Below are 288,358 nucleotides of genomic sequence, written 5' to 3' on the forward strand. Positions count from 1 at the left end.
ATTCGATACGGGGGGGTATACCCGAAAAATGAAAAAACCCAAACTTTGAAGCTCGATATCTCGGCTTCTATGGGAGCTATCGGGAAAATTCCAACGGTTTTGTCTTAGTTTCGTCCTTGTGAATCCAACGAGACCACCCGCAATATCGTAGCTCTTCTAGAAGCTGAGATATGGCATTTTTGATGCCCATTTTTGGCCTCAAAAACGGACGTCGAAAACGACTTTTTCAGGATTTTCAAAGTGCTCTCATTCCCTTAGTTCTGCTCGGATCCTGTTATTACCCGGTGTTTTCGTAATCTAGGTGACCCAAATAAGACGCTGGTATACTTAGTTTGATTTCGACAAAAATCAATTTTTGGTGAAAAAATTCGGTACGGGGGGGTATACCCGAAAAATGAAAAAACCCAAACTTTGAAGGTCGATATCTCGGCTTCTATGGGAGCTATCGGGAAAATTCCAACGGTTTTGTCTTAGTTTCGTCGTTGTGAATCCAACGAGACCACCCGCAAGGTCGTAGCTCTTCTAGAAGCTGAGATATGGCATTTTTGATGCCCATTTTTGGCCTCAAAAACGGACGTCGAAAACGACTTTTTCAGGATTTTCAAAGTGCTCTCATTCCCTTAGTTCTGCTCGGATCCTGTTATAACCCGGTGTTTTCGTAATCTAGGTGACCCAAATAAGACGCTGGTATACTTAGTTTGATTTCGACAAAAATCAATTTTTGGTGAAAAAATTCGATACGGGGGGGTATACCCGAAAAATGAAAAAACCCAAACTTTGAAGCTCGATATCTCGGCTTCTATGGGAGCTATCGGGAAAATTCCAACGGTTTTGTCTTAGTTTCGTCCTTGTGAATCCAACGAGACCACCCGCAATATCGTAGCTCTTCTAGAAGCTGAGATATGGCATTTTTGATGCCCATTTTTGGCCTCAAAAACGGACGTCGAAAACGACTTTTTCAGGATTTTCAAAGTGCTCTCATTCCCTTAGTTCTGCTCGGATCCTGTTATTACCCGGTGTTTTCGTAATCTAGGTGACCCAAATAAGACGCTGGTATACTTAGTTTGATTTCGACAAAAATCAATTTTTGGTGAAAAAATTCGGTACGGGGGGGTATACCCGAAAAATGAAAAAACCCAAACTTTGAAGCTCGATATCTCGGCTTCTATGGGAGCTATCGGGAAAATTTTAACGGTTTTGTCTTAGTTTCGTCGTTGTGAATCCAACGAGACCACCCGCAAGGTCGTAGCTCTTCTAGAAGCTGAGATATGGCATTTTTGATGCCCATTTTTGGCCTCAAAAACGGACGTCGAAAACGACTTTTTCAGGATTTTCAAAGTGCTCTCATTCCCTTAGTTCTGCTCGGATCCTGTTATTACCCGGTGTTTTCGTAATCTAGGTGACCCAAATAAGACGCTGGTATACTTAGTTTGATTTCGACAAAAATCAATTTTTGGTGAAAAAATTCGATACGGGGGGGTATACCCGAAAAATGAAAAAACCCAAACTTTGAAGGTCGATATCTCGGCTTCTATGGGAGCTATCGGGAAAATTCCAACGGTTTTGTCTTAGTTTCGTCGTTGTGAATCCAACGAGACCACCCGCAAGGTCGTAGCTCTTCTAGAAGCTGAGATATGGCATTTTTGATGCCCATTTTTGGCCTCAAAAACGGACGTCGAAAACGACTTTTTCAGGATTTTCAAAGTGCTCTCATTCCCTTAGTTCTGCTCGGATCCTGTTATTACCCGGTGTTTTCGTAATCTAGGTGACCCAAATAAGACGCTGGTATACTTAGTTTGATTTCGACAAAAATCAATTTTTGGTGAAAAAATTCGATACGGGGGGGTATACCCGAAAAATGAAAAAACCCAAACTTTGAAGGTCGATATCTCGGCTTCTGTGGGAGCTATCGGGAAAATTTTAACGGTTTTGTCTTAGTTTCGTCGTTGTGAATCCAACGAGACCACCCGCAAGGTCGTAGCTCTTCTAGAAGCTGAGATATGGCATTTTTGATGCCCATTTTTGGCCTCAAAAACGGACGTCGAAAACGACTTTTTCAGGATTTTCAAAGTGCTCTCATTCCCTTAGTTCTGCTCGGATCCTGTTATAACCCGGTGTTTTCGTAATCTAGGTGACCCAAATAAGACGCTGGTATACTTAGTTTGATTTCGACAAAAATCAATTTTTGGTGAAAAAATTCGATACGGGGGGGTATACCCGAAAAATGAAAAAACCCAAACTTTGAAGGTCGATATCTCGGCTTCTATGGGAGCTATCGGGAAAATTTTAACGGTTTTGTCTTAGTTTCGTCGTTGTGAATCCAACGAGACCACCCGCAAGGTCGTAGCTCTTCTAGAAGCTGAGATATGGCATTTTTGATGCCCATTTTTGGCCTCAAAAACGGACGTCGAAAACGACTTTTTCAGGATTTTCAAAGTGCTCTCATTCCCTTAGTTCTGCTCGGATCCTGTTATTACCCGGTGTTTTCGTAATCTAGGTGACCCAAATAAGACGCTGGTATACTTAGTTTGATTTCGACAAAAATCAATTTTTGGTGAAAAAATTCGATACGGGGGGGTATACCCGAAAAATGAAAAAACCCAAACTTTGAAGCTCGATATCTCGGCTTCTATGGGAGCTATCGGGAAAATTTTAACGGTTTTGTCTTAGTTTCGTCGTTGTGAATCCAACGAGACCACCCGCAAGGTCGTAGCTCTTCTAGAAGCTGAGATATGGCATTTTTGATGCCCATTTTTGGCCTCAAAAACGGACGTCGAAAACGACTTTTTCAGGATTTTCAAAGTGCTCTCATTCCCTTAGTTCTGCTCGGATCCTGTTATAACCCGGTGTTTTCGTAATCTAGGTGACCCAAATAAGACGCTGGTATACTTAGTTTGATTTCGACATAAATCAATTTTTGGTGAAAAAATTCGATACGGGGGGGTATACCCGAAAAATGAAAAAACCCAAACTTTGAAGCTCGATATCTCGGCTTCTATGGGAGCTATCGGGAAAATTCCAACGGTTTTGTCTTAGTTTCGTCCTTGTGAATCCAACGAGACCACCCGCAAGATCGTAGCTCTTCTAGAAGCTGAGATATGGCATTTTTGATGCCCATTTTTGGCCTCAAAAACGGACGTCGAAAACGACTTTTTCAGGATTTTCAAAGTGCTCTCATTCCCTTAGTTCTGCTCGGATCCTGTTATTACCCGGTGTTTTCGTAATCTAGGTGACCCAAATAAGACGCTGGTATACTTAGTTTGATTTCGACAAAAATCAATTTTTGGTGAAAAAATTCGATACGGGGGGGTATACCCGAAAAATGAAAAAACCCAAACTTTGAAGCTCGATATCTCGGCTTCTATGGGAGCTATCGGGAAAATTCCAACGGTTTTGTCTTAGTTTCGTCATTGTGAATCCAACGAGACCACCCGCAAGATCGTAGCTCTTCTAATAGCTGAGATATGGCATTTTTGATGCCCATTTTTGGCCTCAAAAACGGACGTCGAAAACGACTTTTTCAGGATTTTCAAAGTGCTCTCATTCCCTTAGTTCTGCTCGGATCCTGTTATAACCCGGTGTTTTCGTAATCTAGGTGACCCAAATAAGACGCTGGTATACTTAGTTTGATTTCGACAAAAATCAATTTTTGGTGAAAAAATTCGATACGGGGGGGTATACCCGAAAAATGAAAAAACCCAAACTTTGAAGGTCGATATCTCGGCTTCTATGGGAGCTATCGGGAAAATTCCAACGGTTTTGTCTTAGTTTCGTCGTTGTGAATCCAACGAGACCACCCGCAAGGTCGTAGCTCTTCTAGAAGCTGAGATATGGCATTTTTGATGCCCATTTTTGGCCTCAAAAACGGACGTCGAAAACGACTTTTTCAGGATTTTCAAAGTGCTCTCATTCCCTTAGTTCTGCTCGGATCCTGTTATAACCCGGTGTTTTCGTAATCTAGGTGACCCAAATAAGACGCTGGTATACTTAGTTTGATTTCGACAAAAATCAATTTTTGGTGAAAAAATTCGATACGGGGGGGTATACCCGAAAAATGAAAAAACCCAAACTTTGAAGTTCGATATCTCGGCTTCTGTGGGAGCTATCGGGAAAATTCCAACGGTTTTGTCTTAGTTTCGTCGTTGTGAATCCAACGAGACCACCCGCAAGGTCGTAGCTCTTCTAATAGCTGAGATATGGCATTTTTGATGCCCATTTTTGGCCTCAAAAACGGACGTCGAAAACGACTTTTTCAGGATTTTCAAAGTGCTCTCATTCCCTTAGTTCTGCTCGGATCCTGTTATAACCCGGTGTTTTCGTAATCTAGGTGACCCAAATAAGACGCTGGTATACTTAGTTTGATTTCGACAAAAATCAATTTTTGGTGAAAAAATTCGATACGGGGGGGTATACCCGAAAAATGAAAAAACCCAAACTTTGAAGCTCGATATCTCGGCTTCTATGGGAGCTATCGGGAAAATTCCAACGGTTTTGTCTTAGTTTCGTCATTGTGAATCCAACGAGACCACCCGCAAGATCGTAGCTCTTCTAATAGCTGAGATATGGCATTTTTGATGCCCATTTTTGGCCTCAAAAACGGACGTCGAAAACGACTTTTTCAGGATTTTCAAAGTGCTCTCATTCCCTTAGTTCTGCTCGGATCCTGTTATAACCCGGTGTTTTCGTAATCTAGGTGACCCAAATAAGACGCTGGTATACTTAGTTTGATTTCGACAAAAATCAATTTTTGGTGAAAAAATTCGATACGGGGGGGTATACCCGAAAAATGAAAAAACCCAAACTTTGAAGCTCGATATCTCGGCTTCTATGGGAGCTATCGGGAAAATTCCAACGGTTTTGTCTTAGTTTCGTCCTTGTGAATCCAACGAGACCACCCGCAAGATCGTAGCTCTTCTAGAAGCTGAGATATGGCATTTTTGATGCCCATTTTTGGCCTCAAAAACGGACGTCGAAAACGACTTTTTCAGGATTTTCAAAGTGCTCTCATTCCCTTAGTTCTGCTCGGATCCTGTTATTACCCGGTGTTTTCGTAATCTAGGTGACCCAAATAAGACGCTGGTATACTTAGTTTGATTTCGACAAAAATCAATTTTTGGTGAAAAAATTCGATACGGGGGGGTATACCCGAAAAATGAAAAAACCCAAACTTTGAAGCTCGATATCTCGGCTTCTATGGGAGCTATCGGGAAAATTCCAACGGTTTTGTCTTAGTTTCGTCATTGTGAATCCAACGAGACCACCCGCAAGATCGTAGCTCTTCTAATAGCTGAGATATGGCATTTTTGATGCCCATTTTTGGCCTCAAAAACGGACGTCGAAAACGACTTTTTCAGGATTTTCAAAGTGCTCTCATTCCCTTAGTTCTGCTCGGATCCTGTTATTACCCGGTGTTTTCGTAATCTAGGTGACCCAAATAAGACGCTGGTATACTTAGTTTGATTTCGACAAAAATCAATTTTTGGTGAAAAAATTCGATACGGGGGGGTATACCCGAAAAATGAAAAAACCCAAACTTTGAAGCTCGATATCTCGGCTTCTATGGGAGCTATCGGGAAAATTCCAACGGTTTTGTCTTAGTTTCGTCATTGTGAATCCAACGAGACCACCCGCAAGATCGTAGCTCTTCTAATAGCTGAGATATGGCATTTTTGATGCCCATTTTTGGCCTCAAAAACGGACGTCGAAAACGACTTTTTCAGGATTTTCAAAGTGCTCTCATTCCCTTAGTTCTGCTCGGATCCTGTTATAACCCGGTGTTTTCGTAATCTAGGTGACCCAAATAAGACGCTGGTATACTTAGTTTGATTTCGACAAAAATCAATTTTTGGTGAAAAAATTCGATACGGGGGGGTATACCCGAAAAATGAAAAAACCCAAACTTTGAAGCTCGATATCTCGGCTTCTATGGGAGCTATCGGGAAAATTCCAACGGTTTTGTCTTAGTTTCGTCCTTGTGAATCCAACGAGACCACCCGCAAGATCGTAGCTCTTCTAGAAGCTGAGATATGGCATTTTTGATGCCCATTTTTGGCCTCAAAAACGGACGTCGAAAACGACTTTTTCAGGATTTTCAAAGTGCTCTCATTCCCTTAGTTCTGCTCGGATCCTGTTATTACCCGGTGTTTTCGTAATCTAGGTGACCCAAATAAGACGCTGGTATACTTAGTTTGATTTCGACAAAAATCAATTTTTGGTGAAAAAATTCGATACGGGGGGGTATACCCGAAAAATGAAAAAACCCAAACTTTGAAGCTCGATATCCCGGCTTCTATGGGAGCTATCGGGAAAATTCCAACGGTTTTGTCTTAGTTTCGTCCTTGTGAATCCAACGAGACCACCCGCAAGATCGTAGCTCTTCTAGAAGCTGAGATATGGCATTTTTGATGCCCATTTTTGGCCTCAAAAACGGACGTCGAAAACGACTTTTTCAGGATTTTCAAAGTGCTCTCATTCCCTTAGTTCTGCTCGGATCCTGTTATAACCCGGTGTTTTCGTAATCTAGGTGACCCAAATAAGACGCTGGTATACTTAGTTTGATTTCGACAAAAATCAATTTTTGGTGAAAAAATTCGATACGGGGGGGTATACCCGAAAAATGAAAAAACCCAAACTTTGAAGCTCGATATCTCGGCTTCTATGGGAGCTATCGGGAAAATTCCAACGGTTTTGTCTTAGTTTCGTCGTTGTGAATCCAACGAGACCACCCGCAAGATCGTAGCTCTTCTAATAGCTGAGATATGGCATTTTTGATGCCCATTTTTGGCCTCAAAAACGGACGTCGAAAACGACTTTTTCAGGATTTTCAAAGTGCTCTCATTCCCTTAGTTCTGCTCGGATCCTGTTATAACCCGGTGTTTTCGTAATCTAGGTGACCCAAATAAGACGCTGGTATACTTAGTTTGATTTCGACAAAAATCAATTTTTGGTGAAAAAATTCGATACGGGGGGGTATACCCGAAAAATGAAAAAACCCAAACTTTGAAGCTCGATATCTCGGCTTCTATGGGAGCTATCGGGAAAATTCCAACGGTTTTGTCTTAGTTTCGTCGTTGTGAATCCAACGAGACCACCCGCAAGGTCGTAGCTCTTCTAGAAGCTGAGATATGGCATTTTTGATGCCCATTTTTGGCCTCAAAAACGGACGTCGAAAACGACTTTTTCAGGATTTTCAAAGTGCTCTCATTCCCTTAGTTCTGCTCGGATCCTGTTATTACCCGGTGTTTTCGTAATCTAGGTGACCCAAATAAGACGCTGGTATACTTAGTTTGATTTCGACAAAAATCAATTTTTGGTGAAAAAATTCGATACGGGGGGGTATACCCGAAAAATGAAAAAACCCAAACTTTGAAGCTCGATATCTCGGCTTCTATGGGAGCTATCGGGAAAATTCCAACGGTTTTGTCTTAGTTTCGTCATTGTGAATCCAACGAGACCACCCGCAAGATCGTAGCTCTTCTAATAGCTGAGATATGGCATTTTTGATGCCCATTTTTGGCCTCAAAAACGGACGTCGAAAACGACTTTTTCAGGATTTTCAAAGTGCTCTCATTCCCTTAGTTCTGCTCGGATCCTGTTATTACCCGGTGTTTTCGTAATCTAGGTGACCCAAATAAGACGCTGGTATACTTAGTTTGATTTCGACAAAAATCAATTTTTGGTGAAAAAATTCGATACGGGGGGGTATACCCGAAAAATGAAAAAACCCAAACTTTGAAGCTCGATATCTCGGCTTCTATGGGAGCTATCGGGAAAATTCCAACGGTTTTGTCTTAGTTTCGTCATTGTGAATCCAACGAGACCACCCGCAAGATCGTAGCTCTTCTAATAGCTGAGATATGGCATTTTTGATGCCCATTTTTGGCCTCAAAAACGGACGTCGAAAACGACTTTTTCAGGATTTTCAAAGTGCTCTCATTCCCTTAGTTCTGCTCGGATCCTGTTATAACCCGGTGTTTTCGTAATCTAGGTGACCCAAATAAGACGCTGGTATACTTAGTTTGATTTCGACAAAAATCAATTTTTGGTGAAAAAATTCGATACGGGGGGGTATACCCGAAAAATGAAAAAACCCAAACTTTGAAGCTCGATATCTCGGCTTCTATGGGAGCTATCGGGAAAATTCCAACGGTTTTGTCTTAGTTTCGTCGTTGTGAATCCAACGAGACCACCCGCAAGATCGTAGCTCTTCTAATAGCTGAGATATGGCATTTTTGATGCCCATTTTTGGCCTCAAAAACGGACGTCGAAAACGACTTTTTCAGGATTTTCAAAGTGCTCTCATTCCCTTAGTTCTGCTCGGATCCTGTTATAACCCGGTGTTTTCGTAATCTAGGTGACCCAAATAAGACGCTGGTATACTTAGTTTGATTTCGACAAAAATCAATTTTTGGTGAAAAAATTCGATACGGGGGGGTATACCCGAAAAATGAAAAAACCCAAACTTTGAAGCTCGATATCTCGGCTTCTATGGGAGCTATCGGGAAAATTCCAACGGTTTTGTCTTAGTTTCGTCGTTGTGAATCCAACGAGACCACCCGCAAGGTCGTAGCTCTTCTAGAAGCTGAGATATGGCATTTTTGATGCCCATTTTTGGCCTCAAAAACGGACGTCGAAAACGACTTTTTCAGGATTTTCAAAGTGCTCTCATTCCCTTAGTTCTGCTCGGATCCTGTTATTACCCGGTGTTTTCGTAATCTAGGTGACCCAAATAAGACGCTGGTATACTTAGTTTGATTTCGACAAAAATCAATTTTTGGTGAAAAAATTCGATACGGGGGGGTATACCCGAAAAATGAAAAAACCCAAACTTTGAAGGTCGATATCTCGGCTTCTATGGGAGCTATCGGGAAAATTCCAACGGTTTTGTCTTAGTTTCGTCGTTGTGAATCCAACGAGACCACCCGCAAGATCGTAGCTCTTCTAATAGCTGAGATATGGCATTTTTGATGCCCATTTTTGGCCTCAAAAACGGACGTCGAAAACGACTTTTTCAGGATTTTCAAAGTGCTCTCATTCCCTTAGTTCTGCTCGGATCCTGTTATTACCCGGTGTTTTCGTAATCTAGGTGACCCAAATAAGACGCTGGTATACTTAGTTTGATTTCGACAAAAATCAATTTTTGGTGAAAAAATTCGATACGGGGGGGTATACCCGAAAAATGAAAAAACCCAAACTTTGAAGGTCGATATCTCGGCTTCTATGGGAGCTATCGGGAAAATTTTAACGGTTTTGTCTTAGTTTCGTCGTTGTGAATCCAACGAGACCACCCGCAAGGTCGTAGCTCTTCTAGAAGCTGAGATATGGCATTTTTGATGCCCATTTTTGGCCTCAAAAACGGACGTCGAAAACGACTTTTTCAGGATTTTCAAAGTGCTCTCATTCCCTTAGTTCTGCTCGGATCCTGTTATTACCCGGTGTTTTCGTAATCTAGGTGACCCAAATAAGACGCTGGTATACTTAGTTTGATTTCGACAAAAATCAATTTTTGGTGAAAAAATTCGATACGGGGGGGTATACCCGAAAAATGAAAAAACCCAAACTTTGAAGGTCGATATCTCGGCTTCTATGGGAGCTATCGGGAAAATTCCAACGGTTTTGTCTTAGTTTCGTCATTGTGAATCCAACGAGACCACCCGCAAGATCGTAGCTCTTCTAATAGCTGAGATATGGCATTTTTGATGCCCATTTTTGGCCTCAAAAACGGACGTCGAAAACGACTTTTTCAGGATTTTCAAAGTGCTCTCATTCCCTTAGTTCTGCTCGGATCCTGTTATAACCCGGTGTTTTCGTAATCTAGGTGACCCAAATAAGACGCTGGTATACTTAGTTTGATTTCGACAAAAATCAATTTTTGGTGAAAAAATTCGATACGGGGGGGTATACCCGAAAAATGAAAAAACCCAAACTTTGAAGCTCGATATCTCGGCTTCTATGGGAGCTATCGGGAAAATTCCAACGGTTTTGTCTTAGTTTCGTCCTTGTGAATCCAACGAGACCACCCGCAAGATCGTAGCTCTTCTAGAAGCTGAGATATGGCATTTTTGATGCCCATTTTTGGCCTCAAAAACGGACGTCGAAAACGACTTTTTCAGGATTTTCAAAGTGCTCTCATTCCCTTAGTTCTGCTCGGATCCTGTTATTACCCGGTGTTTTCGTAATCTAGGTGACCCAAATAAGACGCTGGTATACTTAGTTTGATTTCGACAAAAATCAATTTTTGGTGAAAAAATTCGATACGGGGGGGTATACCCGAAAAATGAAAAAACCCAAACTTTGAAGCTCGATATCTCGGCTTCTATGGGAGCTATCGGGAAAATTCCAACGGTTTTGTCTTAGTTTCGTCATTGTGAATCCAACGAGACCACCCGCAAGATCGTAGCTCTTCTAATAGCTGAGATATGGCATTTTTGATGCCCATTTTTGGCCTCAAAAACGGACGTCGAAAACGACTTTTTCAGGATTTTCAAAGTGCTCTCATTCCCTTAGTTCTGCTCGGATCCTGTTATTACCCGGTGTTTTCGTAATCTAGGTGACCCAAATAAGACGCTGGTATACTTAGTTTGATTTCGACAAAAATCAATTTTTGGTGAAAAAATTCGATACGGGGGGGTATACCCGAAAAATGAAAAAACCCAAACTTTGAAGCTCGATATCTCGGCTTCTATGGGAGCTATCGGGAAAATTCCAACGGTTTTGTCTTAGTTTCGTCATTGTGAATCCAACGAGACCACCCGCAAGATCGTAGCTCTTCTAATAGCTGAGATATGGCATTTTTGATGCCCATTTTTGGCCTCAAAAACGGACGTCGAAAACGACTTTTTCAGGATTTTCAAAGTGCTCTCATTCCCTTAGTTCTGCTCGGATCCTGTTATAACCCGGTGTTTTCGTAATCTAGGTGACCCAAATAAGACGCTGGTATACTTAGTTTGATTTCGACAAAAATCAATTTTTGGTGAAAAAATTCGATACGGGGGGGTATACCCGAAAAATGAAAAAACCCAAACTTTGAAGCTCGATATCTCGGCTTCTATGGGAGCTATCGGGAAAATTCCAACGGTTTTGTCTTAGTTTCGTCCTTGTGAATCCAACGAGACCACCCGCAAGATCGTAGCTCTTCTAGAAGCTGAGATATGGCATTTTTGATGCCCATTTTTGGCCTCAAAAACGGACGTCGAAAACGACTTTTTCAGGATTTTCAAAGTGCTCTCATTCCCTTAGTTCTGCTCGGATCCTGTTATTACCCGGTGTTTTCGTAATCTAGGTGACCCAAATAAGACGCTGGTATACTTAGTTTGATTTCGACAAAAATCAATTTTTGGTGAAAAAATTCGATACGGGGGGGTATACCCGAAAAATGAAAAAACCCAAACTTTGAAGCTCGATATCCCGGCTTCTATGGGAGCTATCGGGAAAATTCCAACGGTTTTGTCTTAGTTTCGTCCTTGTGAATCCAACGAGACCACCCGCAAGATCGTAGCTCTTCTAGAAGCTGAGATATGGCATTTTTGATGCCCATTTTTGGCCTCAAAAACGGACGTCGAAAACGACTTTTTCAGGATTTTCAAAGTGCTCTCATTCCCTTAGTTCTGCTCGGATCCTGTTATAACCCGGTGTTTTCGTAATCTAGGTGACCCAAATAAGACGCTGGTATACTTAGTTTGATTTCGACAAAAATCAATTTTTGGTGAAAAAATTCGATACGGGGGGGTATACCCGAAAAATGAAAAAACCCAAACTTTGAAGCTCGATATCTCGGCTTCTATGGGAGCTATCGGGAAAATTCCAACGGTTTTGTCTTAGTTTCGTCGTTGTGAATCCAACGAGACCACCCGCAAGATCGTAGCTCTTCTAATAGCTGAGATATGGCATTTTTGATGCCCATTTTTGGCCTCAAAAACGGACGTCGAAAACGACTTTTTCAGGATTTTCAAAGTGCTCTCATTCCCTTAGTTCTGCTCGGATCCTGTTATAACCCGGTGTTTTCGTAATCTAGGTGACCCAAATAAGACGCTGGTATACTTAGTTTGATTTCGACAAAAATCAATTTTTGGTGAAAAAATTCGATACGGGGGGGTATACCCGAAAAATGAAAAAACCCAAACTTTGAAGCTCGATATCTCGGCTTCTATGGGAGCTATCGGGAAAATTCCAACGGTTTTGTCTTAGTTTCGTCGTTGTGAATCCAACGAGACCACCCGCAAGGTCGTAGCTCTTCTAGAAGCTGAGATATGGCATTTTTGATGCCCATTTTTGGCCTCAAAAACGGACGTCGAAAACGACTTTTTCAGGATTTTCAAAGTGCTCTCATTCCCTTAGTTCTGCTCGGATCCTGTTATTACCCGGTGTTTTCGTAATCTAGGTGACCCAAATAAGACGCTGGTATACTTAGTTTGATTTCGACAAAAATCAATTTTTGGTGAAAAAATTCGATACGGGGGGGTATACCCGAAAAATGAAAAAACCCAAACTTTGAAGGTCGATATCTCGGCTTCTATGGGAGCTATCGGGAAAATTCCAACGGTTTTGTCTTAGTTTCGTCGTTGTGAATCCAACGAGATCACCCGCAAGGTCGTAGCTCTTCTAGAAGCTGAGATATGGCATTTTTGATGCCCATTTTTGGCCTCAAAAACGGACGTCGAAAACGACTTTTTCAGGATTTTCAAAGTGCTCTCATTCCCTTAGTTCTGCTCGGATCCTGTTATAACCCGGTGTTTTCGTAATCTAGGTGACCCAAATAAGACGCTGGTATACTTAGTTTGATTTCGACAAAAATCAATTTTTGGTGAAAAAATTCGATACGGGGGGGTATACCCGAAAAATGAAAAAACCCAAACTTTGAAGCTCGATATCTCGGCTTCTATGGGAGCTATCGGGAAAATTCCAACGGTTTTGTCTTAGTTTCGTCGTTGTGAATCCAACGAGACCACCCGCAAGATCGTAGCTCTTCTAATAGCTGAGATATGGCATTTTTGATGCCCATTTTTGGCCTCAAAAACGGACGTCGAAAACGACTTTTTCAGGATTTTCAAAGTGCTCTCATTCCCTTAGTTCTGCTCGGATCCTGTTATAACCCGGTGTTTTCGTAATCTAGGTGACCCAAATAAGACGCTGGTATACTTAGTTTGATTTCGACAAAAATCAATTTTTGGTGAAAAAATTCGATACGGGGGGGTATACCCGAAAAATGAAAAAACCCAAACTTTGAAGGTCGATATCTCGGCTTCTATGGGAGCTATCGGGAAAATTCCAACGGTTTTGTCTTAGTTTCGTCGTTGTGAATCCAACGAGACCACCCGCAAGGTCGTAGCTCTTCTAGAAGCTGAGATATGGCATTTTTGATGCCCATTTTTGGCCTCAAAAACGGACGTCGAAAACGACTTTTTCAGGATTTTCAAAGTGCTCTCATTCCCTTAGTTCTGCTCGGATCCTGTTATAACCCGGTGTTTTCGTAATCTAGGTGACCCAAATAAGACGCTGGTATACTTAGTTTGATTTCGACAAAAATCAATTTTTGGTGAAAAAATTCGATACGGGGGGGTATACCCGAAAAATGGAAAAACCCAAACTTTGAAGGTCGATATCTCGGCTTCTATGGGAGCTATCGGGAAAATTCCAACGGTTTTGTCTTAGTTTCGTCGTTGTGAATCCAACGAGACCACCCGCAAGATCGTAGCTCTTCTAGAAGCTGAGATATGGCATTTTTGATGCCCATTTTTGGCCTCAAAAACGGACGTCGAAAACGACTTTTTCAGGATTTTCAAAGTGCTCTCATTCCCTTAGTTCTGCTCGGATCCTGTTATAACCCGGTGTTTTCGTAATCTAGGTGACCCAAATAAGACGCTGGTATACTTAGTTTGATTTCGACAAAAATCAATTTTTGGTGAAAAAATTCGATACGGGGGGGTATACCCGAAAAATGAAAAAACCCAAACTTTGAAGCTCGATATCTCGGCTTCTATGGGAGCTATCGGGAAAATTCCAACGGTTTTGTCTTAGTTTCGTCCTTGTGAATCCAACGAGACCACCCGCAAGATCGTAGCTCTTCTAATAGCTGAGATATGGCATTTTTGATGCCCATTTTTAGCCTCAAAAACGGACGTCGAAAACGACTTTTTCAGGATTTTCAAAGTGCTCTCATTCCCTTAGTTCTGCTCGGATCCTGTTATTACCCGGTGTTTTCGTAATCTAGGTGACCCAAATAAGACGCTGGTATACTTAGTTTGATTTCGACAAAAATCAATTTTTGGTGAAAAAATTCGATACGGGGGGGTATACCCGAAAAATGAAAAAACCCAAACTTTGAAGCTCGATATCTCGGCTTCTATGGGAGCTATCGGGAAAATTCCAACGGTTTTGTCTTAGTTTCGTCATTGTGAATCCAACGAGACCACCCGCAAGATCGTAGCTCTTCTAATAGCTGAGATATGGCATTTTTGATGCCCATTTTTGGCCTCAAAAACGGACGTCGAAAACGACTTTTTCAGGATTTTCAAAGTGCTCTCATTCCCTTAGTTCTGCTCGGATCCTGTTATAACCCGGTGTTTTCGTAATCTAGGTGACCCAAATAAGACGCTGGTATACTTAGTTTGATTTCGACAAAAATCAATTTTTGGTGAAAAAATTCGATACGGGGGGGTATACCCGAAAAATGAAAAAACCCAAACTTTGAAGCTCGATATCTCGGCTTCTATGGGAGCTATCGGGAAAATTCCAACGGTTTTGTCTTAGTTTCGTCCTTGTGAATCCAACGAGACCACCCGCAAGATCGTAGCTCTTCTAGAAGCTGAGATATGGCATTTTTGATGCCCATTTTTGGCCTCAAAAACGGACGTCGAAAACGACTTTTTCAGGATTTTCAAAGTGCTCTCATTCCCTTAGTTCTGCTCGGATCCTGTTATAACCCGGTGTTTTCGTAATCTAGGTGACCCAAATAAGACGCTGGTATACTTAGTTTGATTTCGACAAAAATCAATTTTTGGTGAAAAAATTCGATACGGGGGGGTATACCCGAAAAATGAAAAAACCCAAACTTTGAAGGTCGATATCTCGGCTTCTATGGGAGCTATCGGGAAAATTCCAACGGTTTTGTCTTAGTTTCGTCGTTGTGAATCCAACGAGACCACCCGCAAGATCGTAGCTCTTCTAGAAGCTGAGATATGGCATTTTTGATGCCCATTTTTGGCCTCAAAAACGGACGTCGAAAACGACTTTTTCAGGATTTTCAAAGTGCTCTCATTCCCTTAGTTCTGCTCGGATCCTGTTATAACCCGGTGTTTTCGTAATCTAGGTGACCCAAATAAGACGCTGGTATACTTAGTTTGATTTCGACAAAAATCAATTTTTGGTGAAAAAATTCGATACGGGGGGGTATACCCGAAAAATGAAAAAACCCAAACTTTGAAGCTCGATATCTCGGCTTCTATGGGAGCTATCGGGAAAATTCCAACGGTTTTGTCTTAGTTTCGTCCTTGTGAATCCAACGAGACCACCCGCAAGATCGTAGCTCTTCTAATAGCTGAGATATGGCATTTTTGATGCCCATTTTTAGCCTCAAAAACGGACGTCGAAAACGACTTTTTCAGGATTTTCAAAGTGCTCTCATTCCCTTAGTTCTGCTCGGATCCTGTTATTACCCGGTGTTTTCGTAATCTAGGTGACCCAAATAAGACGCTGGTATACTTAGTTTGATTTCGACAAAAATCAATTTTTGGTGAAAAAATTCGATACGGGGGGGTATACCCGAAAAATGAAAAAACCCAAACTTTGAAGCTCGATATCTCGGCTTCTATGGGAGCTATCGGGAAAATTCCAACGGTTTTGTCTTAGTTTCGTCATTGTGAATCCAACGAGACCACCCGCAAGATCGTAGCTCTTCTAATAGCTGAGATATGGCATTTTTGATGCCCATTTTTGGCCTCAAAAACGGACGTCGAAAACGACTTTTTCAGGATTTTCAAAGTGCTCTCATTCCCTTAGATCTGCTCGGATCCTGTTATAACCCGGTGTTTTCGTAATCTAGGTGACCCAAATAAGACGCTGGTATACTTAGTTTGATTTCGACAAAAATCAATTTTTGGTGAAAAAATTCGATACGGGGGGGTATACCCGAAAAATGAAAAAACCCAAACTTTGAAGTTCGATATCTCGGCTTCTGTGGGAGCTATCGGGAAAATTCCAACGGTTTTGTCTTAGTTTCGTCGTTGTGAATCCAACGAGACCACCCGCAAGGTCGTAGCTCTTCTAGAAGCTGAGATATGGCATTTTTGATGCCCATTTTTGGCCTCAAAAACGGACGTCGAAAACGACTTTTTCAGGATTTTCAAAGTGCTCTCATTCCCTTAGTTCTGCTCGGATCCTGTTATAACCCGGTGTTTTCGTAATCTAGGTGACCCAAATAAGACGCTGGTATACTTAGTTTGATTTCGACAAAAATCAATTTTTGGTGAAAAAATTCGATACGGGGGGGTATACCCGAAAAATGGAAAAACCCAAACTTTGAAGGTCGATATCTCGGCTTCTATGGGAGCTATCGGGAAAATTCCAACGGTTTTGTCTTAGTTTCGTCGTTGTGAATCCAACGAGACCACCCGCAAGATCGTAGCTCTTCTAGAAGCTGAGATATGGCATTTTTGATGCCCATTTTTGGCCTCAAAAACGGACGTCGAAAACGACTTTTTCAGGATTTTCAAAGTGCTCTCATTCCCTTAGTTCTGCTCGGATCCTGTTATAACCCGGTGTTTTCGTAATCTAGGTGACCCAAATAAGACGCTGGTATACTTAGTTTGAGTTCGACAAAAATCAATTTTTGGTGAAAAAATTCGATACGGGGGGGTATACCCGAAAAATGAAAAAACCCAAACTTTGAAGCTCGATATCTCGGCTTCTATGGGAGCTATCGGGAAAATTCCAACGGTTTTGTCTTAGTTTCGTCCTTGTGAATCCAACGAGACCACCCGCAAGATCGTAGCTCTTCTAGAAGCTGAGATATGGCATTTTTGATGCCCATTTTTGGCCTCAAAAACGGACGTCGAAAACGACTTTTTCAGGATTTTCAAAGTGCTCTCATTCCCTTAGTTCTGCTCGGATCCTGTTATAACCCGGTGTTTTCGTAATCTAGGTGACCCAAATAAGACGCTGGTATACTTAGTTTGATTTCGACAAAAATCAATTTTTGGTGAAAAAATTCGATACGGGGGGGTATACCCGAAAAATGAAAAAACCCAAACTTTGAAGGTCGATATCTCGGCTTCTATGGGAGCTATCGGGAAAATTCCAACGGTTTTGTCTTAGTTTCGTCGTTGTGAATCCAACGAGACCACCCGCAAGATCGTAGCTCTTCTAGAAGCTGAGATATGGCATTTTTGATGCCCATTTTTGGCCTCAAAAACGGACGTCGAAAACGACTTTTTCAGGATTTTCAAAGTGCTCTCATTCCCTTAGTTCTGCTCGGATCCTGTTATAACCCGGTGTTTTCGTAATCTAGGTGACCCAAATAAGACGCTGGTATACTTAGTTTGATTTCGACAAAAATCAATTTTTGGTGAAAAAATTCGATACGGGGGGGTATACCCGAAAAATGAAAAAACCCAAACTTTGAAGCTCGATATCTCGGCTTCTATGGGAGCTATCGGGAAAATTCCAACGGTTTTGTCTTAGTTTCGTCCTTGTGAATCCAACGAGACCACCCGCAAGATCGTAGCTCTTCTAATAGCTGAGATATGGCATTTTTGATGCCCATTTTTAGCCTCAAAAACGGACGTCGAAAACGACTTTTTCAGGATTTTCAAAGTGCTCTCATTCCCTTAGTTCTGCTCGGATCCTGTTATTACCCGGTGTTTTCGTAATCTAGGTGACCCAAATAAGACGCTGGTATACTTAGTTTGATTTCGACAAAAATCAATTTTTGGTGAAAAAATTCGATACGGGGGGGTATACCCGAAAAATGAAAAAACCCAAACTTTGAAGCTCGATATCTCGGCTTCTATGGGAGCTATCGGGAAAATTCCAACGGTTTTGTCTTAGTTTCGTCATTGTGAATCCAACGAGACCACCCGCAAGATCGTAGCTCTTCTAATAGCTGAGATATGGCATTTTTGATGCCCATTTTTGGCCTCAAAAACGGACGTCGAAAACGACTTTTTCAGGATTTTCAAAGTGCTCTCATTCCCTTAGTTGTGCTCGGATCCTGTTATAACCCGGTGTTTTCGTAATCTAGGTGACCCAAATAAGACGCTGGTATACTTAGTTTGATTTCGACAAAAATCAATTTTTGGTGAAAAAATTCGATACGGGGGGGTATACCCGAAAAATGAAAAAACCCAAACTTTGAAGCTCGATATCTCGGCTTCTATGGGAGCTATCGGGAAAATTCCAACGGTTTTGTCTTAGTTTCGTCCTTGTGAATCCAACGAGACCACCCGCAAGATCGTAGCTCTTCTAGAAGCTGAGATATGGCATTTTTGATGCCCATTTTTGGCCTCAAAAACGGACGTCGAAAACGACTTTTTCAGGATTTTCAAAGTGCTCTCATTCCCTTAGTTCTGCTCGGATCCTGTTATAACCCGGTGTTTTCGTAATCTAGGTGACCCAAATAAGACGCTGGTATACTTAGTTTGATTTCGACAAAAATCAATTTTTGGTGAAAAAATTCGATACGGGGGGGTATACCCGAAAAATGAAAAAACCCAAACTTTGAAGGTCGATATCTCGGCTTCTATGGGAGCTATCGGGAAAATTCCAACGGTTTTGTCTTAGTTTCGTCGTTGTGAATCCAACGAGACCACCCGCAAGGTCGTAGCTCTTCTAGAAGCTGAGATATGGCATTTTTGATGCCCATTTTTGGCCTCAAAAACGGACGTCGAAAACGACTTTTTCAGGATTTTCAAAGTGCTCTCATTCCCTTAGATCTGCTCGGATCCTGTTATAACCCGGTGTTTTCGTAATCTAGGTGACCCAAATAAGACGCTGGTATACTTAGTTTGATTTCGACAAAAATCAATTTTTGGTGAAAAAATTCGATACGGGGGGGTATACCCGAAAAATGAAAAAACCCAAACTTTGAAGTTCGATATCTCGGCTTCTGTGGGAGCTATCGGGAAAATTCCAACGGTTTTGTCTTAGTTTCGTCGTTGTGAATCCAACGAGACCACCCGCAAGGTCGTAGCTCTTCTAGAAGCTGAGATATGGCATTTTTGATGCCCATTTTTGGCCTCAAAAACGGACGTCGAAAACGACTTTTTCAGGATTTTCAAAGTGCTCTCATTCCCTTAGTTCTGCTCGGATCCTGTTATAACCCGGTGTTTTCGTAATCTAGGTGACCCAAATAAGACGCTGGTATACTTAGTTTGATTTCGACAAAAATCAATTTTTGGTGAAAAAATTCGATACGGGGGGGTATACCCGAAAAATGGAAAAACCCAAACTTTGAAGGTCGATATCTCGGCTTCTATGGGAGCTATCGGGAAAATTCCAACGGTTTTGTCTTAGTTTCGTCGTTGTGAATCCAACGAGACCACCCGCAAGATCGTAGCTCTTCTAGAAGCTGAGATATGGCATTTTTGATGCCCATTTTTGGCCTCAAAAACGGACGTCGAAAACGACTTTTTCAGGATTTTCAAAGTGCTCTCATTCCCTTAGTTCTGCTCGGATCCTGTTATAACCCGGTGTTTTCGTAATCTAGGTGACCCAAATAAGACGCTGGTATACTTAGTTTGAGTTCGACAAAAATCAATTTTTGGTGAAAAAATTCGATACGGGGGGGTATACCCGAAAAATGAAAAAACCCAAACTTTGAAGCTCGATATCTCGGCTTCTATGGGAGCTATCGGGAAAATTCCAACGGTTTTGTCTTAGTTTCGTCCTTGTGAATCCAACGAGACCACCCGCAAGATCGTAGCTCTTCTAGAAGCTGAGATATGGCATTTTTGATGCCCATTTTTGGCCTCAAAAACGGACGTCGAAAACGACTTTTTCAGGATTTTCAAAGTGCTCTCATTCCCTTAGTTCTGCTCGGATCCTGTTATAACCCGGTGTTTTCGTAATCTAGGTGACCCAAATAAGACGCTGGTATACTTAGTTTGATTTCGACAAAAATCAATTTTTGGTGAAAAAATTCGATACGGGGGGGTATACCCGAAAAATGAAAAAACCCAAACTTTGAAGGTCGATATCTCGGCTTCTATGGGAGCTATCGGGAAAATTTTAACGGTTTTGTCTTAGTTTCGTCGTTGTGAATCCAACGAGACCACCCGCAAGGTCGTAGCTCTTCTAGAAGCTGAGATATGGCATTTTTGATGCCCATTTTTGGCCTCAAAAACGGACGTCGAAAACGACTTTTTCAGGATTTTCAAAGTGCTCTCATTCCCTTAGTTCTGCTCGGATCCTGTTATAACCCGGTGTTTTCGTAATCTAGGTGACCCAAATAAGACGCTGGTATACTTAGTTTGATTTCGACAAAAATCAATTTTTGGTGAAAAAATTCGATACGGGGGGGGTATACCCGAAAAATGAAAAAACCCAAACTTTGAAGCTCGATATCTCGGCTTCTATGGGAGCTATCGGGAAAATTCCAACGGTTTTGTCTTAGTTTCGTCGTTGTGAATCCAACGAGACCACCCGCAAGATCGTAGCTCTTCTAATAGCTGAGATATGGCATTTTTGATGCCCATTTTTGGCCTCAAAAACGGACGTCGAAAACGACTTTTTCAGGATTTTCAAAGTGCTCTCATTCCCTTAGTTCTGCTCGGATCCTGTTATAACCCGGTGTTTTCGTAATCTAGGTGACCCAAATAAGACGCTGGTATACTTAGTTTGATTTCGACAAAAATCAATTTTTGGTGAAAAAATTCGATACGGGGGGGTATACCCGAAAAATGAAAAAACCCAAACTTTGAAGCTCGATATCTCGGCTTCTATGGGAGCTATCGGGAAAATTCCAACGGTTTTGTCTTAGTTTCGTCGTTGTGAATCCAACGAGACCACCCGCAAGATCGTAGCTCTTCTAGAAGCTGAGATATGGCATTTTTGATGCCCATTTTTGGCCTCAAAAACGGACGTCGAAAACAACTTTTTCAGGATTTTCAAAGTGCTCTCATTCCCTTAGTTCTGCTCGGATCCTGTTATTACCCGGTGTTTTCGTAATCTAGGTGACCCAAATAAGACGCTGGTATACTTAGTTTGATTTCGACAAAAATCAATTTTTGGTGAAAAAATTCGATACGGGGGGGTATACCCGAAAAATGAAAAAACCCAAACTTTGAAGTTCGATATCTCGGCTTCTGTGGGAGCTATCGGGAAAATTCCAACGGTTTTGTCTTAGTTTCGTCGTTGTGAATCCAACGAGACCACCCGCAAGGCGTAGCTCTTCTAGAAGCTGAGATATGGCATTTTTGATGCCCATTTTTGGCCTCAAAAACGGACGTCGAAAACGACTTTTTCAGGATTTTCAAAGTGCTCTCATTCCCTTAATCTGCTCGGATCCTGTTATAACCCGGTGTTTTCGTAATCTAGGTGACCCAAATAAGACGCTGGTATACTTAGTTTGATTTCGACAAAAATCAATTTTTGGTGAAAAAATTCGATACGGGGGGGTATACCCGAAAAATGAAAAAACCCAAACTTTGAAGTTCGATATCTCGGCTTCTGTGGGAGCTATCGGGAAAATTCCAACGGTTTTGTCTTAGTTTCGTCGTTGTGAATCCAACGAGACCACCCGCAAGGTCGTAGCTCTTCTAGAAGCTGAGATATGGCATTTTTGATGCCCATTTTTTGGCCTCAAAAACGGACGTCGAAAACGACCTTTTTCAGGATTTTCAAAGTGCTCTCATTCCCTTAGTTCTGCTCGGATCCTGTTATAACCCGGTGTTTTCGTAATCTAGGTGACCCAAATAAGACGCTGGTATACTTAGTTTGATTTCGACAAAAATCAATTTTTGGTGAAAAAATTCGATACGGGGGGTATACCCGAAAAATGAAAAAACCCAAACTTTGAAGTTCGATATCTCGGCTTCTGTGGGAGCTATCGGGAAAATTCCAACGGTTTTGTCTTAGTTTCGTCGTTGTGAATCCAACGAGACCACCCGCAAGATCGTAGCTCTTCTAATAGCTGAGATATGGCATTTTTGATGCCCATTTTTAGCCTCAAAAACGGACGTCGAAAACGACTTTTTCAGGATTTTCAAAGTGCTCTCATTCCCTTAGTTCTGCCTCGGATCCTGTTATAACCCGGTGTTTTCGTAATCTAGGTGACCCAAATAAGACGCTGGTATACTTAGTTTGAGTTCGACAAAAATCAATTTTTGGTGAAAAAATTCGATACGGGGGGGTATACCGAAAAATGAAAAACCCAAACTTTGAAGCTCGATATCTCGGCTTCTATGGGAGCTATCGGGAAAATTCCAACGGTTTTGTCTTAGTTTCGTCCTTGTGAATCCAACGAGACCACCCGCAAGATCGTAGCTCTTCTAGAAGCTGAGATATGGCATTTTGATGCCCATTTTTGGCCTCAAAAACGGACGTCGAAAACGACTTTTTCAGGATTTTCAAAGTGCTCTCATTCCCTTAGTTCAGCTCGGATCCTGTTATAACCCGGTGTTTTCGTAATCTAGGTGACCCAAATAAGACGCTGGTATACTTAGTTTGATTTCGACAAAAATCAATTTTGGTGAAAAAATTCGATACGGGGGGGTATACCCGAAAAATGAAAAAACCCAAACTTTGAAGGTCGATATCTCGGCTTCTATGGGAGCTATCGGGAAAATTCCAACGGTTTTGTCTTAGTTTCGTCGTTGTGAATCCAACGAGACCACCCGCAAGGTCGTAGCTCTTCTAGAAGCTGAGATATGGCATTTTTGATGCCCATTTTTTGGCCTCAAAAACGGACGTCGAAAACGACTTTTTCAGGATTTTCAAAGTGCTCTCATTCCCTTAGTTCTGCTCGGATCCTGTTATAACCCGGTGTTTTCGTAATCTAGGTGACCCAAATAAGACGCTGGTATACTTAGTTTGATTTCGACAAAAATCAATTTTTGGTGAAAAAATTCGATACGGGGGGGTATACCGAAAAATGAAAAAACCCAAACTTTGAAGGTCGATATCTCGGCTTCTATGGGAGCTATCGGGAAAATTCCAACGGTTTTGTCTTAGTTTCGTCGTTGTGAATCCAACGAGACCACCCGCAAGGTCGTAGCTCTTCTAGAAGCTGAGATATGGCATTTTTGATGCCCATTTTTGGCCTCAAAAACGGACGTCGAAAACGACTTTTTCAGGATTTTCAAAGTGCTCTCATTCCCTTAGTTCTGCTCGGATCCTGTTATAACTTGGTGTTTTTCGTAATCTAGGTGACCCAAATAAGACGCTGGTATACTTAGTTTGATTTCGACAAAAATCAATTTTTGGTGAAAAAATTCGATACGGGGGGGGTATACCGAAAAATGATAAAAACCCAAACTTTGAAGGTCGATATCTCGGCTTCTATGGGAGCTATCGGGAAAATTCCAACGGTTTTGTCTTAGTTTCGTCGTTGTGAATCCAACGAGACCACCCGCAAGATCGTAGCTCTTCTAGAAGCTGAGATATGGCATTTTTGATGCCCATTTTGGCCTCAAAAAACGGACGTCGAAAACGACTTTTTCAGGATTTTCAAAGTGCTCTCATTCCCTTAGTTCTGCTCGGATCCTGTTATAACCCGGTGTTTTCGTAATCTAGGTGACCCAAATAAGACGCTGGTATACTTAGTTTGATTTCGACAAAAATCAATTTTTGGTGAAAAAATTCGATACGGGGGGGTATACCCGAAAAATGAAAAAACCCAAACTTTGAAGGTCGATATCTCGGCTTCTATGGGAGCTATCGGGAAAATTCCAACGGTTTTGTCTTAGTTTCGTCCTTGTGAATCAAACGAGACTACCCGCAAGATCGTAGCTCTTCTAATAGCTGAGATATGGCATTTTTGATGCCCATTTTTGGCCTCAAAAACGGACGTCGAAAACGACTTTTTCAGGATTTTCAAGTGCTCTCATTCCCTTAGTTCTGCTCGGATCCTGTTATAACCCGTGTTTTCGTATCTAGGTGACCCAAATAAGACGCTGGTATACTTAGTTTGATTTCGACAAAAATCAATTTTTGGGAAAAAATTCGATACGGGGGGGTATACCCGAAAAATGAAAAAACCCAAACTTTGAAGCTCGATATCTCGGCTTCTATGGGAGCTATCGGAAAATTCCAACGGTTTTGTCTTAGTTTCGTCCTTGTGAATCAAACGAGACCACCCGCAAGATCGTAGACTCTTCTAGAAGCTGAGATATGGCATTTTTGATGCCCATTTTTGGCCTCAAAAACGGACGTCGAAAACAACTTTTTCAGGATTTCAAAGTGCTCTCATTCCCTTAGTTCTGCTCGGATCCTGTTATTACCCGGTGTTTTCGTAATCTAGGTGACCCAAATAAGACGCTGGTATACTTAGTTTGATTTCGACAAAAATCAATTTTTGGTGAAAAAATTCGATACGGGGGGTATACCCGAAAAATGAAAAAACCCAAACTTTGAAGTTCGATATCTCGGCTTCTGTGGGAGCTATCGGGAAAATTCCAACGGTTTTGTCTTAGTTTCGTCGTTGTGAATCCAACGAGACCACCCGCAAGGTCGTAGCTCTTCTAGAAGCTGAGATATGGCATTTTTGATGCCCATTTTGGCCTCAAAAACGGACGTCGAAAACGACTTTTTCAGGATTTTCAAAGTGCTCTCATTCCCTTAGTTCTGCTCGGATCCTGTTATAACCCGGTGTTTTCGTAATCTAGGTGACCCAAATAAGACGCTGTATACTTAGTTTGATTTCGACAAAAATCAATTTTTGGTGAAAAAATTCGATACGGGGGGGTATACCCGAAAATGAAAAAACCCAAACTTTGAAGGTCGATATCTCGGCTTCTATGGGAGCTATCGGGAAAATTCCAACGGTTTTGTCTTAGTTTCGTCGTTGTGAATCCAACGAGACCACCCGCAAGGTCGTAGCTCTTCTAGAAGCTGAGATATGGCATTTTTGATGCCCATTTTTGGCCTCAAAAACGGACGTCGAAAACGACTTTTTCAGGATTTTCAAAGTGCTCTCATTCCCTTAGATCTGCTCGGATCCTGTTATAACCCGGTGTTTTCGTAATCTAGGTGACCCAAATAAGACGCTGGTATACTTAGTTTGATTTCGACAAAAATCAATTTTTGGTGAAAAAATTCGATACGGGGGGGTATACCCGAAAAATGAAAAAACCCAAACTTTGAAGTTCGATATCTCGGCTTCTGTGGGAGCTATCGGGAAAATTCCAACGGTTTTGTCTTAGTTTCGTCGTTGTGAATCCAACGAGACCACCCGCAAGGTCGTAGCTCTTCTAGAAGCTGAGATATGGCATTTTTGATGCCCATTTTTGGCCTCAAAAACGGACGTCGAAAACGACTTTTTCAGGATTTTCAAAGTGCTCTCATTCCCTTAGTTCTGCTCGGATCCTGTTATAACCCGGTGTTTTCGTAATCTAGGTGACCCAAATAAGACGCTGGTATACTTAGTTTGATTTCGACAAAAATCAATTTTTGGTGAAAAAATTCGATACGGGGGGGTATACCCGAAAAATGAAAAAACCCAAACTTTGAAGCTCGATATCTCGGCTTCTGTGGGAGCTATCGGGAAAATTCCAACGGTTTTGTCTTAGTTTCGTCGTTGTGAATCCAACGAGACCACCCGCAAGGTCGTAGCTCTTCTAGAAGCTGAGATATGGCATTTTTGATGCCCATTTTTGGCCTCAAAAACGGACGTCGAAAACGACTTTTTCAGGATTTTCAAAGTGCTCTCATTCCCTTAGATCTGCTCGGATCCTGTTATAACCCGGTGTTTTCGTAATCTAGGTGACCCAAATAAGACGCTGGTATACTTAGTTTGATTTCGACAAAAATCAATTTTTGGTGAAAAAATTCGATACGGGGGGGTATACCCGAAAAATGAAAAAACCCAAACTTTGAAGCTCGATATCTCGGCTTCTATGGGAGCTATCGGGAAAATTCCAACGGTTTTGTCTTAGTTTCGTCCTTGTGAATCCAACGAGACCACCCGCAAGATCGTAGCTCTTCTAATAGCTGAGATATGGCATTTTTGATGCCCATTTTTAGCCTCAAAAACGGACGTCGAAAACGACTTTTTCAGGATTTTCAAAGTGCTCTCATTCCCTTAGTTCTGCTCGGATCCTGTTATAACCCGGTGTTTTCGTAATCTAGGTGACCCAAATAAGACGCTGGTATACTTAGTTTGATTTCGACAAAAATCAATTTTTGGTGAAAAAATTCGATACGGGGGGGTATACCCGAAAAATGAAAAAACCCAAACTTTGAAGTTCGATATCTCGGCTTCTGTGGGAGCTATCGGGAAAATTCCAACGGTTTTGTCTTAGTTTCGTCGTTGTGAATCCAACGAGACCACCCGCAAGGTCGTAGCTCTTCTAGAAGCTGAGATATGGCATTTTTGATGCCCATTTTTGGCCTCAAAAACGGACGTCGAAAACGACTTTTTCAGGATTTTCAAAGTGCTCTCATTCCCTTAGTTCTGCTCGGATCCTGTTATAACCCGGTGTTTTCGTAATCTAGGTGACCCAAATAAGACGCTGGTATACTTAGTTTGATTTCGACAAAAATCAATTTTTGGTGAAAAAATTCGATACGGGGGGGTATACCCGAAAAATGAAAAAACCCAAACTTTGAAGCTCGATATCTCGGCTTCTGTGGGAGCTATCGGGAAAATTTTAACGGTTTTGTCTTAGTTTCGTCGTTGTGAATCCAACGAGACCACCCGCAAGGTCGTAGCTCTTCTAGAAGCTGAGATATGGCATTTTTGATGCCCATTTTTGGCCTCAAAAACGGACGTCGAAAACGACTTTTTCAGGATTTTCAAAGTGCTCTCATTCCCTTAGTTCTGCTCGGATCCTGTTATAACCCGGTGTTTTCGTAATCTAGGTGACCCAAATAAGACGCTGGTATACTTAGTTTGATTTCGACAAAAATCAATTTTTGGTGAAAAAATTCGATACGGGGGGGTATACCCGAAAAATGAAAAAACCCAAACTTTGAAGGTCGATATCTCGGCTTCTATGGGAGCTATCGGGAAAATTCCAACGGTTTTGTCTTAGTTTCGTCGTTGTGAATCCAACGAGACCACCCGCAAGGTCGTAGCTCTTCTAGAAGCTGAGATATGGCATTTTTGATGCCCATTTTTGGCCTCAAAAACGGACGTCGAAAACGACTTTTTCAGGATTTTCAAAGTGCTCTCATTCCCTTAGTTCTGCTCGGATCCTGTTATAACTTGGTGTTTTCGTAATCTAGGTGACCCAAATAAGACGCTGGTATACTTAGTTTGATTTCGACAAAAATCAATTTTTGGTGAAAAAATTCGATACGGGGGGGTATACCCGAAAAATGAAAAAACCCAAACTTTGAAGGTCGATATCTCGGCTTCTATGGGAGCTATCGGGAAAATTCCAACGGTTTTGTCTTAGTTTCGTCGTTGTGAATCCAACGAGACCACCCGCAAGGTCGTAGCTCTTCTAGAAGCTGAGATATGGCATTTTTGATGCCCATTTTTGGCCTCAAAAACGGACGTCGAAAACGACTTTTTCAGGATTTTCAAAGTGCTCTCATTCCCTTAGTTCTGCTCGGATCCTGTTATAACCCGGTGTTTTCGTAATCTAGGTCACCCAAATAAGACGCTGGTATACTTAGTTTGATTTCGACAAAAATCAATTTTTGGTGAAAAAATTCGATACGGGGGGGTATACCCGAAAAATGAAAAAACCCAAACTTTGAAGGTCGATATCTCGGCTTCTATGGGAGCTATCGGGAAAATTCCAACGGTTTTGTCTTAGTTTCGTCGTTGTGAATCCAACGAGACCACCCGCAAGATCGTAGCTCTTCTAATAGCTGAGATATGGCATTTTTGATGCCCATTTTTGGCCTCAAAAACAAACGTCGAAAACGACTTTTTCAGGATTTTCAAAGTGCTCTCATTCCCTTAGTTCTGCTCGGATCCTGTTATAACCCGGTGTTTTCGTAATCTAGGTGACCCAAATAAGACGCTGGTATACTTAGTTTGATTTCAATAAAAATCAATTTTTGGTGAAAAAATTCGATACGGGGGGGTATACCCGAAAAATGAAAAAACCCAAACTTTGAAGGTCGATATCTCGGCTTCTATGGGAGCTATCGGGAAAATTCCAACGGTTTTGTCTTAGTTTCGTCGTTGTGAATCCAACGAGACCACCCGCAAGATCGTAGCTCTTCTAATAGCTGAGATATGGCATTTTTGATGCCCATTTTTGGCCTCAAAAACGGACGTCGAAAACGACTTTTTCAGGATTTTCAAAGTGCTCTCATTCCCTTAGTTCTGCTCGGATCCTGTTATAACCCGGTGTTTTCGTAATCTAGGTGACCCAAATAAGACGCTGGTATACTTAGTTTGATTTCGACAAAAATCAATTTTTGGTGAAAAAATTCGATACGGGGGGGTATACCCGAAAAATGAAAAAACCCAAACTTTGAAGGTCGATATCTCGGCTTCTATGGGAGCTATCGGGAAAATTCCAACGGTTTTGTCTTAGTTTCGTCGTTGTGAATCCAACGAGACCACCCGCAAGGTCGTAGCTCTTCTAGAAGCTGAGATATGGCATTTTTGATGCCCATTTTTGGCCTCAAAAACGGACGTCGAAAACGACTTTTTCAGGATTTTCAAAGTGCTCTCATTCCCTTAGTTCTGCTCGGATCCTGTTATAACCCGGTGTTTTCGTAATCTAGGTCACCCAAATAAGACGCTGGTATACTTAGTTTGATTTCGACAAAAATCAATTTTTGGTGAAAAAATTCGATACGGGGGGGTATACCCGAAAAATGAAAAAACCCAAACTTTGAAGGTCGATATCTCGGCTTCTATGGGAGCTATCGGGAAAATTCCAACGGTTTTGTCTTAGTTTCGTCGTTGTGAATCCAACGAGACCACCCGCAAGATCGTAGCTCTTCTAATAGCTGAGATATGGCATTTTTGATGCCCATTTTTGGCCTCAAAAACAAACGTCGAAAACGACTTTTTCAGGATTTTCAAAGTGCTCTCATTCCCTTAGTTCTGCTCGGATCCTGTTATAACCCGGTGTTTTCGTAATCTAGGTGACCCAAATAAGACGCTGGTATACTTAGTTTGATTTCAATAAAAATCAATTTTTGGTGAAAAAATTCGATACGGGGGGGTATACCCGAAAAATGAAAAAACCCAAACTTTGAAGGTCGATATCTCGGCTTCTATGGGAGCTATCGGGAAAATTCCAACGGTTTTGTCTTAGTTTCGTCGTTGTGAATCCAACGAGACCACCCGCAAGATCGTAGCTCTTCTAATAGCTGAGATATGGCATTTTTGATGCCCATTTTTGGCCTCAAAAACAAACGTCGAAAACGACTTTTTCAGGATTTTCAAAGTGCTCTCATTCCCTTAGTTCTGCTCGGATCCTGTTATAACCCGGTGTTTTCGTAATCTAGGTGACCCAAATAAGACGCTGGTATACTTAGTTTGATTTCGACAAAAATCAATTTTTGGTGAAAAAATTCGATACGGGGGGGTATACCCGAAAAATGAAAAAACCCAAACTTTGAAGGTCGATATCTCGGCTTCTATGGGAGCTATCGGGAAAATTCCAACGGTTTTGTCTTAGTTTCGTCGTTGTGAATCCAACGAGACCACCCGCAAGGTCGTAGCTCTTCTAGAAGCTGAGATATGGCATTTTTGATGCCCATTTTTGGCCTCAAAAACGGACGTCGAAAACGACTTTTTCAGGATTTTCAAAGTGCTCTCATTCCCTTAGTTCTGCTCGGATCCTGTTATAACCCGGTGTTTTCGTAATCTAGGTCACCCAAATAAGACGCTGGTATACTTAGTTTGATTTCGACAAAAATCAATTTTTGGTGAAAAAATTCGATACGGGGGGGTATACCCGAAAAATGAAAAAACCCAAACTTTGAAGGTCGATATCTCGGCTTCTGTGGGAGCTATCGGGAAAATTCCAACGGTTTTGTCTTAGTTTCGTCGTTGTGAATCCAACGAGACCACCCGCAAGATCGTAGCTCTTCTAATAGCTGAGATATGGCATTTTTGATGCCCATTTTTGGCCTCAAAAACGGACGTCGAAAACGACTTTTTCAGGATTTTCAAAGTGCTCTCATTCCCTTAGTTCTGCTCGGATCCTGTTATAACCCGGTGTTTTCGTAATCTAGGTGACCCAAATAAGACGCTGGTATACTTAGTTTGATTTCGACAAAAATCAATTTTTGGTGAAAAAATTCGATACGGGGGGGTATACCCGAAAAATGAAAAAACCCAAACTTTGAAGGTCGATATCTCGGCTTCTGTGGGAGCTATCGGGAAAATTCCAACGGTTTTGTCTTAGTTTCGTCGTTGTGAATCCAACGAGACCACCCGCAAGATCGTAGCTCTTCTAATAGCTGAGATATGGCATTTTTGATGCCCATTTTTGGCCTCAAAAACGGACGTCGAAAACGACTTTTTCAGGATTTTCAAAGTGCTCTCATTCCCTTAGTTCTGCTCGGATCCTGTTATAACCCGGTGTTTTCGTAATCTAGGTGACCCAAATAAGGCGCTGGTATACTTAGTTTGATTTCGACAAAAATCAATTTTTGGTGAAAAAATTCGATACGGGGGGGTATACCCGAAAAATGAAAAAACCCAAACTTTGAAGCTCGATATCTCGGCTTCTATGGGAGCTATCTGGAAAATTCCAACGGTTTTGTCTTAGTTTCGTCGTTGTAAATCCAACGAGACCACCCGCAAGATTGTAGCTCTTTTAATAGCTGAGATATGGCATTTTTGATGCCCATTTTTGGCCTCGAAAACGGACGTCGAAAACGACTTTTTCAGGATTTTCAAAGTGCTCTCATTCCCTTAGTTCTGCTCGGATCCTGTTATAACCCGGTGTTTTCGTAATCTAGGTGACCCAAATAAGACGCTGGTATACTTAGTTTGATTTCGACAAAAATCAATTTTTGGTGAAAAAATTCGATACGGGGGGGTATACCCGAAAAATGAAAAAACCCAAACTTTGAAGGTCGATATCTCGGCTTCTATGAGAGCTATCGGGAAAATTCCAACGGTTTTGTCTTAGTTTCGTCGTTCTGAATCCAACGAGACCATCCGCAAGGTCGTAGCTCTTCTAATAGCTGAGATATGGCATTTTTGATGCCCATTTTTGGCCTCAAAAACGGACGTCGAAAACGACTTTTACAGGATTTTCAAAGTGCTCTCATTCCTTTAGTTCTGCTCGGATCCTGTTATAACCCGGTGTTTTCGTGATCTAGGTGATCAGAATAAGACGTTGGTATACTTAGTTTGATTTCGAAAAAAATCAATTTTTGGTGAAAAAATTCGATTCGATACGAAAAATGAAACAACCCAAACTTTGGATATCCCGACCCTTTTTATGGGTACTACCTGGAACCTTCCCCGTGACCTTAACCGGCAATAATAAAACAAAGAAATGAAATAGGCGTATCTTTATTTATGTACAAAACAAATCTTATCAGTTAAAATTAATAAATAAGAAATCGACGATCTATCTAATGAATTTCTTTGGTTTTATGTTTTACATGCTACTTGAAATTCGTAATGTACAAAATTATGCTCAAATTATATTACAGATCACATTTAGAAAAAAAAATTGATGCACACAAAATTAAAGAAATCAGTTCTTTTATAAAATTGAAAATGGAAAGATAAAATAATCACAGTTTTACAGCGTTAAATAAATAAACACTATTTTCCCAATTGGGGTTCTGATGATCTTTTTTCTGTCTTAAATAGAGAAAACATGATAGAACAACCCTCCCCCTTAAGGTTTAGAATACGGATTCGGCGGATCTGCTCAAATGCACCGGATGCGAGGGGCTCCTCTCCAACTTCTTTTTGGGAAGTTTTCCCAAAATATCAGACAGTTTTTGAAAGTCCGGCCGCTTTTCTTCTTTAAACTGCCAACAGAGCATCAGAATATCCTACAGACATTTTTAAATTATCTCCGATGCGATTGCGTGAACGGTCAACGTTGTTACCTTACCTTAACTTCCACGGAGGCTTGTAAATTGGCAAGCGATTGTTTGATTCCTTTTCCCACCTGCCAGATGACGGCCTCCGGCGGTTGATTTTTGAACGGCCATTCGCCACAAAGCAGTTCGTACCATACGGTCCTAAGAGGGGATATTTTGTAAATATAAACATGCTTAGTGTTCCATGTTGCCAGTGATTACTCAATTTTAACAGAATAAAATAAAGTGATATAGTAAATGATTATCGTTGACTATATCGAACTATTTTATTGTATATTACTACATATATACAGAGTGCCCTATTTACTCTATGTGTGACTATTGCTATTTCCGAAACTATAAAAGATACGAGGGCGGTTAAATTAGAAAAAAGTTGCCAATTTTGATGATCATTCTAAATCCTCTTAAAGCGTTGCAAAATGTTATTAATTAATTAGTTCGTGAATTACAGGTTGATTTATAAGATCCGTCAAATTCTATTTTAATTATTATTTTCAAAACTATTGATTTTAAAAACTTACTTTTAATCACAAGGCTTTATAATGTTTTGCCCTGTTCACATTTAATTTTTTTTATGACGTTTTGTATCTGTAGTACCTCTTTAACTTCGTATTTGGTACCTCTTCATTTGAGGAATACTGACTGTGACATATTGTTTTGTTTTATATGTTATTTTTATTATTGTTATTCACTGACTAGTTTTGATACATGTATTTTATAAGTGTTAAAAACCTTTACCTATGTTTCCTTATTTTGTTTTATAAAAATGTCCACTATTTTCTCTTTTTTACAGCTTTGTTAACAACTTTTAGGTTTATAATAATAAATAAAGCGATTTTTGATTTGAATAAAAGAGACTTACCCGAAAGCGTAAATATCGGAGGCCATACTGAACGGCAATTCTTTCTCTTGAAAACGATGCGCGTCCAGGCCTCTCATCAATTCGGGAGCCAAGTAACACAGCCAACCGGGAGGAATGCATAAACTTTCGGTCCTAAATAAAATCAGAAATATGTAAATCAAATGATAACGGTAAAGGAACGAACGAATTACCTGGGACCGAAACAAAGTTTCGTCACACTAAAAAGACCAAAATCGGTGATGACGACTTTTCCGTTCTCCAAAAATATGTTTTTCGTTTTTAGGTCCTTGTGGATTATACCTTTTGCGTGTAGGTACCCCATACCCTACGAGAATCGACATTAATTACATGAGCCCGTGAAGGACCGTGAAGGTTCTCACTTGACAAATCTGTTGGGCCATCGTGGTGGTGCGATGTATATTAAATTTGTCCTTGCGCAAGTGGATATGCGTGAATAAAGTGTTTCCCTTTGTGAAACTGGTGACGATCGCCAGTTTCGGGGGTTTCATGCACGCCCCCATAAACAGGATCAAGTTTTCGTGTCTCGTTTTCCGGAACATCGCCACCTCCATCTTGAATTGCTCGAGCGGTTTGTCGTCTTTTACGTTTAACAGTTTCACCGCCACGTCCCCGTGCCAATAACCGCGAAACACCCGCCCGAACCGACCCATTCCTACTTCGGTCGTTATTTTCAATTCGTCGTACGGAATGTCCCACTCTTTTAGACTTAACTGAAAATGTTCCAATATTTATATTATATACTTAACTATTTCTGCTTAATTTAATAGAAGGTTTTATTAATAAACATATGTTACCATATAATTGTATTTGATATACAGGGTGCCCCTATGAAAATACGGTCCCTTAAAGACGCCGCACAGTGGAACGGCCTAATAAGCCTTATATTAAAGAGCATAGCCAGCATTTCTTCAAAAAATTTCAAATATTAACTCTTCCATCTTTATTCATATTTGAGTCCGTTTGTCTAATACGCAAACACGGTTCAGCATCTGCTAGGCCTTCCCATAGTTATCCACTTAGAAACACGGAACATGGTCTATACCTGCCTACCCCACATTCAGAGTTGGTCAAAAGTTCCATATGATATAATGCAAAAAAATGCACAATTGGAAATTAAATCCATCACATCTTTTTTTGCATTTCGTAAAGCATTAAAAGCATTCTTACTGGAGAGAGCTTTTTACACAGTTAACGATCTTTTTTTGTAATCATTGATTTGATATTTCACACTAGCTGATTATGTATTTTTACTACTATCTGTACATGTTTAGGTATACTGCTTTGTGTAGCTATTTTAGGATTTTTTATAATTTTTTACTTTTTTAAACATTTTTTACATTTTTTTTTAACAAAGAGAGATTTTTTAATGATTTTTTTTTGACATTGTATACATTAAATTGTATATTTTATAATAATATTTTTGACTACTTACAATTTTTAAGTTGTATTAATCTGTATAAATTGTAGATATTCTATTCTATTTATTTATTTTTTTTTTAAATTTTGTTTTGGTTTTCTTTTCTTTAATTGTGTTTAGTTTGTATTTTTATGTCTTTTTTGTTATACAGCTTTGTCTACAAATTGTAACAATTTCTTGACAATAAAGCATTGATAAAAAAAAATAAAAATATAAAATCAGAGACATACAGAATAAAATTAAGTTTATTTTTTTACCATTTAACTTGCATTAAAATTCATAGCAATAACCTATTATTATTCTGCCGTCCAAAGTAAAAAAGCGGTATCTGCAAAAATGTTCAAAATTAAGTTACTGCCATCGTTGGACTTCTTAGGGAATAAACTATCTTCCTGCAAACGAAAAATGCAGTATCTGTAACATACCTTTCGAATTTATAAACTTTATTTTGGCGGTATGTGCAAAATTCATCCAACTGCTCAGGAAAAATGCGGTATCTTCTTAATGCCTAACGAATACGCGGCAGGTGCGCGTGGATCGGACGCGTTTGTCGCTTTTTCGCTGAGCAGGCCGTAGTTGCCGCGATTTTGCTGAGTAAATTTAGTCGTTAATTGGTATCGCTGCGAAGTGGATTGATCAAAAATCAAAGTTAATAATTGTGTGAGATTTTTGTTGTTGTTGGGAACCTAATATGGCTTTTAGTAGTAGGACGAAGAGACTAGTAGCCCTTGCAAAAGATTCAGTCAATAATAATGGCTTTAATAATTGCTGGGATCATGAAAAAAGGTAAGTAATGCTATTTAATTAGTATTATTCGTAATAATTTATATCAGTTACCAAAGGTATGACGATAAAATAAAAGTTAGTAGCCTAATTTATTAAAATTCTAGAACGGAAAATGACTCGGAGATAGATATCAACAGTAATTGTAGCGCGTAACTCGGTTCAAACCAATTTATTTCCAACCCGTGTGAGTCATACCTACTATCCAACCACAAAAAAATTACTAAGTCCAGACAAGCAAATTTTGTTTTAAAAGATTCAGAGATTTGGTGGCCGCCAGCTTTTAGACAGTGGGAGAAATTTTAATAAGAGCGCCACTTGATTTAAATATTTTACACCAAACCCTGATATATTATGATGGTAATATAAGCCCCCCTTAATCAAGAAAATGATGACATGCTTGTACCTAGATCCTAAAAGCTGGAAATAATTTGGGAAAAGTCAAATAACAATCCATGGGTCCACCAGATTAATATAATCATCCAAGAATTTATATAGTCACTTCCATTTGTATTAAAAAAATTAAATTCCACTGAGATATTTAAATTTAGATAATTATTCAAAATGTAATATTGTAGTAATTTTAAATTAAAAAAAAAAATGATAAAAGAATTAAGAGTTACTTGAGGTATGCTTAAGGCGAGGAATTAGTAAAAAAAAAACAAATCCGCACTGAACTACTGTTCAAGGGGAAAATCCAAAACGTGATCACGTGTTGTTTACAAGAAGTATATGTTTGGAGCCTAATTCACAATACCTCACTGGCCCTAAAATACCTTTTACAAACTCTACTCAAGTCACATTAATCTAAATAAAACTTTGAAATAGTAAGGTTCGAATTTGAAAGACTATTAATGATATGTTGGTGCAATAAAACCTGTTAACCAACAACCAACATTATGACTAAATATGTTAATATTAATAGACTTAGCAAGAACCCCTTAACGTTTCTGTTTTACATAAAAGAAAATAAGCTCATAAAATTCAAATTAATAAATCAACCCCCAACCCTAAATCAAACTGTTCAATAAGAGAAAAATAAAATAAAAAGTGCAGAAACTGGCGTGTCCTCTAATCTCTTGTGTATTTCAGCTAAGGTAGCTTAACTCGACAGCTCTGGAACCAGTCAGCTACAACCAGGGTAACGACCACATGGGCAAGTCGATTTCAGGCAAGGTCCAATCCAAAATCGCAGAGCCACAGTACAATGCTCAGTCCAGGCGTGTTGAGGCTCACTTAAGCCGGTTTCCAACAGTGTTGGGATGACCAGAAGAAACCAGAGAATAGAGGAGAGAATGAGAAAAAGGAGGAAAAAAAAATAAACACGCAATCAATTCGATGGCAATTACTAACATGTTGCTACATACCTAAGGTGGTGAGCGAGGCCTAGAGTCTCGTTTTGTGGTTAGAAAATTTCAAAATCCCATAAATGGTGTGGAAGCAGCCGACCAAATCCAAAAATATTAGGTCAATCCGAAATCCTCTCGGCTACAACTCCCCACTAGACGTTTATCAAATTAAACCCCAAAACTTGGGAGGAATATTTTTCCATTCAACCGAATTCCCGGCAAGATGAACTTAAATTTTCCTTAAAACCACAAAAATGTCGACTGTTCTTTCTGATAAGGGGATGGCTACAGGCTGGACAAGGAACTGACAGACAGTGACAGGTGACACTGGCAGTGAACTTGTCACTCTCTCTCTTCGACACGATCTGACCCTGCCTCTTGGTGCAAACTACGCGGTGCCTCACTCTATCAAAATAGAAATTCCGCAATACCACAGCAAAATGATACTGCTCGGATACTAAAACATGGAAAACTAACAAAATTTTCCCAACGGGGCTACGAAATTTCAATTTTCCTCTTACGTCGCTCTGCCTGATTTATGCCGCTCCGTCATCCGCCAAATGGAAACCAAACCTTAATGGGAAACAGCAACGCTGCCAAACCCCCACGACAACAAGTGTGTCAATAGTCATTACTGTCAATCGGCTAGTAGGGTTAGAAACCAGATGTCAAGGAACGTTTATTTACTAAAACTTAACTTGAAGAATTGAAGAGAAATATAGCAAGCAAAACTGGGGAGGCCAATTTCAAATCAATTAGGATACCTTGCCCAATATGATTCCGCTATAAAAGAAAGTATTTGTAAGTTTTCCTACACTAACGGATCACCATCTAAAAGGTCTTATTTACTCCACTCATAGCGCAATCTGTGGCACAACAGCACCCTCTAGAAGTCCCTCCATACCCCAGACATATACCGGCCCCATAAAAACTCTTGACAAATAAATCAAAGGTCAGAAAGTTCCCAACACCAGGTACATGAATAGGGACTAACGAAACAGAATACAACTAACTCCACAGAGGTGTGCTGACAGGATAGGGTAGGTAAATACATTCCTAAAAATAATCAAACCCCAAAAGCCTAAAAAAATAAAATAAATTGCATTGCTATCAAACCCCAAATTCTATTTATAAAACTGTAAATCACAGAACCCTTCCAAGCCGATACCAAAACCCATAAACTTTTGCCCGAATTTATATGAAATCCCATGTTACATGCTTAGGGCAAAATCTGCATGTAACATAATGAAGGCTCAGATTATATTTTACATACTTTACAACCTGCAGCTTTGCCGGAATCCTGTCAGGGTTTTTTTTTATAAAACTGAACCTGCCATGCACATTAATAAATGAAAAAGTGATTTCTTGGATAAATAATGAAGTGTACCACGCGAATCCTAACATTAGTGATGGTAGTGGAAATGGCGTTGTCACAGGTTTTCAGAAATAACGTTGCTTTTTTATTTTACAACAGAAAAATACAATGGAAGTAGAAAACATAAACTTAAATGATTGCTATTATGAAAGCAACACATCAAGTTTATTAACACCCGGCCAATCCACTCCTTACAATAATAATTGTAATCAAGTGACAACTGGGACAAAGGTATTTGTTGTAAGTTTTTGAAATTAATTCGTTCCTTCTTCAGGCCTAAAATAAAATATTAGGTAAATAAATATACCTAATAAAAAAAATTTGAACTTTTACAGTTTGTCATCGATTAAAAATTAAATAAAAAAAAGTCAATATTATCAAGATTTAAATATAAGGATAAAATTTATACCACATACATATATACATAAAAAAATAATTTATTAATAAAAATTTTTAAAAGAAATATGTTAAAAAACATTCAAATGGAGAATTAGTTCAGAAAACTTGAAGACTGAAAAAAGCCTACGTACAAGGACGAAAATATTTCTTGCTAGTAAAGCCTACTATAGTTTAAGTAAATTTTTTAATGATTAAATTAGCTTCTCGTTTTTATTCCTTTAATGTACAGTCTATTGGCTTTGTCTACAACTTCTATGTTTATATTGACAATAAAGCATTGTTGAGTTTGAGTTTAAAGGTGAAAGAGGGATGAATTAATACGTGAAAAGCTGCCAGTTTATGTCCAAAGAAATGGTTTGATTTTGCAGGAATGACATTGTCGGTTTGTGTTGGTATTCTATATATAGAGTATTGTAAGCTCTTACTCATCTTATTAATAGTTAGATCTAAAAAAATTAATTTATTATTGCATTCTATTTCCACCGTAAATTGAATTTTCGGATTTAAAGAGTTGAGAAAAAATCGTCGGTATTTTTCAAATAAAGATTGTGAAGTAAACAGGACCCTGCGTCTATTATTTTGCTTTGCACCCTGGATAAGTCTATGGTAATCTTAATAACCTTTTGTTAGTTTTTATAATTATTAATGGTTTTATGTTGAATACATACTTTTTTCTGTTCACTAACTTCCATGTTTATATAGATTCCGAGCATTTTTTTATCGGCCTCAGTTAGGTTTAAGTTGTTCTGTCTGGCGAAACGAATTAGAAATAATATATATGGTTTCTTAGAGATTAGTTTAAAATACTAGCAAAGAAACGTTTCCAGTAGTCTTAAGTCATCGCGTTTAGTGTGCGCAAAAATGCCACAATATAATTTTAGATAATTTTCTTAACAAAATCATCCTTACGCTATTTTGCCTGGCCATGTGTCCGGTATCGGGCATCATTGTGTCACTGTCGGACACTTGACTGTCTTGCGAATCCAACCGAATCGGCGTCTTCGACTCCGAATCCACCAACGTACTGTTTGACGTTTGTGACGTGGCACTTTTGTCATTCGAATCGTTACGAGACAATTGCACCCCGCTCGGTATTTCGTGGTGGTGATGTTTCATCGGCGACGGTAACGCCACCGGTGCTGAATCATGAATCGTCACTTCTTGTATGGGTTCACTCGTATGCATAATATCTATTTAAAAAATAATAATTCTTTTTCTGGTTTTTGGGGCTTTCATCTATATTACCAGGAAATTGGAATTGTTTTTGACTTCCATGCGGCGTGGTTGAGGTGTGGACAGCGGGACTCGAAGGAGTCGAGCTATTGCAACTTGACGTATTCGAACTACTGTCCGGAGGCTGAAAAAGTCCGCGATTGAATTAAACGATGGTATAAAATAATAGGGACACTTACCTGAAAAGGTATGTTACCAAAAGCAGTTGAAGGGTAGGACCCTTTTCTGTGTCCTATTCGCGAAAGCGAGTTTACTATACTGTTTGATTTGTTTCTGCCTTTCGGGGCTGGAGGGTAGCAAACGGAGCCTTCGAAATAATATTATTATAATATAATCATTTACTGTATCCTAATAATAAAGATTTAGTTATTTTTTAGTGAATATTTAGAAAACTTTTTTGCTCTCTTTCGATTTTTATAATCAAAATAAGTTTTTTAATTATATTTAACCCTCTAGCCAGCAGACCCGCCTTAAGGCAGGCTTTATCAAAATCTCATTTAGAGAAGCATTTTAAATTATTTGGCCACATAGCGGCAATCCCGCCTTTAGGGTGGAATTTGTTAGGTGTCTGACGTACTTAGGACGGCTATTGGTTCCCGTGTTTTTTCAGTAGCGCCAGTCGCGTATGTGCCGCCTTAGTAAATTTACTGAATAATTATTTCGCTATAAATGATATTTTCTGTGCTATAAAATAAATACGTGTAGCGATCTGTTCAAGCCAAAAAATTTACAGGTGAGTTATGTATGTTATATTTCTTAGTTATGCGTTGAAAAAAAAAGTAGTTCATGTGTGTTTGCTATAAATCACTCATAACCTCAACCTGCCTAAAGGCGGATCGACCGGGTTGTGTGAAAATTATCTCATTCATACGAAATATTTATTTTCTCACTATTTTTGTTTTTTGTGGTTAGATATGACATCAAACAAGAAAGGACAGCCCGGGAAGGATCCCCGAGAGCCTGAATTATATGACTTATCTCAAGTGACTTCGGACGAAATGTTTGAACTTTTGGACAATGTAAAGGGTTTTTCAAATAAGGCGGGCCGATGTTGACTGTTTGTTGTTTTGGTCAAATCTGTTGTTTATTATTCAGTTACTGATGCCAAATCATCATGACAAGTTACACGATTGAGCAGCACGTCCAAATGATAAAAGTTTATTATCAAAACGAGTGTTCATTAGTGCAAACATTGCGTGCCTTGCGTCCAGTATACGGTAGGCGCGGTGGTCCTTCAAAGTCAACTCTTCAACGTTTGGTGGCCAAATTTGAGATGACTGGTTCGCTAGACAATCAACCAACTCTCCCATACGTCAAAGGAACGCCAGATCAGTCCAGAACATTGCCGCTGTCCGTGAAAGTGTTCAGGAGAACTCGAGGCGTGCACAAGAACTTGGCCTTTCGCAGACTTCAACTTGGCGAATTTTGCGTCGGGACTTGGGCCTGCACCCGTACAAGATCCAACTGACCCAGGAGCTTAAAGTTAATGACCATAGAGAACGCCGTTTGTTCGCTGACTGGGCTTCAGAATGTTTGAAAGTTGACCCTAATTTTGGCCGAAAAATCATCTTTAGTGACGAGGCACATTTTTGGATGAATGTCTTCGTTAACAAACAAAATTGCCGTATATGGGACGACACCAACCCCTGCGAGATTCACCAGGTGGCAATGCATCCACAAAAAGTTACGGTTTGGTGCGGATTTTGGGCCGGCGGCATCATTGGTCCGTACTTGTTTCAAAACAATGTCGGTGAGGCAATCACTGTCAACGGGGAGCAGTACCGATCAATGATAACCAATTTCTTTTGGCCCGAATTGAACATTATGGACATAGACGACATGTGGTTCCAGCAGGACGGCGCTACGTGCCACACAGCGAACGACACGATGGACATTCTGCGTCAACGATTTGAGGGCAGGGTTATCTCTCGGAGAGGTGACATAAATTGGCCACCAAGGTCTTGCGATTTGACCCCGCTAGACTTTTTCTTGTGAGGTTTTCTAAAGTCCGAGGTCTATGCCAATAAGCCGCAATCCACCGATGCCCTGAAAGTCAACATAACCCAGGCCATCGCTCAAATTCAGCCGGATCTATGCAGCAGAGTAATTGAAAATTGGACCACTCGAATCCAAGCCACCGTGAGAAGCCGCGGCGGACATTTGAATAATGTCATATTCCATACATAATGGCATAAGTTGGCCTTTCAAATAAAAAAATTATTTTGTTAATATCTCAGATACAGCTTGTTTTATTCCATTTCAACATCGACCCGCCCTTATTGGAAAACCCTTTAGATATAGGACCTGACACCGATATTGAAGATGGGCTGGAAGACGATTTTGACCATGATGATAGTCTTGCTGACCCAGATTTTTGTCTTGAAGATGAAATATTTAACTTCTGAATCTTCTACGCCTGACGACCAATTGTTGACATTAGATATTGAAACACCTGATACCTCACAGCCATAGACATCAGAGAATTATTCAACTGAATCACAAAAAATTTTTGTTGTTGCAAGAGTTTTATCCTCGTTGACCATCTACTTCATTTCAACGACAGCAAAAACGACCACGTTCTCCTCTGCCAGAATTTGAAGATGGGGCTGATATTTCCGAGCCTAACACAGGTGGGTTTACGGGAAACCCAAGTGCACTTTTAGCACAGTGAAAAAAATGCAAAAAAAAATAATTTGGCGTAAACAGCATTTGCAGCTGCATAAAAATGAAGTGGTATTCCGTGGAAGCATAGAGCTTCAGGATTTAAAAATTCCATATCAATGCTTCGCCTATTTTTTTACACAAGAGTTTCTTGAAAATATTGCAGAACAAACAAATTTATATGCTCGACAGTACGACATCAAGACAACGTTTGTTACCAATGCTGCTGAGATCCGGAAGTACAACATTGGCATCTTGATATTTATGTCGATAACGATATATCCAAATGCGACAGAATACTGGGGTCGTTATTCACTTGAACCAGTTCGTACGGCAATGACATCCAAACGATTCTTTATGATTCGTATCTTCACTTCAACTACAAATCAAAAGAAAAAAACGGGCTCAACCTGAATTTGATCCATTATGCGCGACTAAAATGTGTTATTCTATGTGACAGCAATGGTTATTCTTATGCCTTCGAAATCTTTACTGGCGCATGGAGCAATGTTATTTTGCCCAATACGCCTAATCTGGGAGCAGCAGCAAATGTTGTCGTCCGGCTATCTCAAACAATACCCGACTTTGTCAATCATATTTTATATTTTGACAATTTTTATACGACACTGCCACTACTTATTTATGTTAGAAGCCGAGGCATTTATTCATTGGGGACAATTCGTTCTGGTCGTATTCCTAATTGTAAATTGCCTAGTGAAAAAGATAAACAGCTTGCTAAAGCAGATAAGGGATTTTCTGTTGAGTATGTGGGAAATGCGCATGGTGTAGATTTGACAACTGTATTGTGGAAGGATAACAAAAATGTGCATTTGGCTTCTACATACGTCCCTTTAAAAGTGCTCTCCAAGATAAACAACCATCAAAGGCAACAAGATATGAGTACGTGCAAATTGAATGCCCCGCCATCATACGTGAATATAATTATCACATGGGCGGAGTTGATCTAATGGATGGATTACTTGGAAGGTACCATATTCGCCTAAAGACTAGCAAGTGGACATTGCGTCTATTTTATTGACATGGCTATGGTCAACGCATATCTGCTACACAAACGGATTCATAAAGAATCGCCGCCTTTACCAGTGTTTCGAGCACAAGTAGCTGCCGTACTAAGCTGTTAACGAAGCTGTCAGAAAACGTCCTGGCAGGCCTTCATCTGCTTCGAAGCAGGAAGAAATGCAACCTGCAAAAAAATCTAAGACATATATCCCCGAGCCAGATATCCGATTTGATGGTTTGAACCGCATGCCCGACCTTTTGGATAGATCCGGTAAAAGGATGTGTAAAAACAAAGGATGTAAAGCTGAAACTCAGTTCTTTTGCACTAAATGCAATTTAAATTTGTGCCTTTCCTCAACTGAAAAGTGTTTTCAAGAGTTTCATACACAATAAAGCATTACACTAATCTTATTTTTTTGTATTGAGGCACGAAATATACATTTCAAGTATAATTTCGCTTTTTTTACCCTGACTATTTTTGTCCCTTTAGTCGGCAGGTCTGCCTTAAGACTGAGGGAGGTTTTTTCATCCCCAAAGCTTTAAAGGTTTATGATAAACTTTTTTTAAGCCTCGAATTCATTTTTATGTTATGAATTTACCCGCCTATGATTTTTTTTCATAAACTAAAAATTGGCCCTTTAGAGGGTTAATTTTATGTTATTATGGCTAAGAAGGTTCCTGAAATTATTCAAATAATACGAGTGCTGCAGGCCTCAATCAAACTAGTGACATAATGTTAAAGCGTTTTTTATTCACTTATATACCTCAGCAAAAAAATTTACAACCATGTTCCTCTATGTATCAGACAAATTTTAGAAGTTAAGAGATTCAAAAAGGAATTAAAATCACTTTTATTATCCAGGGCATATTATAGCCTTGACGATTTTTTTAATGATACCTTTTAACCTGTGCTCTGACATCATTTTAGTGTTTTAGTTTTGTTTCCTGTTAAATAATTTAATTTACTTCTTCTAAATTCTGTTTTATTGACAGCTTTACTTATTTTTTAATGAAATTTATCAAAAAGATGCTTTTTTTCTCAATCTGTTTTTTTATGATTAATTTTGGTAATGTGTGTAAATTTTATGGTAAAGTGTTTTAGAAGTTATGTTTGTTTGAAATTTAAAGTGAATTTGGAATTTTTTAGTTTTTAGGATGCTTGTACACAAGATTTTGTTGTCTTACGTAATATAGCACATTTTCTTTCTTTCTTTCTTTCTTTCTTTCTATTAGAAGTCACTGGTGATTTTAATATATTATATCACAAAATGCTCCTTGACCCAAGTATAATAACACCACATATTATTATCGTTGAATACATGTTTATTCAACGACTTTTTGATAAATTTTTACTTTTGGTATATTTATCAACCCGATATGGTCAAGGTATATTTATTTAGAGAATTAGAGTACATTGTAAATATTTTATATTCTGTAATATATTGAGTATTGGCTTACCATATTCAGTACTCTGGGTCCCCGCGTAGTTCTTAATAAACTCTTTGAGAAGACCATTGGGCAAACCACAGGAGGCCGGCACTTTTTCCTGACATTCCCTGTGACACGAATATTTACATTCGGTACACTTGAGCGCCTTACCGAAGATCTTCTGACCGCACATGTCGCAATTGGCCGTCAGTTTAAACGTTTTCATAAACCGATGCGTAATTTGGTGGGTCATGCTCACTTTCATCGGGGGCGTTTGCGGCGATTTCGGCACTTGAAGACGACTGTTATCTGAAAACGCTTGGTTTCCAATAATTCGCTTAACTCGATCGTCTTTTTACATACATTTATTAAAACTATTGTCGTCACTATCGTTAGATAATAACGCGTTATATGGCGGTGACTTTATCGGACTAGTGGCCACTGGACTGGTAAGTCCCATGGTTTCGGGACCGGGTTCGGTCGGTAATCTACCACGTCGTATACTAGAATTTTTATTATCTTCACTAATAATGAAAAATATATAGTGTTAATTACATATTTCATTTTATAAAACCAAAAAATATGAACTCACCTAAAGTTATTCGCATCCCCATTATATTTGGTTTTGGTATCGGCCAGTTGAGACTCGTGCGACTTACTTTTGGTAAGAGGGAAAGAGTCGGCCGCAAGAGCTGGCTTGTTGCTAATTTGTTGTTTTCTGATGGCCGGAGGAGTGGTGGGGAATTTTTTCTCTAAAAACAATGTAATCTTATTATACACCAACACACTATAAATGGCCCTTTAGGATTGCCTCAATTTTAGTGGTAGCATATTTAATTTCTCATTAACTATTGAAAATTAAAGTATAAAAAGCTAAAAACCTGAAAAATCAACAGGACCGGATAACATATACAAGGGCCTAACAGAATTTATAGCTGCTTTAATAAAACATAGATTTTACTTAGCTGTTAAACATAAACAATTTCCAGAAGCATTGAAAATGGAATCCTCTGATCTTGGCATCCTAATAGATTCTAAGATTACCTTTTCTAGTCACATAAACCAAATTACTTTAAAGGCAATGAAGGTATTGGGATTTATCCAAAGGTATTGGACCGATTTTTCATTATTTACATTTAGGAGGTTATACTGTTCTGTTGTATGGTCTGCTTCATATCACTGTTATGTCCATCAAATAGAAAGAGTGTGGAATAAATTTTTAAGAAGTGTAGCTTTCAGGTGTGTTTATCGGAGAGAGGAATATGAATATGAGTGAGTTAGATCGAGTCTGAATTTACATTCTTTGGAAGCAAGGAGAACCCTAATTGACATGTATTCTTGCATAGGGTTCTCAATGTTGGCTCTGGTTAAACTAAAGATATCCTCTGGAAATAGACGAATTTTTTTTTACCAATAAAAAGGATGCATTTAGTGCTTACTGTGATTTTAAGTGATATGAGATGGAGTTTTTATTTAGAGTGATATTTTTCACAAGCTTTGATGTAATTTATTATATATTTTCTAAGGTTACAATGTAAATGGATTCCGTTAATAGATAAGCAAATAAATAAATAAAATAGCAGATATAACTTCTGTATTTAAGAGCGCAAATAAAAATTAAATTAAAAATTATAGGCCAATAAGTTTGATCAACATATTAGCAAAAATATTTGAAACCTTACTTTGTAACAATTTAACTTAATTTTTAATGCCAAAAATTTCAGCATGGTTTCCTAAAGTGTAAATCTACTATTACTAATCTTTCAATGAATATCAATTGGACGTAGTTTATACAGACTGTGAGAAAGCATTTGATAAGGTTGATCATGAACTGCTGCTTGAAAGGCTGGTGGACTTTGGAGTTCCTATCTGACGAATAGAGTTCAGCGGGTTAGGGATGGGTCTACAACCTCTAAAACATTTATAGCAACTTCAGGGCTGTCCTCTGCTGTTTCTTAGTTTTATTGACTCTTTACTTGAGTGCCTCACTGGATCTGCTGGACTTCTCTTTGCGAATGATTTCAAACTTTTCAGGATTGTCAAGGCCCAAGAAGACTGTGATGTATTGCAGCGGGATTTATAGTTGATTTAGATTATTGATTTAGATTATTGATTTAGGATTTAGATTTAGAGCTGCGAAATAGCTGCCATTGAAATAAAAAGCAGAATTATGATTATAGTGGCCCTGTACCGCCCACCAGCAGATGATTTTAATGTATTTATAAATGTAGTAATTAGCCTTCTTGAAATTTTAACTGTGAACAATAATTTTATCTGTATTACTGGAGATTTTAATATCAATTTTAATACTTTATCAGGAACAACTACATATTTTCTCGATATTTTAAAATCTTATGGGTTTTCACAGGAAATTTTTGAAAATACGAGGCATTTGAATTGCATTGATAATATTTTTGTTAACTTTAGAGATACTCTTACGTGTTCAGTAAATGTTCTCAATGTAAACATGCAAAGTATAGTTAGAAAAGTTTATAAAGAACCGGTGACATCAACAGGCGGCAAAATCCGCGTATCTCGTTATTCTATCGATCGGGTCAGATGACTATGTCGAGGTCTGAAGACAGTGAAGGCGGCACACTTGTTGAAATTATTAATATTTATTTGTACTAGAGTTTAAATAGCCCTAGATTTTTAGTAGGTATAGCTAGCGATATTATAAGTGCGTTTGATTTAGTTGAAATACCAACTAAGAATGCATATATTTGAATTTAATTGCTCCGAGATTCGTTTAAAAAAATGTAGATAAATTAAAATTATATTTTTTAGCATTGTGATGTGCCCATAAAAAATCTAATAAAAAATAGTTTTACTTACAGGAGGATGCAGTTCGCTAATTATTTTTAAAACAGGACTTCAAATAGGCAGCTGAAAATTATTCTTTATTCGTATTTTTTCTAAGGATTAGGTATTTTAAACGACTTATGTAAAAAAACAAATTGGTATAAGCTTAAAGTTTTATTTCATTATTTTACATATTATATATTTTTATTCACTATCAGATAGTGTATTACAACCTAAATAAGATTCATCCGATGAAGACCATTCGATCTCTTCATCAGATGAGCCTGTATTTACTGTAAATTTTAAAGAATCCAATGCTTCATCAAAAAGGTGATGACTTTTGAAATATTGTTTTTCTATGTTGTCTATATGGTTGCAAATATTTATCCACTTATCAATCGAAATTTCCGCAAATTTCTGCCTTGTCAAAGTTTCGACATCCGCCAATTTAAAAGTGGAATTTCTGCTTGCCACCCAATTCTTAACAGTTGTCCAAATTTTTTCTATCGGATTAAGCTCTGGATGGTATGGAGGCAAACGTAACACAATGTGTCCATGCTTTTCCATTAGGTCGTCCAACTTGGTTTTTACAGGATACTTTTTTTTTATTTTCAGACACTACTGTCTTGGTGAGTTTTGCATCAAATGTAAAATTACGTTCCTAGAGCCAGTCAACTATTTCCTGCTTTTTACTTCCAGATGTAATATTCATGACTACATGTACATTGTCATAAGCTGCATTGTCTAATACTAGGACGGATAATTAGGTAGTAAATTTGGAATTAACTGATTTTCGGCCCATTTCATGAAGTTGTGATGGTTCATGTCATCATGATAGTCTCCGCTTTTTGACCCTAAAAAGAGAAGAATAAAGGATTTTAAAATAATCGTATAAAGTTGTCAGTGTGGTATTAATTATCAATATTGATAATAATAAAAGGTTGACTAAATATTATAGGTGAAAATATGGGTAGGGAACTGGGACTGAAAAGTATAAGGTACCCGCTTATCCAATCAATGAACTAAGAGTATCATTTCTGCGTATTACATTTTAATATCATTTTTGGTATTACTTTATATAGAAATAACTAAAAAATTTTACCTGAGCGAAAAATCAGTAACCCATTATTTACGAAACAGTAATTAATTTTCATTTATTTTTTTAAATTATTAGAAAATTGAATAATTTAAACCAATTTTACTTACCTTTTACAATAAAAATCGGACAGTCTAACTAACTAAAAAAACTATAGTCTATTTCACTATTATACTTAAAAAAAAAAACACAACAGATTTTAAATGCCTTATAACACGATTAACTCACTTCCCGTACGAGACGACACTGAGTAGGCCTTCAGGCTACGTCATAGGCTTTAAATTCCCGGCAGGTACAAAGAAACGAAGTACGGCGGCTGCTTTGTTCTTGCGGTTTCTTTAATAAGAAGCGAGAGAAAATATATTGCGGTCGTCTTTTCTCTCTGCCATCGGATTTTCTATCGATTTTATGTTGAAAAATAGGTTTGTGCGCATATTGAGCAGCCGGTTCTTTATAAACTTTTCTACCTTTACAACTCACACAAAGCAAATTTTTCATAGACCAATAACACAGAGGGGTATCCATTCTATGCTCCCCTGACACTGTAAATGAAATAACATCATTTTTTATTTGTTTGTTAGTGAATACAATGGATGCATCATTCTCAGTAAAAAAGAAGAGTGTGGTGGGAAATTGTCAGGTCTCTTGGTTTAATGATCATTTAAAGCAAATGCGCGAAACCTTGGATTTCTTAAACTCCTTGTATAGCAATAATAAATGTCTAGAACTTGCAGAACAGGTCAAAATCTTTAAAAAAAGGTATAGGGAAGAAATTATATCTGCAAAAAGGGTGGCAAACTCTCAATATATACTACAGGCTGATAATAGAACGAAAGCTGCTTGGCAGATTGTAAATGGCCAAAAAAAGAAGGTGAATAGTGAGCAGCCCGTGGGTCTTCAATACATTTTTTTCAGGTATAGCTGAGGAAACTCTCAAGAAGATTCCACTGGCCACGGTCACTGCTGAATCATTTATGGATCAGACTTATTTTTAGTGAAGTGACGTACATACAAGTTAGAGATGCTATAAGTAATTTAAAAAATAAACATTCTAGAGACATATATGGAATTAATGTCCCTCTTCTAAAACAATTAAAAGAGCATTTAATATATCCTTTAACAATGCTTTTAAATTTATGTATAAGGGAAGGCATCCACCCAAGTGGCTTTAAAATTCAAAAGATCATACCAAAAAAGGGAGTAGAGATGATTTAAATAATTACCGTCCAGTACAGTATCTTTGATTCCAATAATATCGCAGGTTTTTGAGCTACTTTTAAAAAATCAACTTTATATCTATTTTGAACAAAATGAAATCCTCAAAAACTTTCAGTATGGGTTTAGGAAAAAACAATCGACTGTTAAGGCTACACTGGATCTTCTGGAGTATGCGGTTGAGGGCTTCGAAATGGAGTCCCATGTTGGGGCAATTTTCTGTGACCTTTCAAAGGCCTTCGACTGCATATCCCACAGGATCCTTCTGAGCAAACTTAAACTTTATGGTCTGATCCCGCCCAGTTTATCACTTCTTAAAACTTATCTTGTTGGACGTGTACAGAAAACCTGTTCGGGTGGAGCTTTATCAGCAGAATGCAAAATAACTCATGGTGTGCCACAGGGTTCTATTTTGGGGCCACTCCTCTTTATTATTTATGTCAATGATATCGACAGTTCAATTGAGTCTAGGCTGCTGCTGTTTGCTGACGACGCTACTGCTCTTTGCAGGAGTACTAGTTTGCAAGAACTGGAGCTGATGCTGGTGAAGGTGAAGTCAGATATGGGCAAGTGGTTCAGTGCAAATAGACTTAGCCTAAAGGTCAACAAAACGGAGGAAGTCCTATTCTCTTTGAGAAATACAGAGGGTACCAATGTTGAGATTTCGGATGGGGTGAGATTCTTGGGTGTTCACTTAGATCCTACTATGATATTTGATAAGCATGTGGAGTTCATTGCAAATAAATTGGCAAAACAAATATTTCTTTTAAAACGCTTAAAAGGCCCAGTAAATAAGGATGTTTTGTTAATGGTTTTTACCATGCGCTAATACAGTCCACCTGCAATTATGGTCTCTTGGCTTGAGGTCATGCACCTCAAGCTAGGACAATCTTTAAACTGCAGAGAAGAGTTTTGAGGGTTGTCAAGGGTCTGGGTTTCAGGGACGATGTGAGAGACTCTTTTAAAAAACTTAAAATTCTTACACTTCCATCACGGTATATCTTTGAATATCTAATACATATGTACAAAAAATAATTTACATAAATATACCCAGAGATCAGAAATTCATACTCACAGCACTCGACAAGTAGATTTCCTGGAAATGCACTTCTAAGGCTCAAAAAATCTCGTATCTCAACTACTTATTATGCCCCAAGCTTTTTTAATAAACTTCCTAATTATATTAAAGCTCTAAATGAATAACTTTTTGCTGCCTCAGTAAAAAAATTACTTGCTGATAGAGCCTTCGATAGCTTTGATGAGTATCTACAAGCTCAACTGTGAAAATTGGTGAAAATGAAACAAAAATAGGTTTTGGGAAATTGAAATTGATATTGGGGTCTCCAAAATTTTAACTGTTTGTAAATTGTGATTATTTTATTTAGTATTTGTGAAATTGTATCTTGGGTGTTATTTTTTTATTATTTTAGATAAGGATTTTAATTTGCAATGTAAAACTTTAATAATTTGTAAGTGAAATAATTTTTTAATATGTATTTATCTACTTGTGACGATTGTAAGAATTTTTTTTTTCATAAGCATGAATAAACTTTACTTTATAAATGGCCCTATAGGATATCCTCAATTTTAGTGGTAGCATATTTAATTTCTCATTAACTACTGAAAATGAACGTGTAAAAAAAAATTAAAACTTGAAAAATCAACAGGACCAGATAACATTCCGGCCTACATATACAAGGACCTAGCAGAATTTATGGCTGCACCAATAAAACATAAATTTTATTTAGCTATTAAACATAGAGTAGAGTCAAGTAGAGCAGGGTAGTTTATTGATGCTAGTAACCTTACAATCTTACACAAGTCACAAAATTAAACCAAGAAAAACAGTGTATGCAGAAATTAAAAATCCAGTTTAATAACAATTGAGAGATTAAAAGAAAAGAAAATTACATACCTAAAAGTCATTACTTAATTTAAAATCAAATACAAACAAAAACATATAAATATAGGTAAAAGAATATAAACATATACAGGGTGGTCCAGTTTAAACGTCAGAGTGTTGACTGTTGTAAATGAAGTGTTTACTCAAACTAAGATAGACATTTTAAGTACTTCTTTAAAAGATTTGAAAGCTTTATTGTGATTTTCCATATTTGAGTTGGGAATACTACATCAGGTTAAGACCCCTTTTATGATTGTTCTTGTTTCTTTTTTTATCTCCGTTAATAATTTTTTAAAGTTTTATATTCTTATTATGATTTTTATTTTTTAAACTATATTATCTTTTATTTTAAATTTAAGGCTTAAATTAATCAGTAACTTAGGACTTTACATGTAATTAAAATAAATAAAAATAAAATATCTTTTATTAACAAAAATGTCAAAAGGTAATAGATCCGCAGAGCGGTTTTTAACAATTACCAACAAAGATTTAGCCATTAGGCAATAACCAATAAAATATCCACTTTCAAATACACTGACAAATTTTAAAATACATGACATTATTTAAAAGCTTTGAGTACAGTATAAACACTTTAAAAAAATTACATATCACAAAATTACTACAGACTATCACAGATTACCACTCCCGATCAAATCTTTTAGTTTGTTTTTAAAACAGGGACAGCTAAATGTTTTAAGATTCTCAGGTATTTTGTTATATAAACTAGCTGCTCGATATATGAAACACGACTTGCAAAACTCTGTAGTATCCCTGGGAATATTTAAACAATTTTTTCCCCTGATATTTACTTCATTGAATTCATTACAAAGCTTAAAAAATTCTGCTAAATAATTTGGTTTAACTGAAATCATGCACTATGGAACCCATATGCACTAATTGCCGTTGCATTATGCTGGTTTTGAAAAGCTCCACAACATGCCGACTGACATGCTCTCTGTAAGTTATTAGCAATTTTGTGGTGTTTGTGAAGTATTGCAATAAATAAATAAATTTAAAAAAAAAAGATGCTTACCTTTTCCTCTATCCTTAGGTGAATTAAAGCTATTACTAGCAAAACCTGGAGGGGTAAGCGGTGCCGCTCCGCCACCCATAGGACTGCTGGAATTAAGTGAAATAATACTAGAAACGGAGGGGCTAGGAGCTATTGCACCGCTGGCCTTATGATTGTTATTGAACAAATTCTCCTCGGAAGGAACGGACGCTCTGGCTTGACGTTGGGCCCTATTGATCCGCGGTGACTGTTTCATTTTCAGATCATTTTGGTCCCAAGAGTCCCACGATAAATTGTAATCTTGGGTTTCTGGGTTTATTTGATTCCCGTCGCTTCTTAAAAAATCTGCAAAAATAACCCAAATAAATCTAGGCAATGAATAAATCATAATACGATACATACCTGTGTAGATTTTTAAATTATGCAAGGCCTTGGCTAATCTACAGACTTCCTCTGTGGAACCAGGCGTGTCTCCCAATATAGTTCTGAGTTCATGCTCAGTTTTTTCTTGCAGTTCCTCCAACTGTTAAGTCAAATCAAATTATGACATAGTGAATGATACCCGATTAAGACAAACTTACTGTAAAAATCTTTTTGCAAACAGTATTGACCGAGCATTCCCTCAGGCCAACTACTTGTAGCCATTGTCTGATATTGGGCATCCTAATTGCAATGCCATTTTTCAGTTTTGATTTTGTTACCAATTGTTGGGAGAAAAGTTTGATTAGTTTACCCTGAAACAAGTATCAATCATTTTTTTAATAAACTTTATTTTATTTTATTTTTATTTATTTTACGGGATCAACCCCATTACAACAGTAAATTAAATACAAAATCAATTGAACCTAACCATACTTAACAGTAAAATACTAACTATTAAGCAGTAATAAAGCCTACTTATAAATGTAAAATACCGAAAATAGTTTTATAACTTAAATCAATACAACAGAATTCTAAAAATACTAAAAACATACCCTACTAAAGTATAATATTCAGTATTGCACTAAAAAAAAAAATTAAACAATTTCTCTTATTTGACTCTTAAATCTAGATAAGGAAATGCCCAAAATTTCAACCTCCCTAGTATTGACAATTCTTAGAGTTCTTTCAATAGGAGCATGTAATGCATAATTGGCGCTATGAAATGGTAATGAAAAGACACGATGGAATATTAAATTGTATTGTCATCAGAAGTTCCGGACAAATTATCTGACCATTCAATAATTTATACAAAAAAATTAAATCTGCATATATCCGTCTTTGTCTCAATGTCTTCATATCAAGCATTTCTAAAACAATATCATAAACATGATCATCCGGAATTCTTATTCGAAGTTTATAGAGACAAAACCTAATAAATTTGTTCTGAACTCTTTCCAAGGACAAGCAATTATTCATGTAAAAGGGCGACCATATCACTGAGCCATATTCCAGCAATGAAACAACCAATGACATGTATAACCTCTTACAGGTCTCTATAGAAAATTCTTTACAGTTCCTTAGTACAAAACCCAGATTCTTAGAGGATTTGAGAACAATATTGTTTGTTTATGTGTGCATTAAAGTTTAAATGATCATCAAACGAGATACCAAGATCTTTAACTATGCTGCAATATTGAAGTGTACTTCCTTGAATGTTATATGAAGTGACAACCTTTTTAGTTCGCTTGAGAAAACTTATATAATTGCATTTGCTTACATTCAAAAACAAATTGTTGTTAACACACCACTCATTCAATCTATCCAAATCACTTTGCAACAAAATCTGATCAAGTATTGATAAAATCTCTCTAAAAACCTTCAAATCATCAGCAAATAAAAGGAAGTCACTGTTCTCAAAACAGGCACCAATATCATTCGCAAAAATATTAAAGAGCAAAGGTGAACAGTGCCCACCTTGTGGAACACCTGAAGTGACATTAATATAGCTTGATCTTGCATTACCTATTCGTGCCTGCTGGGTCCTCCCTGACAGGGAATTTACAAACCAATTCACCATAAGATTAGAAAATCCAAAAATATCCAATTTAAAAAAAACTAAAGGAAACAGAAGAGATTTAAAAGATTGAATTGATTGTAAGCAATTAAAATTATGCCATGTGGATGTTAATGGTGTGAGACTAATTTGTTGGGACAATGTGTAAACTGACAGAACTATAAGTCATGGTCTTTTACAAGGTTCTGTCTTTGATCCTCTGTTATTCTTCTAATATTCAACATTTAAAACCTATCTAATGTTATCCAGTACTCTAACTAAGTAGAATTATTTTCATGATAAGTTACTTAAAAGCTATTGAATGTGAAAACTAAATTATGTTTGGGAAATGATGCTTGTTTTGATGAATATTTGGCAAGTAGGTAGTTTTAATTTTTTTTGGACTAATGACTTTGTATGAACCTCTAACTGTATCCAAATATAAATTTTTAGATTTCGGATTAGAACTCATGGTCTGATAAAGCAGAATTTGCGACTGTTTCCACAGAGTCATATGGAAAATTAGAACAAATATAGTCAATAGTGGAGCTTGTTGACTGTGTTATATGAGTAAAATCTTTTACAGCATATGTATATTAAATGCCCACATTAGATGATCGAGGCGCAGAGTAAAGACAGAATTTTTATCATTAAAGTTGATATTAAAGTCTTCTGTAAGAACTATGTAAGCCACCGATGGAATTTCAAATAAAAGTGCCTCTAATTTTAAAAAGAATTCACTGCAGTCTCCTAGAGGAGATCTATAAATACAAATTATATATAAGTTTATGGATATGGAGTAAATTACAGTAAATTTAAAAGTCTTTTCCTTTAGGAGATGGTTAAATTAAACAATAAACCAATACAAATCTTTTAATGTACATAAATTTTATTTTAAGCAATATGGAGCAAGGGTGTCAAGTCGACTCTGTTTATACTGACTTTTCCAAGGCCTTTGATAGAGTGGACCATAATTTCTTGGTTGCAAAGTTAAGGGCCTTGGGAATTAGCGGTAGGGTAGCTGATTGGTTAAATAGTTTTCTAACTGATAGAATGCAGAGAGTCAAATATGGTAGTTCAGTGTCTAGACCTATAATTGCTTCATCAGGGGTACCTCAACGGTCACACTGCGGTCCCCTTCTGTTCAATTTGTGCCTATTAGATTTACCTCAAAATATAAAAAATAGCTCGGTACTAATGTTTGCAGATGATGTAAAGATATTTCGGCCTATTAGAACAATGACTGATGTTAAGCTATTTCAGGAAGACATTGATAATTTTTATGGCTGGTGTCAAGCAAATCATATGGACCTTAACGTAAAAAAATGCTATCAAATATCATTTTCAAGAGTAAAAAGTCCTATTTCTTACAATTATTCCATCAACCATACTAACTTAAAGGTTACCGATGAAGTGAAGGATCTTGGTGTTGTATTGGACAGCAAATTATCATTTGATATTCATATATTGGGTATTATCTCTTGAGCTCATAGAATGTTAGGTTTCATCATATGGTCTAGTAAGGACTTTTCAATTTTTACGATAAAGAAACTATATTGCTCGCTAGTTAGAAGTGTTCTGGAGTATTGCTCACCTATCTGGAACCCTTGTTATGTAACTGCAATTGAGCGAGTGCAGAATAAGTTTCTTCGTTATATTGGTTACAGGTGTGGTTATATCAGAGATGATTATTTTCATTGTGAATTAAGATCCCTACTTAATATTGATACTTTGGAAGGGAGGAGACTAAATCTTCAAATTCGTTTACTTCACAAGATTATTAATGGTGTAATTTGTAATTGATTGTCCAGATCTTTTAAATCTAGTATGTCTAAATGTACCTATAAAAAGGAATCGGCATACTAATGTTTTTTATGTTCCTTACCATTCTACAAATTATGGCAAAAATAACCCTATTACAAGAATGTTAAATAATGCAAACTCTATGCAACAATCTGTAGATTTTTTTGGAACTTCAGCAAGATTTAGAGGATCTTTAAGGCATATATTGTGATATATACTTTCATTTTTTTTTTGCATAGCAATGTATATCTATACTGTATTTAGTAATTAGTTCTATTTATTGTAAAATGGCAAGTCCGTAAATAAATAAATAAATAAATTTATCTCCCTGTTGAAGAAAGTTGTGTTCTAAAAAGTTTTTACATAATACATCCACCATGAGAAGACAAAATCCGACAAAAACTAGACAAAGTAACATAATTTGGTAGATCAATAAGCTCACCCAGTTTAAGCCAGTGCTCAGTAAGTAATAAAATACTAGGATAGTTTAAGTCATGCAAAAAAAGTGAAAGTTCACTAGTTTTATGTTGCAGAGATTGAATATTTAACATTAGAGTTAGTTGGCTAGGTAAAATGCAATTGAAGTATACAATTCACAATCCTCAGTATCCAAACATGAAACAATTTCTATGCTTTCTCCAGTCTACCTCAACCTTAACAAAAAAGTCAATATTTCATGCCAGTATTAATATATATATATAATAATGTTCCCATCTTGATTAAAAACTTCCCATCCCTAATGATATTCAAAAGACAGTTCAAAAGGTTGTTGATTGCAAAGGAATACTATTCTCTCGGCAAATTTATTGGAGATCTCCTGTGATTTGGGATTGTAACCATGCATCCTTTAGAACTTTATCCTGATATGTCTAATTTTAACATGTTTTAATATAATTGCATGGTTTACTTTTCTTTTCATCCTTGATTATCCTCGACGATAATATTAATACACTATATTGTTTTATCACTTATAAATAGTGACTTTAAAATCATTTTATTAATAGAAAAGTACCAAGGCATTAAAAAGAAATCTAGGATTTCAAGGACAAGTTAACTACCATACAACAAGTAGATCTACTGGAATGGGGAAAGCTTTGAATTTTTGGTTTGAGTGATTCTTACCTCTAAAGTCCGTATTTCTTGACGCGTCAATTCAGCACTAGTGGCACACTGGGTCCTCAAACCCACCAAATTGGGGGAATACACATCTATCATTGATTGTAATATTTCTAGCTCGTCTTTCAACTTTTTTTCTCCAGGGTCATTAGCCATTACATATATTTTATCACAGTATGAATGTTTACTTTTATTTCCGTCTGTATGGGTGTAACATTTACATATTTCAAACTTTTATTTAGATTTTAGATCTCATTTTCGACCGGACTTTTCAACACTAACTTTCTTTTAATGACATTTTAATCAAATAATCAACAAGGGTTGATCCGAACGTCAAATCAGTTCTGTCAATTGTCAAATGATGAGCATAAAATGCCGTTTTCTATTAGTTTATTCGATGCTCAAAAAAATATGATTAGTAGATGATTTAAAAAAAAATCGTGTGAATTATAATAATTAATGTATCGCAAGATTTTCCATATTGCATTATATAAATCTGGTCCCAATTCAGTTTAGTATGTAGGTCGTTATGTAAATGCACCCTAAAGCGTAAAAAGGGCGAACTGCGCATGATGTTCCTGTCACAACTCGAAACGCATCGAAAAAAAACGGGTTGGACGTGGTCCGGAGGTCAGACGCCATTTTTCTCTTCGTTTTTAGTTGTGCTTGGAAGGAAATTGTGTTTTTTGTTGTTGTAAATTGTTTGCTGAAGGTAAGTATCATTTGGTTAATCTTCCCGTTAAGCCGTAGTGCGTTTTATATGCTTAAATTATCGCGCGACCTAATCGTTTCGGCTTCACGACCGACATCTTGAAAAAAATGTTTGACGCCTCATTCCATTCGGCCGGCCCATACTTACGCGAACCTACGATTTTTATTTCGTTTCTAACATGCCATCATTATGTAGATATTAAAATTCGCTATCAATACGCTTTATCAGTGGCTAATATTGTGTACACCTAAAGCCTCATGTTTCAATTTAGTATTGGTAATAAGACATCCTCATAATAATACTCCATAAATCTAAATAGTTTTTAAAATTTTTTCGAGATCAATTTTTGCAAGCATGATGAATTTCAAATCGATTTATATTCAGTTTGAAAACTTCTTCAGAATTTGACATCTGTCAACTGTCATTTCCCTATGGACCTTAACCTCCAAAACTTCCCATTTTTATTTCATAAATAATTGAGGCATATAAGATCAAAACCTGCTAAATCCACTTTACTTACTAACTTTAAAATCAACTTTAGTCTTAAAGTTTTGTTTATAGATTCTTCGATATTATTAGACTCTATTTAAGTAAAAGAAAATATCCTTAATTTTACCCGAAATTCAGAAAATGGAAATAAAAAATGGATTTAGTGGATTTTGAAACCAACTATTGGATTTGGTAGATTTTGATCGTAAATAAAATGGACCTAGTGTAGTTTGTCACCAAAGAAAATGTAACATATAATAACAAAAAGAAATATAGGACTACTTAAAGATATGTTTTTGAAATATCTACACAAAACGACCCTAACTTAGCCTTGAATCTTTTGGTAAAAAATATATCTGAAATAATAAATCAGTCATACTATGAAAGAGTGTTAAACACAAGAGTTAAAAAAATTAAACCTTGGATATCGCAAGGTATAATTACTTCAATAAAAAATAGAGACAAATTAAAACAAAAATTAAGGAAAAATCCTACACCAGAAAAAATCTTTGAATATAAACAGTACAGAAATAAACTGAATAATCTGATCAAAAATACAAAAAGTGATTACTACAAAAATAAAATTCAGGAAAATAGTAATAGCATAAAAAAAATATACAATTTTATAAATGAGGCTGTAAATGAAAATGGGAATGAGGGTAAGGGGGAAATAAAAATGATTAGGTCGCAAAATGGTGATCAAATAATAAATCCTATAGAGATCGCTAATCATTTTAACAAGCATTTCATGAATGTTGGTTTAAACCTATCAAAAAGCATTAATACTCCCCCTCACCCCTTCACAATAAACAGGACATTCCCAAACTCCATGTATTTGAAACCCGTTACTCAGAATGAGATAATTAAATATATAAATTCTTTAAAAAATAATGGCTCACCTGGTAAAGATGGAATTTCTGCAAAAATCTTAAAACTGCTCCATATGCACATTTTACCACCACTTGTACATATTATAAACTTAATTTTTAAAACTGGTGTAGTGCCAAGTCATTTTAAAGTATCTGTGGTGAGTCCAGTTTTTAAGTCCGGAAGTAAGGAATTGATGGATAATTATAGACCAATAAGTGTCATCTCTAACCTGGGAAAAGTCTTCGAAAAATGCTTTAAGGATAGACTGTTATGTTATTTTGACCAAAATAATGTACTATCAAAAAATCAATTTGGTTTTACTCGAGGAGTCAGTACAATAGATGCTATATATGAGCTTGTTAGTGATATAACTAAAAGTATGGACAAAAATAAAAAGTGCCTTGCGGTGTTTCTCAACCTAACAAAAGCATTGGATACAGTGTCACACCAAATATTATTACAAACATTAGAAAAATATGGTATCAGAGGCAAAGTATTACAACTTTTACAGAGTTATCTATCAAACAGAATGCAATACACCAAGATAAAAAGTAACCTTAGCGATCCTGATATCATTAAAATTGGAATACCGCAGGGCACTGTACTAGAACCCCTACTTTTCAATGTTTATATAAATGCAGTAAATGATATAAAAACTCCTGGCAAAGTAATATCCTATGCAGATGATACAGGAATTATATTTATTGGAGACACATGGCAAGAGGCAAAAGTTAAGTTTCAAGAAGGTCTATCATTAATCAAAAATTTTTTCGACACCTTTAAATTGTCACTAAATCCAAAAAAATCTAAATATATAGCATTTTCCATAAACAGTTTAAAAAGACCAAACTTTCAAAATATTATTGTAAACAATATTAATGAACCAATTGCACAGGTAAACTCTATAAAATATTTGGGAGTCCATATAGACAAACATCTAAAATGGGATATACACATTGATTATTTAACAAAAAAGATAAAGGCACTCTTACATAAATTTTATTTACTAAGGGAAATTTTGTGCAGAAAACTGATTGTGTTGATCTATAAAGCTCTCGTGGAACCCCTATTAAGGTATGGGATATTGATTTGGGGTGGGGCATATGAAAACAGTCTAAAAAATCTTAAAACAATACAAAACTCAATAGTAAAGATAATGTTAAAGAGACCTAGGTTATTTTCAACAAAGCAATTATATAATTCTGAAATACAAGATTTTAAAACTCTTTTTATAACAACCTGTTGCTCTTATGTTCATAAATTCTATGGTAAACAAAGTATAATAAACCATAGACACCAAACCCGAGCTAATAAACACCAGCAAATTGTACTACCTTATATGATTCGAGATTTTGGTCAACATTCGGCAGTATTTTTAGCTCCAAAATTTTATAACCTTCTCCCAGAAAATGTCAAACAACAGAAATACTACAAAAAGTTTAATGAGCATGCCCTAAGTTATATATTAGGAAACAAAAGAAAATTTTGTTGATTGATCATATGTGCTTGTATCAATATTCTGCTTTTCACCAAACTTTTTATTTTCTTACTCGATAGCAATCACAACATAAATACATAAGGGAAAAAGAAAAAAATCTCAGTATGGACATTTATTCAATTATTTATTTTGTTTCAAATATTATAGGTTTTAGGTACCAAAGACTAGAAAATTCTGTAAAATACTACATAATACCTTTCTAGTTAAAATGTATATGTGTATATAGTATATGAATCTTTTTTTTTTTCTCTTTTTCTCATTTTTATTGTCTGGTTTTTGAATTTTGTTATGTAGTTTTGGGTAAACTTATTTAAAATGTTAAATATTGTGAACTAATTTATATAACGGCTAGCCTGCTAAGGGTAACAACATTGATATATTAGAATTTTTAAATTCTTTCTACCATAGCACATACAGATACTCTGGTATCTAGGTGCTTTATATTCTTAGAATTGTAATATTTTATATTGAAGTTGAATATATTGAAAATTGAAAGTATCTTCAGATCACAAAAAGACAGACTTCAAGTAAAAAATCTGAACTACTAAATCCGGAACTATCTCTACTGGTTCACAGGGATCGTTTTGGTCGTCCACATCGATTTCATAATTTTCTTGCAGATAAGTCCCTCCTAGATATTTTTCTAACACTAGCTTATAATAATCTAGACTACCACAATCTTTCCACTGGGCACCATAATGTTTAATTAATAGCGATGACACATCCTGTAGTTTATTAATTTTTGGTGGTACTCCAGTTTCTATTGGCAAGGGATTTAAGGAATCTAGAAATTTTCCTTTTTTACAAACAGATTTGCTCTGATTATGGTCAGACATATAACTTTGTTCTCCCCTTATGGTCACAGTATTATTCCTCCCTCTTTTTAATATGAATCTTTTGGACATATTGAATTTAAAATGCCACTTAGATGGGGGATTTAAAACTTCCTGTGAAGCAGATTTCCAGTCCATAACTGGAACATTTTTACCCAGTTCAACAACTGTTCCATGTTGTCTAAATATATCCAGGTATTTTATAGGTTCTACTATCTGTTCAATATTTCTAATGGATTTCTCAATATCACCAAATACCCGGTCCGGAGGAATATACAAGTGTCCAACAACAGGAAAGACAAGCTCTAGTTCCTTTATAGGTGCAGTACTCAACCATTTAAAACACATTGCCAACATGATGCTGTTCTTATTTTGTCCTCCACATCCATCATCGACAAGACGAACTTTTTCAATACCATCAAAATTACTATGGTTTAAAGTATAAAAAACAGCAGATGCAATTTCATTTGCTCCTTTGCGATGTTTATCCTCAGTCCATGCAAAAATCCGAACATTTTCTGGAGTAAGTGAAGAATGAGAGTCTCCTGTGACTGTTGTGAAGTTATACATATACAGTTGTCTGCTGTAGTATACACTCTGATCTGGAATTTTGGGCAGAGTTAAATTCTTTTGACAATCAAAACTTATTATTAGCAACCCTTCTTTTTTTTCTCTCAATTTTGCAAAAAAAGCTTCTGCTCTCAGTTTGTGAATTCAAAGTTCAATCATTATCTTGTTTTTCTCACTCGCATCTTTTTCCTCTTTTAGCTTTTCTCCAAGCTCCAAACATTTTGAACATACATCAGTACGTGGAAATCCAAACCCTATGTTAAAATAGGTATTAAAAATTGATCGGAAATAACTTTCTTTTACCTGAAGCTCCAGAGAAGCCTTGCTTTTGTATAATTTACACAAACGCTGAATATTTAGGCTGCTGGGTAAATAAACTCTGCATGCTGTTTTGCTGCGGCAGTAGTGAGACTTTTCCATATTCCTTTTCCAATTTTCTGCAGCTTGCTGCCTCTTTCTAGCCTTATTTTGATTTACTACGACGATTTCTTTCGTGTTATTGCATAAAATTACCTTATAGCTACTGACAAATATAATTTAAATATGAGAATACCCACATATTTTGTAATAAAAAAGAAAAAAAAAAAAAATTTTATTACAAAATATGTGGGTATTCTCATATTTAAATTATATTTGTCAGTACTTAGCAGGTCACCTAGCTATAAGGTAATTTTATCTAATTTTTAATATTTGATTTTGTTTTAGTATAAGGTTTTATTGTAGTTACATGTGTTTTTCTGTTTATTGTAGGTCTGATGATGCTTCATTAGCAAAACATGTCACCTGAATAATTAAAAAGACATTTTGAGACTGAGACTTTTCATTTTTTTTTTTTTTTTTTTTTTTTTCTCTTATTTATTAGACCACACAAGATTTTGATAAGTATCAAAATGAACTTTTAAAATCAAATTTGGAATTGGATTTGGTTTGATTCAACTCGCTTGCAAAAAATGGATTTGTGGGTTACACAAAATATGAGTTCATGTTTAGATTATGTCTTTGTCAGAGCAAAACTGGATGCAATGCTGCTTAAAATGTTCTTCCTACATTTTATATCTATGCAGTAACTGATCACATAAGAGTGAATTGGGTATAAGATCAGGTCCAGCTCCTTTGTTGATGTCTAGTCTAGAAAGAGAGCATTCATTATCGCTAGGGCTTGTTAATTCATTAGACACTAAAGTAAATCTTTCAGAATCGTGATTATTTAAAACATTTCCAGTTCCCACTGCAGTGTTTAACATAATAGTGTTGTAAACAGATGAGAAGTGTATAAGACAGCAATAGAAAGGACAGAGTCAGTTTTAAAGTCACCAAGAAACATTTCACTTGGAAGACTAGTATTACCATTATTAGACTGAGAATTAACAAACTTCTAGAAATACTTACTGTCATTGATAATGGAATTTTCTGCTCTTGTAAGATAGCTATTGTAACATTCCTTGGTCAGGTTCTTAGCCTTCAACCTCAAGGCACTAAAGTTTACATAAGCAGAAGGAGAACCACTCTGCTTATACAATTTATGTGAACTTTCTTTTCTGAGTTTTTGAGAACCACTGGGGATAATGTTTAGAAGGAAAAAACCATTTTATAGGTATAAACTTATTAAAACAGTCATACAGTACCAAATAAAAGTTAGCATCAGTGAGATCCAAATCAGAATCTGATATAATGGTTTCCCAGTTGTAATCTAATAAGTACTTGTTGATAAGATTGAAATCTGCTTGTTTAAATTCATAATACAAAGTTACAGGTGCTTCCAAAAGTTTAGCTTGATGACAAGGCAACTTCAATTTAAATGGGGGGGTAATAAGGATCATGTTTTACAAGACCACTGCATTTAACTGTAAAAGATATATCAAGATTTGAGAAGCAAAGATCCAGAATAGGCCCATGATCAATGTCCACCCTGAAGGCTATTGTATTGCATAGCAGGGTCTCTCTTCCATGCGATACAATACAAGGATGGAGACCATGCTGATCTGATTATCACTATAAACCCACAAGATATTAAATAAAATATACTGAGTAAAATGTTGCTTTACTTTTGGCCAGGTCAAATATTTTTTAATATATATATTGGCAAGCAAAATTAACGCACCACTAAATTATTTTTGGAAATTTCCAAGAAAATGGAAATATTTATTTTAAACTGCCATATTACAGACATTCTAGATTTATACAGGTGTTTATTTTACTCGAATTATGTTTGTCTTCTTTTTATTTTGTTGCAATTCCAGATAACATTTGAATTAACATACCTTTTTTGCTTGTAAGTTTTATTGGTAAAATGTATCATTGGTACTGAAAATTTACATTTGTGAGGTACAGTGAAGTATAGTGTTTATTATGGAACATTAATCGAGAAATTAAAAATAAAAACAATTAAAATATAAATATAAAAACTAATAATTTCTGAAGCTACAGATCAAAGAGTTTCTAAAAGTAATGAAAAAAATAGAACTAGAGTTTCATGGAGTCAGTTTTGCCACTGCATTGTAATTGGCACATTTAGCCATGTGTTCCAATATAGGAACTCATTCATAATAGAACAGGTTGCTAATATAGTATTTAAAAAATTATACTATTGGGTAGTATGACATTGTATCTAATGAAAAGAGTATAATAAAAGGAATAGTGCAAGAAAGATTAATACTAGGGATCTTAGACAGGGTCACATGCTTCTCGTCCTGGAGCCAATGCAGGACATTTGCTCTGATAGGTAGGTAAACAATAGGGAAAAAGCAAAGGGATCTCCAAGTAGCTAAAATTATTAACTATTGCATATATGTTCAAGTTATATTTTCCTTTTGGACAATTTTAAAAATTTTAGGAAAATAGACTCCATTCTATTGTCGGCAATTATGTTTGCCATAAGTAAAGTATGACACATAGGAAGCAAGCCAAGCTCTTTCAGTTTATTATGCAGAAACATCACTGCATCAAATTTATTTTTACAATTAAATAAAATCAATTGACTGGTTGTCACAATTCCATATATATGATTCATTTATTCCTAATTTATGTAAATGTTTATTAAAATTACCATGACCCACTAGAAATCTGAAGAAAGGTGTTGTCAAATATCTTGGAAAGTTACATTTGGAAACCATACTATAACTGCTAAGGGACGCTTTTGTTAAAGTGTATGTATTTGAAGCTAAATATGCAAGATATTTTATTTTCCAAGTTTCTGAAGACCTCTTTCGGATAATTGGATTGCAATGATTATTTCATAAATATTGGACTTTATAAAAAAACGCCAATCCGAGTAGAGAGTAATTCTATGTACACTATCGGACAAAAGTACAGAAACTTTTTAAATTTGCGTTTTATTTGAATACTTCAAAACTAATGCAGTTCTACACATAATGAAAATCAACAATAATTGTTAAGACTTAATTTGTATAAAGTAAAATAAATTGTAGAAGAAAATCCTAAGATTTAATTTAATTAAACAAAATATTTATGAGACAAAAGTAGAGAAACTAAATTTTATTCCAAAAGTACAAGTTATTTCTTATTTCTATCTTAGAAAAATTAATAGTAAGTAGAGTATCCCTTATTGGCAATCACCTCGCGGCATCGATTTGGCATGGATTCCAACAGTTTCATAATGGTTTCCTCTCCAATAGAATTCCAGGAATCTTGTAAAACTTTTATAAGATCATTTTTATTACTGATCTGATGTTGCCTTACACGCCGGTCTAGTTCCTCCCAGAGGTTTTCAATCGGGTTAAGATCGGGACTTTGCGCAGGAAAGTCCATAACCCTAATATTTTCCGATAAAAACCAATCTTTGACAACCTTTGATTTATGTTTGGGGTCGTTATCTTGTAGGAATATCCAAGTCAAAGGTAAATTATCCTCAGCAAAGGGTAGCATTACATTTTGTAGGATGTCTAAATACACAAATCGATCCATGATACCCTCAATGATGTGTAATGGTCCTGTACCGAACCCAGAGAAGCAACCCCATACCATGCAGGAGCCACCACCATGCTTTACCGTAGGCTGTGTATATCTTGGATCGAATCTTTTGCCTTGTGGTCGATGTACCCATGAGATTCCATCGGACCCAAACAAATTGAACTTACTTTCATCAGTAAAAAGAACTTTTTTCCAGTCGTTGGTTGTCCAATGCAAATATTTTTGTGCAAAGTTGAGTCGGGCCTTCTGATTCTTCTTGCTAATAAACGGCTTTTTAGCGGCTCTTCTACTAAATAATCCTCCTTCCCTCAGTCGTCTTTGTATGGTCTTAGAACTAACATTAACACCAGGTAATTCACTTAAAATTTTATTTGCTGATTTGTGAGGATCAGACTGGGCAATTCTTTTTATCATCATTTCCATGTGTTTGGTTGTTTTTCTTGGGCGGCCACTTTTTTTAATGCTTTTTGTTGAATTTCGTGTTTTAAAATTAGAAATTGTCTTGCTAACAACGGACTTATGCAAATTAAGCGTTTTACTAATGTCCACTTGTCGTATACCACTCTTGTGTGCATCAACTATTTTTCTACGAAGGTCTTCAGACAAATATCTTCCGCGAGGCATGTTGATTAAAAAAACTATGCAAAACTATCAACAGAACTCACGTAAAGCGAACTAAATACTAAATTTGGACGATTGATATTTAGGTTTCTCTACTTATGTCCATCCGAAAATATTTGAATTCTTTTATTGTAAATAAACAACTGATAAGAGGCATGTAAAATGCGGTAAAAAAACGCAGTTGTTGAGAACTACAATATTTGTAGTAAATATTTAATTTAAATACATGGTTTCCGTAAATCAAAGAATTTTTAGAAGTTTCTCTACTTTTGTCCGATAGTGTATACCAATTGCTATTGTTAAAGAGCAATGTATCAGTGGTTTCTAATATATTATTGCAATTACTGAAAATAATCTTATCCGGGTCTCGATAATTATAATTTCTCGGTGAAGGTTTGTCAGCTGAACTAATGATTTTGATCCGCAATTTTGTAGCCGAATATTTTGTTTGACGTGTTAAACTTTCAGGCTTTCGATTAGAAAGAAAGAAAGAGTGAAGATGCCGGGCTTTAGCAGCGCGGGTACGTTCAAAATCTTTATCGGAAATCTCGCCGAGAAAACCAGCGTGTCGGAGCTACGACCGCTGTTCGAAAAATACGGCAAAGTGGTGGAATGCGACGTGGTGAAGAATTACGGGTTCGTCCATATGGAAAACGAGTCGGAGGGTCGCGAGGCGATCCAAAATCTGAACGGGCAAATGTTGAATGGGCAGTCGATGAAGTGCGAGGCGGCGAAGAGTCGGAAGGCGCCCCAGACGCCGACCACGAAGATCTTCGTCGGTAATTTGACGGATAACACGAAAGCGCCGCAGATCCGGGAGTTGTTCAAAAAGTTCGGGACCGTCGTCGAGGCGGACATCGTGCGTAATTATGGTTTCGTGCACCTCGAGTCCTCCGGCGACGTGAACGAGGCGATCAAAGAATTAAATGGGATGATGGTGGATGGGCAACCGATGAAAGTACAAATATCGACGAGTCGCGTGCGCCAACGGCCGGGCATGGGGGACCCGGAACAATGTTACCGCTGCGGCCGAGGCGGGCATTGGTCGAAAGAGTGTCCCAAGGGAATGGGCCCGGACAGGTTTCGGGAACGGATGTTCGGCCCCCGGGATCCGTATCCGCCACCGCCCCCGCCGCCCTTCCTACGCGACCGCATGATGGCACGTTTTGGGGTAATAATTATGCATTTTGTGCCCCAACCCCAACCCTCTATCTCTCTTTTTTACATTATTATTCTGTTCCGTAAACGTTTCACGATATTGGCCAGTAACTAAACAGTTGCTCTAAGTAATTCACCAAAATCAAAGTTTTTATTCATTTATGAGGAGTAAATGCTTAATAAGGAAGACACTTTCCTTAAAAAAAAGTCTTTTCTTCAGAAAATAAAATGCCAATCCGGTTTTAAGAGTGAAGCATTTCAATGAGATAAATCATCATCATCAAACTGTAAAATATAGATACAGGGAGCGCCTAAAATAGCTAGATTTTTGTATTTATTATCGAAACAAAATAGTCTACGACAGAGCTATACATGTTAAAAACTTCTTTAGTTATACATGATTAACCCAAAACAAAATAGAACTTGAAAAATGAGCGATTTTCAATATATTTGGTCACAACTTTGCTTGCAGGTCGTCGGTATAAATAGAACGAAATTATTTTCAAGCAAAACTTTCACATTTGTCACGATATTTTCAGTATTCTACGGTACATCCACATTTCAAATGCTTCTATCATCTTGATGTTGTTCAACGTCTATCCTTTCATTCTTGTCACAAGGTGAATTTTAATATTAAGGCTTAGATCTCGTCCGCAGAACGCCTACTTCATTTTAGTAATGTGGCTTTAGATTTTTCCATTCTGATCCTGACTTCTTCTGAACTACAGTAGACACTCAATACCGTGAACTCAAAAAAAAACAAAGGCTGTTCACATTATCGTTCACAAACGAATTCCAAATCTTTTTTTGAATCTTTGTAACCATCCCTCACTAGCGGTAAATGATTTATCCCTTTCATTGAGCTTTCATTTTCTTTAATCATGTTGTCACTTACCATTAAAAGTTTATTCCGTTGGTCAAGAAACCATTTGTACAGTCTTTTTTCCATTCTTGGAAACTGGAACTTGGAAACTTTGTCTTTTACCTGGTCCAACATACGTGTTTCTAACAGCCCTAGAAATCAGTTCCTTTTTCTTTTTTATTTTGCAAATTGTAGATTTTGCCACACCATACTTTTTCGCTAAATATGTAACACCTTGTCCATTATTTAAGTCTTGAATTACAAGAGATTTTTCATAGAGGGTTAAACACTTTGGTTTAACCCTCTATGAAAAAGCACAAAAAATCTATAAACTAGAAATAATTTTACGTATACAGGGTAAGTCAAAAAGAATTTACGGAAAACTGTATTTAATGGCGTTATACTTTTGGAGACAACAAGCTTTACACTGATTTTTAAGATGTTTTAAGGGGTTTATTAAAATTTTTATAGCAACCGCTGTGTTCAATTTATATAAACGACATTTTCAATGTCGTTAATTTACGGAATATCAGCATTATCTTTCAGTAAAAGTCTGAAGTTTTTTTTTCATACAGGGTGTCTAATATAAATTTACCAATTTACTCAAATAAAATATGCAATAACTCGATTTTTGGAACACCCTGTATTTTTCTCTTATATGAAATTTGTTAAAAAAATTTTATTTAAAAGAAAATCTATCAAATCATTAAGTTTTGCAAAAATTTATTTATTTTTTTGTTCCTAGACAACTTTTCATTATCTAGGTTTAAATTTTTTTTTATATCTAGTAGTATCTTTTATATTTTCTATATCTTTTTTTATATATCTCCAGTTTTTAAATTAAAACTCTGTATGTGGTTCAAAGACTAAAACAGGAAATATCTCAGTAGTGGTTAATTTTAGCGGGTTCTAACAAGAATACCTTTTTTACTCATAAGCGTTTCTGGATCATAAATATACCCTTGAAGCTAGAGGACTCGGTCTCCAATTCAAAATCCCATATCGCATGAAGTACTGAAAACTAGCATAATATAAAGTTAAAAGAGCTGATTTACCACAATGATGTAAAAGAAATTTTAATGCACCTAGATCCTGAGCAAAAGTAATTCCGAATAGTTGTGTATCTTTAATTAAAATAACAGAATCTGCGGCCTAACTACTTTGTGGAAAACCAACAAAATGAGTTTTAACCTTATTGAGGAATGACTTGAGGAAAATTATGCTATTATACACTGTTTCAGTCAATGCTACAAGAGCCTTCAAATTATTACCTTCAATCAAGATATTTGTATCATCTGCTATAATTAATTACACTGCCTTAATCAACATTTAACCCGGCAAGTTGGCCGATTAGCACACGGCTACGTAAGAATCATATTATTTTGGTTATTTGTAATCACCAAAACTAAGAGCGGGTAAGTTTAAAAAAAAATCATTTGTAGTTCTATTCATCTAAACTGTTAATTTGACCTGCATGCTGATTTTCTAAATTGTGTATATATGTCGGCTATACGTATTTTTCTAAGAATATTAAGATAAGGATTTGTTTTGATTAGTAATAGACTTGGTATTAAGTTACTGTCACCGATCGGCGGTACGGCCGTCCATTAAGTTTATTTATAAATAAAATAAAGGATATGACTGAATATCTTTTAGAGTGGAACGAAGCCCGGAATGAATGCTTGGAGAAGCATAAAGGAATAGAAAAGGCAGTCTTTTGATAGAACTGATGATAGATAGACCGGCTTCGGATCACTAGTTCTTTTATTTTATTCGCGACGGTACTTTATACTGACGGCACGTTAGTTTACTCGTGTAAAGTTTGGGTATTTTAAAATTAAACTTACGTGAGTATTGACAATGCAATTCATTTAGCGAGCTCCACCATGTATACAGCAAGAGATTGAGAGTACCATGAAACAAAAATGTTTACGATTTACTGTACTGACTCATCTAATAAATATTAAGTTTACTCACCGGGGAACCTCGGTCCCCTTGATTCAGTCATGCCAACAACCATCAATATAGTTACTTTATCTTTGCTAATAATTTAGATATATATATCTTCTTTCTTCGACGACTAGCTAGTGTCCCCTAAAATAGTTAAGGGTACCTCAGACGCTCCACTGCCGCTAAGCAATAAGCATCTCAACACTCGGAAACTAAGATAACATATCCCGAGATCTTAGAATCCAAATGTGTCAATCGAGAAGACAAGTGAGGGCCCTCTATAACTCACAAGACCAACTCGAAGGAACTGCGTGCTCAGGGGGCATTCCTACAATCGACCACAACCTGGTAATACCTCGCTAAACAGCGACAAACTCTGGTATACCATAAAACTCTTATACAACAATAATATAAAATATTACTCACATGTCGACATGATTTACCTGTGCACAAAACAATCACAACCATTCTGATATCCACCTAGTGGACAAACACCACCACACCTGATCAACTATGACCACTCTATATACAAGGCTCTTTATAAGATGAAGTGCTAACACTCACTGCCTCTTTTACTTTTCTGGGTCTCTCTCAATCTCTGCTTATATTATTGTTTATGTTTAAAGTATAGATTTTCAAGGATGTAAGATAATTCTCGGGCGATTGAGACTTTTAAACGAATACAGGGTGTTTATAAAATATATTAAATTACTTTAGGATATTTTACACTCGTTTATTTAGTGTAATTGTGTGTAATTCGTGTTTATTTGTCAATATAGTAATTAAGAATGTGTTTTCACGAATTACGATTTTTACTTACTTATAACGAACATGTTCGCCGAAAATAATAAGAGTGACTCTCCGACATATATTTTACAGTCCGATGTTGATGATGATGAGTTATTTTGTTGAAATGCATCACTCTTAAAGTAGGCATTATATTTTGTGAGAAAAGACTTCTTTTTAAGAAACCACGTTCTTTATTAAAACAAAATATTAATAACTCATAGTTCATACCCATGTATTGAAAAAATGAAAAGAAGAGCACCTCGAAGCATTATTTTTAAAAAAATATTCATTATTATTTTATTTAATTTCACTAAACCCTTTAACAATTACTATTTAGGACGCCTACGATGGATACTACGATCGTCGTTTCCCGGAGGACGCCAGAGACCTCTACGAGCGTCGATACGCCGGGATGCCGTCTCGCGGCGAAATGGGCCTCCGGGGCAGCAGAGACTTTCTGCCCCCGCCGTTGCCTCCGAGGAGGGAGCCGCTGCCCCCGATGCCCTCGATCGGGCTGAGGGGGACCTCGTCGAGCGCCCTCAGCGCCAGAATGAGCGAATCCGCCGGTTTCTCCAGGAGTTCGTCCGATTACGGAATGTTCAGTCGACGGTCTCCGCCGCCCACGAGCAGTATGGCCGCGTCGCGAATGAGCAGGATGTACGAGGATTTTAGTAGAGACACTTTCGATGATAGAAGGTGGGTTTGTTTATCATCAGCATTTATTTATCTCAGACAGCACAGATGTGTCCTATGGACATCCATATTGGTACGTAATTACGGATACGTGAGACTATTAAGCCTATTGGTGACTTTTATCCTATCCACTAAAGACAAGCGTATCGGTAAAATAACGTTATATTTTTACTCGTGTTTTTGGTGTTTACAGTTTTAAACCCCACGATTTTACCTTTTTTTTTTTTTTTTTTTTGAGGTTTCCTGGCATAAATGAACGAAACCAAAATTTCGTCATCTAATTTTCCGTGTTTTTGGTCACTAAAGTTACAAATATTGTCCTCATTGGCACAAAGCTCGAAGGTAAAACGCTGGTTCTCCTCCATATATAAATACTAGGAAACCTTGGTGTTCCAAATAATTTTGACACTGACTGTTAATTAAGAAGCTGTAATAGTCGCATTTAAAATATGTGGAACCCGAGGTCGAACCCAAACTCGACATTCTAAATAGTACAAAATAACAACTAATAAAAAACAAATAATACAACGGACCAAAAATACGGACTGAAGTTCGAATTAACCCAACTTCTATCCGTGTTTTCCTTTACTTAGGTACGTGAAACCTTTCGATCTTTTCAATTTTTTAAACGGAAACCTATTTTTTTATTCCATTTTTGAATTCTGCATAGAATTTTAAGTAAATTTTGTATACCATGTCTTATACCTAATACTAACATTATTAATAAATTTGCAACTGTTTGGGTCATTTGAGTATATTCAAATATGTTTTTCCATAGTTTTATTAACAGATATATTTGATTGCGAACACCTTGTCACTATTTATTCGTATATGTCAAGTACAGTTGCAAAGTTTAAAAGTATGGCGCGTTTTACTGGAAAAGAATTGAAATTTTGTTGATGGTATGATATGGCAACAAGACTTGATCTTTGCTTGCTGCATGGCTGATCTGGGCTGAAATTATTCTGATGTTTTTATGTTCTCTGTTAGTAAGTGGAGAATTATATTGTCGGGAAACCTCACTTACGAGATATAGATATTCCCGCATTGATTTTAGGTTAACATCAAATCAGGCCGTACCGCAAGTTTAATCAGATCTAATTTTATATGTTTTTTCTGGAAAGCTTCACTAACAAGACTTTATGTATTAAACACAAAAAAATATAAGTTTAAAATGTTGACACTGACAAACTCTTAGATTTTTTATTACTTGGTAGGTCCAGTGTAGTACGCTATACTTTTATTGCGGCTGCGTTCATAATTTTAAAACTACCAAACTTGGATGGTTGAAATTCTTTTTGCCCCGTATCTTCGAAACAAAGTGCCCTATCAAAAATCATAAGTTGACAAAATATCCTTAGGATAGTCTAAGAAATGATCCCTTAAATTTTTTCCGTATAATTAGTAAACACCATGTCATACTAGGGAAGTTTTGTCCACAAAACCTCTGCATACTTGGATTATGGATAAAATACAGGGTGCCAATTTGAAAAACTTTCAACGCAAATATCTCTGAAACTAAAACAGTTAGAAAAGCACAGTTTGGTACAAATGTTATACAGGAAACTGCAACCACCATATTTTGGTTATATGGTGAGATCCCAACCCTAAAATTTAAAATGGCACTACCCCTTTTGTAATTTTCTAAATTAAAATGTCCTTTGGAGTATTATTCACATATTTATGCATGGTCAAAGGAAGTTCAAGTTAAATAAAATGAACCCTGTTTTTACGGAGTTTTATTTTGAAACACTTCTCTTGGAATAAGATGCATATTCTGTATGATAATTCGTTGCCGAAGAGTGAAGCTGGTTGCGATTAAACACAACAATTTTTAAGTGACACCAGATAACAAAGTGGAGGGATATTAGATCTGGTGATCTCGCCGGCCAATCTATCGGACCTCTTCTCCCAATCTACTAATCGGGAAACGTATCATGGCAAAATTGCCTCACAGGAAGAACATAGTGGGGTGGCGCTCCATCTTGTTCAAAAATGTAATAAATCTTCGTTTATAGGTTACTACCCCCGTGAATTGCCAACTGATTTTTTATTTCTTCGACAATTTTAGGTTGAATGTGTCAAAATTAAGGTTACCATACATGTGTTTTGTTTCAGATATATATACAATGAGTTACTTATTATATTGGGTATTACGTCACTTATAGCAAAAATCAAATTTAGAAATTTTTATCTCACACGCTCAAAAATTGAAAAGAAGAAGAAAATAGAAAAAAACTTATAAAACTTATAGCAAAAATTGATTTTTGCTATAAGTGACGTAATACCCAATATAATAAGTAATTATGAATAAGTTATTATGAATTCGTCACAACAATATAGATTTTACTCATATATACAATGTCCATGAGTTTTTTTGTTGATATCCATGGACTCACGTAGTTTGGACCAACTTGTGCTGTCTGAGAATCAACTTTGAATAATCCTGTATTAAATTGAAATAATTATCTTCCTTGGTAGTTTTTTCAGCAGTTTTTAATGGATTTTTAAAAAATTTCAGGCCGACAATGAGAGGACCGTCCCCGCCCAGACGATATGCACCATATTGATGAAAAGAAGAAAAAACTAACCTGGATCTTTGAAATTTATCATATTGAGCTTTAAAGTACAGATGGTTTTTGAAATTGTAATTTTTTTTTTAGACTTAATTTAAGAGTTTGTATGTTGTGCTTATGAATACTTTAATTTTGTCCATTCTTTATCCTACATTGATTAATTTAATGTAATTTTTTTATGAGATTTACGAATGGTATTTGACGTGTAATTAAAGTGACAGCTGATATATTATAATTAGTGACCAAATTACTTTTATATGATATTGTCTTTTTTTTCATTTAATTTGTAACTTGTAGTAGGTAATAAACTACTTGAGAAATGAATTTTATGTATTACAATTTTATTTCTCTACAACCGAAACAGTGTTTCAAATATTGGGTGGAACACGCGTAGTAACGTCGATTTTAACGCCTCGGGATAAGAAAAGGTAAGTTGTAACACATTTTTCAAGGCTCTATTCAATTAAATACCAACATAAACATATAGGTAAATCAAAACAACGCATCAATGAAGAGTATTTCACATTTAGTGTTTGAAAATGTTGAACATTTGGTATTGTTGTTCACCTACTATTTACGAGTAGAATCACAATTATGGCATATGGAGAACTTTCCTTTGGGTTTACTATTTCCATAGAATTAAGTGGAAATTCTCTTCTTAACTATTGGTTGACTTGAGTCATATAACAGCTTGTGTGATGTAAATAATAAATAACTCAATTGAAGAGGATTTAATATTTGAAGACTACAGACGAAAAAGGATGAGGGTCACAAATCCAAAGTTTTGTGTAAAACAGATTTTAAATTTAAAAACCTTGTATTTTCTTATAGCTTAACTCTTTTTGGAAGATTTTTTTTTTAAAAGGTAGGCTTGTGTATATGTTTTTACTAAAAGAGTTTAAAACTACTAATTTTTTAACATAAGCATCTAGAAAAAAATTTCATTATGGTTACGTACACAAAATCAGGAAAAAAAAGATGAAGGTCCAAAAATTTTTTATTCAGTTACATTTAAATTTTCAAAGTAAATTTGAGCTTCGACACTACAAAAACGTTTTAAATCCTGCAGGTTTTAGTATTTCTTAGCATTGATGGGATCCTGTTTTCATATTTGAAATTTGGAAGTTCAAATTGTCCTGAAGGTAGATCTAATATACCAACTATATTGTCTGCATTTTTTAATTTGCCTTTGGCTGCTTTTCCTTTTTTGGTAGTTTCCTTTTTTTTTTGTAGGCACTACGACGCTTGAAATAAAGCCTCCATTGTACGAATCACGATGATCGATCATTCTGGGCTCTTCTTTTTTTATGAGCAGTTCTCTGATTGGGCGGGTTTCAAAGGGACATTTTGTTACATAATAGTTTGTTAAATGATCAGTCCAGCTTCGAAAAATCTCTTGATCTTCACAGCTAACTACTTTAAAGGGACTTGGTTTAACGCGGGCATTTCGAATGTGATCATTCTAACCGAAAGGAAGTTCGACAAAAGCTTTGGAATTGATTAAGCCCATATTACGATCACATTCCATGTAGCTATGTCCTCTAATTGGAAAAACCATTTTTATACACTGAAGTCGGCCTACTTTATGTTACAACATAATGAAGCATTCGAAACAAAGTATAATTTTTATTCTATCCACAACACGAATCACAAAAAATCACAAGTTCTTGAACTTTTGAACGGGATTCAATTCATTGAGTATGTAATTAAACAGCATAGAAGCAACTTCGTCTGCTCCTTTTTTTGCGGCGGTTTCTGTGTACGTATAAAAAAATGCCTCACCACTGGCTAAAACGTGAATATTAAATAAGTAGAACGATAACTGTCGTTTGTAGTATACGTCATTAGTGCTAATGTTTAGCAGAGGCAAGTTTTTTTGATAATCCATAGCAATGGCTTCAATATAGCGGTGTTGTTGAGCTCTTTTGCGTTCGGATCGTTTTCTTTGATAAAAAGCCTCTGCCTTCTTAAGGTGAAGTTGATTTGTCACATGTAATGTAGCAAGGTTTGAAACCTGTGAAGGATCTGCAATTTTTGCTTTATATTCATCGCAACTGCTGCATGTATCACTGCGCGGGTAACCGAAACTAATATTAAATTTATTTACAAAGATAGAACGATATGACACATGAAATTGATTTAGTCGGATGTAATTCCTTAAACATTTGGAACATTTTCTTAACGTTTAACTCCACTAGTAGGTACGATTTTTTCGACTTGTGAAGGCTATAGTGTGACTGTCTACCTTTAAATGATTGAATATGAGCAAAGACAGCATTAGTGGTTTCTTGGTGTAACTTGTTTGGTCGATTGGAATGTCGACCACGACCATCTTCACCAACATGTCCGTCTTTAACAAGCTTTTGCTGGATGTTTTGAATGCGCTTCGCTGATATTCCATGTAACGACAGCATTGCCTTGTAGCAAACAGGAATCTCTTTGGCTCCATTATCTCGCATTACTCGAACCTTGAAAGAAATTAACTACTGTAAAACAAGTAATGAGCTAGAACAATAATACAACTTACCTTATATTTGTAGGAGAATGAGTGATAAACTACATCTTCATCGTTCGCTTTTCTTTGGCGCCGTCTTTTAACTGGCTCATGCGAAATGAGACCTGCCAAGTATAAGGTCTGCTCATTATAGGATTTTATTTCGTTAAAGTTTTTAATAATCGCCAAACGGTCTTAAACACCAATTACTTCAAAACATTTTAACCTTGAACAATTACAACTGCTACCAGTTTCATGTGTTTGCAATCTTAGTTTTTTTGACGAGTCAAAACGCGACCTAATTTTGGCCTTTTTTTAGTAACGCTTGAAGATTCACACTCAGCCATCTTAAAAATTCCGTGAAAAACACGTGAAGCAGACAAAAACTCGTGAGTCACATTACCGCACTTAAAAGCAAAAGCAAACTGCTTCCTGTTGACGCCCGAATTTACTAGCATAAAATTTTTAAGACAAAATTCTACAAAATTCATTTACATTTACTATACATTTTTCTACAAAATTTTTAAGAGTGGGGAATTTTTGGACTCTCATCCGTTTTGTATAAATCGAATCACACAACGTCCTTCAAACATGTACTTCGCACTTATTAGCAAAAAAAGTAAAGGGGCCAGGGAAGAGAAGTATGCCCCCAGTAAAAGTTTCTCGGTTCCCACCTTTATACAAGGATAGACTCCCGATCAAAGCGGCAAAGAAAAAGGACTTGTTTGGATATGTGCAAATACATTCCGCCAGAATATGTGCCTTTTTATGAAAATATTTAGGTTGAACAATAAGAAAACTTAAGTTTTTTGTATTCGTTATTATTAAAGATCATATTTGAAAACTACCTACTTACATTATTGAATCAGCCCCATTAAATTCAGTATTATACGTCTTGTTCAAAGAACAACGTTGCAAGCGCCGTCGCTTACAACGTTGTACCCGAAAAAATACTTTTAAAATGTCAATATCTCAGTAAGATATGATAGTATAATAATATTTTCTCTTATAGGTGATTTCATTCAATAACAAAGCCTCGTTTATAATAAGAAATTGTAAATTAGAAATCAATTTCATTGAACAATCAGTGTTTTTTTGAATTTCTGAAAAAATAAGTTTTTTTCACTTGCAACGTTGTTCGGCGGAGCCATTCATTTGTACACGAAGATTCAAAGTATCAGAGATCTCCTGGGTAGCATTCGTTATATTACTTAAGAGTAGAGAGTATCGCAATTGCCCGATAATTTTATATTATAATAAATGTTCTGTTATAGTAACCCCAATTAGCTTAATAGTCCACGTGGACGTTATATAAGTCACAAAAAAAAGAGAATTTCCAATAATATAAAAAAAAGTTTTTTTTGCCTAAACATATGTACAAAATCCAGGCAGTTGAAAAAGGAAACATTTCAGTCAATCTAGGAGTGTGGAGCTCCATAAGGAGGAAAGAATCCAGTTTGGACGCCTGCCTGGTCGAATTAACTAATTTTTTCTCTGAGCTTTTCCATATTTTCTTCCAGGTTATAAGTCCCTGGACTAAGATCATTATTTATTTCTCCCAGGCAGTTGAAAAATGAAACATTTCAGTCAATTTGGGAGTGTGGAACTCCATAGGGTGCAAAGAACCCAGGTTCAACTGCCTGGACGAATTAACTAATTCTTCCTCTTCTCTATTTCATATTTTCTTCCAGGTTATAAGTCCCTGGACTAAGATCATTAGTTATTTCTCACAGGCAGTTGAAAAAGAAAACATTTCAGTCAATTTGGGATTGTGAAACTCTATAGAGTAGAAAGAATCCAATTTCAACTGCCTCGACGAATTAACTAATTCTTCCTCTTCTATTTTCCATATTTTCTTACAAGTTATAACTGCCTGAACTTAGATCATAATTTAAAAATAATGTACAAAAGTGCTCACAGAAGTAGCAGTAGCGTCGGATAGGATAGATAAAATTATAATGACCCAGCAAGATTAAGAAAAAAACGATTTTGGAAACGAGAACAACTAGGAATAGCCACATGCAATGTCACATCACTAATATAGAAAAAAGATCAAGAAGTAATAATAGAGTTGAAGAACCATTAAAAAATAGATATTATTGCGCATTGTCTGAGACGAAAAAGAAAGGCACAGGAAATTTAAAAATAGCAGAGTAATATCTACAGTAGAAGATGAAAAGAGGTTGGAGCAGCCTCACAAGTGGGTCTACTTATGAACGAGAAGTATAAGAAGAATATATTAGACATCTACTATGTCAACGACAGACTATTACTATGCTTATGCCTCTGATAGGTACAACAAAACTACAAGAAGAAAGAGATTGGTTCTATGATCAACACCAAAACACTTTTGATATGACACCTAAATCAGACGAAATTATAATTTTGGGCCTAATTCGCCTCGACTAACGATTCATTGTTTTCAAGGTAAAAATTGACTAAATAATTAAAAACTGAATCAAATGTCACGACGCGCGTATATTTAATACTGACAGTCAAAGCATGCAATTGCTTTGACGGATGTACAATAATATATAACCTAAATTGGGGCCAAAATGGGGTCCTCAACAAGATAAACTACTTGAAAACTAGAAGAATAATTTACGTGTTTACATTTTTATAATAAAAAGTCGAGATTGGCTCACCTAAGACCTATAACTGGGTCGCAATTTAAAAATAAAAGAATAATTATTATACAATGGGTGTATTCGTCGGTGATTGAATTCATTGAACTAGAAAAACATAATTTTAGAATGATACCGAGCATATTATAGAAGAAATCTTGACTTTTTCGGACATTTTGCTACTTTTTACAAGTTTATTGCTGTAATACATCCTGACAAGATGTACGTTTATTAAAATCAAAACTGGAAGTAATATAATAAGCCCTCTAAAGAATTTAGGCCCTGACACACGATTTTTTTACTTAGTGCATGCTGCCTCCTTATTATTGAAATAGAGTTTTAAGAGAAGAGGAATACATGTATCCCTCACGTGCTTCAAAGCAGAAAACGTGATCAACCTACGAGTTCTATTAATGTGGTGGTTATCAGCGACACCGACAACCTTTCAATCCTCATAATTCCATCCAAGCCCCTTATTGTTGCTTTCACTTCTTGATTATTGCCGTGCAAGATCTTTATATTTTATTCGAGTCGCGAGTAACGCGATCGAGCCGCGGACCCGGAAAGTTATTGTAGCACATTATCCGATGCGATAAAATTTGTTGTTTTCGTACAAACAGTGCTGACTCGGAATTAAGATAAAAGTGAACAAAATACCTCATCGAGTGTGTTGTTTTGGTAAGCCCATTTTGTTGAATCATTATTATTAAATGTATTCCGGAAAACACCGAACTTAATATTACTTAATTAGCTCCTTTAATTAACGATGTGTATATTCTTCTTAAAAAAGAACTTGGATGATAACGCTCTGCTTTGCCCATGGACCCATCAACCGCCAATCAGGAACCGAAAATACCTCCGCCACCCTGTGAAACCAACCAGGATGATTTGCCGCCCATTGGATCGCCAAAACAACCGATGTCCTCAATGTTCAGCACGAAACATTCTACAGATCGTTTGATCTGTAAAACACCTCAAGGGTCTACGACTGGTTCCGTAGCTACCACGAAAGAAAAACTGATGACTCCCAATAGGGTGTTAATGTTGTTGGGAGTTCTTCAATTTTTATTTGGGTTTATAATGGTACTTTTTGGAGTTTATGTCATCGCTTATAAGGCCAGTCTAAGTAATGTGAGTATAATATTATTTATTTATTTATAATAATAATTTTATAATTTTGGTAGGTACAGTAACCCTGTAACTACCCCATTTATTATCTTGGTATAAAACCCCAAACGGTATCCACAATATAAACTAACACTATTATAGTGTGTAGTTATTCATTAAATCATTAAATTTGCTTTACTGATGATTGCTATTACGAAAATAGAATTTTAAATCTTAATTTAAAATCATCGCATTTTTTAATTAAATTTAAGTAAAAAAAAAATTGTTTTTCTTCTGTGACTCATATAAAGTCAAAACTCAAGTAATCCAACTTAATTAGAAAAAAAATTATTCTAGTGTTCTTTTTAAGGAATTCTTAAAAGAGTTTGATGATACACAAAAAAAATCTAAATCCTTATATTTAAAATATACAGAATTCACCTTCTTAAAAGGAATAAAAAATATTTCCTTAGTTTGAGGAATGTTAAAATTGAATAGTGATAAAATTAGCGGAATTTTCAGTTGACCACTAACAAATCTAAAAAATAAAATACATTTATATATCACTTAATTGGCTTTAAAGAGGAAGGAATCTAATAATTTGTTTTAAATGCTTTCCAAACCATGCCTCCGTGCCTAGGGCTTATAATTAATGCCACCGACTTTTCTACAAATAAATGTACCGAAAAAATATAATAATCTAGAGGTGTCTAATGCTATTAAATCAATATGAATTTCGAAAGTTAATTTAAAGTCTAGTGCAGCCTCTAGATCTCGTATATGATTAGAAACTTCAGAAAGGCATATTAATTGTTTATTTTGTAATTAAAATTCCTGAAAAAATAAATCATTTTGGATTATTATTCGCATAAAACAACTTAAGCAGTCAGACTCGTTGTATAGACATATTCTTATTTGTCCATGAACTATTCGTAAGGCATATACTAAGTAAATAGCTCACCAATTTTCTTACACTACAATTTACTTTCAAACGAGCTTGATTTAAAAGGTTAACAATTCCATTGATGGCACTCATATATTCATTTTTTTAATCTGCGTCGGGTGTCGTAGATATACATATATTTCTAATAAAGAAAAATTTATGAATTAAGCTTTTGAGTTTACTTAGATGTTAAGTTTTGAATGTGTGGTGTCCATATTAATTTTTTTGTCTAATATTATTATACCTAGATGTTTAGTGCTTTCTACTTCTTTTATAATAAAGTTTTGTTGTTCATCAATAACTATTTCCTTAAAATTTGGCCGATTTGCATCTGTTAGTCGACATAAACAGTTTTTAAGATATTTAGGGACAATTTATATTTGTTTAACCACATCTTTACATTCCTCGTGCCATTTATGAGGTTCGTTCTTACAAGATTCCAAGTAACATCCTTAAATACAAGAACTGTGTCATCTAGGTAAGATAGTGCCATGCCATCTATATGCAAGGATAAAAGGGAGTTTATATATAAAATAAAGAGTACGGGGCCCAGCACTGTGCCTTGGGGCACTCCAATTTGCACAGTGCTAGGGTCACTCAGGGAATCTCTAATTTTTACCATTAGCTTCTTTTCTTGTAGATCATTGTTAAAGAGCCCCAATACTACACCCCTAATTTCATATCTGTCAAGAACATGAAGTAACTTATAATGGGGTATAGTGTCGAAGGCCTTTGCTAGATCCATAAAAACCGCACTTTTTTCCCTGCTCCAATCCGTATGCAAATGTTACAGAAAAATTATTTCATAGAACAAAACGACGAGGCCCCAGTTTTGCGAATCGTTCAATGACTTCTTCAGGACTGACTTCAATGTCTTGGTGTATGTACATAGCAAAGCCAATCCAATCAGTCTTTCTTGTAGCTCATCATGTTTTCAAGCAGCGAAGAGAGAGAAAAGAGCGCTCGGAGCTTGCATTTGTCGCAGGCAGTGTGCAAAATATACGAAGATAAGCATTGATAGTCGGGAATATTTCAACAGTTCTCCAAAGCTTGTAATGCAGTAGTTGGAAGTGGATTGGCTGAAGTCTTTCTCTTGTACTGCCAGTGGTTTTGAACTTAAAACGCTGCACGATGTTATCATCAGTTATGAGTCCTTTGAATCTTTCTGTCATACAGCTGATAAGATTTTCGCTTTCAGTTGGATTGAGCTCACATACTTTCGTAGGCAGCAGCATACTCAATTGAAAAACCGTCTAGAACTTCTTTCGAAAAACCAGTCTTGAGATCTTCGCAGATGGTATCCAACAAAGTAATGTATACCGAGACCCTGTAGTAATCTTCGCAACTGCTAACGCTGTAATTATTGCGTTACGTTCGTTGGCCACAAGTTCTCGGTTTTTGTTCAGGAACCATCCAGTTTTTGTGCTAGTTTTTTCGCATCTGAATAAATACTTCTGAAATTTGCATCAGCTTTTTCTCTCCGATCTTGAAACGTCGTAAGCAGCGTATCTATCATCATTGATGCTTCTGCATTATCGATGGACTCTTTCTGAAGCAGTACGCTGAGTGAAGGAGTCAATGATAAAGTGTCACAAAGACAGAAGCAATAAATTCGAATTTGCATAAAGCTGCTATTAGGACTGTGGCTTTCCTTGTATTTCCACTCACTGATTTTTGTCAAAGCTTCTAGAATCAAGGACATTTTGGAGGCAAATTGAACAACAGCATCATTGTTTCGCATAACTGTACCAGGTGTTCTCCAAGTTTCTTTGCCAATGCCGTCGTACGTTTAGGAAAGGACTTCTTGAAGAACTTGTTAACCTCACGTATAGTGCTGCATACCAATTTAATCACTCGAATTTTGGTAGATTTAAATATGGTGCTGTTTAGTTTGTGAGAATAACAGGGTGTTACTACAGCGTTTTCCGCTTCTTTCCGGATTTCGTTAACAGCTCCACGATCTAATAGCATCACAGCACACGCATCAGTTCCTATTGCAACGTGATGTTTTGAATTGAGATTAATTTCTGCGAGGACGATTTTCCCGAGAGCAATCCCAGTAAATGATAATTCCACATCAGGTTGGCTGTCTTCTTGAGCGTTTTTAGTAGAGAGTACTTCAGTTTCTTCTTCCAAGTCGTCAGAGTCACTACTTTTTGCAGAATTAAATTATTCTTTGACAGTTCACCAAAAGCATCAATAAATGTCATGAAATCTTCTCTGATGCTTGGTCCGTTTTCAGTTGAACCAACATATCGTAGAATAAGGCTCACCTGCAACAATACAATGTACTCAACATTTTTATTGATGAATTTGGAAATGTACACGGCAAAAGTGAATAATGTCCTACAAAGTGTGATAGTCAGCTCAACAAATTGTGTAAAAGCGTTCACAGTAGATGGACAAATAATTAATACAAAAAACTTTATATTCCGATATGAAAAAATTGATTGTTGACGATTTGTCATAAAACAGACAATAATATTTGCAATAGGATTGGTCGATAAATTGTAACGTCCGTACAAAAGCGTATTAAAGCAAGAATTGAAGACAAAATTAAAAAACCACTACAAAAAAAAACCAACCGCAATATCATTGATAGCTTGAGCATCTATTTGGTGGACGTGGAGAAGTGATTTAGGCCCTTTGGATTCCTAACTTTTTAATTTCATGAATGAAAAATGGAGTACCTGGACTTTTCCTGAAAGATCTGGAGATTCGTCGAAACAAGTGAGTAAAACTTCGCCTGGGTTACTTTGTTCAAAATTTTCTCTTTTATTTCAGCTTTGCAGCACTCGATCAATTGATTTTTGCTTTTCTTGCATATTATATAAGTAGCTCTAGAAGATGCGTTCTTTAGAATTGTATCACCTGCATTAATTATCAACCTCAGTGTTGAAGCATGAAAGTTCCCCTCATTCTTCATTGGAGGCTCGTCTGGTTTCATTGGCCCATCATCTCTATGACCACGGAACGACACATTTTGCCTGCCGGAAAAAAGTGTTGCCACTGCGAAGCGCGAATATATTTCTCTATTCCTTTGTTTTTCTGTAGCATAATTCTTGTCAAGAAAATGATTAATGTCATACTGGGGATTGTGAAAATAATTTGCTGATCACTCTTAGGTGACATTATTCAGTTTAATCATTTAAAAAAGCAGTGAAAAGTGTGAGTGGAAAGAATTGAATGTTTTAAATGATCGAGTTGCATCAATTTTTTTTTGCAAATTGATCGATATAAAAATGTACAAATCGAAAAGTTTTTGGGGGGGAGGAGGGAAATTTTCTTGATTTCCCTCCCTTGGATCCGCCCCTGTTTTCTCTTATCCAAAAGAGATTCCATCATAAAAGTCATAAAATAAAGATTCCATCCATATCATCCATATCCATATCCATATAAGATTCCATCATAAAAGCATACTCGTATATGAGATCATATTATAAGGAAATTCATTGTGCTTTCTAACATGGAGATACCCGGCAAATCTTTTTTGAACTTTTTCAATTTGGTCAATATTTGTTGTTGATAGATATATAGATATCTGATCTATGAAGTACAATTTTAAAGCCTTCTAACTGTGCTTTTCAGAGATAACCAACGGGTCTAGCTAGGATGTAAAATCTTAGATTTGCAAATACCTGAAATTCCTTATATTCTTCCATTTTAAAAAATAAGCGTAAAAAGAATTATATTTTAATTAATTAAAAAACATGTCTTTAGCATCTGGTGGTTTGCATATGATGCACACAGATGAAAGCTATGTCATAAACATTGCATGGTTAAATGTTTTCTAGCAATCGACTTATTACTGAATTTTTAGCTCCAACCATATTACTAGCTCCATCTGAAGGAAAGCCAATAAAGTCTGATTTTTTTACGTAAAAATTTTCTACTTAATACACATTTTCACTAGTAAATAAAATACTTGCTACACGAATTATTACCTGAAGACTGATCTATAATCCAATGATAAATTTATCACTTTTTATTAAGTCAATTAATCGTTTCATTTGCTTGGCAATCACCAAGCTTCTTCTTTTACAAGGTATATTGTACACAGGTTGGGGAATCGAATATTATGCATAGAACGGTGCTTAAAGGCAAAATATAGCTATACTACTCTTTGTGCTACGGCGTTGTTTTTTAGTAGATTTATTAAATGCATTGGGATTGTTTGCCACTGGTGCTCTATGTAAAGCGTAACATGCTTTTCAGTCTCAGAATGTTTTAATAATTAGCAGTCATTACACTGTAAATTAGAAAAGCTATATTACCACTATTATAAAATACTCTTATAATATTAAGTAGTAGTTACATGCATAAAATCAAAATCATGGCAACGGTAAGGATCGTACTAAAAAACAACGACGTAACACGAGAGTAGTATAGCCATATTTTGCCTTTAAGCACCGCTCTATGCGTAATGATCGATTCTCCAACCTGTATACAATATACTTTATAAAAGAGGAAGCTATTTAAGATAACTATTTTATTATTGATACACCTTACAATAAATTACGTTCAATCGTATAAATAGGGTGCGGTGACAGGAGTGTTATACTCTCTTATTATCAAATGTTTCTACCTAAGGATAATTATTTCCTTCAGATCGCACAAGACAAAGCACATATTAACATACGAAAGGTTGTCAATCTCTTGTTGGTTGATATTTGCACTGGGAAGGACAATCTTTGTATAGAACATGTGTTTTTTTTTTAATGGCAACGTTTCCACCTACATAAATCGTATAGAAAAAATTCAGGGACTGGAGGGACACAAAGTCAATGGTCTCAAATTATGTTTATTTTTTTAAAAAGCGATTACACGTGTTTCCTAAAAAATAAACATAATTTGAGACCATTGACTTTGTGTCCCTCCAATCCCTGAATTTTTATTATTAAGAGGTCTCTTTGAGAAAAATGGACTACTTTTTTAAATAAATCATATAGGAAAAGAAACTATAAAGCTTTCGTCGCTTAGAATCTTGCATTTAGAAATTTGTAAAGAGTATTTCGTATTTACCCCAAATAACGTATGTACGTGACGTTTATTTTTATTTACCGCATAATATTTTCAAATAAACCACTCTGGTCATTTTTACCTTGGAAGTGTTCTCAATTCGTGCGAAACATTTTAAGACGATGTCGTACGTACTTTATAATAATATTGAAAAATGTCTTTTATTACGTAAATTTACTAATATCGCATACAATAATTTGAATTTCTTAAGTTCTGAAGAATAAGGCCCAGTCTATAATTAAACTTATGGTACTTAAAAAAAAAAAGAACTACTACTCTGAATACAATTTTATTAATTTCATTACGATCGTCAATGATTTTTGAAATTCGAGACTAGTTTAAGTGTCAAAAAAGAGAAAAATATTAACAGGTACAATTGACTCATACTCGTCTAAGGTCTCCATTGTGACCTGAATAGTTTGAAAATTATACTTTTTCTTATCCAGTTTGAACCATTAAATAAACAAAGTATAAAATCGCATTTCATAATATTCAAGTTTTTTTTTTGTAAAAGACAAAAACCGTTTTTTAATAAAACTACCCTTAACCCCCCACCCATCCCACATACTATACCAGTAAGAAATTCTTTGGAAAAATCACTGTTTTTATATAAAATATTTATTAATATACATATATATAATTATATTAAATTTAAATTAAAAAAAACTGTGTTATTAGATTAATATTAATGACAAAACCAGCTGTTATGCATGCGTATTATTTTGAAAAACAGTGATTTTTTAAAATAATTTCTTACTGGTAAAGTATGTGGGGTGGGTGGGGGGCTAAGAATAGTTTTATTAAAAAATAATTTTTGTCTTGTACAAAAAAAAACTGTTTTACATAAACACTACCCTTACACCCCCCACCCACCCCACATACTTTACCAGTAATAAATTCCTGTGCAAAATCATTGTTTTTTGTCCATAATATCTAATCTAATAGCATTGTTTTTGTAATAAATATTTATCAATGTACATATTTATAACTATATCAAATTTAAATAAATAATTTAATTCATGTGTATTATTTGATAAAACAGTGATTTTGCAGAAGAATGTTTTACTGGTAAGCTGTTGGGGGTGGGTGGGGGGTTAAGGGTAAGGTTAACAAAAAACGTTTTTTTTGGCAGGAAATAATTGCCTGAGAGAAAAACGCTTTTTAAGAAAATTATAGATGATAAAAAAATCTACACTTTTCTCACATAACCTTAAGGTTTTCTAGTAAAATGTGACAAACCCAATTTTATTTCTATAGAAAGCATGGCGTATAGCTATGAAAATTTGCAGCAGTTGTGCCACTTTTTATCACAAATAAGTGGAAATTTAGTTTTTTAATATAAGTTAATAAGTTTTAAAGAAATTTAATTTTTTTTTGGTTCTAGACAACTTTTCATTATCTAGGTACAGTTTTTTTTTTTAATTAAAATTATTGGTATATTTATTAACCGTATATGGTCAAGGTATATTTATTAAACGTATATTAGATACGATTTTGTTTACAAAAAGGAGAAAATTTTGACATTTAAAAAAATTGACAAGGGATTTACATGTCTAGTCTTTAAACTCGATCACTATATCTCCAATATGTGATAAAATGACCTCGATATCATATATATCACTGTGTAGCATACAATACACTTTTTATACACGTATATCTTATAGGGTAATAATGGAATATCATACGCAAAGAAATTGGAAATGCATTAACGTGTATGAAACAATAATAATACCAAATAAGATATACAAATCTGCTTAAAATTAAACAAGGAGTTTTCTAAAATAAATAAAATTTATATTGAAAAAATGCACTGACGTACTTTTTTTTTTATTAAAAAATATTTACGATAAATGTGAAGTTTGTTGATAGAGTTTCTGGACAGCCGGTTTTTTAATTTTATACTGGTTTTCTATAACTAATTATTCAACGTTTTGTTGATGGTAAATATATTCGTTTAAAAGCTTATTATCCATTCTGTAAACGTCTTACAACAAAATACGATGTACGTTTATTTTTTATGAAATAATAATTGTGTATGATTAATATGTAATAAACTTTCTTGTTAAACGTGAATAAGACAAAAATAATATTCAACTTCTCAACGTATATCACTCGGACATTTTGATTCGATGATTGTAGTTGAAGTTCAACCAAAAATGAACCCCTGGTGTAAACCAAAAATAAACGTTTACTTAATTATCCTGTGTTACTTGGGAGCTGAATTTGGATAAGACTAGGGATTTTTAAATGGAAATTTAAAATACGGCGATTATTATATAGAATTTTGAAACTTATAAACGACTTTTCAATCAACCACTTAACATATTCGCCACAAACCACAATCATCGGTAGTTTACAATACTTTAAAGTGTTCTATTCAGTAAATCAAAAGCGTGAATAATAAGAAGTATTGGGTCACAAATAAACTCTTGGAGCAACCCAGACATATTTTTGAGATCTCTTTTTAAAATAAGAATTTAGAAGTCTAGTGCTGACTGATTTAAAAAAAACCATAATAATTTAACTCTTAAAAAAGGTCATGATAAGTAGTATCAAAAGCATTCGAGAAATCCAAAAGTACCAGTGCAGTTGAATTTCTTTCGTAACTTGTAGTTGCTTGTGCTTAAATCCTTTTGAAAAAACTCATATTGACTTTATAGGAGTAATTCCATATTTTTTAGCAAAAACAACAATCTTTGTTGTTACTATTCCCGATAACGAGTAGTTTTTTTTCTTGAATTTTGTTTGTTGAACGTATATGTTTTTGGTGATGTTCGGTATCTAATGATGGCTGTTTACACAGCAAAAATGCATAAAACATTTAACTAAATGACCTAGATGCATTTTTCTTAGAGATAAAGACTTACCCATTTTGTAATGTTTATATACACATTCTCTTACAAAATATGGACTTTTTTTATATGCTCGTATATGATTCTCTTTATGTCTCCATTATGACCTGAACAATCTTAAAATTATACTTTTTCTTATCAATTTTGAGCCATTAAATAAAGACAGTATAAAATCGCATTAGCCCAAGCAACACGTCAAATATTATCGTTAAATATATATTTATTGATTTTGTTGTAAAAGACAAAAATCGTTTTTTAATAAGACTACCCTTAGCCCCCCACCCACCCCACATATTTTACCAGTAAGAAATTCTTTTGAAAAATCACTGTTTTTATATTAAATATTCATTAATAAACATATATATAATTATAACAAATTTAAATAAAAAAAACTGTGTTATTAGAATGATATTAATGACAAAACCAGTTGTTATTCATGCTTATTATTTTGAAAAACAGTGATTTTTTAAAATAATTTCTTACTGGTAAAGTATGTGGGGTGGGTGGGGGGCTAAGGGTAGTTTTATTAAAAAATGGTTTTTGTCTTGTATAGAAAAAACCATTTTACCTAAACACTACCCTTTCACCCCCCACCCACCCCATATACTTTACCAGGAAGAAATTCTTTTGCAAAATCATTGTTTGTACTTACAATAATATATGATATACCATACTTAAACGTTTTATTTTTTTATGAAATAATAAAAATTGTGTATAATTACTATAAGTGAATAAGAGAAAAATAATATTAAATTCCTCAACGTATATCACTCGGACATTTTGATCCGATATTTGCAGTTGAAGTTCAACCAAAAATGTACACCTGGTGTAAACCAAAAATAAGGATTTTTTAGGGATTTTTAAATGAAAAATATGACGATTATTATAAAGAATTTTGAATTTTATAAGCGACTTTTTAATCAACAACTTAACATATTCGCGAAACCACAATCATCTGTAGTTTACAATCAAAAGCGTCCGAGACATCCAAAAGTACCAGTGCAGTTGATTTTTTTTGTAAATTGTAGTGACGATAACTTGTGCTTAAATCCTTTTAAAACTCATATTGACTTTACACGAGTAATTCCACATTTTTTAGCATAAATAATAATTTTGTTTCTAGCTTGGTGGCGGTATCTGGGGCGGCATTTTAGCGATGACGACCGGGATCAGCGGCACCCTGGCATCCGCCAAACACTTTTGCCCTTTTAAACAGTCGGCGCAGCGAATGGCCCACACAACCTTCTTGGCGCTCAGTTTGATAAGCATCGCCGTCAGTCAACTGGTCGTGTTTATCGCCAGCACCGGATTAACCAGAGACTTTAACAGTCAAGAATTCCGAGAAGGGATGGCAAAAGTGCAAGTAAGTATTTATTTCATAATCGCTTCTATTAGTGCCGCCGCGCCGCCGTAAAATATGCACAACAAAAACGAAAACTTTCGCTTTCCAACCAGAAATTGTTGAACATTAGGAAATTAACGATTATCTTTTACTTGTTGTCTGGTGTGGTGTATGCATAGATAAAACACCTGTGGACGGTGAAAGTAACTATTAAAAATCAAACATGTTAATTTAATCAGTGCGTTATTGATGCGACTAAAATGCTTTTCTAAAGCATCTTCTCGTATTCAGGGTGGTCCAGTTTAAACGTCGTTAATTTTAAATACGTGATAGAGAATTTAAAAAAAAATAGACTTTCATTATAAAATTTTTCTTAGAAATATTTAATAACAAAGATACAGGGTGTTAAGAATAATTATCTGTTTATTTATCATAACTTTTAAACTACCAGCTCAATTTTATTTAAATTTCGAATGCAGGTTATATTATTGAATTGTCAATTACTGATGAAGCCATTTTTTTTTTAAATTGCCAATGGCGTAACATACGAGGTCCTTTTTGCCTCAAATCTACGAGGCGATAAAATATTTTTATTATTATAAGAAGTCAACTGTTAGATTCTCCATTTAATTTGGAAAAAATAGTTAAACTTGCAAAATTATGATTTAAGGCACTGTTTTTAAAATATTTTAGTTTCATTGTACAGAAACGCTAGTTAAAATGTTACTTTGAAAAAAAAAACAAAGAAAATTAGGCTTGAATCTTAAATTAAACCTGTCAAATGAAATAATGACTTGAGGTAACTTTCGCTCGTCTTTTATATTCAACTTTTACAAATCAAAGCTCAATTTCTTTTTTTTTATACATTTTTGCAAGTAAATTTAGATATTTTAAAAACAGTGCCTTAGATCATAATTTTTTTTCCAAATTAAATGGAGAATCTAACAGTTGACATCTTATAATAATAAAAATATTTTATCGCCTCGGAGATTTGAGGCAACAAAGAACCAAGTCCCTCCGTATACTACGCCACTGGCAATTTTTTTGAAAATTGGCTTCATCGGTAATTGTCAATTCACTACAATAACCTGCATGTGAAATTTAATCAAAATTGAGCTGATAATTTAAAAGTTATGATAAATAAACAAATAATTATTTTTCACTTTAACACCCTCTATCTTTGTTACTAAATATTTCTGAGAAAAAATTTGTAATAAAAATCTATTTCTTCTAAGACGCAAAACCAACGATTTATTCCTTCTATTAGAAGAACTTAAATTTCCTGAAATTATCGCCATTACCGAACATTGGTTAAACATAGATGAACCTATTTGTATTCAAAATTATACTACAATTGCTAGGTTCAATAGAAGTATTTTTTCTCAAGGCGGCACCCTAATTATGTCTACCAACAGCGACTTTGTAGCGGTTATTAAGTTCGATATCTTATTATCTGAAAAAGAATTTGAATTTTCCATCGTTCATATCGCTTTACTTGACCTTTACATTATTTGTATTTATCGATCACCGGACGCTAATGTGCTGATCTTCTGCCAAAAACTACTGAGCTTGCTGGAATCCCTACCTATAAAAAGTAAATTGATTTTATATGGTGACTTCACCAGTGTGTGTGCTGCTCAAGAGTCTCTGCAGTCAATTTTTGATTCATTGGGTTTAGAAATGCACATCAACTCTCCAACCAGAATAACTAAAAATAGTTCTAGCACAATCGACGTCATTGTGTCATCATTTATTCCATCATTCGCTGATTGTACTGTCTTAAATGCAGAGTTTTCTGATCATGAAGCTGTGATTTGTAGATTTTCTTTGGAATCTAAAAACAAAAATACTTTACGTCGATTAGGCCGTGTTTTTGGTGACAAGAATTTATTAAATTTCAAGAATCAGTGCCTTAAGTGCAATTGGGATTTTCTTTCTGATAATATCGATGATGAGTTTTCTAGATTTACAAGGACTTTATCAAATATTTCAGATAAGTGTTTTCCTTTGAAGCCTATAAAAATTAAACATCATAAGCCTTGGTCTACTTGTGGCTTACGTATATCAGCAAAAAACATGCGCTCATTCTCGCATCTAAAAAAATTCTTCGTCAGCGACGTTTTCCACAATTACGTCAGGCGATTCAGAAGAGTTTATCACAAGACAATAAAAGCTGCGAAGGATGCCTATTATAACAAAAGGCTTACCGATTCTGGTAATGTGTCTAAAGAAACATGGTCTATTGTTAACGAATTGAGAAATAAATCTTCCTCGCTTAGCACTATCACTACTTCACCGGAAGACCTTAACAATTACTTTGTAAATGTGGCTAAGAACCTAATGACCACCATATCACCTTCTCACGATCCACTTTCGTATCTTTTTGATGGTAATCTGCACAGTTTCTTTTTCACCCCTGTATCATTCACCGACCTTCGAAGTACAACTAACGAAATAAAAAATAATTCATCGTCTGGTAGAGATGGCCTAACTCTCAAAATGTTTGCAAACCTGCCTGATTGCACCTTAAGTCACTTGATGAATCTAATTAACATGTCATTTCAGAGGGGAATCTTTCCAAGCTGCCTTAAGACCTTGCAATTATTATTCCACTGCATAAAGGAGGGGATAACACTATGGGTTTAGAGGATCTTCTCTCAAATGGTTTAAGTCATATCTTAGTTTCAGAAGTCAACTCGTGAAGGTTGATACGACAACATCTTCATGCCAACCAATTGAATGTGGTGTGTCGCAAGGTTCAGTTTTAGTCCCTATTTTGTTTCTCCTATTTATTAATGACGTGGCCAATCTGGATATCAGCGGCAAAATTTGTCTGTTCGCCGACGATACCAGCTTTACTTGGAGCACTCCAGATATCACGTCTCTGCATGCAACTATATCTAACGATTTACTTACCATTAAGTCCTGGTGCGATTCCAATCTTCTATGCCTTAATATCTCTAGAACCAAGATTGTATCATATAAAAGTACCATTCAACCTTTTACTTTACAAAATACCAGTTTGGATTTTGTTGAATCTGTCAAGACTAATTTTAGATTGCTCTCTAAAATGGGAATCTCATATCGACACCTTATCCACAAAGCTAAGCTCAGCATGTTTTGCCATAAGATCTATTTCCAATGAATTAAGCTTTTTAACATCTAACTCAGTTTATTTTGCCCTTTTTGAGTCACTTCTTCGTTACGCCATTCCATTCTGGGGTTCATGCTGTGCCACTCAATTTGAGCGCGTATTCAAGTTGCAAAAGAGAGCGATACGCTATTTACTGGGACTTGACAGTACAGCTCACTGCCAAGAATACTTTAAAAAACATAGAATATTCACTCTTCCTTCACTGTTTGTATTTGAATCTGTTTGCTTAATCCGAAAGCATGTGTCAGAATTTCCAAAGAGGCCTTCTCATAACTATCCACTTAGAAAAGCAGATCATGATATTTATCTGCCAACCCCATGGTCGGAATTAGTAAAAACTTCTATACTCTATAGAGCAAAAAAAATGCACAATCATCTTCCTTTTACGATTAAATCTATGACAACGTTTTCCTGTTTTCGCCAAGCCTTAAAAGCTTTACTATTGGAAAAGCCTTTATACACAGTAGAAGACTTTTTTAATCTTTCCTTTTAAATATCACACACACACTGGCCCTATTTATTTTATAGTCTCCATCCCTAGAATTAGTTATACCTTGTGTTATATATTGTGATAATATTGTTTTATATTTTTTTTAAATATTAACGTAATAAATACGTAATAAAATTAATGACGTTTAAACTGGACCACTCTGTATATGTACATATGTGTATACGTTAGTAATCCTTGACATACCAAGACTATTTCATAATCATCTCATCTAAAAGTCTAAAGTAAGAGACCTGTTCAATGGGTTGGTTCGTTCTTCGGTATTGAATGCTTAAAAGTTCCTAATTATTTATAGATAGTACGTATATTAATACCGTATTAGATTTACGTTTAAGAATAATTTATTGGCCGAGTATAAATAAGGACAACCAGTTTATACTGAAAATGCCTTTTTTGAATCTGAAATAGGAGTACTTATACTATACAATATTTATGCATACTTACATAGAATTGTTTAGCAATTTAATTCCACGTAATTTGTATAAATGAAATCACGTTAATCGGATCTAATGAACATCACTTATTCTTTTTTCTTCCTCAAGTATTTATTCGTATCGAATATTGGTAATTATTCTAGATACTTTTAACTTTAAAGGTGATACTTTTGTATTATCACTATAAAGAACAAGGTAAGTCCAAGGTACACAAGCTTTTTTTTCTTGATAGTGATCATAATTGTAAAGTCTTTCTTGATTCTGTCCATTACTGCCTTATTGGTCATCCTGTCCATCCATGATAATCTTCTACGGTATTGCCTCGGTTTATGTCCAGGCGACCCTAGCTTTCTTTATTCTGGTTCCCAATAAATGAACTCCGCTACTTTGTTTAATGATGTGTTGTTAATCGTTAAGCCGTACCTTCCATCAGTTTTTCTACTGATTATCATGAAACTGCTTTTACTTCTGACGTCTTTCATTTTGTTCAATAGTTCTTGTGACTGGTTCATGTTATCAATGAAAACCATAGTCATTTGCGTACTGGTTTCTCTTCATTCGTTTTTTTCAAGGGGTCTCAAAAGTTAAGTCTCAAGGGGTTAAACATTTTCTTTGAGTAGATATTAAATATGAATGGTAACGGGATACAGCCCTATCTGACTCCTGGGAGAATATTTACCGTGTAGATTTACTCTTACATATTAATCTAAATAGTGGCTGATTCATTCCAGTAAAAGTTTCGAATGATCCTTAGAGATCTTTATCACCCATTCCTGTATTCATCAAGGAGTCTATAATCTTTTCATGTTTTATTCTATCGAACTTCTTCTGGTTGGAACAATACTTGTAGACAGAAAAGTACTCTTCATAAATTGAAATCGTTTATATGAAACACTTTCCTTGCAGATCCTATAGATTCTTGAATGAGTAATTTTGAGAAACAGTCACGAAATTCTTGGGAATTAATATAAATTCAAATTTAAGTGGGTGTTATAACATCGATTATTTGTTTGTGAAAAAAAATTAGTTTCATCTCATTTTGTATTGACTATATAGGCTGAAAAAGGAGGTCCGTCTCAATTCAACTTCCTTCTGTGTGCATGCACACATAAGACTAATTGTTCTATAATCACCACACGCTTAGACACCCTATTTCTTGGGTACCATTATAAATTCAGATATAAGTAATTCTTTTGGGATGTTCTTAGTATCATAGATGTTATTGAAAAAAATGTCATCGTCTAAATGCCTGGAGAATTCCGAATGTGCTCAATCTGTCCCTGGGGCCTTTTCTTCCTTTAGAGTTTTACTGGAAGATTTAACGTTTTCTCTCATGATATTAGGTCGAGAGTCAGCCTAAATAGGAGGTTCTTTATACTTCTTTCAATTTTCTTTAATATCTTCTCTATCCACGATCAGCTCTCCTGCATCATTTACGAGTTTTCCAACATTTCAACTTTCTGAATGCATATTAATTATACTGATCGAATCTGCTTTGCAAAACTTCTATTTCTTGCATTTCTCAAAGTCAATACTTTTTGTTTGACTTTCTTGAATTTGCCTTTGTATGTTGAGGAACTGTTCTTTTGTTTTCTCCATTACTCCATGAGTAAGGGAATTTCTTTTTTCTTGATCTTCAAGGAGACTGACTGATTATTTGACAAAGCCGTCACAGTCTCTACAACAAAATTTAGTTCTAAGAAGACATCGTGAATTGATTGCTTAAAATAAGGACTCAGTCAGTTTTCATTTACTTCCAGGCAGTTGAAGTCAGTTTTCAGTTACTTCCAGATGATTAAAGCGGGTTTTTGTATATTTTAGATAGTGAAAGTCAGTTATTCCATTTTGTTTAGGCCCTTTAGGTTAGCATTCAGGAACAAAGTTAGGAAGTCTGCCCTTATCATCGATGACAAATGCAAAGTATTTCAGCATTTCTTTTAATCTTAAGAGAAAATAAATCATTCGATATGTGGGAACAAATTAGGTGAAAATCATTGAGATTTTGTGTCCATGAGGAGGCGACATCCATGACAAATGTCATTCTAGAAAGGCTAAAAAAAGACGGCTTAGATATAGATGCGATTGCAGGGGCCAATTATGAAATAATCAAGCAACTATGGCAGGTACACTCCAGAAAAGAATGAATGATATATTCCAAATTAGTGAGAGTTCGTGACGCTTGTGTCAATCCGCATGTAATTATTATTATATTCAAGTAATTTTTTAGCGCAGTTGAATAAATCGTCGATGGACGTCCTCAAAAAATTCATAAAAAATACAATACATACAAGTGCCGGTCTGATATTAAATGTAGTGCCAATATAATAGCAATAAAGAGTTTATTAACTCAACTTGATCAACTACAAAAGACCCTTGAGAAGTTACGGAATACACAAACTGTTCTTCCATTCTTCTGGAGAAAGATACTTCAAATAATTGATAAAGTGCAGATTACGCTGACGTTACTTGAAAACTTTGAAGGACCATCTGCAAAAATGGAAAACAAGTCTCTGTGATTCAAGTTTTCTAATAAATAGTTTAAATAATCTTATTGTTGCGTTTTTAAATTATTTTTTAACTATAAGAGAAATGAAAAGACATTTCGGTTTTCTTTGCACCTTTAATAGAAGAAACTTGCAATTTTCTGACTCAAATGAACGGAAAGGAAGTGTTTAAAGATTCAAAAGTTGTTATTGTTCTGTTTAAAATAGCAAAAAGAAATGAAGATAAATTAAAGTCAGTCCTAAGGGAATATTACTGTTAGCTTCGTCCTTTGGATTAAAAGCGAATTAACCGCTTTCAAATTTTTACTTTATCCGTAGCATCTAAACTCAATATAATTAAATCTTACTTGAGATCAAATATGCGTCTAGATCGATTGTCCAAGTTGCCAATTATATAAATTGAAAATGAAGCGGTATTAGTTTATGATGACGTTGATTGAATGGATTCGCGAAAATAAACTCAAGAAAATTTTAAAATAGGATATAATAACGAAGGCAGCTGAGACCAAAAAATTGTCCAAACTGCAAAAATTGACGCTGATTAAAGGCCTCTGGAAAAATTAATAAAATATTTAGTTTATTCTTCCAGGCAGTTAAAAATGAAAAAAAAAACACTTCAACTGTCTGGAAACAAAACAGAATCGACTTTAACTATCTGAAAATTACCAAAAAGGTTGTCATTTAAACAGAAATAAATGCCTTAACTTAAATATTCAGAAATTATTATACAGGGTTTGTGTTGTTTTTTGAAAAAAGTCTTTTGATCTTGAGTTTATGAATGGAATGAGCTAAGACTTGTTACTCGTTTTTACCAGCAATTTAGTTGAGAACAGTTCCTTTCATTAGTTCAATAATGATGTGATTGTGTTATTCCAGAAACTTAAATATACTTACCATCTTTTTTTTTTCTTTTCTTGCAAACAAACACCCCAGGCCAGCCTAGGGTAGTGTGGGGTTAAGGCTTTTTCCAGCCCCGACCCACTAAAAACCATTCCTCTAAGTCTAAAATTCAGGGTAAAAGCACACTGGTTAGTTACATGATTTGTCAATTTTTCAAGGAAAAAGTACACTGGTTATATGCTATGTCAATATTTTGGGGTTTAGGCACATTGGCTACGTCCTAAGTTAATTATTCAAGGTAAAAGCACACTGGTTACATGCTTTGTCAATATTTTGGTGATTTAGACACATTGACTACATGCTACGTCAATTATTCGCGGTAGAAGTACACGGGTTACATGCTTTGTCAATTTTTCAAGGAAAAAGCATACTGGACATGGAACTGTAACTACAATTAGGCATCAATTCTTCTGAAAATTTGCATGTCTTTATACTTTGGGTGCTCTTTTTATTTTCCATTTCAAAAATGATGTAAATCCAATTTTTGAAGGAGGATTCAAGGGAGCTTACCCTCCCGAAAGCCCGTAAATGATGTTTCCTATAAATAAGTTAAAAATCCAGCAGCACCATCTTGTTATCCATAAAAAAATCTAAAATGTTTGTCTCCTGCATTTTTTCGATATAATTAAGCGTTTTTGAGAAAATCACTGATAAACGAAAGGGGAGCATTATTACGTTACTTACCACGTTATCCTGAATTTATATGAAATTACTAACCTAGAGATGTCTGTAATGGGATGTATTTGATGGATAAATATCCATAAATACCACAAAATTTCAGTTGACGCATGTACAATTTGAAATTCTCTAATTCAACCCTACATTTTGAGACGCACAAGTGTAGTTGCACTATATGAGAGCCGTTCATGGTTCAATCTGAATATTGATCATTTCTGTACCATACTTGTCATATCGTCTCTGTAATCGGTTGAATACATTGTATATTATATACTATAATGCTTAATACTCAAATATCAATATAATTTACTATTTATTATTAATAAGAACACAGAAAACAACATAAATGTTTAAATATTCACGTGGCTTCATCACGTTCAAAACATCATAAGCACGTGACCACGTGAAACATTCTTTCAGTAAGAAAATGCTAATGAAATCATAATTTCTTGTTTTTATGGCATTTGTTTGTAATAGAATTAATTTGCATACATTACTTGCATATAAATTGTTTCAGAATATGACAACATTCGAAAAAATTACCAGTGAAATACCGCAAAACTACAAAGGTATACTTTTTAACATAGGCCTTATATTGGTCTCTAGTTTGGAATGTATTACTGCCGCAGTGGCTTCCTATAGAAGTTCCAGGGAGATTTGCCCGTGCTTTAGGAAAAATGAAGATTTTTATCAGGTATATAGGATAATCTACTTATAAAAACACAGTTGTTAATTTTAATTGCTACCGCAGGACAATCTGAACGTACACCGAAGCCACGCTTTAGTCAGTTCATGGTTAATGGAGAAACATGGATCCCCAGCATCAGTACCTGCATCGCAAATTTATGTGGTGGCTCCCTCCTCTACTTTGGGAAGACGAAGTACTAAGGTAAATTCATGCAATCTAATTTATTGTTTGCTATTCCATCCCTCTCGTTGCTTAAAGTGTAATATTACATTTTCGCTTACCTACTTCACGTAGGCATCGTACAGGTTTGAAGAAGAAAATAACATTCTTAGAACAAATAAAAGTATGACTTTCTCTGACGGTTTGTTGTATGCGTATCTTAAACATATGTATTGATTATTTATTAAAAAATGGTTTATGTAGGCTCAAACGATAATCAGACTATATAGGACACGATTTTTCATTTAAATATATACATCAGTTTCAATGAAATCATTAACATATTATTAGTGAATTTTATTATACGCATAACGTAATTCAACCCATTTGGAGTAACCAACGCACACATTTATCTGCAAAGGTACAACTCAACCATATCCAAGTGACCGATGAAATGCGCAGACGAAAAAAAAGTTTTGACTAAGTTTACACTCGGTATACTTTAACCGAGAAATTTTCGACTTTTCGTATTTTTTAGGCACATCTTAAAGTAAATACAATGTCTATTAAAGAAAATAAAATTCAATTATTGCAGCCCGATTGTTTTTAAATTGCTTGATATTACGTCCTTAATATCAAACATTAATAATAAACACGAGTGATGTTTTATTTATTACGTTTTGAAATAAAATAAAGGTTTTTAAATGACTTAAGGTAATATGAGAAAAGTATAGATACAAAAACTATAAATTTTTTATCACCTATAATTTTTAAAAAAAACATTTTTTTTATGCAATTATTTTCTTCAAAAAACCCTTTTTAAATAACCCTGTCCTATTTAAAAAAAATACTTATAATTTATAATTATTTGGATTCCTAACCTGAAATATTGTATAACGTTAAAACCATAACCGATGAAAGCATTTAAACAATACATTTTAATAGTATCAATTCTAAATCTGTTAAACCAAAAAAAAACAGATGAAGAGCTGATTAAAATTTAATCAGATCCAAGCATTCAAATTCAATTTTGTTGATGAAACTATTACAAAAAAAAAAAAAAGGCTTAATATTTAGCTCCTTCAAGTAAGATTAAAAGGACCTACACCCTTTAAAGTCAAATTTACAAATTAAGATAAGTTTTGTGCTCTTCGACAGTTAAGTTTCATGATCCATAATCCTCCTCATGTATTTCCTTTATTCCAGACAATTCACTATTTTGTTTCAAATTTGTATCACTTTCTGATTCATCTACATCAATAAAAAGCTGATCCACATACACATGAGTCTTAATTGAAAGAGGAGAGAAGCCACCTTCAGCTCGTCATCACCACATCAAATCAACGAGGGTAACAGTATCGCTGAGGAGAGATCTAGGAATTCAGTCCAGAAAATCAGGGTTATGCTGTTATATTTCTATTTAAAGAATACTTGGTATAGTTCCTAAAACTTGCATTTTACTTATGCCACAACCCAAGCCTGTCTTAGTTTTGTAATTATCTATAAGTAGATGAGATTGATGACTATCATGCGATCTATACCAGCAGTGTTTTTTGGTTTTTTGAATACATAAAGTAGAATTTGTTCTATGCAATAATAGAGGAAGCGAATTGGTTGAGAAAGAGGGTCTATTCACCGTTATCAATCTTTTGTAATATGAACATGCTTTGTTGGAGGCTTTGAAGACAGTTTGATTCAATTTACCGATATCTCCAAAATCTTTGACAAGGCTGATTTTGACTCTCCAAACTTGTGATATTGAGAATTTGTGGTGATTTGGTGGCTTCCTTAGGAATCGAACACAAGCAGTTAAAATAAAAAACTTATAATAATTAAATCGGGTGTTTTTCAGAATGGTCATCTGTCTGCCTTCCTTTTTGATTGTTTCTAAATGAAGTACCCTGAGAAAAGAACTGTATTAATTGTGCGCCTTATCAATCTTTTTCTCATCAAATGTATGCTTTCTGTATTCCTTTGTGATATGAGAGTTAAAATGTAGGTTGCTCCCGAGTATTATACTAACTTGACGAAAAACAAATAAAAACACAAAGTCACGGTTTCACAACAAGTAATTAAACGGGCTACACGTGTTTCGCTCTAATTAGAGCATCACCAGGCCTTTAGAAGCCATCCACACACTTCACAGTAAAGATCAATTTGCATAAAACTAAGCAAACCCATGTCAACTTTCAAATATTGAAGGTGCTAGAAATCTGTTTTTTAAATCCCCCAATGTGTAAATCTTCCTGTAAGTTTGCGCACAAAAGATAGCTAAAGAAGTATATAAGATCACTCCGGAATTATTCCGCTATTATTCGAGCTTTCCTTTGTAAAAATAATTGAATTTCTATTTTTACATAAAATATTATTTCGGTACATAGACTTGCAAAAATAAACTGTGTAATTATTACTTAAAGTTCAATTATTAAAAATAAAAAACTACTGATGGTTTTTTGAAATATAGATATTATTTTTGTTTGCCATATATCTCTTTAATTCAGCCCAAACAAACTCGATTGGCTCTAGATCTAGATGATATGGTGGTAAACATAACACGTCATAAAATTTTCTACTTTGATTTGTTAAGCCTTATTATTTTATATAATTTTGACTTTAACATAGATTCATTTATGTATATGCAATCCCATTTTTGCATTTCCGTTTTCCTTGACACAGTTATCGATTGCAACCACAGCTTTTGGTTTTAAATTTGGAATAATTATTAGCATAGCTCATTAAACTTTTTGATAGCATCTTGGACGAATTTCCCTGGCAATTATATAGCGGCGTTTGCAGATGATGTTGTTATATCAACGTCGAGTAGTGACTTAGAAGAACTATCTAGAGGTTCAACCGGGGTAGTTGACCGAATGATGAGTATCAGTAGCAGGGACAGCCTAGTGCTTAATGAGTCAAAAACTGTTTAACAAAAAAAAAACAAAAAGAATTTGAACATGAACCCCGAAAGCAAATTCCATATCGAAGGTGCGACCCGATAATCGCGAAGTAGGCAGATCTGGCGATGGAGAAATTAAGACTGGTGGCAATAACCCTTAGGGCGTAGCAGCCTGATGAGACTTTTTTACATACATTCACAATATGGTCTTCAAATTTAGGGAACTTGTCTATGGAAAGACCCAAAAACTTACTGAACGGTGGCATGGTGATCGCTTCATTATTCAAACATATATCATTTGTATTATTTTTAAAACTAAGGAAATTTGTTTAAGAAACATTAAATGTCAAAAAATTTGCATCACACACAGTCTTTTATTTTTAACAAATCTGCACGTATATTGGCCTCCATTTGAGAAACATCGGAGTCGTGTCAGAGGATGGTGGTATCATCAGCAAACAATGTAAATTTTCCAGTTACCTGCAGTTGTGGCAGATCGTTCACATAAATGAGAAAAAGTAAAGGACCAAGTACTGATCCTTGCAGAACACCCACATTCATATTAAGTTCCTTAGAGATACCACCATTAAATTTGACAGCCTGGACACGATTTGAAGTAGGAACGAAACCACTAAAAGGCAGTTCCTCTGAAACCATAGAGCTCCAGTTTCATCAGCAGCACTCTGTGACTCACGCAGTCAAATGCCTTGGACAAGTCACAGAATACCGCTGCTGCAACTTCACCAACATTCAGTCGGTTGTACAGGTGCTCTAGAAAGCTAAAGATAGCATCATTTGTGCCCACAGACTCACGAAAGCCAAACTGCTGAAGACTCAATAGGCCAAACTTACTTAATAATGAAACCATCCTCACCTTAACGTGCCGTTCCACTATCTTGGCTAAAGTAGGCAATAACGCTTCGCGAGAGACAGTCGCGATCGCCACCCTTGTAAAGAGGAACAATCATTGCTCTTTTTAAGCACTCTGGGAAAACTCCAGACATAAATGAAAAGTTAATTGACTCGGCCAAGACTTGCAAAGCAACAAGAGGTAAAACAGAAAATATTTTAAGAGAAAGCCCATTCCAATCTGATGAATTCTTATTCGTAATATTAACCATTAACTGTTTAAGCTCTTCTTCACTTGTGGGGACAAAAAAGAAAGATTCGGCTACTACCACATTGCTGAGATAGCTCCTGGGATCTATTTTTTGTGAGAGATTGGCTGCAAGGTTACTAGCAATATCTCTCTCTCCTACATTGTTTCTGACATAAGTCTGTCTTTCTCTGATTGTCTGTTCGCAGACGAAATGCAGCATTTTATAGCGATTGTTTGTCATTTCTGGATTCAATAAATGGTTATTTATGCACATAATCCAAAGGTCGTTTTTTTCACTTCCTACCAAATTTTATGTTCCAGGAACATTCTGGATCGTCTTAAAATGGTATACTATTCATTATATTCAAACCATATATAGCCGCCTGTATGCAACAACGATTTTCCATATAATTCTTGGCTGGAAAATAGGGAATTTTACCAATTTTTCCACTAAATTTCATATCAAGTTTAGGGTGGTTTTTAACTGCTTGTTAAAATACATAACAAAACCATAGAACAAAATAAGGTTGTCCAGTACTTGGGAGTATTAATCGATGAACATCTTAGTTAGTCTTATCATGTGGATATGGTTTTAAGGAAATTATCAATTTATGCCTATGTGATCTGGCAGTTACGTAATAAAAGCGATATTGGCCTGATACTTCTTTATTATGTCCAGTCATGTTTGTCATAATGGCATAACTGTTCTAGAAGTAGTGAAGTTCTTACATCCCAGAAAAAAATAATTAGAACCATTTTGTTTAAGCCTTATACATTTTCTTGTAGTCATTATCATAGTCACTTGTCAAGACAACACTCTCTTTCCAGATTGGAAAATTATGCCATTTCCTTGCCTATTTATTTTCAACTCGGTCATGCATATAAAGCGTAACCTGTCTGACTATTCTTTGTCTAGAGGTATCCATTAAGAACTCAGGGTTAACTTAAATTGGGATTTACCCAAACATAAATTAACCAAAGTGGCAAACAGCCTAGTAGTTTTACCAATAAAATTATACAATAATCTTCCCATTGAAATAAAAAAAAAACTGAGAAGGTTAATAATTTTAAAGCTTCATTGAAAGGAATTTTAATTAAAAAATTCTTTTATACAGTAACAGAATATTTAAATTGCAACGTCTCGTCTTTGCTCCCATAATTCATATTTGTTAAAAGCTCTAGTTTTCTTATATTCCTAGTTTTTAATTAATTGTAGATTTTTTATTGTTTTTTCTCGTCTGGCCTTTTAAAAGTTTTTATTTTTTGACATTATCCGATACACATTTGTACGAGTCTATGGAAATAAATATTTGAGTATTTAATAAGATTCTTCGTGGCCCACTTTTTATAATTTTCGTAGTTCATGTCACTTGGAACAAATCCATTTTCACCACTTGCGTGCACTATAATAAGGTGTCTGTATAAATTTCGTCCGTGTGTATTATGTCGCGCTTTTCTTTTCTGTAGTGACGTATTTTTCTAATAAAAAATTCAATCCTAACCGATCTGATGGGTTGACTTATCACTTTTTGATTGTTGCGAAATTTTCTCCAAAGAAAACCGCTTTTGTGTTCGTTCTTTATGGAGAGACTCTTTACGTCCTTGCATGTCGATATATTCAACAAATGTTTTGTTAGTTATTTTTAATGTAGAAACCGCATTTGCCTTCATATTATGATTAATGTTAGTTTTCAGCAAATGAGACTTTTGATGCTTCTGTTTCGGTTTCTTTTTTTGAGGGTCTTATTTTGGGTAGATTAGTATTTACATTTAAAGAAACATTATTGTAAAGTAACTTGTAAGTAGTAAAGTAATAAGTTGCTAATTAGTTCACGACTTTTTTTAAAACATTTTAAAATTTTAAAGTTTCAAAAATACCCAAAAAAACACTTGTCATTACTCGGCCATAATACTGCGATGTAAACTAACAGACCTCTACTCGTGAGCAAAACCCTTTATCAGAGGGCCACTTGGATCTGGTTCAGTTATATGGTATTTAAGATAAGTATGCAATAGGGGCTCGGCTCTCTGTAATATGAATAAAATGCGTAACCACCATAGGTGTAAAATTTATTCCAACGTGAGTAAAGATACCTTCAGATCGAGATCACATAATATGCATCATGTAGTTTTTTTTCTCATAAACGTGAAGTATGGAATTTATATGGACAATTCTATACAAGATACACAGTGAGTTGTTATATTTGTTGCTTCAATAAAATCGAAAGGTGTTCTCAAATCTGGGTTACAGACGCGCGTTTTTTTTGACGCGGCACATCAAGTTTTTTCGGTTGTTGACTCGCTAAATATTTATAAACTTTTACTTATGCCTCTGGCATTTTTATGAGCTAAGAGAAATTATACAAAACAAAACCGATAAAAGGTACGTCATTCGTGTAGGCTAGACATGTTGTCACCATGATCGTTGTAGTATTGTTTAATTCTTTATATAGTGAGGGACAAAAGTATTGGCACACCATAATTTTATAAAGTAATTTATAAATGTTTACTATATTTATGTAACCCAATAATAACTATCTAACTAAAAACATATAAAAGATTTAGTACAATAATAATAATAATGAAGAATAAAACAGATTTCCTTAAGCATAACGAGAGCATAACAAAAAAATATAAAAATTGCATTCTATTTAAAATGGACATAACTATTGGCACACCAAATAAAAATAAAATTTAATCCCAGTTCTAATATTTTGTAGGACTTCCTTTTCTTTTTATAATATGAGTGAGTCTCAGCTTTTGCGTATAGGAAGGCTCAGAACTATTCCATTCTTGCAGCAAAACACGTTGAGGCTCTTCCTTACTGGAAATATGGTGTTTCCTTATTCGTTTTCCTAGCTCACTCCAAAGATTTTCGATCGGTTTGACATCTGGAGATTGAGGAGGTGTATTAAAGTATGAGGGACATTAAACGCATTCCACTGCTCGACTATAATATACATTTTTGCCCATAATCCGTTTATAAAAACCAGATTTCCGACCCCTTCCGATGACATACAGCCCCACACTAGTACACGACCACCACCATGTTTCACAGTCTTTGTGCATCTAGTTCACAATTGGGCTTCCTCCATACAGTTACTTTCCCATCTGAATGAAAAATGTTGAATTTACTTTCATCAGAGAATATTACTTTGTCTCAAAATATATTATCTTGATGAAAGTGTGCATTCGCAAATTCAAGACGCTTTTTTTTGTTAACCTTATTAATAAATGGTTTATTCCGAGCTACTCTGGCACTATATCCAGCAATAAATTCTAGTTGCGATCCTATAGGTTTGAAATCTTGAGTTTAGTTGTGGGATGGAATCGATGGATTTCCTTCGATCCCATCCCACAACTAAACTCAAGACTATATCCAGCTCTATGAAGAACTCTTCGTACTGTTTTTGAGCTCACGTTGATGCTATCTTCTTTAATATATCCGCAATTTCAGAAGCGCTAGATCGAGGATTTTGCTTAGTTTTATTCACAATATTTCTTTCTTGCCTCTCCGTTAACTTTGGCGGACGTCTAGTTTCATAGGCTTATTTTTGACATTTTCTGCAGTTTCAAACCTTTTTAAGATACTACGCACAGTAAATCGACTTTTCTTCACAATTTGGGCAATCGCTGAATACGATTTACCCTCTTTTTGCTGCTGTACAATTAATTTTCGCTCGAATTCCGTCGTTTCTTGGCCTTTGCGACCCATATTTGCAATGTATGCACTTAAAATAAGCACCAAACCTAAAGAAATATTTTACTTTATACAGGGTCCTGCAACAGTGCGTCGTTCTTCCATAAAGCCAAAAAAAATTAGATTAAAATTTTCTAACCTCTTAAAAAATTTTTTGGGACCTGATAGCGCATATCTGGAAAATATTTTGACGTATACAGGGTGCTTCAAAAAAGTAGAGCGATATAAGCAGCATTTTTTTAAAATGGAATGCCATTCTTTTTATTTTATTTTTAAGACCGCCTTAGGCTACCTAGTAAATGCGCTAAATATGGCTGCTTTGTGATGCGCAATTTGACTGCAATAATTTTAAAAAAAAAAAAAATCTAAAAATCATTACATCATTTAATTTCATCTTGATACTAGAAATGTTAATTCAATGTCAATATTGGACTTATTTGGGATTCTAGAAGAATGGAGAATTACTTTGATTCAAATTGTTTCCTTCTGTCATATACAGGGTGTTCGTAGTTGGCAATCATATTTTACGAATTTCAAAGCTCCATTTCTCACTTTTTTTAAATGGAACACCATGTATATTTTTTATCCATTTAATGAAGATTTAATACATGAACATTTTTTTATTATATAAACATATTAGCTATCTTTAGTTGTTTTTAAAATATTCACGACAATTATCCGTAGATAATAAAATGTTTAAATAAGAACCAGGAAACCTGCATTCTGGAAATAGGTATTTTAATACCTTTTTTGTTGCCAAGCAAAATATTTCACCTGTTTCTCTAGATAAATTTTTGACATTTTGGTGAGAATATCATTTTTGTATGTGTATTAATTATCAGCTTAAGTATTCAGTTATTTGAATTATCGTAACTTTGTTTGTAAAAGAAATTTGGAGTTTTGTTTCAGAAATCTAATCTGAACGAATATTGCATACTTATAAAATGCATTTTAGCAAAGACGAACTTGTTGACATGATATTTGTATTGGGGGAATCTGAAAAGAATTACCTCTTACCCTCTCAAATGTATGGGGCGCGCTATCCTGATAGAAGATGTCCAGAAGAAAAATCTTTTAGAAGGTTACTAGCAAGATTTGTGGAGACAAGGAGTATTTGTTACCCCAAGCAAAATAGAATGAGGCCTGTTACTAATCAGAAGCAAGAGTTAAATGTGTTATTAACGGTAACCGAAGATCCTCACCTAAGTCAGTCAAATATCGGAGCAGCAGTTGGAATAAGTGAAAGATCAGTGCAACGAATTTTAAAAAGAAATCATTTTCATCCATACCACATCAATGAACATTAAGCACTTTTTGATAGGGATATACAATTTTCACGTTTCCAATCCACATTTTTTTATGTCCTATTTACGGATGAGGCAACATTTCATAAAAACCGATCAGTAAATAGACATAACTTTCATTATTATTCATCCGAAAATCCCCATTTTATGCGGCAGATCGACTACCAGCATAGGTGGTCATTAAATGTGTGGGGTGGAATTATTGGAAGCACCATTATCGGTCCGTATTTTTTTAATGGTGATCTCAATGGAGAAATGTACCTTCAATTTTTACAAAATGAACTGCCTAGATTACTTGCAAATGTTCCATTAATTACTAGAAACCGAATGTGGTTTCAACAGGACGGAGCTCCTCCACATTTTTCTCGAAATGTCACTGAATATTTAAATGTAACCTTTGAAGAAAAATGGATTGGAAGGAATGGACCTATTAATTGGCCACCCAGATCACCTGACCTAACAAAATTAGATTTTTTTTATGGGGTTTTGTAAAAGAAATTGTTTATAGGTAGTAGAAATCCACCTACAACGGCAGTAGATATGGAGCAGAGAATACGGGATGCGTTTGCTCAAGTAACTCCACAAATGCTACATGAAATAGAAAGAAGTTTTCAGGAACGTATTAATTTATGTTTTGAACAAAACCGAGGACATATTGAACACTTAATGTAATAATAATAAAATGATAAATGATATTTTTAATATGCTTGTTTAATTATTATCGTGAATATTTTAAAAACGACTAAAGATAGCTAATATGTTTACATAATAAAAAATGTTCATGTATTAGTTCATGAGCTTTGAAATTCGTAAAATATGATTGCTAACTACGAACACCCCGTATATGATAGAAGGAAACAATTTAAGTCAAAGTAATTCTCCATTCTTCTAGAATCCCAATTAAGTCCAATATTGACATTGAATTAACATTTCAAGTATCAAGATGAAATTAAATGATGTAATGATTTTTAGATTTTTTTTATAAAAAAATTATTGCAGTCAAACTGCGCATGACAAAGCAGCCATATTTAGCGCATATACTAGGTAGCCTAAGGCGGTCTTAAAAATAAAATAAAAAGAATGGCATTCCATTAAAAAAAATGCTGCTTATATCGCTCTACTTTTTTGAAGCACCCTGTATACGTCAAAATATTTTCCAGATATGCGCTATCAGGTCCCAACATTTTTTTAAGAGGTTAGAATTTTTTAACCTTATTTTTTTAGGCTTTATGGAAGACCGACGCACTGTTGCAGGAACTTGTATAAATATTGTGGTAAAGAATGTAAAAAAACTGCTTCAAAATTCTCACATACAAGGCACCTATTTTTAAACACTTTGTAAACATGTGTGCCAATACTTTTGTCCATGGGATTTTTGATAGAATTTTAATATGGGTTCTTTTGTAAAGCCTTTATTTATTAAATTTGTATTAAATATTAAGAAACGAATGCTCTTGGGTATACACTTTAAATTAGAAAACATTTAAATGTAATAGGTCTAGTAGCTTAAAGAGGACAGATACGAATTTTAATAAAAATCAATATGTGCCAATACTTTTGTCTCTCACTGTATATACTAGTCGAGTAAGACCTCGCTCCTTTTCTTGAAATATTTAGCTAAAAAAAAACGATATTTTTAATGGTTCTAAAGTAGTACATTAGTGGGAATTGTGGCTACAAATCGTCAAAAAAATAAATCGAAATTATTATGATGTTTATGGGACGTTTTAAAAGAATTTCTTTTTTTTGTCGTCGTCAACGTTCCACCAATTCCAATACCGCTAATAAAAACAATAACAGTATCTTATGATGATAGATCTCGCTTGATCGATCGTTTGATTTAAATTAGAAACGGAATCTGTGTCACTATTTAATACAGAAGAACCGATATAATTGATTTTCTATTATTTTTTTGCCAATTAACCATAAAATGTCTGTAAACTGTTATAAAGATTTTATATAATTCATTTTTTGATTATGTAAATGATATAAACCAATTATATATGGTAGTTCATTGTTTTGCTTGGTGTTGTATACGAAAAATGCAACAAGATTTAAATATAATATTCGGCTATGCACATTTTTTATTTACCTTTGAATTTATTCCTCAACAAATTGACATAATTGTAATAATTTTTAGAAAAATATCTACAAGAGTATTAAAGTTAATCGAAATAAAAAAACAGTTTTTTTTGTTAAAACTTTACCACCCTATAGCTCAAAATCTTTATGAAAACTTTATTGCTTAATTTTGTCCAAATAACACGTACATACCTGAATTTTGACGCAATATTAAAGAAAAACCTTGTCTATGCACACTAAAAAGGAAAGGAAGCGCAAGGAGCATTTCGTCACATCATGCACTAAAATGTAATTAATTTATATTGTCACGTTCCAATAATTTTCATTGCAAAAATGCTATACACCGTTTGATTTTACAAATTGATTATTATAATAAATACATAACTATTGCGTATAGGGAGAGATGAAAGCGAAAGTATGTGTTTGTACGTACGTACGTGTCTGCCAAATAGGGTTCAATAATGCAATTTAATAATTATTAAGAAATATAAAACAATCTAATGATGTATTGGCAATAGGCACTTTACATACAGTCCAAACTTTAACAGTTTTTTTTATGGTTTCTTCCAGGCAGTTGTACTCATTTTCTATTACGAAAACTTTGAATTTTCTTTTTTTTTCTACAAATTTGAAACATTTGACATCTTTTGCAACATTTGAAGTTATTTATATGATTTCTTCCAGGCAGTTAAACCTGTATTCAAAATATGCCTTAATTTTCTTAATAACCATACATATATCGAGAAACGCTTCGTTTTCAAAATTCAGGGTGTTAATGTTAATAACTTTTTTATTATTTGAAATTTGGTGCACGTTTCTAAAAACTAAAATTATTTCTAAAATACTCCTTCAAATTAAAGCAAATTTAATTACACGTTTGGTATGCAAGGAAATTCTATATTTTCTTTAGATAAAAAGGACAAATGATCTGCTCAGGTCAAGATTGGCAAATGATGCTTCCCTCTACCCAAACTTATTGAACTCAATCTTGCTTACTCTGGTTTAAGTACTTGCAGTTGTAATAACACATAAAGTCCATCTTCTTCTTTTCTTGTTTGGATGGAGTCTTACAAAACATTCTTCTATCATGCTCCTACGAGTCGCAACTTGTAATTCATCAAAATCACTCACTATGCTACTGTATGCTTCGATGAAAAATTCTTGCAAAACCATATAAGTAAATTAAACAGAAAACAAGAATGCTTCACCGGTTCCCTGATTGCCCATTTACACTGTTCACTGGAAAGGAAAATGTATTTTTATGTACTGAACATTCTTATTTGCGCACCCAAGAGACAGACCTGTATTGTATGAGTGTAACTGTTTTCTCCTAGAGCATAATGTAAAACTAAGATGAACTTGCCTCTGATAATTCTAGGTGAAGTTTCAGAAAAATTCTGATTCTTTTATTACCTCAAACGTAGAAAATTCATTTATTAATCAGTCGTTTTCTTAGAGTGAATTTTGAGTTGCCTAAATTGCCTCGCAGGGCTTACGTGGTCAGTGGATATTTTGCAAGGAAATTTTTTGTTTCTTTAAGAGCAGGCTGAGATATGCTAACATCTTAAAACCTAATCTACAAATGTGGAAGAAAGATAATTTATTGACATCTCCCAAGTTTTTTGGATTCTGATAACACTTGGTAAGGCTCCAGAAATCTATCAAGATTGTAAAGTGAACTTTTGGCATTGTCAGAAGTTCCAATCGATGGAATTCATTCATTAATCAGTCGTTTTTCGAGATCAAACCCCAGAGTTTTATATTTGCCTTTCAGAAATTTTCTTTAAGAAGTTTGATCATATTACCCATATGATTACTAATTGTTTAAAAAGCTTTACCAGAGCATGATGGCAGTCTATAATTTATCCTATTCCAAGGGTCAATCCTACGTCTGTTACTTTTCCCAATATACAGGGTGATTCAAAATTGAGTGCAAAGATTTCAAGGGCGTATTTACCAGCTAAAAATAAGAATTTTTTTTTCATATAAACGTATGTCCTAACTTGTTTCGTTTTCTAGATACAGAGTGTAAAACTTTTTTAATATTTTTTTTTTTATTATGAAAATCTGCTTTTGTATGTATTTGTTACTTAAGCTAAGTTAAATTTTGAAAAAAAATTAAATGAATCTCAATAATCTCAGGCACAGATTTTGATTTTTTTCTGGAAACAAAGCTAGATACGAGTAAGGCTCAAGAGGCAAGAAAGTTACATTATTGACCGCTTAATGTAAAAAAAAAAATTAAATTGTCAAAAAAGCGGTGGCATACCATAATTTTACCTATAAGTATCGAGTAGGTAGCCCCCTGAAACGCCACTGGAATTATTAAATTTATTTTTATCCCACCAAATGAGGGTTTTTATGATGACAAATAAGCCTACCAAATTTTATGGAAATTCGCAGAAAGGATTTTGAATAATTGTTTAAAAAAAAACGATTTTTTTAAAAAACTTACTAGAAAACGAAGCAAGTTAGGACGTTTATATACCTTCTGGTAAATCCGCCCTTGAAATCTTTGCACTCAATTTTGAATCACCCTGTATACTTTATTAAATATTGTGAGTAATTTTGAATTCCCTCAAAATGCTGATGACACCCAAACTATACATTATTATCATATTATGTCAAAAACCGTTAACATAGGGAACAACAGTTCTTTAAAAAACATAACTTCATCATTAACCCTAATAAGACCAAAATGGTATTATTATGTTCTAGTCAAGGAGTGACAAAAATTTATGTAGACAACGTTCATATTCAATTAAATAAACAATTCCACTTTCTGAAAATATGAAAGTTTTAGACGTGAATGTTGTCAATTCTCTTTTTTAAATTTGTAGAAACATTTTAATATACTGTTACAGAGATGTTAGTTAGGTCCTGTTTGAATTATTGCATTATACAGTATTTTTCTTGTTTAAACCAAGTCAATTAATACCTGCTTGTAATCTCAGGTATAAGGCTCCTTATCCAAATAGGTTTATTTAGTTTTTCTTTAGGTTAAGTTTTTTTTCTAAAGGTTAAGAGTTTAAGAGTATAGCTTTAAGCTACTTTTTATTTAGTCTGACAAGTACTATTTAATTTAGAGAAGGGACTCCTTGGACCTCATTTAAGACGTAAAACCAAGATGAATTAACGCGATTTTCAAGTTCTTTGGCCTCTAATAACTCCAGAAATGCATCAGGATCCTTCAGTGAGTTTCTGGTTCGTTTCAGTATATCAGAATCTACCCTGTTGGCAAATTATATTGCAGAAATATTACATCTGCAATATTGCATTAATGTATGTGCTGTATTGTAGTAATACTCACGTAATATTACTTATATCTTTCATTTATATTGCTGCTATATTTTATATTGAATTTGCAATATTGATAAAATATAACAAAATTAATATTCCATTCTTATTAATAATATTATTGATGAAAGGTAATGAATAAGTTAAAGAATATATTATATATTGGGCTATAGGTTCTATGAGCTATAAAGATACCACTGTTGTGGGTCCTAAAAGTATTGTAAATGCTTTTTCTGATTTTTTCAGGAGTGTTTATGTTGAGTCCTCTATTGCTCAGCCCAAAGAATCTGATATATATGGTTCAGACAACATTTTGGTCCAATCTTTTGTTGAGGCAGATGTAAGAAAAGCTTTACAGAAGTTAAAAAACAAAGAAACTGCGGGTCCTGACCAAATACCTTCATTTCTTTTGCGTGACTGTGCATCGGCCCTGGCTGTACCACTCTTACAAATCTTCAACTTATCACTCGAGACCAATACATTTCCGGAAGAGTGGAAAAAGGCTAAAATATGTCCAGTGTTTAAGAGTGGCGACCATGGCAGAATAGAGAACTACAGACCGGTGTCAATGCTCTCTAATTTTTCGAAGGCCTTTGAGATATGTCTGCACGATAAATTGTCTACTCAAATTAAGCACATAATTACAGAAAAGCAGCATGGTTTCTTTCAGAAAAGATCTATTGTCACTAATATGGCTTGTTGCTTGGAAACAGCATATCTAGCTATAAATCAGAAAAGCCAGTTGGATGTGCTGTACACAGACTTCTCGAAGACTTTTGATCGGCTGGATCACGGTTTGCTGGCACGGAAGCTGGCTTCGGCTGGATTTCATCCTTGTCTGGTGGAGTTCTTCATCTCATATCTGACTGGCAGGCTTCAGTATGTTGAATTTAATGGTTTTGGGTCTGAGTATTACGTGGCTTCGAGTGGTGCGCCCCAAGGCAGTAACCTCGCCCCAATGCTGTTCGATCTATTTATTAATGATTTAGTTGATTGTATGGAGAGTTTCTGTCTTTTATTCGCTGATGATCTGAAGTTGTTTCGTATCATTCGTACTATGCTGGACTGCTTGAAGCTGCAAGAGGACATGAATAGGGTCTTTGAATGGTGTGAAAGAAATAAACTACCCCTAAACTATGACAAATGTAAAAAAATTACAATTTCCATTTTTCATGAAGAGACTTTATACCCATATACATTGAGTGGTTCTCAGTTGCTAGACTGTTCTTCAGTGAAGTAGATAAGAGGCTCACATTCAACCAGCATGTAGCACAGGTCACTGGTTCAGCCTTAAAATCCCTCGGGTTTATAGTAAGGTCCACTTCTCAATTTAAGAATATATCCAGCCAGTGGCGTATCCAGGATTCATTCCTGGGGGGGGCAACATGGTTTATCACCATTTAATATACAATATACTTACATATGTATGTATGTGTATGTTAGTTAATTTTTTTGGCCTATCATCGGAGATATGGTATTTATTCATCAGGAAGGGAGAAATAATTACCATGTTTTTGAAATGCTTTTATTAATTTAAAAGCTACAAAAATAAAGAAAAATAAAAGATACTAATATAATATATGGATAGTAAAACAGGCACAAGGCAAACAAACAATTATTCTAAAGTAACAAAAACAAATTGACTCCTAAAAAAACTAAACAAGATCAAAACTCAATTAGGTATCTATATAAAACACCAAAAAAAGCCAAATAAAACTAAATAACAATATCAAGTTTCCTCGATTTAAGCTGCATTTCGTTAAGTACTTCCTCGGCACTAACTGAGATTTCTGGATATACATACAGAAGAGTAAAACCATTTAATCTGTCTTCACTTATTGTATTTCGTAAATAAGTCTTTAACAATTTAAGTGTAGAAAATTTTCTTTCAGGGGTTGCTGTGCTTACAGGTAAAGTACAAAAAATCTTTAACAGTATAAATATATTGGAATATATCCTGATCACACATTACTAGGGCATCGAGAGCGGAGCTCGGATATTTTTCTGGTGCACAGGCTTCAAATTTTCTATACCAAAGTTTGAGTTCAGCAGAAACCATAGTAAATGAAGAATTTTCTAAATCATTTTTATAAAAATTTACCAAATACTTAAGACTTTGAAGTTGATTATCAAGTTTCTTATTTACTGATGGAATCTCAGACAGTTAAATGATTGTAATATATCTTTATGTTTAACAAATCTCTCTTCTAATTGTAATAAGACGCAATCTAAAAACGGAATAAATATTGATATTCTGAAATATTCTTCAGTTGTGTTAGTTTCAAAATTTGCCCTATTTTTTTGTCTGCTAGTTATGCGTGGTTTTGTTATTTCTAAACCAAATAATTTGTTTATATTTTTTTTTGCCTCTGCAAAAATAGTTGCAAAACTATTATCTGCTTTATGACGTAAATCTTTAAGCTCTTTTAAGCAATCTTCAGTCAGTAATATTGCTTTGCCTAAATCAATATTAATTGATTGCAGCAACTTTGATAACGTGTGGTAAATGCAAAAACATGTTCAATTACATAAAGAGTAATGGGGAATTCTAATGTACTTAAGGTGTTTAGTAACAACTTGCTACAAGTAGACTTTTCTTTGTCTGGCCACTCAGCTATTTCTTCTAAAGCCAATACCACAGAATTTAAAAGCTCTCTCAATACGCTTACTGAATCTTGTCTTTGAACCCATCTAGTAGCACAAAGTTGTTTTAATCTGTCTCGTCTTGATCTCTCATTATCCGGCATTTCATTTACTTTTTTAGTTAAAATATTTTGACGTTTGGGAGTATTAAAAAAATTGTAAGCATTTTCAATAACACCCATACAATTTCGTACAGCCTGGACAGAACATGCATCGGATATAGCAAGGTTAAGGGAGTGTGAGACGCAATGAACATATAAAGCTGTAGGATATTCCTTTCTTATAATAGCCTGTACCCCAGAAAACTTACCACTCATTGCCGCTGCCCCATCGTAACCCTGGCCTTTAAGATTATTTAAATCTAAACCCCAGTTTGTCAAATTTTCGATAATTGTTTTTGCTAAATTATGCCCAGTCGTTGAGGTTACCGGAATAAATTGAAGAACGGACTCTTTAATAGATAAATTATCGCATACGTACCAAACGCAAAGAACAAACTGCTCTATTTTGGCAATATCAGTTGTCTCATCAGCCAAGATTGCATAATATTTTGCAGATTTTACTTCTGCTATTATTTTTCGTAAAATATTTGTGTTACATGCATTTATTATTTCGTTTTGTATTGTACTACTTAAATATGTTGCGTTATTAGCAGAACTCAATATATGTTTTTTATGTTTTTTCTCCCTAGCTTTTCTGGGGGGGGCAATTGCCCCCTTTGCCCCCCCCTGGATATGCCACTGTATCCAGCTTGACTGTATTGTACAATTCATTAGTAAAGTCTAAATTAATGTATGGCTCTATGTTGTGGTTCCCCATCTATGATGTTCATGTTAACAGACTGGAGTATGTACAGCGCAGATTCTTAAAGTTACTTTCTTTTAAGTTGGATGGAGTATATCCAGTAAGAGGTGTGGAACAGGAGTACCTGCTAAATAGATTCAACTATTTGTCACTAAAGCAAAATACTATTCTCTCTAGTCAGATATTTTTATATAAACTTTGCAATAATAAAATTGATTGTTCTGAGCTCTTAGAGAGGCTACCTCTATTTGTTCCTCCTGCCAATACAAGGAGGCATCATATATGTTATCCCTCTCTTAACTTAACAAATCTGTCCAGCAAAACTCCACTGTGCCGTGCTTGTACATGGTATAATCAGATGAATGCTATAGATGTCGACATCTTTAGTAGCACTGAATATGTTTTTAAAAAAAGGATGTGGTCCTCTCTTAATTTGAATGATACCTGATTATTTTTCTGTGATTGTTATCATTTGGTTAGTGTGTCTTATATTCTTACAATTATGCTATTGTTTTAAATTTTGTTATCATTCTATATTGGATCTTATATTATTTTTTTTTATACTACTTATTTAAGGTGCTTATAACTGGTACTGTTTTAATTTTAATTATTTCGATTATTTTGTAATTGGGAATTTTCCTGTTGGACAATAAACTATTTGAATTTGAATTTGAATATTGGGATAAAGTCATTTATTATAAGAGAGTAAAACATTTGTACAACTATACAACACACAGGATTTTTTTTTGATAAATATATATACATCTATATATGCAATGATATAACTTACGTCACTTTTCCCATTCTTCACACAGTGAGCATGAATTAAGTTGTATGAGTGCCAATTAGAATATTATCAATTAGTTTAGGAATAAAGTTTGTAAATTGTGTAATACAAGTAATTGCGTTTTTTGTTGAATATATATGTATATTTACACACCTGGATAATAATAATTAATTGTACTCTATATATATTTTGATTATTAGTATTATATTTCCACTTAATAAACATTTGTTTGCAAAATTTAGCAGATACCTGTGAAATTAATCAACTATTCAGAATTTCAGTGATATATATCGCATTTGTGACGGTTATTAAATATTGCAAAAGTATTGCAGGTGCAACATAGGTGCAAATAAAGTTAACAGTATATACACAATATTGCAGATGAAATAATAAAATATAAATTGAAATGAAATATTGCTGAAATTTTATATAAACAATATTACAGCAATAGTGTGCTTGCAATACAGATGCAACATTACATTAGCATTTCACTGATATATTGCATTTTCATCAATAATGAAATATTGCAACAATATTACAATTACTACATATGTGCATTATTAACTTTGCAATATATGTGCAATATTGCATTTGCTATGTTATTTGTGCAATATTGTAGCAATTAACATGTAATAATACATTTGTTATATTTTAAATGTAATGTTGTAACAATATTGCAGAAGTAATATATTAAAAGAATTTTCTGCAATATAATGAATGTTGCTGCAATATAACATGCCAACAGGATATTAACGCTCAAGAACATGAAAAAGGGACACTTCAGTGGCTGTTCCTTAACTCCTTTTGATCCCTGGGAACTTTCAGTGACTCCCATGTTGTGACTTCCCAATTGTTTTACATTTTTGTCTTACGAGTACTTAATTTTCTTTTTCTTACAAATGATTTAGGCCTTTGAATGCAGCTGAAGATTTCAACATTTTTTCATAATGTAGCTGGATTCAGTAAACTTATACTAATAATCATGTAGATGTTTAACTGCTTTTGTTGTCTACTCTTCCAATGGATCAATGAATTAAACGTTTTTTGAATTTAGAGTTTCTGGATGGATACGATGCATCTCATCTCCAGTAGTACTTTTCCTTAGGTAGTGCGGATTTTCTGCAAGAAAACTCTTTATTTTCATGTGAACTGACATAGAAACTGCAGATAAGGGATTTTTTATTTTTTTGCTCGAAAAGCTTACATCGTACGAAAAAAAGACAAGGCATAAAATTTGCTCGAAACTGAATGAGGATATAGAAAATAAATTTTATATCTAGAAAAAGTAATGTCATACGATTAAAAATCAACAATATTCAATTTAAAATAATGTACGGATACCACTGATATTTTTTTTTTAATCTTCAAGATCATAAAGTGCCTTTTTACATCAAATGCAAAATCAAGTGCAAAAAAAACCAAGCGTTTATCGACATAAGTCTAAAAAGAAAATTATGGTTTATTTTGAATACAGATTACCATGTTAAAATTTGGACACTGGGATTCGGGACATACAGTATATGTATGTATATATTAACTAAATAGTACGCAGATCTCAGTACCCTATCTCGATAACAATTTTCTCTTTTTTTAAGATGCCTGGGACTGTGCCGATGCCAGTATATGCACTTCCGCCGTCCATGGTGCAACCTCAAATGGTCGGTTACCCTCTGATTCCTGCTCCCCTTGGCCCAGTACCGTCTCCACCGATTCAGTCGACCATCAATCGAAAAGTAAACGTTTGATCGTCTATTTACCGACACAATCTTTTATTTTAACGAATTTTTAGATTTGCAAAATGCACAAGCACCGTTACGAAAAGTCCAAATCGAAGTCCCGGTCAAAATCCCGAAGTAGAGAGCCAACTCCCAATAAATCTCGTGCCTCCAGCAGAGAACCGCAAATAACCGAGAAAGATGTAGCGAGCACTTATACAGGTATTTAATTATTTAAATGTTTCGAGTTCAGTTAAAGGGCAGAATAGTTACGAAAATTACCAATTTAAAGAATAGAATCTAAACTAGACACTACACAGAAATGTCTTATTGTTAACTGCCATCAAACAAAAAAAAATGATAAATAATCCGAGCCTTATAAATCACATGCTATTAACGAGTATTCCTAGAACAAATATAAATCAGAAAATATTAACCAACTATTCAAGTGGCACTATAGGAAGTTAACCCTTTTATTTTTTAATTGGTGACTCAAAATGATGCGTTCGATTGGTGAGTTCTTTTCTGTCTTTCAACCATTGACCAACCTAATAAACTTTTGTTTGGGAACAAGTGTTGTGCATAAACTATGAAATAGCACCAATTCCAAAGAAAACTAACCCTAATAAAACTGATCTATGACCAATGAGCACATTATTAATTGTCAAATTGTTAAACATCTTGACAAAGCTCCAGTCTGGTTTCAGACAAGGTTATAGTTGTAACGCAAGTTCTAGATAAGGATGGTTCCTGCCCATTCGATTCTATTAACATAAATATCTTAGTTGCAAAATTAAAATTTTACAAAATACTGTATTCTTAAGTTATTTGACAAATAGTGATTATTTGACATTATGAAATTATTTGACAACTCACCGCGAGGGAATTTTTTCAAATAAGTAAGTTTCTCTGGCGCACCCTGTGTATATATCCTGAATTATTATCAATAATTATTCAAGGATTGACTTGAAAATAAAATAAGGCAATTTTTAACACAAAACCCTACCTAAGGCCCAAAAATCATTGACCATGGAATAAAAAAAGAGAATAAAGAATGCCTTATTTCATATGTAGGTACGCTGTTGATGTTTAGATTTATTTGCCTTACACTACTACAGATTATTATTAAAATTGTAGGCAAAATCAATGATGACTTAATGGTCATTTCCCATTTTTCACTCCTTGTTCCAGAAAAAAACGTAGACTTTTTTATTTTATAGAAATCTTATAAAAACTAATAATTTTCATGTATATGTATATTAATAGCACTACAGTAAATGGAAAAAAAAATTAAAAAATCCCTTGGTGATACACAGGATCAAAACTTAAAATTTCATTTATATATAAATCATATTTGAAATTAAAAGCAATTTTTTAATATGAATATATATAAACTCCTTGGAAAACTTACAGACTCACTAATCTCTTTAGTTAATTATTAATTACTTAGACACCCCAAGCAACATACAATAGTTAAATAAACGTTAATATTTGGTTTACACCAGTTGTGGTACATTTTAGGTTCAACTATAAAATGTCCGCGTGATATACGTTGAGGAATTTAATATTATGTTTATGTTTAAAAAGCATGTTTAAGTATGGTATATTGTATACTAGTTTAGAAAATGAAATGAGCATCTAAACAAATATACTTAGCGTCAACAAAAAGTGGAAAAAATTGAATTTTTAATCATAGAAGACAAGTAGTGTAAAACCTTTATATTTTAGTCGTTAAATAGTCCAGGAAGTCTACCAACAAACTTTATATTTATCGTAATTATTTTTTGGAAAAAGAATCGTTTTTCATCTCGCCCATCCCACACAACTTACTAGTAAGAAATTGTTTTTCAAAATAATACGCATGTATAACAGCTGGTTTCGTCACTAATATCCAATCTAATAACATAGTTTGTTTATTTATATTTGATACATTTAGATTAATAAATATTAAATACAAAACCAGTGCTATTAGATTGGATATTATGAACGGAAAACAGTGATTTTTCAAAAGAATTCCTTACTGGACAAATGTTTGGTGTGGGTGGCGGGGTTGAGGGTCCTTTTGATGAAAAATAATGGTAACAACACTGTTTATTTAAATTTAATATATTTTTATATATAAATATATAGTATAAAAACAGCGTCATTCGATTGGATGATATGGACGAAAAACAGTGATTTTTTAGAAGAATTTTCTCAAATATTTGGGGTGTAGTAATCAAGTTTAAAAACGTAAAAATTTAAGATATGTAAATCATTGTATAAATTTTCTTAAATGCCGAAATTTTTATAAACAGAATAATATATGATATACGTATATTTTACTTAAGTTTAATACATACACTTTGACGACATGTAGTTGATAAATGTACCAAAACCAAAAATTTATTAAAAAGTTGCTCGGGACTGTATATAGGCCATCTCTTATGGAATACAATATTTCACTTAAGGAACATATCAGTCAGCATGTTGTGCAGTTCTATAAACTAAATATTAAAGGTTCCACGGTGCATAAAATAGTCGAAACTCTAAAACCTGAATATTTAGCTGAACTAAATTTCGTAGAGTTCTGTTTAGAATTCTGTTCTAAATTCCCAGACATAATACAGAATTTCTCAAATCTTGTTGTTAGTTTATTATTTGCTCATTATTAAAAACTGCTATACGGTTCTATTACTTATAAGATTTATTATTATTATTATTATTAACATCAATAATAACCAATGTATAATTTATAGGTTTAGATAGGGCGATAGCGGAAGAGTTTATCGATATATGTGACTTGAAACATGCCAGTTTGTCGAGCAGCGATAGCAGCAGTTGCAGGGGCAGCCCCAGGAGCTTTTCTACAAACGGACGTCACAGTAACAGCGACGCTAACTCGCAAGATTGTTTATTAAATAAGTAAACTATACGTTTTTAACCAGTATGTATTTTGTATATAAAATATTTCATATTTAAGACTTTATTAGTGTTTGTGTACTTTTCAACATAAAAATGCTCAATTAAAAACTCCTTTATATATAAAGGATAACATTTATATAGATATTAGTTCATATGAAAAAGTATATGTATGTATGTATATTACAATGATTGTGTGATATTATCATGTCTAGTTTATATATTATGTAGGTAAATAAAAATTGAGAATGAAATGAAATTTCATTTATATTCCTAATTTAAAAAGTAATATCACACATGTATATTTGAAGAAAAAAATCAGTTATACGGCGTAGTGGGTTCTATGGAATCCTTGACCTAAATCAGACACAACAACAAAAATTAAACCCGCTTTTTAAATTTTCTATTTTTTAATATATAGTTACCAATGCTTTGCAAAATCAAATCGGCATCGTCCAACGTTGCAGCCTCAAAGATATAACAGATAAAAGTCTTAGCAACGTCGCAAGTGTCGTCCCTGCAATAATTTACTTTACTTTTTGAAATATTTGCTATAAAATTTAAATAAATACCCAGCACAGTAGCCGAAAACCTTGGGCAATATTGGTACGTTGCCGCAAGAGGAGATTTTCATGTAAGGATGCTCGAAAATTAACTAAAAAAAATCTACATATTTAACATAGAAGGAGATAAAACAGCAACTCACATCGGTGGTTTCCTTATCGCGTATTTTCAAGCCGATTTCGCCGATTTCCAACGCAGCGGGTTTGTCAAATTTAGTCATGGCGGTTTGGGTTTCTTTCGAGTGATGATGGCCTTCTTCGAAACTTTTAAGAGCTTTTTTCACTTGTGAAACGTTGCCCAGCGCACCTACGTCCACTTTTGCCAACAATTTTACGGGATAACCATAGACACTACAAAAAAATTTTTTTATGAGTTGTTAGGTTTAGATCAAATAAGATGCTCTCATGTTTCAAATGTTATAAATTAGATTAAAAATTGTGTGGACTCAGATCCAATCTAACGTGAGACACTGCACGTAGTTCTCCTTTAAGTGAATATTCATGTTAGTTATATATACTGTATTTGAAATATGTAGAAAATAATAAAATGTAAATTTCGAAAGGTTTTGTGGTCATCCATGGGCGTAGGTGTACCTAAATAATAAATAAAGAGCGAGATAAAAAGGTAGGATTTGAACGCTATAAGAAGGGTATAGGTAGGTGCGGTTTTTAAATGTAACACAGATTATAGCATGATATTTATTATACTAATTTGGCAAGTAATTCTAAACTTCATTGCGGTGGATGCAAATAAATAAGTAGGGCTGGTAATAAAAGCACAGAATATATTACCTACGGCCTAAAGTATGACGTCAACAAAATCGCCTCATACATTTGGTTGACAGATGTCAATGCCATAACAGACAGGTGACAGTTCTAAAAAACTGTAAAATATTCAAGTATGTAATTTAATTGGCCTAAACTACCTGAACAAAAAATCAATTTTTAATAACAATAACTAAAATAAGACGTTATTAAATTGATATTGCATTGGGGCATGTCAATATCATAACAAATTAATGATAGTTTTCATATATAAATCATAATTCATAATAAAGAAAATGAAAATCATCAAGCAACAAAATGTATATCTTATAAGTACAGAGATCGTATTGTGTTAATAATGAAAAGGCCTTTGACAATGTGAAACATGACTATTATTCGATTAATTAGTATTAGCATCTTTAGGTATTAGCAATAGTGGGATAATCAGCGATACACTCTTGATCGAAGGTAGGTCTTCGGTTAGGTCTCAACTAGACCAATCTATAGACACCCTTGCTATTGGATCTTCTTTTTTAATAGAAACTCCCACCATAATCAAGTTGCCCTAGCATTTCTTAATGTTCAATCTGTGCGTTCAAAAGTTAGCGAATTGAAACTATTTTAGAATCGGTTAACTTTCCTAGTGTGTTAATTCTTGTTGAACACTGGTTGAGGTCGGACGAGCCTATTGATATCCCTGGTTATGTACTAATTTTCAAATTTTCACGCAAGCAATATACACATGGTGGTACTCTTATTATGTTAGAGAAAGCTTTTTTAACTAAATTTGTGTTTATTACTATTGACAGATTTGATCATCTATTGATTGAAAAGGTGTGCGAGTTTTTTATTGTATTTAGCAGTAAGTTAAATTTGTATATTTTAGGATTGTATTGATCTCCGTCTGGTAATTTAGATTTGTTTTTAGAAAAGTTGGAGATCTTCTTAAGTAAAATTTCGGTTAATGCGATGTTGATTCTGACTGGCGATCTTAATGTAAATTTTTTAGATAAATCTAATGGATCAAATCGAATGCTTTTTAATCTGTTAAACTCATTTAATTTTAAGATGCACGTGAATCAGCTAACCCGGATTTCAGCATTTTCTTCCTCACTGATAGATTACTTCTGTACGAATTTTAACCAACACGAAAATCAGTGTACAACAATCAATGCCGATTTGTCTGACCATGAGGCAATAGTGGGATTAGTAAAGCTTAATAGTGCAGCTAATGAGAATAAGTTTGGACGCGATAGACTTTATACTAGAGCTAATTTCCGCAAATTCTCTTTGCTTTGCAATATGTCAAGTTGGAATAATGTATTGACTACTGTTAACCCACTGCATAGCTTTCATCAAATAGTATTAAACAATTTTAACACTGCTTTTCCTATTGTCAATATTAAGAAACGAAATAGAAAACCTTGGTATACTAAGGGTTTACGAGTATCTGGGAAAAATATGCGCTCTCTTTTTTACATTAGGAAATACGCCATGAACAATGCAACATTTTTAAATTATTATAACAGATACCGCAAGATTTACAGAAACTCAATCAAAATGGCTAAGTGGACCTACTTTCAAAGGAGGAAAAATAATTCCTCCAACAAAGCGAAAGAGTCTTGGAAGATTTTAAATGAGCTGAGGGGCAAAAATAATGTCTTGGTTATTCCAAGTACCTTAGATTCAAATGTTCTCAATTCCTTCTACTGTGATATTGCTAGTAACCTTGCAGCCAATCTCTCACAAAAAATAGATCCCAGGAGCTATGTCAGCAATGTGGTAGTAACCGAATCTTTCTTTTTTGCCCCCACAAGTGTAGAAGAGCTGAAACAGTTAATAGCTAATATTAAGAATAAGAGTTCATCAGGTTGGAATGGGCTTTCTCTTAGAATATTTTCTGCTTTACCTCTTGTTGCTTTGCAAGTCTTGGCCGAGTCAATTAACTTTTCATTTATGTCTGGAGTTTTCCCAGAGTGCTTAAAAAGAGCAATGATTGTTCCTCTTTACAAGGGTGGCGATCGCGACTGTCCTAACTTTAGACCTATAGCGTTATTGCCTACTTTAGCCAAGATAGTGGAACGGCTCGTTAAGGTGAGGATGGTTTCATTTTTAAATAGGTTTGGCCTATTAAGTCTTCAGCAGTTTCGCTTTCGTGAGTCTGTGAGCACAAATGATGCTATCTTTAGCTTTCTAGAGCACCTGTACAACCGACTGAATGTTGGTGAAGTTGCAGCAGCGGTATTCTGTGACTTGTCCAAGGCATTTGACTGCGTGAGTCACAGAGTGCTGCTGATGAAACTAGAGCTCTATGGTGTCAGAGGAACTGCCCTTGAGTGGTTTCGTTCCTACTTATCAAATCGTGTCCAGGCTGTCAAATTTAATGGTGGTATCTCTAAGGAATTTAATATAAATGTGGGTGTTCTGCAAGGATCAGTACTTGGTCTTTTACTTTTTCTCATTTATGTGAACGATCTGCCACAACTGCAGGTAACTGGCAAATTTGCATTGTTTGCCGATGATACCACCATCCTCTGGCACGACTCTGATGTTTCTCAAATGGAGGCCAATATACGTGCAGATTTGTTAAAAATAAAAAACTGGTGTGATGCAAATTTTTTGACATTTAATGTCTCCAAAACAAATATCCTTAATTTTAAATGTAATACAAATGATATATGTTTGAATAATGAAGCCATCACCATGCCACCGTTCAGTAAGTTTTTGGGTCTTTCCATAGACAAGTTCCTTAAATTTGAAGACCATATTGTGAATGTATGTAGAAAAGTCTCATCAGGCTGCTACGCCCTAAGGGTTATTGCCACCAGTCTTAATTTCTCCATCGCCAGATCTGCATACTTCGCGATTATCGAGTCGCACCTTCGATATGGAAATTGCTTTTGGGGTTCATGTTCAAATTCACTTTTTAGTTTAGTGTTTGTACTCCAGAAAAGGGCCATTAGATATCTATGTGGGGCCAAGCTTCGTGACTCATGTCGCCCGCTTTTTGTAACTCATAATATTTTAACCCTGTGTTGTATTTTTATTTTGGAAACAGTTTGCTCAGTTTTTAGAAAATATAAACAGGAACTCCACTTAGGAAGCCACTATAATACGCGACAAAATTATTTGTTGAGGCTACCCATTCCTCATTTTGAACTTGTCCGTAGCTTTATCATATATGGAGGTAGATAGCTGTTTAATAAACTTCCACTAGAAATAAGACAACTTAAGACTGAAAAAAGCCTACGTACAAGGACGACAATATTTCTTGCTAGTAAAGCGTACTATAGTTTATGTGAATTTTTTAATGATTAGCTTAGCATTTAAGTATTTTTCAAAGTTTTATATAATTTTATTTTATTTAATTTAGTTTCTCGTTTTTATTCCTTTAATGTACAGTCTATTACCTAAACCGAAAATTTGGTAATTTTGCAATTACATTTAATTTGATAATTCATATGATAATTCAAGATTCGCTTATTAAAATGTTTTGATAGTTTGCACAAGGGTTTGCCAGATTGGTCTCTTACATTTTACAAAGTTATCTTACATTTTTTCTATAAAATGTAAAGGGAAGCCAATAATTGACCCCCTTAAAATTTACATAAGATTTCCTACGTTCCGCTCGGCGACGCACCACCCGGTATGATGCAGATGATATTGCAATAATAGCGGATGATGCAAACAATCTTCAGGAATTATTGAATCACGTAAGACTGATATTCCACAAACCAGAATTCAGGTAAATGAAAAGAATATTAGGCAAGTAAGGCAATTTGAACATCTGGGATGTATGTATATTGAACCAAAATTCGGACCCAGAACAAGAAATTAGATGTAGACTAGAACAATCAAGAGCAACATTTCTTAAAGTTAAAAAATTCCTTACAAATAAAAATCTAAACTTCAAAGTCAGATATGGAACTCTAAAATGTTACTTTTATAAAAGGTAAAAAACACGAAATCTAGAGCATCACAAATACATTTAAGAAAATAACGAAGGTTACATGTTTCGCTATTAAATGTATTTGTGATGCTGTAGATTTCGTGTTTTTTACCTTTTATAAAAGTGTATGACCAGCATCTTTGGGATAATAGATGAACTTTTCGATCTAAAATGTTACGTTTGTTCAATTCTTTTATATAGTGTAGAGGCCTGGACATTAAAAGCAAGTGTCATAAATAAATTGGAAACCTTCGAGATGTGGTGTCTGAGAATTCGATGGGTAGGTAGACTATAAAAGACATGAAGAAGTTTTTCGAAGAGCACAAATAGAAGAACTCAATTAGAAGAACATTTCAAATGACAAACAATGACAATTACATTGAAAAGTCAGATGGAAAATTTCCTGAAAACATAATAGAAAGAGGTCGAATACCTGGACTAAAGTCAAAAATGAGTTCATCTACTTAAAATTTTCAATTCCTAAAAGATATAACGAAAATCTATACTCCTTCCAATTTAAAAAAAAAAGAAGAAAAGAAAATCTTCAATTTATAGAAAATATGAGAAAGTTTAATTAAAACACAAAGATTCAACAACCAAAAGCTTAGAAAACTTGCTGAAGAACCAAAGGTACTTACTGTATATTAAAATTCATTAAACAGTACATAATTTTTTTTTTTTTAATTTTAATACTGTGCACAAATTTGACACCATCATATATCGCATCGTAGCATCAAAATAGGATAAGATATAAGGGATTTAGAGAAAAACACTCGATATTAACTTTACCTCTTCTGCCTATCGGTTCCAATCACATTTCCATTTTCTTCAAACTGCCTCTTAACACTCTCAAGGTCCATCTTCAGCTCCTTTAACAGGCTCTGAATGGGTGGAAAAAACTGACCTGACTCCTTACTGTACGACTTGATTATCGTCAACTTGACTGGTTTTAATCGATTCGATCTCATTAGGAAATTAAGGCGCCCCCTGCATGAGTTGTTTATGTGAGTACCGTGGAGTTCATCCAGGACGTCGCCCACCATGATATTACCCTAAATTAAGTTATTTTTTATAATATACCGAATAATGATCAAAGGAGGAAGGTTCGCTTACATTTTCAGCAGCCACTCCGTTTTCATCAACGTTTACGATAACTCCTTTGTTTTCTAAAAAACTGAAATGAAGAGAATATGAAACGCGTATATTGATTATAGAAACGTTCCTCTGAGGAAATTAAATATGTTGGTAATGATGCATCTTGAGTTAAAATCTTCAATAATGATTACATACATGATGTTTACCTAATAGCTATTCCAAGACTGATACAAGGCACTAATTCTAACCGTACAACTTCTGGGATATACCAAGACACGTCCAAAAATGAAGCGTTCGTCAAATCCAGTTGGAACCTCATAGTGGACACCTGTCTCAGAACCGAAAGCAGTATTTCCGTCAAAATGTCATCGCCCAATATTGAACTTGGACTGTAAAAAATTTGAGCGTGGTTCGAAGTCACCTTAAATATTTCTTTAATAAATAATTTCTTATTTTGTGAAAGTATCGGCTCTTACCAAAGTCTCTACGGGAACGTGCAGACATTTCTTGACCAAACAATATTTAACCAAAAGCCGAAATCGGCCTTCGTTACTACCGAGCTCGTTTCTCGTTCTCACCTGGTCCACACAGTTTTGATACGTAAAATTGTCGGTGTCCTTCGATATGCTCATCATCCACGAGAATACGTCGACGATTCGATTGAAGAATTTCGTGTTTTGTTCACGAACGAACCCCTTTTCGAAAATCTTTTCGAGCGTCTGGGCGAACAGGATGAAATGATGATTGTTATCTGATATGATGGTGGTGGTGGTGGGATTGTCGGAGTTTGTTAGATTTACGAAGTGCTGAACACAGCCTAAAAAAAGTTTTTTTATTTCCCTAATTTTTAAGTTGGATAAGGGGTCAATTAAAATCACAGCTTTTCAAAATGTTTTCCTTTAATTGCCAACATAAATAACGCTGCCAGCAGGAATATATCCTCAAAAACAAATAAACCAAATGCAATGTTCCACGTTTCAAAATTTAACGAGAAACTTTGATTTTCGTTTAATTCTCGTTCGACCTGAAGAAGGTCTAATATACGTCGAGACATTTGCAATTAAAGGAAAAAAAAACTGAAAAGTTTGGATTTTAATTGACTAACTAAACCCTTAAGAAAAATATTTTTTTTTATGACATGGTAAAATGCTCTTTTACTAACATGTTTTACTGGCTATAAAGTGAAATTATTTCTAAACAATTTTGCTTTCAAACGTCATAATTATTTAAATAATGATTAAATGGATAAACACTTTAAAACGAAACTTGTAGAGAATTTCAGTGCAAACAAAATGTAATCTAAAAAAATCTTAAGTTTTCTACTTAATATTTATTTATTACCCAAGCAACACATCATATATTATTATCGTTATAATATATATTTATTCAACGATTTTTTAGTAAATTTTTAGGTTTGATATATTTATCAAACGTATATCGTCGTTGTCACGGCAATATCTGCTATGTGAAAAAACTTGTTTTTGTAGTAGAAAGGGAAAACTAGACCCTTGTGATAATTATAAGTTTAAAATGTTATTAAGGTAATGGAATTTTGGCAGAACCATTTCAGAATATATTGTGATAGAAAAAAACAGAAAATATAGTAGGGTTTTTTGATAGTTTGTAAAAATTGAACGTTGCTTACACATAGCAGGTATTGATTGTCATTACTATATACATAGCAGATGTTGGCAGTTGACTTTTTAAACATGTCATATTTTGCGTTTTTACCAAGATGCACATAGCTGGTACTTTTCAATAAAAATTAAAAGAAAGCAAAGAGTTTAGAAACCAGTTTATTATTTCAAAATTACATTGTAATTATTGGAGGTATGATGTAATACATACATAGATAGTATTTAAAGATGCGGCAGAGAATCATAAAAGGCATGATAATCATGTTCGATTACTTTGTTTAGTTCTTGCAAGTATTCAAATTTTTGCTTTGTTATTTTTATTGAAGCTAAATGTAGTTGCTGCGGTTCAGACGGAAGCTCTGTAGATTGTAGTTTATTACGACTTTGACGAGGTTTTTCGAATTCAATCCAATCATCGCTGTGATTCAATTTGTACTTCATGATGCCGGATGGCAAATATAATAGTCCACGTATATCTGTTACTTTTGCGTCTCTTCCAGGTTTTATTGAACCAAAACTGCCTTTAATATTATCGTATTTTTTAAAAAAAGTAAAGTTTAAGTTATGTATCCTGTATGGATGATGGTTTCTTGCCTGCCTCATTCGACTGATATAGTCACATGGCGCATAAATTGGGGGCTTAAAGTATGCCTCAAGCGAGGAATGAACTGAGTCAGCCTCCATCATTGTATGCCCACGTTCTAAGATGAGCTGCTCTATGGTAATATTTAAATTTTTTGCTAAATTATTAAGGGCACTAGAAAGAATCTTATTGCGGTTCTGATACCCGCAACCATCGGATATCAGAACAACATGCTTGTAAGTTTTCTCTTGAATAGCATTTTCGATGTAATGAACAATGCACGTGAATAGTTTTGATATTTTACCTGCGATTCAACCTTCAGGCAGGATTTCAGTTATTTAACTGCTCCCTTCTATCCAACTGTTGATCGCAATGAGTTGGCAATCTTGCCTCCTCTATTCTGCAATGCATTTACTAAATTAAACCACCATCTACTACTGACTAACCATACAGCTGAAATCTTTAGGTTTTAGAGAGAGAGCGCTCTAAGGTCTCTAATTAAATAATACTTGATAGGCGGTGAAGCTTAATAGAATGGAATCCTCTTACTTGAGTCTCACCACAAAGATCTATTCTTGGTGCACCTCTCTTTACCCCGTATACGTCTCAAGTTAGGCAAACATCTTAAATGCTCATTAGTTCATGTATATGCTGATGATACTCAATTTTATTCATCAATTCTTATTGACACCGAATATTGGAAACTAGTGATAAGATTTCTTACGACATCAACTCACTCCCAAAGGCTTCAAATGGCCACTGCTTAAAAGTAAATTTAAGTCAATGTAAGCTGCAGTCTATAGGGACACCTTGAAAAAGTAGTCGGGTCAATTTGAATGGTCAACTGATTAATACAATACTCTTGGATGTTAAAGGAGGTCTTTATCTAAGGACGGTTCTTGTGCTATCTCATTTCACTTATTGTGGTGTTACCTCCTAGCAAGTGATTCAAGTATATTCAAAACTGTTGCACTAGTGAAAAGCATGCAATGAAGTAGTTAAAAGATTGAAAGGAGATTACTTTATATATATTTGATATTCATGATTTCCACTTACACACTTCTTCGTTATAAAACAACTTCTGTTAATAGGAGTTTTAGTTATTGCGTTTATTTACTATATAACTAAATTCTTGGCCAATATGACCTCAGGTTTATTTCAAGATGGTCACTGCCTACCGGTTCTTTTTCTTCATTGCCCACCAACTTCAAATGCTGGACATTCGTCAAAATCTAATTCAAATTGATCGTCTGACTGCTTGGTGCATTACAAACAAATCATTCGTAAATAAAAAAAAATACTTTTGTTCATGAACTACTTTTATGAGAAACTTTTGTAAATTACATTCACGAGCTGTCTATTTGGATGCATATTCATGCTTTGAATATTCATCTGTGGTTTGGTATTTCCAAATACATTTTTATTCTTCCAATGCGTATGTACTAATGGATGTTTGCGACAACATTTTATATTGCTTCTCTGTTCCTTGTGCTGCATATCATGTATCTCTCTACCCTCAATGCACGTTGTAAATTCATTTGAAGTTACACCGATATTGCTTTCGTGCCAAACATAAAGATCCACACTTTTGTCGTTAAGTGCGTAAACTGTTAAATTATGGATTTGCAATTTCTGTTTGTAATATACTGCAGACGCTTCCAACTTTGGCGCCAAAAGGACACTTTGCAAGTCCATTGTTACAATTAGCTTTTCATACGAGGCAGATTCTTTTGCGCTTTTTTTAGCTTGCTCAGCCTCGTTTTTCTTCCTTAAGTGGTCATTGTATACATTTTCTGGGACATTACCTGTATTCCACGAGCAACATAGACCAACATTGATCCTTCCTAGGTTTGTAAATAGCAATTTTCTCAGATTTTAAGATATTTGTAAATAGTGTACGTGATACTGGTTTTGTGTTCTTTTCTGTGCAAAAATTAACGTACACTTTATAAATATGGAGGGTTGATCTAAATACAGATTCAAGGTACATTTTTGTAGAAGAGCTCCGACAATAATGGCTCGGGACCTTCGGTAAGTCTTTCAATCACTGACCGGATTTTCATACATTTTGTTACATTTGATTTAGCCTGATTTGCAACATAATTTTCATCCGAGTTTTCTTCACTGTCTATATCTTCTCGGTTATTGCTTGAGTCTTGAAAGTATGAAGTAGCAGTGAAGCATAACAGAACGAATAAGAAATGGTCATTTTACTAAAATAAACAAGATGTTACCAGTTTCCAGTGGGAGATAACAAGAATGAGACTGTTTTTTGCGATTGTCTGTTTTATTGCTATTTTCTTTTCTCCTTCTTTTTATATCTGTGGTCGAAACTAAACCTCTAAGGTAAGATTTTTCTTGAAACCCAGCTTGGCAAACTCCAAAAATAATCGAATGCTTTCTTTTTTAGTTCTTCCGTTATTTGATGACACAGAAAACTCTTGCTTGTCTTTTTTCTAGATGTTTCACTATGACAGCATTTACATTTCATACATCTCTCCTTCCTTACTTTCTCATGCCTTATAATTCCTTTTTTTGACCGAGTGTACCCTATGTAGCTCTCACCTCTCAGTCTTTTTAACTTAGTTACTTCTCGGGATTTTTGCAGCTTGTTTATGGTACTACTAGCTTCTGCAAGAATTTCCCTCTCATTTAGCAAATTATCATGATTTTCTTCTTCTAACATTTCTATTTCTACTTCGCCCTCAACGTCATGATTAATATTTTCGTCATGTCCTGAGCAGTCTAATACTTCTTTGTCATTAATTTGGAATATTAGGTTCTGACTTTTCATTTTATGTAGTACATCAGGAGACAACATAAAATTTTCATTAACTGGGAGCTCAAATAATACAGTCGGTTGAACATCTGCATTGACTACCTCAGAAGTTGTTTCATGTACATCTATAACATAAAAACATAATGACAATGTACTAATGTAAAGTTAATAATCATCTTTAATTTGACAATAACGTGGGAAAATAGCAGATACATAATTTTTAAATTTGTTGCCTTTTATATTGCAATTTATATCCACAAAAACACCCTCAAAATACTACTTACGGATAGTTAATTCTTCAGGGTTAGATTTATTAAGGTTCTTTGATAATAGTTTGCGTAATGGTTCATTGTCATCCGATAAATTTTTATGAGCAGCTGCTTGAGACTTGCAACTACTCTCATTGTTAGGGCCCTTGATTCTTAATAATTTGCTTAGAGGTTCATTATCATTTTCTGAATCCGATAAATCGTCATAAGCAGTTCGAAAAGCCTTACTAGTTGATGCTTTAAAGAGAAGACCCAAAAACCAAATTATTTAAAAGCAACAAAATAACTAAACATCTTTTAAAGCCATTTTTACCATTAATTTTCCACGAGAACACATTTTTTATTTGTTTAATCGCGAAACACAACAACTGAAATTAAACTCCAACCTAAATATTGTTATTAAACTAAATAAAATAATGAACTTGCCTTTTTGAGGTTATGTAATATCTGCTATGTGATAATTTTTTCCCAATCACGTGGTAAATTCTTGGCAGAAATTTATGTCATGTGTTAGTCTTAGCACATAGCATTAATTACAATTTAGTGCTTCACATAGCATATATAAAATTACTATATTTGCCGGTCTTCTGTAGAGAAATATCCACATGGCATAGTTTCGTTCTATAGAAAACATAGCGTATATTTCTATGTGGCAAATAGGTCAAATTGGCCAAAAATTAACATTGCAGTGACAACGACGATATGGTTAAGGTATATTTATTAAACTGTAGAATATACGTATATCATATACATTTAAAAAAGTTAACGCGGAATTTACATATCTGGCTTTTAAACTAGATTTCTACACCTCAAATATTTGATGAAATTTGTCTTAAAAATCACTGTTGTTCGTCCATATTATTCAATCTAATAACGCTGTTTTTATACTAAATATTTATATATAAAATTATATTAAATTTAAATAAACAGTGTTATTAAATTAAATATTAAATATATATTTTCTGCAGAAATTTTGTTTTTTTTTTTCAACTCCATCCATAACCCCCCCACCCACCCCAAACATTCGCTCAGTAAGAAATTCTTTTGAAAAATCACCGTTTTTCGTTTATGATATCCAATCTAATATCACTATTTTTGTATTAAATTTGTTTATTAATAAACATATATACCAGGTGGTGCGTCGCCGAGCGGTACATAGGAAAACCCATGTAAATTTTAAGGGGGTCAATTATTGGCTTCCCTGTACATTTTACAGAAAAAATGTAAAATAACTTTTTGAAGAGACCAATCTGGCAAACCCTTGTGCAAAGTTTCAAAAAATTATAATAAGCGAATCTTGAATTATTCAGTGAAATGTAATTGCAAAATTAGCAAATTTTCGGTTCAGGTAAAACCAAACGGGCACCAGTAAAATGAATATTGTCACTGACGTGAGGAAACGTGTCAATAAATCAGTTAGGATATTGTTAATGGGGGGTTGTTTGAACATTTGACTAATTGATGTTTTTATGTATTGCACTGGCAATACGGAGTCCGGGAATGTGGCTTTTCCTACGAGGTCTACATACTATTTTTTCCGAAAATCGGGAATCATTAAAATTATAGTAAATGATTACTAATCATGTTAAAAATTTCAAATCAACATTATTATTTTTCCCTTAAATAAAAGAAGCCATGAAACATTGTTTCGTAACTACGGAAACGAAGTACTTAATTTGAAATTGTCAAACTTGACGAGTAAAAAGTTTATTTGTGGCGTCTTTCCAAGGTGTTGATTTCTTAACGTTTTAAAAAGCCAAAGTAATGTGTAAAATGATGAGTGATGATGACTGTTCCATTACTGGAACCCCCCCAGAACTCACGGAGGCAGTAAATGCTGCATCATTGGAATTGTTACCAGTAAAATCTAGAAATAAGTATAACTATGCATACAACCACTTCATGGACTACCGTATGAATAAAAATGTAACTTTTTTCTCGGAAAATGTTGTAATGACATACTTTTTGGAGCTTGGTTCCAATATGAAATCTTCAACTTTATGGGCCAATTATTCAATACTGAAGGCAACCCTTGCAATTAGACATGATGTGCATATATCTAAATATTCAAAACTTGGGGCATTCCTGAAACGGCAAGCACATGCCTATAAGCCAAAAAAATTTAAGATTTTAACTAAAGAAGAAATAAACAAATTTATTCAGGAAGCTGCAGATAAGGAATATTTAATGATTAAGGTAACTTACAAAACTTCAAATTATATTTGGATTCTTTACATGCTTATTTATTGTTGTAGGTAGCTGTAATATTTGGAATTTCTGGAGCTTGCAGAATGGACGAGCTGGTTAAAATGACTGTACAAGATATATAAGACCTACTATCTAGTTACCATACCGGATTCAAAAACCAATACATCAAGATCATTTATAGTAAACGAAAAGTACTTAAATCTATACCGCAAGTATGTCTCTTTAAGACCAAGAGACATGAATTTATTCCACTCGGTTTTTTTTTAAGTACCAAAATGAAAAAGGTTGTAGACAAGTAGTAGGAATTCACCAATTTAGAAACATGCCTAAAATAGTGGCCAGTTATTTGAATTTGCCAAACTCGAAAGAATATACCGGCCACTGTTTTCGTCGGTCTTCTGCCACAATGCTTGTTGATTCTGGTGGAGATATTACTAGTTTAAAGAGACTATAGGTGGATGGAAATCAACAAATGTCGCTGAAGGAGATATAGAAGAGTCTCTTACTAATAAGGAAGAAGTGGCAAATAAAATTTTCACAGCAGAAAAAAATCAAGAAAGTAAATCTAATATTTCTAATTCTGCAGTAACGCCCAATATTAGTTATTGTCATACAAATAAAATTATTAGTTTGGAAAATATTCAACAAAATAATGCTACTAGTTCCCAAGTTCTCCCAATTTTCAATACTTGTACTAATTGTCAAATAACAGTAAATATAACAAATAATAAGTAATAATCTTAGAACATTGAAAGGCCTTTCAATGTTCTAAGGTAATAATTTTAAAATATAATGGTAACCTTGTTTGTGCTGAAAGTTTTAAAAATAAAATTGTTTAGGAAAAAACCTGTTCGCATTTATGTTCTAAAGTTTACTGCATGGAAATAACATTTCCTTACAGTACAGAAATGAATATTTCCTTACTGTTATTTTCGGTTGCCAGGCAGCTATCAAGTATTGACTTTTTCTTTCAAATATATTGTCAAAAATGTTATTATTTCTTATCGATTTTCGCAAAACATAATTTACTTACAGCAATATATAAAAGGCACAAAAACATCCACACCTTGTTCATCTTACGACAACACTAAATTCCACCCAAATAAAACAAAACAAAACCGCTTTCCAAATACGCATTTAATACTCAAATAACACAGAGTTCCTATCTACCAACATTTAATAAAATCACACCGCATAATATACATTCCAGGCGAGTGAATCTAAGAAACCTTAAACCTATGTCTGAGACAATTTGAAATAATAATACTAATAGATTGGTGAATGCGCATATTTCAACACATGATTTGAAATAATTCTTAATAATTGGCGAAAGCGCCGGTCATATTTCAGATATTTCAAATATTTCAAATTGGCTCGGACCCCTGTTTAAGGAATCGCCGAGACTTATTTTACTCGAAAACCTGAATCTGTCGGCAACGTTGCCAATAGAACCGCATTCATCAGTAATCCGATTATTTTTCACGGTATTACCAGTGTGTTTTTAATAATTTTATATTAAAAGAGTGTAAGATGCGGCAACGTTGTATCGTTTCGCTTACTGGCGTGCATCGAAGTTTATTATATGAACTTATACCGGGTGGTGCGTCACCGAGCGGAACATAGGAAAACCCATTTAAATTTTAAAGGGGTTAATTATTGGCTTCCCTGTACATTTTATAGAAAAAATGTAAGATAACTTTTTGAAGAGACCAATCTGGCAAACCCTCGTGCAAACTTTCAAAAAATTTTAATAAGCGAATCTTGAATTAATTGTAATTGCAAAATTAGCAAATTTTCGGTTTAGGTGAAACCAAACGGGCACCGGTAAAATGAATATTGTCACTGACGTGAGGAAAAGTGTGAGTATTTAAACTGTTGAGCATAGGGCTCGGAATTTTGGAAAATTATGTATTCGAATACTCACTTCGTTTTTTTTTTGAATATTTGAATTATTCACTATTCGAATAATCATAAAAATATTCGAATATATTTGAATACTTGAGTAATTAATAGATATATTTAAATAAAGGAAACCTTTCATACAAAATATCTTGGGATATACCTTGACGAAATTTTAATTCGCATATACACTGTGTCCCAATTTGGTTGTATTTGCAGGTTATCTCTGTTATTTTTAAAGATAGAGATGTGCGGTTTTCGCGAACCTGTGTCACTTTTTTGTAAAACTTTTATTGTCGCAAACAGAATTGAGATACCTTTTTTTGTTTCTGAGATACAGGGTGAAATTGAAAATTTTCACTTTTTGACGACTTGCTCTATCTCACGAACCATATAAGTTATAAAAAAAGTAAAAACTGCTATGGATAGATAATTTTAAATTAAATTCAGAGGCGTAGTCAAAAATTTTATTAAAGGCATTATTTAAGAGATATGACCCAAACTTGCATTTTTTTAAAGGGAACACCCTGTATTTTTTCATACCAATAAATTACGCTATTTTTTTCGATTAAAATGATATATAACACTTGGTATCTTAAGTCATGATAAATGGCCAAAATATGCAAAAAAAAACAAATCATAGCGAAAGAAACATTAGTTGGCCATGAAACAGAAAAAATTGAAGTTGGCTGTTTAAAGATGTCAATCATACCGTGATAGAAGTTTTTATAACCAAATAAAAACCTTTTAATTATATAATATTTAAAAGTCTTAGATACAAAAACTCTTGTTTTAAGCAATTTTATTAAAAAAAATATTGTAACAACTGAATAAATTTAACAAAGAACCTTAACAAGCTATTTTTTATTTATTAATTCTACAGTCCTATAAAAAAATTTGTAAAAACTAATTAAATTGCTCGAAATGGTTGCCATTTTCCTGAACGCATAATTGGCATAGAGTTGTTATTCTCCGCAAGGCATTTCAAATAATAAGCGGCCTTGCTTGCAAGGCTTCAAAGGCTTGAACTGTAGCATCCTGAAGTTCTTGCAAATTATGCACCACATTTAAATAAATTTTGTTTTTTAAGAAAGACCAGACAAAAAAGTCCAAAACAGAAAGATCCGGTGATCTAGCTGGCCACCTATTTGGAGCGTGGGTACCAATCCATCGATCTTCGAATGTCTCGATTATAAATGGCCTTACTATTTGAGAATTATGAGCTAGCGCCCCATCTTGCTGAAAATATATGCTATTTAAAAATGCCAACGGTATTTCATCTAGAAGTTCTGGTAAAATCCGCTGCAATATTTCCAGATATCTGGCTGCTGTTAAAGTGTGTTCATAAAAAACATACTTTATTTTAGTGCCCAAAATAAAGCATGATACACTAAATCCAAATCTGCCCTGTTGTTGGCGTTCCCGTAATAAGTATGGATTCTGAGTGTACCAATGCCTGTTATTATGACGGTTAAAAATTCCAGTGCAACTTATATATGCTTCATCGGACCATATAACTTTTCTGGCAAAATTTGGAACAATTCGAGTTTGCTCTAAAAATCAATTGCAAAAAACTATTCGCCTTTGCGCATCCCCGGGATGTAATTGTTGAACTATGTTAGCTTTGTATGGCTTATATTTATATTTTTTTAATATTCGCTGTGTTTGACTCTTTGACACTCCTACATTAGTTTCAATATTTCGACAGGAATTTGAATGATTTGCCTCAACACTTGCTAAATTGCTTATCATTTATTATTATAATTATCATTATTTTCCTGATTTTGCCTATGGTAATTTTTATTTCTTGGCTTTGTAAATGATCCATTATTAATCAAACTCATTTTTATTCTCCGAAAAATAGACTTGTTTGGTTGACGCCTTTCAGGATATCTTAGAAAAATTGTTTTAAGTATAATAGCAAATATTAGGTAACGACACTAACACATACCTGTTTAAATACAAATCGGATGCCCTGTCACTATTTTCTTGGCACTCAATAAAACAAGCTATCATGTCATATTTGTGACTGTTTTCAAAATTATTAGTCATTCTTAAAAATTACGCTCTATCCCTTAAGAAAAATACTAAAATATTTACTTAAAAACTTTCGTTCGAAATAAATAAATTCTAAACAATTATTGACAGCTTCATACTGACATCTTTAAACAGCCAACTTCAATTTTTTCTGTTTCATGGCCAATTAATGTTTTTTTCGCTATGATTTGTTTTTTTGCATGTTTTGGCCATTTATCATGACTTAAGATACCAAGTGTTATATATCATTTTAATCGGAAAAAATAGCGCAATTTATTGGTATGAAAAAATACAGGGTGTTCCATTTAAAAAAATGCAAGTTTGGGTCATATCTCTTAAATAATGCCTTTAATAAAATTTTTGACTACGCCTCTGAATTTAATTTAAAATTATCTATCCATAGCAGTTTTTACTTTTTTTATAACTTATATGGTTCGTGAGATAGAGCAAGTCGTCAAAAAGTGAAAATTTTCAATTTCACCCTGTATCTCAGAAACAAAAAAAGGTATCTCAATTCTGTTTGCGGCAATAAAAGTTTTACAAAAAAGTGACACAGGTTCGCGAAAACCGCACATCTCTATCTTTAAAAATAACAGAGATAACCTGCAAATACAACCAAATTGGGACACAGTGTACATTCTTAATGTCTATTTTATAAATTTTAGATAAAAGTGACATCATATATTAACTCAGTCAATTCAAAGATACAGAATTTTAGTATGGGAAGAATTATACAGGGTGTCCGGAAGCTAGATGCAATCCTTTAGATGCATTCCTTAATTAAATTTTTTTATGGCAATTTTTACATTTTTCTCAAGAAATACCAAAATTTCACACTTAAACGGTAATAGAGCATAAGTTACAATTAGTATCGGAGTTTCAAAGTTTATTTTGTTTTGTCTAATGTGTATTAATAAAAATACGATCAATTCCAAGCTTCTGTGAAAACTTATAGAAAAAATAGAGACATTGAAACTTTTTAGTGCGGTGCGAATCGATTTTTTCCAGTCGCCTTCCGTCCAGCTTTTTTAATATACTAATTACAGTAATACTAATTACTAATACATTTTAGTGGTCAAACCACTCAAATCGAGCAAGAGATACTTACACAATGATGCTTATTTCTTAAGTGATTCCATAAATTGCTCGTTCCTGTCTTGTTCTTGACATTATACAAACAAAATTTGCATTCAACACGATCATCCGTTCTATCAAAATATTGCCAAATTTTGCTTTTCGAACTCATATTGACTTACTATTAGACTTATTGTTAATTAAGTCAATTAATTTAAAATTAACCCTTATAAACCGAGTTTGATTCCGAGCCTTAGTTGAGCATTTAAACTGCAATATGAGTATTTGAACTGTTCATCTCTTACCTCATGTGCACTAAAACTTATGATTCGCGATAGAAAATGATCTTGGAATTTTTGCAGTAGGTACTTTTAAATATAACATATAATAAATTATAACTCTCGAAAATCAAGAAAATGCCGCAATTGCTTTCCTCTCATAACGTTATCGATTGTAATTTTTCGACGCAACATGCATGTGCGATAGCAAATCGTTGTAAACAGTGAAATAAGATGCTTCATATGAAACGAATCCAATGTCATGGTCACGCTATATTGCTACATCAAAAAATATCGTACCGTTATCAATAATTATTGTATGCGCGGGTACTCACATGATGAGTGTTTACGATATTTAAGCATCGCTTATTGTTAAAAATCCTAATCTATGTATATTACATGAGAAAACACTCGAATCCCCGATTAAATGTAATATTATATTTTACTTATAAGAATTTGTACCTTTAATATTTCGAACCAACGGGTCACTGACTGACATCGCCTCTTGTTTCTCCACTTGATTATCGCCCCATTTAATTTTTTTTTATAATTTAACTACTCGGTTCGACGTCGTTATCAATAAGAAATTTTCTCGCTTAGTGATCGCTTGACTTCGTAAGTGTGCGGCCTTAAATCATTGAGCAAATTGAGCAGCGAAATGGCAGAGCCGATTCCCACGATTGAGTCGCTTTTAGAGCACGCGAAGTCGGTCTTTCGGGAAGAGTTTGACAGTGACGCTGACGTGGCAGTGGCGGCGCCCGGGAGGGTCAATTTAATCGGGGAACATACCGATTATAACGATGGTTTCGTTATGCCCATGGTGAGTAAGTGACCCCATCAAATACACGCCATAACAATTTCCACTTTCTTATTAGTACTTGCATATATTAGTTTGGTTTAGTTCTTAATATGTGGTTTATTATAGTATCTTTCTGCATTTTTCAAAAAACACTGAAATAGGTGTCTAATGAAATAATTCAGAGAATATGTATGCAAATTTTCAAAATTGTATTTGGTCTAGTTTTTGAGTTATGGGCATTTTGTGGAATTTTTTGAAAAAAAAATATTTTTTTTTTAAACATTATTTTTTTTCTCAGCCCCATGCACATTTTTCAAAAAACGCTGAAATAGGTGTCTAATGAAATAATTCAGAGAATGTGTATGCAAATTTTCAAAATTGTATTTGGTCTAGTTTTTGAGTTATGAGCATTTTGTGGAATTTTTTGGAAAAAAAAAATATTTTTTTTTAAACATTATTTTTTTTCTCAACCCCATGTACATTTTTCAGAAAACGCTGAAATAGGTGTCTAATGAAATAATTCAAAGAATATGTATGCAAATTTTCAAAATTGTATTTGATCTAGTTTTTGAGTTATGGGCATTTTCTGGAATTTTTTGAAAAAAAAAATATTTTTTTTAAACATTATTTTTTTTCTCAGCCCCATGTACATTTTTCAAAAAACGCTGAAATAGGTGTCTAATGAAATAATTCAAAGAATATGTATGCAAATTTTCAAAATTGTATTTGATCTAGTTTTTGAGTTATGGGCATTTTGTGGAATTTTTTGGAAAAAAAAATATTTTTTTTTAAGCATTATTTTTTTTCTCAGCCCCATGTACATTTTTCAGAAAACGCTGAAATAGGTGTCTAATGAAATAATTCAAAGAATATGTATGCAAATTTTCAAAATTGTATTTGGTCTAGTTTTTGAGTTATGGGCATTTTGTGGAATTTTTTTGAAAAAAAAAATTTTTTTTCTTAAACATTATTTTTTTTCTCAGCCCCATGTACATTTTTCAGAAAACGCTGAAATAGGTGTCTAATGAAATAATTCAAAGAATATGTGTGAAAATTTTCACAATTTTATTTGGTCTAGTTTTTGAGTTATGGGCATTTTGTGGAATTTTTTGGAAAAAAAAATTTTTTTTTCTTAAACATTATTTTTTTTCTCAGCCCCATGTACATCTTTCAGAAAACGCTGAAATAGGTGTCTAATGAAATAATTCAGAGAATATGTGTGAAAATTTTCACAATTTTATTTGGTCTACTTTTTGAGTTATGGGCATTTTGTGGAATTTTTTGGAAAAAAAAAATTTTTTTCTTAAACATTATTTTTTTTCTCAGCCCCATGTACATCTTTCAGAAAACGCTGAAATAGGTGTCTAATGAAATAATTCAGAGAATATGTATGCAAATTTTCAAAATTGTATCTGGTCTAGTTTTTGAGTTATGGGCATTTTGTGGAATTTTTTGGAAAAAAAAAATTTTTTTCTTAAACATTATTTTTTTTCTCAACCCCATGTACATTTTTCAAAAAACGCTGAAATAGGTGTCTAATGAAATAATTCAGAGAATATGTATGCAAATTTTCAAAATTGTATTTGGTCTAGTTTTTGAGTTATGGGCATTTTGTGGAATTTTTTGAAAAAAAAAATTTTTTTTCTTAATTATTATTTTTTTTCTCAGCCCCATGTACATTTTTCAAAAAACGCTGAAATAGGTGTCTAATGAAATAATTCAGAGAATATGTATGCAAATTTTCAAAATTGTATCTGGTCTAGTTTTTGAGTTATGGGCATTTTGTGGAATTTTTTGGAAAAAAAAATTTTTTTTCTTAAACATTATTTTTTTTCTCAGCCCCATGTACATTTTTCAAAAAACGCTGAAATAGGTGTCTAATGAAATAATTCAGAGAATATGTATGCAAATTTTCAAAATTGTATCTGGTCTAGTTTTTGAGTTATGGGCATTTTGTGGAATTTTTTGGAAAAAAAAATTTTTTTTCTTAAACATTATTTTTTTTCTCAGCCCCATGTACATTTTTCAAAAAACGCTGAAATAGGTGTCTAATGAAATAATTCAGAGAATATGTATGCAAATTTTCAAAATTGTATCTGGTCTAGTTTTTGAGTTATGGGCATTTTGTGGAATTTTTTGGAAAAAAAAATTTTTTTTCTTAAACATTATTTTTTTTCTCAGCCCCATGTACATTTTTCAAAAAACGCTGAAATAGGTGTCTAATGAAATAATTCAGAGAATATGTATGCAAATTTTCAAAATTGTATCTGGTCTAGTTTTTGAGTTATGGGCATTTTGTGGAATTTTTTGGAAAAAAAAATTTTTTTTCTTAAACATTATTTTTTTTCTCAGCCCCATGTACATTTTTCAAAAAACGCTGAAATAGGTGTCTAATGAAATAATTCAGAGAATATGTATGCAAATTTTCAAAATTGTATCTGGTCTAGTTTTTGAGTTATGGGCATTTTGTGGAATTTTTTGGAAAAAAAAATTTTTTTTCTTAAACATTATTTTTTTTCTCAGCCCCATGTACATTTTTCAAAAAACGCTGAAATAGGTGTCTAATGAAATAATTCAGAGAATATGTGTGAAAATTTTCACAATTTTATTTGGTCTAGTTTTTGAGTTATGGGCATTTTGTGGAATTTTTTGGAAAAAAAAATTTTTTTTTCTTAAACATTATTTTTTTTCTCAGCCCCATGTACATCTTTCAGAAAACGCTGAAATAGGTGTCTAATGAAATAATTCAGAGAATATGTGTGAAAATTTTCACAATTTTATTTGGTCTTCTTTTTGAGTTATGGGCATTTTGTGGAATTTTTTGGAAAAAAAAATTTTTTTCTTAAACATTATTTTTTTTCTCAGCCCCATGTACATTTTTCAAAAAACGCTGAAATAGGTCTCTAATGAAATAATTCAGGGAATATGTGTGAAAATTTTCACAATTTTATTTGGTCTACTTTTTGAGTTATGGGCATTTTGTGGAATTTTTTGGAAAAAAAAATTTTTTTTCTTAAACATTATTTTTTTTCTCAGCCCCATGTACATTTTTCAAAAAACGCTGAAATAGGTGTCTAATGAAATAATTCAGAGAATATGTGTGAAAATTTTCACAATTTTATTTGGTCTACTTTTTGAGTTATGGGCATTTTGTGGAATTTTTTGGAAAAAAAAAATTTTTTTCTTAAACATTATTTTTTTTCTCAGCCCCATGTACATTTTTCAAAAAACGCTGAAATAGGTGTCCAATGAAATAATTCAAAGAATATGTATGCAAATTTTCAAAATTGTATCTAGACTAGTTTTTGAGTTATGGGCATTTTGTGGAATTTTTTGGAAAAAAAAAAATTTTTTTCTTAAACATTATTTTTTTTCTCAGCCCCATGTACATTTTTCAAAAAACGCTGAAATAGGTGTCTAATGAAATAATTCAGAGAATATGTATGCAAATTTTCAAAATTGTATTTGGTCTAGTTTTTGAGTTATGGGCATTTTGTGGAATTTTTTGAAAAAAAAAATTTTTTTTCTTAATTATTATTTTTTTTCTCAGCCCCATGTACATTTTTCAAAAAACGCTGAAATAGGTATCTAATGAAATAATTCAGAGAATATGTATGCAAATTTTCAAAATTGTATTTGGACTAGTTTTTGAGTTATGAGCATTTTGTGGGTTTTTTAGAAAAAAAAAAATTTTTTTTTTAAACATTATTTTTTTTCTCAGCCCCATGTATATTTTTCAAAAAACGCTGAAATAGGTGTCTAATGAAATAATTCAGAGAATATGTATGCAAATTTTCAAAATTGTATTTGGACTAGTTTTTGAGTTATGAGCATTTTGTGGGTTTTTTAGAAAAAAAAAAATTTTTTTTTTAAACATTATTTTTTTTCTCAGCCCCATGTACATTTTTCAAATAACGCTGAAATAGGTGTCTAATGAAATAATTCAGAGAATATGTATGCAAATTTTCAAAATTATATTTGGTCTAGTTTTTGAGTTATGAGCATTTTGTGGGTTTTTTTAGAAAAAAAAATTTTTTTTTTTAAACATTATTTTTTTTCTCAGCCCCATGTACATTTTTCAAATAACGCTGAAATAGGTGTCTAATGAAATAATTCAGAGAATATGTGTGAAAATTTTCACAATTTTATTTGGTCTACTTTTTGAGTTATGGGCATTTTGTGGAATTTTTTGGAAAAAAAAAATTTTTTTCTTAAACATTATTTTTTTTCTCAGCCCCATGTACATTTTTCAAAAAACGCTGAAATAGGTGTCCAATGAAATAATTCAAAGAATATGTATGCAAATTTTCAAAATTGTATCTAGACTAGTTTTTGAGTTATGGGCATTTTGTGGAATTTTTTGGAAAAAAAAAAATTTTTTTCTTAAACATTATTTTTTTTCTCAGCCCCATGTACATTTTTCAAAAAACGCTGAAATAGGTGTCTAATGAAATAATTCAGAGAATATGTATGCAAATTTTCAAAATTGTATTTGGTCTAGTTTTTGAGTTATGGGCATTTTGTGGAATTTTTTGAAAAAAAAAATTTTTTTTCTTAATTATTATTTTTTTTCTCAGCCCCATGTACATTTTTCAAAAAACGCTGAAATAGGTGTCTAATGAAATAATTCAGAGAATATGTATGCAAATTTTCAAAATTGTATTTGGACTAGTTTTTGAGTTATGAGCATTTTGTGGGTTTTTTAGAAAAAAAAAAATTTTTTTTTTAAACATTATTTTTTTTCTCAGCCCCATGTATATTTTTCAAAAAACGCTGAAATAGGTGTCTAATGAAATAATTCAGAGAATATGTATGCAAATTTTCAAAATTGTATTTGGTCTAGTTTTTGAGTTATGGGCATTTTGTGGAATTTTTAGAAAAAAAAAATATTTTTTCTTAAACATTATTTTTTTTCTCAGCCCCATGTACATTTTTCAAAAAACGCTGAAATAGGTGTCTAATGAAATAATTCAAAGAATATGTATGCAAATTTTCAAAATTGTATTTGGACTAGTTTTTGAGTTATGAGCATTTTGTGGGTTTTTTAGAAAAAAAAAAATTTTTTTTTTAAACATTATTTTTTTTCTCAGCCCCATGTACATTTTTCAGAAAACGCTGAAATAGGTGTCTAATGAAATAATTCAAAGAATATGTCTGCAAATTTTCAAAATTGTATTTGGTCTAGTTTTTGAGTTATGAGCATTTTGTGGAATTTTTTGAAAAAAAAAATATTTTTTTTTAAACATTATTTTTTTTCTCAGCCCCATGTACATTTTTCAAAAAACGCTGAAATAGGTGTCTAATGAAATAATTCAGAGAATATGTATGCAAATTTTCAAAATTGTATTTGGTCTAGTTTTTGAGTTATGAACATTTTGTGGAATTTTTTGAAAAAAAAAATATTTTTTCTTAAACATTATTTTTTTTCTCAGCCCCATGTACATTTTTCAAAAAACGCTGAAATAGGTGTCTAATGAAATAATTCAGAGAATATGTGTGCAAATTTTCAAAATTGTATTTGGTCTAGTTTTTGAGTTATGAGCATTTTGTGGAATTTTTTGAAAAAAAAAATATTTTTTCTTAAACATTATTTTTTTCTCAGTCCCATGTATATTTTTCAAAAAACGCTGAAATAGGTGTCTAATGAAATAATTCAGAGAATATGTATGCAAATTTTCAAAATTGTATTTGGTCTAGTTTTTGAGTTATGGGCATTTTGTGGAATTTTTTGAAAAAAAAAATATTTTTTCTTAAACATTATTTTTTTTCTCAGTCCCATGTATATTTTTCAAAAAACGCTGAAATAGGTGTCTAATGAAATAATTCAGAGAATATGTATGCAAATTTTCAAAATTGTATTTGGTCTAGTTTTTGAGTTATGAGCATTTTGTGGAATTTTTTGAAAAAAAAAATTTTTTTCTTAAACATTATTTTTTTTCTCAGTCCCATGTATATTTTTCAAAAAACGCTGAAATAGGTGTCTAATGAAATAATTCAGAGAATATGTATGCAATTTTTCAAAATTGTATTTGGTCTAGTTTTTGAGTTATGAACATTTTGTGGAATTTTTTGAAAAAAAAAATATTTTTTCTTAAACATTATTTTTTTTCTCAGCCCCATGTACATTTTTCAAAAAACGCTGAAATAGGTGTCTAATGAAATAATTCAAAGAATATGTATGCAAATTTTCAAAATTGTATTTGGTCTAGTTTTTGAGTTATGAACATTTTGTGGAATTTTTTGAAAAAAAAAATATTTTTTTTTAAACATTATTTTTTTTCTCAGCCCCATGTACATTTTTCAAAAAACGCTGAAATAGGTGTCTAATGAAATAATTCAGAGAATATGTATGCAAATTTTCAAAATTGTATTTGGTCTAGTTTTTGAGTTATGAACATTTTGTGGAATTTTTTGAAAAAAAAAATATTTTTTCTTAAACATTATTTTTTTTCTCAGCCCCATGTACATTTTTCAAAAAACGCTGAAATAGGTGTCTAATGAAATAATTCAGAGAATATGTATGCAAATTTTCAAAATTGTATTTGGTCTAGTTTTTGAGTTATGGGCATTTTGTGGAATTTTTTGAAAAAAAAAATATTTTTTCTTAAACATTATTTTTTTTCTCAGCCCCATGTACATTTTTCAAAAAACGCTGAAATAGGTGTCTAATGAAATAATTCAGAGAATATGTGTGCAAATTTTCAAAATTGTATTTGGTCTAGTTTTTGAGTTATGAGCATTTTGTGGAATTTTTTGAAAAAAAAAAATTTTTTCTTAAACATTATTTTTTTTCTCAGTCCCATGTATATTTTTCAAAAAACGCTGAAATAGGTGTCTAATGAAATAATTCAGAGAATATGTATGCAATTTTTCAAAATTGTATTTGGTCTAGTTTTTGAGTTATGAACATTTTGTGGAATTTTTTGAAAAAAAAAATATTTTTTCTTAAACATTATTTTTTTTCTCAGCCCCATGTACATTTTTCAAAAAACGCTGAAATAGGTGTCTAATGAAATAATTCAAAGAATATGTCTGCAAATTTTCAAAATTGTATTTGGTCTAGTTTTTGAGTTATGAGCATTTTGTGGAATTTTTTGAAAAAAAAAATATTTTTTTTTAAACATTATTTTTTTTCTCAGCCCCATGTACATTTTTCAAAAAACGCTGAAATAGGTGTCTAATGAAATAATTCAGAGAATATGTATGCAAATTTTCAAAATTGTATTTGGTCTAGTTTTTGAGTTATGAACATTTTGTGGAATTTTTTGAAAAAAAAAATATTTTTTCTTAAACATTATTTTTTTTCTCAGCCCCATGTACATTTTTCAAAAAACGCTGAAATAGGTGTCTAATGAAATAATTCAGAGAATATGTGTGCAAATTTTCAAAATTGTATTTGGTCTAGTTTTTGAGTTATGAGCATTTTGTGGAATTTTTTGAAAAAAAAAATATTTTTTCTTAAACATTATTTTTTTTCTCAGTCCCATGTATATTTTTCAAAAAACGCTGAAATAGGTGTCTAATGAAATAATTCAGAGAATATGTATGCAAATTTTCAAAATTGTATTTGGTCTAGTTTTTGAGTTATGGGCATTTTGTGGAATTTTTTGAAAAAAAAAATATTTTTTCTTAAACATTATTTTTTTTCTCAGTCCCATGTATATTTTTCAAAAAACGCTGAAATAGGTGTCTAATGAAATAATTCAGAGAATATGTATGCAAATTTTCAAAATTGTATTTGGTCTAGTTTTTGAGTTATGGGCATTTTGTGGAATTTTTTGAAAAAAAAAATATTTTTTCTTAAACATTATTTTTTTTCTCAGCCCCATGTACATTTTTCAAAAAACGCTGAAATAGGTGTCTAATGAAATAATTCAGAGAATATGTATGCAAATTTTCAAAATTGTATTTGGTCTAGTTTTTGAGTTATGGGCATTTTGTGGAATTTTTTGAAAAAAAAAATATTTTTTCTTAAACATTATTTTTTTTCTCAGCCCCATGTACATTTTTCAAAAAACGCTGAAATAGGTGTCTAATGAAATAATTCAGAGAATATGTATGCAAATTTTCAAAATTGTATTTGGTCTAGTTTTTGAGTTATGAGCATTTTGTGGAATTTTTTGAAAAAAAAAATATTTTTTTTTAAACATTATTTTTTTTCTCAGTCCCATGTATATTTTTCAAAAAACGCTGAAATAGGTGTCTAATGAAATAATTCAGAGAATATGTATGCAAATTTTCAAAATTGTATTTGGTCTAGTTTTTGAGTTATGGGCATTTTGTGGAATTTTTTGAAAAAAAAAAATTTTTTCTTAAACATTATTTTTTTTCTCAGTCCCATGTATATTTTTCAAAAAACGCTGAAATAGGTGTCTAATGAAATAATTCAAAGAATATGTATGCAAATTTTCAAAATTGTATTTGGTCTAGTTTTTGAGTTATGAGCATTTTGTGGAATTTTTCGAAAAAAAAAATATTTTTTTTTAAACATTATTTTTTTTTTCAGCCCCATGTACATTTTTCAGAAAACGCTGAAATAGGTGTCTAATGAAATAATTCAGAGAATATGTATGCAAATTTTCAAAATTATATTTGGTCTAGTTTTTGAGTTATGAGCATTTTGTGGGTTTTTTTAGAAAAAAAAATTTTTTTTTTTAAACATTATTTTTTTTCTCAGCCCCATGTACATTTTTCAAATAACGCTGAAATAGGTGTCTAATGAAATAATTCAGAGAATATGTGTGCAAATTTTCAAAATTGTATTTGGTCTAGTTTTTGAGTTATGAGCATTTTGTGGAATTTTTTGAAAAAAAAAATATTTTTTCTTAAACATTATTTTTTTTCTCAGTCCCATGTATATTTTTCAAAAAACGCTGAAATAGGTGTCTAATGAAATAATTCAGAGAATATGTATGCAAATTTTCAAAATTGTATTTGGTCTAGTTTTTGAGTTATGGGCATTTTGTGGAATTTTTTGAAAAAAAAAATTTTTTTCTTAAACATTATTTTTTTTCTCAGTCCCATGTATATTTTTCAAAAAACGCTGAAATAGGTGTCTAATGAAATAATTCAGAGAATATGTATGCAAATTTTCAAAATTGTATTTGGTCTAGTTTTTGAGTTATGGGCATTTTGTGGAATTTTTTGAAAAAAAAAATATTTTTTCTTAAACATTATTTTTTTTCTCAGTCCCATGTATATTTTTCAAAAAACGCTGAAATAGGTGTCTAATGAAATAATTCAGAGAATATGTATGCAAATTTTCAAAATTGTATTTGGTCTAGTTTTTGAGTTATGGGCATTTTGTGGAATTTTTTGAAAAAAAAAAATTTTTTCTTAAACATTATTTTTTTTCTCAGTCCCATGTATATTTTTCAAAAAACGCTGAAATAGGTGTCTAATGAAATAATTCAAAGAATATGTATGCAAATTTTCAAAATTGTATTTGGTCTAGTTTTTGAGTTATGAGCATTTTGTGGAATTTTTCGAAAAAAAAAATATTTTTTTTTAAACATTATTTTTTTTTTCAGCCCCATGTACATTTTTCAGAAAACGCTGAAATAGGTGTCTAATGAAATAATTCAGAGAATATGTATGCAAATTTTCAAAATTATATTTGGTCTAGTTTTTGAGTTATGAGCATTTTGTGGGTTTTTTTAGAAAAAAAAATTTTTTTTTTTAAACATTATTTTTTTTCTCAGCCCCATGTACATTTTTCAAAAAACGCTGAAATAGGTGTCTAATGAAATAATTCAGAGAATATGTATGCAAATTTTCAAAATTGTATTTGGTCTAGTTTTTGAGTTATGGGCATTTTGTAGAATTTTTTGAAAAAAAAAATATTTTTTTTCTCAACCCCATGTACATTTTTCAAAAAACGCTGAAATATAATACCATCAATCATTTGTATTTTTAGTAGTGCATTAAAAAACAAAATTACTAATTAACAAATTTGTAGGCATTACCATTGGTAACAATTATAGTAGGCAGAAAAGTAGCAGGCGATGTTGCCACTATTGTAACAACCAATAAAGATGTGGACGATCCGAAAAAAATAACCGTGGAGATGCCCAATCGTAATGCTTTGGTGCGCACTTTGGAACATTCCGGACCGAAATGGTGCCTCTACGTTAAAGGTACAATTTACTTTTAAAGAAAGAAATGAAAAATTGAATGGTATAAGGTATAAGTTTATTGGGATACTCCATAAGACGGAGAGCAGAAGAAGTAAAGGTGGGACTCTGCTCTTTTTCTTACGGAGTATCCCGATAAACTTTGTACAATTTACTCCCTATAAATCTCATCTTAAAAACTGAATTCGAATTTTATTTGAAGGTGTGATCGCTAATTACGCTGGCCCGTGTCCACCGGCCTTTGAGGCCGTGGTCCATACAAGTGTCCCCACCGGTGGTGGACTGTCCAGTAGTGCAGCCCTCGAGGTGGCCACTTATACATTCCTGGACGCCCTCACTGGGGGAAACCCCCAGGAATCGTAAGTCATTTTAAACCATTATTTTGATAAACTTCAGAAATCACATTTTAGACTGAACGACAAAGCACTCGCGTGCCAGAAAGCCGAACATCAATACGCCGGGATGCCTTGCGGCATTATGGATCAGTTTATTTCTTGTATGGGTCAAGAAGGTAACGCGTTACTGATCGACTGCAGGCACATGACTTCGCAACTAGTGCCGTTAGACGATCCGCAAATAGTCGTTTTAGTGACGAATTCGAATGTGAAACACGAGCTGACGGGCAGCGAGTATCCCACCAGGAGGCGACACTGTCAAGAGGCGGCTTTGATTCTTAAAAAAGTCAGTCTGCGGGATGCTAACGAATCAGACATTGATTGTAAGTCAAAAGATAAGAGCAGTGTGTGTAGCTATAATAACATCATTAAGAGTCAGTAACATGTACATAATGTGTTCTTCTATGCTATCTGGAAATTACTGTGTTAGTGGGTTCTGGGTAGTTCCAATACAGTACTATTTAATCTATAGTTCATTCAAAGATACCGTTGATCTTTTGACCGCCACAAAAGCCTAATTATTATTTGTCATCATAAAAAGACCCAAAATTATCATATCTGTGGTCAAACCCGGCTTACAAATTTAATATTTACTTGTATTGCAAAATATTAAGTAGGTACATACAATTAATGGCAAGAAATGTGAATATGTGTATATATACATAAGTTTAGCCCGAATTAAAGCCTACTTTTAGGTCTGTAACTAGGCTCTAATATAAATAAGAAGAAATTGAGTGTGACAATTTAGTTTTATTCAGATCTACTAAGAAGAAAAATGTATGAGACGTATGAAGAAAAATATATGCTTACTGTTGTGCCTTAAGAAAAATTTATCTAAAATGGGTTGGGTTAGGTTGGGATGGGTTAACGATTACGAAAAGGGCGTTCGATACATATTTAACGGCTATTAGACAATACAGGGATGAAATAAAATAAAGGGAAGAGGATAACAAAAATACATGCAGGCTTAGAAAGTGGCTTCGTTCCAAACTGTTTTCTTTCAGCTAGAAATATAGCAGATTCCTTCCTGGATTACCACCAAGACACTGACTCACAACTTTTTGAAAATTGGTTTGAATATCTTCTTTATTTAATCCTGTGCAATTTGGATTTATAAAAGGCAGATCTACTGATGCTCTACCGCTGCTTGGACTGGGGACTTCAGGTTGACTCGATATATACAGATTTTTCCAAAGCTTTTGTTTGGGTTATCCTCTTCTTCTGTGGATCTCGGGATTCATCAGAGGTAGAACCCAGATTGTTAATCTTGGAAGTACATGTTCCACTGAAATTTTGGTGCCTCTGGGGTACCACAGGGCTCCCACACGGGCCCTGTTTTGTTTTGCCTCTTTTTGATTGATTTAGTTTGGAAACTTGAAAATTGTCGTGTGCTAATGTTCGCTGATGAAGTGAAGCTACTTAGGCTTTCAGCTTTTCCATACGGTGAACTCTATAGCTGATTGTGGTCAACTGCAAGAAAACGTCAATACTGTACACCATTGGTGCACTTTAAACAGACTTAACAGTAATGTTTTCAAGTGTAACATGGCCAGCTACTTTCGAATCAAAAGTCCAGTTGTTTTTAATTATTCAGTACCGTAGAATGGGGCTATTCTGGAAATCAGGGGTAATTTGAGAATTCATCCGAAAAATGTTAAAAGCGGCAACAACGCCCACAGAGTTAATAACAATACGCAAACGCCGCGCAAGGCCATTAGTACACATGCAACCGCGTACTCGAGCGTAGATCGACGAAAGGTAGCTGTTTTATTTTGGCGCGTAAAAATATTAGGAAAAACACGTGTTTTTCGGTGAAAGAACGGTAAGTGGTTAACTTTACTCTGTAAATCTAAACCGATTAATTGTATGATATTGGCACTTAATCCAAATAAAAGTATGGGGTTTTAGGAAGGTGTATTGGTAACATAAACATTTTAGGACTCTTTTGTTTTTTTTTATTCAGTATTTTCTGGAGTGGGGTAATTTGAGAAGTGACTGGGGGCTATTTGAAAATTGTTAGAAATTGCTTTCAAATGAAATTGGCTTTTTTAGAATGGTATGAGATAATGGTGCGCACTTATAAAAAAACATTTAGCCATGTCAGAAATGGCAAAAATTACGTGTCATATAGGCATTACTCAGAGAAAGCCTTAGCCAGAGCAATAGAAGAAGTAAAAAAGGGGCGGTTAACTTTGGCTAAGGCCTCCGAGCATTTCAAAGTGCCCATCGCCACCATAAGCAGACGTGCTAGGGGGACCAATATATTTGAAAAACCGGGAAGACCTTCAATATTTTCCAAGGAAGAAGAGGAACAGTTTGTAAAATACCTAAATATTGTGGCAGCTTGGGGATTTCCCTTTGACATATTGGATCTAAGACTTTTTGCGAAGAATTACCTGGATAAAAAAGGTGTACAGGAGGTTCGTTTGAAGGATAACTTTCCTGGTAGAGATTGGGCATTAGCTTTTTTTAAACGACACGAAAAGCTCATATCAAACCGTCTATCAGTGGCGGATTTGCCGGTGAGGCAAGGGAGGCGACGCCTCACCTTGCATAAATATTTAAAAAAATTCGATATTATATATGTAGTAGCTTTCGTTTAAAAAATGAAAATCAATTAATATTTAAAACCTTTTAAAATTAATTTCGGTAAAATAGTAGTATATAAATCCGGTAAAACCTATTGGTCAGCGGTACCTTCCCGTCGCCTCAACATTTTACTTTATGAACGTGCTCTTTGAGCTATACCCGCCCGCGCAATCACAAAATATCGCCACCGAATGGTCCGATTGAGGCGATATTCGCTGTCGCCGCATGAAAAACCGAAAGATACCCGGTACGAAACGATTTTAAAGTTGGAAAAGCCCGCTGGCAATCAAGTGGCGGGCGGAGAACACCACGTTTTTAGCAGCCTAGAAAATAGAAAATTTCTATGTTGTTTTGTTATTGAGAAGAATTGTTTTTTTTTTTAATAAATATGAATTATTTGTTTTTGTACTGTTTGTAGTATTAAGTGTTTGTGATTTAGACTTTACAAAACATTTTTAATTAATTATAAAAAGTCATGGCTGTGTTTGGCCCTGAATATGACCCATTACTTTGTTTGCTGGAAATTCCGTTTTCCAGAAGAACGGAAAATGAAAAAAGAGAGATTCTTACTATTGGTAGACCTCAGCCATCTTTATGCAATTTAAAAGAAGATAAAAGATCAGGTAAAGAAAGGGCGATGATAGTAATTTGGAAAGGAGTAGTTTAAATTTCATGTATGGCAATATATTTTTTTTATATTTTATCTTTGAAATATTAGTATGTAGTAAACTTCTACTAATGTAATATAAAAAAATAATCATAATATATAATATTTATGTTATTATTATTTTTTATTTCATAATACTAATTATTTTTAAGAATAAAATAATATATTGTTATAAAATCTAATCTATTTAATTATTTATACATATACAATTTTATTCTTGTTTTCTGCCATACATGAAGTTCCAAACTACATATACTCAACCGATTTAAAGTAAACCTACTTATGCCAAATAATGTTTTTTTATAATTTTTTTAAATGACTAAATATATAAAATTGGGCTGACTGTACCTTTCTTCATTATTCATCCTCTTTTAAATGTTGATCGACCTAAATATTAGAAAATAATGATTATATTATATTTATTTATTTCAAATTTTCCTTAAACCATTTTTTTTTAAATCTTAAACATTGTAAAAATATAGGTCGATCAACCACAATAGTACTAATTACGTTTTAGGCTCAAAGTATTTTCGTTCCTTTCAATCATCTTGGCACAATACCCATCTTTGGTTGTGTGGGAGTATATATGCTCAAAAATTTTTTTGTTGGCCATGTGTTCTTCTTTCACATGTAAAGTCTGTCTGGGTTAAAGAAGGATACTATGACCTTAAAAATTTGCAAGGGTCAGCAAAAAAGCATGCGGAATCAGGCAATCATTTAACATCATTTATGAATTTAAAAGGACTAGAAAAAAACATGTCAACAATAAAAGATTTACTACAGGAAAATGTCTCACATTGTAAAATCATATACAATGAGAAAGTTAGAAAAAGCAGAATGAGTAACTTAATTGATACCACTATACTCCTAGCAAAACAAGAACTGTCATTTCGTGGTCATCGAGAGGGTGAAGGTTCGGAAAATAGGGGAAACTTTATTGAAGTTTTTAATTCCAAAATAAAATGTAATGAAGAACTACGAAATCATATTAAAAAGCTTGGAAAATCATTTTGTTCCAAAACCATTCAAAATGATTTAATTTTTTTGAAGTAATTAAAGAAGATATTAATCAGCAACTTAAACACACGGAGTTTTTTGCCGTAATTGTAGATGATACCACCGACATTACTGAAAAATCTCAGTGTGCAATGTCACTAAGATATGTAGAGAAAAAATCTCTGAATATTTATGAACGATTTTTGGGTTTTTACGATGTGAGTGATGACCGAACTTCAGAAGCCTTATACACATTAGTTGCCAGCGTTTTATCTCCATTTAATTACAGAGAAAAGCTCGTGGCACAGTGCTATGATGGAGCAAGTGTCATGGCTGGTCACATTAACGGTTTGCAAATGAAAATTAAAAATGATGCTCCTGAAGCAACTTTTATTCACTGTTCAGCCCATAAACTAAAATTGGTACTTCAAGACGGATGCAAATCTATTAAGGAATGTCGAATATTTTTTGCTACTTTATCTGGAATCCCTAATTTCTTTCATCAGTCGGCCAAACGAACAGAAAAACAGATTTCCCTTATGACATTTTACAAAAAAACATTTGATGTTGTCCTATGCAAAAAATATGTTGATACATGTATTATGCAACTAGGCGAATTAAGGACGGATGATATTTTTTATAATTTAAAAACAAAATCAGATAATTTAGTTAATAATGCCAAACAAACTATCAGTTTTTCATATAATCTTAAAGAAAAGTCTAACGAAAATATGAAAGGTCTTTATTTTAAAATTCTTGATACAATAGTTGTACAATTAACAAAAAGATTTAAGAACTTTACAGACATACAATTTTTAGCGCTAATTGAATGCAATAACTTTATAAAATTTAGAAAGATATTTCCTGAAGATTTGTTGGCAAACCTAGTTAAAAATTACAAAATTTTTGAAAAGGAAAGACGCGTTAAAAAATAAACTGAAAATAATATTTGGCGATGAACAGTTTTCAGGCTGTAGTCCGCAACAAATATTTAATATTCTCACAAACAACCTAAAAGATGTTTTTCCGTATACAACTAAACTTATTATGCTCATATTAACTTTACCTATTGCAAGTGCAAGTGTGGAAAGACATTTTTCTTGCCTTAAGAGAATAAAGACTTACCTTCGTAATACTATGAATCAAGACCGGTTATCTGACCTTGCACTCTTGTCAATCGAAAAGTCGCTTATTAATGATATGACTAGTTCCAAAACAGACGAAGAGGACTTTTATGAAAAAATTATAAAAACTTTTTTAGTAACTAAAAATCGAGCCCTTGAGTTAGTTTATAAAGTTTAATTTGTTAGCTTATTTTTAAAATTTGTTATTTAGGTCTGGTATAGAGGTTAATTTTTTGTTTGTTTTCGCATGTATTAAATACATTACAATAATAAATAACTGTTATAATTGTACTGTATTGTTCGAAACTTTAAGTCTTTAAAATGTTTTATTTCAACTTAAATCAAGGTAAGTAGTACAACTTTTTTTCTCCAAAAACTAACAAATTTATAATGAAAGTTTTGTTGGAAATAAATTATCTAAAAAATCGCGGTTTCTTATAACTTGAAAATATATTATAATTAATTTTTGGGGTTCGCCTCACCTACCAAAACCCACCAGATCCGCCACTGCCGTCTATCATCCAATATTTCAACTAAAAAAGCTTCACTTTCACCAGAAGTTATCGATAATTTTTTTGATAATGCCCGAGTTACTTTATTAGCGGTAAATCCTAGTTTAATGATAAATTATGATGAAACAAACCTTACCGACAACCCAGGCACTAAGAAATATATTTATAAAAGAGGATCAAGGTACCCAGAAAGAGTGATAAATTCGACAAAAACAGCCATAAGCTTAATGTATGCTGGTACTGCTGATGGCTAGATATTACCAGTTTATGTAGTGTATAAAGCTGAGTATCTTTGGGACTCATGGACTGAGGGAGGCCCTAAAGGTGCCAGATATAATAGGTCTAAAAGCGGGTGGTTCGATTCCGCTTGTTTTCGAAATTGGTTTTTTACTGTGGTAGTTCCATTTTTTAAAAATAAACCTGGAAAAAAGGTGAGTAGGTATAACAGAGAGGTTTAAGTCATTTTACCCATATTTAATTTTCATTTTAGGCTCTCATTGGGGACAACTTATCTTCTCACTTTTCCGAAGACGTCCTTAACACGTGCGAGAAAATGGATATTGCATTTATTTGTTTGCCAAGCAATGCGACCCATGTCATGCAGCCATTAGACGTCGCATTTTATTCTCCACTTAAGAAATATTGGCGCGAAATTCTGACAACGTGGAAGAAAGGCCAAGGACGGAAAATGACTACACTCTCAAAAGATGTATTCCCTAGATTGCTTGCACAGCTCCATAACAAGATTGAAGAGAATGGCAAAATTTAATCTCCGGATTTGCCAAAACTGGATTGCACCCTCTAAATCCTGCGCAACCAAAGGAAAGATTACCTGCATCGTCCACCACAGGTACAGATTCTAATATTTTAGATTCAAGCATTTCAAGCTCAGTTTTGGATGTCCTAAAAGAAATGCGTATGGGTAGTTGCAAGCAGCGTAAAGTACCGCGTCGCAAGAAGCCTGCTGTAGAAGCAGGAAAAAGTGTTTCTACATCTGATTTGTACCCGTCTACTAGTAGAAATGTTTCTGAAATAAGGTCATGCGAATCATCAGATGATGAAGAAGACCAGCTACAAAATATTGACGATGAAGACCTTCCCTGTTTTAATTTGAAAAAACCAACCAGATAAAGAAATCCAACCAGAAGAACATGATGATGAAAATCAGCAAGAAATAAGTGACAATGATGACCATCCTCTTATAAACTTTAGTAATCTTAAGGTCAATGATTGGGTAGTTGTTCGATACACGGCAACAATTTCAAGCCAGTGTTATATAGGACAAATAAAATCCGTTACCCTGCTAAACGGGGAACGGGTTTTCAAAACATCGTTTTGAAAAAAATCCTCCAAAACGGAAAGATTTTTATCTCCTCCTAAGTTAGACGAAGACGAGGTAACAACCGAAATGATTATCATGATACTTAGCTCTCCTAAGATTGAAGGTTCAGGGACCAGGCAATTTTTTACCTTTTCGGATAATCTTTCAGAACTAAACATAAAATAAACATATAGTTACCACTGTTTGTAACCTTCAAGAAACCTTTGTTACCTTCAAACCAGAGTTATTTTTAAGTTGTTTTTTTTTTGTTTGATCATTTTTTAGAGTTATCTACTTTATGTTTTTTTGTTTACATATTTTAATTGTAATTTGCAATGTTGCAAGAAATATTTTTTGTTTTGTATATTTTTTTTATATGTTAACATGTTTTTTATTTTTTTAAAAATGTTTTTTTGATTTCCAAATATCCCCTTCAGTGGATAAATGATGATTTATGCAATTTTAAGCCATATTCTCAAAAAGCCCCACCCTATGGGGCAATTTGAGAAGGCCCTAAAAAAATTTTTTTACGGCTCCCAGAAGAGGAAGCCGTTAGTCAAATATAGGAAATAGATACCTCTATCATAGGTCTTTCCGACGCCATTACAAAATTGATCAAGCTTACTTTTGTCTTATAGATATCGCTCAAAAACCTCAAAAAAATTCTCAAATAGCCCCATTCTACGGTAAATGGAGAGTCTCTGACAAGGTCATTCCTCATGTACCAAATTTTCGACAATAAAGTACTTGAAAAAAAAAAAAAAAAAAAAAAAAAAAAAGGTCTACCTGTTTTAAGGATCTTGGAGTGACCTTCGACCAAAAAGTTTCTTTCGTCCATCACATCGAATATACTGTATCTAGAGCTACTCGGATGCAGGGCTTTATTATTAGAAATTGCAAACTTTTTTTGAATACTGCTACTATCAAAACTACTATGCATTTGTTAGATTCAGGCTGGATTACAGCTCCCTCATTTGGTCTCCCATTTACAACCACCACATTATTGAGTCCAAAGGTGATTCTTTAAATGTTTGACATTTCAGGATGATGGAGTCTATCCTCCAAGGGGTTTTGACCATAACCTGTTGCTCTCTAGATATACTGAACGGTCACTTGCGAAAAGGAGAGAAATGCATTCGGTGAAATTCTTGTTTAATTTACTTAACCATAAAATTGACTGCCCATCCCTTTTGCAAAGGATTTGCTTTCAGATACCATGCCCAGGATCTAGGGCAGTGTCCAGCTTTAAACTTGGACATAGCCAAGTCCAACCAGAAAAGTCCTATTCACTTTATGTGTCAAAACTTTAACACCGTTGCTTATTCTTGTGATATTCACTATGACAATCTGGCACTTATTTTAAGTCACATTGAGCTGATTTTGAATTATAATCAACATCGGCAACATGGGCTGTTAGATATGGGTCGATCTATTTTTCAAGTTCAGTCAAGGGGAGTCGTCGCGAAGACTCGGACGACCCGTCTTGTCGTTTAGTTTATAAGATATAAAACGACCGTGTATTTTCTACATCCTGACTTTGTGGAATAAATGAATTCAGTTGAATAAAGCCAGGGTGCTTGTAGTATGTTCCCAGTGTGTTATTGAACTTTTCCCTGCTGCAGTGAAGCCGTCACTCACCCTAAGAGCATAAACATAAATACGTCTCAACCTGATGCATATGGTTGGTGAATTTTATCATTTGCACGCATTTCTTAACGTTATATACCCCTTCATGATCATTTGGCAAAGCACGCTAAATAAATACAACAAATTTCACAAATATTCGGCTGTTATCAAGTTAGTAAATCCCTATTAGAAAACACAATATATTTAGAATGTACAATCCTGAATAAACAATAAATTAATTTTTTTTTCTATAGATCTAAAGTCAATAGAAACTGACGAAACTCTCCTAAATAGAGCCAGACATGTGATAACAGAAATCGAAAGGACAGTACAAGGCGCGAAAGCCTTAAAAGAGCACAATTATCAAAAGTTTGGTCAACTGATGGTGGAAAGTCATAATTCTTTAAGAGATGATTATGCCGTTTCGTGTCCAGAACTGGACAGTTTGGTTCGTTTGGCATTAGAAGTAGACGGCACTCTAGGTAGCAGAATGACCGGAGGGGGCTTTGGAGGTTGTACAGTCACTCTGGTGAGACTAATAATAAAATGATTATTAATTTATGTATTTATTAAATGTTTTTTTTTAGGTTTATGCTAATGCAGTAGACAAAGTGATTCAACATATTAGGAAAAATTACAAGGGGACTCCAACTTTTTATGTTTGCAAGCCCAGTCCTGGGGCAAGGATATTACAAAGGCCGACATAGTTTGCGAAAACACTTAATAATATTGATAGAGGGAAATAAAATATAAACTGTTTTAATTACCTACTTTTTATTCCTCATCCTGATTTCAAACAATAAATAAGCCTTTATCATGGGGTCTTGTACCCTTTCATTGATCTCCTTTATAGACTGTTCGCCACCATCTTTATAATATTCGGTCATTTTCTCAGCATATTGTAGCCACACACAATTGGCACATCCTGACATACAACATGTGGTCGGTTCCTCAGGTGGTTTCAGGTCAGGCTTTTTACCCTTTTCATGCTCATTGGTTTTGGATGGACCATTATTTGATGTCGAGTAGAATATTAAAAGGGGTTGGTAAAGTTCTTTAGCAGTGTGATTTACGGTTTTCCATGTTTGACTACCTGATAAAAAAATATATTTATTTATACATTAACAAACAACCAACTATATTAGCAAATAAACTATATATAATAAGTATTTTCGCTTATTGTGATTTTGATTTATATTGAGTGATATGGTATGCACAAATGTAATGCAAAAGCCACTTATATCGTGGGACTTGAAAGAACTAAGAGTGATTACCTTCAAGACTTAAGTCTCCAAGAAAATTTTAATAATGTTTGAAAAAAGACAACTATCATTATGACTAAAATAGGTGTATCATAGGGTTAATTTTATAGTAAAGTAATTTTATAGTTCTGCTTTTAAATTCTATGAAAACTCTATGTGCTTACTAAAATAGAACTTACCCAAATTGAGCAAAGAAGGCATTAAATACTACCCAAACACACCGTGACAAACAAAGTCCAGTCTAAATTTAACTTGTTTATTTGGAAGATATATAAGTTACATAACGTTTAAATTTATTGTTATAGTTTTTTCATTCTCGATTTCTCCCAAACGAAAAATTTGAAATTATAAACAACAAAGTTTGAATGTTAGGTTATGTAGCTTATGCAGTGTTGCAAACACTGTTCTTACAAGTTAATTGTAAGAATAAAGTTTAATTAACTTTAAAAAATACTTAATTTATTTGAATATATAATAGTTTATTGCAAAAACTAATGTATAATATCTTCAACACAAAAGTTTCGGTGAAAATCTGGTACCTTTTATAACTAGGATCTAGTGATATTTTATTTTTAAGTTTGGTGACACTGCTTACATATCTAGCTAGATCTAGTTATATACGTGTAGTGTGTGGTTGCATACGGTAGGGAAGGGCGCAAAAACGTATTCAGATATAATTATTGATAAGAATTATTTGTGTAAAATTAAAACAACAAAGTTAATTTGTTTTGTTTGATAATTATCTTCGGTTCGTTCTCTTTATCGGGTTTAGATAAAAACTGGGGTTTTCAAATTAAATACTTTCGAAAAAATCAATTTCCTATTCAGTCAGAGGTTAGGTCTTGGGAGAAAACAGAAAAGCCGTTAAGTGAAAATACGTTTGTTTGCTGAAATCGCAAAATTTTTGTTCATTAATTTTCTATTTATTTAATAGTATTATAATATACATATAAAAGTATTATTGTAATAATCAGTTAATAGGCAGCAATCATGGCTTCTGTGGGTGAAACCAAAAGACCAAAGGTAAGCATTTTTTTTAAGACTTAGTTTATTCTAGTTAAGTGATATCATAGAAAATATTTACAATTCTTAATATATTATATTCAACAGCAATTAAAATCTAAATAAATTTTTAATCAACTAAACAACAAAATCATGCAGCTTATTTAGCCAACCCTTGTCTCTAATAAAAATATTCATTTGTTCTAAAATCGTAACAATTTATAAATTATGTTAGAATTCAATCAAATAGATTTACTGTAATCGTTTTTTTAATACCTAATAAATTAATATTTCAAGAATATATGAAGGTGTCTGACCAAATATTACACACACATCTTACAATGAAACAGTAAAAATGTTTAAATACTGTTATAGTCAGACAGGATCTTCTTCACAAATCCGAACAATTTTAATGCTTTAGTTGAAATAAAGTCATAATGGTTGTGAAACCTAAAGTTCTACTGAAAAATGCTCTTAAATCTTCATGCAACAAAGCTGGTTTCTTTGTTAAGATATAATTCAAATTCAAATAGTTTATTGTCCAACAGGAAAATTCCCAATTACAAGACAATCGAAATAATTAAAATTAAAACAGTACAAGTTATAAGCACCTTAAATAAGTAGTACAAAAAAAATAATATAAGATCCAATATAGAGTGATAACAAAATTTAAAACAATAGCATAATTGTAAGAATATAAGACACACTAACCAAATGATAACAATCACAGAAAAATAATCAGGTATCATTCAAATTAAGAGAGGAACATATTCAGTGCTGCTAAAGATGTTGACATCTATAGCATTCATCTGATTATACCATGTACAAGCACGGCACAGTGGAGCTTTGCTGGACAGATTTGTTAAGTTAAGAGAGGGATAAAATATATGGTGCCTCCTTGTATTGGCAGGAGGAACAAATAGAGGTAGCCTCTCTAAGAGCTCAGAACAATCAATTTTATTATTGCAAAGTTTATACAAAAATATCTGACTAGAGAGAATAGTATTTTGCTTTAGTGACAAATAGTTGAATCTATATAGCAGGTACTCCTGTTCCACACCTCTTACTGGATATACTCCATCCAACTTAACAGAAAGTAACTTTAAGAATCTGCGCTGTACATACTCCAGTCTGTTAACATGAACATCATAGACGGGGAACCACGACATAGAGCCATACATTAATTTAGACTTTACTAATGAATTGTACAATACAGTCAAGCTGGATATATTCTTAAATTAAGAAGTGGACCTTATATACTATAAACCCGAGGGATTTTAAGGCTGAACCAGTGACCTGTGCTACATGCTGGTTGAATGTGAGCCTCTTATCTACTTCAATGCCCAAATCCTTCACTGAAGAACAGTCGAGCAACTGAGAACCACTCACAATATATGTATATGGGTATAAAATCTCTTCATGAAGAATTTTTGACATTTGTCACAGTTTAGGGGTAGTTTATTTCTTTCACACCATTCAAAGACCCTATTCATGTCCTCTTGCAGCTTCAGGCAGTCCAGCATAGTACGAATGATACTTCAGATCATCAGCGAATAAAAGGCAGAAACTCTCCATACAATCAACTAAATTATTAATAAATAGATCGAACAGCATTGGGGCGAGGTTACTGCCTTGGGGCGCACCACTCGAAGCCACGTAATACTCAGACCCAAAACCATTAAATTCAACATACTGAAGCCTGCCAGTCAGATATGAGATGAAGAACTCCCTCCACCAGACAAGGATGAAATCCAGCCAAAGCCAGCTTCCGTGATCCAGCCGATCAAAAGCCTTCGAGAAGTCTGTGTACAGCACATCCAACTGGCTTTTCTAATTTATTTTTTTTTTTTTTTTTAAATTTATTTATTTATATATTTACGGGATCAACCCCATTACAACAGTAAATTAAATACAAAATCAATTGAACCTAACCATACTTAACAGTAAAATACTAACTATTAAGCAGTAATAAAGCCTACTTATAAATGTAAAATACTGAAAATAGTTTTATAACTTAACTCAATATAACAGAATTCTAAAAATACTAAAAACATACCCTACTAAAGTATAATATTCAGTATTGCACTAAAAAAAAAATTAAACAATTTCTCTTATTTGACTCTTAAATCTAGATAAGGAAATGCCCAAAATTTCAACCTCCCTAGTATTGACAATTCTTAGAGTTCTTTCAATAGGAGCATGTAATGCATAATTGGCGCTATGAAATGGTAATGAAAAGACACGATACTGCCTTAAATTCCTAGATGGAATATTAAATTGTATTGTCATCAGAAGTTCTGGACAAATTATCTGACCATTCAATAATTTATACAAGAAAATTAAATCTGCATATATCCGTCTTTGTCTCAATGTCTTCATATCAAGCATTTCTAAAACAATATCATAAACATGATCATCCGGAATTCTTATTCGAAGTTTATAGAGACAAAACCTAATAAATTTGTTCTGAACTCTTTCCAAGGACAAGCAATTATTCATGTAAAAGGGCGACCATATCACTGAGCCATATTCCAGTAATAAAACAACCAATGACATGTATAACCTCTTACAGGTCTCTATAGAAAATTCTTTACACTTCCTTAGTACAAAACCCAGATTCTTAGAGGATTTGAGAACAATATTGTTTATGTGTGCATTAAAGTTTAAATGAACATCAAACGATCAATCAATCAATCAATCAATCAATGCTTTATTATCATAAAATTTAAAATTTTGTTGACAAAGCTATTATTTAAATAAATCATACAAACAAAATATACACAAAGACAAAACAAAAAATACAAATATATAAAAATAAAAAATACAACAAAACATACAAAAAACTTAACAATTTTATAAATTGTTTAGGTCACATTTCCTTAAAATCTATAAAATATATATACATTCACTTGTATACAAAGTCGGCAAAAGGCAGTTGTTTACAAAAACATTATTAGCAAACTACTAATTTGTTTATATAATATACGAATATTATTTATGTACATTATCATAACAACATAAACAAATTTACCAGTGTTTAGGAAGCGCGTGCTTAAAATTACATAACATTAATTATTAAAAAATTAAAAAAAGTCGTTTACTGTGTATAAGGCTCTCTCCAGCAAGTATGATTTCAGAGCTTTCCGAAATTTGGAAAAAGTTGCTATTGATTTGATTTCAAATGGGAGATGATTGTGCATTTTTTTTGCATTATAAAGAATGGATCGTTTAACTAGTTCTGATCGTGGGGTTGGTAAATAAAGATCGTACTCTGCGTTTCTAAGAGGATAATTGTGAGATGGCCTTTCTGACATATCTGATAAGTGCTTGCGGATTAGGCAGACGGATTCAAATATAAATAAGGAAGGAAGAGTTAGTATTTTAAATTTTTTAAAATATTCCTGGCAGTGAGTTCTGTAATTTAGTCTTAATGAATAGCGTATAGCTCTCTTTTGTAGCTTAAATATGCGTTCAAATTGAGTCGCACCACACGTACCCCAAAACGGAAGGGCATATCGGAGGTGCGACTCAAACAGGGCATAATAAACTGTTATAGCCGTTGCCAAACTTAGCTCCCTGGATACTGATCTCAGAGCAAAACATGCAGAACTTAATTTTTTGGATAAGTAATCGATGTGGATATCCCATTTTAAAGAGTTGTCTACCATCAGTCCCAAGAACTTTACGGAATCAACGACCTCCATTCTGTTGTTATTAATTACAAAAGGTTGCAACGCACCGCTAAATGATAATACTCTAGTTTTTGAGACGTTAAGGCACAAGAGATTTGAATCGCACCACGATTTAATGGTGACTAGGTCACGAGATATGGTTCTACGAAGAGCCACCATATTTAAGTTGCTCCAAGAAAAACTAGTATCGTCCGCAAAGAGACAAATTTTACCATTTATGTCCAGATTAGCAATATCATTTATAAATAGAAGAAACAAAATAGGGCCTAGAACTGAGCCCTGAGGTACCCCGCATTCTATTGGCTTGCTTGAAGACGTCATCGAATCAACCCTAACAGACTGATTCCTGTTGTTCAGGTATGACATGAACCACTCGAGAGGTGTTCCTCTAATTCCATAGTGCTGCAATTTATTAATTAGGATATTATGGTTTACACAGTCGAAAGCTTTAGAGAAATCACAGAAAATTGTTGCTGTAGAAAGATGGCTGTTTAGGCTGGAGTATATATTATTAAAGAGGGACAACATAGCATCATTGGTGCACTTGTTACTTAAGAATCCGAACTGATGCGGGGTTATAATTTTATATTTAAACAAAAAGGATAAAAGTCGCTTCTTTACCAGTCTTTCAATAATCTTCGATAATGTTGGGAGAAGTGCAATTGGGCGATAGTTCGAACATTGATCCTTCTCGCCCCCTTTATGTAAAGGAATAATAATTGCCGTCTTAAGGCAGCTTGGAAAGATTCCAATTTGAAGAGACATATTAATCAAGTTGGTAAGATGGTTTAAAGTGATATCCGGGAGATTTGAAAACATTTTGAGCGTTAGACCATCAGCCCCAGATGAAGATTTGTTTTTAATGTCTTTTATTGTGCTGCGTAGTTCTTCTAATGCTATGGGTGTAAGAAAGAAATTATGTAAATTCTCATTAGCGAGATATGAGAGAGGATCGTGGGAAGGAGTTACGGTATTCATGAGATTTTTGGCTACATTTATAAAGTAGTTGTTTAAGTTATCCGGTGAAATGGGGATTGTGATAGATGGAGAAGCCTTATCCCTTAATTCATTAACAATAGACCAAGTTTCCTTACCAACATTTGCAGAATTAGAAATCCTTTTATTGTAATAGAGGTCCTTGGCTGCCTTTATTGTTTTATGGTAAATTTTTTTGTACAACCTTACGTAATCGTGGAAGAACACACTGTCTGAGAATTTTTTTAAGTGTGATAAGGAGCGTATATTTTTAGAAGACAAGCGTAAGCCTTTAGTAGACCATGGTTTTTTTTGTTTAATTTTGATGGGTCTAAGAGGAAATGAGTTGGATGCCAAATCAGACAGTGACTTTATAAATCGAGAAAACTCAGTGTTAACATCATCAGATAGGAAGTCCCAGTCCGTTCTTAGACATAGATTTTTGAAATTTAGGAAATTTTTTTCCCCAAAGATACGGCACATTTTGCGCGGGACTCTTTTATTTTTGTGATTTAGAGAAAATTTAGTTAACACTGCTTCATGATCGGAGAAACCTGAGTTAAAGATAGTTAAATCAACGAGTTCCGGATCAAAGGTTGATACGACGTAGTCAATGATACTAGAGCTAGTTTTGGTTATTCTGGTTGGGGAGTTAATATGCATAACCATCCCAAATGAATCAAATATGGACTGAAGGGATTCCTTAGCAGCACACACACTGGAGAAGTCAATATTAAGATCGCCACACAAGATTAATTTGCTTATTAAGGGCAGGGATTCTAGCAAGCTTAATAATTTTTGGCAGAAAATTTGCACGTCCGCGTCAGGTGTTTTGTAAATACAAACTATATAAAGGTCAAGGGTATTATGATAGACAATGGAAAATTCGAATACTTTTTCAGATAATAAATTATCAAATTTTGTGACCGCGGAAAAATCGTTGTTAGTGGACATTATCATAGTACCCCCATGAGATAAATTACTTCTATTATATCTAGCTAAAGTGGTATAGTTTTTAATAAATACAGGCTCATCAGTCTTTAACCAATGTTCTGTTATGGCAACAATATGTGGAAAGTTTAGCTCTTCCAATAAAAGATGTAATTCGTCTGTTTTATGTCTTAAGGACTGAATGTTAATGAGAAATATATTAAGCTTGCTAACGTCCATTTTTTTAGAGGGTGCTTGATCCTCTATTCGCGTCGTTTTATTTAAAAATTTTTTGACTTAGTTGGAGAAAAATAATTAGTTTGACCTTCTCTAATTTTCTGGAGCCGTAGGAGTCTTTCTGAAGAGAAGAAGGATCCAAAGGCGGAGAGGTCTGCTTCAATTTCAGCCGAACCAATACCATAGGCATTATGAAACCGACAGTATAATTTTCTCAGGGAGTCCATGTCAGTGGGAAGTCCTTCTGCGGCAAGCATTAGTTTAATGCTAGTTTTCGTGTGCCCTTCAAAGCATGTACTCGCCGGCAGGTCGTGGAGGTATGCCAGGTAGAGCCTTAGTGATTTTAAAATTGAAGGGTCTCTCAGTCTGGCCAATAGGTAACGGCTATTCTCAGGATCAGAATTTTGGGACAGCCTCACTATTGGCGGAGTCAACGGATCCATAAAGGGCTCGTCTTCGTTCATCGTTTTTTTTTCTATTATTATTTTAGAGGGTTTCCGTGCAAGGGACTTACTCGCAACGATTGCTTCCTTGTCTGAAGCAATTCTTAAAGATCTCTCTGGCGTAGCAGTGGCTTCTGGTGGTGGCTGAATATTGGATGTTGGTGAATCTGGATGGGTTGAAGCATTCAATTTGTAGCCATCTACAATTGTACCTGCTGGCCACATAGTTGGGTCTTTTAAAGTTTTTAGGTGCTCCTTTTTTTGCACGCCAACTTTGAAGTCTGAGTCTGGACAGTCCTTGTTCTTCAGCATAGGAAAGCATCTAACAAAGTCCGTGGTTTTAAGTTTCTCCTTGACGTAGTGTGCAAGTTGATTTGCTGTATAGGATGAGGGGATCCTAGACACAACCACGTATTCCCATTCCTCTTTTACAAAAGATTTGGAAGGTGGAGGAGTGGTTTTGTTTATGGGAGTCTTCACATCTATAGGCTTTTCCAGATGCTCGGTCTGCGTTGAACAGGATTTTTTTGGTTTCGGGAGGCTACTTCCACTACTCGTGTTTCCCTTAGAAGTTAAATTGTCGATGGAAAGTGCCATTTGGTTAACACTTTTTCGGAGATCACCCATTTCCTTTGCGAGCTCTTCCCTTGATGAGTCGTGTATCTGGACCTTAACAGAATCTCCATGATTATCCAGGAGAATAGACGAGAGATTAAAAATGCCTTGCTTCATTTCCCTGATGGAATGGAATAAGGTTTCTTTTCCGTTTTCAGGAGTTCTTGTATGGAGGCAATGAATTTCATCTATTTTATCGTATAAGGTCTTCCATTTCGAGTCATGGTAGCTCAGAATGTCGTAGATCTCAGATAATACAGGGAACAGTTCGTTGTTCTTTTTTAGGCACGTTCCCAATGCTTCAACAATTTCAAGGGGAATCTGACTTTTTTGTAGATGAGAGACTTTGTCGTGCAAGTATTTGAGTGTCGGAGAGTCACAGACATTGCAAAAATATCTTACATTGTGGCACTTCTGCTGATAAAGCGCTTTTGTCATTGTCTTGTCCAGCCCGGTGCAGTTCATGCAGAAATTCCGGCGACACTCTCCGCTGCAACGAAGTTTATATTTATCCTTATCGGATACGGTTTTTTGACACGAATCACATTTGAACTCAGTCATTTTTTTATTAAGGTGAAGAAAGAAAAGAAATATATAATAATAAAAAATGTAAGATTGTAGACTAAAAAGTTCAAAGACAAAAACACTTATGTAGGGGTCAATGCTAATTGCCAAAGTCAAGTTCAGTTAAGCGGGAACAAATTTATAAACAGGTAGCACGCGCACAATAACCACTAGCCGCGTCGTCGTAATGTTATGATGGTTCAACAAACTATGTTGACAAAACACGTGTATTAAACAGGAACTACTTTTAGATCAGGAACAATAACAGTCAAGCGGAACTATTATTTTTTGCAGGAATCACGCACAGCAGAAACGTCAAAAAAAAAAAAAAAAAAAAAATCAAAACAGAACAAAACAAAACAAAACATCAATCCGGCAGAGCCAACGAGTGGAAACACGACCGCTTCGTACGACTGCTGCAGAACTAATGGGGAACGAGATACCAAGATCTTTAACTATGCTGCAATATTGAAGTGTACTTCCTTGAATGTTATATGAAGTGACAACCTTTTTAGTTCGCTTGAGAAAACTTATATAATTGCATTTGCTTACATTCAAAAACAAATTGTTGTTAACACACCACTCATTCAATCTATCCAAATCACTTTGCAACAAAATCTGATCAAGTATTGATAAAATCTCTCTAAAAAACTTCAAATCATCAGCAAATAAAAGGAAGTCACTGTTCTCAAAACAGGCACCAATATCATTCACAAAACTATTAAAGAGCAAAGTGCCCACCTTGTGGAACACCTGAAGTGACATTAATATAGCTTGATCTTGCATTACCTTGATCTTGCATTACCTATTCGTGCCTGCTGGGTCCTCCCTGACAGGGAATTTACAAACCAATTCACCATAAGATTAGAAAATCCAAAAATATCCAACTTTTTTGCCAAAATACTATGGTCAACTCTGTCGAACGCCTTGGAGAAGTTGGTGTAGATTACATCCATCTGACATCCCCTCTCCAAGGCATTCAACAGATTCTGCTGAAACACTAACAAATTAGTCACAGTAGACTTTCCAGAAATAAATCCATGTTGTTCGCTAAGTAACAACTCTTTACAATAAAAATATAATTGATCATAGATAAGACTGTCCAGGAGCTTCGGAATGGCTGATTGTATACAAACACTTCTGTAATTCTCGATTTTGCTATTGTCGCCAGATTTAAAAATTGGCATTACAAAACTATGTTTCCACAAGGTTGGAAAAATTGCAGAATCTAAAGATCTTTTAAAAATTATAAAAAGAGGGCATGAAATAGTACATACACACTTTATTAGAAAATAATTCGGAATGCCATCGGGTCCTGAACTAACTTTGGGTGGCAACTTGGTAATTTTATCAAAAATCAACCCAACGGAAAGGGTGGGATTAGGAATGGTCATATTTAACTTTGCTTGCTGATTGTTAAAAGCACCATTATTGTTTATATTATTAATAGGACTATAGACTGTTGAAAAAAACTGGGCAAAATTTATTAAAAAGATTTATAGCTAGATATGCTGTTTCCAAGAAACAAGCCATATTAGTGACAGTAGATCTTTTCTGAAAGAAACCATGCTGCTTTTCTGTAATTATGTGCTTAATTTGAAGAGACAATTTATTATGCACACAAATCTCAAAGGCCTTCGAAAAATTAGAGAGAATTGACACCGGTCTGTAGTTCTCTATTCTGCCATGGTCGCCACTCTTAAACACTGGACATATTTTAGCCTTTTTCCACTCTTCCGGAAATGTATTGGTCTTGAGTGATAAGTTGAAGATTAGTAAAAGTGGTACAGCCAGGGCCGATGCACAGTCACGCAAAAGAAATAAAGGTATTTGGTCAGGACCCGCAGTTTCTTTGTTTTTTAACTTCTGTAAAGCTTTTCTTACATCGGCCTCAACAAAAGATTGGACCAAAATGTTGTCTGAACCATATATATCAGATTTTTTGGGCTGAGCAATAGAGGACTCAACATAAACACTCCTGAAAAAATCAGAAAAAGCATTTACAATACTTTTAGGACCCACAACAGTGGTATCTTTATAGCTCATAGAACCTGGAATGCGAGAGTTGATTCGTTTAAGGTGAATGAACCTCCAGAATTGCTTTGGATCACTCTGAATAGCTGACTCAGTCCTGGATATATACTCATGATAAGCAAGATCCATTTTTGTTTTTACTACCCTCCTAGCAGCTCTAAAATCCTCATAAGCAGCAGAGCACCGTGTATGAAGCCATCTCCCATGTAGCCTAGACTTTAATTTTAATAATTTCCTAATTTCATGAGTGTACCACACAGGATATGAGTATTTACTATTAGAAGGTCAAAATCTATGAAAAAATTTCATGGATTTTGTCATAAAATATTTTAACTGCCTCATTAACATCTGACTGGGTGCATATAGAAGTCCAATCCACATCAGAGATAAGCTGGTAAAGATAGGGAAAATTAGCCCTCCGAAAATTATACTTAGGACTCTCATTGTTGGAGGGGAAATCTGTAACACTCTCGAATTTGACAAGATTCAACGAGATATTAATAGCAGGGTGATATGCATCCTCAGTGACAAGGGGTTGGTCGTCCCTATCCACAGAACACTGGAAGTTGGAGAGAACTAGATCAAGCAAATTATTGTTGCAATTAAGGGCATTGTTAAATTGAGAGAGATTCAAAAACGCCAAAAAAACCCTTAGGCCAGCAAGTTTAGTGTTACAATCATAAACATTATCCTGTATAAACCTCATATTAAACAACAACAAAATATTTTGGTTCTGAATTGCCCTAAAAGAGGAAAGATAATCAAAGAGAGACAAGTAACTTTCTATAATCTAATAACACAGTTTGTTTATTTAAATTTGATATAATTAGATATATGTATATTAATAAATATTTAATACACAATCAGTGCGATTAGATTGGATTTTTTACTGGGCAAATGTTTAGGGTGGGCGGGTGGTAAGGGAAAAACAATGTTTTTGCAGAAAACATATATTCAATATTTCATTTAATAATACTTTGATATTATAATTTTATATATTAGTATTGAATCTATGTTATAAGTGAACTCGAGTTCAATAACACCATTCAGTCTTCTAATATGTCTTGCATAATAATAGAAACTCTTTAACATTTTTTTTTTAATTTTTAGGACTGTAAACTATGTTTTGAAGAATTGGATGATTTGCATCTTGAATCTTCCAATCACGTTTTTAACTATATGCTTAGTACTTATCAGGAAAATAAGTAAGTAAATATCATTTTATTTCATCTTTAAATTTAGTAACTCGGTAAGTTAAAAAAAAATTAATTTTTTAATCATATTTATGCCAACAATAGATTATAGTCTATTATCAAACACAAAGATTATAAGCTAAATTTGTTTTGAATTGCCTTTGTCTCTGTTTTAGTGAAAAAACTATTTTGATGATCTTAAATTCAAGTGAATTTATTATTTTCTTTGTGTCATTTATTAAATACTTTTAATCTAGATAATGTCATATTTTAATTTTCTTTTTAATAAAAATATTTTTATTTATTGTTAATTTGATTTCTTTTGTTTGTGTCTCACATGTTTAACATCATATTGAATCTCTTTTAATACTTTGAAAGTGACAGGCTGCAATTTTTTAATTAGATCAAGATCTACTTAGGCAATAGCTGTTTTTATTTAAACAATCAGTGCATCATAACATTATAAGATAAATACTTGTATGAAAAGTAGATATCCTACACAGTGGAGTATATGTGATATCGAGTTCAATTTATCACATATTTGAGGTGTAGTGATCAAATGTAAAGACTAGTTATGTAAGTCCCTTGTCACAATTGATAAATATACCAATAGTTTTAATTTAAAAACTGTATTTTTTGAACCTAAATAATGAAAAATTGTTTAGAACCAAACCAAACTAAAATTTTATGACATACATATATTAAAAAAACTGAATGTTTATGAGAAAAAATGGAACAAGAAAGAAAATGTGCTATATTACATCTATATATACCTAAAAACTAAAAATTCCAAATTCATGTTAAATTTCAAACAAACATAAAATCTAAAACATTTTACCATAAAATTTATAAACATTACCAAATTTAATTATAACAAAACAGATTGAAAAAAAAGCATCTTTTTGATAAATTTGATTAAAAAATAAGTAAAGCTGTCAATAAAACAGAACTTAGAGGAAGTAAATTAAAATATTTAATAGGAAACAAAACTAAAACACTAAAATGATCACAGTTCAAAAGGTATCATTAAAAAAATCGTCAAGGCTATAATAAAAGTGATTTTAATTTATTTTTGAATTTCTTAACTTGGAGGATGTTGGGATTGGTAAGGGAAAATCGTTAACCTGGCGAGTCATATGACCAGTGTTAGAGGGAGGTCTAGGACATTTATGAATAAGAGTAGCTGTTTTTAAGATAAAAAGAGAAAAAAGAGTTTTTGAGATATATATAGAAAGGCTTACAAGAATCTCTTCCTCCCAGAGGAACATAGGTATCTAACTGCCTTATTTTAAATCACAAATTATGTTTAATAATCCCTTGTTGCTTAAACCCCAAAAAGGCAAGCCATAACGAAGATGGGACTCAATAAGAGAAAGGTACACTGAACTACCCCTTCCAGCTCATGCCCCGCCATTCTTACTGCAAAGCATCCAGAGGATAATTTTGATGCAAGATTTAGGATATGATCTTCGAAGCGAAGGCGACCATCAATGGCATTACCAAGGAATTTACAGCTTTCTTTGTATTGCAAGGGGGAGTTTTTACTAAACATAAGGCCCTGAACGTCACACTTAAATCCCATAATAAAGGTTTTGCCCACATTAAATACAAGCCTGTAGCACATCACTCCGATAAAATCTTAACCTGGGCTCTAACATTATCAGAATCTCTATGATTCCATAAAATGGTGGTATCATCAGCAAACTGAACCACTTTGCCCTGCAGTTGAAACCAAAGCTCATTTACATAGAGCAAAAATAATAGTGGTCCTAACACTGAACTCTGAGGTACTCCAATTTTAAGGGATCTGGAATCGGATAAACATCCAGATACTGTAACTCTTTGGGTACGATTAGACAGATAGGATTCCAGCCATTGCAATGCCACACCTCTAAAGTCATAATTATTGAGCTTAGACAGCAGTATTCCATGATCTACAGAATCAAATGGCTTGGATAAATCGCAAAACACTGCCGCCGCGGACTCTCCAGAATTTAAGGACACATAGACACTCTCCAAAAAGCCGAAAACAGCGTCATGAGTTCCTTTTCCCGCTTGAAATCCAAACTGATTTGCAGATAAATTGCAATTATGTTGCAAAAGACAAAATTCTAATTTTTTCAACTATCTTGGAGAGGGTAGATAATATAGAAATTGGACGGAAATTACAAGGCTCACTTAAATCTCCACCCTTATAAAGAGGGATAACCACTGCCTCCTTCAAACATGTCGGAACGATGTCATTATGAAAGGAATTGTTTATGGCAGAAGCTAAGGCAGTCAATTCTGAGTCAGGCAAAAGGAGTAGTAATTTTGATGATATGGTTTTTTAAGCTTTTAATTGCATCTTCAACATCAGTAAGGCTAACAGGATAAAAGAAAAAAGAATTTTGAACTGACACCTGTTGAATATAATGCAAAGGATCAATATTAGTATTCACATCCTTGAGCAATAAATGAGGAATATTACAGTAATAATCATTTAAACTATTTGGTCTTTCTTCTGGTTCTGAAACTTTCTTGTGAGAATGTCTGAAATCATTTATAATTGACCAACATTCTCTCTGCCTATTTGAGGACACATTCAAGCGGTCACTATAATATTTAACCTTTGCTGCTTTTATCGTCTTTTTGTATAGACTATACGATATTTCTGATGATAAAGAATGATGTTTGCATTAGTTGTATGCTTGCACAACTTAGCCAAAAAACGGAGGTTTTTAGCTGAAGTTCTGAGGCCTGCTGCGACCCATGGTTTTCTATTTTTCATTTTAAGCCTCTTTTTAGGAAAACACTGATTGATCTTGTCACATAGCGCATGAAATAACAAAGTAAACGGGTCAGGAGCCGTTTCAACTGCATTCCAATTAACCAAAGCTGTAGTAGAAGGAAAAGCATTGAAATTTGCTCTGAGATGAAGGAAATACAGTGTTTATTTATTCAATCAATATACGGGAAACCCCATTTTACAAAAGATTTGGTTACAATATTAAATAAAGTAAAAGATGTATAATTAACATAATAAAAGTACTATTACCAACATAATTAGACATTCTTCAAAACATATACACAAGAAATAAACACAATGAATTAAAATATTTGACTTAGTTGACCAATAAATCCAGAGAGTGAGCTTGCAAATGGATCAAGTTCAGGGTGAGAGTTTAAATAGGCAAGACTACGACAGATTGGAGAATGTAAAGAATAGTTGGAGTGACAGATTGGTAAAGCAAACAGTTCATGCACAGATAAAAAGGATCTCTTAACATAAAGTAAAACGAGTTTAAACCAAGGCCGCCATGTCTTTGGATATAGCCAAATGAATATTACCTTAGGAAAAACTTACCACATCCTTAGCTTTAGTCTACTACTATTTTGAATTGTTAAGTAAATATGTCCTAATTGTAAGAACAGCAAATTATTTAGTTATTTGGTCTAAGAGAAGAAAAAAAAATATTTTCTCGCCTCAAGGTCATTATGTTTTTGGTACAAGAGTCTTAATCTTAACTTCAAAACGTGTGATCTTCTCATATGTACATAAATGTACTTGTCTGAAAGACATTTCTTTGACAGAAATAAATGAATGGCTTAAAATCTAAAAATTTAATGGATACAAGATCATTAAGTTCTTACGTCAAATATTAAATATCTTGTATTAAGAAATTATTTACTTGACGCAAAAATTATTATTTTGGTTTCGGAAGATAACTTTTCGAAATTTCGTAATATAACTTACAAAAAAATATAAAATTAAGTTAAGCCTGTCAAAAAACACTATAATATTAATTATAAAGGTACTTAGACAGCTTCACACAATTTTACTTTTTTTTGTGGATTACGACTGTTCACAACCAAATACGTATACGAGTATATAATATCTTTATTGTATTTAAAGCCCCTTTATAATTATGTATTTTTTTATTAAAATGTATCTTATGTTTTCATTTTTCATAAACTGTTTTTGATTTTACTTTTTATATTTTATCCACTTAAATAAGTTTTCGCATTCAATATTAAATATCGAAGCAAAATTTATAGCGCTTTTTACGAGGTTTTTTCGAGGATATAAAAAAGAAAAGAAGATAAAATATTAATAACACACTTTTATTTTATATTATGGAAGTCATAAGTTTCACAAAATACATATACTAATATTATATCGTTAATATTTGACGTCAACGCAAAATTAAACTCTCTATTATGCTATGAGCATCAAAAAAAAATTAAAAAAATCTGTAACACTTATTGCACTAGTCTTATTTTTTAAAATTATTTTATGAAACCAGAAGGTAATAACTATTGTCTAGGCTTATGGTTTCTAAGTTATTTACATTTCCAAAAGTCTAATACTTGTAGATAATATCTGCTAACCAGACTAACCACCTATGCATAAATTAATAGAATATCCTGAAAAAATTAACATAATGAATGACAATGAAACATTGAATTTATTCCTTACTATAACGATCACACTGTATATTATACATATATTTTTCGATATAAGAGAAAAAAAAATTAAACGTATATTTTTATAAAAAAGGATTTTTTTTCACAGTTACATAAATGTTTGCGCCAAGGATATTTATTTTGTCCTAAAATGGTACGATACTTAGCTCGAAATAATTATCTTATTAAAAGTACATAACCTTTCCTTCAAGATTTTAATTTTAAAGTAAGAAAATTCTCTTCTGCTAAGATTATATTTTTTTCTTTTAGGAAAATTTATAGCGGTTTTCGCGGAGCAGTCCTGAACTTGTCCGGGATTCTTTTCCCGAGTCTTTTCCTGTATTTTTATTGCTTTTAATATGTCCGCATTTTATCATCGGCCAATCGAAACTTAGGAAAACAATCCCGGACTAGTTATGGCATAACTGCTGGCAATGACTGCCCTGTGAAAATAGCTATATAGCTATATTAGCTTCTAAAGAATATTTTAACGCAAACGTCCACCATTTTGTTTAAGATACAATAGTAATTTACACAAAAGCTTTAAAAAATCAATGCATGCTTATTTAGTTATTTATAAACTAATCTAGGTATACCTATAAGAAAGTAAAAAATGCATTATAGCCCTACTGAGTATTTTAAACCTACACACGCATATATAGGTACCGGTATAATTTAAAAAAAGGAATAAAAACCACATATATTTATAATATAAATATACCTTTAAACACAGGCCACAAGTGTTCCAAAGCATTCCGCTTTAAAAAAGAGAAAACTTCACTTACTTCAACTTCAAAATTGATGTTGTCCATGTTGAAAAAACCAAATTCAAACGCAAAAATGCGATTATACATCGTGTCACGTTGACAATGCCGCGTCTAACTTGCTAATGATTGGAACGACCAAAGGACAAAGTTCCGACAAAGGGAAAACACCGGGGTTATACCTACGCGACCCAACGCAAAGCACCTGTGACGTTAAAGCAAGAACGTACTCTTTAAACAAGTATCGATAAATTCACAATTTTATTCTTAAAGACAGTTGTCTAATAGCAAGGATTTAATTCGCTAAGATAATTAGAAAATAATGCGAAGAACGTGGATTCTCTTTTGACAAGATAACGTGAGTTTGAACTAAATGTATATCCTTAATCAAAGATAATTAACAGCCAAGATAATATATTTTCTTGTAATAAGAAGTCATTTTTATCTGTGTGTCTCCTTAGGGTGCGTGCAGGGACCTTTAAATGAAAGCTGTTGATGAGAGCAGGGCAATCAATAAGCCCATGAATAACATTATACATAAAGCTGAGGTCACTTTGAATCCTTCTAGATTCCAATGATTGTCCCAATATTGCCTCCATGTCAAGTAGGTTATCCTGCATATTCAACTTGTAGGAACAGTACCGGGTAAACTTCTTTTGGACTCTTTCAAGTTGCCTTTTGTGACAATTATAAAAATGAGACCAAATGATCGAGGCATACTCTAAATGACTTCTAACTAATAAACAATAAAGTATCTTCAAAGTAAATATAGACATGTCACCACAAGTTCGTAAAACAAAGCCTAACATCTGAGAGGCCTTCCCCTCCACAAGATCACAGTGTTCCCCAAATGTGAGCTGAGTATCAAAGACTACTCCTAAATCTAAGTACTATGTCATCAATAGTATATATATTATTCATAAGTCTAGAGAATCCAATTGAGTAGCACTTATTTATATTTAAAGAGAGATCATTCATATTAGCCACTTTACAAAAGAAGTAAGATTTTGTTGTAAGATATCAGAGTCCCGCTGTGACTTAATAACACGGAAAAGTTTCAAATCATCTGCATATGTTAAGTAATCACAGTCAGTTAAACACGTTACAAGGTCAATCAGAAATGAATCAAAAAGCAATCGGGAACAGTGTCCCCCTTGAGGAACTCCAGAAGTCACCAAAATACTTCCAGATTCAGAATCTCCAATTCTAACACGCCGCTCACGACCCAGCAGCATGCTTCTAAACCACCTTAGGGATCTTTCACTAAAGCCAAGGGAACTAAGTTTTGCTAGTAATAACTCATGATTGACCCTGTCAAAGGCCTGCATGGAATCCTAGCAAGAATGGCTTCATGGTCAGAAATACCAGATGAGAGTACTCTATATGACACATATAATGACACACAAATAATCAATAGTAGTTGCAGATGAGGATGTTATACGTGTGGGTGAAAGAACATGCATCTTCAAGTTATAAGATTCCAATATACTTAAAAGGGATGTATGATATGATAGCAAGCTTACATCAGTGAAGTTAATATTAAAAGTCACCAGCCAATATAAATATGGAGTGTAGATGCAATTGGGATAATAGATTTAAGTTTGTCCAGGAACATACCAATATCTGGTGGGTGGTCTATAAACACAAAGAACATATAAATTAAATCGCTTACAAAAACAAAGGGAGAATTCGAAAACCTTCTCCAACAGAAAGCTATCATACTTATTAATTTCACAGAAAAAAGCTTCAATTGTTTGTTTAACTAAAATATCTGTTTCTCCATGTATGGAGTGTTGCCGACAAAAAATTGATATAGGAATATAATCAGATATTAAGAAACATTCATTAGGCTTTAACCAGTGCTCAGTTAGTAATACAATAACAGGAAAATCACATGAATCAAGTAAAAGATGAAGCTCGTCCATTTTATTTCTTAGAGACCGTATATTTAAAATATAACTACTATAGATATATAATATAGATTCCGAGATCTCTATGTCGAGGGTCGAATTTGAAACACCCTGTATTATGTTATAATAAAATCATCACTGGGTTAAAAATGTAAATGAGTAATTTCTTGTTGTTCCATTCATACTAAAGAGAGTCTTGTTTTGGTGATTTTTCTTGAACAAATTTTTGTCCCTTGTCCTTTATTTTCTGCTTCTTTAGGTCCAAACATGGTTTTCACACATTTCCCTTCCCTTTCTGTTACATATGAGCTATTATCAAAAATTTCTTTGACTATTTAAAAGTATTGAATAATAAAATATTTAATTTTATTATGCCTCTCATTTTAGAACTTCACTTCGGAGTGATAGGCACGGGGTTGTGGTTGAAGTCGATGTGCAGAAAAAAAATGGTTTCAATTATAACTTTGACACCACCCAGAAAAAGACTAAGGGAAAATATACTTTAAAAGTAAGTATACAAATACAAGAGAAAAATTGGCCTAATTGAGTGATTTACTAGATGACACCAAAGGAGTTTTACTTGCACGGATGTCAAGTGGAATTTTCCTGTGTTATTAAAAATATAAGAAGGGAAAAGAACGTTGCCATGATTTATGCGGGGGTTCTGCATCCCTATGAGCCCTTCTCCATGGTCGATCCGAACAATAATATGGGCAAATTCCCATCGTTGAAACCCGGTAAGGTTCTTCTTTATAACTTAATTTGAAAGTATATCTTAAATAGTTGTTTCTTACAGGAGGCACGTACGGCTTAAAAGTCATCCTAAAATTGGATAAATGCAACGTGAGCAATTACGAGATTCCAATTTTTTTCTCGCTTCAAGCTTACAGTAAACAGAACAAAGAGTCTATGATGAATTTTTCGATTACTCGCACTATCGTGAGTCGATTTACTTAATAAGCTTAAACAGTTTTTGCATAGTTTCGAATTTAATTAGGTGGTCATCATCCAGGAGGATATCCTTGAACCTGACTTATTCGAAAAAAGCCCGTTTACCCATAACGAGTGGCAAAAAGTACAAGTGCACAAACATAGCAAAAGGTATTTGAATATGAATGATTTGTATATAGTATAGGTATCTATATTTTTTAAGATTTCACAGATACATGCCTACGGACCAATTTAAGATTCCCCAAAAGTATAAACGTTCTTTGGCGTTATGGAGTTACAACCAGGAACGCAATATAAACCCGGCTATTTGGCAAGAGTTTCAGTAAGTCAATGTGTTTTATTTATTTATTTAATACACCATTTTTACAATATGTCTTATAATCTAAAATTATAAACTAAAGATGTTAAAATACATATTGATTCTGTATAGAATAGTACTTAATAAGAATACAAATTATGAATATTTACATTCATTGTTAAAAGTGTTAAGAGGTACAGTAAAATCACAATTGTTACAAAAGGAGTTCATCCGGGTGATTGGATTATGGATTATTTATTACTTCTAAGAAAATTACCAATGGAGGATGATTTTTTAAGCCATGAGCATTAAAATTTAAGTGACTCAATAAATTCCTAGCATCAATCAAGTCATTAATTAATTTGTACAAAAAGAAATTTCCAATAAAATACACCTCAGATGAACTTGAACAGATCCATCTTTGCTGTATAAAACCTGGCTGTTTAAGAGCCTTGTTGTTACAAATTGCATATTGTATTGAAGTTTTGTCCTACTATTTACAAGTATAGGTAGAGGATAACTATATTTACTGATATTAGCAAAAATCAAGGTACTTCAAATTTAATTTTTTCCACGAGCTGTACCTAAAAAAATATCCTTACATAATTTTTTTTCTCTAAAAGTACTAGAAATCGAGATATTTGGAATTAATTAATTCTTCTAGGGTCTCAAAAATTATTATCCTTATACAGCGTGTCTAAGATAAGGATGTCTATCATGGGGATCTCAGCAGCTATAGGAGATACGAGGTTGATTAAATTAGAGAAAAGTTGCGCATTTTAGAGCCTAACAATACGCCGTTTAGAAAGTTTTCAAATTTTGAGTAGATCCGGAGACATTCGGAAAAACCGAAATTTGCCGATTTCGTTTTTATTTTTTTCTGGCGTTATTTAAAGAGATATGGAAAAACAAAAGACACTTTCTTATGGCCACTTTTTAAGCTCTAAAAAATAACATTGCGAGATTTTTCGTACGACGTTTCGTTTCGAAGAAACCATCATCAACTTAATTTTTCTATATGGCGCATAAAAAAAGTACACCCTGTTTAAAATTGCATATTTTATTACGATTACAACGATGTATAACTCAATATGTTCCTACAATATTTAAATATTGAAAATTGGATTTTTATTAAATTCCGATGGTTTTGATGTAGTAGGCGGTGAAATGATGACGCTGAGTATGGTGTAGTAGGCTGCTATTACTCATATTTTGAAATACTAAATAAAAATCACATTATTGACAACTTAAAAACTTTATTCATATACTGTTACGTAGATAGGTCACGTGATTATTTTAAAGAATTAAACACTTTATTAAATTAAAAAAACTACCTACACAAATACTACCAAAACGGCGTATTGTTAGGCTCTAAAATGCGCAACTTTTCTCTAATATATTCAACCTCGTTTCTCCTATAGCTGCCGAGATCCCCATGATAGACATCCTTATCTTGGACACACTGTATAAAAAATTATAGAAGGCATTTTTTGTAGAGCGTCATTGAGATCTATAATTTCTGCAATTACAATTTATTTCTAAAACTAACAATAGTCGAGATATTTCAAATTTAATTCTTTCAGGAACAACAAATACTTTTCTTGTAGACTTAACTCAAAATCTATAATTTATTTTCAAAATTTTCCATGATGACCAATTTGCCCTTTAAAATACCCAATACCCAATGCACATTTTTTATTGAAACGCCGATTTGAAGCGTATTTTTATTAGGAGAAACAAACACTAGGTATATCATAAAGTTAATAAAAAAAAAACAATGTAAAATTTGGGTATTTTTCTTGCAAGAGATTGAGAGTACCATGAAACAAAAATGTTTACGATTTACTGTACTGACCCATCTAATAAAGATTAAGTTTACTCACCGGGGAACCTCGGTCCCCTTGATTCAGTCATGCCAACAACCATTAATATAGTTACTTTATGTTTGCTAATAATTTACATATATATATCTTCTTTCTTCGACGACTAGCTAGTGTCCCCTAAAATAGTTAAGGCTACCCCAGACGCTCCACTGCCGCTAAGCAGTAAGCATCTCAACACTCGGAAACTAAGATAACATATCCCGAGATCTTAGAATCCAAATGTGTCAATCGAGAAGACAAGTGAGGGCCCTCTATAACTCACAAGACCAACTCGAAGGATTTGCGTGCTCAGAGGGCATTCCTACAATCGACCACAACCTGGTAATACCTCGCTAAACAGCGACAAACTCTGGTATACCATAAAACTCTAGCCATGGACTTATACAACAACAATATAAAATATTACTCACATGTCGACATGATTAACCTGTGCACAAAACAACCACAACCATTCTAATATCCACCTAGTGGACAAACACTACCACACCTGGTCAACTATGATCACTCTATATACATGGTTCTTTACAAGCCGAAGTGCTAGCACTCACTGTCTCTTTTCTTTTCTGGGTCTCTCTCAATCTCTGCTTATTATTATTATTTAAGCTTAGGGTATAGATTTTCAAGGATGTAAGATAATTCTCGGGCGGTTGAGACACTTATAAACGAATACAGGGTGTTTATAAAATATATTAAATTACCTTAGGATATTTTACAACAATTTTAATAGCGTGTATTTCCTCCTCTCGCAGCAATAACAGCTTGCAGTCTTTGTATGTAATTGGACCTACATGTCGCCTGTAATTATTAAATCAAAGATTTTTATTTCAGTGGACTGTATAAAATATGTATATGAAAATAAAGTAAAAATGCCAAGGTGGTGGCGTAATAAAAAAATACGAAAGTAAGTCGTCGTGCGTAGATGACGCGAACAAAAAAGAAAACCTCTTCCTGCGATTCGATGGAAAGGCTAAAGTCAAGTGGCGTCACTGCACAAACGAACGACGAAGACGGTCCCGGTGGCGCGATTTTGTGGTTCCAGTAAATCTTAAATCGTTGTTGCCGCATTGGCGAAAAAATAAAATAAATGAAATCCCTAACATTTTACAAATTTAGACAGTCTTCGCGGCATCGAATGAATAAGGTTCCTTATTCTTTCTTGAGGAATAGCCTCATATTCTTCGATCAGCGCTAGTCGTAAGTCTTGCAAGGTTTGTGATTGTACAGGACGACGACGAACGGCCCTTTTAAGTTGATCCCAAAGATCTTCTATTGGGTTGAGATCCGGGCTACATGCGGGCCATTCCAATCTTGGGAGTCCAACTTCATCCAGATATTCGCTCACTACATGTGCAACGTGAGGTCAAGCATTATCATGCATTAATGTAAATTGGTTCCCAATGAATGGAGCAAATGGGACAACAACTTCTTGAAGGATTTCCTCAATGTAACGGTGGGCGGTTAGAGCTCCATTTTCAATAAATACAAGATTGGTGCGTGCTTCGGTAGAAATACCCGCCCAAATCATGACTGAACCGCCACGATATGAGATTTGTTCTGAAATGGCGCAGTCAGCTTATCTTTCATTTCTACGTCTGTATACTCGCTCACGACCATGCGGCGTCCTTAAACAAACCCTGGATTCATCTGTGAATAGTACGTTTGCCCACTGTTCTAGAGTCCACTCAAAATGCCATCTTGCAAACCTCAGTCGGTGTTGTCGATGCCGAGGAAGTAATTGTGGACATCTTGCTGGCCTTCGTGAATAAAGTCCAGCTTCTGCTAATCTTCTACGTATCGTTCTTACACTTACACTTACTCCATGAAGTATTCGCAAGTCATTTTTCAAGTAGATCTTCGATCTCTTAAAGAACTAATGGTGACAAAGTGATCATCAGCTGCAGTGGTCATTCTCCTTCTTCCAGAGCCTTGTCGTCTAGTAAAAATTCCCGCCTGTAAATACCTATTCCAGGCATCTCGAACTGTAGACCGCGGAAATATCAGAGTACGGACGACATAACTTTTGCCACGGCCATCCTCTATTAACGCAACAATTCTACCCACGTCTGCTGGAGTTAATACCATATTGACACACAGCAAATTATAATAGTGACACTGTCAAACTTTATGTCACATTAATTGCGTCCTTAGCCAACGTCGATAATTTTTAACCGAAAACTTGACATTCATTATCTAAAAATAAGCTTCAAATCAGCGTTTTAATAAAAAATTTGCAGCTCGCAGCAGAAATGAGATAATGGAATAAATCATTTTGAAATTACGAGAAAAAACAACAGTTTGTTTTACTCCTGTATAATATGGCCTAATCGAAAAATGCTACTTTACAAAATGATTTAAAAAAATCATAACAAATGTACCTAAAAACTGAGAATCTAATAAAAAATTTATAAAATATCAAACTTGGCCAATATTTCAGGGTGGCGGAATTTTGTGCCGGCGAGTATATTTTTTGGTACAATTATTGTGTTTCATGCATTTCCTATTTTTTCTTTGTGTTCTTATTCCATTATTACACTATAAGATATACATGTGTACGAAAAGTGGCCTATACATGAAACATACGTAGAATTCCACGCGAAATTCAAAAATGAAATTAAAAAAAGGTGCTTTTATTTGAAAAAATTAAGTTGATGGTCGTAATTTATTTTTGAGCAACCCCGTATATATACAAACTTCACGTACAAAAATGCGCAATTTGAAAGAAAAATCGACGGGTCCGAGCGTTTTTTTTTTTCGGACACACCTCTGAATTTTAAATGAATTTAGACATAACTTTTGGGATGCACTGTATGTGATATGTTTAAGGTGTAGTGATTGAGTTTGAAAACTAAATATGTAAATCCCTTGTCAAATTTTTTATATGCCGAAATGTTCTCCCTTTTGTGAACGAAATCGTATATGATACATACGTATATTCTATAGTTTAATAAACAAAAAAAAAACGTTTTTCATTAACCCTACTCTTACCCCCCCACCCACCCCACACGACTTACCAGTAAGAAATTGTTTTCAAAAATCATTGTTTTCCAAAATAATACGCATGAATAACACCTGGTTTCGTCGTTAATATTCAATCCAATAACGGAGTTTGTTTATTTAAATTTGCTATAATATGTATATTAATAAATATTTAATACAAAAAACAATGATATTAGATTGAATAATATGAATGAAAAACGGTAATTTTTCAGAGGAATTTCATCAAATATTTGAGATGTAGTATAGTGTCAAATTTTTTAAATGTCGAAATTTTCACCCATTTGTAAACAGAATCGTATATAATATACGTTGTATATTCTACAGTTTAATTAATATACCTTGACCATATATGGTTGATAAAAATAACAAAAAATATACCAAAACATTTACTAAAAAAATGGTTGAGTAAATATATATTTAACGATAATAATCGCTTTTACGTTTTCGTTTCTTGTAGAGCTACTATTTGTGGATTTCTATCATTACTTTTATCATATGTATACCTATTTGATTCGATTTTCTTAAAGGTTTGTTAAAAACAATTACTTTTGTCTAAACAAACAAAGCATATTTTCACTTCGACACCTTAGACCTTATTCTGGAAATAATCATAAATTGTTTCAGGGAAAAATTATACCCAGGAACCCTCTCCGCAGACAATTACGCCGATTTTTGGAAGATTTTACTGTGGCTAGAAGAGATAAAGACTAAAATTGCTTTGCAGGCGTACAACATGGAAAAAGTACGAATTCTAAATCCTTCCACTATCATGTTGTACCACTTATGATACTTTTTAGGTCACATTGAAATTTATTAGCAGCTCGCAAGGTTTGCGTTTAGGGGTGCCTGGACTGGGAGAAAAACGTCCGTCCGTCATCAGGGGCGACAAGATCGTGATTAAAATACACGATCAGGCCCATAAGTCTTACGAAGGTCTTGTAGGACATGTCGGTGATAAGGCTGTCGATATCGTTGACTTAGATGACGAGTAGGTGTTTCAAGGGTATAAATTCCTTTTTTCTGAGGACGTTTATTAAATTGTAGGATTGTGGAGTTAATAAAGCGGGAACCGGATACTTTGATAGACGTAAAATTCATTTTGAGCCGTATCCATTTCGAACGGATGCACCATGGTGTAGAGCAGGTCGCTTTAAACGGTCTCACCCGGCAACTTTTTCCTGGCACGGATTTGTTGAAGAAACAGTATACGGAGCGTATCAACTTAGGTGAACAGGAGTAAGTATTTGTTTATCAAGAATTTCATTTTTTACTCAGGTTAGTTGGCTCAATAATCACAAGTTTTTTGTTTAAAAATAAAACCGCTTTCTTACCTTGTCCCTTTTAACGTGTATAAGTACTATTTTTGTATTTAGCTTTCATAACGGGGACATATATAAGAACTACGAACAAAGATTAGCCGTCACCAAAATTGTGAACTTGTCCTCAAAAGGGGCGGCTCCCTATATCGTATATGGACCTCCAGGGACGGGTAAATTATTTATGAATTGTAAATTTTATATTAATTAAATAATAATAATAATTTATAGGTAAAACCGTAACTATCGTCGAGGCCATCTATCAATTGAAACGCAATACCGATTTGAAAATCTTGGTTTGCGCGCCGGCGAATGCCGCCTGTCACATGTTGGCCGAGAAACTGTCGGAGTTTTGCCGCACTTCGGAGTTGTTGAGGGTCATGTCCGAGACGTGCGACACGTAAGTCACATAAATAACCTTTGTTTAACCCAAAAAAACATTATTTCATTGCCACTTTTTTGTAATTTTCAAATTGGGATAAGGATAATATAGCGGGTGGTGCGTCGCCGAGCGGAACATAGGAAATCCCATGTAAATTTTAAGGAGGTCAATTATTGGTTTCTATGTAGATTTTTCAGAAAAAATGTAAAATAACTTTTTGAAGAGATCCATCCGGCAAACAAATCGTGCAAAGTTTCAAAAAATTTTAATAAGCAAATCTTGAATTATTCAATTAAATGTAATGGCAAAATTACCAAATTTTCGGTTCATGTAAAACCAGACAAATAATTATGATTATATCACTTAATTATATTAATTATTATCACTTTATGATTAAATTTTTGATTAAATGATTTATTTTTAGGTCGTCAATCCACGACAATATCGTAAAATATTGCAACGTGATTCGAGATAAAGACAAATCCGGTTCGGAAAAATTGAAGGTGATACCGTTCCCGCAGGAAAAACTGAAAGACTATAGAATCGTAGTGACTACGTTGGTGTTCGCGGGAAAGTACACAAGAGTTTATCATCCGGACGTGGTGTTTTTGGACGAAGCGGCCCAGGCCAGCGAACCGGAAGCGTGTTGCGCCTTATCGCTGCTAATGCCCGACAAATTTGTCGTTTTGGCGGGAGATCCGAAACAACTGGGTCCGGTGGTTAATAATAAAGTTTGCAAAAATTACGGATACGGTGAGCACTTTATTTTATTTATTTACAAACACCCGCCAGCCGGCTATTATACAAGCAAAGCGATAGCAAAAACCGAATATCCTAAACCATATGTTATTACATATAAAAGAAATCCTAATAACTTGAACAGAAAAAGAAACAGATGCAAGGAATTTACATAACTACACTTATACTATAATAATAATAATCAAGTCTAACACCCATATTACGAGCAGAATTACAAAATGGTAATATTTGGTCATCTATTTTGATTTAAATACGATTTTTTAAATAAAATTCGTTTTGATATTGATGGATTCAGTTGAAGGCCGTGTTTTTTAAAGAGATCTTTTAGGTTTAGTTCATGATTAATAGCTTCGTTACAAGTAACAAAGTCTTTTGAAGAGAAGTGATAGTACATCTGATAGATATAGACATGAAGGGAGCTTATAAGTTCAGACGTGTAAATAATAAAGAAAAAGGACCAATTATAGAGCCCCGATAGTATGGCACTAGACTCCGGAGTACACACCATTAACAGAAACTTTTTGTGACCTGTTAGAGAAGTATGATGCGATGAGTGACAGTGAGTCGACGTCAAACCCGTAATATCTTAGCTTTGCCAACAAGAGTCGATGATTTATAGTGTCAAATACCTTGGAGTAATCTAATAGTATAAGAATACTTTAAAGTCAAGAGGATGTGGAATACCCTTTACGAAACCAGTTTTGCAATTCTGAGATCATACCATTATCATTTAAATATGAGTACATCTGGCTGTATAAAATATTCTCCATTATTTTCGAAATGGCAGGTAAAATTGCTATAATGCGTAAGTCATTAAAGGTCTCTGGTTTTTTTTTATTTTGGTAAAGGTATTCCTATTGCAGTTTTCCAACTTTGAGGAAAATAATTTTGTTTTGTACTACTGTTAATAATATTAGTAATACTTTGTTTTTTACAGCTTTTTTTAGTTCATCCCATAAGAACCGAACCCAGAAGAGAAGTTTTATTTTTTTCTTTTATAACAACTATTCTTTTATAAATACCTACATATAAATAAAATAATACATTATACTTTATGTTTGGTAAATAAATAACAGAGTATAATTAATTATTTAAGCAAAATTTAAATATAAATTAATCAATTGCCACTGACTTAGCAGTTTGTTTCTTTCATTGTATAAGTATATACAATGAAAGAACGTGCTAAGTCAGTGACAACACCTTTTTCCCCGGTATTCGGAGTTGTTTGAAACTTCGACACATTGTGGTGAAGTACCAGTTTGATATTATATTACAAAATGTCATTGAGGACATAGAGCAAGGTCATAGCTTCAATATGATGGCAAATAAATAACCATTTTGCAAGCTGTGTAATTATCGTAGCGTTTCTAACCTTAAAATTCGTTTCCTGTCAAAAAATAGAAAAATGACTTGGCACGTTTTTCCCCTGTGGTCTTCATTTGGCATCATTGATATTGCAAGCAAACAAACTGCCCATAGTTCCACGGCAATACTAATTCTATCCTTTCAACGTTCTAAGTAATCTACTACCTGCTCATTTAAGTCTTTTTTTTAATGTTCCTTAATCGTTTTCTTTTTATTTGTTACACTTTTAGGTATTTCTTTGTTAGAGCGCCTGAGCGATCTTACCTTATACAAAAATGACTTAATAAGCGATAACAATTTCACCACAATGCTCAAACTGAACTTCAGGTCGCATAAAGAGGTGTTGGCGATTCCAAATGAGCAATTTTACGGCAACAACCTAGAGGTAATTATTTAAAAAACCAGACTTTAAGTAAAGTAAAGTCTATTATTTTGTACATATATCTAGGCTTGCTCAGTTATCTCGAACCACGATCCGTTGGCTTTTACTCGTATCCATTCGGGAATCATGGGCGGTAAAGTCAACCAGAAAAAGGGAGGAGCAGTCGAGTTTTGCGCGGTTTTGGCAAAAGAGCAACGACACGGACGATCTCCCAGGTTCTATAATTTGAGAAAATAACCACAAAAATACACGTGTAACGAACATTATTTTTTTTTTAGCTATTTTAACTCTAGTGAAGTAAACGTGGTTTTACAATATGTCACGGCTTTAATGGCCCTACAATTTCCCGACAAGAATAAAAATCTTCGACCATCGGAAATCGGAATTGTCACTCCTTACATTCGACAAGTAAGTAGAATTAGTAAAGCATGATTTAGCATTAGTTTATTCGATTTACACCAATTAATAATTTCTGCTAGACATGACAGTGAACTTTGCGTTATTAAGTTTACCGAATCCGGATCAGAAATAACAGCTGTTGTGTCATCAAATCATCAAATGTGTTTGTACAATTCCTCAATCAATTTTTCTCTTGTTAACAATTTTACTTTTATAACAATAAAACATACATGATTACTAACCTAACTATCGATATTTATTAGGTGTATAAAATCCGCGAAGTGCTCAGTCCTCTCTACAAGGATGAAATTGAAGTGGGCACCACGGAAGCCTTCCAGGGAAGAGAGAAACGTGTCATAATAATTTCAACCGTAAGAGGACAGCACGATCTGTTGTTGGAAGACAAAAAGTACAAAATTGGATTCGTTCATGAGCCAAAGGTATGGGGAAGTTTCTAGAAAAGTTTAGTTTAGTTTTTATTTAAAACATTGCAAAAAAAAGAAACATTATTTAAGGGTGATTTAGCTGACGATAACGCACTATGTACTAGGCAAGATATTAACGTATTGCTCCGTAACTCCCACACAAAGACACAAAATCTTTAGCCAATCAATCACTAAAGAAAGAAAAAGAAATTATTAGGTATTTAAAATAAATATCAAATTTTAATACTGCTAGGTAAAACATAATATATTTCACACATTAAAGCGTGGGGGGTGCATTTTACTTTAAGTTATTTAATTATACTGTTAATAACTTAAATTTTACTATGATTTTTATTTGGCGTAATTAACTATGATTGATTGCCCGACCTTCTACTACTGTAATAAAAACTCTTTGTAATTAAAAATTATTTTCTATGTTTCAGTTCGATTAGCAATAAAGCCGTGTTTTTTTAAACTATTATTTATTATATCGTTGAAAGCATTTCATATTACCTGGATACTTTCAGGGACTGCGGCATGATCATACTTTTCATACTTTTATTATTAAAAATTCACAGATTTTGCAATATGCGCAAACATCGTAGGCGTATTGAAAATACCAGATACAAGTGTTCATTCATTTGCTTCAAAGATTTCTTCATTAAAAATCTTTCCATTGGATGCTGTGTAGGTATGGCTTCCACTTTTCTAGACGCTTCAGACATGGATAATCGTAATAAATACCAAGCTGCTTCTTGGGCACACATTTCCACATTATTTAATGCTAGTTTACTCAATTCTTTCATACACATCTCATAATCCATATCTGGATATTTATCACGAACTTTTATTAATTCTCGATGAAGGGAACTAAAGCCACGCTCACTTTTATTCACATATTCGGCAACGTAAGCAGCACAGGAATATTCATCTAATATAAACTGAACATCCATATTTGACTGCAAAGCTTTCGAAATACATGGATTAAATGGACTGATCCAAATGTCTTCAATCCCACGTTTCATAAAAACCGAGGGTCAATGAATGCCATGTCGAAGAATGTCCAAATACTCATCAAATGACTCTAAATAAAATTTTTGAAGGAATTCCTCAAAACTTGTCAAAGAACCCACCTCTAAAGCTTCATGCATTTTTTCAAATAACAAAACTTTTGAGTTATCCTTATTAACTGGCAATACCGGAATTAATACCCTAGTTTGATCCATTGGCCAAAATGGTGCCCCAAAACGGCATTTTTTTGTATTTTTTTTGTAGCATGTATGAGTATGAGCATGCGTTTGTAAATTCCTGGGGCTTGAAACTAAACATTCTTCGGCTGAGGCAATACTATCAATTAATGCAATAGTTTCCGGTAAATGTTCATCATTTAATAACTGTGCCTCGTGGGAAGGTGGAGCGTTTTCAAGCCATAATAACATATGACAGTGTGGACTACCTCTATGTTGAAATTCCACCCAACGAAAGTAATCTTTTAAATAATATTTTCCAAATGGGCCATCTCTCTTTTTTTTTAGAGCAATCATGATTGTATCGACTAATTTGTTAAAATATAGGCAATAAATAACAGGATCATTGTTCACTAATTCCGCTTTAGCACTATTAGAAATAATATCAAAGATACTATCGTCAATGTTATCTTCATCGTCTAAATTTTGTTGAAATTTATAGGCGCATTTTAAGAGTGGCTTCCAATGTACCTCTGATGCACTAAGTGTTACAAATACAGTTGGTTTTCCGAGTTGACGCATCATACAAAATAAGTCCTTTTTCTTTGACTGCCAATATTGTATCGAATTAGGTATATTTTTTAAAAACGACTCATTCTTTTCCATGCTTTCTTTCACAAATTCTGGATCTAATAAATCTTCTCTTGTAATATTTTTTACCTCATGGTTAATATTGCGAAACAATACTTGAAATGTTTGAATAATTCTCAAACGCATGATTTTGGCTGCCATGTAAAGAATGTGATTAGGGGTAACACCACGTCTATCTCTTCTACGGATTTCACTAGTTGCCATCATATAAGGAGTTACATTAATTTTAAATTGTCTTTCATGTCCGTAATAGATAGCAGGAAATGATAATTCCTCTGCATCAGCGTCAAAAGATAATGCAAACGGTTTGTTTTTCTGACCCTGGGACTAAATGTAACACCATATCTTCCCCCCAAAAAATTGTTTGCTGTTGCATGTTTAATAATTGCTCAGTTGTTAAAATTTTTTCTTTATGCGACGAAACTACGTCCATCATGTCTTCTTGACTATTCCTTATCTCGAAATGCTGGTCGTAAAATATTTGATTTTCTTCTGCAAAATCATAACCTTCATGTATACCCAAGAATGTGTTATTAATTTTAATATCATATTTTCGGTATAATTCGGTATTAGGCGTATCTCGTAAATATAATAACCATCTACGCAGAATAGCTTTTGAGACACATCCAGACAAATATGCCCCTTTTTGAAGAATATGACGCTTTATTAAAACTGTCACTGTATATTCATCGTCAACATTTCTGGGCAGGGAAGTTACCATATTATTTACACTGACAGGAACATTTATTATTTGACCCACCATTTTTTGACTACCAGCAAAATAGTGAATTTTGCGAATTTGCAGAAAGGGTAAACGGGGTGAAATTAAACGCTCAGCAATGGGATTTAAGGGGGGTAAGTCAGACGGAATAGGAGGATAAACAAATCCATTAACAGTGGCCAGTTGAGGAATCGTTTTTTTACGGGATAAAGTGGAATAACAGAACACTTATAAAATTTGCATTCATCCTCGATACTCGAATGCATTTTTGGGTAGCCAGCTTCATAAAGAAGGGGAAGAATATCCTTGGTTATGGAGCAAATATCATTAGTCCACCAAATTCGGTCACATATACGACAGAATTCGTTTAACTTATTACTATAAAATTTGGTGTTCATAAAATGCTCTAAATATAATATTCTCTTTTCAAAAATTTTTGTATTTGTTGGATTTAAAGTAACTATTGAATTATTGAAATATCCTGAAAAGTTCAAAATATCTGAATCAAAAGACTCACAATTACCTGTTTTATTTGGTGCTTCCCTGGCTTCTTTCTTTTCTATGATGATACCCGATGAACTATTCAACTTTTTTCGTTGCCTATATTCCCGACAACGTTTCGCGTTCAAGGCAAGTTTGACATTGTCTTGCTTCTTATTATCAGGTTGACTTTTATTAAGTGCGGTAGCACCGCTAGTGCTTGGTAATGAAATATTAGTATTAATTACTTGTTTTTGGTAAGTCCCACAGTCTTCTGCATCCAAGGAAAGTAAAACAGTTTTAATATGTTTTTTCTCAGTATTTGCATTTGACTGCACACAACATTCAGCATTTGACTGTAACTCGACAGCTTCCTTTTTATCTTCTATAAGAGTTATTTTTCTCTGCTTGAATGGTAAAACTTTTTCGTTTTCATTTTTTACAATATTAAGTTTCCGTTTCTTTAACGGCAATTGATGTGAATGGAGGGACATTCTGGAAGTAAAATAGTTTATAATTTATTTACATTAAAAACATTTAGTCAAAATCGTCGAAAAATAAACAATTTGATAGGTAACTTTAATTTTAAAGTGCCTTTATTTTATATTTCCATAAATAAAAAGTGTGCATTCGACAGGTACAGTCTTGCCCAAAATAAGTTTACTCATCAAATTTTTATGTGGTGGAACTTAGCTAGAGATTCAGAAACGAAAATCATGTTTTTACAGTCGCCCAGACAAGTTTTGGTTTTAAAGTTCGCCATTTTGGATTCGCCATTTTATTTTTTGTAATTGTGATAGCACTAAATTGCATTGTCATCGGAAATATGAATGTGTTTCAAATTTCACGTAAATCGGACATCTGGAAGTTGGTCAAATTTGATTTCCAAGATTTGACCCAAACATACATAGTTACATACATACATACATACATACATACTTACATACATACATAGGTACATTGCAAGTTAAATAAAAGCTTTTAAAAACAAAAAAAAATTAAAACCAAAACTTGTCTGGGCGACTGTAAAACATGATTTTCGTTTCTGAATCTGTGGCTAACTTCCACCACATAAATTTTTGGTCGAAAAACTGTCAATTTGCTAGCTATAAATTATTATATCTACCTATACTTTTCAAGTGGTCTATTTTTATATTCTCCATGACACCAACATAGAAAGCTCAACTACTTCACTAAGGACTTACCTATTTTATTTTCACTTATTTTATAAAAGACCACCCTTGTTTGTAATCCTCGTATCAATAATTGACACACACACACACTTTTATTTTCGAATACACAAGTTTTTTAGTAACACGTCTTGTCAAAAGGAACAAATAAAATAAAAGAATCCTAAATATAACACGCACCCTATTCGCTTCATGGCTTATAAATCGGATATCACATAATATTTCTCTCACCTACATACTTGACTTAAAACCCAAACCTCATTGCGGCCTTCGAACGACCTTGCTCTATTCCCTGATCAACGCCGACATCGCGTTGATGAGGCAGGTCATTGAACCCGGACTGTTACATTTCCTTTTGTAGCATGTCGTTTTTTCAAAGACGAGTCCCATATACGTGCGCCCAGAAGTATTTTCAATACTAAAACTATTAAATGAATTTTAACCGAAAAAGTATACTATAGACAAACCCATTTAAATGTCATTGATCACATATTGTTTTTGAACGTTAACCAAACTTGTGTGTTAATAAAAAAGAATTTATTAATCCTGTTGGTCCTAATAAAGATAACGGGAAACTCTTATGAAATTATTGCATTGCATCGATCCTTGATACGTATGCAAAGTTTCAAGTTGATCAGACTTTTAGAAACCAGTGAAAATTAAGCTCAAAGATTCCGTTTCATAGATACAACCCGAGCGAATAAAAGCGTGTTAATAAACATTCTCACTCAGCGGCCAGTAAGAAATCAAACAAGTAGGGAGTGGGTGAAGTACTGTCGTTTACTTATTAACTTAAGGCTCGATTGATGAACTGTGATTTTCTATTGCATAAGTAGTCTGCTTAGAACATTGAAAGGCTAGAAGTAGCATGTCGTGGAACTATGGGCAGGTTTGTTTGCTTGCAACATCTCTGATGCAATGATGCCAAATGCTTATAGAGAAATGGCAATAATCACTTTATAATATCATACAAATTTTTAGTTTTTTCCGAAGGCTCAAAACAATACTACTGCTCCCAATATTTTTTATTTAATAAAATATCAAGCATTTTTTTTTAATAATTTTGATAAGATACTCTATAAGTCAATATATGTACGTTAAATAAATGAAAATAAAGTAGGAAGAAACGAGAAAACGGTAATGGCATCGCAACGCCGCTCGATCGCATTGTTGATGCCACCGATACGAGCACTCTCTACCAGTGACGTCGTCAACAAATATTTACCTGCTAAATTTTAATTAATTATTATAGAGTTTGATTATAAGTAATATTACCATTTATGAGCTATTTATGTGTTTTTTTAACGAACTTCGTTAGAGGAAGGTCCTAATAAAAGGCAGCATTTTTGTCAAAGCATTTTTTTGGAAATTAAATATTTTATTAATATAATATTATAGATTTCTTAATAAATCATGTTTTAAGACACAAATTTTTAACATTTCGCAAAATTTTATTGGTATTGTTTGTTATATTGGACAAAACTCAGTTTTATATCACTTATTTTATATCAGATATTATATACTTTTATGGTGCTGACTTTTTCAAAGGGACAGTATTGCTTCAGCAGTAAGAGTTAAAACTACAAGGATGTTCAAATTGTGAAGGAGATGCAGGTTTTTTATAGGTTATAAGATTTTTATTATGAGTATTTACCTGTACAATGGTTTTGAGACATTTAACAGTGACCTATATAATACCTAACACAACAATAATTATTATATCATATTAATTTATACTAAAAAACAAGGATTACCTAAGAATAAAGACTATGTACAATAGATTAGATTAGATAGTTTATTAGTAGTAATATACAAACAACTACTTTTACAAGTCAAATAAAATATGTAGTATGTTGGACTTTCTCGAAAATCATGTTATTATTTCTTAAGTATTTTCATAATGACTTGAGACATCTAATTCAATTTCTTTGGCGCAAATTTGTTTGTTGCAATCTTCAAATTTTAATTTTTTGTTCTTTATTTTTTTTTCATAATTTGGTGACAAGTGATTTAGCTTTTGAAATGGTGGAATCATCAGTGCTTAGGTCCTCAGGATATCATTTTGATTTTACCTTAGAATAATATACATGAAAATATAGTATTACCAAAATTAAAAAAAATAATTATGATAATCCAATTGATCAATAAAATGTATGTTATTATAAAGAACCTTTTTAATATCATATATTTGATTAATTGCATTTAATTAAACAAATATAATACAATAAAATACTATATCACTTTTAAATAAGATATATGGAATAGGATGATACATGGCATAAAACGAGTAGTCTATTTTGAGTGTATTTTTACCTTTTCCTTGGCAGAGTCAGGGAATGTGTAGCAGTTAAACAAAAACGGCTTGGATGAGAAATAGTAATTGTTGACCTAAACCCCACGGTAACTATTAATCTCAGATGCAGTTATTGTTGATGATGAATGATCAGATCTGAAATTATACAAAATTTGGTGTATCAAGACTATTAATCTATTTTAATTATCCATACTTGTCTATATTAGCTTCACCGTTTGTACTATATACCATTTTGGAAGCTAAAGAATTTTTTTGCACTCTTCAGGAAAACTACCCCTGCAGCTTTGAAGGGTAAATCACTTGGTAAATTAACTGAATTAACGGCAGCTGTGTTTTTAACCAGTGCATCAGTAATCCTAGTAAAAAAATAGTTTTACACACATACCTAATTTAATAAGTATTAGGTATAAATAAAGCTTATATGAGTAACACTAATCCTTTTTTTGACGATTTTTTTATACTAGAAAAATATATTTAAAAAAAATTACCTTTGAGGTAGAGCTGATTTTTTTTAAAGTCTGGCTACTGATAATATTATCTTCCTTATATAAGAAATCACTTCTAAGGATGTGATCTGAATAAATATGTTCTTTTTAATTGTGTTGATTTCCATTAATGAAATCCATTGTTCCCTTTGGGCATATATTAGGATTAGGCAATCTATAATAAGTATTTGATATTTAATCAAAAAGCAAAAAAAATTACAGTAATAAATTAATATGTGGTGCCAATTACTATATATATTATTGTAAGTTGCAATATGGTAAAACAAAACAAAAATTATCGACCAAATTTTAAGGAAAGACAAAATTAATTTCATACATAGATATCAATATCTAATTAAATTTCAAAATTCTTTAGGCAATAAAAAATTAGTAATTTCATCTATCTACCTAATGTCTATATTAAAAAACATAACTATATATAGATAGGTATATGGGTATTATGCCATCTTTCTGCCAAAACAACAAAAAAAACATAAAATCCTGCAATAAAACCAGGGACAAAATTCTAGTTTTATATTTTTCATAGCCTATTGATAGATGAATATGTTCAAAAATATATTTAGATTTAAAAATATAAATATTTTGGTATTTTACACACACTTTCACATTCAAGTTTTTATTAGGTTTATATTTTATATCTATAAGATCCCCTATTCTACGTTTATGATGATGGTTACCCCATGATGTGATGTTGTGAAAGTATCGGTACTTACTTGTGAAAAGATCAGCTTGAATCACCCTTTTATCATGATGCGGCACAAACGACACAAGTTTTTGCCATCCCAGCAATTTAAAAAAACACTAAAATTTTTTTTTTTCCTTTTGAAACCAAAAAATTAAAGAAAATACACGAATCCCGAACATAAACAAAAAGCCGTTTGACAGATGACACTACGCGTATGGCTCAGGCGCTTAAGTTCCAGTGTTGTCGCTTCAAATTTTTTAGAAACGGTTTTAGGGATAAGAATGTTAATAATTTTGTTTTTTTTTTTGCTTAAGGATATTACATTATTATTATTTATTCTTAAAATAGGTTAATTGTAGTATTTATATTTTTTAATTTAAATTTTCCTATAAAATACAACACAAGTAAGTTAAATTAACATTATAATGGTTGTTAAAATATAGCAAAAAATCTCCTCCGTTGGAAATTCACGTCGACTTGACAACAGAGAATCGGCAAATATGTTTGTAAACAACACACCCCTCTTGCCCCTGTGCACATGTTGGACTCAAACAAAGTTGTTGTTTACTAATTCTAGCCTTTCAATATTCTAAGGTAGTCTGACACTCAAGTAATAAATTGGTCAGTCTTGCATAGATCTATCTGTACAACCAGACATTTACATAAACACTATTTGATCGACTTAAGATACGCCAAAGCAAACGCCTCTCTTATGTGTACAATTGTGGGTACCACCTTTACACCAATCGTACATCGCCGCTAGTTCTCTTATTCAATTTGGCTTGAACTCTTAGAAATAGGTGAAAAACTCTTTTTAATTTGTAAATGAGATTTGTTCTTGTATTGATTTACGCACCTAAAACCTGAGTTGGCCCAAGCTGTATCTGTGTATCAGTAGGTTTTGACGCGTTTCGTTTTTAATCTAAGTTTTTTGTTTAATGGCATTTATGTAAGTGTGAATGTCGATGTATCTTAGCTAGTACATAATTATATAATTGCTACTGCTTTATGGTCAGCTACTTTACCCTCAACTAACATTCTTTAATCTTTGAACGTCTGTACTTCCCTAATAAACTTAGGAAAAAGGGATCGTGCCTAAACTACACTTGAGTGAATTGTCCCGCAGATTAGTTTTAACCGTGTATACATACATAAATAATTTCGTTATTGTAGCGTTTCAATGTTGCGGTTACGAGGGCGAAATCGAAACTGATCATCATCGGAAATCCATTGATCCTTAACCGCGATAAATTATGGAAAAAATTGATCGAGCAATCGAGTCGTCTTGGCACCCATTGCGGCGTCCCGTATACCAACAGGGATCAAAAGGAACGGGACAACATCACATCCAGATTCAAAAATTTGCAGTTGAAAGATTTCATGCGCACATCTTCGTAGATTATCTTTTCAGTATTATCCGTATGATTATTATTAAAGTTACGTTTGTTAGATTAGGTTTTAATATATTTAAAGTGAGTACTGCCAAAGATTGGTAGTTTTAGGCTAATTTTATATACTTATTAGTATATAAACTGAAATCTGATGTTCGTGAAAGTATATTTTTCTATTTTGTATTACTACAGTTGATTAATAAAGATTAAAAAAATGTATACTTTTGGAATTCTCTCTTCACTAAAAGCAAAAGGTAAGTTGACATTTTAGTAAAGGATTTATATATTATTATCATTATTGAGCTTATCTGGTTTTGATAATAATAATAATAATGTTTATTTTCAAATGCAATATAACAAAAGAAATACAAGTAAATTTAATAAACATCGGCAATAAATACATAATGCCCCCAGCGCTCAGGAGCTTTTTTTTTCAGATTTTCGGTCGCTTTTATGGTCTTTTCTCGTATATTTTGTGGAATTTCTTCCATTTTAAGCAAATATTTAAACAAAAAATGCCAACTGACTAACTGACAGAAACATCAAAGTCAAACCTAAATAATCACTGCAAGTCACTTGATAAATTTCTTAAGGTAGGTATGTACGTATACCTACCTGTACAGGTAGACCCTATTTTTTAATTAATATTAAAATTATTTTTGTTCATAAAAATCAATTTTTAGGTAAAACATAAAACATTGTATGCACCACGGGCATTGTTAGACTCTAATGCCCATCAGGCGGAAACCTATTTCCACCTTCCGGGCATTATCGTCCTTACAATGCCCTTGATACATAAATGGCTATTTTTTATTCCTTGAGGCCTTGAGCCATAATATTATAGTTGAAAACACGTTTTAACTACACTATTCCATCAAAAACTGTACCAAAACAAAAAATAACATACAAATAAAAAATACATTTTTGTAGTAGCCATTGTTAAAATTCTTTATATAAAATGCAAAAGAAAGTTTATTTATTCAATAGAGCTTTAAAAGTGTTTATATTTTCACACAAGTATTAAGTTCATTAAAGTTTTAGACAGAGTAGGGAGAATGCTTACTGGCCGTAAATCCTTTAGTTCAGTTAAATTAATTACCTTAGGTACAGGTATTACAATGGAACGCTTCCAATGATCGAGAAAGCATGATGTTTCTATGGAGAAGTTCACTAAGTGTATAATTACAGGTAATATTAGCGGACAGCACAAGAGTAGCATTACAATGTCAATGTCATCATTTCCAATGGCCTTGGATTTAACTAAAAATAAAGCATCTTTAACTTCCTCAATATTAGCCAATCTAAAACGAAAAATATCCCGATTTGACAATGTATTATTTAAGTAAAAATTTAGAATAAATTCATCTGGATCAATCTACGGAATATTAACAAAGTAGTTATTGATTTCATCTGCTGACCAGCGACCGCTAGGAATTACCCTACTACATTTCTCATAAGTTTCCAGTTTTCTTTAGATCCATTTATTCTTATTTGATGCTCCAGATATGCTTTCTGTTCCCTCCTAGTTGTTGCAGTTACTTGACTTCTTAGCTGTCTATAAGATTCCCAGTCATCAGGAGAATTGCTTTTTCTGTATTTAGTCAATGCTCGCTTTCTAAGTGACATTAGATATTATCCAAGGAAGTTTTTTTGGTGGTAATCCGTGCCGATCTTTTAGGAGCGTAAATATCAAAGGTATCAATTACTAAAACCTTCCACCTAGGCATTTATATCTGGTAAATAATATATTAGATTAAAAGGAATAGTATTAAGATGTTCAAAATAAGCGGGCCTATTAAAATTTTTAAAATCTCTATATATGTAAATGAAATGTTCTGGTTTCGATATTTTAAGGTTTAGCTCGCATTTAATAAAAAAATTATCGGAAAAATCATAGTTTTGGTTCACATTTAGAGTACATATTAGATTAACATGTGAACAAATAAACAAGTCCAAAAGAGTCTCCCCTGCCAGACCCAGGTGAGTTGGTTCGTTCACCACTTGCTCTATGCTAAGAGACTCTAAAATAGATGAGAAGCGTTTAACATCTTTGGATCGTAAATTAGCCATATTTATATTAAAATCTCTCCCACACATAAAGTTGTCACATTCTGTTAATAAAGTTGACACATTTACCTCAAATTCATCTAGAAAGCTATTCAGATTACCAGTAGGATGCCTATAATAACCTCCCAAATAATGTCTAGTATTACCAATTTTATATGTTATCCAAATTTGTTCTGAGTGTACGCTATTACCATAATTAATTATTTGAAAATTAATAAATCCCTTTACATAGATCAATATTCCACCTCCTCGCCCAGTAGTACGATCTCGTCGTATTAAATTATAATTTGGGATTTGAAGAATCTCATCTGCTATATAACCCAATTTTGAAGGATAATACATTTTTTGATCCTACTTTTAACCAATCCCAATGAGTTGCTACCTAGAATAACACCTCTCATTTCTATTGGTAAAAAATTATAACATCTGGGAAGAAGATAAGTAAAACAATGTCGCCCTATTGTCTTCCTAGCTCTAGTGGTTTGTGAGGAATTCTGTTGACGATTTCTTGTATTATACTGATGGATAATTAATGAAATGTTTGACTTATATTTGTGTAAATGAAAATATTATAAAAAAATATTTGACGAATATCGAAAGTTTTTATTTCACTGTACAGTAGATCTGAGAAATATAGTCTAGGTTTTTTATCAATTATTTTAATGATACTCTTCTGGACGATTTCTAGACATTTAAAAAATACGTCTCTAGCCCCTCCCCATCCTAAAAATCCGTATTGAAGACGAGATTCTACCGAGGCATAATAAATTATTTTTAAATGCGAAATGCTTAATATTCCAGCTAAAAACTTAAATCTACCCAATAAAGATCTTAAGGTATTTGCAACGTTTTGTACATGAATATTCCACTTAAGTTGTTCATCTATGGTAATACCTAAATATTTTATGCTAGGTACTGCTGAAATCTTATCGTTAAATTGAATATTTAACCTATCATAATTTGGAAGACCATCTCTGTATGATGAAAAACGCAGAAATTTAGTTTTAACATTCGAGTTACTTCACACTCAATTTCCTGCTCGAAAACCAATTAAAAACATCCTTTAAAACCTCTCTTCTGAAATTCTTTTTACAATTTTTTTTTTTCGGTAAAAAATAAAACTGTATCTTCCGCGAAGCTAATAATATCTGCTAAAAAATTTGTTCCCAATAAAGAGTTTAAGTAAATTATAAAAAACAAAGGTCCTAGTATAGGGCCCTAAGGTACACCGCACTTTACAATTCTTGTTTCGCTAAAAATATTTCCTATGGCAACCCTTTGGGTGCGACCAGATAAATAGTTTGTAAATAATTTATGCGGTATTCCGCGTGATAAACAGCAATATGGCTTTCAGGGCCACAATAACGCTTGTTGGAAACAACAGTGGATTTACAAGAGAAATAAATCAAATCAAATTAAAATATCCTTTATTGTCATAAGAGATAATCTTGTCGACAAAGCTGTATGGGAAGAATGGCATTATCATACATAAGTATATAAATAGCAACTAAAATAATGCTCAAAAAAGAAAATCTCTTACAGCAAAACTTAAGTACTACATACACATTTCTGACAGGGCACAGACAAATATTCGTCAGAAAATATATAATGTTATATATTAAAATCTATCTAAAAAGAAGTCATTTATTTCATAGTAGCCTCTTGCAACCCACAATTTTTTTAACCCTTTTCCTAAAGACTCTATTACTCTGCACTTCCTTAATATCCGCTGGAAGATGATTAAACATTTTTTTACCATCAAATATAAATGACCTTTTTATTAATGAGTTCGAGGGTACAGGCGAAATCACACCATTAGCCCTTCTGCTGTTATAATGGTGCCTCCATCTCCATCATTGAGATCTCTGTACTTTTTGTGAATTAAGCACACCGTTTCTAGTATAAATAAAGAAGGCAACGTAAGGATTTTGTGAGTAATAAAAAGTTCTCTACATGAATCTCTTATACCTACTTTGCAAATATATCTGATAGCCCTCTTTTGCAAGATAAAAACACTCATAAATAATTGATTGGTACACGCACCCCAAAAACACAAATCATACCTCAGATCTGACTCAATCGGTGCAAAATAGGCATAAGGTTATAATTTTCATTGACCTGTAAAAGGCATTTGATACGGTTGATATTGATGTACTATTATTGAAATTGGAATAAATTAATTTCAGAGAAGTTAAGCATTGAATCAATCGCGTGTTGAAATAGCGTAGGGTTCAGAACTGGGATTACCACAATACTTTTTATATGTGACAAGTTTAACTTATTATTTATTTAACAAATCATTAACTGAATGTAAGATTTCTAAAAAAAAAAAAAATATGCTTCATTGTTATTAACAAAGAAAAATTGTTCTAAACAAGGCTACCTTAAATTACTACCACTACACCCCATACACACTCGAGTTCCAAAACAATACATAAGAACAGCAGAAAAAAAAATACATAAAAAGTAAATTAAATTCCATAATTATCCCCTCAAGTATAAGACAGCAAAGAATTCAAACCATACAAACAAATCAAATAAAATTCAAATACTGTAAAGTTACACTTAGGGAAAATTAGAATGTGTCGACGTAGTATTCATCCAGTGAATGGTAACATTTTCCGGTCAAGAGTATTTTCAATTTACGTTTAAATGTGTCAATACATGTTGCCTCCCTGATTCCACCTGGATTGAAAATTTTGATTCCCTCGTAGAAGATAGATTTTTTAGTTAATGTGGAGGAGGGGATTGGAAGATTTAGATCGTTCACTTGACGCGTTAAGTATCTTGGATTTGGGGTTATAAATTTAAAGCGATTTGCAAAAAGTAAGCAGGCCACTTCCCGAATGTAGAGGGAGAAGACAGTGTGTATGCCCAGCCTAACAAATAATGGGCGACAGGAATTTCTTGGCTTAGCCCCACAGATGTAACGTACAGCGCGCTTCTGTAAAACAAGCAGCATTTGTAGAAGGTAGGCAGCAGAAGTATAAAGAAGAAGGAATTTGGAACATGAATGGCTGGCATAAAGGAAAGAGGATCCACAGAAGGGTTCAAATTTTGCTGAAGTTGTAGAGCAATATTAGAAAAAAAATTTTGATAAAATCATTGGGAGAGACTTCATGGCATTGTCTTGACTGCTTACCACAATTGTGACGAATATCATTAAGGATTTTCCAACTCTCCTTATATTTGTTAGATGAACCACTTAAACGGTTGGAGTAGTAAGTTTGCTTAGAGATTCTTATCAGATGACGATACAAGGCTCCGTATGAATTGAAATAGTTATGAAAAACTGGAGAGTCTACCAGGTAAACCAGGAACTTGGATATACATGGAACAACAAGAGCAAAATAATAATGGTACCAAAAAAAACCTTAAGCATTTAAAAGCATTTTAAACAAAAACATTTTAAACCAAGCATTTTAAACATTGCGAACTAAGTCTTTCAACGAATTTGGAACATTTGCTTAATAAGTTCATTTAATTATGGCTTTTACTATACAGGATGTTTGTTAATTAAGTTCCAATAATACAGGTACGAAATGTATACAAATTTAACAAATTTGGACTAGGTTGTAGGTTCTACCTCAAATGCAAAGCGGTGAATTTTTAATGAAGTTGAGACCCCTTTGCCCAAACATATTATTTTGTCAATAATAATCAGTCTATTCAAAGCACTAATATATTATAACATCATGGCCTAAGAATGCTGGAATTCTTCAAGAAAAATACCAAACACATTCATAATATTAAAGCAACTACAAGTATTGAATTCTGATCTATCTCCATATAGAATTCTCAGGAATTCTCAATTCTCCATACACCTGTATTGTTGGCCTTGGCACTCAATAAATCTTGGTATTTATATAATTATAACGTATTTACTTAACAGTTTAAAATGAAATTAATTATATAGTACAATAATTATAGAAAATAATTTCGTTCCTTATTGATAAAAAAACACATATTCTAAATATATAGAAAAGTAAGGTTATGTCTTGTTGTCTGTGTCAAGTCATTTGTCAGAAAGTGAGGTTATACCGTTATACTCTTCTATTTATTTATGTTGTTTTTAGTGCTTATCCAAGTTAGCAAGAATATTCCAATATAATAATAAAACAGTGTTTTAAAATATATTCTCGACTGTCTGTGATAAATAAAAATCATGATAGACTCAGAATTAAAAGTTTCAACCTCTGACGATAATGAGAACAAGGCAACTGATGAAAATCAAGAATTCATAATGGATACAGAGACAATAGGTAAATCATATTTCTATAATTAGTAATTACTCAAATCACAAAACAGTTTTACCACTAATCGAACAGACTCAAAATAATAACGATGCTAGCATCTTCAGGAGAAAATTTAAAATAGTTACAAGTAGCCATCAATATTAAGAAAGTAGGTCCGAAAATCTTGTACAGCATAACTGTTTAAATATTAACTTAATTATACAGTTGACTAAAAGAGATTGGGCTTTTATCCCTATTAAAAATGGTTTTCTGAATATTGCTAAACTTTAGAATGTATCTAATTTTTGATTATTATCAACTGGTTTTACTAATTTTCAATAATTATCTCTTATTCCTACAAAGTGGGCAGTATTTAAAACATGTTCGGCCAAACTTGACTTTTCAATCTTGACTTTTGTCATTAATTGATGTACTTCTTACTATAATCACTACAAATAATCTCATAGATCCCGGATTTTTCTTTTGAGTGAAAAGACTTCTTAACTTAATCGAACTTTGATTAACCATTCTTACAACTTAGTGTTTAAAAATGTTATCAAAGCATTTTGTCGAGATATAGTAGGTATTGCAATAACAATTTGCTTATTTTCCTCTAATCGAAATGATGTAGAATGGTTAAGTTTAATTAAACTTAATATCTTCTAATCAATTTATCAATAGTTCCATCATTATAGCCATTGACCCTAACAATTATTTTAAATGTATTACTTAGAGGAAGTGATGTACTAGAAAATGCATGCTAGGCATTTTATATTGGAAACAATGGTTAGAGTCACTACTTGTATTTAAAAGTTTCATTTCTATAAATATCAAAATCTAACCCATTATTATTTTTAATTACGAGAGTATTTAAGAATGGAATTGGATAACTGTTATTGAGTTGTTCTACAAAATAATCAATTATGCATTTGCTTCTTTTGGCAAACACATCATCAACATACCTTAACCAGAGTCATGGAAAATATTGCAATATATATTATAATATCTGTAATTACTTATAAAATATTTAAAACTTTCATTTGAAAGATTTAATGGCTCTAAACATCGAGAAGCTTGTATTCTATATTTCGGAGGAAGAAAAAGTTGACCATGAAGTATTAGTAGGTAATAAATGAATTTCTTTTTATTATTATTATTTGTTAAATATCAATAATTCAGATTCCCAACTCGATCAAGAAGAAAAAGAAGAAGAACTTATAGAAGTGGAACACCCAATAAGTCAACAAGAAGAAATTGATTCTCTAAGAATACTCTTAGAACGAATGGGAATACAAGATACTGCACCCAGTATACCAACATCCACCATTTTTTTAGCAAAAATTCATGAAATTAAAGATCCGAATATTGTTTCTAACCATTGTGATGATGGTGATGAAATTTATTCATTTTGCCACTATGGGAAACATGTGCATTATAATAAGATCACTTATGTGGGATTTTTAGGGATTATTAAGGGAATTTTCAAAGATACCACCAAGAAAGATATATGGTAGATATATGATTTCTTACCTTAATATCTAATTTAAACATGATTTTTATATGGTTATAGGTGGCTACAAATTCAGGATGAAGAAAAAAAGAATGAATTTATATGGTGCAGACTACAAATGAAACAAGTGGACAAAAATGAAATCGATTGTGAATATGAGGACAGACTAAACGAATTTAAGGATTCCCAAAGAGACTTTGATGAATCAGGAGAGATGCCAGAAGATTATGAGGAAAAGTGTTTGATGTATGCTTTGCAAAATACCAGAAAAATCTTGACTGACACTAAAATCAATTGTTGTTTTACAAGAGGTGAGTTTAGTTTTATTTAATTTCTTCAATAGTTTGGAAAGAAACTAAGGAAAAAAAATATTTTTATCAGTCTTAGTCTAAAAATTACTTGGATCAGCTTCCCACAGGGAGGACTCCTGATCTGTTTTTTTAATCTAAATAGATCGTTTGAAATAAACAAATTTCTATAACTCCTTTAAAATTAATTCCTCTTTGTGCTATTTTAGATGACTACGATTTAATTCCATACCAAAGAAATCATTATCAAGGAGGTCGCAAAGTGTTTGTCACCGGAAAATTGGCTTATATAGATCATTCCAGAGCAGTCTTTTTAAATTCAATTAAGTTCTTTACTCCTGACGACTTGATCAGTAATAGAGAGGAAGCGACGATTCGAAAAATGATTAACCAGAGACAGGATCAGCACCAATAATATAATGTGAGTTTATGCATGTTTTTTTTATGGTTCTGTGGAAATGAAAAAAAATTCTTTAATAAATTTTGTGTCTAATTATAGTAAATTTAAAAGTATTATATTATAGTGGTTTACATGTAAAAAAGAGCAATTTCAGGGCTGCATTTAATTTAACAATGTAATTATTCCATTCACTTATTGCACTATCCTTACAAGGCTTAATTTGCATTCCTAATGAAAAAAAAAGAAACAGTTTTATTCATATTTCTTTCAATGATATATTAGAAGCGAAAATCGAGAGATTGCATTCAGGGCCAACCCAACTGTCTATAAAGTGAGGCGTAAGTAAAATTAAATAATGTGCCTCCATTATAAACTCTATTTTATTGTGGTGTTTTTCGTAGTATATAGTGAAGCACAGGTAAGTGAAATGAGAAAACATCGTTTTCCATGTTGGATTGTAATTTATTAAAGGATTACACAGAAATCTGAATTTAAACAATTTTTTGCTTGGGGCACAATCAAAATCAAATTTAATATTATTAGTTTACAAATTGAAGATTAAATCACTACCTAAAACTCATTCAAATATTCCTTTTAAGTAGGCTTTCTCCAAATAGGAACCGGTAATTTAAATATGACTAAATGGATAGTGTTAACGAACAAAGAACCAAGCGCCAAATTTTAAAGTCGAGATTTATAACGAAATAAGTTTATTGTACATAAAAAACTTATAAACAATTATGATGGTATTTTCCTAAAAGTAGGGTCTGTCGGAATAAACTCACTTTCACTTTCAGATATTATGATTTATTTCTATTAAATAAATTCACAAGAAAGAACAAATTAAATTTAATAAACAAATCCGTAATGAGCAGAACGAATTCACAAGCCCATTCTCCGAACGCCTCGACCGTACCAACTAAACTAAACTCGTCGTGTTCTTCTCTCAGGTCAAAAATACCGGGCTTGTGACTACGTTTGCATAAAAAGGGATTTATGCATTACTCATTCAAAATTCTTAAACTTTTTATAACTAGATGCGTTAAATTAACAAAACAAAGCAAATAATATAATTCTACCGACAAATAAAGTCTCTCTAGTCAAATAAAGTTATATTTGTAAAAAAATTTTGAAAACTTAGATATTTTACGGATGGTTCACTAGTACTATTATTATAATGCGATAATAAAAAGGGGACCAAACGCCTGGTCCTATGCAAAAACTTCCTTTTCTGAAAAATTTGATTTTTAAACCGCATGTTATTCAAAGGCCGTAAATATTTGGTTCTTTACTATTACTCTTAAATAGGCTATTTCTGGATTTCTTTGATTAAATTTCTCAATGTACATAAAACATAGGATGGTACCTTTTTTAAAAACGAGAAAATACATAAAAAGCATTTTTGAAAAATGGTAAAATGAAAATAATTAAAAAAATAACAGCTTGCTTTTTATGAGTATAATTTATACAAAAATATTTAATTGTTATAACAAAATTAATTAACTTAAACGTGAACATTTATTTGGCATTTTCTTTGGCCTGATATGTAAAAAAAACATTATTGCGTTAAAAAAAAAATAGTCAAAATTATTATACAACAGCAGTATTGTTAGTCTTCTTGATATTCGAAATCTAAATCTGCATTGTATCCCTTAATATCGTCAATAATTTCTTCGCCAGCTATAAGAGACGTATAAAAATTCTGATCTGCCACTTATATCATTAAGTTTAGGCGTTGAAATTGGTTTGCCATTAGGATAAAGTATTGGCAATTGTAAACTAAATACTTCTGTCTGTTTACCCTTATGTTTTGGTTTAATATCTCCTCTACAAAAGAATCTTGATCATATACAATATACAATAAGGGGAGCTTTTATTAAGTTTTATTTCCCTGACATCAAACCAGTTTATGTTTTCCCCAATAGTATATTTTTTTCTATTAATAATATGTTTTTCTAATACTTCGGAAGAAATAAAATCATTCGTAGTCATTGTATGTATTATGAATGGACTCTTTTTTCTTGAATTCTTCATGACATTGACGTAATCCTGTGGCGTATATAACCTTTGCTGATATTTTAATGCCTTTTTAATGTCCCCAAAATCCGAATCGTTGGGTAAGAAACTATGGTCTGATACCAGAAATTTCATGCTTATATTTTGCAAAGTTGAAGAGTTATTTTAAATATTTTTTAGTATTAGGCAAAGTTTAATATTACGATTCTGCCCGCCACAAGAATCTGACTATAAATGTAAATCTGTTATGTTTTTTTCTAAAAAATATTCGCAGTATTTTTTTATGCAAGATCCCACTACTTGCGCACCGCGACCAGCGGTACCTTCTGTCCAGAGAAAACAGTAAGATTTTCCTTCTTTTGTCGATCGAATACCCAAATTATAAAGCCATAACTGACGTTTATAAAACATGATTTTTGTGGGGATTCTTGGTAATGGCAAAGTTTTCCTCAGGTCAATAGAAATCGCCTGTACATGAACATTTTCTCTTGCCTCTTGTGTGCCAGTTCGGCAGCTTTTAAATGCCACTCAAGTTCTAGTTTTTTATCTGTATTGCCTGAAACCGATTGAGCACCTAGAGTGTCGCACTTGTTGCATGTATCTTTCTTTAACTTCTTCCTGGTAATGTTAAACTGTGTGTAAAACATTTTTTTATAGCTGGATAGGCTTACCGGATTATTAACCTCTACTTTGTATAAGTTATACATCGTTTCTATAGTCATATCAATAGGAAGATATTTTCGGTCAGTTTGTTCACGCCTATAATGGGACTTATACTTAGGAATTTTTTTTATGAGGCCAGTTTTCCAGAATTTCTCGAAAATAACTTTTCGATCTTCCTGACTAATTTCATCGTAACACTTATCCAAACAATTGCAACGATAATTGACAAATTCTTTTTTTTCTACGCGTGACCCTCTTCTTGAAATATGTGGTAAGTTAAAAATTTTTAAAAACTTACGACTTTTATCTGTTTGTCCAGGGTGTTTTTCTTTGCGACCCTTTCTTGGTCTACCTTGTTTGTCTGGAAGATTATTCTGATTTTCTTGCTCTTCTTCTGAAGAGTTTGAGGTCAAACAAACAAAGTCAGGATCTCGATCATCTTCGACGTCATCCTCAAAATTTGCTTACTCTTTCTCACCGACTACATATTTAAGTCGCGATGCTGAAGTGGAAGGTTTATCTTGAAGAATCTTATTGTGGAAGGACGCCTTAACATCTTCGTTTTCATCCTCAATATTTTCGTGTTCTTTCTCATCGACTACGTATCTAAGTAGTGATGCTGACGTAGAAGGATACTAAAATAATAAAAATATATATAAAAAATTCCTTGGCTTGGTATATTTTCGGTCATACATAATGTTATTTATACTTACCTTAATATTATTATCAGAAATAGGCAATTCATTGCTATTAGGTTCTTGATCACTGTTTGGCAAAAAAGGTTCTATTATGGCACAAATATCCTAAAAGACAGAGAAAAATAAAGTATTTTAAATATTTTTATTTGTATTTTTCAGTAATGCCTAAACTCCTGAGTGGTATCTAACATAAGCGAAGATCCTAAAGAGCTAATTTTCTGGTCGTTATTTTCATTATTTAATTCATTTAATGTAGTAGAAAGAGCCTAAAAAGCATTATGTTAAATTAAAATATTTTAATAACATGTTTTAAATATATTTGATGACCGCATCATATAAAAAACATATTATTATTAAGGATTGAAGATAATGTTATTATAAATCTTAAAAACAACATTTTTTTAAAAAGAACCAAACGACACCTAAACGGAACCAACAGCCATATATATCAAATTCTCGGTTTTAAAGAAGGAACCACAGATATACACAGCTTTAGGTTATAAAAATAGAATAATGTTAAATCCTTTACTTACCTCTAAATTTTCTTGAGCTTCTAGCATTTCCAGCATCTGCAACATCTTTTTACCCGGAGACATAACTAGTTTTTTGATAGTTCCTTAAAAAATTAACTAAAAAATATCATTAACCGGCATTGCATTAAACAATACTTAGTTCTTTCTTTTAAAATGGAATTTTAATGATGGCTGTCATTGTAAACGGAACTTTTGTCACTAGATTAGCCGCAGTTGTATGATCAAGAGTGTTTAGTAATTAAACCTGTAGACATAGTATTTATTCACCCAATTGTCCAGAAAACTCGATTTTTGCCAAATGGCGCTTGGTTCCTTGTTCGTTAACACTATCCAAATATAAATAAAAATATCTAAATACTCTATTTGAAAATATGTTTTTAGCTATGTAAGCTCATAAAATTCATAAATGACATATGATTTTCAGTTAAGATTTTCACTTAAAAAAATACCTAAATATTTTAAAGACAATACCCTCTCAATATTATCAGAACAGGCATACAGATATTTACACAAGTACATTCTAGGGACCAATTGTTACCATTGACGATGGACAAATTCTCGGTAGCACCCAGAAATCGGTGGGAAATGGCGGAACCTTTTACGCTTTTAAGGGAATCCCTTATGCCAAACCTCCTGTTCGTAATTTACGTTTTCAGGTAGGTAACCTACTAGTAAATAAGAAACAAAATTGAATACTATAGTAACATTTAAGGCACCGTATAAAAACGATCCGTGGCAAGGTGTACTTGACGCGACAAAAGAAAAGGATAAATGTGTACAAACCGCGGGAATACTCGGTCTCACCATCGCTGGTTCCGAAGACTGTCTACATTTGAACGTGTATACAACCAATGTAAGTAGTAATATCTTTATTTTAATACTGTAGTGTCGCTCCCTCACGGTTTTTTTTTGCGAAACATCTTCAGTCAGTTCGGGTTTTGTATGGCTCAGAATCATTACCGAACACTGAACTTTTGCCTTTTGTGATTAAATGTTTTGTGTATTTTTGGCTTATCCACTTTAAGCAGTACTTTTTCAATCTTTCATGTCAGGCAAGTTACAATATAACATATAAGCAAAATATTAAGGAACAAGGCAATACAGGATTGTGACATAAACGGATAAATTTAAGGAGCAATGATTTGATCTGATTTGATAAAGAGTTATTTACTTGATTCGACTTTGAATAGTTGTTATTTAAAGATTGGTGACGTCAAATATTATACAATTTGTTTTCATACTTTTGGACTATTTTTTCTAATAGTAACATATAGTATAAATATCATGTTGTACACAAATATTTGCTACAGGAAGACAGTTGGAGGAAAAGGACAACCTTTACATAATACATATATGAAAATTTTGTATCTCAAAATTTTCTATCAACAAATAAACTATGATATTTGTATTTGTATTTCTTCCTGGTGTCGTTCTATATTTTTCAGACAATGGAAAGGGAATAAAAAAATTTCTACATTGTTATCATCTTTCACTACTTCTAGGCATTTGAGGAATGTATCTATTTATTCTTCAATTGCCTGGAAGTAATACAAAATGCAACTTGAAAATTACAAAATACTCTGTTGTCATTTTCTATTTTCTCCAAGCAGTTGATGAAGAAAATTTCTCAACTGTCAGGCAGAAAGTAAAATTTACACTGTTGTCATTTTTCATTTCTGGAATAATCCTTTAATTAACTTTAAGAATTTTCCATGCATTAGGACCATCAGTTTTTGATCAATGACATAGCAAAGTAATTCCAGAAATGTATTATCAGGCATTTGAGTGCTTGGTATAGTCAAAGTCATTGCTTTATTGTTATAAGATTAAAATGTTTTTAACAAAGCTAGAAAAGTTAAAACTTACAAACTACAAGTATAAAATTAAAAAAGAAACATTTAAGACACAAATATAAAATATGAACATACATACAAAAACGTAACCATTGATCTTATATATATAATCAGTCACTTAAAGTATATCATTAAAAAATTCTTCAACAGAGTAATAGGTCTTACCAGCAAGCAATCTCTTTAAATGTTTTTTGAAAATCCTAGGCGAAGTTAAGTTTTTAATAATGATAGGCAGATGATTATACTGTCGTAAAAAATTGATTTTTTTGTTAAACCTGAATTAGGTCGAGGAAGGTGCAAAATCATCTGATTCCTGCTTGGGTACCGAGCACTCTTGACCATGAACCTTTCTCTGTACTTATGCAAGCAGTCTCAAGAATATACAGACATGGAAGAGTTAGTATTTTATTTTGGTAAAAAAGAGGACGACATGAATAATGTAACTGCTTGCACTGCCTCAGAAAGTGATACCGTAGAGAAGGTGGGATTCAAAGAGGGAACAATAAACGGACTTGCCAATTTTTGGACCAAGTTCCTGTACACTGATCCTGACAGCATAACAACCAGATGTTAGCTTTTTGGCCAGAAGATTTATATGTGTGTCAAATTTGAGATCTTTGTGTATGAAAATTCCAAGAAATTTGCTGTCAGGGTTAATCTGAATTGGATCATCATCTATCGAAACATCTTTAAGATTACATTTAAAACATAGCAAATTAGTTTAAATGTAAGTAAATTAGAGTCACACCACCTTTTTACCATCTTAAGATCCTCCAGGATGATCTTATGGAGAGAATTTGAGTCCAGAGCCTGCCACAATATTGTGGAATCATCTTCAAATATAGTGAAGACACTGCGAATAGAGATCATTTATGTAAAGCAAAAATAGAACTGGGCCTAAGACTGAACCCTGAGGCACTCCCCATCTAATAAAGCTATATTCTGAGTATTTTGACCCAACCAAAACCCGTTGCCGTCGACCTCGCAGGAATGAAGAAAACCATGATAGAGGAAAGCCTCTAAAACCATAGCGGTGGAGCTTCAGCAGCAGAATGTCATGACTAACACAGTCAAAAGCTTTTGACAGATCACAAAAAACAGTCGCCATTGATATGAGAGTACAAGTCCTGAAGAAGATGGTATACAGCGAAAACCGAACTGACACTTACTAAGGATGTCATTTGCATTAATAAAAGACAGCATACGAGTTTTCACCAGTTTTTCTATGATTTTTGACATGGTGGATAGAAGTGATATTGGCCGGAAATTAGAAGGATTCTCCATGTCTCCTTTGTGGACTGGAATGACTTTGGCTGTTTTTAGACAAGAGGGAAATGTTCCTGTTTCCCATGACTGGTTAATTGCTTTTACCAGTTAATTGCTTATAAACCTTCAGATTATATGGAGTACTTTTTTCAATTAGATTTTTGGAATATTTTGGTGTATGCTGTTGCTATTTGTTGTTGTTTTTCATTTCTTCCAGGCAGTTAATAATCATTAATTTATTCCAGGCACTTGAGGAATTTTCCTATTTCTTCATTAAATGCCTGGAAGAAATTACAATAGTACACAGACAGGAAGTAGATAATGATTGATTTATTCCAGGCACTTAGGGAATTTGTCTATTTCTTCTTCAACTGCCTGGAATAAAGTAAAATTTACACTTTTATCATTTTTTATATTCTTCCAGGCAGTTGATAATAATCATTAATTTATTCCAAATACTTGGAGAATTTTTTTATTTCTTCATCAACTTCATGGAAGAAATAAAAAATGATAAAAGTGTGAATTTTACTTTATTCCAGGCAGTTGAAGAAGAAATAAACAAATTCCCCAAGTGCCTGGAATAAATCAATCATTATCTACTTCCTGGAAAAATGTCTGTGTACTATTGTAATTTCTTCCAGGCATTTGATGAAGAAATAGGAAAATTCCTCAAGTGCCTGGAATAAATTAATGATTATCAACTGCCTGGAAGAAATTAAAATTGACAACAATGTAAATTTAATTTTTCTCCAGACAATTGAAAAAGAATTTAAAAAATTGACACGAGATTTGCTTATCCAGTTTTTATACTCGATTACGACACCTCAAATATTTGATGAAATTCTTCTGAAAAATCACTGTTTTTCGTCCATATTATCCAATCTAGTAACGCTATTTGTATACTAAATATTTATATATAAGATTATATCAAATTTAAATAAACAGTGTTAATAAGTTAAATATTGAATAAATATTTTCTGCAAAAATATTGTTTTTCATCAACACAACCCTTAACCCCCCACCCACCCCAAACATTTAGCCACTAAGAATTTTTTTTGAAAAATCACTGTTTTTGTATTAAACATTTATTAATATATGTATATATAATTATATTAAATTTAAATAAACAAACTGTGTTATTAACTTGGATGTAAAGGACGAAACAAGTTATTATTCATGCCTAGTATTTTGGAAAACAATGATTTTTCAAAACAATTTCTTACTGGTAAGTTATGTGGGGTGGGTGGGGGGCTAAGGGTAGGGTTAATGAAAAACAGTTTTTTTTTTAAGAAAATTATAAGTGATAAAAAATCTATAGTTTTTGTATTTATACTTTTCTTACATAGCCTTAAGTTTTTCAAATACAACATGAAAAAACCCCATTTTATTTTTCAAGAGCAAGACATATCGCTAGGAAGATAGACAACTTTCCATTATCTATCACTGTGTGATATACACTTTTCATAAACGTATAGGATGTCTTATAATATAACAATGGATTATCATACATAGGGAAAAAACAGAAAATGCATTAACGTATATGAAACAAAATAATTATACCAAGTAAGATATAAAAATAACTGAAGAATACAAACTTGCTCAAAACTAAACAAGGATTTAAAAAATAAAATTTATTTAAAAAAAATGCAGTGGTGTCCTTTTTTTATGAAACAATATTTACGATAAATCCCTTATGGATGCCATTGGTAAATAATGAAGACGTTTAGAACATACATTCATATAAAAAAATTCTTATTTTATGTTCGAGAATTACCCTGTAAAATTTGTCGGTAGTCGGACTTCCTGGCTAAAGGTTTTATACTGGTTTTCTATACCCTAATATTCAACATTTTGTTGATTCTAAAAATTTATTTGTCTAGAAAGCATTTTGTAACCGTATTGAATAGTATACAATATACCAAGCATTTGATAAACCGTCTTGTTAAACGTGAATTAGATAAACATAACATTAAATTCCTCGACGTGTATCACGCGGACATTTTATCCGATATGTATAATTGAAGTTCAACTAAAAATGTACACCTCTAAACCTATACTTTTTAATTTCTTTCTATTAATGGTCTCAAATGCTCTTCTTAAATCCAGAAAAATGGCATCACTAGCTAAATTATAATCTATATTTTTTTGAAAATCACTGATTATTTGGTTATCATTCAGATAGTTAACAAACTGTGACCACTTTTTCCAATATTTTGTTTAACTCACATAAAATATTTATCGGTCTTTAGGACATTAACTAAACTAGATTTATTGAGTTTTGATATCGGAATAACTCTTGGCAAGTTTAGTTGTTCAGGAATTTCACCAGTATTAAGAGAACAATTTATTAAATTAAGCAGCGGTTGTTTAATATTCTCAAAAGTATTCTAAAGTAAGTTAATATCAATTTAATCAGGACTTGTTTTCTTCGCCATGTTTAACAGCATTTCTTTAACTTCTGTATAACTTGAATAAATTAAAATGAAAAAAATCGATGGTGCAAATTACGATCCTGGTTTCTATCTACATCAAATAGAATTTTATTTATTCTATAAAACGTCTAAATAAAATGATTATTCGATGATTCAAGATCGTTTCTTTTACACCTCATCTCATTAACAACATAATTGACTAAAGATGTTGCGTGTGAACGCTATGAGGGCGACTCACTAGCGTATACTATTAACATTATAATCTTTACTTTATTGCTATCAAACTACTGCAATAATTCGTACCTTAGGTAACAGGCAACAATCCGGTCATGGTATGGATCTTTGGTGGTGGTTTCTCCATAGGCGGATCCGAGTACAGTTCCTACGCCCCCGACTTTTTAATGGACAGAAACATCGTTTTTGTGTCGTTAAATTACCGACTGGGTGCCTTCGGTTTCCTCAGTACCGGGGACTTAAATTGTCCGGGCAATTGGGGACTGAAGGATCAACTTTTAGCTTTAAAGTGGGTGAAAGATAATATTGAGGCGTTCGGAGGTGACCCGGAGAAAATTACGATCGCTGGACAAAGCGCCGGATCAGCGTCTGTGTCATATATTTTACAAAATCCACAGTCCAAAGGTGGGTATTGTAATTTAATTAAGGACCGTAGCGGAAGAAGGGGATATGCCTAAAAAGAAACCGTGAATTTTTAAATTACGCTTTTATAGGTAAAAACTTATAATACTAGGTAATATTTTCACGGTATCAGGTGGTAAAATGGTAAGAAACTGTGGCTTGCCATTTTTTTTGCCAAAAAGTGACTGATAAAGTTTTATTACAGGAGTGCCCGTAAGAAACAACATGGTTTATCGATTTCAGTGTCCAAAATTTGCCAATGCTTAATTTTCCACTTTTTTCTAAAATAAATATGAAATTTCTTCTAGGCATTCAACTTTAATTATCCTTTTCCTCGTTTTTGGATTATTTAGGTAATTAAAGCAGTTAATTTCGTCCAACTGCCATTTGTTACGTCCTTTAGGTTTTTAAAATATTTTTATAATTTTTAGGAAAATTTGGGATTCAGAAGGATACTGTATAGTTGTCCAACTTTTCTTAAGAAACTTGTGAAAATCCTTACAGTGATAGTCAAGGAATTGGAATTTTTAGCAGATGACTGCCTGTGAGAAATAAGATCATTTCTTACTTTTAGTATCCAAAATTTGGCAATTCTTAGTTAATGGAATTTCTTGAAGGCTTTTTTATTTTTTTTTGAAAATAATATAAAATTTCTTCCAGGCAATTGATCCCATTTTTAACATCTTCCAAGTAATTTAATGTTTTCCCTGGAAGTTTATTAGTATGGTTAACTAAATAATTGAAAATCTGGAATCCAGAAGTTTTTTACAGCCTTTTTTGAGAAAAAAATTGTTTCAAGCAATCGAAATATGCGATTTTAAAAAGGGTTCTTTAATTATCCCTTTGCTCGTTTTCAACACTAATTTCGCGTGGCTTCAAAGAAAAACAATAACTTACAAGCATTTGAAATTAATTTAGAACAAATTGGAGCAATTTACAAAAACCCAAATTTCTGGACACATTTTCTCAAGAGAATAATATAAAGTACCTCAGAGAGCTATTTGGCTCATTTCAAATTCCCGGAAAAATTAAAATGTTTGAGTGTTGAAATTACGAGTACTTATGAACGAACTCAAGCTCCTGGAATAAGTTAAAACATTATACTTAGAGGTGAAATGATAATTTGGAGGTTGAAGAAAACATGGATGATAGAATGGAGTTTTCTTATTAATCTAGGTCAAGCAGAAGTAAAATCTGACAATTCGGGAACCAACAGTGATTTTTTTTGTGAATGGGGTCACCTGAATAGTCTCTGCTAATTTGTACACAGACCGATGAGCGAAGTGAATTTTGCAACAAACCTAGTGCTAACTTTGAGATTTTTTTTACAAAGGAACTTGTTCAGCAGCAAAGGTGTTTGACAGTAGCTTAAAGCTTCTCAGAGTTCTAATTTCCTAGACGACTTGGAGCCATTTACAAAAATCTAAAAGTTCTAAACAAAATTAATTTATGTCATTTTAAAGATTCTTTTATAGCATCATAGAGATCCAATTTTTAGAATTTTGGACAAGAAAAACTCACTTATATAAATCTACGAGTAAACCACCGAAATCAACCTCCTGGAATAAGTTAAAACATTATATTTTAAAGGTGAAATGTTAATTTAGGGGTTGAAGAAAACATAGGTAGTAGAAGGGATTTTTCCAATTAATCTAGTGCAACAAAAGTTGAAAAATTTGTACTATATCACGTTTATTTCCAAAATTACAAAATTTAAATACAAAATACTTATCCTACTTTAAGTACAAGAAAGAAATAAACGATTAGTACCGAAGCTGCTCTATTTAGAAGCTTGTTGGTACTTTTTCTTTGGGGAAATATATAGTCAGTGCGGGTTTAAAGGTCAATATCGGGTTTTTCTTGTCAAGTCCGAGAAAATATTCCATCAATGGTTTTTCAATACATCACTCATAATTTATTTGTATCTGTCTATAAAGGGTGTTTCAGAAGTATGGGATCAAACTTCTAGGGGTTGTTCAGTGCAACAGTAGAATCCTACGGCCCTAAGACGCGTTTAAATTAAAAAAAAAATATTAATTATCTAAATAGGATCTGATGCATTTATTTTTACCTTTTGTATATGATACCATCACAACAATTGTTCAAAATGTTTTCCTCCAACCTCAATACACCGATTTAAACGCCACACATGATTTCGGCGGACTACACTAAAAATTTGATCCTCGTTTTGAATGATTTCAAATGCTGCTGTTATTTGTCCAATTAAGTCTAGCTCTGATTCTACTGGAGTTTCATAGACTAAAGACTTTACATCTCCCCACAAGAAAAAATCGAGCGACGTTAAATCGGGTGACCTAAGAGGCCAAGAAACTGCTCCACCTCTGGCAATCTAATGGTGTCCAAACCGCTGAGCCAAATACTCGCGTACTTGTATAGCAAAGTGAGCCGGCGCTCCATCATGCTGAAACCACATTTGCTGTCTAACGTTTAGTGGAACATTTTCAAGGAGTTCTGGGAGAACTTTCTCCAAGAAACGCAGATAAATAGGTCCTGTTAACCGTTCCGGCAGAAGGTATGGCCCAATTAAATAATCATCAACAATGCCTGCCCATACGTTGTTAAACCAACGATTCTGATGTTTTCTTGGAAAAATTGCATAAGGATTTACTTCTCTATTATCTCCTACTATTAAAAATACCGTCTCTTGTGAAAGAGGCTTCTTCGGTCCACAAAACATATCGTAAAAAAATTTGGTTGTGCAATGATGTGATTCAGAAGTCATCGACAAAATTGAACTCTAGGATGATAATCGGCTGCAGTCATACCTTGAACTTTCTGGAAGTGGTAAGGATGGAGTTGTTGCTTGTGTAGTACCCGCCAGACAGAAGCGTTACTCGTATTCATATTTTTAGCGACGTCGGCAACTCGCTGCAGCACCTCTTCTTCAAATTCGACCGTTCTTACGGTTCGAGCAACACCATTATCATGCATCTTGGTCTTAAACATGCCAGTCCGATAAAACACCAATAAACTTTTTGTATCCAGGATGCTGTCGTTCGGGATAACGTTTATGATACAACTGCGATGCTGCTCGTGCATTGCAGTTTGTTGCTCCCTATGCCAAATGCATATCCGCCAATTCTTGATTGGTAAAGTTTTCCATTAGCAATAAATGTTTAAAAATTGTAAGCTATACAATTTTTAAACATGACATTGAGAATTGACATTGATAAGCGTTGATTTTAAACAATTGTTGTTATGGTATCATGTAAAAAAAGGTAAAAATAAATGCAGCAGATCCTATTTAGGTAATTAATGTTTTTTATAAATTTTAACGCGTCTTAGGGCCGTAGTGGCGTAGTGACGCATTTCCGGCCATGAGTTCCTATACTCAAATGGATTCTTCTGTTGCACTGAACAACCCCTAGAAGTTTGATCAGTGGCGGTTCCTCAATAAGTGCACATGTGCACGTGCACTCCCAAAACATTTGTTTTAAATAAACAGAAAACATACAACAAACATTCTATATTATTTTTAAATTAATATTATTTCTATTCGAACTAAAAAAGAATTTAAATAGGAAATAGCAGAACCGCGACACGCGAAAACTCCGCACATCGCGCGGTAACGACTCACCACATCTTGTTCACTGCTCGATCGTGCTCATCGCGCCCCTAGTTCTGATTGGTAGAGCCGTTGGTCCCTGCATGCCTGCTGCCTCGCGACAGGCTGCGACAATTACCTCGCTCGTGTGCACAGTTTGGTTGTGATCTTACTGTATGATTGGGAGTGTTGGCGCGAAATTTTTGATGTTTTGTTTTTAAATCGGTGGCGGTATTGCTATTTAATACTTAACTTATTTGTTGGAAAGTACTTGCGTTGTTTGGTGTTTTGACTTTTTGTTTTTCTTATTTTTTGATGAAAAATGGCGGGACCGGTGAGCAGCGTCACCGTGGAATATTTTAAAACAATTAAATTTTCATTACTTTCGTATGAATGTTTCATTAATTTCACGTTAGAGGAGAGGATAAAAATAAAAAATATTGGTCGTCCAAAGCCAAATATAGTTATAAGCACGTAACCAAAGGCAAAAATCGGGACTATAAACGGTCTTTTAAAATGGACATTTACGAGAAAACAGACTGGTTGTGCGGGAGTTACTAACACTCTTGTACTATTGTTTTCCGTGTTTATTATATGGGGATGAGGCATCAGAATGGACAAAACAGTGGTGTGAAAGACTTGGTTCATTTATCCGAAAAACTTAAAAAGCATCAATGTTCAAAGTTACACATATCTGCTAAATTAGGATTTAATTTATTAGGTAAACAAGATATCCGGCAACAATTAAATAGTGCATATCGATTAAATATTGAAAAGCATAACCAACAAGTAAAGAATAATAGATATGTATTATCGAAAATTATAAATTGTGTTAAGTTCTGTGGCGCTTTTGACTTGCCCTTCGTGGGCATGATGAAAAACAGGACTCATTAAATCCTGGAATATTTAGGAGGCCTCGTAAATTTTTTTGCCGAATTGGACTTGGCACTAAAGGATTATTTGCATCAAGCTACTGCGTTTAAAGGTACGTCTAAAGATATTCCAAAATGATTTACTAGATTGTATGCTTTCCGTTGGTCAAGCACACATTAAAAAAGAAATCGCCGCTTCAAAGTTTAAATCTGTAATAAAAGATGAAACAAGTGACATTTCAAATATTTTTCAAATGGTAATAGTTTATCGATATAATTTACCAAATGGGACCCCCGTTGAAAGATTTTGGACTTTTTTAAAACCCACTGACCACGATGTTATTTGCTGATTGTATAGAAAAATCATTAAATTCCGTTAAAGTCCAGATCAATTAATTTCCCAAAGTTATGATGGAGCAAGTGTCATGAGTGGTGCTCATCGTGGTGTGCAAAAACTTATTTAAGATAAATTTCAATACGCCTATTATATACATTGTTATGCGCATCAGTTAAATTTATTAATGTCTCAGGCAACAAGCATAAATACTAATGTACGCATATTTTTTTTCCGATTTGAGTGATATTACAATTTTTTTTCAAATTCACCTCAGAGGGTTGCCATATTAGACGAAATTGCTGGAAATAGAATTCCTAGAGCATCTGCTACAAGGTGGAATTTTAAAATTAGAACCGTTAACATGGTTTTTGAAAATAGAGAAGCCTTAATAGAGTGTATAGAACAAATACAACCTACATCCAGACAATCAGATACCATCCGAAAAGCAGGTGCACTTTCAAGATTATTAAAGGACATTAAATTTATTTTTTTGGTTTTTCATCGAGTTATGCCCCATGTTGACATATTGTACTCTCAACTGCAAAAACGGGCTACTGACTCTGTAACCATAAAACGATACATGTCCGAATTTGAAAAAAATATTCAAAAAGAGAGGGACAATATACACACTATTAGAGAAATCAAGTTGGCAGATATTGACGAAAGTCAAACAAGAAAAAGAAGAAGATTGGATGACAGAAATTCGTATGTAATACTTACTTACAGGTCACTTGGAAATTGCTAACTTGTTTTTAGTTGAAAATTTTGAAACTTACACCTTAAATTTTCCTATATTACCTTTAGAATCAGCAATTCGCAATTACCCATTTTTAAACAAAAGCAAATTAAGAACAGAATTGGAAATAATATATAGACGGTCAGATTTTAGAGAACTTTCTGGAGCAGCTCATTTGCTAAAATTCTTAATTGAAAATAATTTAGAAGAAGATTTTTTTTGAAACCATTCTAATTTTGCAAATAATTGTTACGATGCCAATGACAACCGCAGAAGCCGAACGATGTTTTTCTACACTAAAACGAATTAAAACTTTTCTTAGAAGTACTATGGGCCAGGAGACAGGTCATAGACTAACTGCACTCGCAATGTTATCAATTAAAAAAGATATGGTTCGAGAAATTCCAAATTTCAACGAATTGGTGATTGAAGGGTTTATTTCAAAAAAAGACATACGACTTCATTTTCAGTACAACACTTATGTTTAAATTTTTAAAAATATTAGTTTTAGTTTAATTAGTTTTAAGTTTAATTTTGTGACACAGTATTATATTCAATAAAACATATATAGGGAAATTAGAGTGGGTTTATTGGCATTTTTTACGCTCTCAAAAGGAAATATAGGGCGTGGCACCCAAAAATTTTTCGCTATTTTTTTCCCCTCCCAATTGTGCACTCCCATTCCTTAAAGTCACGCGCCGCCTCTGAGTTTGATCCCATAGTTCTGAAACACCCTGTATTTAATTATTCTTATTGCCGGTTTTAAAACAACATTAAAAATAAGGACAACCACATCATTCTAATACATTTAATTTTGTGTATCTGTTATTATCATATATATTTCATTTAGTTCTTTGTGTTTTTTTTGCGAAACATGGCTTATCCCCATATTATGACACTCTGACTATGATTTGATTGAACGTTCCAGGATTGTACCGCTCCGCAATAATGCAAAGCGGATCCAGTTTGTGCTTATGGTCTCTAACGAGGACCGCGAGGGAAATCGCTTTCGCTATCGGGGCCCGACTTGGCATTTTTACTACCGACAGTGGGGAACTGATCAGGAAACTCAGAAAAGTTGATTATCAACGACTCAAACGAGCTGAGAACGATGTTTATTATGTGGTTAAGTGTTTGAGGTTATGAGAACATAATATATTCTGTTATATGCTCATAGTCTTAAATACTTATTAATTAAATACTGTCGGTATTTTTAGGCTATCGCAGTAGATAATATCTTTAATGGTATTCCGATGGGGCCGGTTGTAGAACCCGAGCACGAAGGGGCGTTTTTCACGCAAAAAAGTCACGAAATGTTAAGGACTGGACAGTTTAATAAAGTGCCGGTTCTTATGGGGTTAAATTCAAACGAAGCCAAATCCTTTTTGGGTTTGTTTATAGGTCAGTTGTAGTTACTTAGTGTTTTTTTTTATTTAATTAAGGAGGACCTAATTGCAGATGTTCTTAAGCCCCTGTTTACCAGATACGACATCAATATCGCCCGATTAGCCCCATATGACTTGACGAGGAATTCTACGAAAAGGATTCTGGCAGGAACCGAAATCAAGCATCATTATTTTGGAGAGGATCCAATTGTCACTAGACCATCCGCAAATATTATAAAAGTAACTCTCGAAAGTATAAAATCGCTCTTGAATTATTGATGTAACTTTTCAGTTTATAAGTCACGAACAATTTAATCGCCCCATACGAGAAACTGTCCATCAAATGTCAAAATATGTGGACGTGTACTACTACGAGTTTGGCTATAGGGGATCGCTCGGTGAATTTGAAAGTGACTTTGCCGGTACGTGATTTTTAATTTTTAGAATGTGGACTTGATTTCTTGTCGATTTTAGGGGTGGGACATTACGAAGAAATATTTTATCAGTTTGCCAATAAAGCCAATGCGAACGACGAAGATAAAAGTGCCAGGACGATTTTCTTGGAATTATGGAGTAACTTTATTAAATATGTGTAAGGATTGAGATGAAAAATTTCTGAGTAGGGTTCACGTTATCCTTTATTTGTAGAAATCCCACGCCGAAGTCGTTTGAGGGAGCAACTTGGATACCGAATTCACCAAAAAACCAGAATAAGGATGTGGTGTACTTGAGTATAAATACCACATTGGCAATGAGGCAAAACCCTGATCAAGAAGATTGGGAGTTTTATCAAAAGATTTACGACAAATATGGAGATCCGCCGTTTTCGACTTATTAGTGTTACTATATAATGGTGTTTAAGCATTAAAATTAATAAAAAGTAAAACACTAAAGGAGTTTTATTAATTTGCTATTTTTATTTGAATCTTCATATACATGTTAAGAAAAATCCCAGCGTAAACATTATCATACGAGTTACTGGCCAGAGAACTTAATAATAATTTTTCCAATTTTGCTTTACTGGGATGGCACATACAAAAATTTGAATAAAAAATTAATTCTTATAGGGATTTGAATGAAACTTCATAGAGATATTAAGAGGAGTCCTAAAATTAACTTAGATCAAAAATCATATAAATTGGAACATTAGAATACGAGTTATAGACTAGAGAATCCAATACAATTCTTTCAGTTTTGCTGTACTGGGATGTCAGATACAAACATTTTAATTTAAAAAAAAAATGGTTGCAGAGATTTTAATGAAATTTCTTAGGGATGTTAAGGAGAGTCTCATGATTAATTTAAAGTAAGAATCTTGTAAATCGGAGCATTATAATGGGAGTTATAGGCTAAAGAACCCAAAACAATTTCTCCAGTTTTGTTTCACTAGGACGTCACATACAAAAATTTGAATAAAAAATTAATTAGTGCAGGGATTTCAATGAGATATCATAGAGATGTTAAGAAAGGTCCCAGAATGAATTTTAAAACAACTATTGTGTAAATCGGAGCATTAGAATGGGAGTTATAAGCCAGACAACCTAAAACAATTTTCCGGTTTTGCTTTACTGGGATTCCCAAATGTTGAAGGTCGATATCTCGGCTTCTATGGGAGCTATCGGGAAAATTCCAACGGTTTTGTCTTAGTTTCGTCGTTGTGAATCCAACGAGACCTTCCGCAAGGTCGTAGCTCTTCTAATAGCTGAGATATGGCATTTTTGATGCCCATTTTTGGCCTCAAAAACGGACGTCGAAAACGACTTTTTCAGGATTTTCAAAGTGCTCTCATTCCCTTAGTTCTGCTCGGATCCTGTTATAACCCGGTGTTTTCGTAATCTAGGTGACCCAAATAAGACGCTGGTATACTTAGTTTGATTTCGAAAAAAATCAATTTTTGGTGAAAAAATTCGATACGGGGGGGTATACCCGAAAAATGAAAAATTTCAAACTTTGAAGGTCCATATCTCGGCTTCTATGGGAGCTATCTGGAAAATTCCAACGGTTTTATCTTAGTTTTGTCGTTCTAAATCCAACGAGACCATCCGCAAGTTCGTAGCTCTTCTAATAGCTGAGATATGGCATTTTTGATGCCCATTTTTGGCCTCAAAAACGGACGTCGAAAACGACTTTTTCAGGATTTTCAAAGTGCTCTCATTCCCTTAGTTCTGCTCGGATCCTGTTATAACCCGGTGTTTTCGTAATCTAGGTGACCCAAATAAGACGCTGGTATACTTAGTTTGATTTCGAAAAAAATCAATTTTTGGTGAAAAAATTCGATACGGGGGGGTATACCCGAAAAATGAAAAATTTCAAACTTTGAAGGTCCATATCTCGGCTTCTATGGGAGCTATCTGGAAAATTCCAACGGTTTTATCTTAGTTTTGTCGTTCTAAATCCAACGAGACCATCCGCAAGTTCGTAGCTCTTCTAATAGCTGAGATATGGCATTTTTGATGCCCATTTTTGGCCTCAAAAACGGACGTCGAAAACGACTTTTTCAGGATTTTCAAAGTGCTCTCATTCCCTTAGTTCTGCTCGGATCCTGTTATAACCCGGTGTTTTCGTAATCTAGGTGACCCAAATAAGACGCTGGTATACTTAGTTTGATTTCGAAAAAAATCAATTTTTGGTGAAAAAATTCGATACGGGGGGGTATACCCGAAAAATGAAAAATTTCAAACTTTGAAGGTCCATATCTCGGCTTCTATGGGAGCTATCTGGAAAATTCCAACGGTTTTATCTTAGTTTTGTCGTTCTAAATCCAACGAGACCATCCGCAAGTTCGTAGCTCTTCTAATAGCTGAGATATGGCATTTTTGATGCCCATTTTTGGCCTCAAAAACGGACGTCGAAAACGACTTTTTCAGGATTTTCAAAGTGCTCTCATTCCCTTAGTTCTGCTCGGATCCTGTTATAACCCGGTGTTTTCGTAATCTAGGTGACCCAAATAAGACGCTGGTATACTTATTTTGATTTCGAAAAAAATCAATTTTTGGTGAAAAAATTCGATACGGGGGGGTATACCCGAAAAATGAAAAATTTCAAACTTTGAAGGTCCATATCTCGGCTTCTATGGGAGCTATCTGGAAAATTCCAACGGTTTTATCTTAGTTTTGTCGTTCTAAATCCAACGAGACCATCCGCAAGGTCGTAGCTCTTCTAATAGCTGAGATATGGCATTTTTGATGCCCATTTTTGGCCTCAAAAACGGACGTCGAAAACGACTTTTTCAGGATTTTCAAAGTGCTCTCATTCCCTTAGTTCTGCTCGGATCCTGTTATAACCCGGTGTTTTCGTAATCTAGGTGACCCAAATAAGACGCTGGTATACTTAGTTTGATTTCGAAAAAAATCAATTTTTGGTGAAAAAATTCGATACGGGGGGGTATACCCGAAAAATGAAAAATTTCAAACTTTGAAGGTCCATATCTCGGCTTCTATGGGAGCTATCTGGAAAATTCCAACGGTTTTATCTTAGTTTTGTCGTTCTAAATCCAACGAGACCATCCGCAAGGTCGTAGCTCTTCTAATAGCTGAGATATGGCATTTTTGATGCCCATTTTTGGCCTCAAAAACGGACGTCGAAAACGACTTTTTCAGGATTTTCAAAGTGCTCTCATTCCCTTAGTTCTGCTCGGATCCTGTTATAACCCGGTGTTTTCGTAATCTAGGTGACCCAAATAAGACGCTGGTATACTTAGTTTGATTTCGAAAAAAATCAATTTTTGGTGAAAAAATTCGATACGGGGGGGTATACCCGAAAAATGAAAAATTCCAAACTTTGAAGGTCCATATCTCGGCTTCTATGGGAGCTATCTGGAAAATTCCAACGGTTTTTATCTTAGTTTTGTCGTTCTAAATCCAACGAGACCATCCGCAAGGTCGTAGCTCTTCTAATAGCTGAGATATGGCATTTTTGATGCCCATTTTTGGCCTCAAAAACGGACGTCGAAAACGACTTTTTCAGGATTTTCAAAGTGCTCTCATTCCCTTAGTTCTGCTCGGATCCTGTTATAACCCGGTGTTTTCGTAATCTAGGTGACCCAAATAAGACGCTGGTATACTTAGTTTGATTTCGAAAAAAATCAATTTTTGGTGAAAAAATTCGATACGGGGGGGTATACCCGAAAAATGAAAAATTTCAAACTTTGAAGGTCCATATCTCGGCTTCTATGGGAGCTATCTGGAAAATTCCAACGGTTTTATCTTAGTTTTGTCGTTCTAAATCCAACGAGACCATCCGCAAGTTCGTAGCTCTTCTAATAGCTGAGATATGGCATTTTTGATGCCCATTTTTGGCCTCAAAAACGGACGTCGAAAACGACTTTTTCAGGATTTTCAAAGTGCTCTCATTCCCTTAGTTCTGCTCGGATCCTGTTATAACCCGGTGTTTTCGTAATCTAGGTGACCCAAATAAGACGCTGGTATACTTAGTTTGATTTCGAAAAAAATCAATTTTTGGTGAAAAAATTCGATACGGGGGGTATACCCGAAAAATGAAAAATTCCAAACTTTGAAGGTCGATATCTCGGTTTCTATGGGAGCTATCTGGAAAATTCCAACGGTTTTATCTTAGTTTTGTCGTTCTAAATCCAACGAGACCATCCGCAAGGTCGTAGCTCTTCTAATAGCTGAGATATGGCATTTTTGATGCCCATTTTTGGCCTCAAAAACGGACGTCGAAAACGACTTTTTCAGGATTTTCAAAGTGCTCTCATTCCCTTAGTTCTGCTCGGATCCTGTTATAACCCGGTGTTTTCGTAATCTAGGTGACCCAAATAAGACGCTGGTATACTTAGTTTGATTTCGAAAAAAATCAATTTTTGGTGAAAAAATTCGATACGGGGGGGTATACCCGAAAAATGAAAAATTTCAAACTTTGAAGGTCCATATCTCGGCTTCTATGGGAGCTATCTGGAAAATTCCAACGGTTTTATCTTAGTTTTGTCGTTCTAAATCCAACGAGACCATCCGCAAGGTCGTAGCTCTTCTAATAGCTGAGATATGGCATTTTTGATGCCCATTTTTGGCCTCAAAAACGGACGTCGAAAACGACTTTTTCAGGATTTTCAAAGTGCTCTCATTCCCTTAGTTCTGCTCGGATCCTGTTATAACCCGGTGTTTTCGTAATCTAGGTGACCCAAATAAGACGCTGGTATACTTAGTTTGATTTCGAAAAAAATCAATTTTTGGTGAAAAAATTCGATACGGGGGGGTATACCCGAAAAATGAAAAATTTCAAACTTTGAAGGTCCATATCTCGGCTTCTATGGGAGCTATCTGGAAAATTCCAACGGTTTTATCTTAGTTTTGTCGTTCTAAATCCAACGAGACCATCCGCAAGTTCGTAGCTCTTCTAATAGCTGAGATATGGCATTTTTGATGCCCATTTTTGGCCTCAAAAACGGACGTCGAAAACGACTTTTTCAGGATTTTCAAAGTGCTCTCATTCCCTTAGTTCTGCTCGGATCCTGTTATAACCCGGTGTTTTCGTAATCTAGGTGACCCAAATAAGACGCTGGTATACTTAGTTTGATTTCGAAAAAAATCAATTTTTGGTGAAAAAATTCGATACGGGGGGGTATACCCGAAAAATGAAAAATTTCAAACTTTGAAGGTCCATATCTCGGCTTCTATGGGAGCTATCTGGAAAATTCCAACGGTTTTATCTTAGTTTTGTCGTTCTAAATCCAACGAGACCATCCGCAAGTTCGTAGCTCTTCTAATAGCTGAGATATGGCATTTTTGATGCCCATTTTTTGCCTCAAAAACGGACGTCGAAAACGACTTTTTCAGGATTTTCAAAGTGCTCTCATTCCCTTAGTTCTGCTCGGATCCTGTTATAACCCGGTGTTTTCGTAATCTAGGTGACCCAAATAAGACGCTGGTATACTTAGTTTGATTTCGAAAAAAATCAATTTTTGGTGAAAAAATTCGATACGGGGGGGTATACCCGAAAAATGAAAAATTTCAAACTTTGAAGGTCCATATCTCAGCTTCTATGGGAGCTATCTGGAAAATTCCAACGGTTTTATCTTAGTTTTGTCGTTCTAAATCCAACGAGACCATCCGCAAGGTCGTAGCTCTTCTAATAGCTGAGATATGGCATTTTTGATGCCCATTTTTGGCCTCAAAAACGGACGTCGAAAACGACTTTTTCAGGATTTTCAAAGTGCTCTCATTCCCTTAGTTCTGCTCGGATCCTGTTATAACCCGGTGTTTTCGTAATCTAGGTGACCCAAATAAGACGCTGGTATACTTAGTTTGATTTCGAAAAAAATCAATTTTTGGTGAAAAAATTCGATACGGGGGGGTATACCCGAAAAATGAAAAATTTCAAACTTTGAAGGTCCATATCTCAGCTTCTATGGGAGCTATCTGGAAAATTCCAACGGTTTTATCTTAGTTTTGTCGTTCTAAATCCAACGAGACCATCCGCAAGGTCGTAGCTCTTCTAATAGCTGAGATATGGCATTTTTGATGCCCATTTTTGGCCTCAAAAACGGACGTCGAAAACGACTTTTTCAGGATTTTCAAAGTGCTCTCATTCCCTTAGTTCTGCTCGGATCCTGTTATAACCCGGTGTTTTCGTAATCTAGGTGACCCAAATAAGACGCTGGTATACTTAGTTTGATTTCGAAAAAAATCAATTTTTGGTGAAAAAATTCGATACGGGGGGGTATACCCGAAAAATGAAAAATTTCAAACTTTGAAGGTCCATATCTCGGCTTCTATGGGAGCTATCTGGAAAATTCCAACGGTTTTATCTTAGTTTTGTCGTTCTAAATCCAACGAGACCATCCGCAAGGTCGTAGCTCTTCTAATAGCTGAGATATGGCATTTTTGATGCCCATTTTTGGCCTCAAAAACGGACGTCGAAAACGACTTTTTCAGGATTTTCAAAGTGCTCTCATTCCCTTAGTTCTGCTCGGATCCTGTTATAACCCGGTGTTTTCGTAATCTAGGTGACCCAAATAAGACGCTGGTATACTTAGTTTGATTTCGAAAAAAATCAATTTTTGGTGAAAAAATTCGATACGGGGGGGTATACCCGAAAAATGAAAAATTTCAAACTTTGAAGGTCCATATCTCGGCTTCTATGGGAGCTATCTGGAAAATTCCAACGGTTTTATCTTAGTTTTGTCGTTCTAAATCCAACGAGACCATCCGCAAGTTCGTAGCTCTTCTAATAGCTGAGATATGGCATTTTTGATGCCCATTTTTGGCCTCAAAAACGGACGTCGAAAACGACTTTTTCAGGATTTTCAAAGTGCTCTCATTCCCTTAGTTCTGCTCGGATCCTGTTATAACCCGGTGTTTTCGTAATCTAGGTGACCCAAATAAGACGCTGGTATACTTAGTTTGATTTCGAAAAAAATCAATTTTTGGTGAAAAAATTCGATACGGGGGGGTATACCCGAAAAATGAAAAATTTCAAACTTTGAAGGTCCATATCTCGGCTTCTATGGGAGCTATCTGGAAAATTCCAACGGTTTTATCTTAGTTTTGTCTTTCTAAATCCAACGAGATCATCCGCAAGTTCGTAGCTCTTCTAATAGCTGAGATATGGCATTTTTGATGCCCATTTTTGGCCTCAAAAACGGACGTCGAAAACGACTTTTTCAGGATTTTCAAAGTGCTCTCATTCCCTTAGTTCTGCTCGGATCCTGTTATAACCCGGTGTTTTCGTAATCTAGGTGACCCAAATAAGACGCTGGTATACTTAGTTTGATTTCGAAAAAAATCAATTTTTGGTGAAAAAATTCGATACGGGGGGGTATACCCGAAAAATGAAAAATTTCAAACTTTGAAGGTCCATATCTCGGCTTCTATGGGAGCTATCTGGAAAATTCCAACGGTTTTATCTTAGTTTTGTCGTTCTAAATCCAACGAGACCATCCGCAAGTTCGTAGCTCTTCTAATAGCTGAGATATGGCATTTTTGATGCCCATTTTTGGCCTCAAAAACGGACGTCGAAAACGACTTTTTCAGGATTTTCAAAGTGCTCTCATTCCCTTAGTTCTGCTCGGATCCCTTTATAACCCGGTGTTTTCGTGATCTAGGTGATCAGAATAAGACGTTGGTATACTTAGTTTGATTTCGAAAAAAATCAATTTTTGGTGAAAAATTTCGATACGGGGGGGTATACCCGAAAAATGGAAATATCCAAACTTTGAAGGTCGATATCTCGGCTTCTATGGGAGCTATCGGAAAAAATTCAACGGTTTGGTCTTCGTTTTGGTTTTCTGAATTCAACGAAACCATCCGCGAGGTCGTAACTCTAATATTAGCTGAAATACTAAAAGTCGACAGAGATACTAGAAATTTAGAAGAAAAACATTTAGTAAACATGTAAAAAGTTATCCGAATGCAAATGACTGATAGTATGACTGGAATAATCACAATTAATAAACAGTAAATTCTGAAAATTGTAAGGAAAATCCATGTGAGAAGAAAACGACAGTATCGGAGGGCAACACAAACATTCCAAAATACAAAACCGTGAGTCAGAGGTAGGGCATGCAATCCCGAAATGCCGGGATCCCGCATCAAATCCTTATTATGCGGATCCCGTTATGATATGATCGGGATTCGCGGGATTGCTTCGATACTTTTCACAGCTGTTCTCGGCGGCGAGAGATGAGCGACTGACTCTCAAAACAAAATCTCAAATTCGCCAAGAACTAAAGAAACTAATTGAGAGATTATTTTCTGAAAATGAAAAAACCATGATGAATGTAGCATAGATGAAGATGATATGCCTCTTGCTTCTATAGCACAAAATTCAATTCAGCAAAAAGTGCTTTCATTGCAAGAAGAATTGGAGTTAAGTCTGACTTCCGAAAACGTAATATGTTTCACCAGTTTAACCCCATACTCATTAAATGCTATTGTTAAAAAAAGAAATGGCATTGTATGAATCAGGAGGATCCAGCAGGGGTATGTTTGGCTTAAATGTGTAACCCCGACAAGTGTTGAGGCTGAAAGAGCTTTTTCTGCCGCTGGTTATCATGTCAATGACATACGAAGTTCCTTTTCTGACAAAAGTGTAAATATTTTATGTTTTTTGCGAAATTATTTTCAGCAGAATGAATAAACTAAATAAAAATAAATGTGTGTATGCACTTCTTGTAGCCAGTACAGTATTGATATTCCAATTTTGTTATAAGTTATAATAATACATATGTTGTGCATCTTTGTACGTTTAAGATCAGTTTTTAATTTAAGCTAATTTAGTGCATAATTATCAAAATTTGTGTTTGTTTTCCTAGAAAGGGAATTTTCTTTGTTTCGGTAAAATAAATAATATAAACTTTACATGTGTTTTATTAATTAAATTAAAGAAAAACCTTGTAATTTATATACTACAATATATTTATGCGGGATCCCGCGTGATTTCTATTTTGAGTCCCGCAAATTCCGGGATTTAAAATTTATTGCGGGATTGCATGCCGTAGTCAGAGGATATTTTAGATATCACACTAAACAAAATTGAAACAGCTTAAAGGACATAAAGAAAATCAAATTACCAAGAGAAATCTGTCCTGTGACGACTGTTTAATTATCAGAAGAGTATAATTGTGAAGAAAATTATGTTGGAGTCGTTGAGTAATATTATCTCATGATCTACTGCAAGAATTTCGGTGGTTTCTTCAGTCTTGGTTAAAGAACACGATAGGGCATCTAGAGTGACCTAATTTTCTTCTTTTTAGGTGCAAAGATATTGATGGATTGGTTAGAGTGAGTCTGGTGAGTTAACTTCTATTGCAGGGATTCAATTATTTTCTCGATTATAGGTGAAACATACATCAGGGCACCTCAAGGTTCAATATTCATCTCATTTTTATTGTCAGGTGTCAAGAAAGTGACAGATTTGTCGAAGGTTAATGATTTTACTGAGTAGACGAGCTCCTGTAACAAAAAATTTCAATATCTCAACTTTTACTGCAGGGATTTGAAAAAATATCGAAAGTGGACCAGAACAGTTTAGAAACCAGAAATTGCAAAGGGGAGCACTGGAAAAAAGAGATGCCTGAAAGTGTTGATATTTCCAACATCTGGAACCCTGCTGTCAGGACATTCCAAGCAAATAAAGTCACTGAATAGTTGTCGACTAATGTTGCTGCATTTCACTCAATAACGGTTTCAAACCGAAAAGTCGTACTAAATTTACAAAAGAGACAATGATGAGATAAGGTAGTTAGTGTTTGAGGTTGATTTAAAGATACTCCTTTCAACGGTTTTGTTATTTATCAATATATTAACTTTTTGTTTCCTTTTTCCACTTAGGTAGAACATAAATAAAACACGAAATAAATTCTATTAATTTACTGTTTACTGCACAAAATATATCATCGAACAAGTTCATTGCTTACAATTCTCGTTTAACCAGGTCCTCGTGTCGCAGGTCAGGACACTATCACTGTCTCCGTCAGTCACATTATAATATACATATAATATATATATAACATAACATATAGGCATTATCCTGTACAAATTCAACTCAACTATCAAATATTTATAAAACAGTACTAAGAGGTGTGACTGACGCAGACTAATTAGTCCTTTTTTTAGAACAAAATCAACCAACAACAATTATACCACTAACTGACTCTCGCTTATTATAATACTGCCTGATCAGCATTCATCTGTGTAAAAATTAACATAACTAAGGTTTATTTCAAAAAATTTACAGTCCTACGGTTTATTTATATTATATTATAAAAAAATTAGTTAAATTTGTACATATTGCACGTTTCCAATAATTTTATACTCTTTATGATGGTTTTTGTGTTTTAAATAGGAAGGGAACGCAACAATTTTTGGGCAATCACGTCAGTTTGGTTCTCTCACTGGGCATTTTTAATTATAAAATTTCCATTGACTAATGAAATTTAGACATTTAGGCAAAAAAGAAGAGTTCGTTGGATTTTAATTAAGAACAAATACTACTAGGACACCGTATATATTAATAGAGATTGCCCAAAAATGTTTTTCTACAAAAAAAAAGTTTAAAGAAACGTTAATTGAAAGAAAAAACACATACAAGATAGTCTTTTTTCGATGTTCACATATTTACTACAAATAAGATCACTGGGGCAATTTTCAACTGATGCATATCTGAGAAAATGCTCGACAAAAGTAACAATACACTAATTATGTCTTAAAGAGTACTATCCTGTATGTGCATTTTCAAAAAAAATATTTACACACTGTACATACGCTAAATAAACAGTTTAAAAAGGAAAACATCGTGTAAAAGAAAATAATTAAAAATAACATGGTTAGTACGTAAAAATAAATAAATAATTGTAAAAAGTGGTAGTGCTTTTGTAAGAGATACCTGCTAGCGTCGCATATTATACCGATCCTCAATTTAAATCAATTGAAAATAAAAGGTCTTACAAAAGACAATATAATTAACTAAAACGATTAACAATAAAAATTTAGCCTAAATATAAATTTTCACTAAAAAAATTTTGATTCTAAAAAAGTATTAATATTTTTTTTCAACAAAGAGTAGTAGAGATTCACGCGATGTAAGACCTTGTATGTAGCTGCTTCAATATAAAAACGAAACATATTTTATAATTACAGTCGTTTTTTTTCCTTATATATGTATATTAATATTAATTAAATCCATGCAGTCGCCTTGTTTAAGATTAAGCTTAACGATGATATTTTTTTTTTAAACATTTAAACGACACATAATACAATCCGTGAAACTACTGTAGGTACTTTAAAATGATGGCAGTCCAAAAATGTTGGCAGTGTTTATATTATGTATATTAATTTGTTTTTTTTTAAATATATTATTTACAGAGGGGACGCTCTCTGTATACGGGATTACTGGTACATAAGTTAATGTACAGGAAAGGTACGATCTTTTAAAGAAATGATAGCTGACCTAATTTCGAAGTCCGTTTTAAGGGCAAGTTACAAGTATTAAAATTTATTTAGTCAAATAACATGAATTCCAAGCATTTATATATTTTTTTATATGAAATTTCAATCAAATCGGACAAATAACAAAAAAAAAGTATCGCATGAATATTAAAATAATACACGGTAAATTTTAAAACGTCAAAACTTTGTCGAATTACCACGGCTAAAAGAACACGATTTGGTAACAGATATGCATATATTCGAATTGCTCAAAATCTCTTGAATATTTCCATACCAATTCCTGAAAGTTTTCAGTTATTTTACGCATTTTATCAATGAAATTAGGAAGTAAGTCCAAACCATTCACTTTGACGCCATGTTGTCAAAAGCGCCGTAAAAGACGTCATTAAAATCGGACATAGACGTCAAAATCGACCATTTTTAGACGATGTTTAAGGGTATAAAAAAGGTTTTTACTTGGTACAATTATACATGGAAAAATGGTAGAAAGCTTTAGGAACAGAATAAAATCAATTCTGGCCCGATTCCAATCGGTTTTAGTAGTTAAATTTCGATTATAAAAAGGGTCTTTTTTCGTCGAAAATCCCCGTTTTCGTTGCTTAGGTTGCTTTGAAAATACGCAGTGTGCGAAAGGAGCGATTTTTCTCTATTTGTACTAAATCCGAAAAAAAATGATTCCTCGGCTAATTATAATAATGCTGAAAACTTCAGATTTTATCAATGACGCGTTTGCTGAAGCAGTTATGCTTCAGTTATGTATGCAGTTCATCTATGACATACATGCATTATTAATTTCCAACGTCAAAATTTCGTAACTGAAAAACGGTTTTACTCAGAAGTACAGTTAATATTGAAAAATATTACGGATTATAAATCGTTCATAAACCAGGTGGCGCCACTAAAAAGTGATTAAATGTAGAAAAAAAAGTGTAAAAAGGGTATTTTCAAATGAACAGTGTTCACTCTGTATAAATGATAGCGTTAAACGGAATTAGCTGTTTTATTCGGAAAGAATGCAGGTTTAATTAATTCAAAAGATTTTTTTTTAAATAAAAATTTGACACAAAAAAAACCGTCAGAGGGGCTAAAATATGACACATTTCTGAAACTTTAAGCGTTAAGAAAAAATACTTATCCACATGCTGAGAATAACCAAAAACAATACAGTAAACCGCCTCGTGAACCCTAATCGATCAGTTAAATTTCATATTATTCAAAGAACCGTTGCGATATGTATCGAATCCCGTGTAAGAAAATCGGAAAAATTGTTCTTTGACTTTAAAGGCGTCCCTGTCCTAAACAAATGAAAATTTGTGTATAGTCGTGTTGCAGCCCCATATTTCTAGATTATAAAAAGGTAAACATCGTTTCGCTACACTAAATACAACAAAAGTTATATAAGCACTTTTGTAGGACGGGTCCCAATTTTGTGCGAAAACTCCATCAGAGATATAACTTTGGTTCTATTTAGGGTAGAAAAACGACGTTTATCTTCTTATAATCTAGAAATATGGGGTTACAACTTTATTGTTGACATTTTTTCATTTAGGGCAAGGACGTCTTAGAAGTCAATAAAGCATTGGGGTATTATTTTTTTAATATTCCAGGTATCTGAAATAATGTTTTTATTCTTCAGTTTAATTCAAAATTGACATGCCTGGAATATTAAAATAATGACTTTAAAAGCGTTGAATAAAATCAAGAGTTATTTATTCATTATATAATTGATTAAAATAATTAAAATTGTTTGTTTATTCTACAATTTTGTAGGCATTTTCTTAATCAATCAGACATTTGAAATTTGAAAAAAAAATTATTTGAAATGCCTAGAATATTCAAAAAATGCCTCCAAAAGCATGGAATAAAATAGAAATTTATTTGAATTATTCCATAGCAGAATAATTTTCTATTTTATTCCGCGCTTTTGGAAGCATTCTTAACTAACTTAACCCTAGAACTGCACAGTGGGATCTAAAAATTAAAAAACCCAGGCGCTCAAGTTGTTCAATGTAATTCGCGCAGGCGTGCGTTTTTTGACCAATCGTGTCACGTAAATTTAGTAGAGCCGACCGCGTTAAGAGCCAGTCGCTACGCCGAATACGTTATACATTACTTTGCAATTACGATATTAGTGGATCTGTGGGTACATCAGACCCCAGTGTGCAGTTAACGACTGTTAAAGTTTCGAGGTGATTTTTTTGTTATTTCCTAATATGGATAGTTCTAAGAGAGAAAATCGTCGTAAGTTACCGGAAAAAGAGTTGGAGTTTGAAGCTGAAAATCTGTGGACAAATGAAGAACAACCCGAGATCATTGAAGATATTTTTGGAGACTTATCAGATGAAGAAGAAAACGATGTTCTTGAACAATAGTCTGACACCTATAATGAACAAAGTGAAGATAAAGAGGAAGAACAAGAGACCCTAGTACGTCACAAAGAAATGTCACCAGTATACTTGGAAAAAATGGGCATCGTTGGACCACAGAGGCGCCAGCACGCCAAGGACGTCCAAGACGGGACAACATTGTTTTACATTTGCCCGGCCCAAAGAAAGAGGCAAGAAATGTTCACAGCCCTGTCGAATCATTGGAATTTACTTTTCACCGAGGAGATTTTGGACATAATTGTACTGCATACCAATCAGGAAATTTGTAGGAAATGTCAGAACGGCTTGCCTCAGAGTTACAAAAAAATAATTAATACGACAGAATTGAAGGCATTCATTGGTCTACTGTATCTTGCTGGTGCGTTACGTGTCCTCAATTGTAATTTAGATGAACTTTGGCCAATAAAGTACGGCAATGGACTATTTCGGGCAACCATGCCCCAGCAAAGATTTCAATTTATAGCTCTTTGTCTAAGATTTGACGATAAAATGGGCAGAAATGCTAGAAAACTGGTAGACAAGTTCACTCATATTCGACAAATATGGGATATTTTTATAAATAACTGCAAATCATACTATACGCCCTATGAGAACTGCACCATTGATAAACAGCTTGTGAGTTTTCGAGGAAAATGTCCATTCCGCATATACATGGCAAGCAAGCCAGAAAAATACGAAATGAAAGTGATGATGATTAACGATTCAAAAACATTTTATGTGCTCAATGCTATCCCATACGTTGGAAAAGTTAATGTTGAGAATAATGAGCCAGTACCTACATATTATGTTAGAAAACTTTCTGAAGCAATACACGGTACTCACCGTAACATTACGATTGATAATTGGTTCACGTCAATACCTCTAAGTGAACAAATGTTGGAACAGTATCAGCTAACAATCCTTGGAACTTTGCGAAAAAATAAAAGAGAAATACCTCTGAAGTTTATACAGAAAAAAGATGTAGGCACATCCTTATTTGCTTTTGACAGAAACAAAACCTTAGTTTCATACACACCAAAGGAAAATAAAACGGTACTGCTTTTATCAACTTTGCATCCTGATTCGTCACTTAGTACTGTAACTCGAAAACCAAACCTTATACATTCCTATAATGAAACCAAAGCCACGTTGGAAGATATAAGATTCCTCTAAAATCCAAAAAGTGGTACCTTAGGATATTTTTTCATTTTGTCGATGTAACGGTTATAAATGCTTGGCTTTTGTCAGAAAAAGTCAGTTTAATCAATCAAGTGAGTTTAATCAATGGGAATTTAGGCTGTAGGTTGCAGAGACGTTATGTCTCATAGACAACAGCTTAAAAATTAAAAAGAAAGGCAGACCTTCCTCATCAGTTGAAAAAGAGGTAGCAGCGAAAAGACAACGATGGCCTATGCAACATGTTCTTCCCAAAGACGTTCGAATGGATAACGTTTCCCATTGGGTCAAGTATGATATTGCACGACAAAGATGCAAACTGCCGGGCTGTAAAGGTTTTACCCACTTCAAATGCGATAAGTGTGGTGTTTATTTATGTATTACAAAAAATAAAAACTGTTATTCTTTTCATTGTAATTAGGCCTTTTTTCTCCTAAAAGCGTAATTTTTCATTTTTTCATGCTGTTGCAAATTTGCAACAAAACAAATTTTGTTAAAAAACAAAAAAAAAAACAATAAAAACCTTTTTTGTGATCATCTATTACATAGTTTCATTATTTTTTTTCCTTAATATATTTTTTTTCCACCCGCAATAAAATCATGCAATCAAGGGTTAGGAGTAGATGAACCTCAAAGGGAATGTTTCGATGTTAATTTGTCTAAAAAGGTCAGATGCTGCTTTTGTCCACGTGGTAAAGATCGAAAAAGAAATTTTGCCTGTGCAATGTGCCACAAACCATACTGTTTGGAGCATAGGGCTGAACTATGTTGTCAGTGTCAGAACAAAAATTGAAGTGCCTGGCTAAGAAAACAAAATACTTTTCTCGTTACAAAATTTAGGTTTTCATTTAGTTTTAAGGTTTTTTGAGAGACTAGTTACATTTTGTTGATATTTTATTTAATTTTTTTGTTATAGCTTCATATTTGTAAAAAATGCAAGAGAAGGCACTTGCCTACATATATTTTTTATTTTTGTACTTCTATGAATTTTCTTTTAATAAACATTTATTGATAATAAAACAATGTTTTTTGTTCTGTAATCCACACATAAAAAAAAACATTGAATAATAGTTATTTAAACGTAAAAAACAAGTGGGGTTTCCGAGACCCCACTGTGCAGTGTACGTAAGATAAAATAACTGTGCTGTTCCAGGGTTAATACTCCACGCATTGCAAATAATCATTTTGATGATTTTATTATGCGCTTTTGGAATCATTAAATTTGTTTAATATTCCAGGCAATTATAATTTAAATAAACTGAAGGTTAAACATTATTTCAAATGCCTTGGCTCGGTATTAACAAAAAAAAAGGCGGATTATATTCCGTCTTAAAAAAAACCATAAGGAAAATTGTATCAAGCAAATATGAATGAAGAAGTTATTTTGCAGCAAAATATGAAGATGGTATGTTAGAACTAAAAGAAATGTAAAACTACAAAGAAATAGAAAAAATCAGTGGTGTCAGTCTTTTTCCGATTTTCTTACACGGGATCGATGCAGGTCGCAACGGTTTTTTGAATTATATGAAATTTAGCGGGTCGATTTGAGTTCACGTGAACTTGAACTGTATAGTTTTTGGTCAAAAGATTCAGAAATTTGCGGTTTAGGCCCTACAAGAGATATCTGCGTTTCATCGAGAGCTAGAAATTTAATTTCTCAGTATTTTCTTTTAAATACCGTTTAAGAAAATTACCTTACCTTAAAAACTGGACTTCAAAATCATCGCTATTTTCTTCCTTTGACTTTTGTAGATCTTTGATATAAAAAATTGATACAAGAAACTGCATAGATTATACCTACGCCAAATTAAAACACAAATCTGTCCCCGTATAATAATGTACCAGTAAACCCATATAAATCTTATGTATTACATTAGGTATTACGATGTGCCGAAGAAATCTTACATATTAAATGTAATTTTACATGTATAACATTGACGATTAATCTACTGCAATAATAATAATTGCTAAAATTCAATATAGTAAACGGGACTGCATGGACTCCTGATAACAAAATCCCACAAAACCAATAAAAAAAAGTGACAAAATTCGAGTAAGAAAAAAAATTGTATAGAGAGCGAGCGTATGATGAGTAAAATACAAAAAGGCGAGTAAAAAATCGCATACAGTCTTTTTTAAAAATCTCTCTTTAAAAATTTTTGATTTGGGAGAAGTACCCCCCAACTAAAAAAAAAAAATAATGAAAAATTCATTCAGGCTTCGCCCCGTATACCTACAATATGAAGTTGCAAACAAATAAAAGAAAAAATTTCAGTCTCTAAGTATTAAGTAACTTCATATTTAAGTATTTTGAATATTTACGTGGAGCGGTTTTGTGAGATTTTCGTTGCTATACAATAACTAGTTTGGGATGATCAACTATTACGCTATAATTTACAGAGACAGAGCCAAACGTACTATACGGCAGTGTACACATATTATATAGTTTATAAAATGGAGGAGTCAACCGATTTAATTTGTTTTTTTTTTCTCTTCATAATTCCTGAAACATTTTGTACCATCATTGTTTTGTACACTATGAGAGACGCAACATTTCTCCCTTCATAATAATTATTAAATCTTCAAGATATACCTCTCAATTTGTCAACAAACATCATCTACACATCGTCAAAAGGCAATCGTAGTTCAAGTAAAATATATTTATTTAACTCTCTGTATAGGGACATACATTTTCAACATTAGGAGTATGGGGGGAGGGGAGGAGGGTTGACTCCTGAGATAAATGAATATGTGCTCTATTTTCACGATCATATAAGGCATTAGATGGTGTGAGGTTAGGCAGACGTCTTTCTTATTTATAAAATGGCACAATCGATTCGAAATTTATGCAACATTTGGTGTTTTTTTTTGTTGATTTAAGTTGCACTTGTATGAGGAAGAGGTTAAAAGGTGTGTTATATTTTGCAAGTTTTTAGTTAAACTGTTCAACCTTTCCTCATAGTTTTTAGTACATATTCTTAAACACTTCCGAGTTCAAGGCTTCCTTCCAATTCCTTGACTATCTTAATTTAAAAATAAATACAAAAAAATGTCCCAAGGGCAAAAATGGACCGCGACACAGTATATTAAAAGATCACCAGGGAGATACAAATTATACACTGAAAGGACACAAAGGGTGTTCTTCACCAAAAGAAAGCCTCAAAAATAGGTGATATATGTAGGTTAGAAACGTGTTTATATTAATTTAAGTGCGTTTACTTCACCCTTCAAGAGGCTGACATTTTATGGACCTAAAAAAACAGAAGAAGAATGAATACTTAAAGTTGTAAAGGCTGTTAGATTGAGAAATGTGAATATATTAATAATATGCCAATGTTATGGATTAGACTTTAGATTAAGACAATACACATTTTTTACAAGCCCTTGATCACTGCTCTTTTAAGCGATCTCTATTTTAAAGATACATGTCAACAAATTATAATTTTACAAATATTTTAGATTTTTTTTGCTGATTTTGTGTTACAGGAAGTTATTTATTGAAATTTGCTAGTACATGATTGACCTGCTGAATAATCAGAAAACGAAAGCATACTTTACCAGAATCTGGTCCCTCTTAATGGACTACAGGTCATAATCTAAAATTAACCAGTTCATACCTTTCTGATAACTATTCGTCAACGTCTGACTTATTTCATATAAAGAATCTCCTAAAAAAAATTATACGCTCTGCTACTTGAGTTTGGACACCTTCAAAGGTTTTAGAAGATCCTTCTCTTTAATTCCTACTATAAAGAATCCAAATAGGACAAAAAAAGAGAGAATATTGAAGAAAGAAGAACTTATAGCCAAGAAATTAGAGGAGCATACAAACTCAACAAAGAAATACAACACTTCCTGCACAGAGTGCTCGAAACACTATAAAACGCAGATTAGTTGAAAAGCAGTCAACATATAATAATGAATTGCACTATTTTAAGTGTTCAACAAAATTACCTCGACTTCCTTGAAGTAGCAAATAATGAATTTGATTGCCTGTAAAAATTACTGCAACTACTGAATAAATAGGAACTCACCTCAACTGCAGGCAATTGATCAATGCTAAAATCGGTAAAATTAAGACGTGTAAAAAATGATTTCTAAATTACCATCAGGCCACGCGTTTGACTTTCGTGGAAAATTAACTTGAGGGGTGACACGTATATGGTACACGCAGCCCACTAAGCTAATTTGGGTTACTGACATACTAACAAGTGCTTTCTTGCTCCCAGAAAGTCGAAGAAATTTTGGGTTTTTTCCAGGCAGGTGAATGTCGAATTATTTCTTCGGTTTTTTAAAAAAATATGGAAATATATACAGTACAATCAAGAAATCACCATAACTATTAGTTCCCTAACATTGTGTCCTTTCAGGTGTGTGGTCTTTTTTCATTTCTCTAGTGTATTTATTATTTTGTTCCACGAATTACACTTTATGATAATTCACATCTTTTACGTATTCTGTTACGTTTTCCAGGCTTGTGGTGTAATTTTCTACGCTTTCCAAGCATTTATTACCTCCATTGATTTGATGTATTCCAGGCATTTAAAGTGAAAAAGTCCGAGATAATCGCCAATAAAAAAAGGAAAATTTCAGACTAAGGCATTAAGGCAGCATAAATAATTATGGTTGTTTGAGTATTGTTCCATAGTGCGATGTCTCAATTACGGTGTCTTTTTATGTTAAGATCAATTTAACTGCCTGGAATAAATTATAATTAAATACTTGAAAGAGCTACAAAATATCCTCTAATTCCTGGAATTGAATAAATTAAAAAAAATACTATGACTGCCTGAAAAATTTGAAAAAATTACTTTTTTTATTCTTTTGAAAAATGGGATATTTGTGTTTGGAAAAATAGTACCTATATATTTTTAACTTTTTTTGAAAATTTAGTTATTTCAGAAGTGGGATGCTTTCACATTTTTTAACTTCACACCCAAAGCTTTTAATTAACAACTTGTTTTTTTAATCGTCTTTTTTCCTTTTTTTTTGGAAAAAGTGTTTTTTTCTTAAGTCTCGTAAATTGAAATTTTTAATTAGCAATTTTTGATTTTAATGAGTTTCAAGAATTAATTGGTTTATTAAATATTCTGATTCTGAAGATGTATTTTCAATTTTATTCTGATTTCTTGAAAATATAAATTTTATTAACACATCTACTGCCGTGCTGTTATTAGAATAATTCTTCTCGAGGCCAAGCTCATTTTTACTTCTATACTTCTATATTTTTGGTTTAAATATTATTTGGGTATGTTATTATGGACAAATAACCAGGTTTTTTATCAATTTATGGTTTTTAATGTATCATTCATATATGAATGACAGCTTTTTCTTTTGTTACAGGTCATTTTGAAGAGAAATAGAAGCTTACCAGATCTCGAGACAACGGTGAATCATGGATTTCTCCACCTTGAACTGTATATTTGCCGTAATGGCACATTACAGTTCTGGCTTTCATGAGTGAGGAATGCATAATTCAATGTCATTATTTGCAGATACCCCAGTGAAAGTGTAAAATAAAAGTAAAATGAGTAAGAGGAAGAGACCAAGAAAACAAGAGACCACTGACAGAACAAGAACTTCTCCGTGAAATAGACTGTATAAGTGATACTGAAAGTAGTGACTTTAGCCCCAATGATTCCATTGATGACCCTGTTTGGTATTCTGGTATGTCAAAAAATAAAACGTTGCTTGACCATTAATATTGAAGAATATTCAGACTCATCTGAAGACGAAGATCCAGAATATCTAGATGATATACTTGAAACTCTGGAAGAATTAGAAGATGATCTTGCCAATGAAGTGGATGAACCCTATCAAGATGACCAAAATGATAATCATGGTTGGACTGAATACTGTGGAAGACACAAACAATTATTTGTGTTTAGTGAACCCCAGGGCTTAAAAATAGATCTTGATGAAAACTCTACGCCAATTAAAAATGAAACTGATTGAAAAATGAACCAATTAAAAATGACTACTGCAATTTTTATCAAATGGGTAAAACATTTTTCTAAGTTTAAAGCACCTGGGCGTTGTTTGTTGGTGTTTGATGGAGCTGCCTCCCATTTAGATGCCGGTATTGTTGAAGTTGCTGATGCTGCTGAAATATCGTTGTTATGTCTTCCAAGTAATACTACCCATGAATTGCAACCTCTTGATAAATCCGTTTTTCGCTCATTCGAACAGTTTTGGGATGAGGAGGTTTTAAATTACTGGATGCGTGAACCGGATCGAAAAATTACGAAAGGAAGATTTGGATACATCCTTAGTAAAATTTGGCCAAAAGCAATGTCACCACAAAATTTATCATTAAAATGTCCGGATTTCGAGTAACAGGGATATACCCGTTCAATTCGGATGCTATTGAAGAGGCGGCCTTTGCACCTAGTCTATTGACAGAAAAACCTCAAGAGAGAGCAGAAGCAGAGGAGGATAATCCTCTAACAGATGACTCCGAATGGTCAGACTCCGACGTCCTGCCGCTCTCGATTTTGAGAAATCAAGGAGAAAATCAACAAGAGCAACGAGAAAATCTTAGACCAAATAAGACACCTGCTAATTATCAGCAAGTTAATAATCCACATATGGAACCAAAACCATCATGCTCACACTGGCCTGAAAATACCGACATCAGAGAGCCTACACCAGAACCATCTACGGATGACTTACTGAATTCTTCCAGTTTCTCGGATTTACTCCCAACTCCTGAGACCAAAACCTCAGATAAGCCTAGACGCAAAGCATTGAACTCATCTGCTCAACTTGTTACCAGGGATTTATTCAAAACAAATTTGTCAGCCAGAAGTTCCAAAAAAGGCAAAACGAATTTGTCTGCAACAAATTTTAAAAAGGGTAACATGAAAATGAATAAAATATCAGATAAAAAGAAAAACGAAGCTAAAGAATCATGGTATTGCTTCCTTTGCGACAGAGATGAGGTATTGGACATGCGCAAATGCTGTTTATGCTCCGTCTATGTGCACGAAGAAGAAAAGCTGCAGCTCGTTTGTCCTCGTTGCTCGTCTTAGACCATTTTGAGTTACCATCATGTATTAAAATTATTATTATTTTTTAGAATGTTAAAGTTACTTTAAAAGTTGAAGTTTTATTTTTTGTTAGTTTATCATTTTTTGTTCGTTTATCATCCCTTAATAAAAAATATTTTTCTAAATGAATTCTATATTATTTAAATTATTTTGAATGGTGGCCTTATTATGGACATAGTGATCCAAATAAGGGCAATGGTAAGCCTTTTCCTTTTACGCAATAACCATCACTTTATAAAAAATAAACAAATAAGTGGTTAATATTTAAGTAATAGTGGCAGAATACTTTTAGCTTTTGTGATTTTTGTTGGCTTTGGTAAATAATGTTAATGGGAAAAAAAGATTACGTCTTAAGGTGGCCTTATTTGGGTCAGTTACCTTAGATGAGAAACATTTCAGTGGGCATAGTACTAGACACGCTTACACATCTGCTGCCGCCAGGAAAGGGCTAATCTTTGACAATATTCGGTTGGCAGCAGGGTGGACTGAAAGGTCTAAAACATTTGCCGGGTTTTATAAAAAGCCATTAATGAACGATAAGACTAATTTTGCCAAAACCGTTTTAAACCATAAATTAATTATTTTATGCATTTTTTTTTATAGAGCTATAAGTTGTTATTTATAGACCTAGAGGTTATCTATAGGGTTAAGTTGTTGTTTTTAGGGTTAATTTTTATTTACTAATAAGTTTGTTTGCACTACTTTAGCTATGTGCAATTTATGAGTTATTTCGCCATTAATTCATAGCTGGTTTGGAAATTTACATGAAATTAGTACATATATGAATAATACAATTACTTGTTCTTTGGGGAGTTTTGTTGGAATATATCAGATTTATATCAAAATAGTGGTTAAATTTTTTCAGATTAATCGTAGTTGCAACTTACTTTAAACTACTACACTATTCTTATTTATGGAGGCGAGGCATTTTATGTTTTCCTGTAAATGTACCTATTCAGAAATTATAATATTGAACACTCAATAATAGAAAAAAATCATCCCATTGATCAGATTAATTAATTTCCTCTTCGTAAACACTTAAGCTGATTTTCAAAGACCTCCATTTTTTTTTTACTAACTACTATCAAAAACCAAATGTTGCATGGGAACTTTTTGGATGCCATAAATCGACTATACTAAAATACCATTTTATAAATAAGAATTATTAAATTTTAATGGTTTATCTTCAAAGATGTGTTCCCAATATTTGTAGCCATTGAATGTGTATGGAGTACGACATTTAGTAGACACATAATGGATTATATTATATTGCTTTTATGGCAGTAGACTGTTTTTTTTTTGTAATGATTATCATTTTCGTGTTGATTTAGGATCCAACCTTCTACATGATCCAATCGAGATGAGGCTGTTCGACCCGTTGCTTGGTCCAAATATGGGGAACAAAACACATTACATCTTCTGTCTCACTCTGTGACGTTCCGACGAGTTTATGAAAAATATGTTCGTATATACAATCGATGAAAAATATGTTTATATCATTATAATATTTTTTTTTGTCTCGTATCAACTAGCAGCGAAAAGAAATACACGAGGGGGGAGAGGGGTGGATGGGAAAAGAGAGTGCTGTACATCGTCATTAGTATAAAAAAAAAAATGAGTAGACTGTAAACTACTATACATTCACAAGAGATAAAAAGTTCTTATGTACCAATGGCACTCGTTTATGAGGTGGGTAGGGGGGCGGAGGATTTGGTGGTGGTGGTGGTGGTAGCACTGTCTTTATCATTCTGGAATCACTTCACTCTTACTGTCTCTTTCTCTCTTATCAAAGTCAGTAGTTTTTCGGACGGCTGCTTAAAACATACCTCGCATCTGAGTGGTTTTTTTTTCTTTATTAATAAGTCCTTATGTTGTTGCGACAATGTTAATTTAATTAAATTTCGCTCCTTGATTTTACTGCGGCGGCCACAAATTTAGGTCAGTATCAAATTCCAAATAGTTTTGCATTTTTCAGTGAAGGACATTAAAATTTGTATGCCGCCACTCGAACGTCAATCGAACATCGATAGGGTGCTCCTTATTCAACGATAACAAAAGCTACCTAAATTGCACTTTTTTTTCTCTCTCTATCTCTCTAAAACTCATACCAACAATAATTAAAAAAAAAAACATATTTAAAAAACGAAAATCCCTACTTCCAATTTTGCACCTGCCCTCAGTCTGAGTGGTAGTTTTTATTTTTGTTTGAAGGCACCATTTTAAATTCAGTCCCAAGCCCAGTCTTACCATAATATTTTTTTTTGTTTGTTTATCTATTTTAATAGTTATATTATAAAATCAAAACTATCGCTTTGTTTCGGTTCCAAGGAGTTCGCGAGACGTTTGTTTAGAAAATCTACACGTATTAAAAAGAAAATCGAGCTAAACTTAATTGTCTAATAAGGATCCAGATTGGAGCCGCCTTATCCAAGGAGGCTTCAACCCGATCCTTTTATATAGAAGGTGTCCCAAGATGAACGGTAACGATCGAAACGTAGCCATTGGGAATTATTTTGGAAATGTGGCCACGTTCATTGAGGATGATAATAGATCTGTAATAGTATTACGGTGTTAATCAGTTTCATTGAAAATAAATGGCAATGTTCGTAAATTAATGTCACTGTGGAGCAATGTTTGATGATAAGAGCAATCAATTTTGCAAAGAACAAGTTTGATGATGATAAGAGCAATCAATTATGCTTTGTGATTAGATTTCGGTCTTTTTTAGGGTAAAACTCTATTGAAACAATGTACTAAAAACGCCTTATGCATATCACTAAAAAATTTTCTAATTATTTCAATTTATATGCAAAAATTGTACCAATTAGAGAAACTGCTTGGTGACGCGAGGCCTTTGGCCAGGCATTTTTAGTACAATTTTACTATACAACTCTGGATTAAAAAAAAGCAAACAATCTTAAACTCTAAGACGTTTGACAGTTTAAGCCAGGGCTGCCAAACGTGGCACTACTATGGGGAAATTCAAATTTCATGGAAATTTTCTGCATTTACAGTATAGAAGGTTAAGATGCAGTAAAAACGCGGTGAACGGTCGTGGTAAGTATTAAATCGGATGATCTTTATGCGTTTGATCATTTATTATCACAGACCACCGGATTGTCTAATGGGAGAAATTCACACTTGAAGGTTGACACCGACCTTATTGTGAATCCTTCGTCGTACAGTGCTGCCGTTGTTCTGTCAAAGATTCATTATACGACCATCCTTGTCTCTGAGAAGTTTTTGTAGTAAGTAAGTCTACACATTAAGTGGTAATAGTTTTGAAATTAACGCACAAATATTCTAGAATCATCTAGGTTGAAAGGAGCAGTGGCAACCTCGGACAGTTGCAAGACTAGTTTTGGAGCAGCACTATCTTTGTTTTAGAGCTTTCTTGAGTTGTCAACAAACAGCTTCTCTTCCTTATGCATCTTCATGGTGGGGCTAAAGATCAACGTTCGGCAGCTTAAATTGACCAGTGTTGCCAACTGTGACATTATTAAGGTGCAAAATTCATACTTTCAATCATTTTTTTCAACTTCCATGGCTGTTTTTTTTTTATTTTAACTAATTTTTTTGAAACAGCGACGGAATAGGTATCTAATGACTTATTAAAAGAATCTATGTATCAATTTTAAGATCTCTAAATCGTTTGTTTATAGAGGTTTGTCCCTAGAATTCTCAATATTTTTTTTTCACCTTCCAAAGCCAATTTCTTTATTTTCAATAATTTTATGAAAAAACACTAAAATAGGTGTCAAATGATTTTTTTAGAAGAATCTGTGTTTCAATTTTCAAATCTCTAATTCTCATGGTTTGGGTATTTGATACAACGAAACTTGACGTTTATGACAGTTGTAGCAGCCGGTGTGGCCAACTATAAGAAAATTATGGCGCGAAATTTAAAATGTTCCAACAGATAATTGACGGCTAGAAAATAAACTTTGGGTAATTGGTACAAGGGAACTTGACAATTATGACCCCACGAATCCTCTATTTAACGCAACTCTTGCATTTAAATGGAAACAAGTTCAAACTTGCTTAGTGAAAAACAACTCAAACATAGTATATAATATTAGAAGAACTTTGTACTTTTTAAAGTAAAAATTTGTACCACCATGAAATTCCTTACAATCCTTGCTTTAGGTACACATAAAGTCCTTTTAGTACAATTTTAGTCTAAAACTGGATAACAAACATTAGAGGAATTTCTGGAAAAAGATGCATGAACATAAAAAAGTGGTATAGGAAGTTCGTAGTTTTCGTTTTCTCTCTCCGTCCACAGCGGCTGAAAAAACCTTAGTGACTGTTTTGGTATTTTGGACAGTTGGTCAGACATTAAGGTACTACAAAGAGACACTAATAAAACTACTAAAAAAAAAGGAGAAGTTTGTTTAAATTAATGCTGCGCCACAATGGCCAAGACCGTCCTCCAAACAGACCCGATTTTACTTCCAGTGACTGCAATTTGAAATTTGCACATGAACAGAAGGATAACGGTGAAGAGCCATGTCCATTCCTTTATCCTGACCGAAGATGATGGTACAAAATCACTAACAAACCAACTTTTCCGTATCTGTAATTGGTTTTTCAATAAACTGATGTTGAGGAGACATTAATTTATGGATAAAAAGCTCTTCATTCTGAGTAGGGCGAATTTCGCGGATTTTTGACAGGCAATTTTTATCTCGCACATTCGCATCTTTTACCCACAAAAAAGTTAAAACGATTTCAAGTATTTTGCGAGTTTCTTCAGTCAGCTGTCATGAATTGTTAGTTTTTCTTTGTTATGTTATGATTTGTTTATTTTAAGTTTTAAATAAAAAACGAATTTTTTTATTCAAAGATTTTAACTATTTGTTTTGCGGTGTGTGAGCTCTGAGCAAAAACTAACATAAATAACAAAGTACAATAATCAATAATGGAATACGAAGACCTAGATGGTGATACCCAAGTAATATAAAGTACATTATGAAGGCCCTAAATAATAATTTCTGGTGTTTTGTAGATTTATTGTGACATTTGTAAGAAATAGTCAAAATTAGTTACCTGTGCCAACATTTTCAGGTACTTCAGACTGAGATGAGACTCCAGGAGGTGGTAAGTTTACACTTTTTTATGAAACATATGAATTTAAAAATATTACATAATAATATTTGTAGTAAAGATGAGCGTTCAACATTAAATTATCTTTTTATAAGGGCAAACGACTAACGGTGACTGTTGTAACACAACACAAAACATCAACAAATAATAATTCTAGATTATGATATTTCCCAGGATAAATATCAACATCGCGGAAAAGTTAAAATTTCCCGATTGCGAATATTTTTAAATCTGGATTTGACATATTCTGTCAAAAATCCGTGAAATACGCCCTACTCAGAATGAAGCTTAACACTTAAACAATTTAAAATAAATCCATTATTTGCAAACTCAAACAATAATGGATATACAGTAAGTGTCCAAATATGGTGACATATCTGCAAAATTCAATTTTCGCCACAGTACAAATAATACATTATTAAAAACATAGATTTTTGAACCGAAATGCCAAATTCCCAAAAGCTACATTTCGCCGCGGTTCATTCCCGGACACCCCTCAATATTCATGATATAGTCAACACAATCAACATTTGCCTAGTTGCCGTCCAACTCTCTAAAGTCAGTATGGTATTACAAAAAAAAAAAATTAAAATAAAATAAAATAACTTTACAATATTTCACAGCCAACTTTTGGTGGCGCACCGTCGCGTCGCGTCGTCGTCGCTTCCGTTCTACGCCGTCACCTTTAGTAGAGTGGTGGGCAGAGGGCGCCACCTCGTACGGATTCTTCACCCATTGATCCTGATGTGACGTCACCACTATGTCTTCACGTCCACGTCCCATATCTCCGCTAAGAACGGCGGCAGTTTTTTGTTTTTCAATTTGAGTGAGAAGCACATCTCGGAGTTCTGGTTGCCCAACGTGCGCAGTTCCGTTAACACTGAAACGAGTTTGGCGAAGACGACGTGCGCGCGCGGCTTTCGTCGGTTTTCCACGTACGCCTTCAGGGCCTCCAGGTAGATCTCCTGGATCTTTTCCACTTTCCAGCCCTCCATCAACGATGGCCGCTCTAAAATTAATAACTCTTTGGTTTATGAATGTTTTCGTTGGTGGAAAACAATAGAAATTGAGATTCATTAAAATGGGTATTTATCGAATTGAGTGAAAATTATTTTCAATCATTTAACAACAAATCTGAAAACACTGAATTCCTTGAAGATCTTTCGACGCTTACTTAAGATTGTACTATTGGATAGGGCTTATTAAAGCATGGAAGAATACTACCTGAATGAATTTAAAAATTTTACTTTATTTTGCTTTTATTGTGATATTTATTTGTTAATGTAACATTACGTTTACGTTTTTTAATTCTTTATAATTGGATTATCGTTTTATTTAATTTTTGTGGTTTTGTATTTAATGGTTTTTGTTCACTTGTTTAGTTTATATTTGTCAACAAAATTTTCAATGTTTTCTCTAATAATAAAGCACTGTTGAATTTTTATATTTCAGGTTCTTCAGCGATTTGAAATTAATTTAAGGTTGTTGAGGTCATCATTTATTTATTCCAGGCATTGAAGCTGATCAATTTTGCCAGTTTTCAGGACATTAATGTAATTTTTGATACAATACCAGGCATTTTAAATTGTTATTAGATAAATCTTATTCGAATTGGATTCCTAGAATTTTTCTTGCAGGCATTTCAGATATTTGAATTCATGTTATTTCAGGTATTTAAAGCCACTTTAAAATAATCCCTACTAGTTGAAGTAATGATTTATTTATTCCAGGCATAGAAGCTGATCAATTTTGCCAGTTTTCAAGATTTTAATGTAACTTTTTATACATTTTCGTTTGTATTTCTCCTGGATTCCTGGAATTTTTATTGCGTGAAATTTCGGACATTTGAAATTAAAAAAATATTGAAATAAATCAATTGTTTATTTAGACCTACCGGAAAAAATAACGATGGCGGTAAGTAAGGCGTACTCAGCATTATCGACCTTCATCGAGTACATGGTGCGACAAAAGTGCAAGAGATCCTCGATGGTCTCGCCCATTCCCGCCAGGTTGTAGCTATCGGTGGAGTAGGGCTGATTGTTGGCAAACAGGATCGAATCCGTCTGACAGTCGTACCGTCGCGCCATCCTGAACATCATCACTTCACTCGAACACGCCTGGAAAATCATATTTAATAATAATAATATTAATAATAATAAATCATTTTATTGTTCCATAACATTTACATAGTTTATACCCCTTCGCCCCTAACGCCCTTCCATTCTGGGGTACATGTAGTGCAACTCAATTTGACCGTATTTTTAGACTACAAAAGAGAGCATTACGTTATACACTGAGACTTAAATACAGAAGTCATTGCCAGCATTTCTTCAAAAAATTTCAAATATTAACTTTTCCATCTTTATTCATATTTGAGTCCCTTTGTCTAATACGCAAACACGGTTCAGCATCTGATAGGCCTTCCCATAGTTATCTACTTAGATACACGGAACATGATCTATACCTGCCTACCCCACATTCAGAGTTGGTCAAAAGTTCCATATTATATAATGCAAAAAAAATGCACAATCATCTGCCATTGGAAATTAAATCCATCACATCTTTTTTTGCATTTCGTAAAGCATTAAAAGCATTCTTACTGGAGAGAGCTTTTTACACAGTTAACGATTTTTTTTTGTAATCATTGATTTGAAATTTCGCACTAGCAGATTATGTATTTTTACTATCTGTACATGTTTAGGTATACTGCTTTTTGTAGCTATTTTAGGATTTTTTATAATTTTTTACTTTTTTTTTTAACGTAGAGAGATTTTTTAATGATCTTTTTCTTTGACATTGTATACATTAAATTGTATATTTTATAATAATATTTTTGACTACTTACAATTTCTAAATTGTATTAATCTGTATATATTGTAGATAATATATTCTATTTATTTATTTATATTTTTTTTAAATTTTGTTTTGTTTTTCTTTTTTTTTAATTGTGTTTTGTTTGCATTTTTGTGTCTTTTTTGTTTTACAGCTTTGTCTACAAATTGTAACAATTTCTTGACAATAAAGCATTGATTGATTGATTGATTGATTGATATAATGTTTACATACATATAATGCTGGAACTAAAGGCTTTTTATTCAGCATCCCTCCCAAGGAAGGGGCTGTTAAAGCCCATGCATTGCTATACACTTTTCATTATAGCACTCAAATAACCTTCACAATAATTCCTCAATTTTTGCCAGTAACCCAATTATATATAAAGTAGGCAAAAAGAACCTACATTAAACCAAACTAACAATGTGGACGAATAATAATATTACTATCTACATCTACCCTAGATCTGCTAAACTCAATGATAAAAATCTAAATTTGCAAAAGGAGTTGCTGCCTGATTTTATTTTTTAAATACACAACAGAAAAATTAAATGTATTAATTTTGAATTTATTAAGGGTGGAGGCTATGTTATATGAAATGAAAATCCCTTTTTGAAAGACTCTTTATTGTGTCTTGAGATTGTAAAAATATGTTTTCTTCGTACATTAAGATTATGGATATCCGTACGGTATACTACTTTCTTATTAAGATAAATAGGACATTTATATTTAACAATGTTATAAAAAAAGCAAGCCGAGTGCAATATTCTTCTATTGTACATAGAAAGCCAATTAAATTCCCTGAGCTTATGTGATACACGCTGCCTTCGTTTAATGCCGCATATAAATCGTATACAAGAGTTTTGTACTTTCTGCACTCTTTTAGCCTGAGTTGTGTCCAAATAGGGCCCGCTATCAGCAAAATTAAAATGTGACAACACAAGTGCTTCACACAATTCTATTTTTGTTTTCCTTTCTAAAGAATGGTAATCTCGGTGGGAAAAAAGGGATTTCAGGGCTGAGTAAGATTTTTTAATACATGAAATTATATGTTCATCAAATTTAAGTTTATTATCAATAATTAAACCTAGGTTCCTTGAAGAGTTTTTAAAAGAGATATTACACTGCCCAATAGTGAGTCTTAATTTATTATAAATTATTTCTCGAAGTCTTTCACTGCAGAAAAGTAAAGCCACTGACTTTTGTGGATTTAATTTTAATAAATGATCTTCCGATAGTGCGTTAAGAGTTTTAAGATCTATGTTTAGTCTAAAATTTGCCTCTACAGCATCCTCCGGCTTAAACGAGTATATTAATTGTGTGTCATCGGCGTAAAAATGATATTTACAAAACTTTAAGGATGCTATAAAATTAGACGTATAAATGGCCCAAGACACTTCCCTGAGGAACACCAGCAAAAATAGACATAAGTTTGGAAAATGTACTATCAAGCGTTACTCTTTGCGTCCTTTTACTTAAAAACGACTTAGCCAAAGCTTGGGCATTAACACCAAAACCACAATAAGATAATATGGCTAGTAAAATATCATAATTTAGCATATCAAAGTAGTTGTGCAGTTTTTCTGGCAAAAGGTCGTTGGACCACACGAAGCCTGAAATTTGGGACGCCATAACCTTTTCCAGAATTTTAGACATAGATGGTAAAATAGAAATGGATCTAAGTTGACTATAGGTCTCAGGATTACTCACTTTAGGAAGCGGAACCACTATAGCAGATTTCCAATCACTTGGAAAAACTGAATCTCGTAAACAACAATTTATTAAGTGGGTCAGGTAAGGTATAACAAAGGGGCAGCATAATATTAAAAAAGTGCTATTAATATTGTCACTTCCAGATGCAGTTGACTTCATGTTAAGTATAATATAATAGAATAGTTTCCTCAGTAACCTGAGTAAAATTAAATTCCTTATTTGTTTTTTTGTTTTTTTTTTATGAAAATCCAAGAGTTCAGGTTTTGGAGAAATAGTAGAAATCTTGAGTTTAGTTGTGGGATGGGATCGAAGGAATAAAAACAAACGTCACTTTATGTACTGGCCAACGTTTCGCAATAATTTTATTGCTTCATCAGGGCCCTAAGGTAACAAAAAAGACACAATAAAAAAGGATTATTCTATATAAACAAAATTTAACTTTTTGGGGTTATGTTGATACCACCAAAAAAAGAAAAAAAACAAAAAAACAAAAAAAAAAACAACTAAATCTTAGATTTGAAATAAAAAAAATTACACAACAAAAAAAAAAGATAAAATTGCTTACATAACAGTGTGATTTTGCTTGTCATAAAAAAATCATGTTTACAGGACACACAGGTAACATAGAATATATAAAATATTGTTTTTTTAACAAAAACGGTTTAAATTGATGGGTTGTATCACAGACAGTTGCTTTAAAATTGATTCTACGGTGTACAATAATAATTTAGCATCTAGCCAGAAAAACTGGGTATGCGAGAACACAATAGACGCATTCTTTTTAGTGATAAGAACCAAAACAGTCCCAAAAGTTTACATTTTGATTTGATCTATTAGATTAAAATAAGAGGAACTTAGATTGTCTATATCCGTTCTTTTATTTACCGCATTATTATGTTTTTTTATGTTTATCATTTCGGCTAGAAGACTCTTTTTAAAAAGCTGCTGTTGGCCCATAATTGTAGTCTTGCCAAAATTAAAATTGTGTCCTGTATTCATTTTGTGCTCAGCTAAAGCAGTAGGGTTTTTTTTTAAGGGCTAAATTCCTACAATCATACTCATGTTCGTATAGGCGCTGCCTCAAATATCTACCCGTCTGACCAATGTAACACACATCACACCCAGAGCAAGGTATTTTATAAATAATGTTAGAATGTAAATCAAAGGCGTCTTTAGTTTTAAGCTTCGTAAAGAAATGTTTTCTTACCGAGTGTTCACTTCTTTCTGAGATTTTAATAACATCAGATTTTGATTGTATGGTCTTTTTAATTTTATGAGAAAGTGTGTTAATGTAAGGAATCTTGAAATAAGCCAATTGATTATTTTCATTGTTTCGTGTAATATTTTGAGTAATGTTCTCGGTGTCGTTAATTATTTTTTTAATAATTGATAGGGGGTAGTTGTTTTTCTTTAAAATTGTCTGAACATAATGAAGGTTTTTTTTATGATATTCTGGACTAGAAAGTCTCAAGCACCGATGTTTTAGGTTTTTTATTACATTTATTTTGTGTGTCATAGGATGTTCTGAAAAATAATTTAAAATGCGTTCTGAAAAAGTTGGTTTTTGATACCAATCTGTTTTTATGGTACCATCTGTGGATCTCATGACTTTAACATCCAAAAATGGAAGACTACAGTTAATTTCTTGTTCGATAGTGAATTGTAAACGTGGATGGAAACTATTGAAGACTGATAGAATTTCGTTTTCTTTTTTATTTGGAATTGCCGTGATTATGTCATCAACGTACCTACAGAAAAAAGGTACATTAAAAGATAGTTCAGAAATACACTGATCTTGTAGTTGTGCCATTACAATGTCTGAGCATATTGGGGACATGCAGTTTCCCATTCCTAGGCCAAAAATTTGGGTATAGAAATTTTCACCATGTTGGAAATAATTATTCTCAATACAAAAATTAAAAAGAAAAACAACTGTTTCAAGGTCTAGCGATGTATTAGGCCGGAAAAGATGCCACTTTTGGGTGATTATATCAGTTACTAGGTCCACCGGTATATTAGTAAATAAAGAAACAACATCCAACGATACAAGAATATAACCTTCAGGGACTGTTTGCTCTTTAATGTAATTAGCGAAATCAAAAGAATTTTTCACCTATAGGATACCTACCTACCTATATACTATATATACCTATATATACCTATATATACCTACCTATAGGATCGCAACTAGAATTTATTGAAGAAATAGTAGAGTTAGCTGCATTGACAAATTGCGTGTTGATTTCATTAAGATTTCTTAGCTTCTAAGCTTTCTTAATCTTTTTTTTTTTTAATCTGGAGCTAAGTTCTTACCTTTAGTAACGCGATCTGATCCTCCCTCAGGAGCTTATCGAACCCTGGTAACCTCTTGGCGAACTCCACGATCAACTGAACGGTCAGTATCGTGATTTCGGTTATATGCCTGAACCGTACTTCCCGTTGGTCCTCGTCCTCCATCGGTTGGTTCTAAAACATCTAAGTTGACTCAATCAATAAATGACAATGTAATGCCCTTACCAATATCCTTTTGACGTCCTCCTCCGAGGGGTGTTCGTATTCGTTTTGAAAGTAAACGAGTCGATGTATCAGTTCTTCTTGTTCGGGAGAGATCGGTTTCACTCCCGTGGACTTTTCGCTCTCGGACAGTTGAGAGAAGAGAAGCTAAAAAGATACATTTATAGACGTTTTCCTAGTAAATCCGCTGATTAAGTTGAATTTTTTATTGTTTCACTGCGGTTAAAATAACGCGGCAGTGACGCCAGCATCTAAATAAATTCGGCAAGTAATCGCTGCATAGTGACATAAAAATGTGTGGCCCAGGCAATTTTTTTTTATTGTGTTTACAGATTAAAGAAAAAATTTTAAGTAAAAATACTTTTGAAAAAAAAAAGATTTGCCAAAAATACGGTGCTATAGTGGACAATATTCTCCCGTTTTCCTATAAATTTACTTGCTACACATATCAAGCACAAAATCAAGGAAACGAAAAAAAATTTCATAATTTTCAGGATACCTCCAAGCCCAATAAAGTAAAAGCAAACTGAATAAGTCCAAAAAGTACATACACTTCCATAACAGAATTTAATTCTTACAGATACACAGGGTGTCATTGAAATGGTGTAAAAAAATTCGGGGGGTGATAGTACTCCTAAAAATTTTAAAAAAAGTTCCTATAACTATAGGGCGGAAAATGCATATTAAGGGAGTTAGGGGCACTGAAAGGGTAAATTTAAAAAACGGTTTTTTGAAATTGTAGGCTTAAAAAACGAGATAAAATTTCGAAAAAAAATCCTCTGCCATAAATTTTGACCCAAAATCAAATGGTGATACTGAAAAATAATTTGGAAAATCGGAAAGGGTAGTTTTTGCAAGGGTAGGGGGTTAATTCGTGAATAACTTTTTTTAGGTTATTTTTTTCGCAACGTGGGTTCATTTTTTAAAAACTACATACTTTTTCCTACAAAAAAGGTACTCTTGTTGCACATCGCCCAGAACGATGGTTTTCGAGAAAATTGAAGGCAAAAAGTTTGCTCTGATGGGTTGCTAACTGGTTAAACAACATAAACCTATGAAAGTTATGGGGTTTCAAAAGTAAACACGTAGTTATTAAATAATTAATTAAAAAATCTAAATTTTATGATTTTTAAAACATCTTATTGCTTTAAAAAACGAAATAAACCAATTACCAAAATTCCTTATTAAAATAATGCATTTCTTAATTAAATTTTTTAAAGCAATACGATGTTTTAAAAATCATAAAATTTAGATTTTTTAATTAATTATTTAATAACTACGTGTTTACTTTTGAAACCCAAAAAACTTTCATAGGTTTATGTTGTTTAACCAGTTAGCAACCCATCAGAGCAAACTTTTTGCCTTCAATTTTCTCGAAAACCATCGTTCTGGGCGATGTGCAACAAGAGTACCTTTTTTGTAGGAAAAAGTATGTAGTTTTTAAAAAATGAACCCACGTTGCGAAAAAAATAACCTAAAAAAAGTTATTCACGAATTAACCCCCTACCCTTGCAAAAACTACCCTTTCCGATTTTCCAAATTATTTTTCAGTATCACCATTTGATTTTGGGTCAAAATTTATGGCAGAGGATTTTTTTTCGAAATTTTATCTCGTTTTTTAAGCCTACAATTTCAAAAAACCGTTTTTTAAATTTACCCTTTCAGTGCCCCTAACTCCCTTAATATGCATTTTCCGCCCTATAGTTATAGGAACTTTTTTTAAAATTTTTAGGAGTACTATCACCCCCCGAATTTTTTTACACCATTTCAATGACACCCTGTATTGTTCATCAACTGAATATACAGTGTGACCCAAAAGTTATGTCTAAATTCATTAAGCGATAGATTTTTTGCATAAAGCCTCGGACTCGTCGATTTTTTATGTACGTTACAGATATTGTCAAGTGTACGAGGAAAGTTACGGTTTTCATTTCACGGTGAAGTTAACGGAACGAGAAAAAATAGATAAAATTCTGTGCGTAGTTGGATTTGGTGATGGAACACGTACGTACTCAATGAGAAGATGCTCAATTATTCACTGAAATTAACCCTGATCATCCTCCGATATGTTAGAAGGTGATGAGCAGAATAGTGGCTAAATTCAGAGAATTTGGCCATGTTAAAGATCTGCCGAAATGTGGACTTCCTGATGCTCGAAATAAAAATGAACAACTTGACATTTTGCGTTCTTTGGAAGGAAATCCAGGCACACCTCTGACGCAGATAGGGGTTAATTTAAGTTCATCAAATAGTTATGAAGCACAAATATCACTTGTATAAAGTTATTTCAGTGCAAGAATGTTATTTAATGACAATTTCGATATGCCACATAAGTTTCGTAAACGTTTGCAAAATATGTGCATTCTAAATAATAATTTAGTAACAAATATTATTTATTCGTCCTATTTGAATGATTATGTGAACGGACAAAATTCTCGATATTGGGCAACAGAAAATCCCTATTGGGTGAAGAAAGTGAACACCCAATACCTTCAAAAACTAAATGTGTGATGTGGAATAGTGCGCGGAAGAGTAATAGATCCATTTTTCATTGAACAGACTTTAACGGGACAAGGACAAGTATATTTCGATTTTCTCCAATATGAATTATTACATTGGACTCATGATGATGCTCTTTCGCACTATGCTGATGAAACATTTTCCAATCGGTGGATGGAAAGAAGTGGACCCATCGAATGGCCCACTAGGTCTCCCGACCTAAAATCACTTGATTTTTTTTTTGTGGAGATACCTCAAGTCGAAGGTATTTGTTAATAGGCCAAATAGTTTAGACGACTTGAATGAGAGGATTCGTAAAGTAGTATTGGAAAATGGGAAATGATTGAAAATGTGCAACGAGTTTCTTTTGAAAATTGGTACATGGGTTGTTCGATTAAAATTATTGGACACCTATTTCAGGGTTTTTTGAAAAATATACAGGGGGTTGAGAAAAAAAAATTTTTTCAGAAAAATTGATTTTTTTATAATGAACCCTATCAACAACCCTGTAATTCATAAACCAAGAGGGCTATACTTTTGAAAATTGGTACATGGGTTGTTCAATTAAAATTATTGGACACCTATTTCAGCGTTTTTTGAAAAATATACAGGGGGTTGAAAAAAAAATTTTTTTCAGAAAAATTAATTTTTTTTATAATGAACCCTATCAACAACCCTTTAATTCATAAACCAAGAGGGTTACACTTTTGAAAATTGGTACATGCGTTGTTCAATTAAAATTATTGGACACCTATTACAGCGTTTTTTAAAAAATATACAGAGGGTTGAGAAAAAATTTTTTTTCGGAAAAATTGATTTTTTTTATAATGAACCCTATCAACAACCCTGTAATTCATAAACTAAGAGGGTTATACTTTTGAAAATTCGTACATGGGTTGTTTAATTAAAATTATTGGACACCTATTTAAGCGTTTTTTTTCATCAACAATCGGTGAATGGAAAGAAGTGGACCCATCGAATGGCCCGCTAGGTCTCCCGACCTAACATCACTTGATTTTTTTTTGTGGGGATACCTCAAGTTGAAGGTATTTGTTAATAGGCCAAATAGTCTAGACGACTTGAAAGAGAAGATTCGTAAAGTAGCATTGGAAAATGGGAAATGATTGAAAATGTGCAACGAGAGTTTATTGATTGCTTGGGATATTGTCAAGCCGTGAATGGCAACCATTTTGAACATTTTATTAAATTTTCGCAATTTTGTTACATGAATCGTGTTTTTTTCGATAATTGTTGACTTAAGGTATAAGACGTGGTGCCTGAAACATACGTAGAATTTCACGTGAAATTCAAAAAAGAAATTAAAAAAAAAATGCTTTCATTTGAAAATCATTAAAGTACAAGATGGTCCATTTGAATTAATTTTTAAACATATATAAAACCGAAAATTTATATTTTAGTAGTTACGGGAACATGGTTTATAAGTCTGGATAGTTCAATTTTTTTCTTAACCAGGATGATTACAATGCAGTTTTTGTTAACAAAAAAAAAAACATACAGATGATGTCAACGTTTTTATGGAGAAATCAATAAATAATTAATTATCTTTTACTTCCAGGCTTTTGAACACATTTTTTGATTGTTTCTAGGGAATTCTAGTGTTTTTATTTGGAGAAAATGCACATTTAAAAATGACATTTTAATATTTTTGGCACTTTCCAATTAAATTTTACCATGAAGACCCTTTTCTTTAATCAAATCCATAAAAAGCGTTCCTCTACGCCCATTATTCACGGTTTTTATTAGCATTTTTACTGGTAATTTGTTACGTTTCTCAATTTTCTTGTTTAATTTTGTTCTTCAATTTTATTATCATTCGCTTTTTCTGTTTTTTTTTTTTTAACTTTAATTTATTTTAAATTAATAAATATGTGCCTGTAAAGCAATTCTTCAACATGTTCTCCTTTTCCCTGTAAACTGACTTATAAATGTTACTGTTTATTCAAGAATAAAACGGTCAAACTTTTAAGTCCGATATTTCGAAGATTATTTGAACGATCCTTATGGGACAAAAAACATGTTATTCAGAAGAATATTCTTTACAAATAATTTTTAAGGTTGACAACAACATGCCTCCAAAATCCAATTTATACTTCTCACGATATTAAGAAACAATGACTATGTACAAAACGTGGATTAATTATCGAAATGTGCCCCAGCAGGAATGTTTGGTCTAATGTGATTTTAATCTAGATTTAATATTACAATACTTTAACTTTCACTTGTGATTATATTATGATGTAGATTGTAGGTGGGCTTAATGAAAATTGATGAAGAAAAAGTGCGGTTCAACAATTACAGTTACTACCAACAAAAGCTTCAATACCCATAAGTATCTTTCATATTTATCTGAAATAGAATTATCCCGTTATATGCCGAAGTGCATATAATATCGCGAAAAAAAAAACGCTAAAACTCGATTTTCTCACCAAAGGTAGATGATAATAATCGGGTGTATCACACGCCGGCTCGAACACTCATTATAACAAATTAAACGTATTGAACTAGTCGCTTATAAGCGCTAAATATGGTCCGATGCGATGGCAAAATACATGGGAACAAACTCTTTTTTTTTCTTCTGATTTTATAAGTGGTTAACAAATAACTCGCTCTCACATGATCGTTTGCATAAAGTGCACGACGACGTATTTAGCTCGATTTTTCATATTTTCTATAGTGTGGTAAAGGCAGTGTATATCAACTCTTATGCAGAAGTATGAGTGATTTCGACATTAATTACGAGCATTAGGAACCTTTAAAATAAATTAGCTTGTATGGAAATCGATACAAATTCTCCTATTTCAGCAACTTTAGGCATGTATTATGAAAAAAATCTGTTTTTAATTTAAAATTTTATGCAGCTCAAGCAACACACGATAGTTAAATTTTTGGTTTACACCAGATGTACATTTCTGCTTGAATTTCAACTATAAATATTGGATAAGATATCCGCGTGATATACGTTAAGGAGAGGAAGTATGGTAGATTGTATACTATTTAAAGACGTTTATAAAATGCGTTTAATGGAATGAGATTGAGCCTTGCTCTTGAGAAATAAAATAGTTAAATACACGTTTTAGTTAAAAACCTTAAGGTTATGTGAGAAAAGTAAAGATAGAAAAACTATAGATTTTTTTATAAACTATAAATTTCTTAAAAAGCATTTTTTTTTCAGGCAGTTGTTTTCTGCGAAAACCGGTTTTTTATTAACTCTACCCTTACCCACCCTACACAACTTACCAGTAAAAAATTAATACGCATGAATAACATTTGGTTTTGTCGTTAATATCTAATCGAATAACACAGTTTGTCTATTTAAATTTTATATAATTTCATATATAAATATTTAGTATAAAAACAGCGTTATTAGATTGGATATTATGGACGAAAAACAGTGAATTTTCAAAAGAATTTCTTACCGGTCAAATGTTTGGGGTGGGTGGGGGGGTAAGGGTTATGTTGATAAAAAACTATGTTTTTGCAGAATATATATATATTCAAAAATTTAATTTATTAACACCATTTATTAAAATTTGAAATAATTTTATGTATTAATATTTAGTATAAAAATAGCGTTATAAGTTTGGATAATATAGACGAAAAATAATGATTTTTTATAAGAATTTTATCAAATATTTGGATGTATTAATTGAGTTTAACAACTAGGTATGTAAATCTCGTGTCCATTTTTTCTAAAATTTTCTCCCTTTTGCAAACAGAATCGTATATGATATACGTATATTCTACAGTTCAATAAATATACCTTGACTATATATGGGTGATAAATATATCAATACCAAACATTTACTAAAAAATCGATATCACACATCAAAATGGTCTAGGGAACACATACAAATATATTAATATTTTTGAGAAGATTGGAAAAAAGTTAATTATTGCAATTTTTTTACATTATTCAAATAAAATAACTTTTTTTTGCAGATTATAATTTACTCATAATTTAGGACCCAAATAAAAATAAAGAACAAAATCCCATTTATTACCGTTTATTAAAAAAAATTATAAAAATAGTAGCCAGATGGTCCACCTCTATTATTAAAAACACTTTGGCATCGCCTAGGCATACTTAAAATTAAATTATTAATTAATTCTTGGGGCAACTCCTCCCAAACATGTGTCACGGCAAGACGAAGCTCCAGAGCGCTTTGAAAAAAGTCAAATCGTTGAAGAAGTTGCCTTTTTAACCAATCCCAAACATGCTCAATTAGATTAAGGTCCGGTGAGGTAGAGGGCCAGGGTAGAAGATCGATTTGATTTTCCTCAATAGCGATTCGTACAAGCCGTGCTCGGTGTGGTGGGGCATTATCTTGTTGCAACAACGAATTTGGGCCCATTTCGCGTAAATATGGATGGAACAATTACATATTATCTCTATAACTTATTCCAGGCATTGTATTTTCCACAAAAATGAGATTCGTTTTTCCGTCAAGTCTAATGCCAGCCCAAAACATTAGTGATCCACCACGTTGCCTTACTACTTCCCGGGCATGACGCAAACGATTTTCATTTCCTTCCTCTCTCCAGACACGAATTCTACCAGAATCAGGATAAAATGAAAATCGAGACTCATCCGTAAAAAGAACTGTGGCCCATCTTTCTTGATTCCAATTAACATGTTCTTGGCACCTCGTTAATCTAAAGTTAACCGAGGAACCCTTAGGGGTCTTCTGGCATGAAAGAAGTCCTCTCTCATGCAAACCGTTTCTAATAGTTTGACCTGAAACCTCGACGTTATACACTCGTGAGAGCTGCTGAACCAAAACAGAGGCTGTTACCGTGGGATTTCTTTGAGCTTGCAAAGTTATAAAACGGTGTTGGGCAAGTGTGGAAACTCGCGACGGGCCTTGATCTAGCCGTTCTTTAACATCATTTGTCTCTCTATATCTTGTCCACAAACGGTTAATTACACTGGGAGATGTATCCAAAGCTCTTGCAACGTCTCTTTGACTTGTTCCTGCCTCAAGCATTCCGACTGCTCTTAGCATTTCCTCTCGAGTTAAATGTCGTCTTTCCATTTTTATTGAATAAAAACTAAATCACAATTGTTCGGTTGGATTGATAACTTATCTGCGTTATTTCGACAAAATGTGCAAAAAACGCTGTTTTGGCATGATGTTCTTTTGTACCCAAATATTTATTTTACTTCATTGGTATCTTAATATTAAAGGTAGTATCTATTCCGTATGAAAATATAAATATATAAAAATTTATAAGGCGAAAAAAACTATTTTTCTAAGTGTTCCTTAGACCATTTTGATGTGTATATTTAGCCTGGTTTGGATACTTACATTTAATGAGGGTAAAGCTACACTGCTTTAAAAGGTAAATATTTTGCTAATTTTTGTAAATCTTGAAAGTTGTTACTTGCATTAAAGGAGAACGTATAGATTGAACGTAAAGATCCACCCCAACCGTTCCTCTTTTAAATCAACCGGGGATGTTAGAATTTGCAGAGATTATTAAATAACTCTAAATGATAATCTAAACATTACTAAAATTGAGTAAATAAGTTCTTCTTAGTAAAACAGATTTATCACATAATTATTGATGATGATAGTAAAGTTTTGACAGTTCTACATACGCATAAAGAGTTGTTTCACATGAATAGTTTATTTTTTCAAAAAGAAAATATTGTTACCGGTACGTAAAGGGTGTCTAAGATAAGGATCCTAAGCATAGGGACCTCAGTACCTATTGAAGTTACAGCTTAGGTTAAATGGGAAAAAAGTTGTGTACTTTGAAGCGTATTTAAATGCCGTTGAGAAAATTCGAAAATTTTCCTGACCCGTCGGGATATTAGGGAAAAACTGAAATTTGTTTAAATCGATTTTTTTATCTCTTAAAAAGTGCTTAACCTAAGCTGTAACTTCAATAGGTACTGAGATCCCCATGCTTATCTTCGACACCCTGAAGTTATGTTAACATCGTTAGCGAAACACGTGTCGAGAGTAAAAATAAAGAGTTTTGGTTAGTGGTAAAACTGTCTCGTAATTTGAGTGTCACACCATAGAACTATTAGATATTAAGGTTTTTATTTAGTATCCTAAACAACTAGCACAGACAAATTTTTCGGAGCTTAAGTGCCTTTTAATCATACTCTGCCTGCATATTTCTAAATTAATAAAGTTTTTGAATTTGATACATTCAAACATGCTAGTTCATGAATATTTACTATAGACTTCTACGAAAGTTGCTTTAACTTCTTACTTGGTAAATGCTGAACCTATTCTCACATTTAAACTTTTGGTTAAAATAGAAAAAGGCATCATATCATTATTAGGCTTGATTTCTAGGTAAAGAAATAATTTTATGGATTTATGATAATTCAAATTCGAGTTCAAAAAAACTTTATTCACCAATTAAAAAATAAAAATTAACAATATGGTAAAAACGACCTGCGCAGCGATTATAAAAAAAAACCGGATTAACATAAGCACCCTAATGCATATGTTGCACAGACGCGTATATCACAGAAACCTAGATGCGTGTCACATGCCACATGTCGAAGCCCAGAAGAAGTCAAGGGAAAAAAATGCTCAGAGGAAGGTGCAAAGTGTTTTAAATTTAATGAAATTATTACTTGTAGCCCCACCAGGCACACTTAGACATATTTCACAGGCTCAATTCATACCCCCAACTAATTGATCATTAAGCAACATGGTTTTAATATATGACGAGAATTTTTGCCTCTTAAAAGTCTTGACCTCTCTTGGCAAGTTATTCCAAAACCTGGTTGCAATGTACTCAAATGATTTTTGATAATTAGATGATCTATGCCGTGGTACTCTAAAATTGTCAATGTGTCGTTATTATAATTATGATAAAAACTATTAAATAAATCCTTTAAATACACTGGCTGACCTGTTTTGAGAATTCAATAAATAAAATTAAACATACGACTTATTCTCCTGTTTTCCATATTTAAAATCAAATTATTATTATTATTATTTAAATAAGGAGTAATGAGGGAGTTGTATGAAATATTATAAGCAAACCTCCCTCATACAAGAGTTTTGTAATCTGTGTGTGAAAATGTAAGAATTTTATTAGGATTTACATAAACCTTTTGATATAGCAATAGAGTTTGTACTTTGGAACATTCCTGGTTTTTATAGATTGTATGTTACTATGCAAATAACGACATGTAGCCTTCGCTTAAAACCCCTGAATAAATAGTTATTTACTTCAATATACCTGATCCAACTGATTACATACAAGTAAGGAACTTTTATTATTTACCTCCGGTTCAATTTTGATGGCTCCCGTGGGCGACCCGTTGGTCGTACTATTAGGTTTGTCCTTTTCCTTGAGCGCCTTCTTCTCTTTCCTCTTGATGGCGCACTGCGGTTCCGGAACCACGCACTCCGGCCTCATGCCCACCGTCAAACATTTTTTTAATCGACACTCTTGACACTTCCGCCTCATGTACATGTCAATGTCACAATTGTTCCCATATTTACACTGATACACTGCGTTTTTCGTTATGCTCCGCCGAAAGAAACCTGCAAACCCGAGTTAATATTTGAGAAAATTCAATTTTTATTTTTACCTTTGCATCCTTCACAGGTGAGGGCGTTATAATGGTATCCGGACGCCCTGTCGCCGCATACCAAGCACAGCTCCTCCTGTTGCCTGGGGGTGGGTCCTTTTTTCTTTTTTGCATCGCAACTGTCCGCACTGTAACCGTTCAGGCTACTTGGAGGTGATAAATCTTCTCTTCCTAGAACAAAATTCATAAATTAGGCCGTATGGCAAATAGTCCTCTCGTGCTACAACCGATAAGAATCAAATAGATTCAAAACTTGGATACATTTAAAGAATATTCTTTGTACCAAAGCTCTTTACTTAATTCAAGAATATTTTAACACTGATATATGACATTGTTGGCAGAATGATGTAAGCCTATATGTGTTAGTTCCTTTATATATTCAATTTTGTTTATCTCTTGTATTTAATTTGTTTTTTAATCAATTTTCCATGACAATATCCCATATTAACATATTACAAACCAATTGAAAATAAAATATATCTATTCATTTATAAAATCGCTACTAATTAATTAAACAAGCATTTCTAAAAAAAGTGGGTCAAACAGATATGATGGAAAAGTTGTGTTAAATTTAATTTTAACACAAAATGTCGGTTAGTAGGACACGCGAATAACATAATACATATACATCAAGACGTTATAGTTTCAAAACTAAGAAAATGAATGTTAAAATACTATTTCATTCATCAAATATATACTAATACTACTACTACTATCATCGTTTGGTCCGCCAACAACCGCAAAACTGGTAGTAGAATGCGACCTCTAAAAGTAGAGTTAATAAACCCATTGAACTCCCGATTGAACCCAATTTATAAAATTCTTGGGTTACCTTTTTTGATCGACCACCTTGACATTCTTTTGCCCACCACAAAACACAATAGGTTCTTGATACTATTCGGAGGGATTCCACCTAATTAACTATTAAGATAAACATTATAAATCAAGCAAATGATGAGCTGATTGGTCTACGAGAGTAAAATTGTATGAATATGTAAAAAAATCCCACTTCTGATTACCGTTATCAGTTCCCCCAAAACACCCAATTTTCATTAGTTTTTTAATGCTATGAGGATAAATATAAATAGGATTTCTCAATGTTATACGAACAAATATACAGATGATGCCTAATTTTATTATTTCTAAGTATTGATTGAAGAATTGTATAAAGGCTCTTGTGAATTAGGGCCAGTCAAGAAATTTCCGTTTTTAAACTGTCTGGATTATTTCAATTGAAAAACTTTTATCAGACAGTTGCCATCATTATTCAATTCTTTTTCATCGTAAATTCCATGCAGCTTTGTCAAAATTTATTTTTTTTTAGGAATTGAATGTATTTTTAGGCAGTTAAATCCATTTTTATAATCTTCCAGGCAGTTGAAATCAATGATAAATTGTTTGGAAGAAGTCAAAGACAATTTCAATTGCCTGGACAAAAAGACCAAAAAAATCGAACCAATTCTCAGTGCCTGAGATAACTCAAAAAGGACGTAGAATGCCTAGAACTACTTAAGAAATTGCAATTAGAACAAAACTGTAAAAAGCGTTTCTCTACAATCATTCTTTACAGTTTTTATTAGCCTTTTTACAAGTAATTTGTTACGTTTCTTAATTTTCTTGTCTAATTTTAGTCTTCAGATTTGAAGATTTAAGCACAAAATGCTCATATCTCTGAAAGTAATAAAATTAGAGAGTTAAAAACTGGAACAACACTTCCTCTAATAAAATCATTGGACACCTATTTCAGCGTTTTCTCCAAAAAAATTTTGCAATCAAGATATTTGCCTTGGAAGTTGGAAAAAAATTTATTTCCAAAAAAATTGAAGATTTTAGGCACAAAATGCTCATATCTCTGAAAGTAATAAAGTTAGAGAGTTGAAAATTGGAATAGAACTTCCTCTAATAAAATCATTGGACACCTATTTCAGCGTTTTTTCCAAAAAAATTTTGCAATCAAGATATTTGCCTTGGAAGTTGGAAAAAATTTATTTCCAAAAAAATTGAAGATTTTAGGCACAAAATGCTCATATCTCTGAAAGTAATAAAGTTAGAGAGTTGAAAATTGGAATAGAACTTCCTCTAATAAAATCATTGGACACCTATTTCAGCGTTTTTTCCAAAAAAATTTTGTAATCAAGATATTTGCCTTGGAAGTTGGAAAAAATTTATTTTCAAAAAAATTGAAGATTTTAGGCACAAAATGCTCATATCTCTGAAAGTAATAAAGTTAGAGAGTTGAAAATTGAAACAACACTTTCTCTAATAAAATCATTGGACACCTATTTCAGCGTTTTTTCCAAAAAAATTTTGTAATCAAGATATTTGCCTTGGAAGTTGGAAAAAATTTATTTTCAAAAAAATTGAAGATTTTAGGCACAAAATGCTCATATCTCTGAAAGTAATAAAGTTAGAGAGTTGAAAATTGAAACAACACTTTCTCTAATAAAATCATTGGACACCTATTTCAGCGTTTTTTCCAAAAAAATTTTGTAATCAAGATATTTGCCTTGGAAGTTGGAAAAAATTTATTTCCAAAAAAATTGAAGATTTTAGGCACAAAATGCTCATATCTCTGAAAGTAATAAAGTTAGAGAGTTGAAAATTGGAATAGAACTTCCTCTAATAAAATCATTGGACACCTATTTCAGCGTTTTTTCCAAAAAAATTTTGCAATCAAGATATTTGCCTTGGAAGTTGGAAAAAAATTTATTTCCAAAAAATTGAATATTTTAGGCACAAAATGCTCATATCTCTAAAAGTAATAAAGTTAGAGAGTTGAAAATTGGAACAACACTTCCTCTAATAAAATCATTGGACACCTATTTCAGCGTTTTTTGTAATTTAAAAATAAAATTTATTTATATAATAAATTTTCTATCTCTAGCAGGTTTACCACCATTTCTAGGATTTTATTATTATTTACTTTTTCTGTCTTTCAATTTTAATTTGTTTTATCATTACTAAATATTTCCCTGTTTAGAACAATATTTCAATATGTTCTCTCATCTTCTGTGTCAACTCATTTAAAAATGTAACTTGAGATTTTCTCCTAATAAAACCAGTACAAGTGAGAAGTAATGGTAATTTCCAAAATGCTTCTTATCCCCCTTTTTGATTAATAACTTACCTATTTTAGAAAAAAACATAATTACATAACATAATTATTATGGACATTGAACTTGCTATACCTTTACTTAACTGTTTTAAAATTTTATTGCTAAGAATGTATATATCCAATACAGTACAGTTTTTATTACTAAAAGAACCTCCAAAAGATCAACAGAGTTTAAAAACATGGAACTGATATACTTTGAAGTTATTCTTGAAGGATCTAGCCCTTATATGAATGTGCAGTGACTAACAATGACACGAAGAATATCGGCAAATAATAAATTCTTAAAAATCCCACTTCTGATTCTCAAAAAACAAACAACGGTGTCTCTCTTCTCTTTAGCCCTCTTTTCTCTTACCCACATATTGAAGAAACCTTTATTCATCAATTTTATTTTAATACTCCACCCGTTTAAGAAACTCTTATTTTATTTGCCGAGATGGGCAGATAAATACCCGTATATGTGTGTATAAATATAGAAAGAGAGGCGAGACTCTCGGTTTCCGAACATGTAAAACGCATTTACAAGAAAAGCAAAGCGGAGCGTATGACCGTGACACGACTTGAAAGTCATTAGCCAGATGACGCAGTTATGTCACCGCAGAAGCGTATTTTATTTATTTAGATAAATAGAACGTGTACCTGTTTTTGTCCGTATAAATTAACCAAGTGAATGACGACAGACGACAGACAGTGGCTATTCTATGGACGTGTATCTGTGCGAGTTGAACGGTTTTTTTTTCTCTTTTTGGTTTAATCCAACCGACATGGCTTTTTAAGAAAAATGTGTAGACGAGGTAATTGTCTATTTAAATGACCTTCACGTAGTTAAGCAAGGTTCTTTTTGTGACATTTTGTTATCTATGTAATAAACCGCAGCACGTTGTCCAGGATTACGTGTTTCTGAATTTTTATATATATATGAAGTTAACTTAATATACAACAGAATGATTGATTGAATGGTGAATTTTTCATAATGAACCTTATCAACAACCCTGTAATTCATAAACCAAGAGGACTACACTTTTGAAAATTGGTACATGGGTTGTTCAATTAAAATTATTGGACAGCTATTTCAGCGTTTTTTGAAAAATATACAGGGGGTTGAGAAAAAAAAATTTTTTCATAAAAATTGATTTTTTTCATAATGAACCATATCAACAACCCTGTAATTCATAAACTAAGAGGGTTACACTTTTGAAAATTGGTACATGGGTTGTTCAATTAAAATTATTGGACACCTATTTCAGCGTTTTTTGAAAAATATACAGGGGGTTGAGAAAAAAATTTTTTTCAGAAAAATTGATTTTTTTCATAATGAACCCTATCAACAACCCTGTAACTCATAAACCAAGAGGGTTACACTTTTGAAAATTGGTACATGGGTTGTTCAATTAAAATTATTGGACAGCTATTTCAGCGTTTTTTGAAAAATATACAGGGGGTTGAGAAAAAAAAATTTTTTCATAAAAATTGATTTTTTTCATAATGAACCATATCAACAACCCTGTAATTCATAAACTAAGAGGGTTACACTTTTGAAAATTGGTACATGGGTTGTTCAATTAAAATTATTGGACACCTATTTCAGCGTTTTTTGAAAAATATACAAGGGGTTGAGAAAAAAATTTTTTTCAGAAAAATTGATTTTTTTCATAATGAACCTTATCAACAACCCTGTAACTCATAAACCAAGAGGGTTACACTTTTGAAAATTGGTACATGGGTTGTTCAATTAAAATTATTGGACAGCTATTTCAGCGTTTTTTGAAAAATATACAGGGGGTTGAGAAAAAAAAATTTTTTCATAAAAATTGATTTTTTTCATAATGAACCATATCAACAACCCTGTAATTCATAAACTAAGAGGGTTACACTTTTGAAAATTGGTACATGGGTTGTTCAATTAAAATTATTGGACACCTATTTCAGCGTTTTTTGAAAAATATACAGGGGGTTGAGAAAAAAATTTTTTTCAGAAAAATTGATTTTTTTCATAATGAACCCTATCAACAACCCTGTAACTCATAAACCAAGAGGGTTACACTTTTGAAAATTGGTACATGGGTTGTTCAATTAAAATTATTGGACACCTATTTCAGCGTTTTTTGAAAAATATACAGGGGGTTGAGAAAAAAAAATTTTTTCATAAAAATTGATTTTTTTCATAATGAACCATATCAACAACCCTGTAATTCATAAACTAAGAGGGTTACACTTTTGAAAATTGGTACATGGGTTGTTCAATTAAAATTATTGGACACCTATTTCAGCGTTTTTTGAAAAATATACAGGGGGTTGAGAAAAAAAAATTTTTTCATAAAAATTGATTTTTTTCATAATGAACCCTATCAACAACCCTGTAACTCATAAACCAAGAGGGTTACACTTTTGAAAATTGGTACATGGGTTGTTCAATTAAAATTATTGGACACCTATTTCAGCGTTTTTTGAAAAATATACAGGGGGTTGAGAAAAAAAAATTTTTTCATAAAAATTGATTTTTTTCATAATGAACCCTATCAACAACCCTGTAACTCATAAACCAAGAGGGTTACACTTTTGAAAATTGGTACATGGGTTGTTCAATTAAAATTATTGGACAGCTATTTCAGCGTTTTTTGAAAAATATACAGGGGGTTGAGAAAAAAAATTTTTTTCAGAAAAATTGATTTTTTTTTATAATGAGCCCTATCAACAACCCTGTAATTCATAAACCAAGATGGTTACACTTTTGAAAATTGGTACATGGGTTGTTCAATTAAAATTATTGGACAGCTATTTCAGCGTTTTTTGAAAAATATACAGGGGGTTGAGAAAAAAAATTTTTTTCAGAAAAATTGATTTTTTTTATAATGAACCCTATCAACAACCCTGTAACTCATAAACCAAGAGGGTTACACTTTTGAAAATTGGTACATGGGTTGTTCAATTAAAATTATTGGACACCTATTTCAGCGTTTTTTGAAAAATATACAGGGGGTTGAGAAAAAAAAATTTTTTCATAAAAATTGATTTTTTTCATAATGAACCCTATCAACAACCCTGTAACTCATAAACCAAGAGGGTTACACTTTTGAAAATTGGTACATGGGTTGTTCAATTAAAATTATTGGACAGCTATTTCAGCGTTTTTTGAAAAATATACAGGGGGTTGAGAAAAAAAATTTTTTTCAGAAAAATTGATTTTTTTTTATAATGAGCCCTATCAACAACCCTGTAATTCATAAACCAAGATGGTTACACTTTTGAAAATTGGTACATGGGTTGTTCAATTAAAATTATTGGACAGCTATTTCAGCGTTTTTTGAAAAATATACAGGGGGTTGAGAAAAAAAAATTTTTTCATAAAAATTGATTTTTTTCATAATGAACCATATCAACAACCCTGTAATTCATAAACTAAGAGGGTTACACTTTTGAAAATTGGTACATGGGTTGTTCAATTAAAATTATTGGACAGCTATTTCAGCGTTTTTTGAAAAATATACAGGGGGTTGAGAAAAAAAAATTTTTTCATAAAAATTGATTTTTTTCATAATGAACCATATCAACAACCCTGTAATTCATAAACTAAGAGGGTTACACTTTTGAAAATTGGTACATGGGTTGTTCAATTAAAATCATTGGACACCTATTTCAGCGTTTTTTGAAAAATATACAGGGGGTTGAGAAAAAAATTTTTTTCAGAAAAATTGATTTTTTTTTATAATGAACCCTATCAACAACCCTGTAACTCATAAACCAAGAGGGTTACACTTTTGAAAATTGGTACATGGGTTGTTCAATTAAAATCATTGGACACCTATTTCAGCGTTTTTTGAAAAATATACAGGGGGTTGAGAAAAAAATTTTTTTCAGAAAAATTGATTTTTTTTTATAATGAACCCTATCAACAACCCTGTAACTCATAAACCAAGAGGGTTACACTTTTGAAAATTGGTACATGGGTTGTTCAATTAAAATTATTGGACAGCTATTTCAGCGTTTTTTGAAAAATATACAGGGGGTTGAGAAAAAAAATTTTTTTCAGAAAAATTGATTTTTTTTTATAATGAACCCTATCAACAACCCTGTAACTCATAAACCAAGAGGGTTACACTTTTGAAAATTGGTACATGGGTTGTTCAATTAAAATTATTGGACAGCTATTTCAGCGTTTTTTGAAAAATATACAGGGGGTTGAGAAAAAAAAATTTTTTCATAAAAATTGATTTTTTTCATAATGAACCATATCAACAACCCTGTAACTCATAAACTAAGAGGGTTACACTTTTGAAAATTGGTACATGGGTTGTTCAATTAAAATTATTGGACAGCTATTTCAGCGTTTTTTGAAAAATATACAGGGGGTTGAGAAAAAAAAATTTTTTCATAAAAATTGATTTTTTTCATAATGAACCATATCAACAACCCTGTAATTCATAAACCAAGAGGGTTACACTTTTGAAAATTGGTACATGGGTTGTTCAATTAAAATTATTGGACACCTATTTCAGCGTTTTTTGAAAAATATACAGGGGGTTGAGAAAACAATTTTTTTTAGGAAAATTGATTTTTTTCATAATGAACCATATCAACAACCCTGTAATTCATAAACCAAGAGGGTTACACTTTTGAAAATTGGTATATGGGTTGTTCAATTAAAATCATTGGACACCTATTTCAGCGTTTTTTGAAGAATATACAGGGGGTTGAGAAAACAATTTTTTTTAGGAAAATTGATTTTTTTCATAATGAACCATATCAACAACCCTGTAATTCATAAACCAAGAGGGCTACACTTTTGAAAATTGGTACATAAGTTGTTCAATTAAAATTATTGGACACCTATTTCAGCGTTTTTTGAAAAATATACAGGGGGTTGAGAAAACAATTTTTTTTAGGAAAATTGATTTTTTTCATAATGAACCATATCAACAACCCTGTAATTCATAAACCAAGAGGGCTACACTTTTGAAAATTGGTACATGGGTTGTTCAATTAAAATCATTGGACACCTATTTCAGCGTTTTTTGAAGAATATACAGGGGGTTGAGAAAACAATTTTTTTTAGGAAAATTGATTTTTTTCATAATGAACCATATCAACAACCCTGTAATTCATAAACCAAGAGGGCTACACTTTTGAAAATTGGTACATGGGTTGTTCAATTAAAATTATTGGACAGCTATTTCAGCGTTTTTTGAAGAATATACAGGGGGTTGAGAAAACAATTTTTTTTAGGAAAATTGATTTTTTTCATAATGAACCATATCAACAACCCTGTAATTCATAAACCAAGAGGGCTACACTTTTGAAAATTGGTACATGGGTTGCTCAATTAAAATCATTGGACACCTATTTCAGCGTTTTTTGAAGAATATACAGGGGGTTGAGAAAACAATTTTTTTTAGGAAAATTGATTTTTTTCATAATGAACCATATCAACAACCCTGTAATTCATAAACCAAGAGGGCTACACTTTTGAAAATTGGTACATGGGTTGTTCAATTAAAATTATTGGACAGCTATTTCAGCGTTTTTTGAAAAATATACAGGGGGTTGAGAAAACAATTTTTTTTAGGAAAATTGATTTTTTTCATAATGAACCATATCAACAACCCTGTAATTCATAAACCAAGAGGGCTACACTTTTGAAAATTGGTACATGGGTTGTTCAATTAAAATTATTGGACAGCTATTTCAGCGTTTTTTGAAGAATATACAGGGGGTTGAGAAAACAATTTTTTTTAGGCAAATTGATTTTTTTCATAATGAACCATATCAACAACCCTGTAATTCATAAACCAAGAGGGCTACACTTTTGAAAATTGGTACATGGGTTGTTCAATTAAAATTATTGGACACCTATTTCAGCGTTTTTTGAAAAATATACAGGGGGTTGAGAAAACAATTTTTTTTAGGAAAATTGATTTTTTTCATAATGAACCATATCAACAACCCTGTAACTCATAAACCAAGAGGGCTACACTTTTGAAAATTGGTACATGGGTTGCTCAATTAAAATCATTGGACACCTATTTCAGCGTTTTTTGAAAAATATACAGGGGGTTGAGAAAAAAATTTTTTTCAGAAAAATTGATTTTTTTTCATAATGAACCTTATCAACAACCCTGTAACTCATAAACCAAGAGGGTTACACTTTTGAAAATTGGTACATGGGTTGTTCAATTAAAATTATTGGACAGCTATTTCAGCGTTTTTTGAAAAATATACAGGGGGTTGAGAAAAAAAAATTTTTTCATAAAAATTGATTTTTTTCATAATGAACCATATCAACAACCCTGTAATTCATAAACCAAGAGGGTTACACTTTTGAAAATTGGTACATGGGTTGTTCAATTAAAATTATTGAACACCTATTTCAGCGTTTTTTGAAAAGTATACAGGGGGTTGAGAAAAAAAAATTTTCAGAAAAATTGATTTTTTTTATAATGAACCCTATGAACAACCCTGTAATTCATAAACCAAGAGGGTTACACCTTCTGAAAATTGGTACATGGGTTGTTCAATTAAAATCATTGGACACCTATTTCAGCGTTTTTTGAAAAATATACAGGGGGTTGAGAAAAAAATTTTTTTCAGAAAAATTGATTTTTTTTTATAATGAACCCTATCAACAACCCTGTAACTCATAAACCAAGAGGGTTACACTTTTGAAAATTGGTACATGGGTTGTTCAATTAAAATCATTGGACACCTATTTCAGCGTTTTTTGAAAAATATACAGGGGGTTGAGAAAAAAATTTTTTTCAGAAAAATTGATTTTTTTTTATAATGAACCCTATCAACAACCCTGTAACTCATAAACCAAGAGGGTTACACTTTTGAAAATTGGTACATGGGTTGTTCAATTAAAATTATTGGACAGCTATTTCAGCGTTTTTTGAAAAATATACAGGGGGTTGAGAAAAAAAATTTTTTTCAGAAAAATTGATTTTTTTTTATAATGAACCCTATCAACAACCCTGTAACTCATAAACCAAGAGGGTTACACTTTTGAAAATTGGTACATGGGTTGTTCAATTAAAATTATTGGACAGCTATTTCAGCGTTTTTTGAAAAATATACAGGGGGTTGAGAAAAAAAAATTTTTTCATAAAAATTGATTTTTTTCATAATGAACCATATCAACAACCCTGTAACTCATAAACTAAGAGGGTTACACTTTTGAAAATTGGTACATGGGTTGTTCAATTAAAATTATTGGACAGCTATTTCAGCGTTTTTTGAAAAATATACAGGGGGTTGAGAAAAAAAAATTTTTTCATAAAAATTGATTTTTTTCATAATGAACCATATCAACAACCCTGTAATTCATAAACCAAGAGGGTTACACTTTTGAAAATTGGTACATGGGTTGTTCAATTAAAATTATTGGACACCTATTTCAGCGTTTTTTGAAAAATATACAGGGGGTTGAGAAAACAATTTTTTTTAGGAAAATTGATTTTTTTCATAATGAACCATATCAACAACCCTGTAATTCATAAACCAAGAGGGTTACACTTTTGAAAATTGGTATATGGGTTGTTCAATTAAAATCATTGGACACCTATTTCAGCGTTTTTTGAAGAATATACAGGGGGTTGAGAAAACAATTTTTTTTAGGAAAATTGATTTTTTTCATAATGAACCATATCAACAACCCTGTAATTCATAAACCAAGAGGGCTACACTTTTGAAAATTGGTACATAAGTTGTTCAATTAAAATTATTGGACACCTATTTCAGCGTTTTTTGAAAAATATACAGGGGGTTGAGAAAACAATTTTTTTTAGGAAAATTGATTTTTTTCATAATGAACCATATCAACAACCCTGTAATTCATAAACCAAGAGGGCTACACTTTTGAAAATTGGTACATGGGTTGTTCAATTAAAATTATTGGACAGCTATTTCAGCGTTTTTTGAAGAATATACAGGGGGTTGAGAAAACAATTTTTTTTAGGAAAATTGATTTTTTTCATAATGAACCATATCAACAACCCTGTAATTCATAAACCAAGAGGGCTACACTTTTGAAAATTGGTACATGGGTTGTTCAATTAAAATTATTGGACACCTATTTCAGCGTTTTTTGAAAAATATACAGGGGGTTGAGAAAACAATTTTTTTTAGGAAAATTGATTTTTTTCATAATGAACCATATCAACAACCCTGTAACTCATAAACCAAGAGGGCTACACTTTTGAAAATTGGTACATGGGTTGCTCAATTAAAATCATTGGACACCTATTTCAGCGTTTTTTGAAAAATATACAGGGGGTTGAGAAAAAAATTTTTTTCAGAAAAATTGATTTTTTTTCATAATGAACCTTATCAACAACCCTGTAACTCATAAACCAAGAGGGTTACACTTTTGAAAATTGGTACATGGGTTGTTCAATTAAAATTATTGGACAGCTATTTCAGCGTTTTTTGAAAAATATACAGGGGGTTGAGAAAAAAAAATTTTTTCATAAAAATTGATTTTTTTCATAATGAACCATATCAACAACCCTGTAATTCATAAACCAAGAGGGTTACACTTTTGAAAATTGGTATATGGGTTGTTCAATTAAAATCATTGGACACCTATTTCAGCGTTTTTTGAAGAATATACAGGGGGTTGAGAAAACAATTTTTTTTAGGAAAATTGATTTTTTTCATAATGAACCATATCAACAACCCTGTAATTCATAAACCAAGAGGGTTACACTTTTGAAAATTGGTACATGGGTTGTTCAATTAAAATTATTGAACACCTATTTCAGCGTTTTTTGAAAAGTATACAGGGGGTTGAGAAAAAAAAATTTTCAGAAAAATTGATTTTTTTTATAATGAACCCTATGAACAACCCTGTAATTCATAAACCAAGAGGGTTACACCTTCTGAAAATTGGTACATGGGTTGTTCAATTAAAATTATTGGACACCTATTTCAGCGTTGTTTAAAATATATAGAGGGTTGCAAAAAAAAAAGTCTTTAAAATGTGATACTTGGGTTAATGGTAACGAGGGTATCCGAAGAAAGTTTCTTATTTATAATTTAAAAAATGTGGTTACATTACTACTCAGAAAGCGGCTTTAATAATTGAACTCTGCTTCATATGTTAAGTATTTATCTATGGAAAACATAAGGATAAAAACATGTATCATTTTTCTTTGTTAACTTATTAAAAGTGAGGTGGATAGTCCCAGAATTTTATCTGAAATTAATTTTTCATTTAAAGCTGGAAGCACTGGATCAAGAAACATTTTTTACCTACATTAATAGTTTTAAGACTACGCCTTTATATAAAATGTGGTTGTTGTGCAATAATACTTATATTTACCTTAAAATATAAATTAGAAGCTTTTTAGTATATAATGCCTTATTATATCAATTTTAATGCAGTAGGTATTATATCTTAAGTTGGGTATTTGTAATTGGCAATTGTACTTCTCTCAATCAGCTTGATGGGGAAAATGCAAATAGTGGTGAGTCACAATATAGGAGTGGAGGGTTATCCACCACTTGCGGTGGTCAAGGGACCACTTGCAACTTACCCTTGTATCCGAGATTCCAACCTCAATTCTTCATAAAAAATGTAGGGATATTTTATTACAGTTTCTAGGTTTATTTGTATATATTTCCTTTTGTATTTTGGGTTAAGTAGAGTAGCCTATTGCTAGACTTCGCCTAGGTAGCCTTTATTTGGTACTAATAAAGTCATTGCAATTATTATTAAAGTTATAAAAAGTGTTTTTTACTTATCAAAAAGGCTACCAAAAACTCTGGTCAATACTGAGTTTGTTTTCCGAAGTAACCAAGAGGTCAGGCTTAAAATGTTGCTTAAATAGTGGAGTACTGTTATTAAAGCATCACATTATAAAGTCATACACTACATATTTGGATAACTTCATTAAAAAAGGTATTAAAACCTTTATTTGGTAAATAAAAAGGATTATATTAATACAGACATACCTTTGAGGTTAGGGACCAATCAAATTTTAGCAAAATTTGGTACTGCATTGAAATTGTTTGCGCGTTCATAATTGTTTGTTACAAGTAGAGAAACGAAATACATGGAGTAGAGATGATCGTACATTTAGGTTGTATTGGCAATCGCAATTCATATTTATTGCATTAATCGTATTCGTACTATTGACATCATGTTATAAAAAAACATTTACATACGTATGTCAATTGTCAATATGCAATGACATTAGTGCGTTGACATACGAAGGTCTAAGGCATCATTTACACGAGAACTTACCATGCAAATGCGGATTGATATAAATTCCGCAAAAAATACGTTTTTTCTTTTAATAGGTTAAATAAATATTTTTTTTGAAAGGATCTAAGATAATATTGAATTTTCCTGGTAACTCAACAATTTTCCAGAATGCATGCAATAATCTAGCAGGAACGCGATAATATAACACTAGCGAATTGAAGAAAGGAAAAAAAAGAAACACATCAACTCTCCATTTTATTTAACTGTAATTTCGGAGTGAGCGCGGTCCGATCGGTGTTTCTAGGTTATGGGGACGGGGGGCCCCACTTTATTTATTATACCAAAACTTGTTTTCGAGGGTCCCACCGATCTGCGCCGAGAGTAATTCGACTGGTAATGATTTTTTTCTTTCTCTCTCTCGACACTCACTCCGCCTGGTAACAAGTTAATGTCCTCACCACCGATGTCGAAACTACGATAATAATCGAGCGTAAAGAAGTTTTAGATCAAGGTAATTGCTGTAAGACAATCGGTTGTTCTTTTATATATAACAACGAGTTTATTACGGCTTAGTTTCCAGGGATTGAGATCTTTCCAATCATGTGGCTGTAGACTCTATCTTCTATTGCATAGTTCAATTCTTTTCTCTACGATCTTCTTGGTACTACTGTAGTCTACCATTTCCGGATGTCGATGTTTATTCAGTATTCCCTAATCTGCTTTTTCTGGTCAGTTGGCAACATCTATACGTCAGCAGTTCATTACAATTGCTTTTATTTTGGAGACGCCTTTTTTTATTTAGTATCCAAAGCTCTAAACCATATGTAGCAAGACTTTGATACATTTGTACATATTCTAATTCTTGTGTTCCGAGTGATGTGGTCATTCCAGAGTATGCGTTGACGTATTGCTAAATTCCTTTGCTCACTTCTAATTGCTACTGTCAGTATTTTCGATTCATGTGTCTTTTAGTTCTAGATACCTTCCTTCACCTCCCACTACTACATACTCTATTTTTGATAGGTTAATTGATAAACCCAAATGCAGCAACCTGGGCAAAGTCTTTTGGTCCTATCTGTCATTAGTCATATTTTCGTTTCATATTCTCTTACGGAATCATTAGTACATCAGTGGAATTCTATAAATTTCACATGAAAAGGAATTCTGATGACACGACACCCTTTTTTTTAAATCCACCCCTGAACATTCCTAATGATCTATGGACCTTGAGTCCAGATCAATACCAACAAAAAATTAATTGGTAGTAGGTAATTTAATTTCGGTAACTGCCTCGGCAATAATAGAGGTATTAACTAATAAAGGTGACTCGCTAGTTT

The 288,358-nt window shown here is 33.5% G+C and overlaps 8 protein-coding genes and 2 long non-coding RNA genes across 20 annotated transcripts in view; 5 read left to right on the forward strand and 5 right to left on the reverse strand.

The window, feature by feature from the left end:
* Positions 1-31,581: 31,581 nt before the first annotated feature.
* Positions 31,582-57,930, reverse strand: LOC126740539 (kinase suppressor of Ras 2). Of its 3 annotated transcripts, none has more exons than XM_050446612.1 (15): positions 57,619-57,930; positions 53,300-53,452; positions 53,121-53,241; positions 52,740-53,063; positions 45,283-45,442; positions 45,054-45,193; positions 44,721-44,999; positions 39,761-39,888; positions 39,594-39,705; positions 39,258-39,538; positions 33,385-33,735; positions 33,196-33,329; positions 33,005-33,136; positions 32,154-32,283; positions 31,582-32,091 (listed from the first exon to the last, which is right to left on the reverse strand). In XM_050446612.1, the coding sequence occupies exons 1-15, from the start codon at positions 57,766-57,768 to the stop codon at positions 31,939-31,941; spliced, it is 2,748 nt and encodes a 915-aa protein (XP_050302569.1). In that variant the 5' UTR covers positions 57,769-57,930; the 3' UTR covers positions 31,582-31,938. The 3 variants fall into 3 exon arrangements, with proteins under 3 accessions (XP_050302569.1, XP_050302568.1, XP_050302570.1); XM_050446611.1 differs by having other exon boundaries at positions 45,054-45,214; positions 57,619-57,929; XM_050446613.1 differs by having other exon boundaries at positions 31,948-32,091; positions 32,149-32,283; positions 45,054-45,214.
* Positions 57,931-58,157: 227 nt separating this feature from the next.
* Positions 58,158-75,492, forward strand: LOC126740545 (RNA-binding protein lark). Its single transcript, XM_050446625.1, has 4 exons — positions 58,158-58,324; positions 67,604-68,306; positions 72,232-72,590; positions 75,109-75,492. Exons 2-4 carry the CDS (start codon positions 67,635-67,637, stop codon positions 75,155-75,157), a joined length of 1,080 nt encoding a protein of 359 aa, XP_050302582.1. The 5' UTR covers positions 58,158-58,324; positions 67,604-67,634; the 3' UTR covers positions 75,158-75,492.
* Positions 75,493-76,142: 650 nt separating this feature from the next.
* On the reverse strand, positions 76,143-79,183 carry LOC126740546 (uncharacterized). Its single transcript, XR_007661938.1, has 2 exons — positions 77,691-79,183; positions 76,143-77,631 (listed from the first exon to the last, which is right to left on the reverse strand). It is a non-coding gene; the product is annotated as an uncharacterized LOC126740546 (long non-coding RNA).
* Positions 79,184-80,747: 1,564 nt separating this feature from the next.
* Positions 80,748-123,956, forward strand: LOC126740542 (uncharacterized). Its single transcript, XM_050446623.1, has 8 exons — positions 80,748-80,959; positions 81,072-81,412; positions 91,326-91,565; positions 100,240-100,416; positions 100,474-100,611; positions 120,777-120,914; positions 120,971-121,118; positions 123,635-123,956. Exons 2-8 carry the CDS (start codon positions 81,101-81,103, stop codon positions 123,802-123,804), a joined length of 1,323 nt encoding a protein of 440 aa, XP_050302580.1. The 5' UTR covers positions 80,748-80,959; positions 81,072-81,100; the 3' UTR covers positions 123,805-123,956.
* LOC126740541 (uncharacterized) lies at positions 82,189-186,729 on the reverse strand. Of its 6 annotated transcripts, none has more exons than XM_050446618.1 (9): positions 143,396-143,543; positions 130,646-130,986; positions 130,376-130,590; positions 130,188-130,248; positions 129,864-130,126; positions 124,504-124,711; positions 124,370-124,452; positions 124,223-124,314; positions 82,189-84,604 (listed from the first exon to the last, which is right to left on the reverse strand). In XM_050446618.1, the coding sequence occupies exons 1-9, from the start codon at positions 143,430-143,432 to the stop codon at positions 84,570-84,572; spliced, it is 1,335 nt and encodes a 444-aa protein (XP_050302575.1). In that variant the 5' UTR covers positions 143,433-143,543; the 3' UTR covers positions 82,189-84,569. The 6 variants fall into 6 exon arrangements, with proteins under 6 accessions (XP_050302575.1, XP_050302576.1, XP_050302574.1 ...); XM_050446619.1 differs by lacking the exons at positions 82,189-84,604; positions 143,396-143,543 and adding exons at positions 124,047-124,154; positions 186,705-186,729; XM_050446617.1 differs by lacking the exon at positions 82,189-84,604 and adding an exon at positions 124,047-124,154.
* LOC126740543 (galactokinase-like) lies at positions 143,592-163,858 on the forward strand. Its single transcript, XM_050446624.1, has 6 exons — positions 143,592-143,753; positions 153,691-153,868; positions 154,068-154,224; positions 154,276-154,583; positions 163,350-163,624; positions 163,683-163,858. Exons 1-6 carry the CDS (start codon positions 143,592-143,594, stop codon positions 163,800-163,802), a joined length of 1,200 nt encoding a protein of 399 aa, XP_050302581.1. The 3' UTR covers positions 163,803-163,858.
* On the forward strand, positions 164,981-203,665 carry LOC126740540 (putative helicase mov-10-B.1). 2 transcript variants are annotated; one of them, XM_050446614.1, is made up of 18 exons: positions 164,981-165,380; positions 175,960-176,054; positions 183,550-183,670; positions 183,722-183,899; positions 183,959-184,101; positions 184,160-184,263; positions 184,316-184,435; positions 189,916-190,033; positions 190,089-190,279; positions 190,336-190,527; positions 190,665-190,780; positions 190,839-191,007; positions 191,414-191,742; positions 193,344-193,498; positions 193,562-193,710; positions 193,774-193,903; positions 194,158-194,334; positions 203,227-203,665. In XM_050446614.1, the coding sequence occupies exons 1-18, from the start codon at positions 165,348-165,350 to the stop codon at positions 203,449-203,451; spliced, it is 2,745 nt and encodes a 914-aa protein (XP_050302571.1). In that variant the 5' UTR covers positions 164,981-165,347; the 3' UTR covers positions 203,452-203,665. The 2 variants fall into 2 exon arrangements, with proteins under 2 accessions (XP_050302571.1, XP_050302573.1); XM_050446616.1 differs by having other exon boundaries at positions 164,982-165,380; positions 184,325-184,435.
* An 8,559-nt stretch (positions 203,666-212,224) lies between these two features.
* On the forward strand, positions 212,225-229,849 carry LOC126740324 (esterase FE4-like). Its single transcript, XM_050446295.1, has 10 exons — positions 212,225-212,382; positions 216,399-216,530; positions 216,587-216,727; positions 221,734-222,064; positions 228,500-228,696; positions 228,789-228,972; positions 229,030-229,196; positions 229,249-229,378; positions 229,431-229,548; positions 229,605-229,849. Exons 1-10 carry the CDS (start codon positions 212,320-212,322, stop codon positions 229,792-229,794), a joined length of 1,653 nt encoding a protein of 550 aa, XP_050302252.1. The 5' UTR covers positions 212,225-212,319; the 3' UTR covers positions 229,795-229,849.
* LOC126740325 (uncharacterized) lies at positions 223,739-225,217 on the reverse strand. Its single transcript, XR_007661864.1, has 2 exons — positions 224,133-225,217; positions 223,739-224,064 (listed from the first exon to the last, which is right to left on the reverse strand). It is a non-coding gene; the product is annotated as an uncharacterized LOC126740325 (long non-coding RNA).
* A 9,420-nt stretch (positions 229,850-239,269) lies between the features above and the next one.
* LOC126740582 (ecdysone receptor) overlaps positions 239,270-288,358 on the reverse strand; it is a 176,170-nt gene continuing 127,081 nt past the window's right edge. For all 3 annotated transcript variants that reach the window (XM_050446662.1, XM_050446663.1, XM_050446664.1), the window contains 6 exons: positions 273,706-273,876; positions 273,396-273,658; positions 263,622-263,765; positions 263,418-263,570; positions 258,454-258,676; positions 239,270-257,568 (listed from right to left, as the gene is read on the reverse strand). In XM_050446662.1, coding sequence (XP_050302619.1) covers positions 257,318-257,568; positions 258,454-258,676; positions 263,418-263,570; positions 263,622-263,765; positions 273,396-273,658; positions 273,706-273,876 — 1,205 coding nt within the window. In that variant the 3' untranslated portion in view covers positions 239,270-257,317. The remainder of the gene's footprint in view (positions 257,569-258,453; positions 258,677-263,417; positions 263,571-263,621; positions 263,766-273,395; positions 273,659-273,705; positions 273,877-288,358) is intronic.

This window comes from Anthonomus grandis, chromosome 9, assembly GCF_022605725.1.
Source record: "Anthonomus grandis grandis chromosome 9, icAntGran1.3, whole genome shotgun sequence".
Classification (NCBI taxonomy): Eukaryota; Metazoa; Arthropoda; class Insecta; order Coleoptera; family Curculionidae; genus Anthonomus; species Anthonomus grandis.

Coding starts and splice junctions, on each gene's coding strand:
- LOC126740539 (XM_050446611.1), bottom strand. CDS start 57,768: ATGGCTAATGACCCTGGAGAAAAAAAGTTGAAAGACGAGCTAGAAATA. Junction 53,242..53,299: donor TTTGCAAAAAGATTTTTACA/GTAAGTTTGTCT, acceptor TTGACTTAACAG/TTGGAGGAACTGCAAGAAAA. Junction 32,092..32,153: donor AAGCCTCCGTGGAAGTTAAG/GTAAGGTAACAA, acceptor AAATGTCTGTAG/GATATTCTGATGCTCTGTTG.
- LOC126740324 (XM_050446295.1), top strand. CDS start 212,320: ATGTGCCTCCATTATAAACTCTATTTTATTGTGGTGTTTTTCGTAGTA. Junction 229,197..229,248: donor CATCCGCAAATATTATAAAA/GTAACTCTCGAA, acceptor GTAACTTTTCAG/TTTATAAGTCACGAACAATT. Junction 229,549..229,604: donor AGTAACTTTATTAAATATGT/GTAAGGATTGAG, acceptor CTTTATTTGTAG/AAATCCCACGCCGAAGTCGT.
- LOC126740541 (XM_050446618.1), bottom strand. CDS start 143,432: ATGTCAGTCAGTGACCCGTTGGTTCGAAATATTAAAG. Junction 130,591..130,645: donor ACGTTCCCGTAGAGACTTTG/GTAAGAGCCGAT, acceptor GAAATATTTAAG/GTGACTTCGAACCACGCTCA. Junction 124,712..129,863: donor GGAACCGATAGGCAGAAGAG/GTAAAGTTAATA, acceptor ATTTTTTTGTAG/TGTCTATGGTTATCCCGTAA.
- LOC126740540 (XM_050446614.1), top strand. CDS start 165,348: ATGGCTTCTGTGGGTGAAACCAAAAGACCAAAG. Junction 184,264..184,315: donor GTGCACAAACATAGCAAAAG/GTATTTGAATAT, acceptor ATATTTTTTAAG/ATTTCACAGATACATGCCTA. Junction 191,743..193,343: donor TTGCAAAAATTACGGATACG/GTGAGCACTTTA, acceptor TTACACTTTTAG/GTATTTCTTTGTTAGAGCGC.
- LOC126740543 (XM_050446624.1), top strand. CDS start 143,592: ATGGCAGAGCCGATTCCCACGATTGAGTCGCTTTTAGAGCACGCGAAG. Junction 154,584..163,349: donor TAACGAATCAGACATTGATT/GTAAGTCAAAAG, acceptor TTTTTTCTATAG/ATCTAAAGTCAATAGAAACT. Junction 163,625..163,682: donor GAGGTTGTACAGTCACTCTG/GTGAGACTAATA, acceptor GTTTTTTTTTAG/GTTTATGCTAATGCAGTAGA.
- LOC126740542 (XM_050446623.1), top strand. CDS start 81,101: ATGGACCCATCAACCGCCAATCAGGAACCGAAAATACCTCCGCCACCC. Junction 100,612..120,776: donor TGGGAAGACGAAGTACTAAG/GTAAATTCATGC, acceptor TCTTTTTTTAAG/ATGCCTGGGACTGTGCCGAT. Junction 120,915..120,970: donor AGTCGACCATCAATCGAAAA/GTAAACGTTTGA, acceptor ACGAATTTTTAG/ATTTGCAAAATGCACAAGCA.
- LOC126740545 (XM_050446625.1), top strand. CDS start 67,635: ATGCCGGGCTTTAGCAGCGCGGGTACGTTCAAAATCTTTATCGGAAAT. Junction 68,307..72,231: donor GCATGATGGCACGTTTTGGG/GTAATAATTATG, acceptor ATTACTATTTAG/GACGCCTACGATGGATACTA. Junction 72,591..75,108: donor GACACTTTCGATGATAGAAG/GTGGGTTTGTTT, acceptor AAAAAATTTCAG/GCCGACAATGAGAGGACCGT.